Raw genomic sequence first — 241,690 nt, 5'->3', positions numbered from 1 at the left:
CGGACTGCACAGCAGGAAGTGAGCGGAGGGCAAGCCAGCGAGCAAAGATGCTTCTTCTACGTCTTACCATTGGTTGCATTACCAGCTGAAACCACCCCCATCCCTCCCATCTGGTCCCTGGAAAAATCTGTCTTCCACGAAACCAATCCCTGTTGCCCAAATGGTCGGGGGACCTCTGCCTTATAATCTCTTTGTAGTCCCTTGCTCCAGGAGATGTTTGTCCAAGTGAAGTACTGCAGCAAAGGGTCCCATGTCCCAGCCTGTCTGATTCCCCTCTAGGGGGTTCTACACCCCTTATTCTTAAGGATTAAGGGGTTGAGGGTTTCTTCTGAAACCGCAGATCCTAGCCTACCCTAAAGGTGTAGAAGTCCCTTGCTGACTGCTTTCGGGGACCTGGGTTCCCCTCAGCTGGAATCGGTTGAAATCCTTGAGCCATCATGAGCCTTACTTGAAAACTGTTGGGACCTGGAAAACACAAACTTAACCAAAGGGTTAAACAGACAAGGGCCAAAAAGAACAGTAAAAAGCCCCTATAGCAGGGGTCACCAACCTCCAGGATCTAATGCCTTGACATGAGATGGAGCTGATGTAATAACAGAAAAAAGTTCACAATACATGCAATGTGCTTGAGTCGACCTGAAACCATTCCCCTACCCCGTGCCCATGGAAAAATTATCTTCCAGGAAGCCAGTGCCTGGTGCCAGAAAGGTTGGGGACTGCTTCACTCAAGGGTCTAGAAACCAGGATAACTTTGAGAGGGCTTCCCTAACTGCTGACCAGGCAACGAAGGCAACAGCGCCCCTGCCAAAATTGTGAAGCCATTGCTGCTTGGGTGTCTATTTCTTTAACTTTTCTCTTTGCTGTTGCATTGATTTAGGTGCAGCAGGAAGTGTTAGTTACCCCATAAATTGTGCCTTGTTCTGTCAGAAGGTAATCAAGAACTAGATGATTATCAAGAGGTAAATACATTAACTCAAGTAACAAGAGAGGACTTAAGTCCCGTTAAAGCTTGCTCTTGTCAGTTTTATCACAGAATTAAGCTGTCTGGTGGGATTTCTCAGTGTGGCTTCTTGATAGGGAAAGCTACCCCCATGGAGCTGCCAGTCCTGTGGCCAGCCCTAGGAAGTGAACATTAGTATTTATTTAGGTATTCAGTGGCAGACACTTGGGATCTTTGATTTTCCTTGCAACATGTGTGATCTAGTTCCTGACTAGGGATGGAGCCTGGACCTCTGGCATTGGGAGTGCAAAATCTTAGCCCACTGGACCACCAGGGAAGTCCCTGAAGTGGACATTGTTAATGCAGTTACAGGCCATAGCTTGGACTTTCCCCGTGGCTCAGCCATAAAGAAAACTGCCATACAGGAGACATTGGTTCAATCCCTGGGTCAGGAAGATCCCGTGGGGAAGGAAATGGTGACCCTCTCTGGTATTCTTGCCTAGAAAATCCCATGGACAGAGGAGCCTCGTGGGCTACAGTCCATGGGGTTGCCAAAGAGTGGGACACCACTTAGCCACTAAACAACAAAATAAAGCCTTGTGAATATCAAGTACCCAGAAGCACCAATTTTCAATTTGTTATAAGAAATGGCCACAAGGTGGCAGCATTTCTCCCTGCCCAACTCGATTCCTTGGGCAACCAGAGCCTTAGGGGAAGTCCCATTCCTGGGTTGTAACTTAGAGTGGGATGTGCCAGAAACAACAGCCAAGGGCTTGTGTCTTCTTATTTCTTCCACCTTACCCTTCACCACCCCAGACAAATCCAAACCCCTGCAAACCTGCTACAGTGAGGGTGCTGAGGGTACTCTTGGTAGGGTGAGTCTAAGGCAGAAGGTTGGAGATGGGAACACCCCCACTAGGAGACCTGAAAACCGGGTGAATTTACAAAGCTCTTGCATCCCTGGGACTTTCCTGGCAGTTCAGTGGTTAAGATTCACACTTCCAGGGCAAGGGGCCCGAGTTCCATCTGTGGTTGGAGAACTAAGATATTGCGTTCCATGTGGTGTGGCCAAGAAAATTGTTAAAAATAACTAAAGATGTCAAAAAAAAAAAAAAAAGATCTTCTAGCTCACAGAATCCACCATCCTTTGGGTACGCTAGGCTTGGCTTAGCTATAGGAGGGTCTGACTGGATCTGGAGACTGTGATCTTAGGGGAGCAGGCACTACAGGGCCAAGGGAGGTTCTCTGATGACACAGCCTCCCTAGCCCCCTTAGCTTTACCACCCTCCAGCCTTGAGACCAAGCCTGCTCAGGCTCCAGGGCTGTGACACAGGCCAAAGTGCCAGAAGCCTGAAAAAAAAATAGAATAGGGATTTATTTTCTTTTTGTTAAACTTGTATTTTGGCATATACTTGATTGATCACGTAGCGTTGCTCAAGGTGTCCAGCGACATGATTCAGTTATACATACACTGGTATCCTCTGTGTGTGCGCTCAGCTGTGTCTGACTCTGTGACCCCGTGGGCTGTAGCCCACCACGCTCCTCTGTCCATGGAATTTTCCAGGCAAGAATACTGGAGTGGCTTGCCATTTCCTCCTCCAGGGGGAATCCCAACCAAGGGATAGAACCCAGGTCCCTTGTGTCTCCTGCATTGGTAGGCGGAGTCTTTAACTCTCCTTAAAGGTTGTAACTTCCCGCCTGGGAAGCCCTGTATCTCGTCTTCATTGGATTCTTTTCCCATGTAAGTTCTGACAGAGTTGTTCTCATTATCTACTTTCTGTACGTATGTATGTGTTAAACACAACCTCCGCATTTCTCCCTCCACCCTGCATAACTCCCCACTTTGTAACCCAGTTTCTTTTCAAAGTCTGTGAATCTGTTTTGTCAGTTCATGATTATCAGTTTTAAAATTCCACCTATAAGAAAAATCACACAATATTTGTCTTTCTCTGTCTGACTGACTTAGTGTAATCATCTCCTGGTCCATCTATGTTGTTCCAAATGGCAGTATTTCATTCTATACCTATGGCTGAATATATGTGTGTGTGTGTGTGTGTACGGCATCGATATTAAGCTTTAACCTGTCAGTGGACAATTTGCTGATTCTGAGTCTAGGCTACTGTAAATGGTGCTTCAGTGAACACTGGGGCGCATGGTGTCTTTTTGAATTATGGTTTTCGCGTAACGTCGGCCCAGGCGTGGGAATGTCAGATCCTGGGCTTAGTGCTCTTGACAGTTTTTTTCAGGCATTCAGAGACTGTCGTTCAGTGGCTGTTGCCAAGGTACATCCCACTCACAGTGTAGGGAGGTTCCCTTTCCTCCAGGCTCCCTCCCATATTTATTGTTTGTTGACTTTCGATGATGGCTGTTCTCACTGGTGGGATTTGATTTCTTGTCGTTTTGATTGGCTTTCCTGTAACTGGGATACTGACCATCCTGTCCTGTGGTGGTTTGGTTTTGTTTTTTCTCCTTAAAGGTTGTAAGGAAAACGTAGCTGGTGCAGTTGGGTTCTTGCAAGTCACTTGTGTTTGGATTTGGTTTCTGCGTTTTATTTCTGCAGTGCCCGCCCAGGACGTTTCCTGAGGGCGGCTGTCATCAAGCGCTGCCAAACCTTGCAGATCGGAGGTGCCAGTGACCACCACTTGTCACACTGTAGTAAACAGAAATGTCACTTTTTCACGCCCACCTCTGGTTCCTTGGGCAACCAGAGCCTTAGGAAAAGTTGGTTTCCCGGGCTGTGAATTTGAGTGTAATGTGGCTGAGCAAACACCCGAGGGCTTGTATCTAATTATTTCTCCCCCCAAAGCTCCCCCTACTCTTTGCCTCCAGAATAATCTCAACCTGGGACACAGCACCCTGCTGAGGTGCCTAGGAGGCTGCACCTTCAGGAAGGAGGCTTGAGCTGGGGACCCTAGCACCAGGAGCCATGGAGGAGGCGGGGTGACTTTACCAAGGTCCTCAAGGCCAGAGGGTCGGGCCACCATCCTTTGGGTGCACTAAGGTTGGTTTAGCTGCAGGAGAGCCGACCTGGACTGGGGGACCTTGGTGCCAGCCACTACAGGTTTAAGAGGGGGCTCAATTAAGGGCGCCCTCCCTGGCTGTCTTGAACCCACCAGCCATTGACGAAGTCTGCTCAGGCCCCAGGGATGTGATTAAACAGCCCAAATCATGGAGGCTGCAAGGAAGAAACTAGACATTGCTCTTCTTTATTTTCATTTCATACACATGATATGCTGGAGTGTTGTCGATGTGCAATGTTCTGTGTTGTCAGGGTGCAGCCACTTGCTTCATTTACTACATATACGTACAGAATATCTATTCTCTTGGGGGTTCTTTTGCCATAGAAGTTACTGCAGAAGGATGGGCAGAGTTCCCTGTGCTGAATATCTAGCTTGTGGATTATCTATTAGCAATACATATTTCTCTGTATTTGTTAATCCTGACCTGCTAACTCATCCCAGGCCCTTCACCTTTGTGTGTGTGTGTGTGTAACCTTATATTTGTGTTTGAATTCTGAGAGTGTCCTTTTGTTTTGTACATTAGTTTCTTTGTATATCTTTATACATTTTGCCTAAGAAGACATCATATGCGATTGTCTCCTCTGTCACTTAGTGTATGATCCTCCAAGGTACATCCATGTGGCATAACTTCATTTGGTTTTTCATGGCTGAGTAGTAGTCCATTGCATACATTTACCACATCTTTTTTAATCTTTAACCTCTTGGTGGATATTTTGCTGGTTCTGTCTTTGCTATTGTAAGCAATGCTGCAGCGAACTGCTGGGGTACATGTATCTTTTTGAATTACGGTTTCTCTGGGTAGAAGTTCAGGGGTGGAAATATCAGATCCTAGGCTTAGCTCTCGTGACAGTTTTTTTGAGGCATTCAGAGACTGTCATTTGGAGTGGCTGTTGCCAATGTACATTCCCACCTTCCTACGTGTAGGGGGATTCCCTTTCCTCCAGGCACAGTCCCACATTTATTGTTTATAGACTTGTGAGGATGGCCATTCTGACTGGTGGGATTTGATGTCTCCTTGTTTTGATTGGCATTCCTATAATTAGGGATGCTGAGCATCTTGTCCTGTGGTTGTTGGGGTTCCCCCCCCCCTTCAAGGCTGTAAGGAGAATTGACCTGTGGCAACTGACTTCTTGAAAGTTGGTTGTGTGTGGAATTTGTTTCTGCAACACCTGCCCAGGACATTGCCTGAGGGCAGCTGTCATTAGCAGCCGCCCAGGCCTTGTAAAGGAAAGTTATGACCAACCTAGATAGCATATTGAAAAGCACAGATATTACTTTGCCAACAAAGGTCTGTCTAGTCAAGGCTATGGTTTTTCCAGTGGTCATGTATGGATGTGAGAGTTGGACTGTGAAGAAAGCTGAGTGCCGAAGAATTGATGCTTTTGAACTGTGATGTTGGAAAAGACCCTTGAGAGTCCCTTGGACTGCAAGGAGATCCAACCTGTTCATCCTAAAGGAGATCAGTCCTGGGTGTTCATTGGAAGGACTGATGCTGAAGCTGAAACTCCAATACTTTGGCCACCTCATGCAAAGAGTTGACTCATTGGAAAAGACCCTGATGCTGGGAGGGATTGGGGGCAGGAGGAGAAGGGGACGACAGAGGATGAGATGGCTGGATGGCATCACCGACTCGATGGACATGAGTTTGAGTGAACTCCGGGAGTTGGTGATGGACAGGGAGGCCTGGCGTGCTGATTCATGGGGTCACGAAGAGTCGGACATGACTGAGCGACTGAACTGAACTGAGGCCTTGTGAATTTGAGGCTTCAGGAAGCAGTAGTGATCCAGTTGTAGTTACAGGAAATGTCCACGAGACGGCAGCACTTTCTCATGCCCACCCGTGGTTTCTCAGGCAACCAGCCTTAGGGAAAGTTGGCTTGCTGGGCTGTGAATTGGAGTACAATGTGCCTGAGCAAACACCCGAGGGTTTGTGTCTCACTACTTCTTTCCCCTAAAGCCTCACACCTCCTCCCCTCCAGACCAATCCCAACCGGGACCACAGCACCACATTAAAGGAGGGCTTGAGCGGGGAACCCCAGCACCAGGAGATGTGGAGATGAGGTTACTTTACCAGGGTCCTGAAGGCCACAGGGACCAGCCACCATTGTTTGGGTACACTGGGTACTCTGGTTAGGGCTAGAGCAAACCAGACACTCTAGGTCTAAGAGGGCTCTCAACTAAGAGCACCCTACTTAGCTGTCTTGACCCCAGCACAGTCCAACCATGGAATTCAAGCCTGCTCAAGCTCCAGGGATGTGATAGCAGCCCGAGACAGGGAGGTGGGAGGGGAGAAACTAGGCATTGCTTTTCTTTTCTTTATTTTCATTTCATGCCGATGGTATGTTGGAGTATAGTAGATTTGTAATGTACTTGTTTCAGGGCACAGCTGCCTGATTCAGCTATGACATTGTAAGCACAGCATATCTATTCATTATAGGCTTCTTCTGAAATAGCTGTTATTGCAGAAGATTGAGCAAAGTTCCATGTGCTGAACATCAGGTCTTTGTGGAGTATCTATTGGAGATTCAGATTTATGTATATAGGGAAGGGAGGAAGATAATCTCTTGAATTATCCATTACAGATGTGGATTTCTGTGTGTATATATATATTACTCCTGGTCTCCTAATTTGTCACTGGCCCTTCACTTTTTCCCTTTGTAACACTTTGCGTATGAATCCTCAGAGTCTCTCTTTATGTTGAAAATCAGTTCCTTTGTATCTCTCTTTAAATTTTGCCTAAAAGGGACATCATATGCTGTTTTATTCCTCTGAGTGACTTCTCTTGGTCTATAAACATTCACGGTCCATCACTGAGGCTCCAGGGGCATCACTTCAGGGCTGGTTGTTGTGACTGAGTCACAGTCCGTTGTATAAATGTACCACACCTTCTTTAAGCTCTAGTGTGTTCCAGGACACTTTACTGGCTCTGGGTCTAAATTATTACAGGTAGTGTGTTCTGAACCTTGGGGTATATGTATGCTTCTGAATGATGGTTTTCCTGGGATGTAGACCCAGGGGTGGGGCATGTCAGATCCTAAGCTTAGCCTCTCTCGAAGGTTTTTCTTTCTGGCAGTGAAGGCTGTCCTCCACAGTGGCTGTGGACAGTGGACCTTCAAACTGGCAGCATCGAGGGCTCCCTTTCTCCAGGTTTTCTCCTGCATTCATTGTTGGTAGACGTGTGAGGATGGCCATTCCTGACTAGTAAGGTTAGACTTCTCCAGGGAGCTTTCATTAGCAATGCTACTGCGATTAGGGGCACTGAGCTGCTGCTTCTGTGGTGGTAGATTGTGTTTTTTTGTTTTCCCTCCTTAAAATCTTTGAGGGAAAAACACATGTAATTGGCTTCCTTAAAGTCAATTGTTTTTGGAATGTATTTTGGCAATAACTGCTGCAGGACATTTACTAAGGGAAGCTGTCATTAAAAGCCCTCCTATTCTTGTGAATTAGAGGTGCCAATAAGGAGCAGTGGTCAAAAATTGTAGTTTAGGCAATGTCCACAGGTCAGTAGCATTATCTCATACCCACCTTAGGCAACCAGTCGTTGCCATTCAGTCTCTCAGTTGTTTTGGACACTTCACAACTCCATGGACTGCAGCACGCCAGGCTTCCCTGTCCTTCACCATCTCCTGGAGCTTGCTCAAACTCATGTCCATCGAGTCGGTGGTGCCATTCGACCATCTCGGCCTCTGTGGTCCCTTTCTCCCCCTGCCTTCTATCTTTCCCAGCATCAGCGTCTTTTCCAATGAGTTGGCTCTTCGCATCAGGTGGCCAAAGTATTGGAGCTTCAGTATCTGTCCTTCCAATGAATATTCAGGGTTGATTTCCTTTGGGATTGATTGGTTTGATCTCCTTGCAGTCCAAGGGACTCTCAAGAGTCTTCTCCAACACCACAGTTCAAAAGCATCAGTTCTGTGGTGCTCAGCCTTCTTTATGGTCCAACTCTCACATCCATATATGAATACTGGAAAAACCATAGCTTTGACTATACAGAACTTTGTTGGCAAAATTATGTCTCTTCTTTTTAACACAATGGCAAGATTTGTCATAATTTTTCTTCCAAGGATCAAGCATGTTTTAATTTCATGGCTGAAGTTACCGTCCGCAGTGATTTTGGCTCAGGAAAATAAACTCTCTTACTGTTTCCATTGTTTCCCCATGTATTTGCCATGAAGTGATGGGACCAGATGCCGTGATCTTCGTTTTTTGAATGTTGAGTTTTAAGCCAGTTTTTCACTCTTTCACCTTCATCCAGAAGCTCTTTAGTTCCTCTTCACTTTCTGCCATAAGGGTGGTATCATCTGCATATCTGAGGTTATTGATATTTCTTTCTGGAATCCTGATTCCAGCGTGTGCTTCTTCCAGCCCAGTGTTTCTCATGATGTACTCTGCATATAAGTTAAATAAGTAGGGTGACAATATACAGCCTTGACATAGTCCTTTCCCAATTAGGAACCAGTCTGTTGTTCCATGTCCAGTTCTAACTGTTACCTCTTGACCTGCATTACAGGCTTCCCAGGAGGCAGGTAAGGTGGTCTGGTATTCCCCTCTCTTTAAGAATTTCCCACAGTTTGGGAAAAAAAAAAAAAAGAATTTCCCACAGTTTGTTGTGATTCACACAAAGGGTTTAGCATAGTCAATGAAGCAGAAGTAGATGTTTTTCTGGAACTCTCTTGCTTTTTCTATCATCCAAAGGATGTTGGCAATTTGATCTCTGGTTCCTCTCCTTTCCTTAATCCGGCTTATACACCTGGAAGTTCTCGGTTTACATACGGTTGAAGCCTGGCTTGGAGGATTTTGAGCATGATCTTGTGAGCAAGTGAAATGAGTGCAGTTGTGCAGCAGTTTGAACATTCTTTGGCCATTGCCCTTCTTTCGGATTGGGATGAATAGGGAAAGTCGGCTTGCTGGGCTGTGAATAAGAGAATCGTGCCTGAGTACACACTGAAGGGCACTATCTCACTACTTCTTTCCCCTAAATTCACACACGCACACGTCTGAAACAATCCAACGGGGGCTGCAGTACCCTGCTGAAGGTGCTTAGAAGTTCACATTCCAGAGGGAAGTTTGAGCAGGGAAACGCAGCACCAGAAGAAACGGAGGCTGGGTGACTATTTGGCCCAAGACACCCAAGGCCATGGATGCCTTGATGGCACTCAGGGCTCTGGTCCCAGGCAGAGCAGAGTAGAGGTTTCAGACGGAGCTCAGGACAGGGCACCCTACCTGGCTGAGTCGACCTTACCCCAGGAAAGACATGGGTCCAGTGTCTGATCAGGCTGCAGGGATGCGATCTCACTCCAAGCTCAGAGGTGTTGAGGGGAAAGAGTGCTCACTGCTCTTTCTCCCTTTCTGGAATGACACGCCAGGAGTCTCTTGGAGTATAGTCCTTTGGCAAGCTGTGTTGTTGTCAGTGTTCAGCCGACTGTTTCAGGGATTAGGCATATGTGGAGTGTATCCTCTCTTGACTGCCACTCCCATAGAGCTTATTGCAGAAGATCGAGGAATGTGGTCCCCATCAGGTCCCTGTGGTTTTTCTGTCTCAGATACAGTTTTCTTCCTATGAAACAGGAAGGAAGTCACACATCATTGTGGATTATTTTACAGATATTACAGATTTCTTTAGATAGGGCAGAGGTCCAGAATTCTGTGTATGTGTGGATGAGGCGGGAAGGAGATAATCCTGGTGGATTATTTTTACAGATACAGATTTCTGTGTGTCCCTGAGGCCTGACCTCCTGATGAATTCATCCTAGCACTTCAGTTTTTGTTCCTTTTTTTTTAAGCCTTTGTGGGTGTTTCAATTTGAAGAGTCTCTCTTTTGGTTGTAGATTTCTTCCTTTGAATCTTTCTTCCTTTTCTTTAGAAGGGATATCCTATGCTATTGTCTCCCTCTGTCTGGCGAGCTTCCCCTGGACTGTGATCCATCCAGGTCCATCGCTGTAGCTCACAGCAGCATCATTTCATAATTCCCATGGTGGTCTTTTATGGCTGCATAATAGTCCCTCGTATACATGTACCTCAACTGGTTAAAACTTTAATCAATCACTGAAGATTTTGGTGGTTCTGTGTCTTTGCTTGCGTAGGTCCTCTTGCAGTGATCCATGGGGTCCATGTGCCTTTTGGAACAATTCTTTTGTCCGCATATATGCCCAGATGTAAAAACGTCAGATCTCAGGCATAGCCTTTCGTACTGATTTCGTCTGGCATTTGGTGCCTGTCCATGACACTGGTTCTTGCCAGTATACATTGTTGCAAATTGTATTGGGAGATTCCAGTTCCACCGGGGTATTTTCCCCACTGATGGTCTGCAGCTGTATGAGGATGGCCATTCTGAGTGCTGGGGGTTGCATTCTTTTCACCGTTTTGATTGGCATGCCTGTCATAGATAGGGATGCTGAGTGTCCTCTCTTAGGGTGCAGATTTGTGGATATTTTTCTTTTGTCTCCTCAAAGGTTGTGAGGCTAAGTGACCTGTTCTAATTGGCCTCTTGAAAGTCCCTTGTGTTGGGAATTTGTCCCTTCAAAACGTGGCCCAGGACATTTCGTGAGGGCAGCTGTGTCTAGGAGGCCCCTGGCCTTGTGAGTCCAAGGTGCAAGTAAGGAGTGGTGGTCACGTTGTAGTTACAGGAAGTGTCCACAAGACGGCAGCACTTTCTCATGCCCACCTGTGGTTCCTGAGGCAAACAGAGCCTCAGGGCAAGTCGGCTTGAAGGGTTGTCTCACTGATGCTGCTGCTGCTGCCAAGTCGCTTCCGTCGTGTCCGACTCTGTGTGACCCCATAGACGGCAGCCCACCAGGCTCCGCCGTCCCTGGGATTCTCCACGCAAGAACACTGGAGTGAGTTGCCATTTCCTTCTCCAATGTGTGAAAGTGAAAAGTGAAAGTGAAGTCGCTCAGTCGTATCGGACTCTTAGCGACCCCATGGACTGCAGCCCACCAGGCTCCCCCATCCATGGGAGTTTACAGGCAAGAGTACTGGAGCAGGGTGTCAATGCCTTCTCCGTGTCTCACTGCTACTTTCCCCTAAAGCCTCACAGCCCCTCCCTTCTGGACCAGTCCAAAGCAAGGCCACAGAACCTTTCTGAAGGTGCTTCCCTGATAACTCAGCTGGTAAAGAATCCGCCTGCAACACAGGAGACAGGGGTTCGATCCCTGGGGTGGGAAGATCCCGTGGAGAAGGGCAAGGCTACCCACTCAGGTATTCTTGGGCTTCCCTTGTGGCTCAGCTGGTAAAGAATCTGCGTGCAATGTGGAAGACCTCGGTTTGATCCCTGAGTTGGGAAGATCCCCTGCAGAAGGGCAAGGCTACCCACTCCAGTATTCTGGTCTGGAGAATTCCATGGACTGTATAGTCCATGGGGTCACAAGGAGTCAGACACGACTGAGCGGCTTTTACGTTCACTTAGACGCCCAGGAAGGAGGTTTGTGGCGGGAACCCCAGCACCAGGAGACGTGGAGGCTGGGTGACTATTCTGCTGATGGAACCCAGAGACCCTGGATGCCTTGGTCTTCCTTGGGACTGTAGTCCCAGGCAGAGACAAGCAGAGAGGTTTCAGGTGGGGCTCAGGACAGGGCACCCTATCTGGCTGTGTCAACCTTACTCCAGGGAAGACATGGGTCCAGTGTCTGATCAGGCTGCAGGGATGCGATCTGGCTCCAAGCTCAGAGGCTTTGAGGGGAAGAGTGCTCGTTGCTCTTTCTCCCTTTCTGGAATGTCCCGCCAGGAGTCTCTTGGAGGATAGTCCTTTAGCAAGCTGTGGTGTTGTCAGTGTTCAGCCGACTGTTTCTTCATATGTGAACAAAGAAGGAAGAAGGAAATTCTTTGTATCATTCATTACAGATAGATTTTTCTGTGTGTAGGGTTTAGGCCCAGAGTTCTATGTGTGGTTGGAGGCAGCATGGAGATAATCCTGTGGATTATGTTTTACAGACACACATTTCTGTGTCTCGTTTTGGCCAAACCTCCTGTGGAATTCCTCCTCAGTGCTTTTTCTTCTGTTGGAACCCTTTTTGTGTCTTTCCATTGTAAGCATCTCTTATGGATTGTAAATGTCTTCCTTTCCATCTTTTTTCCTTTGCTTTAGAAGGAACAGCCTGTGCTATTGTCTCCCTCTGTCTGGCTTGCTTCCCCCCATTTATTATCTGGTCAGGTCCATCCTGTGGCTACCAGTGACATCGTTTCATAATCTCAGTGGTGGTGTTTTTGGCTGAGAAATAGTCTATCACATACACGTCCCTCATCTTGTCCTCCCCGGGGATGGTGTGGTGGTCCTTGTGAGCTGGCCCTTTAAATGGGGTGAACATGGGGTCCGCTCCATGGTCTAGGTGGTTCTGGTCTGCCCACACTCTTGTGTGTACGGTGATCACGAGTGGTACCCTGCTTTTTCTTGCACACCTCAGATATGACAGTTGAGTTTTTGGTCTTTTTGTATCTTATTCACAATTTTCCCCAAGTGAGCATGCCTGCACTTATTTTTAGTCCTTTATTGTTTCTTTGGATTCTGTTGCTTTAGGAGAGGTTTGTTCTCACTTGTTCTTGCCCTGTGGCCTTGGACCACTTCCTAGAAGTGTCAACATCTGTTTCTTTTAAGGAGACTGTGGTGAGGATTAAAGGTGGGTCCACGTGACCGAGTGGACTCTGTAGGGCCTGAGCAGATATTGACACGCATGGTACTTTTGGCCTTTGAAAGCCCCAGTTTGAACTGTGTGGAATCCATTTAGGTGTGGGTTTTATTTCCCAATAAACAGTATGATAGGATCCCCAGTTTGTGGAATCTGCAGATTCAGACCATGGACCCGGGTGTGGGGGATGGGTGGACTGTAAACTTATACGTGGATTTTCCAGTGCACAGCCTCGGAGTCCGTACCTCCAGTCATTCAGGTGTCAGCTATATATTTCAGAATGATAACAATTCCTGGGCTAAATGCTATGGAAAAAATAAAATTGGGAAAATGTGGAAAAATACTTGAGCAGAAAGTCTCACTGAGGGGGGTGATACTTGAGTTACATGAGAAGGAGCCAGTCAATGAGGACATCTAAGGAAGAGCACTCCAAGTGGGGAACAGCCTGCGCCAAGGTCCTGACGTGGGAATGAGCTCCAGTTTGAGGAGTATCAAGGAGGCCAGTGTGACAGAGTGGAGTGATGGAAGTTGGGATGCTTAGAAAGTAGAGCCTACTGCCTGGCTTTGTCTCACTTGGGAAAGAGGGGCACAGGGGTCCACAAGGAGGGTTGCAAGCTAGAGCACTCGCTCTCCTTAAGGGCCAGAGGGGATGGGCACCCTCTCATGACCTTGTGTGATCTGAATGCCCTTGTGGAGAGAGGAAGATCAAAACTTTGCATTGGGCTGAGTGCTTTGGACGTGGTATTTTCCACTCTTGTGTGCATTGTGCCAGGGGGAAACCATCATTACTCCTGTTTCAGATGAGAAAACAGGTCTGAAAGGGGGCAATCCTATACCCAAAGCTGTAAACTTAGTAACTGTAAATGAAGTAATGACCTTCAACTGACCAGCAGGGGTACCTGTGTGTATTTGGGGGGTGTCTCTGTCCTCAGGGCACTGGGCTCCAGTAGTCCATCAGCCCTGTGATGCCAGCAGATCACCCAGCGGTGGGTGTTTGTCCCACATCTGCCAAGAGAAGAGGTCTTCAGAGGTGGACGGTGGAGATGTGGAGGGACTTCGCTGGAGGTGAGGCTGAGGAGGTCTGTCTGGACGGACACCAGGGCCCTGCAGACATGAATGGCAGGGCTCCGAGGGCCGTGCCCCACTGGAGGTGTGCTCTGGCCTGGGCTCCATCACCAGGTGGACAGTCTAGCCTGGCCATGTAGCTCACTCCGCTCCTTCCCAAGGCTGGGAGATGCCCCCTCTAAATATAGCCCCATGTGCTGAGCTCATGTCTATTTTAAGCCGAGGTTGGGAGGTGGCCAGGCCTTTGCTGGGCTCTCAGCGGAGCCGCCGCTGCCTCTATCCGGTCCTGGCGCTGGGCACCCTCATCGGCCCCCCGCCTGCCATGTCAGAGGAGACCCAGGAAGGTAGGAGATGATCGCTGGGCAGGGAGCGGGTGAGGCCCCAGTACTGTGACCCTGTGGACCATGGAGAAACCTGGCTCTGGGCCCACTGACCTCACTTCCTTGACGCGTCATCAGGCCCCGTGTCCCCTACACGTGGAGGAAGGGCCTCCCCTGCCGGGAATGTCTCCTCACCTCATACCTGTCCCCCCTGTGAAGGACAGCGGGAGGAATTAGGGGCAGCTCCCCAGCTGGGGCAGGGTCACTTCTAGGCCCAAGTGGGTGTGGGTGGGCAGGCTGGTCAGGGAAGGTCTGCCTTCAGGGAAGACACAGGATCGGGCGCGGCGGTGGTCTTGGGAAGCATTTGGGCACATGGCCCAGGGACTGGGACTGATGGCTTCTGGCCTCCATGTGGGCCTGTGTGGCCCCAGCTGGCTAAAGGTTGGTGTCCCTTGGCCTGGCCAGACTGACTTCTAGTTATAGACTTTGGTGGCCAGTCTCCTAATTGCCCCACTTCAGGCAGGAGGTACGGAGGCTCAGAGGGGAGCATAGGAACGCGGGCAGCTTCCCATACGATGCTGGCCAGCACGTGGACCAGCTGGTCAAGTCCCCCTGCCCCACCCACAGCTTCAGCATTTTGCACTGAATGGGAGGGGCCTGGCCCTGGGTGTGGGACTGTGCGCTTCTAAGCATGACATTTACTGTGTGTTTTTCGTGGTCACAAACAATCTGAGTTGAACGTTTAGTGTGGAAAAAGCACAGTCAAGTGCACAGAAGGCATTTACTACGACCCCAGCGCACCACCACCCAGGCAGCATCCGTTTTTGTTCTACATATTTTGAGCATCTCAAAGGCTAGTTTGAAGCAGATGTGAAAGTCGAGGTAGTATTCTAAAAGTCAGAGACCCAGAGAGTCCCATCACCCCTGGCTCTATCTGGAGGTGTTCCCCAATGCCCCCAGATTTGTTATCTAGCTTCCAGCTAGGCTTCTAGAGGTTTTTTATATTTATTTATTTTTGGCTGACTTCGCTAGTTACCGTGAGCGGGGGCTACTCTTTAGCGCGCAGGCTTCTCACTGCAGCAACTTCCCTTGTCGAGGAGCACAGGCTCTGGGCGCTCGGGCTTCAGTACTTGTAGGACGTGGGCTCGGTAATTGTGGCACACAGGCTTAGTTGCCCTGCAGCACGTGAAATCTTCCTGGACCAGGGATTGAACCTGTGTGTCCTGCCCTGGCAGGTGGACTCTTATCCACTGCGCCACCAGGGAAGTCCTGGAGATCTCAGGGGGCCAAAATTTAGAGGATGAGGGGGGAAGAACCACCTTCTCCTAACTTAGCAAATATGTATGTGAACACTTACATATATAAATTTTTTTTTTTCAGTGGAGATGCTTAATGGTGGCAATGTCATACTCTTTTAGGGGCTCTGGATAACTATCCCCGGGGACAACCTGATGATAGCTAATTCCATTTCTGGGAATCCATCCTTAGTAACTACGGGGAAATTGGGGGGAAACCTTTGTAGGCATCCTTTTCTAGGAGTTATTGAATTCAGGCAACCTGGAAGGGGAGACCTTACAAGCAAGGGCAGCAGTTGGATAACAAAGACAGTCTCCTTGTGATAGTGAGGAGAGAGTCCCCAGAAGTTAGCTCATCAGGCTGAACATGTTAGAGGAGGTAGAGCAGAGGCCACGAGGGAAGGGCACCACGCTGGCTGCTTCTGTTGGGGGCAGGAACAAGGTGCCAGGTACAGGGTGTGTGGGGAAGGCTGACAGCAGAGGCTGCCGGAGTGAGTGTCATGGGCCGTGGGTTTAGTCCTCCAATGCTCTGCAATGAGCAGGCAGAGGAATGCCTCGGGAGGAAACAAAGCTAAGTCAACTGCACTTCCTGCTCCTGTGGGTGAAGCAGGCCTGCGTGGTTCTCGGGTCATCTTGGCTGCAAATCACAGGTCATTCTTGAGTTGGTTTTAGGCGGTTAGGAGTCCGAAGGCCCCTTCTACCCTGGCTGCAGCCGGACGCCCTCTGGAAGGGGCGGGGGGGCCTGACCCACTGGCTCAACCAGCCCCACGCTGCCCCCGCAGACACCGCGGCACTGACGAGGAGCCCGGCGCTGCTGGCTCCCAGCCACGAGCAGGAGGTGCGCCTGCACCGGGTGGAGTCCATCAGCGACCTACACAACGGCGGTGAGAGGGGGCAGGGGGATGGGACCGCTGGTCTGGGCGCAGGAAGCGGGTAGGAACGCAGGCGCCCCTGCCTGCCCTCCTGATGCCCCGTTTGCCCTGCAGGTCCGCTGTGCCCCTACCTGGCCGAGGAGGGGCAGCCGTGGGGTGAACTGCTGGGCGTCCTGCCGCCCTCATTGTGCGCCCAGACCGGCTGCGGCCCGGTACACAGCCGCGGGGCCTTCCTGCTGCTGCTCGCGCTGCTGGTGCTCATCTGCCTGGCACTGGCCGTGCTGGCCGTCTACCTGAGTGGTAGGGAGGGCGCTGGGTGCTAGCGGGAGTGGGGAGACCAAGGCAGTGCGGGGCTGGGAGGGCAGGGTGTTGCGGGCGGTGGCGTGAGGTCTGATAATCTGATCCCCCCACCGCAGTGCTGCAAAGCGAATCCCTCCGCGTGCTGGCGCACACACTGCGAACCCAGGAGGAGATGCTGCTCAAACTACGGCTCGCCAGCCTCAGCCAGCTGCGGAGGCTCAATTCCAGCGAGGCCCGAGCGCCCAGCTGAGATGCCGCTCGGACCCGGGGCCTGGGGGTATGTGCCGGGGAATAAAGTGGCCGTTGGCAGCTTTCTCCTCTCCAACTGCTGCTCCTTACGATTTCCTGGCTGCGGTTTTGGCATGAGACTTGATCTGACCCCACAGCTGCCTGCCTCTCTCGGCTTCTTGGGCCAGGCCAGGCCTTCTGGGGTCGAGGCTCCGCCTGGTGTGGCCTAAGGTCAGAGGAAGCCACACCAGCCTCCTGCCTCCTCTTGGGGCCTGGGAGCACCCACTGGCCTCCTCCAGATGGTGGGTCCAGAAGCCTAAAAAGAGCCAGTCACCCAAACTCTGCCAGGCCTCCCAATGCGGGGTCCAGTCTCTGCTCGCAAAAGGCAGGCTGGGCTCCGAGGAGTGGGGAGGAGGGCCATGGTGGGGAGACTTTTGGAGGGCACAGGCAAGCAGATGGAGACGGGGAGGCCCAGCGGTGCCCAAACCCGGGTGGGAGGGAGGGAGGGCAGAAGAAACAGCCAGGGCCACGGAAGGCTGCACGTTCTGTTTAATTATCTCTAATCATCTTTAAAAACCAGCACAAAACCCACTCCAGGTAGCATCACCTTCCCACTGTGGTGCAGTGGCGTTTGTCCAGACACCACCATCCCCCCTCCACCCCCTTACCACACACAGGAAGTGACTCATTCCAGGGGCACAGGCCTGAGGAAGGCGCGGCCTTCAGCCTGCCCCCATGGCCCTGGGACGGGGAAGAGGCTGCGGGGGGCGGGGGTTGTCCCAAGTGACCGCCAGTCAGCCCAGCCCAGCCCCGTATCTCTCTTTGGTTTTGTCATTAAAAAAATAAAAGCGACAAGTCCTGGCAGGGACCAGGTGTTGTACGGTCTTCTGTTAAAAAAAAAAAAAACAAAAAACAGGCGAAGACGCGGACAGCCTGCTTACAGGACGTCGGCCCGCTTGTCCCGCACGCGGCTGCGTGCCTTGGTCCTGGCTCTGAAGGCCGCCGCGTTGTACAGGTGCTGGGGGAGGGGGCAGAGAGTGAGGGCGGCGTGAGAGGGGCAGGCGGCGGCCCGGCCCCTCCTCCAGCCCCCGCGAGCTCGCCAGGCCAAAGCAGTGGAGGGGGAGAGAAAGGGGGCGAACCTTCTCGAAACGGGAGATCTTGCAGGCCTTCAGGGCGGCGGCATCCAGCACCAGCACCGGACCCAGGCCGAAGATGTCCCGGAGCAGCTCGTTGTTCTGGGGGCCGAGAAGGCCGTGAGCTCGGGTCCGCGTGGCACCGCCCCAAGGATGCCCCCTCCCCGTCTGCCCGCCCACCTGAAGGTGGTGGTGCATCCCAGAACCCAGCGCATCCTTGAAGGCAGCGTAGACCCGGCGCCGAGCCCAGCTGTCCACGTAGAGCACCTCGAGGCCGAAGCGGATGGTCTCCTCCTCACACTCGCCGCCCTGCAGGTGAGAGGGGCCAGGACTGGGCTGGGCGGCTGTGCCTGGGGGTCGAGGGGTAGGGTGGGGGGCTGCACCCGCGCGGGGCCATGCCCCTCTGCGCACGCACCTCAACGAAGTGCAGCACCGCCCGGAAGGTGGAGCGCTGGCGCCGGCGGTCGGCCTTGGCCCGGTACTTGTTGCTGTCGGTGGCCAGAGTGCGCAGCTCGCTGCAGAGGGCCTCCGTGTCCTCGTAAACAAAGTCCTCCTGCAGCGGAGCCGGGGAGGACACGGGGGCCGGGCCTGAGCGCCGCTGGCTATGAGCCCGGTGGGGTCGCCCCAACCTTGCCTTTCCCCGAGGGAGTCGTGTTCTCCTCTGCCTGACCCCCAATCCCTCTTCCTTGGCCCCTGTCTGTGCCAGACACCCCGGTCAGGGGGCCCCTCAGAGCACCTGGCATCTGAGTGTGGGGGCCGCGTCCCCTCTGAGGTGACCTCTGGCTGCCTTGCTCTCTGGGGCGGCCCCTGCACCCCGCCCCAGACGGGCAGGAGGCGTCAGCAGGCACCCTCCCAAGCACGCCCCTGGCGCTCACACCTCAAGGTCCCGGGCGAGCTCAAAGAGCAAGGCGATGGTCTCGCCGGCAGCCATCCGCAGGTTCACACTCTCACTGGACAAGAGCTGGGGCAGCCGGGGCAGCTGCCTGGGGAAGGGGCAGGCTGAGCCATGTGTGTGGGTCAGGGGGCCTCTTCACCCTGGCCCTCCTGCCCCCAGGGCGGGGGCGCAGCGCCCCTACCTGTCCAGGATGGGGCCGATGTGCGTGCTGGGGCAGATGGTGAGGAGCAGCGCCCAAGCCTGCAGGGCAGCGCAGAGAAGGCCCTGCAGGCTGGCGGGGACCACCGGGCTGGAGCCCCGCCCGCTGCAGGACCGGCTGAAAACACCTTCCAAGCAGGTGAGGCAGGAGACCAGGTCCTGGTGGGTGGAGGCGCACAAGGAGGCAGGGGAGGGTCTCAGGGGCAGAGCCTGGGCCTGGGGGGCTCTCCCACCGGGGCCTCTAGGTCACTCACCTCGATGTCCGCGGCAGCCACGTAGCAGCCCAAGCCGAGAGCAGATGCGCACTGTTGGGAGGAGGGTAAAGCCTGGTCATGGTCAGAGGCAGGCCCGGGCTCCCCACCACGGGCGGGGCTCACCCTCAGAGTAGGGGGGGGGAGCCTGGAGGCAGGGGGGGATGAGGTGAAGGAGGGGTGGCCCGGGCTGAGGACACTTACGTGGAGCCGGGCAGCAGGGCTGGCCGCACTGTCGCTGAGCACAGAGACGAGCAGCGGCTGCAGGCTGTGGAAGAACTCTTCGCCCTTGGGGCCAGGGCCCAGCTGCACGCACAGCAGGCCCAGCACGGCTGCGGCCAGGGCCTGCTCCTCGCCCTTGCCTGCGGGAAGGCCTGTGGTCAGTCCAGGCAGCGAGGGCCAGCACCCAGCCTGTTCAGGGCCGCCCCCTGCACCCTGGGGCCCAACCTTTCTTGAGGCACTTTTCCAAGGCGTCGGCCAGGGTGAGGCGGCGCTCCAGCAAGAAGTCAGGGAGCAGACGGGCTGCGAGGGCCAGGCGCAGGCTCTCGAGAGCACCCTGCCGGGTCTTGGCACTGGGGGACAGAGAAGGGGTTTTGTGGGCCAGCCCGCCCTGGCACCTGGCGTGGGCTGAGCAGGGGCGCGGGCCGGGGCTGGCTGGAGGTCGGGGTACCTCTTGTCTGTGAGGCAGTCCACATACTCCTTCACCTTCTCCTCAAGGTCCTCCTGCTGACCCTGCTCTTCCACGGCATCCCCCCCTGCAAGGCCAGCTCGTCATGCCCCTTCCGGCCCTACCCCCGGCACCCCGTGGGGTCCCCGCTGCACCCCGTCCTCTCTCACCCAGGCCCTCCTCGGCGGCAGCGCTCAGCTGGCTGGCACACTCGCTGGTGGTACTGCGGGCCTCGCTGGCTGCCTCGTCCTCACTGGAGCCTGAGTCAGCCTGGGTACCGCTCCGGGCACCTGGTGAGGGCAGGACAGGGGTGCTCAGTCTGCCCTGGTGGAGGCGTGATGGCGGGGGTTACCTCGCCAGCCTCACGACCCCGCGGGACAGGATGCTGCCCTCCTCAAGGCTGGCTGATGCCTGAGACCCCGAGCCAGGAAGGCTGCCTGCGGTGGGCAGGCTCCAGGCCCCACTTTGGACAACCTGGCAGGCTTGGTGGGCAGGGCCTCCTGAGGCTCGAGTGTGCTTTTAGGAGGAGACATGAGCTGGGCCAAGGCAGAAGGGGCTGCCCAGACCCCACCTTGGCCTGGAGGGGCACATCCAGGCAGATTCCGGGGGAGCTGGATCACCGGCCCAGATGACGCCCCAAAAGGCCAGGGCCTTAGATTACCGAGTCTGACAGACCCAAGATCCACATCCCTGGTGCACAGCTTAACAGGGGTAACCAGGTCAGGGGCCTTAGTCGTCAAAGGCTCACTTTCTCCGTCTGCGAAAGAGGTGAAAGGCACCTCTCTGGGGCCAGCAATTCAGACAGTAAGTACACCAGTGACTCGTTTCGGCTCACCCACCAGCACTGGGGGCCGAGATCCAGCTCCTAGTGGGTGTGGGTGAGTGCCCCAGGCCTCAAGCACACGCTCTTCTGAGGTCCCCTGGGCCACACCAGGCCTTTGGCCCAGAGTGGATGGACACACAGGCTCTTCTGGACCCTGGGATGTACAGAGTGCCAAGTGGCCCCTGGCTTCTGGAGCCCTTGAAAAAGGGGAACAGAGGATGTGCGCGTCAGCAGCAGAGCTGGACATCCGTGTGTAAGGGCAACAGCTGCAGCCAGAGACCCAGACAGATGCTGGTCACCAGGCTGACCCTCCATGGTTCGGGGGTGTGTGTGGCGGAAGATGGGGCTGCAGAGGTCAGACCAGGGCCCAGGACACGGTGGGGTGGAGACAGCCTGTCTTCAGGCATCCTCAGAGGAGGCTGGGCCCGCAGAGAGGGGAGGTTCGCATGGCTGTTGAGCGGCGCATCTGGGATGAATCAGGAGGTTAGGACTGACATCTGTGCATGCTAAGTTGCTTTAGGCGCATCTAACTCTTGTGACCCTGTGGACTGTAGCTCACTCCTCTGTCCATGGGATTCTCCAGGCAAGAATACTGGAGTGTTTGCCATGCCCCTCTCCAGGGCATCTTCCCGATCCAGGGATCAAACCCATGTCTCTCATATTTCCTGCACTGGCAGATGGTTCTTTACCGCTAGCGCCACCTGCCCACAAAGCTGACATATACACAGTAGTGTAAGGAACATAATCACCAAGGCCTAATGTAGAGCACAGGGACTCCTCCTCAGCACTGGGGTCAGAGTCTGTATGTGTGTCAGGATATATAGATACTGTACATACACACACTGATGTATGTAGTATGTATGTATAACTAAGTCATGTTGCTGTACACCTAAAAAACCATCACAGTAAATCAAATACACACCAAAATAAAGTGAAAATTCAGCCAAAATGGAAGGAAAGAGAACAGGGGAGAGAGGAGGGGAGAGGGAGAGAAGGAAGAAAAAGGTGCGTGGGGACCAGCCACCCGGAGCAGCTTCCTTGCCCGGACAGCCTTGCCTCCAGACTGAGACGCCTGCGCGCCGTCACGCCTGGAGTATGGGTCAGTCTCTCTGCTAACCCCCACCTCTCATCACTCTGTTGTTCTCTCTTCCTCCTCCTTCCTTTCTCTCCACTCTCTCATTCCCTCACTCTCTCTTCCTTCGCCTCTTTCTTTGACCCTTTCTCTTCCTTCTCTATCTTCCTTTCTCTTTCTCTGTGTTTTCCCGCTCTCTTGTTCTCCCTTTCTTGATTCCTTCCCTTTCCCCTCCTCTGATTCCCTTTCTCTCTCCCTTCCTGTTGCCGTCTTCCCTGTCTTCTCCCTTCCTCTCTCCCTTCCCCTCTCTTTTCTGTCCCTTCTTTTTCTCTCCCTCAGATTCCCTCCCTTCTCTTTCCCTCTACCCTTTCTGTCTGTCCTTAACTCACTTCCTTCATCTGTCTCTGATTCTTTATTTCCTTCTCTACATCTCTTCCTCCCTCCCTCCCTTGCTTCTGTGTCTTCCTCTCCCCTTCCTCTTCCTCCTCTTCTCCCTCCCTCCCCCTCCTCCTCTATCTCTGATTCTCTTTCTGTATTTCTTTCCCTCTTTCTGTAATGCTTTTTGTTTCCTTCTGTTTCTTTCTTTCATGCTCTTCCTTCCTTCCTTCCTCTCTCCTTCCCTCTCTTTTCTGCCTTTCCATTGTCCTTTGTCTCTTTCTCTCCCTTTTTTGTCTCTCTCCCTTGCTTCCTCCCGTTCTTTTTGTCTGTCTTCCTTCCCCTTTCTTCCCTTCTCTCTCCTGTTCTCCCCCCTTTCACTGTGCTTTGCTTTGTTTCTTTCTCTTTCTTTCCCACTATCTCTTCCTCTTTCCCTCTTCCTTCCTTCTCTCTACTCTTGTCTTTCTCTACTTCTGTTTCCCCCTCTTCCTTCCTGTCTTTCTGTTTTGATCTTTCACTCTTTCTGTCCTCTCTCTATATGTATCTCTCTCATTGTCCCTTCCTTGATGCCTTCCTTCCTCTTGTCTTTTTCTCTCTCTCTCTCTCCTCTTTTTATTCTATCATTCTCTCTCCGTCCCTTCTCTCCATTTCTTTATCACTCTGGCTCTTTCCCTCCTCTTCTTTCTCTCTACCGTCTTTTTCTTTCCTCCTTCCTTCTCTACTTCTCTGTTCCCTGCTCTTTATTCCCCTTACTTTGATTTCTTTCCCTTTACCGTCTGTCTCTGTTTTTCTCTCGTACATAACTCTTTCACTTTATCGTTTTCTATTTCCTTCTCTGTCTCCTTTTCTCCTTCCCTCCCTTTCTTGATTCCTTCTTCTCTTTCCCTTTCCCCTGTCTCTGATTCTGTCTCTTCCTCTCTCTCCTCCTCTCTCACCACGTCTCTCTCCCTATTTATCTCCCCTCCTCTCACTTGACTCCTCCCTTCCTTGATTTCATCATTCCTCTCTGTCCCTTCCTCTTTCTCTTGTTCCTCTTTCTGATTCTGTTTCTTCCACTCTTTCTCTAATGCTTTTTCCTTCCATTTCTTTCTTCCTACTCTCTCTTCCCTTCCCTCCTCTCTCCTTCCACCTTTCTATCATCCTTTGTCTCTCTTTCGCTCCCTTTTTTTCTATCTTCTCTCTCCCTTCCCCTCTCTTTCTCTCTCTCCCCCCTTGGTTCCTCTTTTTGTCTCTATCTTCCTTCCCCTATTTCTTTCCTTCTCCCTTCCTTTTCTTCCCTTCATTCCGCTTTCTCTCATCTTGCTCTTTGCTCCTTCCTCCATCTCTCTGTCTGTCTCTAGCTTCCTTTCTCCCTCCTCTACCTTCCTTCCTTGATTCTTTCTTTTCTGTTTATCTTTCTTCCTTTTTCTCTCACCCCTTCTTTCTGTCCTCTCTCCCCCTCCCTCGCTTTTTCCCTTCCTTCCCGCCTTCCTTTGATCCTAGTTTCTGTCTCTCCCTTCCTCACCTCTTCCTGTCGGTTTCTTCCTTTGTCTCTCTCCCTTTCAGTTTCTCTCCGTCTCTCTCTCCCTTCCTTCCCTTGATTCTCTCTTTTCTCTACTTCTCTCTGCCTTTCTCTCTTTCCTTCCTCTCCTGTCTCACTCTCTAACTCCTTTCTGTCTCTCTTTCCTCCTCAGCCCTTCTCTCACTCTTTCAATTTCAGTCTTTATCTGTTTCTCTGTCTCTCCCTTTCTTTCTTCCTCTCTTCCTCCCTTCCTTTCTCTCCATTGGCTTCTCTGTGTCTCCTTGTTTCTGTTTCCTTCCTCATTCTCTCCCTCTTTCAGTCCCTGTGTCTCTCTCCTTATTCTTCCTGACCTTCTTTCTCGCTCTCTCGTCTCTCTCCCTTCATTCCTTTTCTCTTTCTCTCTCTCTGCCTTCCATTGTTCCTCTTCCTTCCCTCACTCCATGACTCTATTTCTCTCTCCTCCTCCGTTCCTCTCTCCTTTTCGCTCTTTAGCTCTTTTTCTTTCTTCCTGTGATTTTCTTTTGCTTTCTCTGACTTTTCATTTCTCTTGCTCTCATTCCTTCTCTCCTCTCCCTTCCTTTCTCTGTGTCTCTTCCTCTCTTCCTGTGCTCTCTCTCTAAATTTCTTCCTCCCTCTCCTCTTTCTCTTCTGATTCTTTCTTCCCTCCTCTTTTTCACACTTTCTCTAGTTCTCTTTCCCTCACTCTATCCTCTTTTCTGTTTCCCTTTTCCTTCCTGTTTCCCTCTTTCATTCTCCCTTCTTCTCTCCATCTCTCGATTCTCTGTCACTCTCTTCTCCTTTGTTGATTTCCACCCTTCTTTCTCTAACTCACGTTCTGTTTGTCTCTCTCTAGTTTGCTTCCTCCCTCTCTTCCTCTGATTCTCTTTCTCCTTCCTTCCTACTGTCTCTCTCTCTCTTTTCTCTCCTTGCCTTTCTCACTTTTGCTCTCCCCCCTCCTTTCTTGCTACCCTTCTCTTTCTTTCATTTCTTTCCCTTTACCCTCTTTCTCTAACTTTTTCTCCCCTCCTCCCTCTCCCTTTCTATCTCTGATTCTGTCTCTTCCTTCTCTCTTTCCTGTCTCACCTCCTCTGACTCTTTCTTCCTTCTCTGTCTTCCTTTCTTGATTCCTTCCTTCTTTGATTTCATCCTCCTCTTCTCTTCCTTCCTTCCTTCCTCTCTCTTTCTCTGATGCCTTTTCTTTCCATTTCTCTTTCCTGTTCTTTTTCTCCCTCCCTCCCTCTCCCTTCCTTGCTTCCTGTTTCTTTTTGTCTGTTCCTTCCCCATTTCTTTCTTTCCTTCTCTCTCTCCCTTCCTTCTTTTTCTTCCTTTTCTCCTTTTCTTCTCTATTTCTCTTCCACTCTTTCTTTTCCACTGTTCCTTCTTCTCTCTCCATCTCTCTTTCCTCCTTCCTCCCTATCTCACTTTCGCTCTGTATCTCTTTTTCTATCTTCCTGCATTCCGATTCCTTCCTTCCTTCCTCTGTCTCTCTCTTGCTTTTTCTCTCACCCTTTCTTTCTGCTCTTCTCTTTTGCTGTCTTCCTTCTTCCTCCCTCCCCCTTCCCCTGTATTTCTTTAATTCTTCCTTTCTGCCTTCCTTTGATCCTCTTTCTCTCATTCCTAGGAATTTTCTGCCTCTTCCTATCTTCCTTCTTCGTCTTTCTCCTTGTCTCAGTTATTCTGTTTCTTCCTTCCTCTCCACTCTCTCTCTCGCTTCCTTCCTGATTCTCTTTCTCTTTTTGTCTCACTCTAATTGTTTCCCTCTCTATCTCTCTTTCCTTCAATTTCCCTGTCTCTCTCTTCCATTCTTTCTACCCTTTCTCTTCTTTTCTTCCTCACTCCCCATTATTTTTCTCCCTCTACAATTTTCTCTCATCTTTCTCCCTTCTATCCTTCTTACTCTCTCCTCCCCTCTTTCTCTTTCTTCCTGATTCCTTCCTTCTGTCATTTCTCTTTATTGTTCCTCTCTTTCCTACTTCTTTCCTTCTCTCTCTCTCTTTCACTCTCCCTTTAGTCCTTTTTCTCTTTCCCTCTTTCTGTTTTCAATCTTTCCATGTATTTCTCTTTTTCTCTTTCTCTTCTCTCTACCCTTCTCTTTCTCTCTTCCTCTTGCTGTCTCACTCCCTTTTTACTTCCTTCCTCCCACTCTTTCTCTCTTTTTTGTTCTCTCTCCCCTCCTTCCTTTCTTCCTTGATGCGTCCCTTCATCTTTCTTTTTTTTATCCTCTTGTCTCCCCTTCCTCACTCATTCTCTCTTCCTTCCATTGCTCCTCTCTATTACTCTATTCCTGATTCTTTTTTCCTCCTTTCTCTCTCACCTTTGCCCTTTAGCTCTTTCTCTAATTTCCCTCCTTCCTCTGATTTTCTGCCCTTCCTTCCCCCTTTCTCTCTGTTTCCCTCCCTTCCTGGCTGTGGGTCTTTTGGTCTCTCTCATCCTTCCCCTCTCTGGTTCCATTTCTCTGTCTTTCGTCCTCCCTTCCTCTCCATCTCTCTAGCCTCTCTCTTTCACTTCCTCTTTCACTTTAACTCTCGTTCCCTCTTTTTCTCTCTTCCCTCATCTCTTTCCCTCACTCTCCCTCCCTTTCTCTCCTCCTTGCTCCCTCTCAACATTTACGATTCTCTCTCTCTCTCTCCTCTGTTGATTTCCACCCTTCTTTCTAACTCCCCTTCTGTCTCTAGCTTGCTTCCTTCCTCTCTCACACTCTCACTCCCTCATCTCCCGTTTTTCTTCTCTCTTGCCTTTTCATTCTTCACCTCTGGTCTCTCTCTTCCTATTTATCTTTCTTTCTCTCTTGATTCCTTCGTTCTTTCAGTCTTTCTCTGTCTCTCTCCGTTACTTTCCTTCTCTTAGTCTTTCACGCTCTTTTTTCCCTCTGTCTCCTTCCCTGTCTTCCTTCATCTCACTTATTTTTTCTATCCTCTTTTTTCCTCTATTTCTCCCTCTTTTTCCTTTCTCTCTCCTTTTCTCTTTATTAACTCTTTTTCCTACCCTTTTTTCCCCACCTTCCTTCCCCTCTTCCCTTCCTCTCTCCCCCTTCCTTTCTCTTTCTCTTTCCCTCTTTCTTTACCTTCCTTTCTTCTGATTTTCTTTCAGTCTTTCCTTCTCTCTCCCTTCCTTTCTTGATTCCTCTCATTCTTTCTACCCTTCCTCCATTCCTTTCTATTCCTTTCGCTTTAACTCATTCTCTCTCCCTTCCTTCCTCGCTTTCTCTCTCGCCTGCCTTCCCTTTTGTCTGTCTCTCCATTTCGCTCTTCCTCTCTGTCCTCTTTGTGTCTCACTCCACTTCCCTCCTCTGTCTTCCTTGCTTCCTTTCTTTCTCCGTCTCTTACGCTCTCAGTCCCTCATTTCCCCTTTTCTCCTTCCTCCCTTTCTCTCCTCTGATTCTTTATTCCCTTTTCTTCCTTCCTCTCTCCCCTGTATCTTCCTTGATTCCTCTGTCTCTATTTCCCTTTCTGCGATCCTTCCTTTCTTGATTCCCTCCTTCCTTCCTCTAGTCTGTTTCTCTGTCTCACTTTCTCCTTCTCTATATTCCTTTCTCCACCTCTCTATCATTCTTCCTTCCTCTCTTCTTCTCCCTTTTCTTTTCTCTCTCCTGTATTCTCTTTCTCTACCTTTCTTGTTCTCCCTTCCTGATGGCTTCCTCTCACGATGTCTCTTTTGCCATTCCTTTCTTTCTCTCTCATCCTTTCGCTGTCTCTGTTCTCCTAGTTTCTTTCTCTCTCTCTTATTTCTTGCTTTCTAGGCTTGAACCCTCTAAATTCTCACCTTGTCGGCAGGTCTCCTAGTTGTGAGGTGGTTATCTCCAGACTACTTCCTTAGAGTGGACTCCAACCACTACACAGCACCTCAAGCACCCTGTAATAACCTACCTGAGTTAAGGATCTGAAAAAGAATCCTTACAGGAATCTGTTCAGCAGAATCAAGTGGCTACAGAGCTCAAACACAACACTGTATCTCACACACAGTCCAATAAAGCTTGAAAATGAAAGGACAGAGTGCTCATTCTATTCTCCTCAGGCCTTTGCAACCTGGTCTGCTGTCACATCCTTGGAGCCTGAGGCTTCATCCCAAGGCTGCACTGGGGTGGGGCTGAAGGAGCTGAACAGGATGGGAGACAGGAAGACCCCACTTCCCATGTAGTGCCTGGTCCCGACTGGCTGGGACCACAACTTCGGGATGCAGGCTGGCCCTCGATCAGCTAAGGCAATCTTAGTGCCTCCAAAGGATGCTGCAGCCGCTGGGCAGGAAGGGCTGTGAAAAGTTTCTGGGTACCACAGCTCCTGTTGCTCGGGATTCCAATTCAAGACTGCTTCCTTTGAGTCACCCCACCTCCAAACCACAGCATACTTAGCACAGCACAGCACTTTTGCAGAACCTGGGGTTTGTCTGTCAGGTAGAAGCAGACAGCAGGAGCCTGAAGGGCAAGAGGGAAGCGGTGATGAGTCACAGACTCTTGGCTGTTTCTTTGGGCACTTCCCACTCAAACTGACAACCCAGGAAAACAGCTTTCTCTAAGAGCCATGAAGGTTGGGCTTGCCCGATTTAACAGACTGGGGCAGGAGAAGGTGCTACCCGCCTTGTGGCCACTTCTTGGAACAGGAACTTTAAAACCAGCACTTCAGAGCAGTTAAATCTTTTTTTTTAAACAAAAATCAACTGAAAAGATGCTCAGCATCTCTAATGATTAATAAATGCAAATTAAAGTGACAACGAAGTAACCCATCACACAAGTCATCAAAAAGTCACTACACAAACAAACGCTAGAGAAGACACACAGAGAGCCCTACCTACTGGTTCAAATATAAACCGGAAATTGCCACTCTGTAGGAAAACTATAAAGGCTCTTTAAAACCCAAAAAGCAATGCTACCACAAGCTCTGGGAATCCCAGTCCTGGGCCTACCCAGAGAACACCATCCTCGAAAAGACACGTGAAACCCAACCGTCCTTGTGCCATAACCCAGAATAGAAGACCAACCAAAACCATGGGAATGTCGGACCACAGATAAAAGGAAAAAAAGGCTGCAACCACCACTCCATGGACTGGTGCTCAGCCAGTAAACAGAATGAAATCATGCCATCTCTGGGCACTTGGACCCAGCAAGACACGATCACACCTAATAGACAAAGTCAAAGAAAAACATTGCTTATAACGCTTAGAAGTGCTATCTAAACACTGATACAACTGAGGTACTAAAAAGTAAAACAGATGAGATACTAAAAAGGAACTTAGATTTACCAAAGGTAAAAGTTAGAGAGGAGAATAGGACGTTGAGATTGTGGTTTTCTGTCAAATACACACCCCATGCATATAAAGATAGATATATTTAACAAGCAAGGACATATGAGACAGCACAAGGCACTCAACACTCTGCAATAATCCACATGGGTGAAGCACCCGAGAAAGAACAGGTAGAAGTGTATCTGTAACTGAATCAGGTTGCTGCAGAAATGAAAAAGAACACTGTATATCACCTATAATGCAATAGAATATGGAGATGATATTTAAAAAAAATAGAGTGGGGCCTACCTATTCTATCGCACGAGGCCAGTGTCACCTGGGCCGGGTCAGAATAGTGAAGCCTGAACTGGCGTGGGTCCCAGGGTGGCCTGGGGTGAATCTTAGAGAGCTAAGGGTTTGTGCCTCCAAATAAGTGCCACCTTGCACCTGTACTTCCTGCTACCCTCTAGCTGGGACCACAACCTGGTTATGCAAGCTGACCCTCGAAGAGATAAGGCTAGCCTAGTACACCTGAAGCGATGCTGGAGCTACTGGGTAGTAAGAGCTCTCAAAAGTCTCGGTCTCCACAGCTCCTGGGCCTGGGGAACCCACTTAGCGCAGGCTTCCTTTTGGTTGCCCCACCTAAAACCACAGAACTCTCAATAAACCTCATGAAGGGCTTGAAATTTGTCTCCAGGGTGGGAGGAGAGGGAGGACCCTGAACAGCAAGAAGGAAGAGGTATTGAATCACAAGCTAATGGCTATTTCTCATGGCAAGTTCCATTCTAACGGACCACCCAGGAAACCGCTTTCGCTCATAAAGGATCAGATTGCCCCAAACACAGGGGAGAGGAAGGGCTGCCACCTTGTGGCCACGACTAGTAACAGCATCTTTCAAAAAGAGTTTCAGGGCACTTAACATAGGTTTGTAGAGCTGTGAATGGCACCTGCCCTCAAGCAATATCCTCTGGTAGGTCAAGAAAATCGACTTGAAAACCGGGCTCACTCAGGAAACCACCTGCAAGAGCTAAATTTTATTACATTCTTTCTTTACACACACACACACCAAAGTCTAATGGTCAGGTGTTCAGCATCTTCAATGATTAGAAAAATGCAAATCGACATGACAAATCGGTAAACCCTAACACCAGTTATCAAAAAGGGCTACAACAAAGCATTCGAGAGAGGCTGGGCACAAAAGGGAACACTACTACACGGTTAGTGCAGACATAAAGCGACAGCGGCCGCTCTGCAGAACGCTACGCAAGTTCCTTCCACAATGAGACAGTGCTGCCACGAGCTCTGGAGATCGCGCTCCGGGGAGTACACTTGGAGAAAACCATCCTTTGAAAAGACACATGCATTCAAATGGTATTTGCTCCAATATCCAAAACAGCACAGCCATTGAAACCACCGGGAAGTACATTCATTAATTAGCGAAAGAAAAAGACATGCACCAAACATACCATGAACGAGGAGTCAGCAGGAAAACAGGATGAAGCTGTCATTTGTGGCTGAGACCCATCAGGAGAGGACTGCGCCAAGTACTCCAAGTCAGACAGGGAAAAACACGTACCATTCATCCCACAGACGGGGCCTCGGAACACTGAACACCCCAACTAGTGTTCTAACAATACAGGAGGGAGACCAAAAAAAGAACTTAATTTACTAAATGGACTAGATGGCGAGTGGAGGGAAAAAATGGGAATGGTGGGATTGACAGGAAAGCACAAATAAATAGTGTGTGTATATGTGTGTGTGTGTGTGTATACACGCAAAAAACACAAAATCACCAAGGATGTATGAAATACCACAAGAGACTCTGCTCACCACACTGTAATATCCTCTGTGGGTAAACGAGCGGAGAAAATATAGGTACCATTATATATTTAACTAAATCAGGTTGATGTAGAACAGCAGAACAACACTGTGGATCAACTATATTACAATACAAAATGGAAATTACAGAAGACAAATCTGGACTGCCTACTCTGTTCCAGGAGGTCCGGGCCACTTGCGCTGGTAGGCCTCGGTCCCAAGCTGGCCTGGGTAAACCTGAGAGAGCGGAAGAGCCTGTGCAGGCAAACGAGCCCCCCAACACCTGTACTTCCGACAGCCCTGTGGATGTGACCACAGCCTTGTAAGGCGGCCTGGCCCTCTATCAACTAAGGCTAGCCTGGTGCACCGGAAGGATGCTGCAGTCACTAAATAGTAAGACCTTTGAGAAGTCTCCTGGTGTCCATGGCTCCTGCTCTTGGGGAACCACTTAAGCATTGATTCCTTTGGGTCGCCCCACCTCCAAACAGCAGCACCCTCAGCTCAACACTACTGCACATCTTGAGATGTGTCTCCCGGTAGGGATGGGGAGAGCAGAGCCTGAAGGGCAACAGGGAAGAGGGAATGAATCACAAACTGTCGGGCACCTTCCACTCAAATGGACCACCCAGGAAAACAGCTTTCTCTAACGTGATGAAAGCTCAGTTCAGTTCAGTCACTCAGTCCAACTGAGCGAAACTCAGAGAAAAACACATACCACTGATATCCCTTAGAGGTGGGATTGAAACATGATACAACAGAACTAGTGTACTAATGATACAGAAGGAGGACTAAAAAAATTCTTAAATTTAGCATAGGAACAATTGGGGTGGGGAGAAGAATAAATGAGAATGCTGGGAGTGACAGAAAATGACAAGTCAATACATTCAGCTCAGTCGCTCAGTTCAGTGCCTGACTCTTTGAGACCCCATGAATCGCAGCACACCAGGCCTCCCTGTCTATCACCAACTCCCAGAGTTTACTCAAACTCATGTCCATTGAATCAGTTATGCCATCTCATTTTCTGTCGTCCCCTTCTCCTCCCTTCTTCAATCTTTCCCAACATCAGGGTCTTTTCCAATGAGTCAGTTCTTTGCATCAGGTGGCCAAAGTATTGGAGTTTCAGCTTGAACAGCCGTTTAGTACGTCAAGGCTGTATATTGTCACCCTGCTTATTTAACTTCTCTGCAGAGTACATCATGAGAGACGCTGGACTGGAAGAAGCACAAGCTGGAATCAAGATTGCTGGGAGAAATATCAATAACCTCAGATATGCAGATGACACCACCCTTATGGCAGAAAGTGAAGAGGAACTAAAAAGCCTCTTGATGAAAGTGAAAGAAGAGAGTGAAAAAGTTGGCTTAAAGCTCAACATTCAGAAAACTAAGATAATGGCATCTGATCCCATCACTTCATGGCAAATAGATGGGGAGACAGTGGAGACAGTGGCAGACTTACTGTATAGCACAGAGAACTATGCTCAGTGTTATGTGCCAGCCTGGATGCGAGGGGATCTGGGGGAGAATGGATACATTTACGCCTGAGTCCCTTCACTGTTCACCTGAAACTACCACAACATTGCTAATCGGCTATAAGCGAAAGGCCAAGTCGCTCAGTTGTGTCCAACTCTTTGCGACCCCATGGCCTGCACAGTCCATGAAATTCTCTAGGCCAGAATACTGGAGTGTAGCCTATCCCTTCTCCAGCGGATCTTCCCGACCTAGGAATCGAACTGAGGTATCCTGCATTGCAGGCGGATTCTTTACCAGCTGAGCTACCAGGGAAGCCCCATTAATTGGCTATTTCCCAATACAAAATTTTTTTGGTGCTAAAAATTAACAAATTTTTTAATAAAAAAAAAAAAAAAAAGAAAACCACATGAAAACTTGCTGAGCACCACTATTTGAGATATGCAAAAGGACCACGATGTATCACCTCCCACCAGGGAATGTGGCCATCCTCCCAAAGTCTCCAAACAGTAAATACTGAACATGGCACGGAAATAAGAGAACATGCCTCCACCGTCAGGAGGAGCACAGCCAACATGGAGAGCAGCAGGAAAATTCCTGAAAATACAACAAAACAGACCAACCACAGAATTCCAACATGCCCCTCCCAGGCGTTCCTCTGTCCTCAGAAATCATAATTCCTAAACACACATGCACAACAATAACTCTATTTGCAGCAGCAAGAACACAGAAGCCTGCTCAACATCCATCAACAGGTGAATGAAGAAATAAACATGGTGTCCATACAGACAACGCAACAGTCCTCAGGCATAAAAAAGAATGAAATAATGCCACTGGCAACAACACAGCTGGAGGTAGAGGTGATCATACCAACAAGTGTACTGGAGACAAGGAACAAAAACATCATAGGATATCTCCTATAGGTGGACACTAAAAACTGACACAAATGAACCAATTTAAAAACAAAGAAACAGACTCAAGGACTTGGCAAACAAATATACGTTTACCAAAAGAATCAGGTGGGGTAGGGGAGAGAAATTTGGAGGTTAAGATAAACATAAACATAAAACATATACACAAAATGTGATCAACAATGCCTTACTGTGGAGCCCAGGAACTTCTACGGGAAAATAATCCAAGAAAGAATAGGTATACGTATATGTAGAACTGAATCACAGTATACCTGAAACTGCACACCTAAAAAACAAACACAACTTAGGTGCTGTCCACCTAGAGCAAGCACATCATTGCAAATCAACTGTACTCCAACATAAAATAAAACCCCAATTAAAAAGAGGAACAGAAATGCCTACTGTATTCCCTTCAGACCAGGGGGGCCTAGGCTGGTGTTAACTCCCTGGGCGCCAGAGCAGTCCTGGGGCTGAGGGAGCCAGGGAGCACGTGCCTGCACAGGAACCCCTCTTGGATTTGCGGTGTCTGATCCCCTCTGAATGGGATCACACTGTCCACATCCAGGGGGTTCCTCCAGCAGCAAAACCCAAAGTAGGGCAACAGAAGGGTGGGGCACCCTCTGGACTGCAAGAGCTATGAACAGTCACTTTGTGCGCAGGTCTCCTGGTGCTGAGGTGCCCACCTCCAGCCTACTTCCTTCGAGTCAACCCTGTCCTCTATGACCGCACCCTGGGCGCTGCCGTGTTACAAGAGTTGGTTATTTGTCTGGGGGTGTGAAGGCTAAGGGGGAACAAGAAAGGAGCCACAAGCCCTTGGTTGTTTGATCTGGCACATTCCACTCTCAGTTATAAGCCAAGAACAGGACTCTTTGCTAAGGCTCTGGCGGCCAGAAAACCCAGTGTTGGGCACAAAAAAAACTTTCCGTCTTGTGGCCATTTCTCAGAACTACAGCTTTAAAACCCTTGTTTCTGGACACTAGGGGCTTACCTGATAGCTCAGTTGGTAAAGAATCCGCCTGCAATGCAGGAGACCCCGGTTCGATTCCAGCGTCAGGAAGATCCACTGGAGAAGGGATAGGCTACCCACTCCAGTATTCTTGGGCTTCCCTGATGGCTCAACTGGTAAAGAATCTGCCCGCAATGTCGGAGACCTGGGTTCACTCCCTGGATTGGGAAGATCCCCTGGAGAAGGGAAATACTGGAGAATACTGTAGGCTACGCACTCCAGTATTCTGGCCTGGAGAATTCCATGGACTATATAGTCCATGGGGTTGCAAAGAGTCGGACACGACTGAGTGCCTTTCACTTTCTGGACACTTAATAATCACAAGGGCTGGGGCACTGTACGTGGCACTTGCCCATAAGAGATATCCCTGTGGAGGCACTCAGAAAAGAGTTCAGAGGCGTGGACTTTCATGAAGTCAATTTACAGACGAGTATTTTACTCTCGCTGTTTAAAAAAAAAAACACAACACGTGAAAACTTGCTCAGCATAGCTTATTAGTAGAGAAATGCAAATCAAAAGGACCACAAGGTATAACCTCCCACCAGGCAGAATGGCCATCCTCCAGAAGTCTACGAACACTAAGTACTGTGTAGAGAAATGGGAACCCTCCTACACTGTTGGGGGAATGTAAAGGGGCACAGCCAATTGGGAAAAGAGAAGGGAGATTCCTGAAAAAATGAAAAATACACCAACCATAGGATTTGGAAATGCTTTTCCCAGTGGATATCCTCAGAAAACCATAATTCCTAAACATATATACACCCCAACATTCATTGCAGCACTATTTACAACAGCCAGGACACAGAAGTCTCCAAAAGGTCTCTTGATAGATGAATAAAGAAGATACGGTACATATATACAATGGTATATCAGGCAAAAAAATAAGAATGAAATAATGCAGTTTTCAGCAACAAGGACCTAGAGATGACTACAGTGATTCAAGAAAATCAGTAGAGATCCAAAAACATCCTATGATATTGCTTATATGCAGAATCTAAAAATTGATACAAATGAACTAATTTACAAGACAGAAACAGTCCCACAGACTTAGAAAAGAAATTTATGGTAAATTCCCCTGCAGTATAGGGTTAGGACTCAGGTTTCACTGCCAAGGTCTTAGATTGGATCCCTGGTCATGGAACTGAGATACCAGAACCTGCAGGCCATAGCCAAAAAAAAAAAAAAATATATATATATATATATATATAAAAAAGAAAAGAAATTCCTGATTACTAAAGGGAGGGATGGGAGGGAAGGATAAATTTGCAGGTTGGGATGAACACATATACACCAATGTATGTAAAACAGATTATCAACAAGGACGTGATGGACAGCACACGTAACTCTAGTCAACACTCTTTCAAAACCTATATGGGAAAAAATTCAAATAAGAATATATATATTCAGTGGATCACTGAAAAAAATCAACAAGGAATTGAAAAAACATACCTAGAGAGAAATGCTTTTGAACTGTGGTCTTGGAGAAGACTCTTGAGAGTCCCTTGGACTGTAAGATCAAACCAGTCCATCCTAAAGGAAATCAGTCCTGAATATTCATTGGAAGGACTGATGCTGAAGCTGAAGCCCCAATACTTTGGCTACCTGATGCAAAGAACCTATTCATTTGAAAAGAACCTACTCATTTGAAAAGACCCTGATGCTGGGAAAGACTGAAGGCAGGAGGAGAGGGGGATGACAGAGGATGAGATAGTTGGATGACATCACTGACTCAATGGACGTGAGTTTGAGCAAGCTCCAGGAGATGGTGAAGGACAGGGAGGCCTGGCGTGCTGCAGTCCATGGGGTAGAAAAGAGATGGACGCAACTGAACTGAACTAAGAGAGAAATGGCAAAGAAAACACCAGATCCAAGAGCTATGGGATGCCACAAAAGCAGTTCCAAAAGGCAAATGTACAGGGATGCAATGTTACCTCAGGAAACAAGACAAAATATCAAAGAAGCAAGATAACCTTATACCTAAAGCAACCAGAGAAGAAAGACAAAATCCAAAGTTAGTAAAAGAAATTATAAACATAAGAACAGGAATGAATGAAATAGAGACAAAGAAAATCATAAAAAAGATCAATGAAAGTAAAAGCTTGTTCTTTGAAAAGATACACAATATTGATAAACCTTTAGCTGGACTCATCAAGAAAAAGAAAGAGAGTGGGCTCAAATCAATAAAATTAGTGGGCTTCCCTGGTGGCTCAGTGGTAAAGAATCCACCTGCCAATGCAGGAGACACAGGTTCGATCCGGAAAGATCCCACGTGTGGGGGAGCAACTGAGTCCGTGTACCACAACTACTGAGTCTGTGCTCTGGAGCAGGCGACCTCCAGCTGCTGAGCTCTTGCACCACAGATACTGAAGCCAGCACGCCCTAGGGCCAGTGCTCAGCAACCAGAGAAGCCGCTGCAGTGAGAAGGCTGTGCACTGCAGACAGAGACAAGCCCATGCAGCACAGCCAATAAACAAATAACAATAAAAAAATTAAATCAGAGATGAAAAAGAAGTTAGAATGGACACCACAGAGATACCAATACAAAGGGTCATAAGAGACTACTACAAACAACTTTATGCCAATAAAATGGACAACCTAAAAGAAACAGACAAATTCTGGGCATTCCCTGGCGGTCTAGTGGCTATGACTCCGCACTTCCACTGCCAGGGGCCCAAGTTCAATCCCTGGTCAGGGAATTAAGATCCTGCAAGTCATAGGGTGCAACCCTAAATAAACAAACACTTTAAAAAGGTTTCATTTAAAAAGAGAAATGTACGAAGTCTTAGAAATGTATACCTTTCAAGACTGAACCAGGAAGAAATAGAAAATATGAACAGACCAATCACAAGTAATGAAAGTGACACTGTGATGAGAAAACTTCCAACAGACAAAAGTGCAGGACCAGGCGGCTCCATAGGTGACTTTTTCCAGACATGTAGAGAAGAGTTAACACTCATATTTCTGAAAATATCGCCCCAAATTCCAGATGACGGAACACTCCCGAACTCATTCTACAAGGCCACCATCACCCTAATACCAAAATAGACACATACAAATACAGGTCAATAACACTGATGAACACAGATGCAAAAATCCTCAACAAAATACTAGCAGACTGAAACCAACAATACATTAAAAGGCTCATGCACCAGGATCAAGTGGGATTTATCCTAGGGATGCAAAGATTCTTCAATATATTCAAATCAATCAGTGTGATACACCACATTAACAAACTGAAGAATAAAAACCATATAATCATCTCAATTGATGAAGGAAAAGCTTTTGACAAAATTCAATTTCCATTTATGATAAAAACTCTCCAGAAAGTGGGCACAGAGGGACCTTACTTCAACCTAATAGAGGCCATACATGACAAACCCATAGCTAGCATCATTCTCAATGGTGAAAAGCTGAAAACATTTCCTTTAAGATTAGAAAGAAGGATGTTTACTCTTGCCACTTTTATTCAACATAGTTTTCAAAGTCCTAATATGACAGTCAGAGAAAAGAAAGAAAGAAAATGAATCCAAATTGGAAAGGAAGAAAAACTGTCATTGTCTGCAGATGACGTGATACCGTACACAGAAAATCCTAAAGATGCGATCAGAAAACTACTAGAGCTCACCAATGAACGTGGCACATTTGCTGGATGCAAAATTAATATAGAAATCACTTGAATTCCTATACACTAACAACAAGAAATCAGAAAGAGAAATCAAGGAAAACAGGGAACTTCCCTGCCTTCAGTGGCTAGGACTCCACACTCCCAATGCAGGGGGCCTGGGTTCAATCCCTGTTTAGGGAACTAGATTCCACACGCTGCAATGAAAAGATTCTGCTTGCCACAACAGAGATCAAAGATCTCATGTGCCATAACTAAGACGCGGTGCAGCCAAATAGATTTTTTTTTAAAGAAAGAAATCAAGGAAATAATCCCCATTTACCATCACATCAAAAAGAGTAAAACACCTAGGAATAAGCCTACCTAAGGAGATAAAAAATTATACTCTGAAAATACTGATGAAAGAATTGTGGATGACACAAACAGATGGAAAGATACACCATGCTCTTGGACTGGAAGCGTTAGTATTGTCAAAACATGACTCTACTACCCAATGCAATCTACGGATTCAGTGCAATCCCTATCAAATTACCAATGGCATTTCTTACAAAACTAGAACCACCACCACCACAAATGTTTAGATTTGTATAGAAACACAGAAGACCTCAAATAGCCAAGCAATCCTGAGAAGAAAAACAGAGCTGGAGGAATCAGGCACCCTGCCTTCAGACTAAACTACACAGCTATAGTAATCAGAACAGTAGGGTACTGGCACAAAACCAGAAATACAGATCAGTGGACCCAGAAATAAACCCATGCGTCTACGGTCAAGTAATCTATGACAAAGGAAGCAAGAATATACAATGGAGAAAAGGCAGTCTCTTCAGTAAGTGGTGTGCTGGGAAAACTGGACCGTTACAGTGTAGAAGAATGAAATGAGAACATCCTCTAACACCATAGAGGCTTCCCTGGTAGCTCAGCTGGTAAATAATCTGCCTGCAATGCAGGAGACCTGGGTTTGATCCCTGGGTTGGGAAGACCCCTTGGAGAAAGGAATGGTTACCCACTCCAGTATTCTGGCCTGGAGGACTCCACGGACTGTATATCCATGGGGTCGCAGAGTCGGACACGACCTTCAGTCACTAACACCATACACAAAAATAAACTCAAAATGGATTAAAGACCTAAATGTAAGGCCAGACTCTATAAAACTCCTAGAGGAAAACAGAGGGCAAACACTCCTTAACGTAAATCACAGCAGTATCTTCTTTGATCCACCTCCTAGAATAATGAAAATTTTCAAAATTAAGAAATGAGACCTAAATAAACTTAAAGCCTTCTGCACAGCAAAGGAAACCATAAACAAAACAAAAAGACAACCCACAGAATAGGAGGAAATACTTGCAAACAAAGGGACCGAGAAGGGATTAATCTCCACAATATACAAACAGCTCATACAGTTTTATGTTAAAAAAAAAAAAAATCAGAATATCTAAATAGACATTTCTCTAAAGAAGACATACTAATGACTAAAAAGCACATGAAAGGATGCTCAACGTCACTACTTTTTAGACAAATGTAAACGACAACTACAACAAGGTACCAGCTCACACCAGTCAGAAGGCCCATCACGAAAAAGCCTACAGACAGAGGCTCCCTTGGTGGCCAAGCAGTCAGGACTCTGCACTTCCAATGAAGGGAATGTGAATTCAATCCCTGATCAGGGAACTAGATCCCAAATGCCACAACTAAGAGTTTGCATGCTGCAACTAAAGATTCCAGGTGTCGCAACTAAGACCAGGCAGAACCAGATAAATAAATAACAAGTATATGAATATGGCTCCCTCCCTCCTCCAGGCACAGGCCCTTCAGGCTATGCATCTCATAGCCCATTCCACCCCAGACATCAGCACAGGATTCGAAACGCAACTCCCAGTCCTCAGACCCCTAGAAGTGACTTGCTCCAGCTGGTTTATTCAGTTTTCAATCATAGGAATATAAACTGAGAGACAAAAGGCACCCAAAGAAATATACAAAAGACCCAAATGCTGGCAGTGGCTTTGTCCATTGAAAAACCACTGAAGGCGAGGCTGGCTTTTCCAGGTCAAACTGGCCGTGGTAAACCATAAGGCTCATGGGCACCCAGACAAAACCAGTGTACCCTAGGGGGACAAAGGGGGCACTGCAGGAAAGAAGGTGCTCGATCCACTTTGAGAACAATCAGAGGTTTGCAGAGGGAAAGCCCCAGATGCCAGAATGGGACAGAGACCCATAAGCTTTTGATGGTTTTATAATCAAAAGGCTGAGGGAGCCCAAGACCAAAAGTGGCTATAGACAGAGATACCACCTACATAACTAGTGGTGAACCTCAAGCTTCAGGTGGTCATTGATGTGGTGAGCCACTTGATAAAATCTCTCATAAGCACCAGGGCAACCCTCTCAGTCTTAACCTAGACTGAAAGCCTTAACAATCATAAGAAATATGTAGTGGGAGTATCAGTAGACACGGGTACACTTTCCTGCAACCCCTTTTGTGCAACATCAGTGGCCAGTCATTTCTACATTCCTTTCTGTTTGTGCCTAATTGTCCTCTCCTTTTAATAGATGGGACTTATTAACTAAATTAGGGACCACTCTGTCACTCTGCTTATTTAACTTATACGCAGAGAACATCATGAGAAACGCTGGGCCGGAAGAAGCACAAGCTGGAATCAAGATTGCTGGGAGAAATATCAATAACCTCAGATATGCAGATGACACCACCCTTATGGCAGAAAGAGAAGAGGAACTAAAAAACCTCTTGATGAAAGTGAAAGAGGAGAGTGAAAAAGTTGGCTTAAAGCTCAACATTCAGAAAACTAAGATCATGGCATCTGGTCCCATCACTTCATGGGAAATAGATGGGGAAACAGTGGAAACAGTGTCAGACTTTATTTTTCTGGGCTCCAAAATCACTGCAGATGGTGACTGCAGCCATGAAATTAAAAGACACTTACTCCTTGGAAGGAAAATTATGACCAACCTAGATAGCATATTAAAAAGCAGAGACATTACTTTGCCAACAAAGGTCCGTCTAGTCAAGGCTATGGTTTTTCCAGTGGTCATGTATGGATGTGAGAGTTGGACTGTGAAGAAAGTTGAGTGCCGAAGAATTGATGCTTTTGAACTGTGGTGTTGGAGAAGACCCTTGAGAGTCCCTTGTACTGCAAGGAGATCCAACCAGTCCATTCTAAAGGAGATCAGTTCTGGGTATTCTTTGGAAGGAACGATGGTAAAGCTGAAACTCCAGTACTTTGGCCACCTCATGTGAAGAGTTGACTCATTGGAAAAGACTCTGCTGCTGGGAGGGATTGGGGGCAGGAGGAGAAGGGGACGACAGAGGATGAGATGGCTGGATGGCATCACCGACTCGATGGACTTGAGTCTGAGTAAACTCCGGGAGTTGATGATGGACAGGGAGGCCTGGCGTGCTGCGATTCATGGGGTCGCAAAGAGTTGGACACGACTGAGCGACTGAACTGAACTGTTTCTTGAAGGACAAGGAAGCCACCCTTATCACTAAATGATGTGAACAAAAAACTTGTTTAAAATAACAAGACTAAATCTATAACTAAAAGACTCTGAAGTATAAAATAGTAAGGTTCCGGGCCTAGCCAAAAGCAAACAAGTGAGGCTTCAAGTAACCCTCTCTAGATATGGAAACTGTTTGGAAAATATGGTTTGGGTCTCCAAAACTGTGGCTACAATCTCTTTTAATAACTCTTTTAATGTCAATTGCTTTAATTCTTTTCATTTGTATCTTCTATAAACTCATTCTCTGATGTTTAACACCCACAAGGGCTAAGAGAACAGTACTCAGTCAGTAAAGAGTCTGCCTGCAATGCGGGAGACCCTGGTTCAATCACTGGCTTGGGAAGATCCCCTGGAGTAGGAAATGGCAACCCACTCCAGTATTCTGGAGAATTCCATGGACAGAGGAGCCTGGTGGGCTACAGTCCATGGGTTCGCTAGTCGGAAATGACTGAGTGACTAACACACACACAACCAGAGTTAGCGTTACAGTTCTCCCAAAAGTGAAGGAAGACTCAGTCAGGGCTTACACTTTTTCCCCAGGGAGGCCTACATCCTATCTCAGCAGAAAGCAGTTAATGATAAGTTTGTTGGCCCTTAACCCCCTTTAAGCATAAAGGATAAATACCTGGAGGCAGGGAATGATAGGGGCAGAGCCAACAAAGGTCCGTCTAGTCAAGGCTATGGTTTTTCCAGTGGTCATGTATGGATGTGAGAGTTGGACTGTGAAGAAAGCTGAGCACCGAAGAATTGATGCTTTTGAACTGTGGTGTTGGAGAAGACTCTTGAGAGTCCCTTGGACTGCAAGGAGATCCAACCAATTCATTCTAAAGGAGATCAGTCCTGGGTGTTCTTTGGAAGGAGTGATGCTAAAGCTGAAAACTCCAATACTTTGGCCACCTCATGACAAGAATTGACTCAATGGAAAAGACTCTGATGCTGGGAGGGATTGGGGGCAGGAGGAGAAGGGGACGACAGAGGATGAGATGGCTGGATGGCATCACCGACTCAATGGACATGAGTTTGGGTGAACTCCGGGAGTTGGTGATGGACAGGGAGGCCTGGCGTGCTGCAATTCATAGGGTTGCAAAGAGTCGGACACGACTAAGCCACTGAACTGAACTGAAAAAGACAAAGTAGGTGATTAAACACTTAATCCCACTAAGGGAGCGTAAGAAAAAACTATGGGAGACTGCTTTAAGTTAATCATCATTCAAGAAAGCACCTTTAAAAAAAAGAAAAAGAGCAGGTTTGCTTAATCATAAAATCATGAAACAGAAGCAGGAGGCATGCCCCCACACAACCACTGTTTTAATGGTAGAAGGAGACCTACATACAGCCCAGTGATTCCTAGGACATGCTCCCCTGAGTGCACTAAAAGAAACAATTTAAGGAAAGAGTGACATTATGCTAAAACCTGAAATGACTTATCATATTTCAGTATATGGTTACTGCCTTTTTGCTCATTCCTATTGCGCCAACTCCAGTACTTTGGCCACCTCATGCGAAGAGTTGACTCATTGGAAAAGACTCTGATGCTGGGAGGGATTGGGGGCAGGAGGAAAAGGGGACGACAGAGGATGAGATGGCTGGATGGCCATCACCGGCTTGATGGACTTGAGTTTGAGTGAACGCCGGGAGTTGGTGATGGACAGGGAGGCCTGGCGTGCTGCAATTCATGGGGTAGCAAAGAGTCGGACACGACTGAACTGAACTGAACTGATTGCACCATGACAGTCCTGATTTGACCTTGTAGGAGCAAGAAAACTCCCCTACCCCATGTGCAGAAGAAACTGATGATGGAAGTGTGACATCTCAAGAATGAGGAAGAAGGTGGTCTTCTTGCTGTCCCCACTCTTCCTTTGATTATAAAACTATACCCACCAAGTTCTTGGGGCAGCACCTTCTTACCCACCCACTTGAAGGCCTCTCAAGTGCGCTTTTCTAAAAAGTCACTTTTTATTTATCACTTTCACCTCTTGCTGAATTCTCTGTGCTCTGAGACATAAAGAACCAGAGCTCCTCAGAGCCTCACCCCCGCCTCCGCACCCACCCCCAGCCCCGCGCCCGGCATTTCTGCGGTTTCATCACTAGACTGGCTTTATAGCTCCCAGGCAAGTGAATCCAAGTGTGGTTCGGTAACACCCTCACCCAAGCCCCATTAAAATGGTGGCCAGATGTCAGCCATGCCTAAAAGGCATCCCATCTCTGCTGGGTAAACATAAACTTGTTTACTGTACCAGGACATATGCTGCACCTCCTGGTCGACCTGATAAGCGACTCTCAGGACTGCCTCGGGCCCCAGGGCGCTCATCTGCCTTCTAGAGCCGGTCAGTCAAGGCCCCAAATTTTGCAGTTTCCCCATCACCCTATCTCTCAGTACTCCAGGATAAGCCAGGTCGCCTACCTATTTCCTAGTCCAGTTCGGCAAAGGATCAGGGTTTGGAGAGCGGACGGGCTTCCAGCTCCGTCTGGCCAGTTTGTCCATATCACAGCGGACAGCTTGGGTAGAGAGGCAATGAGAAACCAACCAAGGCCGGCAGGTGCGGACCAGGAGCGAGCCGGAGCGAGGGGGCACGCAGGCAGCACGCTCAAGTTAGACGCACACGTGGCCGCTGACTTCTGGGGCACGTGCCCGTCACGGGGGGAGTTTGCAGGTGGCGGCACCAGACTGGGCAAGGTATGATCTGTACCCGAGAACTCTAAGGGTCACTGACGGGAACCCACTCAGGACCCTAGTTTGACGTTCCTCAGTTTCCCCGTGCCCCGCCACCCACCCCACCCCAACTTACCTCCTCCGCGGCGCTGGCCGCCTCTGCGGGGCGCGCTGCCTTTTCGGGCGCGGGGCATGCCGCAAATCGGGCACGACAGGGCGGGGGGTCAGGGACCCGGCGGCGGGGGGTTCCAGGCCAGCGAGTCGCCGGCCGGTGCGCTGAGTTGAGACCTAGGCAGACGACGGGAGCCACACGCTGCGCGCGCCACCATCTTCGCGAGGCGCCCCGCCCTGCCAGATGGGTCGAAGCGCCCCGCCCCGCTAAATGGGTGGCCGGGAAGGCGAGTCCCTAGCCACTCGGCTCAGACCGCATCCACGCGGCCGAAACTTCTATTCCCAAGGTGCTGCGTGCGCAGATTACCGGCGCCACGCTGGGCGCAGAGCACCTCGGGAATTGTAGTCTACTCCTGGGGAGCCCATAAGCCTACGACGCTCTAGCTGAACTATGCACCCACAATGCCCTGCGCCCTCCCCCCAGCACGTGTAGTCATTAACTCTGAAGCTGCCCGCACTGTGCTGTCCACCACGCAGGACCCGCATGTCTCTGCATTTTGCAGCAGGACGCTCACCACGGGAAGGGTGGTGGGTTTGGAAGAACTCGGGACCAGCCAAACCTCAGGCAGTGAGAGAAAAAGTAACTTTATGATGAAAGCAGAGTAGAGGCAACAGCTTAGCACTTAGCAGATGTTAGCCAGAATCTCCTTGGGGGCCCCCTCCCCCATCCCTGGACGGGTCTCCTGTGACCTCTGCGCAGACTCAGTGAGGTGTAGAACAGAGCCCTGGGCTGGCAACCTTAACCTTTTGGCATACTGACTTTTCCTGGGGCTGCTTTCATGTCAGGAGGATCAGGTGATCTCAGAGGGCCTCTGGTTTTAAAATGGTGTGTTTCTTCTGGCCTCTTCCACTCCCCAGGGGTGCTATGGGAAGTGGGGTATGTGCATGGGAGAAGTGACAATAAGCTACATATAACAAGAGGGGGACAGAGTCCTCCCTTCAGGACTGGAAAAATGGCAGCAGGAACAAGACAGTCAGGGGCAGGTGACTCCTGGCTTTATGGTGCTTCTTCAGGCCCAAGCTCAGGCCTGGGCTCCTGGCAGGTAGGGCCAGCCCAGCCGTGGTAACATCGGCAGCTGAAGGACTCCCAAGCTCCAGGGCTGCCATCTGGCTGCAGATGCAGAAAGACTTCTAGTTGTCCTGGGTTTTGCCAAGCACAACGGCCATGGCCGTGGCACCGCTGGTTACTGCAGGCCACGGCTGCCCTGGTCACGTTGATCACATAGGGACCCAGGGTGCCCAGTAGGTAGTCATGGAGATGCCAGCACTCCTCCTGAGGACAAGGGAGGGACGTATCAATGCTCCTGTCCCATGGCCCTGCCATGGTCTTTCCCTGTCTCTGGGACCCCAGCATGGGCTGTGTGGCAGGCTGGAGGGGGGGCAATGATCACCTCAGAACTGGAGAAGCTCAGGTCCCCCCAGAGCACCACGCCGGCTGCCCCCAGTGCCGCGCTCACACCAATGGTCTGCACAAGTTCATCCTGGGGGCAGAGAGCTGCTAAGCCAGGGCAGGAGTGCCCAGCTCCTTTATGGCCCTACCTCTGCCCTGGCTTAGCAGCTCTCTGCCCCCACTCCAGTGTTCTTGCCTGGAGAATCCCAGGGACCGGGGAGCCTGGTGGGCTGCCGTCTCTGGGGTCGCACAGAGTCGGACACGACTGAAGTGACTTAGCAGCAGCAGCTACCTTCAAGAACTTTCATGGCTCACTGCCATGATCTGATTCCACCTCTAGAGGAGGGCCCCTTGCCCCTGAGCCTCTTTGAGGGGCTTCTCAGCCCCTCCACTCAGAGAATGTCATGCCTCCCCATCAGACCCGTAGATTTCAGTTTCACTCACCTGGGACAGGAACCTCCCAGAGCTCCGGTGTGTGAGGCGGGCATAGGCCAGGACAGGCAGGGGATGTGGGTGCCCAGCAACGGCCACACGGAAGGCCTCCTCCAGGCGGTATCGGACAAATGCCTGGTAGTGAGCAGGTGGTAGCCTGGGTGGGAGGTATATGCTGGGGAAGAGGGCGCTGGAGGCGGCCCAGAGCCAACGCAGTTGGGTGTTGCGGGCCACGGCAGCAGCATGGCAGTGGCCTGTGTACTTGGAAGCCGTACCACGCCAGCCATTGCCACAGGCTGGGAAGCGATAGAAGCCCCAGAGCCCCTGGGGCTGCAGTGCCCGGCCAAGCCACAACGTGTCCTCCATCAGTGCACGGGCTGCCTGTTCGAAGCCAACACGGGCCTTGTGGAGCTGCTCCTGGGGATCCAGGTTGGGGAATACCCATTGTGCCCAAGCCCAGGAGGCAGCCCGATAGACTTGGCGGCGGCCCCAGTTCCCAGCCCAGAGTGGACACCACTCCTCCCAGTCCAGGACTGCCAGGCCAGCGAAGCCCGGCCACAGGCTGCGGCGGATCTGATGAGCAGCCCGCGCCAGGTGGCGGCCCAGAGGCACAGCCTGTGGGATGCCCCCATTGTGAGCTGTGCCCCTTGGCCCAAGGTAGGGGTAGAAGCCAAGCTGGTTCTTGTAGAAGATGGTGACATTCTGGCCGTGGAAATGCTGGCCACGGTTGGCTGAGATGCCCAGGGCCTCGAGTGGCAGGGGCACGCCAAAGCGGTTCTTACAGTGTGCTGAAGGGACGTTCCACAGCACCGAGAAGGGGCGTGCAGGGGCCCGCAGCAGGGATTGGCCACACCCCAAGCACAGGGCCACCCCTAGCACCAGGGCCAGGCCTAGCTGCATGGTCATGCCCCAGGGATGGAAACCTGCAGGAGAGAAGAGGTATGAGCTTGAGAGTCCATGGCCATGGCCACACCTTCCCCACAGCAGACCAAGCTGGGAAGACTCCTCCAGCTCCTCCTCACAAGGAAGGGGGGTAAGGAAAGCAAGGTTCCTAAGGGGTCTCGTAGACCTCTCAGAGCAACCCCAGCCCAAGCTGGCCTGGGCATCTCCCTTCCCGTGTTGTCCATCTCTACCATGGCACTGCTGTGCCCTCTGACACCTCTCCCACCCTCAGCTCTCATTTTTCCCTCTGCCCATTTTGTTTCCTGCCCCAAGAACACTCAACCTCCACTCTGCCTGACTTAATTTCTACTTAGCACTCAGGTCTCTGCTATGACATCATCTTCTGGCCAAGTGCGGTGAGGACATTTGAGCTCCCACTATCCCAGCAGAGGCCCTGTCACTCTACGCCTGCCCTATCCCTTGAGCTGAGACCGTATCTGTCTAGTTCCTCCCTGCCTGTGTCCAGTCCAGGGTCTGTCACACAGCAGGTGCTCAGCGAACGGTGATGAGTGAAGGTGGAAAGAAAGAAACACCTTGACGCCTGAGGCAGGCAGAGTGAGAGAAGCAAGGGCTTGCCCTCCATCCATGGCCCTGAGGCCAAGGTGCGCTAGGGGGCTCCTGCAGGGATAGCGGACCTAAGAAACGACTGGGAGATGAGGGTGGGGGTCAACAAATACACTGTCACAGACACACCCAACAAGCCTTTATTCAGCCACAGAGCTCTGAGCCACAGCCATGGTGCCATCTCCACTGGCACTCAGGAAACATGCCTCAGGAAGCTGCCCTCAGGGGCTAGAAGCTGAGCGATGGCCAGTGGGCTGAAGCTGCTACTGTTGTGGGCAGTCAACTGACCCAGAAAGACAGCATCTTGCCCTGGGAATAGCCTCAGATGTCTTTCTCCATCCAAAATATGGGGCGTCCTCTCAGGTCTTGGTATTGTGTCTCCAGGAGGCTTTGTGGAGGGGGCCCTGCTGGAGGTGGGGGTAAGCTGGTCAGGGGTTCAGGCAGGGGAGGGGGTGGCAGTGATGATGACCCCTTGGGGACTCTTGGGGCAGCTTGGGCAGTCAGGCTAGGGGTGACCTTGCAGGGTGACCGGGGAAAGGGGGCCCTGGGGAAGGCATTGAGCAGGGTGGCAGGCAGTCGCCGGCTGGTGAAGACCAGGCCCTGCACTGGCTCACCCAGCTGGTAGCCCAGATGGGCATAAAAGTGCAGCTGGTCATGGGTGGTGAGGTGTAGCCGGCGGAAGCCCCGGGCCCGAGCAAAGGCTTCGAGGCCCTCCATGAGACGGCGGCCAAAACCACGGCCCCTCAGTGCCCGGGCCACCACCACGGTCTCCACTAGAAGGCTTTGGGGCCGGTCCAGCACCCGGGACAGGCGGGCATGGCCCACCACAATGGGGGCTGCCTCTGGCGTGGGTCGGGGGCTTAGCAGCATCAAGCAGAGAGGGAAGGCGTCTGAGGACTGGCCCAAGGAGTGGAGGCGGGAGGCACGGCTGCGGGGCCACTGCTCGTTGATGAGGTCGGCACAGGCATCCAGGAGTTCGGGTCGGCAGTGCACAGGCTCCAGGGTCAGCTCAACCAGGTTGGGGACTGGGGTCTCCTCTGGCTGGTGTGCATGATCCAGGGTCAGCTGAGCTGAACCAGAACTGAGGGTCATCTCTGAATGGCATGTGGAAACCAGGGTCAGCTCAGCTAGCCTGGGGCTCAGGGTCAGCTCTGGCTGGTGTGTAGGATCCAGGGTCGGCTTGGCCAGGCTGGATCTCAGGGTCACCTCTGGCTGGCATGCAGGATCCAGAGTCAGTTGGGCTGGGCTGGTACTCAGGATCGGCCCCACCTGGTGCACAGTGTCTAGGCTATGGATCAGCGTGCCTCAGCCAGGGCTCAGAGTCAGTTCTCGCCTACATGTAGGACCCAGGCCCAGCTGAGTCAGGAGCCAGGGTCACCTCCTGGGGTACAGATGGCTCAGGGCCAGGCAGGGGATTAAGGCCACAGTCTCCAGGCTGTGGGATCTCCTCAGACCACAAGGTTGCTGCTCCTGTGGATAACAGCCATGCTGGGTTGTGCCAGAAGGGAGGATGGGGTTGGGGCAGGGAGTGCCTGACAAAGTGCTAGGGGGGGCCATGCATCCTGGATCTCATCTGATGGCCCAGGTGACCTGGAGGATCCCATCCCTTATACTTGGAGGCGCTGATTCAGATGGAGAGCACAGGGGATGGGTCCAGGGTGCTCTGCCTTATACTGATGGAGGCTGAGGGCTAAAGGCTAGGGCTGGGCCCAAGAACTCAGGAGGCCTGGCCCCAGCCTGCTCTGGCTACCACTTTGTCCTCCCCAGGACAGTAGATCCAGCCCTACACCATTGCAGCTGGCTAGCCATCAGACAGAACATGCAGACTAGATGCCACAACCCCCTGCTTTAACCTCAGGTTACCTTTGGAGAAAAAACAGCTACCCCAGGAACTCCCCTCTCCCTACTCCCTACTCTAAGTCCTAGCCTTTTTGAACATCTGGGCCATGCTGGCCACTTAACAGATCCTGGGTTGCCATTCACCCACCCATCAGGCTCAAATTTCCCCTCCCTGGACTGCTTTCCCTGCCTAGGGGACAGAGTCCATGGCTCCCTCCCCAAAACGGCCCAGCTCGGTACACTTTGATTGCATATGGACCCAACTGCCCCTCAGAAGTGGCCTGGCTCATACAGCAACGTGGCTCCTGCAAGCCTGGTTCCCCACTGGTCTGTTTCGTAGCCACTCTAGATAAGAACCACAGCTTCCTTCCTACACCCACAGGGATGTCTAACGGCTAGCAGATTGGGGGCTCAGACCTCCTGCCCCCAAACTCCATTGCTTGCCCATCCCACCTCAGGTTCTGCTGGCAGGAGGGTCTATGCTGGGGGATTTCTAGCGACAGGTGGCCTCTGGGCCCCATCTTTCTACTCACCTGCTTCAGAGGGGATGCGCTGGCTCCCTCCCCATCCCCACCTCCCCAGGAAGACTTGTGAGCTTGAGGCCAATTTCACACTGGTCAGTTAACAGGCAGCCCCCTTCCCTCACACTCAGAGGGCTATAAGCCTCTCACCTGCATCAGCCACCTCCGCAGCAGCTGCACCCCTGGACCTGGAGGGAGGAAGCCCCAGGATCCGCCCCCTGGGCCTGGAACCCCAGACTTCCCCCACAGACTTAACCCCTTGTATGCCGACCCCAACCCACTGTGGGGCGGGGTTCCCGGGTCCACCGACAGAGGCGGCAGTCTCTCTTGCCTCGATTTCCCTCTTCCTCCCAGTGGGTGACAAACCGTGGAGTCTGGGGGGGGCGTTGGTTTCGGAACCTAGACTCTGGGCAGGTGTGGCTCGGCATGCTTTGGGAGGGAACGACAGACGCAAGGAGGGCGTGCGGGGCGGCTAGTCAACTTGAGAACTGTCCGCGTGGAGCGGACGGGGAGAGAGGGGGGACAGTGAAGACGAACGCCGCGCAGGGAACGGGGTAGTACTGACATGTTGTTGCCGGGCTCCGGGATGCTCCGCGTCCTCGCTTCTCCTGGATCGGTATCTCGTTGTCTCTGGCTCGGACCCCTCCGGCTCTCGGCGCTCATCCCCTAGCGGTGGGGCGGACGAACTGCAGCTGTCCCGGCCCGCGGCACACAGCCTAGTCCGGGGTCTTCCGGGCGGCCAGGCCCCGCCCCGGCCGCCCCGTACCTCCGCTTAGGCCCCGCCCCTGGCCCGGCGGGTCATAACACCGACCAGACGCAGACTGGGTCTTTACCCGGCCTCTAGCTCTGTTCCTCCCACCCTAGTTTATCCTGGCCTCGCTCCCAGTGAGCCCGACTCCATCTCGGGTTGGCTGGGCTTCCGTCCTCGCCCCGCCCCAGCCTAATAGGTCTCGCCCAAAGTTTAGTTTTGTCTGGGCTCACGCTATCCCTCCTGCGCGGCGTGGAAAACAATCAAGTGGAGCTTCTACTTCAAATTTGGGCCCCACACTGGGAAGCAGCCGCCCTCGGACACACATCAGATCTGAGTGAGAGAAAAGAACTTTTCCTGTACCCTCTGGATACCAGCGCCTGGACGTTTTAGGCCCTCAACAAACAGCTTTTGAAGTTAGAATCCTCTGAGCGGATTCAGAGTGCAGTGCAGAGCTGGTTACCATCGACTTATCAGTAGGAGACAAAAGGTTGTACCTCTCTGGCCAGGCAGCCCGGGCTTGAATCTCAGCTGCTCTGTTTTCTGGCTGTGCAACCTTGGGGAAAGTGCTTACCCTCCCTGGGTGTGCCTCAGTTTCCTCACAGCGTCGTGTTAGGATTGCACAATTAAGTTAGCCTACTTAAAATGCTTAGCACAGGACTAGGAAAGAGTAGATGCCCAGTGAATGTCAGTTTATTTATTTGTTATTTGTTTAACTGCACCACTTAGCATGCGTGATCTTAGTCTCCGCCCGTGCCCCCTGCAGTGGAAGCTCCTCGTCTTAACCACTGGATGGCCAGGGAAGTCCCGAATGTCAGTGCTTGTGACTGCTTCTGTTTGAAGACTGACTCAGTGTCTCCGGAGGAAGTATTTTTGACTCTGTCGGGTGGATGCCTGACATGACTCCTGTGACTGGATGCCTAACCATGACTCCTGTGACTGCCTGAACTTGGGAAAGCCCTAGCCAGGCCCAGATTGCATCAGGTACTCAGTGTGTGCCCATGCCAATCAGCACATGCCCCACTGCTCACACCGTGTCCTTATGCAGCTATCTTGGTCTGTAAGCAGGTGTGCACACTGGTGTATGCTCATGACACTGGCCGAGTGGACTTCTGACTGTAACCATGACTCCTGTGACTGCCTGGACTTGGGAAAGCCCTACCTAGCCAGGCCCAGCTTGCATCAGGTATTCAGTGTGTGCCCATGCCAATCACCACATGCCCCACTGCTCACACCGTGTCCCCCTCCACCCACGGTAGCAGCGACATTCGAATTCCACTGCCATCCGCAACCGATCCTCGAGCGAGAGGGCACCTTGTAGGGTCAGGGGCCCACCACCAGGCGTAGGCTTGATGGAAAAACTGGTGGAGTTGAGGATGAGGCGGGCCTTGGGGTAACTGGGGCGCCGGGCACAACGGCCATGGCCGGAGCATAGGACCTGACTGCACAGACGAGCCCCGCTGGTCACATTCAGGATGGAGGGTCCCAGCGTCGTGTCCACATACTCCTTGATGGCCTGGCATGATTCCTAGGTGGGGAGGGGCGCATCAGGGACACCGTGGCCATGCATGGGTCCACCTAGGACACTGAAGCACTTGCCTCCTGGCCAGCCAAGGCTGCAGGAGTAAAAGGTGGGCTGGGGTCTCCCCTGGCAGCCCCACCCCCACCCCCACCCTCACCCCCATCCTGGACCTGAGCTCACCTTGGTGCTTGTGTTCGCCCAGCTCACCCAGAGCACCACTCCCGCTGCACCCTGGGCTGCACTCTCCCCCAGGCTGTGTTCCAGCTCCTCCTGAGGAAAGGACAGAATAGCTCCAAGGGGGCCTCCCTGGCTTGCCACAGCAGGCTGCTGTATCACTACTGGATGGGACAAATAATTCATAACCCCCACCGGGGGCTGCTCTAGCCTTGGTGGCCAGAGGCAAGCCTGGCCTCCCTCTAGCCTGTGAATGCCATGCAGGCAGGGACAATTTCTTTCTGAAGAACGTTGAATTGTCTGTGCCTAGCACAGAACTTGGCACACAGGAGGTGCTCAAAGAATGTGAAAGGGAATGGATGAAGGTGCCCCGAGGCTAAAGTGCCCCGGGGCTGTGTGGCCTCAGGTGCTGGACTAAGGCCTGGCAAGGTAGGTCCCGGGTGGGCAGGGTCACAGGAGACTCACCGTGGGCAGAAAGTGGTTAGTCATGTCATAGAAGAGCTGCATGTAGGGCAGCACTGGCAGCTTGGGGTCCCCCGCACCCGCTGCCACACGGAATGCCTCAGCCACACGGTGCTGCACGAACATCTGTGTCTTCTTCGTGCCCTCCAGTGCTGCAGGCAGGTAGATGCTGGGGTAGAGGGCATGGCTCTGGCCCCACAGCCACCCGAGCTGGTCATTCTGGGCACGGATGTTTAGTGGACACTGGCCGGTATAGTTGGGACTTTTAAAGTCATAGTTGTAGCACTCAGGGAAATTATAGAAGCCCCAGAGGCCCTGAGGGCGCAGTGCTTGTCCCAGCTTGAGGGTGCCTGCCATCCACTCCTCTGCAGCCCCCTCAAACTGGTCCTGAGCTGCGGCCTCCACCCGAGGAGCTAGCCAGTCTGGGTGCTGCTTCTGTACCAATGCCCGTGAGCGCTGCCGGTAAATGTCCTTGGTGTCCCAGTTGAAGGCCCAGCGTGGGCGCCATGCCTCCCAGTCAATGACTGCGAGCCCTGAGAAGTGAGGCTCAGGCATGGCAGCCAGGATGTCCTGGAATGTGTGGGCCAGGTGGGCATTCAGGCTGGCATTCTGGGGCAGGCCACCAAACACAGGCTCCCCAGCAGATGTATAGTAAGGGTAGGTACCCAGCTGGGAGCTGTAGAAAATGGTCATGTTAGGGCCGCGGAAGGTCTGCCCCGGGTTGGTCACCACATCAAAGATACTGATGTCTACGTCCACACCGTGTTTCTTCATACACCACTCGGTGTTGGCGTTCCAGATGGTAGTGAAGGGCTGGTTGGGGACTACAGGGTCCCGGGAGCCTTGGGTCATGCTGAGCAAGTTCAGGAAGAGGGTGCAGACAGGAAGCAAGTGGGCTGCCATAGCCCAGGGCAGGTGTAGGGAAACCTGGCCAGGGAAGGCAAAGCAGAGAGTAGGCCTTGAACTCTCTGACCCCTACTGAGGGCAGGCAGGACAAGTCCCTTATTAATCCACTTCTGCTCTAGCTTCAGGTAAGTATGGACCTGCAGGGCTCAGGGTGGTCAGAGGGCAAAGGAGAGGCATTGAGGGGAACAGAGCCACTAGAGGGCGCACTCGACTTGCCTCTTGGGCCGGCCTCGGTCCCCCTTACAGGTCTTGTATTGGCTTAAGCTCGCCCACCCCCAATTCCCCAGGGGCCATAGAAGCCATGACATCTGTCCTGAGAAGCGTGGCTGAGAGCCAGGCCCTCAGCCCCAAGGCTGGCCGACGGATGGAGGCAGGGGCTTCCCTGTCTCTTCCGCCAGGAATCCTGGCCAGCCATTGGAGAAGGGGACGCTCAGTGCCGCAGGAAAGGTCAACCCAGCCCTTCTGTACACCCTCCAGTCTGCCCGCTTGTCCCTGCTGACCTCAAGGCTGAAAGGCCTCATTCTCCAAACTTCCTGACCCCAGGGTGAGGGCCTGTGCAGGCATCAGCAAGATTCTGTTCCTTAACTCTGGCACCAGACGCACCAACACTCTTGGAAGAAAACTGCTGCTGGAAACGCTGAGCTTTTGTAGGGGGTCACTCCACCCAGTTTGGGGGCGGGCTGATGGGCGGGCCCTGGGTGAGAGGGCTGGGCCAGACAGCTGAGCCACCCCTGCACGCCTAGCAAAAAAAAAAAAAAAAAAAGCCCTTGGTAGGAGGTGGGACTGGGCCGGAAGTGGCCCCTCCCACTCTGTCAGCACTGGGGCTGGGCTTTGTGTGTCAGGACTGGGGTGGGTTTATTTGGGATGGGGTGCAAGTGGAGGCAGTGCGTGGGGTCTGTCTCGGTGGCAGAACCCACTGGGCAGGCTTGTCTGTAATACTGGAGTCTGGGTGCTTTCCCCACAGAGTTGAATTATGACATCTGTGGGCACTAGGCACTTTCGCTTTTGTTGACCCCTTTCATAAAAAAAAAACATTTTAAGGGAATTCCCTGGTGGTCCAGTGGCTAAGACCCTGCCCTTCCAATGCAAGGGGCAGGGCTTCAGATTAGGGAACTAAGCTCTCACAACCTTGTAGTAAAAAACAACTAAATTGGTATAAGGACAGTATAATCTAGACTGCATTCATTATATTACTATATTTTTTCTTCTGATTACAATTCAAACATTTTTTGTGGGCCTGTATACTTATTGTGGCCCTGTGCCTGCTGTGCCTAGTGGGTAAGTCGCCCCTGCTTTAGGGACCTGTGTCTGAAGTCAGGGCTGCGCCGTCACTCTTAGTGTGCGTGCTGGCTCAGCGGCTGTGCCTTTATGAGGCTCCAGTTAGTGACCATCTGGGCCTCTCCACAAACTCCAGGAGAGTGGGCATGTGCAAGTGTGGGACCCGGTGCCCAGGACCTGGTGTGTTTGAGACCCTGTTGTCGTATGACCACGCAACCCCATGCCTCTGTGGCCACGCGGAGGAGCACGAGGGTATCAGTGATGACACACTTGTTCTTTCCTTTGTGATTTCCCTTGTTTGCTGATTCAGACGCTAGTAACTGAGACCTTCGAGGTGCTCAGGCCCAGGCTTGCCTGCCCAACTTGGGTGAAGGAAGCATCACATCCCTGGTCCAGGGGAACGCGCTGCCTGGGTCTACAGCCCAGTCTGAACTTGAGCTTATGGCCCCCCAGCACGGTGGTTACTGCAGCAGGGACACAGTTGGCTGCCGTCTGGACTGGTCCTCTAGGCTGGCTAGGATGAAGCGGGCAGGGCTGAAGGGGAGGAGGGCCCCAGTGTTGGGGGCTGTGAGCACACCAGCCAGACCCAAGCATGGGATCTAACGACGACAGTGGTAGCTGGGGACTCTGTTCAGAATGCAGGGTCCCTGAGGGATAAGCTTTAGTATGAGAGAGCTTGGCACAACTCCCAAGGGCTGAGGGCACAGGAAACGATTAAGGTAGCCCCTGACCCCCTCTCCCCAAAGTTCCACCCTACCTCCTGAAACTGAGGTAACTCCTACATTACCCCCAGAAACCTGTGGCTGCAATCGGCACAATCCAGCCCACCAGCATTCTCTGGGTTTGGGGGGATGGCTTCCCCAAGCTCTAACCACACCCTCCTCTTGCCTGCATGCTTCTCTGTGGAACATTCTCCACTATCCAGTGTCTGACTTGGTCTTAGCATCCACTGTGCATCTCCCTTTACACCCTCATACCCCTGAATATATGGGCTTCCCCGGGGGCTCAGTGGTAAAGAATCAACGCAGGAGACAGGTTGGAAAGATCCCCTGGAGAAGTAAACGGCAACCCACTCCCATATTCTTGCCTGGGAAATCCTATGGACAGAGGGGCCTGGCAGGCTACAGTCCATGGCGTCACAAAAGGGCTGGATACAGCTCCGTGACTAAACAACTGCCCCTGAGGATGGCTGTCTTTGTTGGTGTGGTTCCGGGGTGCACCCCGCCCAGCCCTGGCATGCGTGTGGCTCAGCGCCTTCACTGAACAGGTGGCAGTCACTGCCCTCAGACAAAATCAGGCCTGCTGCCACTCGAGAGAGGCCTGTGGCAGACCCCCAGACACACCCCCGCCTCTAATCCTGCAGCCCCCTTTGTGCTCTGTCTTCCTCCAGACTGCCCATGCTTCGTTCCCAGCATCACTGTCCCCCTCGTTCAAAACTCAGTGTAGAAAGCCCTTCCTCGAGGCTGCTTCCTGAGTCCCAGTGGTGGCGTCAAGACTTCCGAGCAGGGGTGCCCTCCTCACCTCGTGGCCGTTTTCTGAGTCTGTCTCCCCAGAGTCGGGGTCAGCTGAGGGCAGGGGCTCAGTCCTCACTGATATGGATGGGAGGAATCCAGGTGTGGGTCCAGGGCTGGAGGGAGGGGCAGCGCCCCACCCAGGGTAACTCACAACAGAAGCAGAGGAAGTGAAGCAGGTCTGACTGCTCCAGCCGCTCCTTCTCTCCCCTGGGACAGCTGGGGAAAAGCCATGCTCTCTCATGGCCAGGCCAGGGCTGCCTGTTGAGGATGGCCCCCCGCTCACCCCATCATACATCTTTGCAGTGGAACAGGGAGTGGGCCTCATGATTCAGATCCTGGTGCCCTGTTGGCCTTCCCCTGACCATACCCGATGGAGGACTCTGACCCAGATGGGGAGAGGTGCGTGTGGCTGAAGTCCACTGCCCTTGAGAACAGGGAGTGGACACGCCCTTGCCTTTGAGAATAGCAGGGAGGAGCGATCTGGCTACCTGCCCAGCCAGGGAAGATCAAACATCCATTTCCCATTTTCTCCCTGGGTGGGCGAGGCGAGGAGACTGGCACCAACCCAGCTGGGGATACGGCACCATTTAGGAGCAGCACAAGGGCCCTGCCCACAGAAGGCTGGACCCAGTCGCTTTCCAGTCAATGTGGAGAAAGTCAGGTCCTTGCTATTGGGGTAGAAAGGGAGTCCCTCCGCTCCCAGTGGCCAATGCCCTGGCAGGACAGCTAGAGCGGGCAGCTCAGGCCTGCAGATCCCAGTGAAAGTGTGTTATAGATGAGAAGTCCCCAGCAGAGAGTCTCACAGAGACACTTCTGAGCTCAAACCTTATTTGGAAGAGCCTGAAAGCACTCTCACATGCCCTGGCCCAGGCACGGACAGTCCAAGCAAAGAAGCAGTTGTTTTATATTTAATTTACAAAAGAGACCCCAAAATAATAATAATAAACTATCCAGGGGCAGGGGAGTAGGGTCAGGTCCTCCCCGGCCCAGCTGTGCCCCTCTTCCTCTCTGGCAGGGAGAGACGGGGCCGTCCAGGGGACTGCCCCTCCCCCTTAGAACAGGGGGTAGGAGCTGGTAAGGACATCCTACCGGGCATCCCAGAGGGCTCTGCCCCTCCAGACTCTGGTTTGTCCACCCCTTGCAGGCTCCTACATGCCTGACAGACCCCTTGTGGCAGAGGCCAGCTGGCCTGGCAGCTGGGTGAGAGACCCTTACAAAGTCTAGGTGAAGGCCAGGACTGCCACTGCCAGCAGGCCAGTGAGGTGGGACCCAGCCCAGGCCCCACTGGCACCCCCAGCTGCCCGCCTGCGGTCCCACTGGCATTGCTCACCGCCCCAGCCTAAGTAGCACTGGCAGCGAAAGTGCGTCTGTAGGTGGTTTCGGTCGGCCCAACTGAGTTCCCCCTCTGGTCGCAGCCGCGGCTCATCAGGTGCGTGGCTAGGCACTAGACGGAAGCTGCTGGCACTGAGGTGCAGGAAGGTGTGAGCGTTGGGGTCCCGGCGCACACAGCGCCCATGGCCATGGCACTGGGCCCAGCTGCAGTACTGGGCAGCCCAGGACACATTGACGACATAGGGTACCAATGACCGAGTCAGATAATCCTTGAGGCGTCGGCAGGTCTCCTGGGGGCAGAGGACAGGGAGGAGGGTCAGCTGCCTCAGCCCATGTGGAAACTCAGTCCACACTGTGTGACTGCACCTTCTTTTAACAGCGCGTGCGTGCATGCACGCACGCACACACCCGTGCGAACGTATGCCTGAGCCCTCACTGTTCCCGATCCTTCTAAGAAGAGGGTGGGGGCAGGGACTGGAACCCAGCAGGGCAGGTGGGGCAGGGTGGAACTCAACAGCTGATCAAGACAACAACTCCCTCTTCCTGGGTGAAGGGCAGGGGTGGGGGTGGGGGTAGATCCTGTCTTCTCTGTTGGGACACGGGCTGCCTTGGGAAGCAGAGGAGGGGAGCACTTTGAGGTCTGCAGCCAAAGTGCAAATGCTCTGCCTCTCCCTGCAGACTCAGCTCTGGTTGGCTGGGTGGGTCTTACTTACGTTGCTGGTGGTAAACCCTGCGTCACCCCAGAGGATGACACCGGCTGCACCCAGGGCAGCACTCTCACCAATGGTGGAGATGAGATCCATCTGTAGGGGAAGTGGATGAGACCACAGGGTGAGAAGGACAGATGGGGGGGGCAGGCCCTAGCCTCTACCAATTTGCTGACACCCGACTGCATCCCAGCCCTCCCCTTCTCATCCCCAGGCAGCAGCTGTTGCACTTTCTCCTTAAATGTTTAAGCCATTTCCACCCCCTTCTTTGGCCTCCGATTCTCAAGCCAAGGGACCACTTGAGCCTGGCATGTATCTATCAGTTGTGTCCAACTCTTTGCAACCCCATGGACTGTAGCCCACCAGGCTCCTCTGTCCATGGGATTTCCCAGGCCAGAATACTGGAGTGGGTTTCCATTTCCTTCTCCAGGGGATCTTCCTGACCCAGGGATCGAACCCAGATCTCCTGCCTCGCAGGTGGATTTTTTACCGTCTGAGCCACCAGGGAAGCCCTACATCTGTCAGGATGGACTACAAAGTCAGAATGCTAGGCCTGAGTGCCTCCTCTGCCTGGATTTTCTGGGAAGTTCTGGCCACACTTCTCAGCATCTCTGGACCTCAATTTTCTTATCCACAAATGGAGATAACAATGTCACCCTCTCATAAGGTTACAGAGAGAATGAGGTGAGGGGATGTTGAGTAGTCAGTAAACTTGAAGGCAGGAGGCCCCCTGGTAACCCAAACCTGCGGTGCTTTCCCAAGGAAGAATACAGGGCCCTGGGAGGCACATACCTCGCTAAGCCCTGTGAGTCCACGGCTATAGGTGGGCCTCGTGAAGACGTAGACCGGGAGTGCATGGTTGGCATGGTGGACGTCAGCCACGCGAAGAGCCTCCTGGACACGAAAGCTGACAAAGTTGCGGCCGTGAGTGGAGGAAGCCAGTGTCTCTTCCAGGTAGACAGAGGGGAAGAGGGCCGTGCTCTCGGCCCAGAGCCAGGCCAGCTGGTCATTTCGGGAGACCTCAACATCAGGGCAGCGGCCTGTATAGGTCTCCCAGTTCTGCACATAATCATGGTTGTAACAGTCAGGGAAGAGGTAGAAGCCCCATAGGTGCCGAGGCCGAAACGCCTTGACAAATCGCAATGTCTCCAGCATGAACTGCCGTGCGGCGAACTCAAACTCATACTGCGCCTCCTTGGCTACGCGCTCTGGTGGCCAATCAGGGTGGCGAATGGCCACCAACTGGCGTGATAATCGGCGGTACACATCCTTGTCCTGCCAGTTGCGCACCCATACTGGCCGCCAGTCCTCCCAGTCGATGACTGCCAGCCCTGCAGGCTCCTGTGTACGAATGTAGTGTTCCACGTGTCCCTTCAGCATCTCCAGGTGTACCCAGAGGCTGCCATTCTGTGGCACACCACCATGTACTGACCTCCCCACCGAATTGAAGTGTGGATACATGCCCAGCCGGTCACGGTAGAAGATGGTGATGTTCTGATTTACAAAACCCTCATTAGGTGAGGCCTGAACATCAAAGGCCTTCATGTCCTTTGGGTCCAATGGCATCTTGTGGCGTGGGCCACAGTCTTGTGTGGGCACATCCCATGCGACCACAAAGGGCCGGCCCGTGAAGATGGGTGGTGCTGTGGGCTTCAGCTCCGTGGCCCATGCCACCACCAACACCAGGGCCAGTGTGACGGCGGGGCCCAGGCCTGTCCACATGCTGGGGGCTGCAGGAAGTCAGTGTCACCTGCCAGGCACCAGCTCAGGAACTGGTAAAAAGGTGGGAGACAGCAAGTAAGTCTAGAGGATCCTGGAGGTCATCCATCCCAAACCCATCCACACTCCCAAAGCCCATGCTGCGTTAGGCCACCGTGCCCAGGATTGTTCAGACTCTGTTACTAGCTATAACAGGTCTGAAAGACCATAGGCCACTGAAGGACAGGCAACACATCCCCGTAGCTCACTGCCAGGAGCACTGGGCTCCTTCCTGGACAAGTAGCCTATGGCTAGGCAGGCACTGCTGTTAGGTCTGTGACCCCTTTGAAACTGGACAAATTGAGCTATGGACTCACTGCCCAGAGGCTCACCCATGACTGAGTATCACCCAGGACAAAGTTTCTGAGAGCCCCAAACCGAGGCCCACTCTACCCCATGAAGAACTTTTGGTCCTGAGAAATCACAGCATTTGGGTGAGGCAAGGCACAGCTCTTGCAGTAGCTAGGAAGCTGTAACTCAGCCCCGAGTTGGTATCTTTTTTAGCACCCGCCCAACAGAAAAGTGAGGCTAATAGACTTTATCTCAGCTCAGACACTCTCCCCCAGCTTGGTGGAGGCCCCGCGGGGACAAAGGGGTGGTGGATCTCCCACGGTGGCGCCAGCAGACCGGCCTTTCCCTCTACCGCAACCAGGAATGCGCGTGCCCGCGGGCCAGGCGGCCGGGGGTAAAAGCCCACTCCACCTGGCCTTTGTCCGGAACCCCGCCCCCGCCCCGCACGTGGGGGCTGAACCCTGCCGGCAAGGGGGGCGGTCTGGGCCGCCTCCCCGTGGGGTTCAGAACAGAGCCCGCGGAGACAGCAGCTCGGCTCGCACTGCCCTCCCTCACCTCGCGCAGGGCGCCGCCGGGACCTGCGCCATGGCCACCTCCATCTCCGTACCAGCCCGGCCCGCAGCCCTCCAAGGTTCGGCCCCGGCTCAGCGCCTCTACTGGCTCCGCCCCCCCACCCCAGCCCGCCGGCCCTTTAAGAATCCAGCGCGGAGGCGGGCCCTGCGCAGGATTTGCGACGGGGAAGGGAAGGTGTGCCAGACTTTCGAGCCGCCAATACAGCGCTTTGGGCTCCGAGGACCCCAGATCCTCTTCCGAGGAATGTAGCCATAAGTCTGGGACTCTGAGGTGCCTCCAAATGGGGCTTTCTTCTGGAGTCTCAGCCACGAGCGCCAAGTCAGCCTAAAGTTCACCCCCGCAACCTGCGGCCAGTGGTACACTCCTCCCTGCTCCGCGACGCGGCCAGCCGCTTAAAGGGACAGCGTAAAGGACGAGGGTCGGGAAGGGAATGAAGGTAGTGTGACGTTCCCTCATTCGTCCGTAAGGAGGTGCTGTGGGACCTTGAGGCCTTGGCTGGGGGCAGTAGTGAATCTGGCTCTGCACCTCTGAGTGTAATCTCCAGTCCTGGGGCCCCCCTTTGTATGGAAGGGGGGACGGTGACCCGCAACCTGTCTGCGATCTCCCGGGACAGTACTGCCCCGCCCCCTTACGGTTCAGGGCTCCCCTCCCCCGACCCTGGTCGGAAGGGAATCCCCGCCCCTTGCCCGTCTGGGGCTGGGGGGCCTAGCACCCGCGTCTTAGCCCATCCAGGGCTGGATGGAAGCAGTGGTTGTCCTGGTAACACAAGCTGTGAGTCGCAGTTAGGCCTGCCTGGCTGGGAGCCCATAAGCCCAGCGAGCCCTGAGGGTAGGGCGTCCCCCTGCTCCTGACTTGCAACTGGGACAGGCCAGTCCTTGGGCTCCTATCCCCTCTGTCCAGCCTCTGGGGGCCCTGTGGGAACCCCAAGTCGTCCTTTCAACTCTGAGAAGGCTGCCACCCTTACAGAAGTTCCTGGCCGGACAGCAGAGAAAACCGGCTCAGCCAGAAGGGTTCCCCTGGGCTTCCGCTGGGTATCCCGTCTTTTTGCCCTGCACGCCCCTCCCTCTGGGGAGCAGGCTTGGAGCTGCAATGGAAGCGAGAATTCCTTGCCTCTTCCTAAATCCGCTTCCCCGGGGTCCTCAGCTCCCCAAAGGGCCCGGGTCTACTTGGCCAGCCCATTCCCTGCGCACGCGCCTGGGAGGAGAGAGAGGGAGCGCCGTGTACCAGGGTGCAGACCAGTCGTCTGCCCTGGGCTCACCTGTGTGGGAGTCCGTCGGCCCAGTAGGTCGGCGGCCTCCCTCCTTCCCGGGGTAAGTCTCTAGCCAAGCTATTCGCGCCAGCTCCTGCCCTTTGGGCAGCCCGCCGGCGACTTGATAAACCCCATCCCTCCCACCGGCTCCCGCCTCCCACCCCAGCCCTTTATCCTCACTTCCTCCTGCCCCTCAGAGAGGAAAGGGCCAGGAACAGGCGCGGGGGAAGGGACCGCCTTGACCCTGTTTCCCTCCGGTATGTCCTGCTGGCTGGTTGCCTGCCCTGCCCCTCCTCCCCTGAGTAGGCCCTGGCCCAGCAAACTGCACCAGGTGACAGGAAGGCTGGAGGACCCAGCCAAGGTGCCAGCCTCCCCCATGCTGACAGCTTCCCCAATCTGCCCCTGGGGCTGAGGCCCATCCTCAAATCCAGCAGCTTATGAGTGGAGCGGCCCTGGTGGTGGTGCCTTGGGAAGTCAAACTACTTGGGGGATGTTTGGCAGATGGTTCCCTAAAGCAGGTGGTGAAGAGAACCAGCCCTGGGCTGGGGGGTGTTGGGGGAACTTACAGGAGCTGAGTCATTTTTTTTCCACTGAGAGCGGAAGCATCTCATGTGTGAGAGTGGACAAAGTGTGACAGAGTGTTGATGTGGGTGATGTGGGGGGGACAGGCCCTGGGAGGCTTCTGTACGGTGCTCTTCTGTCAGAGGACATTCCTGGTTGGTTCTAAGATGTTGCCAAGTACAGGGCTCCTTACAAAACTGGTGAGGGGAGGGGTGTATTTCTGTGGGAAGAGGGTGTCCATAATGTGGCTGGCTCCAGGGAGGGCTGCAGCAGGGTCCCAGCAGACTCCTCCAGAGGTGCAGACGACTCTGCACACCCTCAAATCACCCTGGGCTGCTCCCCCTGGACCTACCATCCCACCGCTTTGATGCCTAGGGCCTCTCCCCTAATAGAAAGCTGTGTAAGCCTGGTGGAGTGGGGAGGTGGGCACATATCCTACAGTCTACCCCTGATGACCATGCTGGCTCTGTAAGGGACACAGGCCTTATAAGCTCCAAGGGCAGGGGCCCCTGGGGAAACAAAGGCCAGACCACTGTTTCAGGGCAGGGACATTTCCTCAGGCAGCCAGCAGGAAGGAAGTGCACACAGCCCAGTGGGAGGGAGTGGGGAAGCACTGCCATGACCCCCATTGTTTCCCGCTTCAGAGTCAGCTAGGGCAGGCCCAGCACAGGGAGTTCCCCACACTGGACAGTGATGACGGGATGCCATCCGGCACAGCAGAACCCTGGCCCTGGGGCAGTCAGTAGGAGGGGCAGTGAAGGGTGATAGGGCCTTATGCCTGGCATCTTACTGCGCAAATGGGAAGAAACCCAGAGACGAACTTCAAGTCCAGACTGCAGAGGGTGATCCTGCTCCAGACTTGACCAGTTTAAGCCTCCAAAAGATAGGTAGGTCAACTTCCCAGACCCAGCAGCCTGCATCCCTGAACTCTCTCTTCCCTTACAGGGAGTTGGGCTGATGGCCAAAGGCTAGGCCTGGCAGAGAACTGGCCTCACAGCCCGACCTGAGAAGTGCAGGCCAAATGTTCATGGGGGCAGGAGGCAGGTGAGAAGGCAAGAGCAGAAAGGATGAGAGGAAGTACTGGGTGAATAAGTTTAACCTGCTGGAACAGAAGCCCCAAGTCTACACTCCCGGTAGTGCCCACCAGGAGAGGCAAGTGGATTTGGGCTGCAGAGTTTTGCAGGAGGTCAAGGGCAGTGGCACCCACCTGGCTGCTGTCCATCTAAGGCTGGGCCCTAGAAGGTCTATGGGGCTTAGGCTGTGACCTCATGTAGGTTCAGCTGCCTCAGCTGGGGACACAACAACTGTTCCAGACCTATCTGAGGTCACACTGTCATCTCAGGTCAGGCAGGTGGGGCCAATCCCTACTGAAGTATCCCAGGGCCCTCCAATTCCAGGGTCTCCACTTACTGAACCTAAGACAGGAGTGGCTCTCCATCCTGAGTGGGCCTGTAGTGAGGTCTGTGTGAATACACTGCCACCTGCTGGTTGTAGCTGGGATGGCCGCACTCTGGACCTTGCCAAACATTGGTGCGACCTGAGTCCTGGACCCAGGTCTACCTTCTATGCCCATGTGGTAGTCCAGACACTGGGTGTCACAGCCTCAGAGGATGTCAGTCTTGTATGCAGGGTCTACAAATAATTTTATTGAACAAATAACACAACAGCCTTCCTAGATTGAGGACTACCCTCCCCAAGCCATTTCTCACACGCTTAAAGCACAGAGTTTGCACAGTAAGGAATTAAAAAAAAAAAAATAATTTCTATGTAGAAATCAGACTCTGCCCCAATAACATCACAGACTAGACTATTTACAAGCTTTCACATTTTAAGTATTCCTATTATGGTTGTTTTCTCCTTTCTGCCCCTATCCAGGGGCTCCAGTACTTTTCTCTTGACTGATACTGAAGGGAGGGGTATACTGTAGGGAAAAGGTGTGGTGGGCTCCTCAGAGCTACTGGCACTAGCCCTAGGGTGCTGTGCCTTACCACAGGGTGGTGGATGTGTAAGGGCAAGGGGGATTAGATACAGTAAGTGGGATGGGGCACAGGCATCCAGAGCCCTTCCTGATCCCCATCCCACGCCCTCTCAACTTGGAGTGGGGGGGAGGGGGAGAAACAACTAGTTGCAGTGGGGAGGGATCGGGCCAGCCCTGGGTAGAGGGAGAAACCTCCCACACCAGTCCCTACTCCTATTAACAGCCAGCAAAGTGTCCATCCATCTGGGGCTGGGAACAAACGGGCAGGTAGGCAGGAAAAATCAGGCTTGTTCTGCCCCCAGCCTCTGTCCAACATAGGAGGAATCGAGGTAGCAAACGGCTGAAATGCTCCAACAACGAGAGGGTAAAGGAAGTGAGGGAAAGGAAGTTCCCACTTTTGTAGAGCTCCCATTGCCCTGGGGCTGGAAAAAGGCAGACCTTGCTTGTAAAGTGCTGTAGCCTCTAGCAGGGCTGGGCCCTAGGCAAGCTTGGAAGAATGCAGGCCAGGCAAGGGCACAGGAACCAGGCATTCCTGACCAGCATGTGCCCTGCCATGCTCCTTGTAGGGATTGCTGGGAAAGGTGGACTGGTAACTCCGCCATCAGCCCTCACCAGCTTCCAGCCATCTCTGGTCCACATACAAACACCCAACCAGCACTGTAGGACTGCCCTGCTCACAGCTGAAGGTTCCAGGCCAGTGGAGTTTATTCACGGTTGTGGCCCCAGCCTAGGTTCCTCAATAGAAGCCACACCTTGAGCCTGGGGGTGTCTTGCTGGGGCAGGGGGTGTTTATGCCTGCCACCCCCCAGGCTCACACCTCATAGAGGATCACAGGGAAATCCACGTGGATGCGGGGGGGATCCAACTTCACGGTGCCCTGCCATGGAAACAGAGGCTAGTGAGGGCCGGCTCAGGGCCCCTACTCCAGGAAGCCTTCCTGTTCCTCCCAGTGCCTCCCCCCAAAGCCCCCACCACGACAGCAGACCCCATTTGGGTCTGCCTCCACACATTCAACACAGGCTGTGTGACCACTGCCCAGCCCCTCACCTGAGGAATCAGGTTCTTATGCACCCGCCTCAGCTTGGCCCGCTTCTGCCCGTTCTTGGTGACGATTGTCTCCTCATAGAATTCGTGAGCCAGATCCCCATCCTCGTCATAGAACATGGAGCTGTGCAGAGCGAGAGGGGAACAGGCTGGGCTGGAGCCCCACGCTAGTCATGGCAAATGCCATAGACCACAGGGAAGTATGCCCTCCCCCCAGTGGGGAAGAACAACCTTGGTGGGAGAAAGGGAGGTTAATATGTTTGGAGAATCTTTTGCTTAGGATCTGGGGTCCACTAGAAAGTGGGGAGTAGGATGGTGGCCAGTGCTACTCTGTCAGACCCTAAGAAGAGAGGCCATACCAAAACGTCACTGGTTTGTTCAGCAAGAGTATCCATTCGATCAGGCCCTTGCCTTCACCCAGGACTTCTAGAGTGAGAAGGATGGTGGCCTGGGCATGATGGTCTCACTCCAGAAGACACTGCTGGCCCAAGGCCAAAGCCTGAGACAGCAGATGCCTGAGCTAGGAGGGAGCCTGAAGGAAAAAAGGCTGAATCCTCCCCGGTCCAGGTGGCTGATGCAACCAGACTGCCACTGTTGGGGTCCCCCTAGATTCTACATCCAAATTCCAGCAACACCTGAGCAGCAGTCCTCAGGGCCCATCAGATCCAGGCCCATCTAGTGCTCCTATCTGGGCCCCTTGGGGGAGGGGAGAGGTCAGTGCCCCCAGATCTGGGAAAACATACCTGGGGTGAGGGTCTTTTTCCCCAGGTCCCAGCCTCAACGCTAGGGCCGAGTCCTACTCTCCCAGCCACTACCCAGAGAGGTCCAACCCTACCACTGTGGGGAACGGAAACAGACAAAACAGAGGGTCATTCTCTTCTAGGGAGAACTGGGGGTGAATGAGAATAGGAGCCTTCGGCTAGCAGGCTGGGATGGAAGGGATGAAAGGAAGAGGTTCTGGAGTCTAAGGGAGACTCTATCTTAGCTTTATCGTACGGAGGACCTGCCCAGGGACAAGCCTCAGGCCCACTCTTCTCCTAGGGAGACCTTCAGAGCAGCCAGGCCACGAGGAACCGCCTGTTCGGCTTTCCCCACCCTTTGTTCCTATGGGGACCTGAAATATGGGAGTCGTCCTGACTCGGGTGTAGAGGGTACAGCGGCGGGTGCGCCCCATGTCGCGAGACGCCCAGCCGCCCGTCTGTCCTCCCGGGGGCGGAACCCCGCGCCCTTACCCGCGGCGCGTGAATACGAAGGGAGGCACGACTCGGCCTCGCGGTCGCACCAAAGCTTGCTCAGCGACCGCCGCCTCTGGGCCGCCGCCCCCCGCCGCCGAGGTGAAGGGCCACAGGCCCCGAGCTTTGGAGCCGCTGGCGCCCATGTCAGGGCCGCCGGCGCATGGCGGGCCCGGCGGTAACTTCGCTCTTACAAGGCCGTCGGCGCCACCATACCCTGCCTGGGCCTTGGCTCGCAGATGCCGCCGCAGCCGCTGCCGCCGCCTTCCGCAGGCTCCGCCGTCTCCACGGAAACCTCACTTCCGCTTCCGAAAGCACCGCATGCTGCCCCCTCTGATTGGCTGCTTCTCTCGTCGGTCCGCGGGGCGGGACCAACAGCCGCCCTCATATGCTAGGTACCCCAGCATGCACCGCAAGACGTCAGCTCCCAGCAGGCCACGCTCCCTCCAGCTCGGGCAGCTCCCACCAGGGAAAGTGGTGGCTGTGTCCTCCTCTTTATTTCTTTAGCTTGTATGGCGGCTCTTATGTCCCCGACCCTTAGAGGTCAGGCTCAGCGGACCTGCCCAACCACCGGGTACCTCCCCCAAACCAACACTTTAGGGCCTGACTCCAGGCCAGACTGGTCAGTGCCCATCTGGCTTCTATCCCATACCTTTTTTGCCATCCCCAATTGTGGCATGTGGAGGAGAAACTGAACCTAAATAAAATTAAGGAATTAGCCTATGGTTGTATATCTACATTCAGGGCCAAAGAACTTCAAATTCAGTGTACTTTCCAAACCCACCAGAAGCCTTGCTTTATGAAGGTTTGTGGACATTAACATCTGTACCTTTGGTACCATGACCAGTGTCTGGTCCACAATAGTATCTCAATATTTGGTGAAGTGCATTCCACAGCATGGAGTGTGTGGTTTCTCTAAGCTCTGGCAGTTGATGTTCTTACCCCCACTACAACCTTAGTCACAGGGTTTGAGTGATGACTGAGTACATATCCACATACCACATCCTTCACATCCTTCACAGATTTGTCCCATAGTTACTGTGAGCCTGTCCATCAATCTTGGCAGCCACTGGCTTGTGGGGCAATTACAGATGAGGGCCCATAATAAAGAATCCAAAAGCAGGAGAATTCTTAAATCTTTATTTAGCCAATTCTCTCAGACCCCAGGCCCTGATGACTGTCACCCCCACCCTTTTCCCCACAGGAGGCATTCAGCTGAGGCCACAAAACAGTACATACATTCGCACACATCATCAAAAATACCCAAGGGAAAGACCCTGGCTTTGACTGGCAAACAAGGCACAGACACCTGGGCCATTGCCCACATTCACAGAGAGCCTGGCCCGGGGACATCCTCCTTGGAGGAGGCAGAGGCACTATTGCTGCACCCTTAGCCAGCACTCCCTGACCTGAAGGTGTGTAAGGAGTCAGAGGGTGCTAGAGAGGGAACCCTAGACTCTTCCTTGATGCCTGTCTTATCTTGAACACCCAACCTTGGTTCTGATAGGGCTATCCTGAGACACCCCCCTCCCCCATCAAAGACCCAAATCACACAACCGTTCTGCATAGACAAGGGCCCTCATCCCTGCAAACGACCCTATTCTGTTTGGAGGGTCTCCAAGATTCTCATATCTGAGACACAAATTTAAAGAGACTTCTGTCTCCTCTACCCATGCTGCAAGCCTGGAGCAGCTTCTCAGGGCAACCCTGGCCCACCATGACCCAGTACGTGACAGGCAGAAGGGTGAAGAACCATGCTCTGCTCCACCCACTGGTGGACACAGGGGGCCAGCTCCTTCGCTGTTCTCTGGGCTCGTTCCCCCAGCAAGAGAGGGCCTCCATGCACACTCATTCCTCAGGCCACAGGGGCCTTTGCACACTCACACGGCATGCCCTTGGCGCTGCCTACTCTCCTCCTTCCACCCCAGGGTACAAGAGGTCACCCCAGGGGGCAGGCGTGCAGGGCTTCCTGGATCTTCTGGCGACAATAGGAGTACTTCTGCAGGATCTGGCGGAGGTGTTCCTCTTCCTCCCGCTGCAAGATGCGCAGAAAGTTGTGTAGCTCAGGCATGCTGAAAGCATCCCACTGGAGGGGGATAGGGAGACACAAGCTACAGCAGGCACTACCAAGCTGGCAGGCTCTCCCGAAAGAAGATGACTTTATCACGATCATGCAGCTAGGATGGTGCTTTCCAGTGTCAGGTTCTTGCCTGAGTGGTCTGTGTTAAGATTCCCAACAACAATACATAGAGAAGATGGGTCCCACAAAGTAGGGCAGTGATCTCGCAGACAGGCAACCAAACCAATGTTCCTTAGCTACCTGTGGACAGGTCATGCCTCCTTTCTCTGAGTTTAATCTCACTCTGCAGAGGCACTACCTTGGAGCTGGAGAGCTTCCCGGTAAAAAGTTCTAATGCCTAAAGATGGGCACCTCCGTGTTGTCCTGTGCCTATCTGTGTGGCTCTGACCTGGCCTGAGATCACCACGCCATCGGATGGACTCCTGCATCTCCTGAGGACTTCCCACGACAGGAAAGAGCAGTGCATCAAGATAGTTCTTCCTGGTTTCCTGAGACAAGCCCTAGACCTTGGCATGAATTTCCTGGAAACCTCCACTTTAGCTGCAAGGCTCACACACTTCTGCAGAGGCTTTGCAGGGCTTGTCCGCAGCCCTGTTGCTCCTTCAAGTCTTACGGTAGCTGCAACCCTCCAGTCCCACCCAGTCACACCCAAGAAACTAAGGAGAGCTGTTACTCACATTCACCTCCCCAGAGTCATTCTCCTTCAGCACAAAGCTTAGGGCCTTCTCACTGGGCCCTGCAAGGAGCCGGAGGCGTAGGGGCTGCTCATCATCGGACAGCTTCCGGAGGTACACTGTGGGCCAAGCAGAGGGAAGGGAGGGTTTAACTAGAGCCAGGCACAGCCCCCTCAGCTCCTGCATGCACAGGCACATGTATATATACCCTCACACATGGTGGGATGGGGTGGGAAGCCCACCTTGGCCATGGCGCTCAGCCCGCTCAAAGAGTGCAAACTTGCGAGGGTCATCCACCACCAGGAATTTGCGCAACAGGGCCTCGATGACCTCACGTGCCCGCGTGCGTGACAACACGTGCAGGTGCTTGACAGCATCCTTGGGCAGGTAGAAGGAGGTGCGGCGTTTCACAGCTGTGCCCCGCCCTGGGCCTCGCCGGGCATCCTGCAGGGAGGGTGGCTTCTTGCTGGAGGGAACTGAGACAGGGCGCACCAGCTTCAGTTGAACCTTGATGAAGCCTGTGTAGGAGCCATCCTTGTTCTAAAGAGGAAAAACCAAACTGTGATTAGGTGCCAGGTGAGATGCAACAGGACTGGACCCTACCAGTCCACTTGGGGCTAGGGTGGGTGTGAATAAATCACTGCTCGGGCCTTCCCAAGAATACCTCAACTCTGACCTTCTGGGCATCAGGCACATGGCTGGGTTCCTATCTCCAGAACAGGCTGTCAACTCACCAGGCTCATGAACAAGTTGCTGTTGATCTGGCCATTGTACTCCTTGATCTTCTGCTCGATCTCAGCTTGAGAAAGGTCAGGTGTCTCCCACTCCACGGGCTCATCCTGAAAGATGGGCAGGCATGGAGAGAGGGCCCTCACAGAACCCATTCCTCTGCAATGCATGTCAAAGGCAAGAAGATAAACTCCGGGTGGACTACTCTGTAAAATGGCCTGTGGGCAGCCTTTGGAAACTGACGACACAGTTCATGGCCTGATGAGAGGAAACCATCACAGCTTCTGGTTCTGCATTCTATGGAGACAGCCAAGGCAGAATCATTTGGCTTCTCTGCTGCTGGCCTGGAGCCTCCTCAGCCCTGGGGAAGATTCTAAGGACACCTTGAAATCAAGGCCAGGATAAGATCAGGGACTCTGAGAAGGAACAGCTTGATCTCAGCACCCTAGTTGGGTGGGGTCAAGGTGTATCCTGGAGAAGGCAGTTCACTTTGCCTCTTGGCCTTGACCATGACTCACTGCAGGGGGAGAGGTATAGGGATTGGTGCACACCAGGAGACCAGCCACCAGGGGGAAGGAGGAGAGGGGCAACTGCTACAACCTTAACACTTCTTGGTGGGGGACTTGGGCCAGGCCTACATGTCTCAGACACAGTGAGAAAACCACTATGACATGTCATTTGATCTTGACCCAAGTTGCACAAAAGGCAGCCTCAGGCCAGGCTCCAATCTGCCAGAGGTGGACATGGGCAGCCTTCTAGTAGAGCCTGTCACACAAGTGCCAAACAGGGAAGCTTATGCACCTCCTCCCTGCTGTCTAGAAGGTTTAGCTCAAAGATTTTAGCTCCGCCACTCAGCCCTTCCCCTTGCTCCTCCAGGGACTGGATTCTTGTCAGAAGGGTGGCGTATGGGCCAGGGCTTCAGCCAAACTCCCTTGTCTCATTGCATCAGCCTTACTTCCTGTTGACGTCAGACAGGCCCTAGTAGGAATGGGAGTGTCACAGACTCAGCTGAGATCATCACTGACCAATGCACTGTCCCAGAGAAGTTCCCATCAGAAGGTCTTCTGCAGAATAACCTTAATCTTGTGCTCAGCTTTGAGCCCAGGACAGCCAGACTTCTTCCTGGCTACTGCTTTGGAGCCCCCTAAGCTTAAACCATCTGATGGCTCAGATGGTAAAGAACCTGCCTGCAATGCAAGGAGACCTGGATTCAATCCCTGGGTGGGGAAGATCCTCTGGAGAAGGAAATGGCTACCCACTCCAGCATTCTTGCCTCGGAAATCCCATGGACAGAGGAGCCTGGAAGGCTACAACCTAAGGGGTTGCAGAGATTTGGACAGGACTGAGTGACTAATGCTTTCACTTTCAAGCTTACACCATCTCATGAGAACAATAGGAAGGACAGATGAGGGGGTAGGGTAGAGTTCACAGCCTTTTAGTAATATGCTCTTCACCTAGTACCTGCAGCTGTTCAGCTGTCAGCAAGCTGTTGACACTGAGGACTGAGGCTCTGGAGAAGGGATGGGAACCAAAGCCTATTTGCTTCCCCAAGCTTCCAAAAGTCTCGCAGATAGAAAAGAGCATTGAGAAGTGAAAAACTCGAGCAGAAACCTTGTTGGAGACAGTTGAAAATCTTGTAGGACTGGTAAGAACAAATGGTCTGGATCCTGGAAAATGAGGGATGTGGGGGGATAAAATGATGGCCAGAGGGGCTGGGAATAAAGGATGGAGTGTTTGTTCCATCCAAGGAGAGGATTTTGGACAAGGCATGCCCCAGGGGAAAAGACTGTCAGGATGGAAGAGGTGCTAGGGGCAGGAGGAAAGCTGAGCAGAATCTAGCACCAGGGCAAAAAGGAAGAGAATTCTGTTTACAGAACAGGGTGATCAAAGGGATGCTACTCACTTATTCCCCTTCCTTATGATGGCTCTGAGCTCTAGCCTGGGTCCTCCCTCTTCCCTTCCTGGGTTGTCCAAGAGCTCCAAACTGGGATGCAGTGACCTCAGTTCCAGCCCCTTCCCAGTTCCCTCCAGGTGAACCTCCCTCAAGGACTTGGGACTGGAGGTACTGCACTGTCCTGCCAGGATTCTAGAGGAGAAAGTTTCATTTTCCATTTTCTAAAACTGACTGCTGGAGGAGAATTCCACAAGTTGTCCCAGAGGGACATACAACAGGACCTTGGAATTTCCCTTCTGCTGCACTCTAGCCACTCACCCTCTACTCTGCCGCTGTCCAGAGTGACTGATGGTTTTTTTTTTAACTTATTTTTAACTGAAGGATAATTGCTTTATAATATCATGTTGGTTTCTGCCATACATCAACATGAATCAGCCATAGGTATACATATCTTACATACAAGATATGTATGTATCTTGGGACTCCACAGCCTGCTTTTCAATTGGTTAGTGTCTTGTGGTTTTTCTCACCTTTCCACGATGGAAAATGGCTCAGGCCTGAGTGACAGAGGGACAGTCCCAGGGATCCACCCTCAAACCTTGCACCCAAACTCTGGACTGAGCTTTCAAGGTATAGAATTTTCATCTAAATAATCACCCATAATCACCCATAACTCCTTTCTCTTGGCTCATGTAAGGAATTCTGCCCCATTGCTGCCAGGTATACTGAACTTCACTTCATGGTCCCCATCTCTCTTTCCTGCTCTGCCGAGGTGTACCAGCTCTGAGCCTGGAGGTCACACTCATGGTACACAGCACAGAGGTCTCTGATAATGGGGACATCTGGGAGGCTCTCAGAGGCACAGCTGCGCCAGTACCACACTTTATAGTCCTAGATTAGTAACCCCTATCTCTTGATCCCACTCAGGGCATTTTACAATCTAGCCTTTCCCACCTTTCCTGGGTGAAGTGCTCCTGAATGCTGACAGTCCAAAACAAGGCTTCCTTCCCAGCTATTCCCAGATCCCCTGGTCTGCTCTGATTTTTCTATATATGCTGCCCACGCGAGTACTCCTGGTCCACTGAAGAGGAGGGGAGACTGAGAATCTTCCACATTCCAGCAGCTGGTGACAGGCCGGGACCAGCAAGAGGTGGGGATCAAGCTAGCTCCATCCAGGAGTGGAAATGGAGGGGCCTGGACCTTCCTTTGCCTCTCTCCGACCTTCCTTTGCCTCTCTCCTAAACACACTTCTCAATTCCCGGCGAGGACTCCTCCCCCTCCACTTCCTCCAGGTCCCCCAGAGAAGGGGTGGGAGCGCCCACACGCGGAAATCGAGGTGGTAGTCTAGACTGCACAGTCAGCCTTAGTAAGGGGTAGATAATGCCTGTCGCTGGTCTACCCCAAGCCACTCAGCTGCTTCCCCTGGTTCAACCGGTCTGTGACAAGAAACAGCAAGGGCTCGGCACCCAGTAACGATGTGCTGAAAGCCAGACACACGGTTCCGAGGGCTGGCCCCGGTCCGATTCGAGATCCACGCTGACAGGAGGGCGGAGCGGCCCACAAACTCTCGAGACTGCAACGTACCGTGGAGGGGCGGGATCCCAGCGATCGCCCCCGCCCGCCTCCCTCAACCCCCAGTCCCCACCTGGTCCCGACGCGGCCTGCGCGCCAGCGAGGTACGCGCAGTGAAGTACTGCTCGAGCTCTGAGTCCGAGTCCTCCTGGCTGCAGTAGCCACTGCTTGTCGTGCTGTTCCAAGTCATCTCGAAGGAAGGCGTTCCCGCGTCCGCCTCACCCATCGCCACGCCCGCCAGCCCGCCAGCTCCGGTGCACCGGTAGACTCCCACCACCGCCCCAAGCGCGTGTACGCGTGCGCGCCCGTATATGAGTGTGCGTGCGCCGGAACCAGTGTCCGCGCCGCAACCGTTAACACTGAAACGTAGACAGCCAGGATCTAGCTGTCGTCTCATTGGAGGAAGGATGTCGAAGGGCGGGGTCACACACGCCTCGCCTCCAAGAATGATCTCAGCCCTCAGATCAGCGCCTTCTCGCAGGCCCCGCCTCCCAAGGGACACTATGGAGCTTGTGCGCATGTGCACCAGCGTGGCCTCGAGGCCGGATGCAGCTGCGGGAAGGTGCGGAAGTTGCACTTGCGCGTAGTCTGGGCGGCTCCGGGCGATTAGGGCCGAGTCAGCACCTCCCGGCACCCCGTGGAGCCCGCGCGCAGAATTAGCCACTCTCTGCCACCGGGAAGTCGGCTATCAAAACGTTTATTGCGCGTAGCGCCGGGCGGCCCTAGGGAACGCCTGCAGTGTGGCCCGCTCGTCCACGCATCCCTGCCTTGCCCGTAAGCTCCCCAGTCCCGCGCTCACCACATTCGTGTCCCGCTCCAGCGCCGGTTCCCAGCCCAGGTCCCGGGGCCCGCAGCAGTCTAGGGAGACGAGCGCGCGGCAGCGGTAGTGGCAGGTGAACTTGCAATCTGCAGAGAGGCCTGGCCGTAAGGTGGACGAACCCCAGCACCAGCTCGGAGGAGCGTCCCAGGGACAGAAGCGAAGCCCCAGGATGAAGGCCGTTGCTTGTCGTGTTCTCCATGACTGGCCTTATCTCAGTTCCCGTTAACACCCACTGGCACTCAGATTTTAGAGTCCCCCGCCCCCAGCGCCTGGAAACTGGCAGGGAAAACTTCATGCTGTTAGGGATCCAGGCCTGCTCAACAGTTGGATTTCTAGAGCCTAGGGCAGAACTTCCCCTTCCTCATTATCAGCGTCCCTCCCTCCTCCCATTTACTGGAGGGGGAAACAAAAAAAAAAACAACAACTTTTAACTCAGTGCCGTTTCGTGTCCTTTTTCTCTATTCCCCTTACACTCAAAACTTACCAACACTGGTCTCTTAATTCCTCGCGTTCATCCTCTACCCATTCCAGTCAGTCTTGCTCACCTCCCTCCAGGAAACTCAGAGACCGCACCGCGGAATGCGGTGGTCCCTTCTTCACCTCTTCAGCATCCTCCAATGCTTGCTTTCCGGATTCCCCGGGGGGCCCTCACTACCGCGGTTTTCCTCCCACTTCACTGTAGCCCCTGCTCAGGGGGCTTCAGTTCTGTTTCAGCTTCCAGATCTAATGGTAGGGTGTCCGAGGCCCAGTCCTGATCGCTTTTCTTCTCTGTGTACACTGACCTACCTTAGATCCAAGGCTTCCATCTGACCTCCTTGAGATCAAATTCTGTGTGTCAGTATCTTCATTTGGCTGTCCAATAAACATTTCAAGCAGACATGGCCAACATTTAACTCACTTTCCTTCTCCTTTTAATTCTTCACTTCTCCTCACCCCTGCCCTTGCCAGATTTCCTCAACTCAGCAAAATACAAAAACCAAACCAAACCACCCAACTCATCCTTGATTCCTCTCTTGTTTCTGCCTCTGACACACACCCAAATTGTCCTGTTTTTCATTCCCATGGCCACTCCATTTCTCCTTAGGAACACTGCTATCTCCCAGGCCTTGTCATGCTTTGTATGCTGCCACAAGTCCCATACTCATCCTAGCTGAATAAAGACAAACTCCTGTACTAGATGAGAGAGTCTCCATCACACACAGGCTTGGGACATCTTCCCTAAGTTCCTAAATGGGCCAGAGCAGTGATTCTCAACCCAGGCTACACATTAGAACGACCTGTTTTTAAAAACCGCTGGTACACTCTCAGTGACCTGACTGATTCAACAGATCTGCAGTAAAATCCAAGGGTAGGGGTTTGGAGGGCTATAAAAGCATCCCAAGTGTTTCCAGATGGTGTATGGCCAGTGAGACAGCAACCTCAGCTTGCTGGTGATTTCTGGGAGGGCAGAAGCACCAACTGGTGTGTGGTTGTGTTTCATGTTTTAGCAGCTGGTTGACTGAACCTGCAATAGGTATTTGCTAAAGGCAAACTCAAAACTCCTGCTTGCAGCCCTGTGCCCAAGTTTCTGACTATTTCCAGGCCTTCTCCCATAGGTGGGTAAGTTCCCTTCACCACAGGCATTCTCCTGGGGGACTTGGCAAGTGAATCTTTCCAAAGGGGCAAGTGTAAGAATGTGAGTCCAGAGACTGACAGGCACAAGCCTTTCTCAAGAAGGGCCAAGGCAGTGGTTAAACTTGAAAGTAGCACCTTATTTACAGACAAGCGCGTTTGCCTAACTGTCTCAGAAGCAGGTGGAGCTTGGCAAGGTTATAAACTATCAGCCCGCACTCTCTTGTGCTATGGGGCAAAGGTAACGGACCTGGTCCGTGGGGACCATCCCCCCTGACCCCCTCCATCGCAACTTGGCCCTCAGCGACGGGGCTGTCCCTTGGCTGCCCGTTTCGCTCCCGCCAGCTCTTGGGTCCGCTACTCACGCGCGCACTGCAGACCCTTGCGCACGACGCCCCAGATGAAGTCGCCACACAGGTCACACCACGTGTGCGTAGCGGGCCCCGCGGGCTGGAAGCGGTGGCCCCGGCCCGGGACCTGCTGCCTTGCGGCGTTGCGCGCTGTGCCCGGCGCGATGCGCAGTGCATTGGCACGCTCGAGCCGGGTGCGCCCCGGGGCGGCGCACCGTTCGGGTGCCAGTTCCCGCAGTTCAATGAGCTCAGGCTCAGCGGACATGGCCCGGTCGGGCCGGGTCTCCGGCCGGTTCTGGGCGCTAGCGAGCGCGGGGCGGGCGGGTCCGCGGGGCGGGCCCCGATTCGGCGCCGCCTCCAGGATTCAGGCAGAGCCGCGGGAGAGCAGAGGACAGCGGCGCAATGGAAACCTGGGCGCCCGCGCTGTGTCGGCCCGCAGGCGGAGTGGGACGGCGGGTGCGGCTGGGGGCTGCTCTCTCAGAGTCCCCGCCCTCCGTTTCCTATCCTCCCTTCATCCAGCGAGCCACTCCCCTCTTAACAACCACGACGACCTCAAGGGGCCACGCGGAAACAGGCGTTTGTGGAAGCTAGCTTTACTTTACAGTACTAGAGGAAGAGGGTCCCCACATCCGGCCCTTGTTCCCCCCCCCCGTACCCCCCCCGCCCCCCGCCCAGGCCTCCTGCCCCAGCTTGGGGAGGCTGCACCCTAAGCCTTCCCGCCTGATAGAGCAGGAAGTGGGGAACGCTTAGCTGGGGGGTAGATGGGTCAACAGCTCTTCCCGCCTACTATCCTCACCACCCGGGAGGCTGGGGCACTTGCAGAGGCCAGATTGAGATCCAGAGGTTTTGGCGGGGACACTCGAGTGGGTTGTAGGCATGGGTGGTTGGCCCTCAGCAGCTGCAGCCTTCACTTGGCTCTGTCCCCCTGGGCTGCCAGGACACAAGCCTTTCCATGCTTCTCCCAGTGCTTGACTTGGCACTCCCTGCGGGCAAATGGGCTGGTGAAGATGCAGTGCTCCAAGGGGTATGGGAGTGGAACTTAGGGGTCCAAGGTCCTGGGATGCCCTTACCTGCAGCAATACCACTCATTCTGGCACCGGGAGCAACGCTTGGAGGCCTCTGCACTGCAGTAGGCGCAGCGGGGCCGCTCTGGAGCCACTGCCTCGAGCACATCCAGTCTGTAGGTCTCAGCCCACCTGGAAAAAGGGTCCGGAAGGACTTGCTGGACCTGTGGGTGGGGGGACAGGAGCAACCCCACCCACATCCACGCCGCTGCCTCCCTTCTCCCTCTTCTGCTGGCTTAGGAGGCCTCACCTTCGAGCCTGCAGCCTCAGGTCCTGCTCTGAGGGGCTGAATACATGCCGCAGCTGATGCTTGGCGATAGCCTGCCACTTGCCTTTGTTCTCTCGCTCTAGCCGCTCCCAGATTTCTGGGATCTGGGGAAGAGAAGCAAAGAGTGGCAGGGAGGAGGAGCTGGTCAAGTGAGCAGTGGTCCTGACCAACTAACTTCCAAGAGCCTACCTGTTCCAACACCAGGTCCTTCTTAGGGGGCTGGGCTTCAGTCAGGGCCAGGTGAGCGAGGAAACCCTGCAGGTCTGCCAGGTTGGGCAGCTGGTCGAGCAGTGTGTCTGTGAGGAAGGCCCGGAGCTGCAAGGGTGTCCAGGGGAGGCCAGTGTGAGGCGGTGCTGACCAGAGGGTTGGGGAACAGAGAGGGCCTGGGCTGGGCTGGACTGGGCTGAGGGTGCCAGTGGGACCCAGGTCCCACTAGCTGCTGTTATCACCTGAGGCCCAAGGTGTGGAGAGAGGGCTGCGGCTGAGGTAGGCGGGCAAAAATAAACATCAAGGGTGACCCACGGCAGGGCAGGGGCTGTGGACACTCACGTAGGAGGAGTTCCCTACCTTGAGTAGCTGTCCTTTGGCAAAGCTTGTGAGGCAGTAACGGGCCCGGGCCTCAGGGCTTAACAGCAGGTTGTATAGGGCGATCCACACCTGCCCATCCAACTTGCTCAGTTTTTGCTGCTCCGAGGGGGTCACTGTCTGCCAACGGCCGCTCTCAAATTGCTGCAGCTTGCCTGGGAAGAGGAACCAACATACGGGGTGAAGGCATTGCGTGCGCTTTGAATGATCCAGCTGCGTGGGCCACAGCACACACCCACGCTGGGCTGGGGCTCACTTCAGAGCAGCGTGACTCCTCAATAGTGGACACACAGGCCTTGCCTACAACAGAGTCCAGGTCTAGGCCCACTGTGGGGGAAACATCCTGGTATTTTCTTTGGGCAAGGGGGCAAAGTTTATCTGGCTGCAAGTGGCTCACCCCATCAATCCTGGAAGATGTCCTGGAAGCAGTGAACTGGGGCTTAGGCAGGTGGAGGAGGACCTTACCTCCTTCCCGTCGGCTCCAGGGACTGTGCTCCAGTAATTCCACCAGGAGACAGGGCAGGTTGTGAGTGCTGAGCATGCGGCTCAAGGTGCTCAGGGAAAGGCTAGGATGGGGATGGGGAGGTGAGCGGAGGTGACAGGCCCAGGCTCCCAGCCCTCCACTGCAGGCCCCAGGCCTGACTGGGTTGCCCACCTGTCCACACAGTCTGTGATGTAGCGAAGCACTGAGAGGGCCTTCAGCGCAATCTCAAATTCCATCAGCTCTGCCTGCTTCTGCAGCTCCTGGGGTGGGGGGTAGGGTGGGGCACATGGTGTTCAAGCTAAGGGGGACCGGGGTCTAGCCCTTGCCAACCCCAGGGCACCTCAGCCCACCTGCATGGGGCTGCTGTACTGGGACTCCTCCTCAGGAGGGGCACCACGGCCACTCTGGGCCACCAGGAGAGTCAGTTTGCGGTGGCAGTAGTCCACCAGGTCCAAGACAGTGTCCTCCGCTGACTCGCACACCTCCTGAAGGGCAGGGAGGGGGAAACATCCTGGCTCTGATGCTCTGGCCACACAGACACAACCCCCCTCGCCGCCAGACTCTTGCCGAGGGCAGTAGCCAATGGGCAAGGCGGCTCCTCACCTTGTGGAAGAACACTGTCTCCAGGAGGTTGATGATGGAGGCCTCGTGGTGTAACTGTCACATAAAGAGGAGGATAGGGCCCGGAGCTGCTGAGAGCGGGATACGGGCTACCAGCCACCCTCTCTAGTCCAGGGCCCTCTGAAGGGGTGGGCAGGGGTATGCACCGACGGCCCAGCTCACCACCATGTAGATGGGAAACGTGTTCTGGGGCTTGAAGTCCTCCAGCTTGCACAGCACAGGGAACACCTTCTGCTTCCACATCTCCACTGCAATCAGCTCTTCCACCAGCGTCGGGATCTTTGAGGGGGAGGGCAGAGGACAAGGGGTGAGATGGGCCTGTCTTGGCCTGCCAACAGGTCAGCCCAGTTCAGCCCTCCTCAAACTCCCGTGGACCCCTAGGCTCTCCTATGCCCCATGAATTCCTTCCCAAACCTCTCTCCTGCACCTTGAACCTTCATTACCAGCTGCCTCCAACACCTCTGGGAGGGTCTCCATCCCCCAGGCTTCATATGGATTGGTCCTTGCCTTGTCCCCAGGCTGCCATGCTCCCTCTGCAGTTGAGCCCTTGCCCCACCTCCCCCATCCAAGTGCACCCTCAGGCCAGCCTTCTGCTCATGCCTCCTGCTCATGCCTTCTCTTGTCCTTGTTCTCTGATCTTCAGAGGCTTTTGTGTGCCTTGGCCTCACTCTTTTCTGAGGTCCTTCCACAGTGCCCTGTTCCTACCCCATCTCACCAGTAGGGGGCTCCACTTTTTCCTTGCAGAGGAACCCTTTTGTCAGTGATGATTCAGGTCATCTACTGGTGCCACCTCCTGGCTCACATTCCAGTCAAGCCAACTCCTGGTTTCTAACTCCCTCTCTCTTGTGTTGGGGAGGTTGTCCCCTTCTATGCCAAAGTTCCGCCCCACTTCACTGGGGGCCCGTCTCTAGCCTGACAGGCTATTCAGGAATGCCTTTAGAACCTGGGCCCTCATCCTACAGCCTAGGCTGTTCTAGGATCCAGGACTATCTCCCTAATCAGCTTGCACCCTGCTCCCCACCAGGCATGCCAGGGTCCTACACACTCTTTCTCCTTTGGGGAGGGCCAAGGTGCCCATCAGAGGGAAGTGTAGGCACCCAGTTTCTGAGAGGGTAGACTGGTGGTGGGGTGTGGGGTGGTGAAAAGGCAGGAACCCTGCCTGTGACTCCAGCGTACCTTCCCATGGGTGACCAGCAGCTCCTGGATGGGCTCTCCCTGGCTGGCCGTGGCATCGAGGATGGCCTGCATGTTCAGTTTCTCCAGGTTCTCATGCTGCTGGTTCCACCTGCCCCGGGTTGTGTGTGCATGTGGGTGCACATGTGTGCAGTAGGAGTGGGGGTCAGGGCTGGGTGCTATTGAAGCCTAACCCGATTCTGAGGGGTCCAAGGTGGCTCAGGACCATATAACCCTATCTCAGAGAGCTTTACCTCCCCAACTTAAGGGCCCCTCCACGCTGGGCAAACCCTCCCCCCAGAGGACTCTGGCCCACACTCCCCCAACTCAAGGACTCTGACCCCATGACGCCGCCTGACCCTGTATTCAGCGGCCTCACCCTCTGGAGCCCATATCGCGCAGCTGGAAGCTGCGCAGTCCCCGTACTAGCACATCAGCCTCGCCCGGCAGCAGCAGCTCCAGGTCGCCCATGTCTCCGCAACGGACCGAGAGCGTGAAGGTGGGGTCTGGCTCTCCACGGGCAGCAGCTGGCTCTGGGGTGGCGATGCTGACACGCTCGGGGACCACGGTCTCCCGCGGGGCCGAAGTCTGGGACCCTACGGTTGCGGAGCGGTTGCTGCGCGTGAGTCCTCGCCGCCATGGAAACGGTAAGCCCGGCGCCTGCGCAGTGCTACCTGGGCCCCGCCCCTGCAGGGTCCCCACCCGCCAGCGTCTTGCTTGCCAGTCAGGCTGCGGGCAGCAACTCTTTTTGGACTCCTAGAGCTTTCTCCCTCACAAACGGCTGCAGCTCGAGGATTCCAGACTCCTGCAGCTTAGGCTCCCTCCTCAGATGGATGTCAAGTCGGCTCGCCCCCCACCAGCTCTTCAGTAGCGGCTCCCTTTCCGCCCACATTTGATGCTCCTCTCTGTGGCCTCCTCGCTCCAGCATTTCTGGCGTCCAGCTCCACCTCGTTGGCTCTATCCCCAAAATACTGCGCAGGGCTCACAACTTCTCTCCTTCCTAGTCCGGGCCTGCCATCACCTCTCATGTTACTGTTACTGGTGGAAATGGTTCCACCCTTGACCTTCCTGAGCTTTCCTCTGCCTTACAGCATGTGGGATCTTATTTCCTTGATCAGGGATCGAACCCCAGCCCTTGGCAGTTTAAGAGCTTGGAATCCTAAACACTGGACCTCCAGGGAATTCCCACCAGGAGTTTTTTAAAGGTGTACATGAGGGACTTCGATAGTTCAGTGATTAAGACATCACGATTCCAATGCAAGGAGTGTGGATTTGATAACTGGTTGGGGAATTAACATCCCACATGCAGCGTGGCTAGAAAAAAAAAATTGTACATGAGACATTCCTTCCTCACTTGACAGTGGATCTGGCTGCCTCTGGCCCTCAAAACATTGAATACTATGGTAGCTCAGATGGTAAGGAATCTGCCTGAAGTGCAGGAGACCCAGGTTCAATCCTTGGGTCAGAAAGATCCCCTGGAGAAGAAAATGGCTCCAGTATTCTTGCCTGGAGAATTCCCCCGACAGAGCAGCCTGGTGGGCTACAGTGCATGGGGTCACGAAAGAGTCGGACACCACTGAGTGATGAATAGATGTCAGAGAGATTTCGGATGTCCAAAGCAGCTTATCCATAGCTCTGCAGAATCAGGCTTTTGCCTCCTGTCCTACCTCCCGACTTTGTTTCTTGCCCCGCTCCCCCTTGCCCTCTATGTTCCAGTCCCATGGGCTTCCCTTGGCTTCCTCACATATCCCAAAGCAGATTTTGATTCAGGGCTTTTGCACCTGTTACCTCTGCCTGGTGTATTCTTCCTTCTTCAGGGTTTGGTTTACACTAGTTCAGCTAGGCCTTCCTTGCCCATCTAATACAGAGCAGTCCCAGCTCCTATCCCAACTCACTTTTCATCTCAGCTTTCTGATTGTTTCTTTCTGGCTGATTATTTCAGTTTATAATTAGTGGACACTTTTACATGCCCATTGTCGGTTCTGCCCACCAGATGGCGCTCCAGGGTGCCAGGACTACGGGTAGTTCATTCGCTGCTGTTCTCTCTGGTGGCTGGCTCAGAGGTAGTCTTCAATAAAGGTAGGTTGAAATGGATGACTTTATTTACAGAAATGAGGGTCAGCCTTAGGACAGTATGGACTAGTTTTCTGGTCTAGTCCTCACGCACCAGGCAGGGCTTAGCAGAAGAGAGTAGCCATAGCTGCGTGCCTTGTCCAGTCGCCACCAGCCTCACTTCCAGCAGATGATGATGTTGGGGTCGTTTTCCAGCCGTTCATCCAGCTCTTGGTAGCTCATGCCTGTATGGTGTGGTGGAGGTGAGGTCAGGAGCCTTGAGGGGGTTGGCCACGCTGCCCTGACCCCACCTCAGCGGTCCTGCCTGCTTCTACCTGTCTTGCAACAGATCTCATCGTAGCTGTGGCAGCCTGTGTATAGCCTGGCAGGGTGGCTCCGCTCATCCCGAGATACCCGCACAGGATACTTCTGTAGTCGCCGGATGAGGTTCTTCATAAGCCCAAACTGGATCAGCTTCCTGGGATGAGTGTCAAGGAAGAAAGAGGTGATGCTCTGGGCGAGGCTTCCTTCTAGCCAGGCCAGTCTCCCCTCCGGTTTTGTTTCCATGACCAGACTGGTCTCCAAAACCCACCACCTCCAGGAAGCCTTCCTGGATTAGCAGTGCCATGTGATTCTGCTCACTAGGTGTCTCCTGCTTTCTCTCTGACCCAGAGTTCCAGAGAGACACAGAGAATGTACCTCCCCTCAGGCAAACCTCTCATGCTTCAAGGGGCCCCCTCTGACCGTTCATCAACGTGCTGCAGCTGTTGGGGGTGGCGGCCAATGAGATCTCTCACAGTAGTTCCAGGGCTCAGGCTGCAGTACAACTGGAATACATCCCGGAGACTGGCCCTCTTGTGCCCTGCAGGCATCAAGGGTCAGCTCTCCAGGTGGCCCTGCCCTCCCTGAGATGGCCTCCCCCAGAGCCTGCCAATACCTTCCTTGGTCACGTAGGAAAGACATGCCTCCTGCAGGGACTTGTCGTCCACCAGGTCCTGGACTTTAGGTGTCGGGCAGTACACATTGGAGTACTGGAGGGTAGTAGGCGGCACAGGGGCTTGAGTAAGGGGCTTGGAAGTCTGACACAGCCCCAGTTGGGCCCAGTCACATGATCCAGTCTCCACTTAATCAGACCCCAGACTCACCTACCTGGAGGATGGACACCAGTGTCACAACGCCATAGTACCTGGGGGAAACAGTAGTGCTCAGCTTCTGAGGGCCATGCCTTCCCAGCGCCTACACTCAGGGCCCCTGGGTTCCTCCTGACAGGTAAACCTGTCCCGGGTGTCACTGTTCCCCACTCACAGCAGGTTCTGGATGGCAATGCGCACCAAGTTGAGCTCCACGTCTGCCTCGGCTGAGATCTTCTGGACGTGGCGGAAACCGTCAATGTAGGGCAGGATCTGGGCAGGGAAGAACAGGTTCAGTAGACGTGGGATGAGGCCAGGGCTGAGGCCAGCCACAGGTCATGATGGCCGGGGCGGGCGAGCACACCTGCTGTGTGGTGAGGTCCCACTGTGAGTTGAAGAAATCCTCCTTGTCTTTGGTAAAGACAGGTACATCATACTCCTGGGCCACAGGAGGGTCAGGCCGCTGCTCAATCACCTTCAAGTGGATGGTGTTGGATTCATCTGCAGGGGATCCCACCCATATCCTCAGTGCCAACTCTTCCAAGAGGCCCTCAATTACCAGGCAGTCCTCCCAGCCACCCTTGAGGCAGACAGGTGGCACCGGGTAGGACCAATCTCCTCCTTTTATGGAGCAAGAGACTGAGGTCCATTCAGGGGGAGAAACATGTTCAGGGAGCAGAGCCAGAGAACTCTACTGGCTTCCCCCTCCCCAATCCCATCATCCACTGGACCCTGGACACTGTCAGCCAAGCTCATGGCTATTTCCTAGCCGCCAATTTGTTCACCAGTCTTGTCCTTGACTGGGCCCACCCTCCTCTGCCACTTTCCCATCCCTCCTCGACCCCTCTGCTGTCCTTGTAGAGGCCGGGCCATACCGATGGGCAGAGTGCACCGGCCTGAGGCATTTAGCTCCTCCAGCAGGATGGTCATGATGGGCACCAACTTCTGCTTGCTCTCCTCCGTGGACACGAAGCTGCTCTCTAGCTGGATGGGGCGAGGACAGCATGGTTGGCATACCCCAGGACCCTTGGCTGGCACCCTCCCTCACAGGTTCCCAGGTCTGAAGGGCTTTGGAGACGTGCGAACACCTTCCCTAACTCTGCCTGCCCATCCACCCAAGCCCATTGTGTTGCAGACCTCCAGTGTGGTCAGGTAGCCAGCCAGCTTTTTGACGATGGGCTCAAGGGCACAGGTCTTGGCTTGGGCATCACACACGAAGCCTAAGTTGAACAGCAGGGCATTGCGGCTATACTTCTTGTGTTCGATGCACACGGGGCAGCCTATCAGTTTCTTCTCCATGGCTGTGCTGGACGAGGGGAACAGGTAGGAACAAAATCAATCTCCTCCTGTCCCCAGGTCTGTCCACGCCTCCTTAGGAGCCCTGCCCACTCCCCAGCTAGGGGCTCACACAGTGATGAGCTTGTTCTGCAGCTCTGGCTTGGTGATGATGTACACCTGGACGGTGTCAAACAGCTCCCGGGAGATGAAGTCCTCAGGGACCTGTGGAAGGGAGTGACAAGAAGCCCCTTAGAGGACCTAGTACAGAGACTAGGCAGAGCACACAGGGTGACCTTCAAGACCTAAGCTCTCTTCTCCAGGGTTTCTCCTCTCTCCCATCCACCCAGGCCTACTCCAACTTTGTTTCCACACACACATTATGTTTTCACCTACCTCCTGGCTTCTGCATATGCTGTTCCCTCCACCTGGCACACTCCTCCCACACCTAAATTTCTATGCATGCAGGGATACTAGTGGATCACCACTCACACCTCTCGTAGGACCTGGCACCTCCCTTGGGCCCACACAGCCCCATTTTCCACAATCACTGCCTATGTGATGTTTGCTTGTTTTGCCACACCGGGAGCTTGGGACTGGGTTTGAATATACTTGTGGTTCACGATTCCCCGTGAACGAGGGAGCGGCGTGCCTGCGTGCGGTACGGGGCACGGGGTTCCATCGCTTCCAGCCAACTGACTGAACTCCCCGGAGCGTCCCTCTATCCCCCATTGTCCCGCGAGCCCGGATAGCACCTGATAGGTGATCTTGGGTCCCAGCGTAGGGTGAAACTCGCTGAAGAATATGCATTCGATGCGGCAGCTGCTGCCCATGGCGCTAGTGGGGCCGGGGTCTGTAGCTGGGGCCTCTATTCCTGGGAGCACCTGTCAGAAACAGACCAGAGGCTTGGGCCGCCAGGTCAGACACGCCTGCGCACTGATAACACCCGTGAAGCCATCTGCTCAACAGCGCCTGCGCAGCGCAACTCAGCCGTGTGGCTGCGGAGAACAGTCCAGGAAGTCCCGGGTGGGTAGGCGTCGCACCCGGAAGTTAAGCGGCGGAGCGGCAGGGCGCGCGGCTAGCGCCCGGAGAATCCCACTTGTTCGGGACCGAACCACCTCCTCGGGTCGGCGCTGCGGGTGAGGCAGGCGAATCCCTGGCGTGTAGAGGCAGCAAGCCAGCTGCACGTGGGAAGGGTGTGCGCAAAGAGATTCAGGCTGTAATTTCGACGCAGCCGGGAACTACAGTTCCCGTAGTGCTTCACGCCCCTCCAGCAGGCGCTCCCGTCCTGCGACGGCGTGGTGCACTCTGGGATTTGTAGTCTATTACACGGCCTTGCGTATCTTACCTGGAAGGTGGACCAGTGATCAGTGCCAATTCAGATGCGGATACAGGCTGACAGGCCACCAGCCCGCGACTATTTCTGGGCCCTGCCTTAATGCTGGCCCTTCCTACCTTAACTCTTTGGAAGAGAGTGGCATTCCTGCTCCGCCACCCTTGCTCCAGTGAGAAGAGTGGACAGCAAGCACCAGAGGCCCTTGCTCACTCTGCTATGCTTTCAGGCTATAGCCGGCCTGATTGATCATGGCCCTTTCTGTGGAGACCGAGTCACACATATACCGAGCTCTGCGCACTGCCTCCGGGGCTGCTGCCCACCTTGTGGCCCTGGGCTTCACCATCTTTGTGGCTGTACTTGCCAGGCCTGGCTCCAGTAAGTAGAATGCATAGCTACTGACTTTTGGGAACTGTCACTTTTCCTGGGGAGCAGGGGCAATAGGAAGCCTTGGGTCTGACTCTTGGGAAAGGCCTGGCTGGCTCAGGGACATGCCGTGCTGGAAGGATATGCAGGGTGGAGTAGATGAGAGAGAGGGCTCTGCCAGCTTGGCCAGGCCCCACAGAGTACCTGGCTTCTCTTGTCTGGGTGCTGCACTTGGCTGTCTCTTGCAAAGTACAGGGGGAAAGAGGGAGGGCTGAGAGAAGTGTTGAAGGGTGGCCTCTGATCCAGGGAGGATCCAGGAAGAGAGAATAGATATGGGGTCAGCTTGTTGCAGTAAGAGAGAGCTTGCATTTTGGCAGCACATCATTGGGTGATGGGCTGCTCATTTTCCTCAGTCGGTGGGGATTGGTGTGGCTGGGTTCTTCTTTCTTGAGCCTCATGAGGCTTCCTCTTCTCATTCCAGGTCTCTTCTCCTGGCACCCTGTGCTTATGTCTTTGGCTGTAAGTAGTGAACCTGGCCAGCTCTTAGGGGTGGGAGGAAGTACAGCTCTGGGGGTGGTCTTCAGTTCAGTCGCTCAGTCGCATCCAACTCTTTGCGACCCCATGAATTGCAGCACACCAGGCCTCCCTGTCCATCACCAACTCCCGCAGTTCACCCCAACTCATGTGCATCGAGTCGGTGATACCATCCAGCCATCTCATCCTCTGTTGTCCCCTTCTCCTCCTGCCCCCAATCCCTCCCAGCATCAGAGTCTTTTCCAATGAGTCAACTCTTCACATGAGGTGGCCAAAGTATTGGAGCTTCAGCTTTAGCATCAATCCTTCCAATGAACACCCTGGACTGTAGCGGGCTCTAAATGTAAATGGACACTTAATATCTATTTGGAGGGGTGGGATGTGGGGTTAGAGGAACTGTAGGCTCCAACTCCTGCCAGTTTATATCTGAGACTTGAACTAGGGTAATCAAGATGCAGGGCAAATGGGTTTGTCTAAGTACAAAATGATGCTTTAGCCACCTCCAGGAAGGAGGGTTAAAATATGCATTTGGGTGTACCTGTGCCTCCTGTCACCTTAATTTACAGTGGTGTGCCTAATATCCCCTGAAACAGTGCACCCATGTGCACAACTCTTGCCAAGAAATTGTATCCAGGCCTGTCAGGGAAACAAAGCTTGTGAATCATTTATAACCGCCCCATCTCAAACCTTGTTTGCTGGGTAACATAGCAGAGATGACATTTCAGAGTAGCACCCAGGAAGAAGTGTGGAGAGGTACCTCTTGCAGTTACTCAGAACACATGTTCTGTCCCAGATGGTTTTCCACTCTTGCCCCAACAAATAGTGGGGAAGAGAATAAAGGGCACTCTGCCCACACTAGCGGGCAGCTTAGGTTGTATCTAAAACTGCCCTTCTGCTTGGCAGCACTCCCATTTAGTGTCCTATCTCTGTCTCCACAGTTCTCTTTCCTGATGACCGAGGCATTGCTGGTGTTCTCTCCTGAGAGTTCGTTGCTGCGCTCCCTTTCACGGAAGGGCCGAGCGCGTTGCCACTGGGTTCTGCAGCTGCTGGCCTTGCTGTGTGCACTGCTGGGCCTGGGTCTTGTCATCCTCCACAAGGAACAGCTTGGCAAAGCCCACCTGGCCACGTGGCATGGGCGGGCAGGGCTGCTAGCTGTGCTGTGGGCAGGGCTGCAGTGCTCGGGTGGGGTGGGCCTGCTCTACCCCAAATTGCTGCCTCGATGGCCCCTGGCCAAGCTTAAGCTCTACCACGCCACTTCGGGGTTGGTGGGCTACCTTCTGGGGGGTACCAGCCTCTTGTTGGGCATGTGCTCACTCTGGTTCACGGCCACAGTTACCGGTGGGGTCTGGTACCTGGCTGTGCTTTGCCCTGTCGTTACCAGCTTGGTCATTATGAACCAGGTGAGCAACGCCTACCTGTACCGCAAGAGGATCCAGCCGTGAACTCTTCCCAGCCTTGGGAAAGCCTGGATTTGCCCCTCAGCGTGGGAGCCGGGTTTGAGGCCTCCTGGACTCCCTCAGCTTGCTCACAGGACGCCTCAGGCCCTGGGGCAGCCGGAGTCCTGTGTGTGACACCGTTACTTGCTCCTCATGCTGCGGTGCCTCCCCTTTCCTTCCTTCTCTACCGTCCCAGAGGAGTTTATGGATCATGTGCCTGGATGAAGTTGGGGTTGCAAGACTGTCCCCCACCCCCAGCAACTCAGCTTTTGCTGGTATGTCCAGAAATTACAGAAGTGAAGAAAGTAAAATAAAGTGGAAAAAAAAGACTGAAGGGACTTCCCCGATGGTCCAGTCATTAAGACTCTGAGCTTCCAATGCAGGGGGTGCAGATTTGATCCCTGGTGGGGGAACTAAGCATATGCCACGAGGTGCAGTCAAAAAGGAAAAAAAAAGACTGAAAAGACTGGATGGGAGGAATAGCCCCGAGCTGGGGATAGTTCTTGCTAATACCATCAGCAGGAACAAATGGGCAGCTGGGCAAAATGGGGACCTGTCCGTGGCTGCTCACAGAGGGGCTGAAGCGCTCCTGCGACATCAGCCCCTGGGATCTGGCTGCTGAGTGCCCTATGCCACCTGGGGCCCTAGCAGGTCCTAGGGCTGTAGCTGTAGCTGTGATTGGTGGGGCTGTGTCCTTTCAGTTTCCCCAGGTGCCCACTGTGTTGGGAGTTTCGACTGTGATGGTCCAATCGGGCAGTGACGGGATGGGAGCTGGGGATGGGCTGCCTCCACAGGTGCCAAACACGGAGCACTCTTGTCTTCAAAGTGAACCATGGCTAAGAACAACTCCTTATGATGAGAGGCCCTTAGTTATCAGATCTTCAGGCAGGGCCTCCCTGACCAGGTAGTGCAGGGAGAGAGACAATGAGTAAGGGTCTGAGGTGACAGCTCTGGGAAGGCTGCTTGAGTGGACATGTGGTGGTGAGCAGGGGAGAGTGTGACAGGGCGTGGGGAGAAATGAGGGCAATGGGCTTTTTATCCAGCGGGAATAGCCTTCGTGACCGAGCCCTGGAACCTGGTCCCTGTCTAATCTGCAGCTGAGCATGGCGAGGGGGCTGCACAAGGTGGTCTAACGGAGCCCAGGAGCCATACCTCAAAGAACTGCTTTATTGACACTGCGAGGCAGGGCTTGGCTGCCCACTCAAGTGGTCCTGTAGAAAATACCTGGGAGCTGTGGCTGCTCTGGGCTGGAAGCAGCCATGGCCACAGCAGAGGGAATCAGAAATCTTGACATGAGCGCAGTCTTTCTGGGGGCAGGCAGGGATGTGCAGCAGCCCTGCGCTGGCTCCCGCACTGGCTGGACCCCCAGATTGTTTTTGGCAAATCCTTGCCTTGGCTCAGGGCTCTCAGCAACCAGTGTCAGGTGTGAGGGTTGGCCCAGGAGCCACGCACCAGTGTCCGTGCAGCCGCTTGCCTGAGGCTGCCTGCTGAGGTGCAGTCTTACCTCAGATGGCCTGGGCTGGCTATGCTTCAGAGGTCCCATGCTTGGCAGAGTGGTTGTCTGGAGCTGGAACCAGGTAGCAAGAGTCCTGGGTAGTGTTGGCGAGAAAGAGCAGAAGGCTGTGGCAACCCGCAGCAGGCCTTCTTCCCTCTCCTCAGAGCAGTCAGTGCCCTGGAGTAGCTGAGAGGGTGTCAAAGGGGGCTTGGGAGAGGACGTGCTACACTCAAGGTGGTCTAGAGTTACAGCGTCGGGGGAGCTGCCTCAAAGGTGATCAAGCTGGATTCTGGGACAGCCCCCTTCCCTGGGAGTGTGGGGGCCTTGTCTGACGGCACGGGGCTATCCACCTTGGCCCCAGGCTCCTCTTCATCATCGTCCATGCTGGGCCAGACGGATTGGTCCTCCACTCGCTTCAACCGCTCGTTGAGGGCCTTCAGAGCCAGTTGCCTGGGGCCAGGGAAAGATGACAGGTCACTATGGGTCTGAACGTGGCTCATGCCCTGTATTCTATCCCTCAGGAAACTGACTTGCCTTACTGCTCACATGCCTCTCAAAATCCTATGTGTTCTCCTTCCCCGTTGCGGGGCTCAGGGCTCCCCAGGGATCTGATTAATGCTGTCTCTGCCATCTGAATAAAGACCCAAAGGCTGTAGAGCACTCCCTCCATAGTTCGGACACCTCCCGGCTGAGAATGCTGAGGGCCCACTGGGCTGCCCCCAGGCCAGCCCCAGGCATGGTTCTGAGGATGGTGCCTAAGGCTAGGCAGAACTGCGACCCAGGGCAGATGGTGGAAGGGCAAGTCCCTGGACGCATGAATTTCTGCTGGGCACCAGCATCACACTGAAGGCATAACTTCTCCCCATCTCCTTGTTAGGAGTGTTGTGAACCCCCTGGCAAGGGTCTGTGGGGAGGTTTGGAACTTAAGCCCTTGCCTTGGCTCTCAGCCTGGGAAAGCAGGGCCAACTTGGGTTAGCTCACCCCTCCTAACTGACTCTTAGCATTGGCCTTCCCAGAAGAACCCCCAACACTACCAAGACCTGGGTTAGAGCAGGAACACATAGTTTCCTAGCGGGAAGAGAGGAAGGAAAAACAGCCCATGTGGGTAGGGCACAGGCCAGGCCTGTTTCCACTAGGCAGACCCCTGGAGACCCCACCTTGAAGGGAAGTGGGGAAGTTCGCTAGAAGAAGGTATATACGAGGACCTGGGACCCTGCCCACCTGGAGGTGGGATGCTCATGCTGCCAGCTAATATTCCTCATAGTGGTCACTGTGGACCCTTGATGCTTCCAACTCTGCCACCAGCATGGGAGACCTATATAGCCTTCCATGTTCCAGAAGAAAACCAAAATCTCCACCATGCCAGGGGACACGACAGGAGGAGCAACAAGAAGACAGGCACGCAAAGCCCCAGCACACTTCCACCCTGTCCTTCAGCCTGGCATCATGGCAAGTTGGCACAGACAGGACAGTCCTTCCCTCTGCTACCCAGGCTCCCATTCTGGAGACTGCCTTCCCAATTCTGTTGAAAACCTGCTGAGGTAGAGAGGTAGTGGCATGCTCATCACTCCGTCACAAAGGTCAAAGATGGGAAACCCTGCCTCCCCCTCTTACTGGCTCTTTGGGGCAGGGAGTGTGGCATGCAGCAAGAGATCAAACTGCTTGGTAGAGTGACCCCTATCCCCAAGGAAGGTAACAGCCACAAGGCTATGCCAGGAACCCCATTCCTGACACCACCACCCCAACATGCCTCCAACTGTCCAGTTTCCTGGGGCTGTGAAGGTTTTTTGAATGTCCAGCCAACCCTAACAATCCAAGATTTCTCACTAGAGGAGGGGCCATCACTGTGGCCTGGGATCACCTGAACATCTCTAAGGACAGTTCAGTTTCCACTAGGCCCGGCCCTTCTGGCTGCATCTCCTCCACCAGTTAAGGTTAAAGATTAATAAAGAACTCGGTCTCTAGGATTGGTTAGCCACGGAGACACAAACTGTAAGGCCCACAGTCAAGCTCTGTGGCATGCCACGTGCACTAACACATAGCACCTTGGACCACAGTACTCTGGCTTCTCTAGTTGGAAACTCTTTCAGGAGAGGTGTGTGTCCCTCACGCCAAAGCCCCAGTGGAGAGGAGGCACTGGAACAAGTCCAACTGAATTTGTAAAGTTGCCTGCTAAGAACTCATCTCATGGGTGCGCAAAAGCAGAAGCCTTTGACAAATGCACAAAATTGGAACAGAACCTGCTCTAGATTTCACAATTCAAGTAATTGCATAAAAAAAACGAAAACCCAAACAACAACAACAAAAACCACTCAAGAATAGTGTTGGAAACAGAGCTGTGACCACTCTGGTGAGTCCATAGACCTGGGAGAGAGAGAAAGAGATGGATTAAAAAAAGATCTGTCTTGCCCTGGCCAAGGTGCATTAAGTGAGTAATTCAGCTGAGACTCCTGATGGTGCAGATGGCTTGGTTTACAGATAATGAAAAGGCTGTCTCCATTCCCTGGTGTGGTCAGCAGGCTCCCTCGGTGGGTCACGTGGCTGTCCCCTGGGTTTGGTGACACATGCCTGCCAGAGTCGGTGTATATGGGCCAGTGGTTGTCTAAGTCTAGTTATACCCCAGGCTTCTCTGTTAATAAATAAGCTGCAGAGAAGCACGGCATCTGAATTTAAGGCCCAGGAAGAGGGTGGAGTCCAGCACTTGGAAACTGGGGTGGCCCCAACCACCTCGTAGGATCCCAGGTCTCCTTCCCTGTCCCTCTTTCACAGGGGAAAAAGGACCAGCGGGTTGCTTCTGGCTCCCATGGGACCAGTGTCTAGAATGCCAAGATTCTGAGACGAGGCCAGGGTTATGTGTACCTGGCTCTCCACTAGCCCTAACACAGTTCAAAAGGAAGCAGGGCGTTTCTTGAAACTTAAGCACCCTGAGTGGTGAGAAAGACAACTTTTACTCCCTAATTTTGGAAAGCACTGTATGTAGCCCAGATACCGAAGTGTTGAGATCAAGGCCACAAACTGGATTTTCTGAGTCTGCCCCCAACATCTTACTGTAAACCTACATACAGCTGCCAGCCTACATACAGCAAGCAAGCACCTCAAAAGATGGAATGTGACCTGATCTGTAAGATTCTCCTAGCTCAACAAGGTTTTGGAAGATTCCACAGTACCTTCTCCGCTCTGCGTCCTGAGGGTCTGTGCCTGGGAGGCTGATGGTAATGGAGGATGGGGCGCCCACGTCATAGCGCTTCACTGTCTTCTGGCATATCTTTACTTTGACCAGGAGGCCATGCACCAGGTTTGCCAGCAGGCCCACCACAGGCTGCAGGATCTCGGGGAAGAAGGTGGCGAAAGCAAAGTGGTCGGCCATGTCCCCTCGGCCTCGGCTATGGCGCTGGTAGAAGCGAAGATACACCCAACTGGAGATCAGCCCAAAGCCATAGGAGGCCAGTGCCGGGCTCTGGAGCAGTGTGGCCAGCCGCAGCAGCAGCAGCAGCCCCAACAGCAGCATGGGCACCACACTGACACGCACCTGGGGCACTCGCAGGACCACACAGTCCCCCATGGTTTGCTTGAGTGCCACCAGGACACCACCTAGGAAGCCGAGGGCGCCGTGGATGCGGACAGTGAAAAGGTAGACCAAGTTGAAGGAAGCCATGTAGGTGAGGAGGTAGGCGAAGGCCCCCAGCAGCCCCACAGACACGTTCACCACTGAGAAGAAGATGAGCAGCTCCAAGGCCCCCCAGAGGGGCTCCAGCAAACGTCCAGCTACCACTACCGTGGCCAGGCTGATGGCCACATCCCACACATGCTGTTCCATCAACCCATGGGTAGCCAGGGTCCAGATCCAGAAGTTGGGCGGAAAGAGGTAGCCTGGGGTGACCGCCAGGCAGCCCGTGTCCACGGCGAAGGACAGCAGATACAGAAATAGTACCGCCGCGCACAGAGCCTTCACCACCACGCTGGCGCTGGACAGAATGGCCCCCAAGTGTTGGCGGGCGCCCGGTAGGGCGCGCTGCATCTTCCTGGCGGGCGTTGGCCTGAAGGAAGGGTTTAGTGGGCTAGGGGCCTCCCCGGGGCCTCTTCCCAGTCCGGCCCCGACGGGAGGCCCGGGCCCGACCTAGTCACTGGCCTATGGCCCCGGTGAAGGCTTCTACTTCCGGTCGGGTCGACTCCGGTCCCAAAGGGCAGAGCCGGGCCTGGTCGGTCGCGGGGCTGGGGCCTAGGCCCCTCGACGGGGATCTGAGGAAAGGCCCTGAGCAGCCTAGGCACCACCGCCTGCCCGCCCGCCCTGTGTGGCCACAGCGTCGACCGGGCTGGCGGTGATCTCAGGGCTCGATCTCCTCCATCCACTCTGGGGCCTCTTACGGTCCGCGCGGCACGGAGACTAGTTCTGGGCCGGAGTCAAGTCTGGTCAGCTCCGCCTCGGCCTCGGTCTCTGTTTCGACAGTACCTCCTCCCTTCTCGGGCGCCGACAAACAGGGCGCTGCGCCTGCGCGCCCCGGGCGGCGGCAGGAAGCCCTCTGAGCGTCGGCCTTGCGGCTCCGTGGCATGCTGGGACATGAAGTCCTCGGCCACACTGGGACCTGCGGCGATCAGGGCTCTGAGTAGAACTAGTCCCAGGAGGCTGTGCGCCGGGAGAGGCGGGTGTGCTTGGGAGTTGTAGTGCTCAGGACCGTTTCCGCCGGTTCTCCAGACGTGGGGGGAGGGCGAACGACCTCTGGAGAGCGGCGAGAACCGGCGGCTGCACAGCTGCACGCCACGCACTTTCTGAATTTCCCGGGAGGCGTGGCTCCATGTCTGCCCGTACATCTGAGTGGGTGTGTCCTTGTAGACAGGTGTGCGAGTAAGAATGTTGGATGGTCCAGCGGTCGCGAACTCCTGGAACTTCCACGGTCTGGTGTATGCCTGACCCAGGTTGGAATTCTTGCTCTGTCATTTGACGGATATGTGGCATTGGCCAAATTCCCGAACTTTATTGAAACTCAGTTTCATGGACCGTTGAATGGAGATGATGAGGGGAACTACCGTGAGGATCCTAGGGGATTGGGGTGTAAAATGCAGTCCATCCTGGGTGCCCAGCGAGTGTGTTGCCCAGGCTGCCCTTGTGTGCAAGTGAGGTGGAGCCCATACTTGAACTCCGGTTTCCAGCCCCAAAAAGGGTGAGGCCGGACCTGTCTCAAAGACTCTTCCTCACCCAGTCAGTGGATGATCCTGATGGAGAGGTCTCTCCACACAAACTTGGGTCAGACTGGCCTTGGACCTCCACCTCACTGCAGTGGTGGCTTCAAGCAGCCACCTGAAGCCACCTGTGCAAAACTGAATTTTTTAAATGTGCATATAATTAAAATAATTATGTAACAAAGTACATTTTTAAAGTGCAGAATCCCTTCCTTTCCGCCAGCAGTACAACTGCTGACGCGTGCATAGCCTTCCAAATCACAGGTGTTGCTATGCCTTAACTTTGGGGTCTGGGTTCCCGCCGGATGCCACGCCAGGGTAGGGTTGCCAGATTTAGCAAATCAAAATGCAGACCAATGAGATTTGAATTTCAGATAAACAATTTTTTTTCAGGATACGTGTGACTCCAATTTTTATAGTTATGTCCCATGCAATGTTGAGAACATACTAAAAAATATTAGTTGATTATCTGAAATCCCAGTCAGATTGGATGTTCTGTATTTTACATGGCAGATCTAACTCAGGACCTCTGGGGCTGTTGCAGAGCGTGGGAGCGGTCTCAGGGACTGCTAGTCTTTGCTATGTGGGCAACCATTGTGGAGGGTGAAGAAAGGTGTCTTCACTAACGCCTCAAATGCCCCCTTTCATTTATTTAGCATCTGAGGTTCCTCAGCCACAGTCCACCTCATCTCAGTAACCTTTGATGGTTTCTTGCATCTGGGAGAAAGGATTTCTCCTGTCTCAATTTGCTCACCAGAAGTATGGAGATAAACTGGTATCTAACTCTTAAGGTTGTGGTGAGGACTCAGCTGGGTGAGTGTAGAGTATGGAATGTGTACAGTAAGTGTCAGTGGGAAATCTCTGCACTGGTGGTTGTCTTTCCCCTTGAACACAAAGGTCACACAACAGGGTTCACTATTAAGAGTTAGGATTAAAATGGACAAGGGTGTAGGGCTTGCCAGAGGGAGGCCTGAGAGGATTTGGTGAAAAGGATTCAGAGTTGTGTTCCAGTGTGAGCAGCAGTGGCCAGACAGGCCCAGGCCTCCCCTGGGCTGGGAAGGAGCCGCCATCATGCTTGCAGGGGGCGGGCAGAACTTGGCCTCCTCCAGACAGCAAAAAGTGGCCCTCCAGCACCAGGTCATGAACTTGGACCGGGTATTCACTCTTCATTCCACGTGGAGGACCTCCTCACTAGGCCCTGGTCTGATCCCATTGGCCAGAAGCTTGCATCTCATCTCCATCTTCTTTCTTCCATGGTCTTGGCCTTGAGCCTCTGGGAAACTTTTAAGACAGTTTTTCCTGAAGGCTTTTGAGATGATTATAGAAGACAAAGGATGTCAAGGATCTGGCATTTAGGAGACCTGGGAAGCATCATGCCTTCCACCCACCAGAGACCTGGACTGGTATGGCTTCACTCCCAACTGAGTGGTAAGTGGTCAGGGCCACCTATCTTCAAGCCACCCAATCCTCACTCCAGGCAGACACAGTGTATGGGAACCATTTGAAGTGAAAATATGAACATTATTTAATAACTGATCTTCTGTAATAAACCATTTGAAAATATTTTACAAGGAATCACACACACAGTATTTTACAAAGTTTCTTGACTTTTTTGTCGCTGTTGTTTTTCCAACTTGTCTGTACAAAATAGAACAACCAAAAAAAAAGGGCAGATAAAAGGAAATGGCCCCCCAGTCCCCCACAGATCCCCCGAGCCCGAGGTGAGGGGACAGCCAGGTCAGGTGGGTGATGAGAAGGATCAGACCCAGCTGGGGGTTGGACAACTACCTGATGGGGATTGTTTTGTCTGCTTTTCTGTTTTTTAAACTTAAAATATATATTAATTTTTCTGTATATGTTTGATTCTTTTTTATTTTTATATTCTCCATTGAGCACCTGACTACACTACAGTTACACACACGCCCCCACAAGACATGGCTGGCGTCTAGGCTGGGTGTACAGCATGGGTGCCCACCCTGGCACCAGCAGCAGGCATGGACCATACACACACACACACACTGAGAAAGCGACAAGCAACGTGACATTAATTAACGGAGCCATTAATTAATGCATCACCCTCCCCCCTCCTCCCAGTCCATCTGAGCCCCATGGCCACATCCCCCTGCCTTCAGTACCCCAATAGCCCCCAGGCTGGGATGCCTTTGGGGGAAATGACCAGAATGAATGGTGTGAAGAGATGTTCCCAGGCCCAGCCTGTGTGTGCACAGAGTGTGCATATGTGTGTGCATATGTGCAAGTGTGTGTTCAGGGAGGAGCAGTTTGGCCAGGGAGTGTGTGTGTGTGAGAGGGAAAGAGATAGGCCTGAGTGTGTAAGGGCCAGATTGGGGGTGGGATGATCCAGCTAGGAGTGATCAAGTCACCGCCGCTAAGGCAAAGGGCGATGTCTGGTGAGAGTTCCTCTGCTGAGGGGTGCAGGCAGTGGCATGTGGTCCCCCTGGGGGCCTGACACTAGTGAGAAATGGTTACAATGAGCACCTGGCAGGGTCACGGGCATTTAGGGGACACTGGCGGCAAAGTTGGAACAGAGGGATCTTCCCCCTTTGCCACAGCATTTGGCACTGTTTGACATTCAGCTTTAGAGACCGAGGACCAGCTGGGTTACAGGTTAGATTAGAGGCTGACGGCGAGCAGGAGATGGAGCCTGCATGTGCCAACACTCCCACCAACCCCTCACCCTGTGTAAGGCTTTGTGAGCCCCTACCCTCACCCCACTCCATGGTGTGTGTGTCTGTGTTTGTGTGTGTGTCCTCCTGGGTATGTCTAACGTGAGTCCAGTCTCTGCCCTCGGGGCTCCAGTTGTGTATGGGGTTGTGTTAGCCAGTGTCACTGTCACTGTCCTGCTACCTGCAGGGCTTGGGGAGGGATGGCTGTAGGCCTGAGAGAGGCAGGAGCTCACTGGGGGCTCTCCTGCCAGGACTTAAGCTGGGATGCACAGGCTTCAAACTGCCCATCACCATTTCCTCTATTATTCCCCGGGAATCCAGATTTAGTCCTGGGTGGGGCAGAAGGGCCAGGTTAGAGGAGTCCAGGTCGGGCAAGGCCTAGGTCTCCCACACAAAGGGAGCCTCAGGGCAGGGCGGGCAGTGGAGCCCTGGTTTGGCACCAGTACTGTGGCCTCCCTGGCCCAGCCCTCAGGAGTTTGTGAGTCCAGTGGGAATGAGAGGTCTGGGGACACTTGGACAGTTCAGCAGCGAGACGTGGCTTGGGGGCCAGAGACCTGCAGCGTCCTCCTTCGGCTCCCCCCACCCCCACCCCAAGGCGCAGATTCTGGAGGCCAGGAGCGCTCAGTTCCTTCATTGAGGGAGGGGGCAAGGCTCTAAGGCGGGGAGTGGAGGGTAGGGGAGCAGGGAACGGCGGGGAGGCCTGCTGGGGGGAGGGACACTCAGAGTCGGCGAGAGGGGTGGGCATGGACTTGAGGCTGTGGCCGGGGAGGCAGGCCCAGGAGGAGCAGCAGCTGGAGGGACACCAGGACGCCCAACGACGGGGGGAAGGAGGCTCCGCGGCCACAGTCTGAGGTATCTTCCTGTTGGGAAAAGACAGGGAGCAGCCGGTCGGCCTGGGCGGGGACGGGCAGGGGGTGTGGCAGGGCCGCACTAGCCCTGGGGAGAGTGGGAGCTGCGGGTCAAAGCCGCCCTCCCCGCTCCTTACCGTGGCGTTGTAGTCGAAACAGATGTGTGGGCCTCTCCGGTATCGCGGTCTCTGCACCAGTTCACACTGCTCCGGGCCGTCCGCTGGGCATGGGTGGGGAGTCAAGGAGGCGGCGGCACGGAGGGGGCGCGCGGGGGTGGAAGGGGGCGGGCGGCGGGGGGCGGCGCGGGCAGGATACAGTGTGTCTCCTTCTGCAGTAGCCGGCCGGCTTCACACTGGCTGCACAACGGCTTCTCGGCCACCACGAAGAGAAGGTTGGTGTTGATCAGTCTCTGCGCGTGGAAGAGCCTGGAGGCAGCACAGAAGGGCGGGGGCGCTGAGGTTCGCCCCGCCCCCTTCGCCCCTTCCCGCCCCTTTGGCCACGCCTCGCGCGCACCTGGAGCAGTTTCCGCAGTCGATGATGGCGTTGTAGGAGGCGTTCACCGAGCCGAAGTAGTACTGGGTCTGTTTCATGACGCAACTGCTCTCGCGCACCTCGGGGTTCCCCTCGGCCTCCGCGGGGTCTGCGAGGGCCCAGAGCGCCTCAGCCCCACCCCTACATCCAGAGCCTGGCTCAGCCATAAGCCCGGCCCTCCCTTTGGAGTTGGTTTCAGGTTGGGGAAGGGCTTTGAGGAGGGGCCTCTAAAGCCCAACCTACCTGCCTGGAACCAGCTGTGGTAGATGAGACCATAGAGAAGTTGCTGGAACAAAGACCTGCAGGCCATGGGTCATCGAGTGGGAGTGGTCAGCAGAGGCCTTACCCTGCCCCGCTGCTCTCCAGCCTTCCTGGCCAGGGAGCACCCTCCCTCTCCCAATTATCCCGGGAACTCACCAGGCTGCAGCAGACGTCCACCAGGCTAGGTTAAGGAAATCTGCAATGGTGGGCTGCAGTGGGGAAGAGTGGTGTGGGCTCCTACTGCTGACCAGGAACCCAGGTCACCCCCAGCTTGCTCGTTAGAGGTGGGGGGATCCTCTGTGGGCAGGTCTCCCAGTCTCCCCATCTCCAGGCCAGGCATTGTGAGGCTCACCACAAAGATGCCCCGGGGTGCAGCACCCAGGTTGCCCGGGGGTAAGGGGGCACAGGCTGCCTGATAGTCGTAGGACTCCTTGCGGGTGTAGAAGGAGTTATTGTAGAGTGCCAGCATCAGGTTGGCATCCACTTCACTGAAAAACCTGCCCACCTGGGGATGCCAGGGAAGGAGTGGGAGTCACAGGCCTGGCAGTGCCATACCCCCATAAGTCCCAAACCCATACCTTCTCCTTCCACCCTCTTCCTGACCCTCACCTGGTCCCACTGATGGTTCTGGTTTGACAGCACCAGGAATCCCCCATCATCAATGAGGACACAGAGCAGGTCCTGAGAGGTGGGGAAGGGGGAGGAAGGTGGGGAGGGGCTCTGGCCCAGCCCTTCCTCCCCAGACCCTGGTAGTGCAGTGGTTCAGTGGAGGGGGCACCATTCCCCCCAATTCTGGCAAAGCTGTGAAGTCAGGGTGGGATGTTGAGACCCATTGGCTAAGGGATGGGCTAGGAGTTGCAGTTGGGACTAAGGTGTCTAGGAGTGGGGTAAGCAAGGGTTCAGGGCACACGCACCTCATTGTTAACCTCGCAGTCCATCTCACAGTGGCTGTTGGGGCCACACTGCTGGGCAGAGAGCAAGGACCGTAAGTGCCCACCAGTTTTTCCCCTCCCATCACCCTTTATATGTCGGGGTCCCTTGCCTCCCCATAGGCACCAAAGCCACTCTGAGTGGGAGGACTGGGAGGGGTTCCTGGGGACTCCAGAATGGGTACTTCTGGTCTTACTGCCCTCATCCTTGAGCAAATACCTTCTGAGGCTGGTCCTGGTGGGTACGGTTGCTGGCTAGCACCTTGAACTTCTCAGCCCAGGCCTCTAGGTCCAGCTTAACGCCTACCACTATGGGGGAGAGCAAGGGGGCCATCAATGCCCACCTGCCTGGGCAGCACACTGCCCAGTGTCTTTCCCCACCTCCGCCCTGGGTATTCACCTGCTGGCCTCAGCGTACGTCCACCCAGGCTGAGCTCCACAGCTGTGCTGACAAGGATGCCCACTGTGTCATTCTCCAGCTCCAGAGGCCTTAACAGGGCTGGGGGTGGGTGGGGTGGGGTGGTCAGGAGTAGGGGCTGGCAGCCACGCTGACCACTCTATGCTGGGCTCTGTGAGCCTAGGAGCCCGAGCCGGAGATGATCTCAGCCTAAGCACCCACCCAGAAGAGTGTTTGGCACAGCCTGTGCTGTGCTGTGCTTAGTCGCTCAGTCATGTCCAACTCTTTTCGACCCCATGGACTGCAGCCCGCCAGGCTCCTCTGTCCATGGGTTTTCTCTGAGAATACTGGAGTGGGTAGCCATGCCCTCCTTCAGGTTGGCACAACCTAGCCTTCCCTTTTTACCTGCCCCAGCCTCAGCTTCCTGCCTGCTGCCGCGCACCTGGGAGGACACTCACCATCCTGCTGGGGGGGCTTGAAGACATAGCCGTGGTTGTCCAGGCTGCGGCGGTAGAAACTGGCGTTGAAGGGCTCGGGGTTCTCTGTCCAGTCTTCAGCTGCCCTGGTCACACAAGACAGGCAGAGGTTGGTGGAAGCGGGGAGACTCGTGAAGGCAGTGGTCTCAGCAGAGGCAAGGAGCCAGAGAGGCAGGGTCCCAGGCAGGGGCAGGATGTCAGGTAGCGGGGCGGGTCACTTACTTGTTGGGGAACACTCGAGTGATGCCACCGTCGGTGGCGGCAAACACGGCCAGAAGGCTGTACCTGGGGGCAGCAGGGAGTTGAGGTCACAGCCCTGCCTTCTGCAGGGCAGGGCTCCTGGGCCCATCCCAGCCTCCTGCCCCCACAGGCTGGGTGGTGCCTACGTGTTGAGATCCTGGTCCCGCCACACGCGCTCCACCAGCTGCTGTGTGATGCCTGTGTCCAGGATCAGGTTGTGCAGGAGGAAGTTGTTGCCTGGAACAGGAGGGTTGGGTGGAGGAAGTATCTCTTTTTTTTTTTTTTTTTAATTGAAGGGTAATTGCTGTACAGAATTTTGTTGTTTTCTGCCAAATATCAACATGAATCAGCCAATAGGGAGGGAGTATTTTCTTGTGGATCCCTGCCCACTCTCCCCGCTACCCCCAAAGCTCCAAGCTTTCCCAGGACCTGCCCTCGGCTTGGGTCTGCGTGTTTCCACACCTGCCCAGTGTCTGGGTTCCTCTGGGCTGCCCCTTTTTGCTGCCTGGGTGCTGCCCAGACCCAGCCGCCCCACCAGGCACTCACACTGTTTGGAGTCTGGAGTCACTTTCTCCATGAGCTCAATGAAGTTTTTCAGGAACTCGGTGTTGTTGTCTGAGGCATTCAGGTCCTTGCAATACTCTCTGGGGGTGGGGAGGGGCAAGAAGAGTGGGCTTTGGGGAGCTGTAGAGGGCAACAGGGTTGAGGCTTCCCAATAGGCCTGCCTGGCCCTTTGCCGAGAAGCCCAGGCCTTGGGGAGGGGCATGTGTATTCTCACAGGCTGCAGCAACTATATATGCCTGGCAGATTACCAAGTCTGAATGGGGAGGAGCTGACCCTCTTGGGTGGAAGAAGAAGAGAATGAGGGTCTGCGCCCTGTACCCAAGTAGGTTCTCCTTTCTGGCATGGCCCTGCAGAGGCTCCCCCGTCTCCTGTGTAGCTGGAGCCACATGGTACACCTGGGAGGCCCCAGGAAATGCCCATGATGACCACAGTGGCGGAATTCCAGCTACAGCTTAGTTAGTCTAAGGCTTTGTCCTGCTGCTTCTTTGGCTCTGTACCTTTGGGCAACTTGCTCAGGCTCCCCGAGCCTTAGTTTGTTTTCACAGTACTACAGAGGGTTCAGGAAGTTGGCGGGAACACGTGGGTCCTTGGATTGGCTATTCCCTCTGCCCAGACTGCTCTTCCCCCAGAGGTGGACAGGCCAAATGTCTCACTTTCTCAAGGCCCTACTGGGTTCAGACTCTGGGTCCAAAGAACATGGGGGTTGTGGGGAGTGGAGAGATCTGCTTGGGGTTCTGCTCCCCAGGAAGTCTCGGCGAGCAGTCCTTGTACCCTGGTAGATGGAGCTATCATTCCTAACTCCTCATCCACATCCCTGCCACCAGGAACCTCCCTTCTGGCCTGCATGGCAGCAACTTTGTGGGAGCTTTTTTGGCTCTGCTGGGTCTTTGTCGCTGCGTGGGCATTTATCAAGTTGTGGTGCATGGGCTTCTCATTGCAGTGGTTTTTCTTGTTGCAGAGCAAGGGCTCTAGGGCACGTGAGCTCAGGAGTTGCGGCTCCCGGGCTCTAGAGCACAGGCCCAGTAGCTGTGGTACACGGGCTTAGTTGCTCCGTGGCATGTGAAATCCTCCGGGACTAGGGATAGAACCGGTGTCTCTGGCACTGGCAGGCAGATTCTTAACCACTGGGGCACGAGGGAAGTCCTGTGGGAATTGTTAAAATGTTCTGCTTCCTGAGGCTGTGCAAGGGCGCACAGCTTTGTGACAGCACCTGGGGCTGGGTCCCAGTCCACACCTACTTCCAGGGCCTTTGTGCAGCACACAGCCTGCACTTATGTGTGTGGAGGACACACCTGATACACTCAGAGTGACACCCACACAGCTGTGCTTGGGATACAAGTCACCTGCAATCCCCGCTCCTACCGCCAGTATACATGTACACTCACCCAGCATATATTTATTGAGCTCTCCTGTGCCAAAGATACAGAGAGGACAAAAACAAACACGGTCCCTGCCCTCAGAGCTCCCTCGGGGTCCTGTGGGGCCACACACAGGCCTTTGCACATTCCCACTGTCACCAGCGCACACAGTCACCCCGCATTTACACTCGGACTCTTACAAATGTACACAAGGACTCACGAATACAAACACACATCTACAGAGTCACAGCGAACTTGGTGGGTGCATGCACACACGTGCACACACATGGAGATTAGGAGTGTCCAGAGCCCCCGTGTGGTGCCTGGGAGTGCCCATGGGTCTCTGTCAGTTGCACCCACCTGCCCTCATGCAAAGCCCAGGCCCCAGGGGAGGGCTTCACCATCTGGGGGCCCAGTGGTCTGCTCAGATGTGGGCCAACAGGCAGAGGGTGTGCACACGAGGGTGCACGCCAGGGATGGTTCCAGGTCCAGGCCTGTGCTGGGCCCTGATCCTTTACTTGCCAGAGCAGCTCTTCACGCCCTGTCCCCTCTGCCCTATCCCTCCCCCCGGTCCTCGGTGAGCCACCACACCTAGACGGGATGCTGTCAACAGGGGCTCTGGCTGGCTCGGTCCCCACACCCACACAGACACCGACTGACACAGACGAGGACGGGTGCGGGGTGGGGTTGTGGGGGAGGGCACCACAAACCAGAGCAGCAGCTGCCCGGGGAGGGGCGTGCTGCGGACAGCCGGCTCAGGGCGGAAAGGGCTCTTTCCTGGTGGCCTGCGGTGGGGCAGGGAAGGTCAGCGGAGAGTCCAGAGCCCTCCCGCCCGAGGCCTGGTGGGAGCCGAAGCTGTGGGCAGCTGGCCAGTGCTGCCTGGTGCGGCGACATGGCCCGGATATGCACACGGCCGCACATACGGGGCTATGCATGGCGGGGGGACACTGCACAGGACACAGACACACACAGCTCCAGGCAGCAGTGCAGGAGGCGGGGCCAGGGAGGTCGGGTTGGGGGGGATGGGGACACCTCAGCAAGGCCACACGCAAGCTACCTGGGAGCAATGAAAACATGTCCTTCAGACTCAAAGCTGCTGGGGAGCAGGAACTCAAAATCTGCAACAGAAACGGGGGGTTATCCGGCGGGGGCTGGGGAGGTGGGAGGCCAGGGGTTCAGAGCTGACGGGGCTGGAGGGAGAGGGAAGAGGGCGGCTGGAGGGAGGGAGACACCAGCAAAGAGGAAACCCGCCACTTCCATGTTCAAGTTCGAGCCAGAGAGAAGGGGCGGGCGGGGAGGGGTGGAGGGCCTGTGGAGACTACAGCATCGCAGGAAGAGGGCAGTTATAGCCAATATGTTGCCCAGGCCTGGTCCTCTGTCGGCAGTGAGTCCCTTGGCGTGGCTGTATATGCTTCCATACGGCTGTATAGCACATATACACGGACACACACACACACATATATATACACACACTGCTATATATATGCATGGTCTGGGGGAGGCGCCAGTCTCGCTCTGATCACATCCATAATGGAAAAAAACCGCATGCTGAGCTTCCTTCGCCTCCAAAGAGACTTTGAGGAAGGGGAATTGGCTTTTGGCTGCGGATTTTTCTCTCTCTTTGCTGTAGCTGTTTGCATTTTGGTAGGTCTCGCTTTTGTTCTGTGTCAGGCATCAACATGGCCAAACTGAGGGGGTCTCTCACGGGCACAGACAGTCCAACCAGAGACGGTGTGGGCAGCTGGCGGTGGGCTGCAGTGCATTGTGGGGGGTCCAGCGGTCTTCCCTGGGTTAGGAGGTTGGGTGAAGGGAGATCCTGGAATGTTCCCATGTTGTGGGAGGATGTCTGCGAGCTGGGAGGGCACAGAAGCGCTTCTTGAACCTGAACATCTGCCTTCTTGGGCTGGGGGCCTGAGCGCAGGTGGGGAAGAAGGGCTGGGTCTGGTCTTTCCTTCTGAGGACTTGTCTGGGCTCAGTGCAGCAAGGGAGGAACTGGGGGCTCCAGAGAACGCATGGGATGCTGTTGAGGGACCCATCCATTGGGCCTCTACGTGTATGAGAGTAAGCATTTACGTATGAGCGTGTATGTGCGTGTGAGAGCAGGTATGTATGTGTGTTTGCATGAGTGTGTAAGCACATGTATACGTGTACAAGGGTCCCTGTGTGGGTCTGTGAGTGAATCTGGGGATGTGGCTACTAGGGCTCCTCTGGGGTTTCTCCCTACCCAGCGGGACTGGCCACCTTGCTGGTCTGTGTCTGGGAGGTGGCCCTCTGCTCTGGGCAATGCACCTCCACATCCTTTCATCCAGATTCTGATCTTTCCGTTACCCCAGGGCTTTACTGTTGTAGAAGCAGGGTCCTCCCTGATCCAGAATACTCCCACAATGCACTGCAAGATTCTGGACTTGGGGTGTCTTAAGGCGCTGGGCAGTCACTGGTTGGACTGTTGCTTTCTGATAGGACTGTGAGGCAGGGTTTGGACACAAGCCGACAGGGAAGGGTGGGGGTGGGGAGAGGAGGAGGAGGAGAAAGAAAAAGAGGTGCGGGAGCAGGAAGGGAGACTATGCTATGGTTGTCATTGTTATCAGGGCCCTGCATTGCTGGGGTCCCTGGCAGGGGTGTGGGAGGGCAGAAAAGACAACTCAAGCGAGTGGGAGCAGGGCACGTCCTCCACCTCCACCCAGACCAGTGGGGGCAGCAGGATCCCCTTTGCTGGACTAGGCTGAACAGGGCCACGAGGGCTTCTTGGGGAGGCCTTACTTCCCCTTGGGGGCTGGGGACAGGACATCTCCCCATGGCTCTCCATGCCCCATGCCTAGGTGTGAGGGCCTGTCCATGCGCCAGAGGCAGAGACCCTTGTGTGCTGACCTCTCTCAGTACTCTTGTTCTTTGCTGAGGCCTGTGAATTCTCTGCCTACCTTTTCCCTGAACTCCCTGGCTTAAGTACCTCTGAATGCCAGAAGCTTTTTCTTCACCCCCAACCTGATTCCCTCTAAGCTCCTCTTCTGGCCCTTGGGGGTCCCTTCTGTTCCCAGCCAGACTTGGGACACCAAGTCAGCCTGTATTTCCCAGGGGAACACCTTCCCCATACCTGACCTCTCTCACCAGGAGCAGCCAACACCCCAGGGCAGGGCTGGACCATAGGCCTCAGCAAAGTCACAGGGACTTCAGCACCTCGGCCAGCGCCCTGTCTGCCTTTGTCTCCTGGTGGCCTGGCTGTTGCCCAAGCCTGAGCCTCTGCCCCAGGGTCAGGGTGTGGGGCTTCCGAAGCCTTTTGTCTTCCCCTGGGAGGGCTTCTGGAGACAAACTGGAGAGGTCAGAGGAGAAAGTCTCTCCCTGAGGAAGTCTCACATAAGCCCCCTGAGGACTGATCTACCTCCTACATCTCAGGCCCCCTGCCCTGCTGGGTGGGAGGTGGCAGACAGGCATGTAGCCCTCTCCCCACTGTTGAGTTGTCTTGGAGGGACAGACAAAATGGAGGAGGGGAGCAGAGGCCTGCCCAGAGGGAACCAGGAAGATAAGGATAGGGTCTGAGCTCTTAGAACACGCTGGAGACCACCCTGCAGGCAGGGCCCAGGGGAAAGGGCTGCTGGCTCTAACAGAGGTTTAGGGATCAAAGGAAAGGCAAGAACTAGAGGAGCCCAGGGGATGCTGGTGGGGAGCCCTGGAGAGCAGGGGTTTGGCTGGTCCTGGGCAGGGAGGGGGGCAAGCAGGACCGTGAGGACAGGGGGTGGGGTGGGGAGAGGAGGGTGCACTGGTTCTGAATATACTTGCCCTTCAGTTTGCTGATTGGCACTGGGACAGTCCACCAAGAGAGAAAGCGAGGAAAACAAAAACAACACAAACACAAAAACAAACGAAAAGGGGGAGGGGAAGGGGAGGGGCACAAACAATATTTTATTCAATGGCTGTTTGAATGAAAATATTGTGTCTCATCATCATACCGAAAGGAAACTTCTTGCAAAAAAACGACATGAGAGAGAAAGAGAGAGCGAGAAAACTCAAAGGAGATGAGCCCCAGTAGGCCAGGCAGGTGCGGGGTAGGGGGGCGGGGGGCTCCCGGTGGGGCCGGAGCCCCAGCCTCCCTCCCAGTGACCTCAGGCGGTGGGCAGGCGGGGCCACAGGCTCCCGGAGGCCTCTGGGGGAGGCCCAGGGTGAGCAGGACATGCAGGGATGAGCCACAGGCAGAGGAGCTGGGAAGAAGGAACAGTGCACGAGGCGGGGTGGGCGGGGTGTGGGGGTGGGTGGGGGGAGTGGGGGGGGCAGGGGGCGGAGGCCGGGAGGAAGGAGGGAGGAAGGAGCAAAGGAGGGGAAGGGGGAGGAGATCGTGGGAGAGGCTGAACGGGGGAGTGGGGGGGAGGGAATATGGGAGACAGAAATGGAGGGACTGAGCAGAGGGAGGGAGAGAGAGAAGGTGTGGGTTCAGGGAGGGGAATGGAGGAATGGGAGGAGAGTGGGAGAGGCAAAGGTGGAGTGGAAGGGAGGTGGGAAGGCAATGGAGGAAGAAGGTGGGAGAGGAGGTGAGAGGAAGATAAGGGAGGACGAGTTGGGGGGCAGAGTGGGGGGAGACCCAGGGGGTGGTACCACTGGGGGAGAGAGCTGCGAGGGGGAGCTGGGGCGAGAGAGATGAGAGGAGGGTGTGTCTTCCAAGAACTCAGCCCCCAGGGGCGTGTGGGGGAGGCAGGCTCAGGAGGGAAGACACGGAGGAGGAGAAAGCAAAAACAAAAACCTCAACGGAAACCATGAGAGAATGGTCTGGAACCAAATCTGAGAAAAGGCGAGCATGCAGAGTTCCACAGACTTTCCGATGGCCGGTGCCCCCAGCCTGCGGGCGCCTGGGGGGGGGGCGTGGGCAGAGTGGGCAGGAGGGGCCACCCAGCCACAAGCGGCTGGCTGTGCTGCCTGGGGCCGGCCAGGGTGCAGGGGCAGAGGCGAGGGTGCAGGGCGCAGGCAGGGGCCAGGCCACTTACACTTGACCTGTAGGATCTGGTCGCTGAGGTTGGCTTGGAGGTAGAAGGTGCTGTAGGGTGGAAGCACGAGCCCGAGGCTGGGGAGGAGGGGAGGTGGGGAGCAGAGGTCACGGCTGGGAAGGGGAGGCCACACCGCAAGCACCCTCCTCCCCGTGGCCTTGGAGACCACCAGGTACACCTCTCCCTGGTTTGCTGTGCCACATTCATGGTCTAGGGGCCTGGACCCGCCAAGTCCCAGACTCTCCTGGAGGCCTCCGAACTCCCAGTCCCAAGGCAAGTTTCCCCATCCGGTCCCTCACCCCAGTAGCCTCCCCCCATCACATCACCTGGCCAGCTAGCCTCCCCCATCTGGCCAGCAGCACACTCACAAGGGGCAGAACACGGTCAGTGACCTAGGTTGTGGGGGTGGGGGTGCTGCCACCCCCATGAGAGCAGGGTCCAGAGTCCCCAGAGATGAGGGCTGGCACTGACACAGTGAGGGCAGTCGTGGGCTGGCACTGGAGTGTGAAGGAGGGGACCATGAGGCACGCGGAACATAGCCGGCGGGTACTGACTGGGCCTGACCCTCCGGGGGACCGGCTCCGGGGCTGTGATGGCCGCAGAGGGATGACATCGTGATTCAGACATCCGGGGATACAATCAAAGCCGGGAGGGAGGGGTGTAGAGGGCCGTGGGGTAGCTGGGAGATGTCAGACGCTCTGACCTTTCTCTGCCCTGTGCTCCCAGGAGACACTGCTGGTTCGTGAAGGGCCAGCCAGAGACCCTTGGGGACTGAGCACCCAGGGGGAGAGAAGTGAGCAGTCTGGGCTGCTGCAAGCCCCGGTAGGATTGGTGAGAATGGGCACATGGGTAAGGGAGGGAGGAGCAGCAGGGCTCAGGCTCTGGGGCTCTGGGGGTGGGAAGGGAGCCCCAGCAGGGCTCAGGCTCTGGGGCCCCCAGCCCTCCCCGCCTGCCCAGCCGGCCGGCTCACCTGTAGTTGGTACTCCTTATGGGCACCCAGGTGTAGTTCCGCGTCACCTCGTCTATGTACCTCTGGGAGAAAACGCTGGGTCAGGTACTTGGGGCAGCAGGCAGGGGTGAAGTGGGGGGGGTTTGAGGGTGTGACATCCCCACCCCGACCTGCTGTCCCCCTTCCGCCACCTTCTCACCTCGTCCAAGGACTTGACCAGGGTTCTGATCTGTTTGTGGCCCTTGTTGCCATCGATCATGCTCCTGCGGATCTGGAAGGGCATGAGACGTGAAGGGCGGAGCCCCGACCCTTCCCTGCTCCGGGTGCCCCTCCTTCCCCGCCCATCCCTCCTTTCCTTCTTCTCCTTACCTCCTCCTTGTTCTCATCCTCCAGCTCTGCATCCAGGAAGTCCAGGGTCACAGGTTCCCGGAAGTTGGTGGTCTAGGGAAGGCCGGGTAGGAAGTCAGGAGTCCCGCTCTCACAGGGTTCACCCCCCCACCCCACCCTGCAGGCCACCCTACCTGGCTCACCTGGGGCTTGAGGTTCGGGTGAAGCAATACGTAGCCATTCAGGTCAATGGCAAATACGTAGCCGTTGGCTCCAAGCTGGGGGTGTAGATAGGGAGCTTAGGGCCTGGAGGCCTGGGTAGGGGTTTCCCGGTCTCCAGGCTCTTCCTCATCCTGCCTTCCATGTGGCTGGGGGGTTGCCATCTGCCTGCCTTGGCCAGGGCCCCCACATGCCATGTAGCCCCAAGCCTACCTGTCAAGCCAAGCCCAGCAGGCTGGTGCCCCTCATGAAGCAGCCCTTGCCCACGTTGGCCAGCTCTGTGGGACCTGAATGCGATCTGGCCTGCTCAGCTCCTCCCCCTGGCTCTCATGATCAGTGGGTCCTCTCCACCACCACTGGCCCCACAATGCACTCCCTTGTGCTGCCCTCCCCTCCCCTCCCCACTGAAGTCTCTTCCTGTTCCCCATCTTGGTAGAACACAGGGAGACAAGCGTACCTTTGGGCTACCTGAGGCGGCCCTTCCAGGTGGAAGGGAAAGAAAAGCAGGGTTCTAGACCCACCCCTTACCTCTCTGAGGCAGTTTTCTCACTGCACATGGAGGCCAGCGACCCGGGGCCTTCACGTGGCTCACCTTTCAGCATGCTGACATGCATCTCCCAACCCTTTCACAACCATCCCAAACTCCCTTTGCCATAGGCCCTGGGCCAGCCACCATGATCTAGCCCCTTCCCTGGCTGTGATTCTGTTTTTCACCTTCAAGCCTTGGTCCAGAGAGTTCCCTCTGCCTCCAAGGCTTACCTTACCCTCCTTCCTACCTGGGACACTCCTGCCTAGGTGAAAGACCAGGGGTCCGCAAACTAGGGCCCGGGACCACATCTGGCCCACTGCCTGTTACTGTAGCTGTGAGCCAAGAATGGGTTTACATTTTTAAATGACTGAAAACGAGGGATTTGTATTTCATGACATGTAAAAATGATCTGAAATTCAAATTCCAGTATCCACAAACAAAACTATATTGGAACATAGCCATACCCATTTATGAATGTTTGTCTCTGGTTGTTTTCTCAATACAGCAGCAGAATCGAGTACGAGTATTTAGGTTGGCAGAGCCTAAAATACTCACAGTCTGGCCCTTTACAGAAAGTTTGCCCATTCCAGCTCCAGGCCCAAGGTCATCTCCTCTGGAAGCCTTCCCTGACTGCCTGAACTCAGAGGACTCCACAGAGCTGTGGGAATCCCCACTGAGCTTGGCTTACGTCCACAAGAGAGGGAGAGCAGGGAGATGGAGAGGGGGACTACACTCACTGTGTAGTTGGGAGTCAGCCTCTTGATGTCATTCAGAGCCACATCGATGCCCATCACGCCCAGGATCAGCTGGTTCTGGAAGCAGAGGCAGGGGTCTGCAGTGGGCTCAATTCCATGGGAGGGGGTCACCTTGCCCAACTGCCCACACCCATGACCTCAAGCTGCTCTCACAAGTGGCCACCCTGGTCTGGTCTGCAGCCTCCTGTCCTTCCTCCATCCCAGACCCGCTATGGGCCTGCCCAACCATCCCCAGGCCTCACCTTCTTTTCCCCAGGGCCGTCTTGTGTCAGGTTGAAAACAGGGAGGGTCCCTGTCACCACCATCCCCAGCCCCTGAAAGGAGAGGAAGAGTATGGGTCAGACTCCTGTGGGCAGCCATGCCCCGACCCTGAGTGTTCAGAGCAGGGGGCGCTGCAGGGACAGGCCACCTCTTTCTCATTTGTTTGGTTTACCACCATCGGGGGCCCTCACAGGACTTGACCCTGTGGACACAGCCCCCGACCCGTCCATGCCCTGAGGCCTTACCAGTGCATCCTCGTACACATTAGTCCATTGCACCTGCTTGGCCTCCTTGCCCGCCAGCACCATGGGCCTGCCCAATACGTCAAGATATTCCTGGGGAGGGAGCGGGGCAGGGGTGGGGTCATGAGTCTGCCCCTCCCACTGAATCTTCCCGGTTCTGTCTCCCCCGTGTCAATCAGCCACCAGGGGGCGCTCACATCACACAGCAGCCCATCTTTGCAACGTCCCAGCCAAGCAAAGAAAGGGGCTGCAAGAAGGGCTGGCCCACCCCAGTCTTACCTGCGTGTTGATGCGGATGGCACCGATGGAAGGGATCTCAAAATAGTAACCTGCAGGGGCAGGGGAGGCAGAGGTGGGCCTGGGTGGTGGTGCTCGGCAGCATGGCACAGGGGCCCTGTACCCTGGGGGTGTGTCTGCAGCCCTGACTTGTCTCTCGGGTTCCCTTTTTTTGGTGTCATTTCCCCTGAACTCACGTCCCTTTAGTGCCCCCCTGCCATTACCCTGTGACAACATGGAAGGGGCTGTGAGGGCGGGGGTGTAAGGAAGCAAAACTGGGATTGAAGGAGGAGCCTGAGGGCCCTCATTCTAGGATGGCAGTGACATTCAGGTCCACCAGTGAGTTAGGCCCAATTGTGTGGAGAGATGGACTGATCAGCAAACAGACACAGGAGCAGACAAGCAGGGGGCACATGGACAATGGACAGTCAGATGGGCAGAAAGAAGCTGAGTCACACGGACAAGGCAGCCACACAGACAGACAGACACATATGGAAAGATAAGCAGTGGATGAACAAGGAGGGGGAAAGCTGAACATATGGAAGGACAGGTGGACAACCAGCCCAATGGATGGCGGGACACGGCAGGCAGGGCCTGTGGCAGGGACGCCGGGTGAGGTACCTTTGTTGGTGCAGGCCATCCACTGCAGCGGTGTGACGTCGTAGTTGTGCTGCCCCACGGAGAAAGTGAACACGCGCACCTGTTTGGAGCTTGAGGTTACTGCCATGGCCACCAGTGGACAGCCCCTCCCTTGGACCAGGCCAGGTCAGGGCAGCTCCCGCCTGGGCTGAGCCTCACCGTCCGGTTGGGCCAGTTGTACTTCTCAAAGACGTCCTGCACGCGGTCCTCGCCGCCATCCGTGAACATCATGATCATCTTATTGCAGTTGGCACGAGTGATGTTGGACTGGGCAGGAGGAGATGTGGGGACGGTCAGCTCTGGGCCCCTCCCCAGTCCTGGGTGGGGGGTCTCTTTCCCCAGGGTAGGCCTGCCCTCTGCACCTCCCCTGCCCACAGCAGACGGTGCTGTCTGCCCGACCTGCCTTTTGGATGCTAACAAGGCCATCTGTCTTGATTTTCCTGGTGTCACCAAGCTCAGGCCTCTGCCTGTCCCTGGCCACCCACTCGCCCACCCAGGGGGCTCACGTTCTGCAGCTGGTCGAAGGCGTACTCAAAGCCGGCCTTGTATCCCGTGGTGCCCTTGGCCACCATGCCCTGCACAGCTTCCTTGAACACCTTCTTGTTACGCACATTGGCCTGCACCAGGTGTGTGAAACATGACACGGGCTGTGCCTTTTCGTTGAACTGCAGGGACAGAGACAGTAGTGAGTGGCCTCAGGCTGGCCCAGGGAAGGAAGAGGTTGCATGGGCTGGGAGGGAGTGACCTATTCCTGGCCCCTGGCACTCACTGAGGCCACGTTGACATAGTCGTCATCGGAGAGCGTGTCGAGCATCTCACAGACTGACGTCTTCATCAGCTTCAGGGTTAAGCCACTCACACTGCCACTCCTGGGGGGGGTGGTCACGAAGGCGCCTGGTAGTGCTCCCCCAAGGTGTTCCCCAGCAGCAGATTCTTGTCCCCAGCCCTGCTCCCGCCCCACTGGCCAGCGCCGCTCACTCACACATCCACGATGATGACCATGTCCTTGGGCGATGAGGCCCCCTGGATATACCTGCCCAGGAGAAGCCTCAGTTAGGGCTAGCCTTACTGGGACCTTGCGGGGGGGGGGTTCTTCCTTCCTTCACCCCCATACTGATTCAACGTTTCTATGGTGCGTCCATGGCCTGGGCTGGACAGGGTTCTCGGCTCTAAGGATACCACATTTAATGAAACAGTCCTTGCCCATGGCATGAGTGACCTGGCCCCCAACACACGAACAACCCCAAGGAGAGGTGAGCACGTGATCCAGAGAGTGGACAGGAGGCATGTTCCGTGGCCTCAGTGGCTTGTCATTTCCCCTGGCCCTGGTTGAGGCGCCAAGGGCAGAGAGTCATAGCTGCGAAGGGGGTTGAACAAGTGGCAGGGGACGAGGCCATGGAGTATGGCAGGAGAGGCAGGAAGCGGGTAAGGGTGTCTAGGGCTCCGATGGGGTATGGCAGAGGCTGGCCAACCCTGCAGAGGACACATCCCCCTTGGGAACCCCCATGGGCCCAATCCCTCAGTCCCGAGAGGGTGGAGAGCAGGGCAGTGGATGAGGGCAGAGGCAGCTGGGAGGCCTGCCTGGGTGATGGGATCCATTTTCCAGTGGCAACGATGTGTGAAATGAAAATTGGATAGAGCTGGCTGCGCCCTGCTCGGAGGTCTGGATACCGGGAGGGAGGGGAGCGGGCAGGCGAGCTGAGGGGGGTGTCCCTGCCCAACCCCTCCCTGCTCGCTCACCAGGGTCTCCTTCGGACATCATACAGGTCGATTTTCTTGGGGGCTCGCCATGGCGTAGCTGCGGGAGGCAAGGAGATGACTGGGGGGGTGCCGGCAGGGAAGTGCCTGGCCCCGGTAGCAGGCCTTGCAGCAGTGGGCCAGGCCACCCCGCAATGGACAAGGTGACCATCCCCTCCCACGCACCCAGGATGAGGGGCCAGGGAGGTGGAGGGGCGTGGGGTGCTGAGTGGACTGGGGAGATGGGCTGACGCCCACCTGGATAGTAGCGAGTGACTCCCGTGGCGCTGCCGAAGACCTGCCACAGGAGCGTGGGGTCCTGCCTGCGGTTCTCCATGAACACATTCTCCAGGGCCTCTGTCCAGTTGAGCTCATTGAGGATGACAGTGGCTGAGGGGGAAGCAGGGGGCTGGGGTGGGAAGCGCTTCGGCGGTTCCCCTGCTGAACCTCTTCACGACACCCACTCACGTGCCTCCCACTCAGAAAGTTCTCTGCCTCCTCGGGTCTCCCTCACTTCCCAGGGCTCAGCCGGGGCCGCACCAGCTCCTCCACGAAGACATCCTGGTCCTCATCCCCTCTGAAGAAACAGCTCAGTCTGCCCTCAGCCAGGGCCCCAGATGACCAGGCAGGGCACCTGGGGCCTGTGGCCCCTGCAGAGGGGCCACCCAGGTGGCAGGGAGCTCTGAGCCCAAACGCCTGTCCGGCCTGCTGCGGGGAGCTTGCCGCTGGCCCCTTGGGAGCTCACCCACTCAGCATGTACTCCGGGCTGCAGCCACAAGAAAGCAATTAAGGGCCCGATGATGGGGCTGGAATTATTCAGCTATTAAGGTACCTGATAAGCTGGAAGCCACTCAGCTCCATGATTAATCAACTAGGGCCAGGAGCAGGCAGGGGTGGGGGCGGGGGCTCTTGGCGGGGCAGGGGCTGTGCCATGATCCTGCTCCAACACTGGCACGTGAGCTTACACACACACACACACACACACACACACTCACACACACACAGCCTGCACTTGCACACTGCATGCAGGTATACACCAGGCATACCTACATTTCACCTCTGTGTTTCCAGCGACATGTGTCACCTCCTCACCCCTAAACCTACCTGGCCAGCAGCCTGACTGTGGCCATGGGCACAGGGGCACACATGCTCATACCTGCGTACCAGTCTGCCCCTACAGGAAGACAGCCATGAGTCCTGCTTTCACCTCCCCCAACAAGTTACCCCACCCTCCGTCTCCTCCAGTCTCCTCCAGCCGCTGTGGCTGCGCATGTGACTGGTGTGTGTCGGGGTGGCCAGACCCTCCCCCCATATGCACTCACAGGGTAAGGCTTCTCTCAGGCGGATGGACTCCATCCTGTAGATCCCTCAACCTAGGCAGAGACTCAGGATGGCTTACAGTTGAGGCCCCACTGCCCCTCAACTCAGGACAGTCCTAAATCTGCCCAGTGTAGGCGTGCAGCCCACGTCCTCACATGTGCATTGTGCCTCACCCTGCATGTGGGACACTCAGGAAAAACAGCAGGCCTGCTACTGTTAGGCCTCTGTCCCCCAACAGCTCCCCCAGGGGCTATTTCTTCCTCTAACTTCTCCCACCTCCTTTCTCCCCCGGTGGAGCCCTGACACCATCCCCTCTCGCTGAAGATGTATGCCCCAGACGAGAACCAGAGAATGCCTTCCAAAGGCTCTGCTCTTCTCTCAAGGGGCTTCCCTGGTGCCTCAGGGGTAAAGAATCGGCCTGTAATGCAGAAGCTGCAGGAGACAGAGGTTCGATCCCTGGGTCAGGAAGATCCCCTGGAGGAGGGCATGGCAACACACTCCAGTATTCTTGCCTGGAGAATCCCATGGGCAGAGGAGCCTGGCGGGCTAAAGTCCATAGGGTGGCAAAGCAACTTAGCATGCATGCTTCTCTCAAGAAACACTTAGAAGAGATGAAGGGCTGTGATTTATATTTTGTTTGATCTTAAGTTTTTGGCCATGCTGCGTGGCATGTGGGACCTTAGTTCCCCAACTGGGAATGGACCCCGTGCCTCCTGCAGTGGAATCATGGAGCCCTAAGCACTGGACTGCCAGGGAATTCCCAAAGCTGGGATTTAAAGATACAAATGCAGACTTCTCTGGTTGTCCAGGGTTTAACACTTCTGAGTTCCCACTGCAGGGGGCACAGGTTTGATCCTTGGTCAGGGTACTAAGATCTCTGCATGCCACATGGACCAAAAAAAAAAAAAAAAAAAAAAGCAAATGCTCCAGGGTCAGCCCACAGCCTAGGTCGGTGTTCAGTCGCTCAGTCATGTCTGACTCTTTGCAACCCCACGGACTGCAGCACACCAGAGTTCCCTGTCCTTCACCATCTCCTGGAACTTGCTCATACTCATGTCCATTGAGTCAATGATGCCATCCAACCATCTTCTGTTGCCCCCTTCTCCTCCTGCCTTCAATCCTTCCCAGCATTGAGGTCTTTTCCAGTGAGTCGGCTCTTCCCATCAGGTGGCCAAAGTATTGGAGGTTCAGTTTCAGCACCAGTCTTTCCAATGAATATTCAGGGTTGATCTCCTTTAGGAACGACGGGTTTGATCTCCTTGCTATCCAAGCAACTCTCAAGAGTCTTCTCCAGCACCACAGTTCCATAGTTTGAAAGCCTCAATTCTTCGGAGCTCAGCCTTCTTGGTGGTCCACCTCTCACAGCCTAGGGGGCGCCAGCATACTTCAGGGCATCTTCCCTCTGCTCTCCAGTCTGTGGAACCGCTGCTGTCTGTCTGCTGTCTGCCCCCTTCAGCACTCTCTCCTTTCTCTCCGGCCCTGCAGCTCCTCTTAACTGACCGTAATGTGAAAACAAAACACATTTCTAGCATTGGTTGTGCCTATTGAACAGTATGTTATGGTCTCGTTCCTAATTTAGAAACTTAGTGAGTTGTACAATTTCTATTTTTCTCTCTAAGGAAAAAATGAAGTCAGACTCTTCAATGTTTCACACTGTACTGTCTGCCCTGCGAGAGTCTGCCTGGCAGGTCCCACCCATCACTGGATCTCAGTTTCCCCCATCTGCACAATGAGACGCTTAGGGCAGACAGATCACCCTGGGAGCCCCGCTAGCTGCTGGCAGAGGGGTGTCCCTGACTCAGGTCAAGGACCAAGAGGGGGCCTGGCTGGCCTGTCCCATGTATCCATGACCACCTGCCTGCTCACGCATTCACCGTGAGACACACTCGTGCACACACTACAATTAGCCCTCCTCCTGGAAAAGGCGTGCTCCTCAGCCCTGTGCATACACACCCACACTCACGTGCCCACACTCTTAGATCACACTGAGCTGGGAAACGGGGACCATGCCCCCTCAGGCAGGCGATTACAGATTTAATTAAAAGTGACACAGTAAATAAAAAACATATAAAATGTAATTTGTGTGGGTAGCGAGGGGTGACTGGGGAGGGCGGTGTGGCTCCTGTTTTAATTAGCGTGCCTGCCTGCGATAGTGCCCCTTGACTGGCTCAGGCAGGTGGCCTGTGGGCGGCCCTTGGGTGGGGGGGTGGGGGGACATCCACCCTCACTCCTGCCTGAGGCTGCCCAGATGGCCTGGCTGGCCCTAAAGGTGGACAGGGCCTCCTTGAGAACCCTGAAGGATTCCCAGGGTTTCTGAAGATCACTCGGAAGCTCCAGAACCTTTGCTTCAAGAACTGCCACCCGTAGGCCCTTTGAATTCTGAGGCTACCCTGTGGGTGCCCCCAGAATTATGTCAGGATCAAGAGACCCCAGAGCCTTCAATCCTGCAGCCAGAGCTCCCCAGTCAGTGTTCAACTCTTGGCTTCTTCTCCCTGCACCTCCCATGTTCTTCAGCAAGGTCATCCTCGTGTCTGACTTGAACCCTTTTCGCTGTAGTGAACTGGTCTCCACATTATGCCGATACACTGTCCCTGGAGCTGGGAATCTCAGCTACCCTTTACCTAATCCCCTGACCTCTATCTCCACCCCGCTCCGCCCCACCCACCAAAGAGGATGAGGGAAGTGTTACAGGGTCCATGTCTGTGAAGGAGAAGTTGCTCCCTGTTCTCCCAACCCCATGTCCATCTGCTGCGGTAGCTCCTCAACCCTTCCTGCCTGGGGCCACGGAATGGGCGAGAGCCGGGGGAGGAGCTCAGTGGGAGACAGTGGGGACTTGGCCCAGCATGTGGGGGAAATAGTCATGTGCATGCATTGTGTGGGCACGTGGGTATAGGCAGGAGACCACGCATGCACAAGGGGGAGAGGCCCAGCATTGCATACCCTGCTGAGAGGCAGTGTGAGGCTGTGCCTGAGAGTGGTCTGGTGCCTGTGTGTGGGCGGCTCTGAGAGGTGAGCACGTGTGACCTTGGGTGCAGGGGGCTGAAGGTGGATGGCACTGACTTAGTACCCGGGACCTGGCAGTGCCCGGGCAGTGGGCCGTGCCCCCCACGATGGGTGGGGAGGGCTGCTCCCGATCACGCCGCGCACTCACAGCCTTTGTAGATGTCCGTGGGGATCTGCACGGCTGTGTATGAATAGTTGACCTTGTTCTTGAAGTTTGAGTCCTCAACGAAGTCCAGCCGAAGGGTGCTGGCCTTGGACCCCCTTTCCACATCCTCACTCTCAGGGTCGTCCTGCAGAGAGGACCCCCCCCCCCCACCCAGACAACCATGGTAGTGTCAGGGCTGGGAAATGGTGGAGTGGGGTTGGACAGAACTGCAGACAGAGGGGCCAGAATCTGGGAGGTGGGGCATCTTGGAATCAGAGACTACTGCACTCAGAGACAAAGAGAGATCGAGAGACACCCGGACAGTGGGACATGGGGTATAGATCCCTTGCCCGGAAGGCCTGTGACTCCCACCTGCCCCACACATCCCACCCCACCATCGCCACATTTGCTAAATCTGAATTCCAAAACCAAAAGCAAACCAAGGCGCTTCCCCTCATCCCTGAACATCAATGATCTGCAAGCACTTCCCCTAATCCTTGAAAACCAATGATTAGCAAAGGAGGCAAATCTTGGAGGCAGAGAGGAAGAGTGGGCTACAGACACCCCCACCCCCGGCTTCCAAGGACTTGCTCTGTGTAATCACAGAGGCGACCTCAGGACCCCCCTCCCAGGAGCTTTGCGAGTTCACCCTGCAACTTGGCCCCACCCATCCCCTGCATGAAATTCCTTTGGCACCAGGGAGAGGGCCCTAGCTCCACCTGCGGGGGAGGGGGCAGCACCCCCTGCAGTGGGGTGGCTCCAGGGGCTGAGCTAGAGTTGGGGGAGTCCTGGGGAGAGAGCTGGGCTCAGGCAGGGGTAGAATGGAGGCCCTGTAACCTCCAGAAGGAGGGGTGTGCGGGCGCCTGCTAGCAGCAGGACTAGCAAGGCCCCCGTTGACTTTCTAAAATGAGCTGCCGCCGTCTGACAGGTGCCAATTACGGCATCTCTCTGCCGGGCAGGCTGGGCATGCGCCGTGTGCCCCCGCCCACCACAGGCTGGCGGGAGTGGGTCTGTGGCTACAGTGTTGATGCCGCAGCCGAGGGGGGGCGGCGGTGGTGGGCAGGCTCGGGTGCAGGTGTGCAAGGGGGAAGGGAAGATGGAAGTAGAGAGTGAAGGGGAAGACGGGGAAAGCCAGATGGGTAGGCAAGGGGAGATGAGTGAGACCCAGGCAAGGCGCGGGGCAGAGCTGGGGAGCTCTGTGACCTGGAGGGAGGGAGCGCAAGCAGCTGAATCAGACACAGGTTCCTGCACTGCCCCTCAGCAACCCCCCAACCCCACGCCGCCCGTGACCACCCCCAGCACCAGGCTGAGCTCGCTTGGTCTCCAGGGTGGATCTCACGTGATGGCCAACCCCACCGCTTGTTCGCTTGCTCGCTGGGTCCTGGGCACGCCCCTCATGTTCCCCACCTGGCCAGCTGTGCCCTCCCCACCCGGGGAGGGCTGTGGGTCCACCCTCAGGTCTGGGGAATGAATTACTGCCTGGATGGGGGCATGCCGTGGGGCTGGCTGGCTGGAAGGGCCTCCTGCACAAACACCCTTTTCATCTCTTCAAGAGTGGATTCTATATGGCAAAATCCAAGCCATCTGCTGCCTTCCCATTGCCCCTTACCCAGGGTGCCACCCCGCTGCCCACCTCGGCACACCCTAGGGGAGACCCTCAGAAGCCGGGGCAGAGGCAACTGCTGAGCATGGAGGCCAGAGCCGGGGAGCTGAGGCGTGAGCAACTCACGTTCTGCTGGGAGGAGGGGGAGCGCGGGAGAAGAAAGCCCCCGAAATGTCAGCGGCAGATGAAGGGCGCTGGAAAATTTAATCTCCCAACTTTCCCAACTAATGTGACATTTGGATTCTGTTCTGATAAGCTATCAGCTGGCGAACTTTTTCCTTCCTTCTTTCCCCCCTACCCCCACCTTCTGGCTGGTAATTTAAAAGTAAATGGTCTAGAAAGATCTCTAACTGTACCTCTGGCAAAGATTAAAAAAACAAAACAACAAAACAGGCAGGAGAGTTGGGGAATGTGTGCGTGCTGATATTTATACTGGGGCTGGGAGGGCTGGGATTTTTCCCTAACTGACCCTAGCCCAGTCCTGCCCTGGGGTGAATCCCCCTCCCTGGGAAATCCCTAGCCTCCCCTCCCCCCAGAAGATGTCCAAGGGGCTGGGGGCAGGGGGTCAGTGATACAGAGGTAGGGGTTGGAGGCTGCAGGGAACAGGGAATCCAGGGAGGAGGTCGGGCACCAGAGGCCCAGGAGCTGCTCAGTGCTGCCCCCACGCCCAGGGGCTTTTGTATGGTGGGCAACCGCAGTCTCCTGGTTTATATTTAATGCACTGATTGCTAAAATTACAGCCCGCTGCTGAGGGGGGTAAGGAATTAGATTCAGGGTCTAATTAAAGGTTTGTTCTTCATTTGAATTTCAGATTCCAGCTATAATTTTAGCAACTTCTCTGGGAGCCACGGAGGCTCAGCCAAGGGGGAAGCACACCTGCTCTAGCCCACCCACTCTGATTTCTCGGGCCCCCTGCCCGCCTGCCCTCCTGAAGGCTCAGCGAGGCTGGCCTGGCACCCGCAGACCCTCTGCAGGAATCCCTTCCTGCCTTCCCACCCCTTGGTGCTATCAGATACATCCTGGGGGCTCCCAGGCAACCCCCCGGGGCTGACAGGCCCGGGAGTGGGAGTCTAGACGTGGGGTCTCCTGCACCAGCCAGCACAGGTGACCCCAGAGACTGAGTTGTGACACTTTGATTTACAGAGGAGATAGTGGGCTTCAACTGCTTCTGCCTCAAGGCAGGCAGATGAATTTGGGCCTAGACAGGTTCACCAAACAGTCTGTTCCATGTGCCTGCACCCTCAGACACTCTGGTCTCCTCTGTAGGCCCCCTCACACCTCAAATGGTCACACATCTTTCATGTGAGTCCTCTGGTGACAAGGACCTCTCTCTGTTGCAGGGTTGCCCAAGCAGACGTGAACAGTCAGGGAGGTGGAGGTGGAAGAGCCATGGAGCTCCAGGCTCTCTGGCCAGTCCCAGGGCCACCACTTTAGTGGTGGTGACCCCTGAGGAGCCAGAGCCCTCTCCTTCATCTGAAGAACAGGCTGCAGACTGCCTCGAAGTGGGGGTGGGGTGGGGCGAGATGACTTAGCCCAGGGCCAGCACTGATGGTGGGGCCTGGCTGTGTGGTGGTCTGCACACTGAAGCCACGGTCCCCTCACCACAGCAAAGGGACCTACACTGACCTGAAACACATCAGCGCTCCAGCCCTGGCTGCCGCACCTCCAGGAAGCCCTCCCCACCTGCTCCCTCTCTCCCCTGTTCTCCCAGCACGCAGCAGCCCTCTGCCCTCCTGACGAGGCACCTGATCTGACGGAGGGGAGAAGGTCCGTGGGCCTCACCATCCTGCCCAGGGACGGGCTGGGCCCGCCCCACACTGTGCAGTGAAGCTGTGCCCCTTGGTGCCGCAAAGACATAGCCTGGAGGGGTCAGGATCTCTAGGGAGTGGTGGGAGGTATAGGGTGGGGGGCTGTGGGATCACAGCCCTGCAAGGCCAGACTCAGAATGCTGAGTCCTAACACTCTTCTTCCAGCCCAGGCTACAGGTCTCAGAGGAGGGGGCGTGGCTCTGGAAGCTCCCCACCTCCCCTCAGCAAGGGTGGGGGCACTCACCAGCTCAGCATCAGCTTTGGCGTCATAGTACACGATGTCTTCCTCCTGGTGGGAGAGAGAGGCCTCAACAGTCATGGTCTCCTGAGATGTAGCCAGGACCCCCCCGCTCTGAGGCCTGGCTGGAATGGCCCCCTTAGATTCCTTGGGGGTGGGGCAGACACCACCCTCTCCTCCATCCAGAGCTGCCATCCAGGGAGGGCTGGATGAGTCAGGCTGGGGAGGCCTGACCCCCACCCCAGCCAGACCATCCTCAGGGGCCCTCACAGGCACCAGGAGGATGTGGTACCACGGGGTTGGGGTGGGATCCCCCAGGGCTCCCTGAGTCCAGGACCAGGGTCTCTACCTTGCAGCCCTGCCCGGAGGTAGGCTGACAGCCAGCCTGTCCGCGGAGACTCTGGCTGAGGCAGTAACCAAGGGGGAAGTGGGGAAGACGGAAAAATAGAGCGAGACTGGGACAGAGTGAAATAATGACTCGACACCGCATCTTCCAATTTCTTCTATTAAAAAGCCTGCTCATTACGGGCATGTACTTATTAATTATCTGTGATTTGTTGTGAAATGCAAGGGGGTTTACACAACAGGAGCAGGAGAAAACAAAGCCCGGCCCCCGCGCCTGCCTCCCGGCCTTGCCTGCCTTTGCTAGCGCCGCCCATCCTGGCCTGGCCTTCCTGCCCGCTGCCGGGGTTCTCGGCCATCTGCACGTCATAATCACCAGCCACCCCGGGGACCCGTAACACAAATGGGCTAATTTCATGTTTAATGATCTTTAATCAGAACTGAGCACGGCTGACAGAGGCCGCCAGAAGGTGAATCTGGTGCCATCAGGTGCCACCGCTCAGGATGGGCCGCCCCACCCCTGCCTCGATGGCCCTAGGGCACGGCTCAAGCTAGGGCCACGGTCTGAGCCGCCCTCCCCTGGTGTTCCTCGGCAGGAACCTGCAGCATGGCCCTAGTGGGCCCTTGCTTGCCAGGGAGCCTGTTTCTTTGTGGTCTGCAAGTGGGAATGATGACCAAGTCTGCTCCCAAAGGTCTGGCTGTAAAACACCGAGCCAGCACTTACTCCATAATGGGCTACCCCTCGCCCGGGCCTGGCTGGGTCCCATGTGCTGCGTGACATCAGGGCTATGCTATATTCTCTCTCTGGGCTCAGGTTCCTCGGGCTTCAGGGAGGAGCTTAGCCTTGGTGACTGTCCAGGTGCTGGGTGTGAGGCTTGAGATGGTTGGTACCCAGGCTTGTATGAGTTGTTTCCTATCAGAGGTCTGGGGGTGCCAGGCACTGGCTGGACCTATGGGCATAGTGTGAACATTCTGGAACATAGACTACACACCTGGTACCGCCCTTGGGTAAGACCACAACCTCCTGATGACTGAAAGACTGAAGTTTCAGTCCTCTGAGGCATCTGCTGTGTCTATCAGGGCCTCACACACACTGCAGTATAGGATTCTGCTAACAGCCCCATGACTCCGTTACACAGAAGAGGACACTAAGTCAGGGAGGAAAAAAGGAGTTGCACCGTGGCTCCATCCTGCCTTCTCAACTCATCTCCAACCCCTCCCGCACCTGCCCACCCACCAGTCCAGGGAGACTGGAGCTCAGGTAGGCCCAGGGTAGGGGCAAGGGCTGGGGCCCAGGCTCCAGGGTGCTCGGCCTTTCCCTGGGCCCGGCTCTGACCGAAGCGCGTAATGAAAGCTGACATTACATCAAACACAATAAGGAGTTTCGGTTGATGAAGATCATTCCTGAACACACAAACCCATTAAACCGAGGGGAAAAATATCAATTCAACACACTCGCTGGCGAAAAGAAAATGTGATTTGTTATCTAAAAGGGGGTTATAAACAGGGCTCGGATGCTCTTTCCCTCCGTAATGAAAACAGGCAGGCACAGTGGGAGGACTGCAGATTAGAACATGTGGCTTCGCTCACCAACTTTTTAGGCAAACCTTCTGCAAGGACAGGAAAGGGCATGGGTGGGGGGTTGGTGGCTCTAGGCCTCCAGAGTGAGCCTCGCAGGGACCCTCCTCTGGGATCCCCTCACAGGCCGGGCCTGGGTCCTGCCTGACCTGGGACGGTCCCTGGGATCCTGGCGTGCACTTGGGCCATCCCTGCAGCTGCTCCAATGTCTCCCTTTGTCTCTCTGTCCCGGTCTCAGTGCAGGATGAATGCTGCTGGCATCAGTGACACGGGGGGAATGTGTCACACAGAAGGATTCTAGCCCCCTCCAGACTGCCTGTGAGGCTCAGGAATCTGTATGCAGTCTTTGTCCCTCTGGAGAAGGAAATGGAAACCCACTCCAGTATTCCTACCTGGAGAATTCCACGGACAGAGAGGAGCCTGGCAGGTTACAGTCCATGGGGTCTCAAAGAGTCGGACATGACTGAGCGACTAATGCAACACTTTGTCCCCCAGGGGCTTGGATACACGTTGGCAGGACTCCTCCCTACCTCTCCCACCTTGAGAGGGCCAGCCCATGCCCCTTCCCTGGTGGAGAGTGGCATTAGCTTTGGATGGTGGCAGGCAAGGTCACATGTGTGAAAATACACTGTAAACCCAGCTGCGGTCACTATGTCCGATGTGAGGTGGAAGTGGGGATGTGGCGGGCCAGGGTCATTAGGGCCGGTGGGAGGGTGCCTGGAAAGCCTCTGTGTCTGCTTAGGCTTGCAGGTGCCCCCGCCTCTGTCACACAACAAGGAGGTGGCACCACCTAGTGACTACATGCAGGGGCCCTGGCAAAGGGTCCTGGCCTCCTGGCTGGGCCCGAACATGTGAGCTCTGGGATCCTGAACAGTGAGCGGGGACTGAGGCTGAAGCCTTACAAGTCTGTGTGGCCCCATGAGGACTCCTTGGGGTCACCTCCATCTCACTGATAAGGCAAGGGTGCCTGTTAAACCCTTCAGCCTCCATGAGGCTCCACCTTGGTTTTCCACTTGTAAAGTAAGGATGATGATGCTAAGAGGACAGGGAGCGAGGCCTCTCCAGGGGTTTGGGCCAACTCGACCCATGAGTGGGCTCCCTTGTGCTGACAACCCCACAGCCCCAGGAAGGGCCTAAATATGGAAGAAACCCCCTGGCTGGGGTGAGACGTGTCCTTAATGTCCAGGGTTGACACCTCTGACAGTCCCTCCATTCCTGGCTATTTTAGGGGCCATTCTGCTCAAACCGGGCAGGGAGTGGGGGATCACCCCTCTGAATTCACACACATCTCCCCGCAGGTGGATTTCTGTGCATACACGACACAGGGCTCGTGAGGGGCGGGGTTGGGGGCCCACACAGCTCTTGTATACACACAACACACACACTCTCCAAGAGAGAGCATGAGGGATGCTGGCAGGTGGGCAGAGGGCGAGGAAGTGAGGGTGGGGTGTGCACGGGGAATAGCAGTTGACACCTACGTTTGGCGCCATGGAAGGCGGCTGCCGTGGCTGGGTCGGACCCGACTGCCGCTTGCTCGCCCGGCCCCCGTGCAGGACCCAGGCCAGCTCCCCGGCTGCACCAGTGAGGACGCTTGGCCTTCCTGCCCTGGCTCACGGCCAGCTCAGCTCAGCCAAGTGGACTGTTTTCCGAGAGAGCCGTCTGTCGCCGGCTTGGCCAGAGAGGCAGGCAGCAGGCCCGATGGCTGGGGCAGACCTCAGGCCGGGGAGCCACCTGTCCTGTCCAGCCGGCTCCTTGGCCTGGCCCAGCCTTCACAGCCTTCCCTTCGAGTACCCAGGCAGTGCCGCCTCTCCCATCAGACTCCGCAGAGAAGGGCTGCGTCTCTCCCATCAGACTCCCCAGGGCAGGACCGCTTCCTCCATCACACTTTCAAGGGGAGGGCTTTGTCTCCTGCAGGCCCTGGGGCTGGCACTGAGGCCCTGGGACCATGGCCTCTCCTGCCCCCACTGACCCATGCCCTGGCCCGGCTCCTCCCTGGTGACCATTTAGATGGTGGATAATGCTGGCACAGTGAGGCCCTGGCACCAGGCACGGTGTCTGCCAGGCGGGCCATCTCCATCTACCCTAAGTGTTATGTGCACCAAAGCACCTGCTGCCTGTCTGCAGGGGCCGTGGGAGGGGCCGCCTGCTAACAAGGGCCCCGGTGTCCAAGGGCTGCGGCCAGGGCTGTGGCTACAGGTTCTCTACCCCTGCTGCAGCCAGGAGTGCAGGGTCATGACCTGGGACCAGGGAGAAGAACACGGGGGGCACTTCCCTTCCAGATGTTCTCTTGTCCCAGCTTTGACTTTGCAGACTGCAGGATCCTGCAAGTCCGTGGGCTGGTGTCAATGGTGTGATTGTGTGTGTGCCTGCGTGCGAGTGGGGGGGGTACACCACTGTCTGTTTCTCAGAGGTCTGCACGCAGACTTGCTGGGTGCCATTGACACAGGCAGGGCCACACCCTACTGACCACGCAGTGGAGTCCAGTGTGGCTCCACAGCTCAAGGGTTTCCTCTGCGCCCAGAACTGCTGAGTGCCATCCTACCCCGCTCAGAGGTAAGCAGCCCGAGGCTCTGGTCACTCTGTCCACAGGGCACCTGGTTGGGCACATGGACAGGTGATGGGCAGCACTGAGTCAGGCTCAGTTGCCTTTGGCCAACAGGAGCCGTGAGCAGGGCAGACAGATGAGCCCACGGGGCCACTGGTCTGGGGGAGCTGCACTGGGAGCCATCTGTGATGCGGGCACCAAAGGGGGTTGCTGTAGGCAGTGGGGGCTAACCCTAGAGCTGTGGTCAGAAAGATGAGCTCTGGGGAGTTAACTGGAGTGGGAGGTGCTACCCTTCTGAAGGAGGTAAGGACCTTCCTGGGAGGAGGCCTGGCTCGTGTAAAGGGCCCGAGTTTGCCACCGGGGCCATGGCACAGGCTGCGAGCACTCCTGAGTGCTGGGGAGGAATATGGGTCCTTCCTTAGCTGTCACCTCCTGAAGGTTTTGGGAAGGGCACAGTTTCAAGGGTGGGTGGTGTGCCTACAAGAGACAAAAATCCATCCTTTAAGCAGTCTCAAGTCCCCATGTCCCCGTGGCATGGACAGTTCCCACCCTGGCAGTTCTGCCTGGCAGCCCAGGCAGGGCTGGCTAGCCTAGCGGCTAATGGGCCCAGCATTAGGGCTGATGCCTTTCTGCCCGGAAGCTGGGCAGCTTGCCGCTTCTGGGGAGGAGAATGGCCCTGACGGTGCAGCTGGAAAGGAGGGGCGCCTACAGCACCACCCTCCCCTGCCTGTGGGACACAGAGAGACTGATGGCCTGGTGGGGGTGAGCGCCAAACATCAGGCAGACAAGGCTGGGCCCAACTGGCCCTGTGGTCACACCCCTAGCTGGGGGCATCTCAGGTCAGGACAGGGACCAGCAGAGCCCTCTTCCACCTCAGGACAGGAACACCCAGAGCCCATGGGCTGGGATGGGCAGAGGTGCACCCACACCATCACCAACTTGCACCTCATGACCTGACATGTGGACCCTTTCACACATCACACCTGAGCTGACAGACAGCCCCTAGTTCCAGCCGGGCCTTTACCAAATGGGGAAACTAAAGCTCAGAGAAGGGCGAGCTCTTGCTGGGTGACTGTGCCCAGTGTGCGGGCAATGGGTCCTCAGAAGCACCTGTCTCAGAACCTGGACACCCCTGAGACCCGGGCTCTGCTTCCCAGTAGGCCCCTGGGGTGCCCTCTTCGGCCTGGGATAAGCTGTTCCTGTCTCAGATTGACTGAAAATCAGGAGTCAGGGGTCAGAGGTCCAGTAAGATGACCCTTGAGTTTTCTGCAGAGTCAGGAAGAGAAGAGGGGTTTGGGGCTGAGGCAGCCCTCTCCTCTTCTGGTTCTGGGCCTGGACTAGGAGGGAGAGAAAGCCAGGCTGAGGGCTTCCAGTCCCTGATTCCCCAGTTCTTTCACCCTGCTCTGTGCCTGCTCTTCAAGCCTGTCCTGGGCCAGGAGGGGAGGGAGTAGATACGTCATAAACAAAGGAGTGGACAGAGCAGGAGCCAAGGGTTCTGGAGGCCCAGCAGGTGGAGGGGCTGATGTGCTGGTAGCCAGAACAGCCTCACTGGGAAGGCGCAAGACAAGCTGGGCTTCTGGGAGGAACGGAGTGGGTAGAGAGATCAGGAACGGGGCTGGAGTTAGGTGTTGGGTGTGGCTGGAACACAGGAGGAGGGGAGGGAGGAGGCAGGTTGATGAGAGAGGTAGGGACAGCCAGATGCTGGGGCTGTGGGTGCAGGCTCAGGCTGGGCCTCGTTGGGAGTCGCCAGGGTGCTGTTATTTGCAGGCAGGGGCAGGCACAAGTGCCCAGGGAGTGCAAAGTGACTGCTGTTGTACGTATTTCTGATCAAGAGGCTAAGGAGGCATGGTGGCCCAGGGTTGGGCTTGTGGTGCTGGAATGGGAAGCAAGGAAAAGGCCAGCCCCCAGCTCCCAGGGAGGGAGGAGGGGTCTAAGGAATCACTAGTTGATTTACGTGTTCACTATAGACAATCATCTGTTAGTTACCTCCAACCCCATGTGAGCTCCCTGAGGGTAGCACCCAGTACCCACCAGGGAGCAAAGGAGGAGTGCTATGGTGGGGGTTCAGGGTGACCTGGGGGGATGGGGACTGGGAGAAGGAACCAGTTTACAGGGTCTACATCACAGACATGAGGCCCCCTGGCATCTGACAGGCCGGCTGTGACTCTGCCTCCAACAGGTAACCTCAGGTAGGTCAGCCACTCTGCGCCTCAGGGTCCTCATCAGTGAAGCAGGAATAACAGTCCCTCCCACCTCCTAGAGGCACCGGGCTCAGAGCTGGAGTGAGTCAGGGCCTCTCCCACCCCCTATCGGCCCCGGGGTCCCAGGGGCCAGCTCTCGGTGCCTCTCCCTGCATTGAGCACAGAGACCACTGGGAAGCATGGCCACAGTCCCGAGTGGCTGTGGAGGACACAGCGAGCCCTGCCAACTTCTCTGGTGCCCAGAAGCTCGGTCATCCTTGGCATGGGGGGTTTTCCTGAATCTGGGAGGAACCCTGCCTCGGTCTCTCTTCGGGTTTACTGTGATCCTGACAAAAAAGGTGTCTCCAGCCCACCCCAAATCAAACACGCTACCTGGATATGTGAGGCTGGGGGTCAGTGAGGTGCTCCTCCCCTCCCCCACATTCCGGACACTCTGTCCTCAAGCAGAGTCCTGCTCCCAGCATCTCCTGCCTCCACTTACTCTGGGCTCTGCTGGTGAAAGGAGAGGATTTCCTGGCTATGACAGCCTGGTCCCCGATCCCAGCCTGGGGGCCTTCTGGAAGGGAAGTCTGGGAAGGGGATAGAGTCCCTCTCCCTCAGCAGCTCTCCCACGACAGTGTATTCGCGAACCTCAAATGCTTGCTGAATGCTGGGCAAGGGTTCCCGGCTCCACACCATGGACCCCTTGGTGCCCCGCCAGTGGGTGAGTGAAGCCTCCCCTTCCTCCTCCCCTGCACTCACATCCACCCTTGCTGGGGGTGGACAGGTCCCAGGGCCTGCGGAGGCCACTGCAGTTCTTACCTTGATGTTGTCCTGCCAGCGGTGAGCTTTCTGGAAGGTCTCTGCAGCATCAGCCAATCTCTGAGGGACAGAGCACAGGACGGTCAGAGACTGAGGGAGGTCTGTTTCCAGCCTAGAGGCTTCTCTGTCCCCAGCACTCCCTGGGGCCAGGGTGGCTCAGGGGTTCCCTGGACATCCTGCCAGACCCCTCAGGGATTCCTTAGCACCACGCATTCTCCAGCTTGCCTTGTGGGCTCTTCCCCCACCCACAGGAAAGGTGAAGCCTGCACAGAGTGACCCGAGTGGCATCTCCACGGGACTCCCCGGACTTCAGCTCAGTCACATTTCCAGCCCACAGGATGGCAGGGGGATCCCCAAGATGATTGAGGACCTAGGCCCTGCAGCCAAACTCACTGACACTCTACTCGCTACAAACCAGCATCACCTCAGTGCCAAGAGGAAGGCCCTCCCCAGTCCAGGATGAAATGCCACAAGAGACAGAGTGCCTTGCTGATGCACCTTTGCTCCCAGGTTGCTCAGGACCCAGTAGGAGGTGCCCACGGCCCACCCCTGCCCACCCAGACCCACCACCATTGTCCTTGTCCTGGCTTCCCAAGCCCCCTCCCAGCAGCGATCGCCAAGCCTTCTGTCCACACAAGCCTGGCGCATCATTCGGCGCTGATTGCTGTGGCCTCCTCCACTGAGGCCCCTGTGCCTCTGGGCACAGCTGTCTGTGTATCCTGCACTTTGTTACCCAGTATGCCTGGCGCCAGACAGTGCTGATGTGCAGAGACATGGCAGAGCCAGCCCTGCCTTCCACAGTCCAGAAGGGGAAACAGACACATCACCAGGCAGAACAAAGAGGGCAGGAGTAGCTGAGGTGCTTTGGGGAAGCTCAGAGCTGCGGGAACTTAGCACATCAGGGAGGGCTTCCTGGAGGAGGCACAGAAACCCTTTGGCTACCCTCTGGGCCTGAATCCTCACTGCCCAGAGATTCTTATTTTGTGGATTCCGTGGATCCTGCCCCTTTAGGAAGTCCTGATGCTGGGAAAGATTGAAGGCAGGAGGAGAAGGGGACGACACAGGATGAGATGGCTGGATGGCATCACCGACTCAAAGGACATGAGTTTGAGTAAACTCCAGGAGTTGGTGATGGACAGGAAGGCCTGGCGTGCTGCAGTCCATGGGGTCGCAAAGAGTCGGACACGACTGAGCGACTGAACTGAGGCTTCTGAGGACAGAACTGAGCCTGGCCCTTTAGGGCCTCCCACGGAACTGAGTGAAGTTTTATTAATGGTAATGGCGACTCACCCTGAACTGGTCACCTGCTGCATCCCGGCTTGACCACCACCACCCCCAGGCCAGCAACACATCAGGTGTACCTGTCACCATCCACAGCACGCTTGATGTGTCCCCGGTTGAGGACGCCCAGGCACAGAGATGGTGAGCAGTCTGCCTGAGGTCACGGAGCGACCCTGGGTCGGGCTGGGCCTTCACCGTTGAGTTTGCCTTGTGCAGCCCATGACCAAGGTCCGAGGGCACACGCTACAGGGCCCACCACGCCCGGGGAGGAACAGAGCGGCTCATGGTTGGGGAGAGGCTCTGATCCCCAGTGTCCTCTCCACTTGACCCCATGAGTGATGCCGTAGGGTCCCCTGGCCCCTTGGTATTCAAGACAAACACTCCCATCCCTCAACCCAGGCCTGATGGCTTGTGGGCCCCAGAGGGGAGATTCCAAAATAAAGCCTGGCAGCTGCACACCAGGGGAAATGAAAGACCAGCTTTTCCTCCCCTCCAGCGTGGTGGAGCCTGGTGGGATCCTTACAGAGCTGCAGCCTCCACCCTCTGGGCCGGATGTCACCTCTGGCTGTTAGAAAGGCTGCCCAAAGCTATCCGCTCCCGCTGGGCCTGACTCCCCCTCCTCCTCTGGCCAAGAGCACTGAATACTGGGAAGGCTGTGAGGCTGGGGGACATGGGGCAGGGTGGGAAGTCCCTTTCAGAGTCAAACGTCTTCAGTTCACATTGCAACAGCCTCCTGCCACTCCACCTGTCTTTTTTGTAGCTTCTGTCCTCTGCCCATCTGTTACTGCCATACTTGCTTGGCGGGGCCCCACCCCACCTTAATCCAGCTTCAGGAACCATAGGCCTCTCTTCTCCCAGATGGCTCCCGGATCCTGCCTCCAGTCCTGGCCCCTTCTGAATGCCTAGGTACCTTTCTGGGGGTAATCCTCAGGTCCACTGGAGCATATAACACCCCCTCTTGGAATGAGCCCAACCTCCTTGTGACTATTACCCCCTACATCTCACTCTTAATGCAACTCTTGGGACTTCCTTGGTGGTCCAGTGGTTAAGAATCCAACTTCAAAGCAGGGGACATGGGTTTGATCCCTGGTCAGGAAATTAAGATCACACATACTGCAAGGGAACTAAGCCCGTGTGCCGTAACAAAGACCCAGCACAGCCATAAATAAAAATAAATTAAAAAATTTTAACTGTTACTCTAACCATCTTACTGATCATCCCCAGCCCAGGCTCCTGCGTCCTCTCTTGCCCTTCACTATCTTTCTCCACATGACACCTGGAGCTTTTGAAATGTGGGTCTGGGGGTGCATGACAGTCCTGCTTCTCCACAAACCCCTAAACCTTTGGCAGTTACCCGTGGCTCTGCACAGAAAAGGCAAAGCTTTTTTGAGACCCCAGGAGCTCCCCTGCACTCAGCCTCTGCTCCTCCCTTTCCATCTGGGGGCATCCTCTCATCCTAAACCACAAGCACCCCCACCCAACGCCGAGCCCCTGACAGTCCCTGATTCACAGCTGGCAGCGCCCTTCCACAGAGGACATACTGCGTGACACACGGGGTTAACAACATTGTCACTCCTGTTAACTGAGCACTGACCCTGCATACCCGCCACCAGGCCTGGATGGGAGTGTCTGAGCCCCAGGAGCATTCCCTGGGGCCACACCTCAAGGGGCGAGCCTCGGGCAGTCACTGCACACCCTCTTTCCTTGCCTGGTGCCCTACCACTTTCCCAGGGACGCCAGACCCTTCTCAGAATGGGCCTGGAGCCATTGCCATTTCATGGAGGATGAGGCTGGAACACACGTGGGAACAAGCAGATCAGGGCCCTTCCCACGGAAAAGCCACAAGGTTGATGGGGTTGCAAAGACCAAAGTGACACTAGCTGAAATCTCCAAACTGGGCCAAGCCCTTGAGGAACTTTTTCTTTGGCCCCTACTGCCCCCGCTGGGTGGAGTATGCCTGCTCCTTCACCCTCTGAGGGCTTAGGTCTGACCCTGGGAGTCACGGGCCTCATGAATATGGGGACCGATGGCCCCTCAGGCTCTCTGGGCTAGCGGCCAGGATGAGGGAGATCGGGATGGGGGGCCCAGCCCCCAGCCTCCTTGAACTTATGGAATCCCATGGGCTCAAAGGCCCAGGTCAGCCCGCTGACTCGTGAATAACGGAGTTGCAATAGCCACAGCGAAAGGATTACTTTTAATCCTCAGTAACGATCAAGCCATTATTATTTTTTCAGTGTTACAGATCAATCAGTCCATCCCCAGGCACTAGACGTGTGGAAACTGCTAAATACACTGGCCTGGCAGTGTGGGAGGAAGGGCTGAGGCAGTTGGATGGGGGTGGACGGGGCAGGCTGTGGAGGCTTGGGGTCCCTTGGGTCTCAGGGTGAGAGGGGAGAGGACAGGAGTTCGCACAAGGGGCCCTGGGCAGGGATCAGAGATGGGACCCTGCAGCCTTGGGTTCAAATCCTGACTTCTTCCCCCAGCCCTCAATTTCCTGCCTATACGTTAGAGGTAGTAACCTTACCCACTCAGAGGGCAGCTAGGTTCTTGGCAGCTCCCTTGCCCCAACCCCTGGAAGCTGCCCATAATGCCAAGTATGCTGGTGTCTCCCTCGCTGGCTCTAAGCACGTGGTCCCTCGCCCATCTCCAGGCCTCCCTGTTATCCCCTCTTTCTGTTTGGGATTTGCGCCCCACCACCTTAGTCAGACTTATCGGACTGTCACCTCCTCACCTGTTTTGCAAGCCTCCTTTCGCCCTTGGCCAGTCCACGGGCTCCCCTCCCCTCCGCTGGGCACCCATCTCCAGAGAGCCCACAGCACTCAGGCTTGCTCAGGACTCGCCGGGAGACAGCTCACAGCTCTGTCTTCAACTTGCTCTGAGGTTCATCCTCCTTGCACTTCCCTCCCACCTTCCCCTGGTACCCCTGATGTCCTGGGGGAGGCAGGATGGGGAAGGGCACTGAGGTCCAGAAGTAAAGGAGAATCTACAGAGACTCCCGGCAGGGCACGGGCAGCGGTGGGAACACCGTTCTGTCTGTTTCAGGGCTCTTGCCTGTCCGGGGGAGATGTGCTCCATTCCCACCCCTGACCCTGAATGCCTGCTCCCTGGGACTAGCTCCCTGCTTGGGTTCTGGGCTCTGCTCTCAGAGCAACCTGCGGTGTCTGGTGCTTCCGGTACCAGGCCCCTGCACCTCCTGCTCCTTCCTCTGCACTCCCGCCCAGATTCCTCCAGCCTGTTTCCTTTCCTCACATTTGAGGCATCAGCTCAGACTCCATTCTCCTCCTAACCACTCCCCGATCCCTGCCAAGCTGCCATCTCTCCCCATCACGGAACTCAGAAAACCCTCTGCTCTTCCTCTTGCGCTCTGAGCTTGGTGGTGGCTATATCTGACAGCTGGTAAGTTCACAGAAGCCTGACCCCTAGCATGTAGTAGGTACACAATGAGCGCTGAAAGTGTTAGTCACTCAGTTGTGTCCGATTCTTTGCGACCCCATGCACTGTAGTCTGCCAGGCTCCTCTGTCCATGGAATTCTCCAGGCAAGAATACTGGAGTGGGTTGCAAAGGAGGTACACAATGACCATCTGATAAATCAAAGTAGGAATGTCTGTGGACCTGGGTGAAGGCTGGAGTTTGGACTTGCCCAGTCAGCTATGTGACCCTAGGCATGTGGTTTAACCTCTCTGCGACTCTTCCTCATCACATCCCGGAGGGTGAGGGCCGCCTGTGAGGTTGATGCTGCTATGAAGTTGCTTATGGTGGCTTGCCTGGCCTGTGATGTCTCCATCGTGGCCAGGGCACTGGAGGGAACTGTGGTAGGACTGTTGAGCAGGACTGTTCACGGCCAAGTCAATCACGGTAACAGCGGGCATTTCAGAGGCAATTATCAGAGGGTTTCACTTAACAATCAATTTCCTTCAGCTCCGGAAACTGTTCTTACAGGAAAAGGCAAGAAAGAGGAGAACTGAGCTGTGGACAAAGCTCCCCTAGGGGAGCAGCCCCCTGCACAGACACCTTTGAATTTCACTAAGTTCAAAGTCTCTCAATTGCTGTGGAGCTGAGACAGACTGTGACCTGAGATAAGGGACCTGGGGGCCACGGCGGGTGCTCCTCAGAGGCCAACATCTGGAGGGTAAGATTCCACTGTGTACTGGGAGGGGTGGGGCTTGGAGCCCTCAGTCTGCTCCATCCTTTTTGAGGTCCTGCTCCCTCCCCCCAGGTTGGGGACCCCACTTCTTCTTGGCCTCCTTCCCACCCCTCTCACCTGGAAAACCCGTCCCCCATCCCCACCCTGCCCCGTGCTGGCCTAGCCTGAAAGGGTCTGGGGAGCAACTGCCCACCAAACAGGATTTGTTTTGTGCAGCCCAGAGGGACAGACTGTAGGAGTGTTTTGGTCTTAATTAGTTACAGCTACTCTCTCTTCCAAGACGATATGAGAGGCTTAGGATAAAAGGTCCTGAATCTGTGGGGCACAGGATATTGAGAGTTGTGCCAATGGGGGCTGAGCCTGGTAGAAGCTGTGATGGGGGCTCTGAGGTGGAGGTCAGGGGCAGCCAGCTCAGAGTAAAGTCCCAGCACCAAGTAGGTGCCCTGAAAACACCGCCAGAGGGGGGCAAAGAAGGTGATCATGACAGACAGACACAGACACTGCCCCTGGGCTACCCTGGACTGATGGCACAGTTCATCCAACAACAGGTGGAAGGCTGTACCCCTTCCTCACCCTCCCCAGCCCACCCCTGGAAGACACCTGAGACGTGGATTCTTTCGTTCCCTGTTCTGCAAGGGGATCGAGCATGAGTGCCACTGCCCCGGGCCCCTGGTGAAGAAGTGGTGGAGGGGGCATCGGTAATTCTGCCAGCAGTGTAGGACGCTGAACCTCCCAGGGAAGGGTCAGGTCTGGCCAGGTGGGGCCTGGCTGGTTGGCCACAGGTCTCCGGACCTGTTTCCCAGAGCGGTTCCTTGGCCCTGTCCCCAGGAGAGGGTATCAGTAACTGGACTCTCAGATGCGGCTCCAAGCCCACCCCACTCCAACGCTGGTGTCACAGGGTAAGTACCAGGGTGCCCTGAAGCCCCTGCCCAGCACAGGACTGCTGCCCCTGCCACCCTGCTTCCCTCCCCACCTGCAGGCCCCATATTAGCTCTGTATTGTGTACTGATAGATACTAAATACAGATTTCCAATTTCCAGAGCTGTTATGGTCTAATGAGTAAATAATATACATATGTAAAACTGTCTAAAAACATATCTGCATAATTAAAATATCTGCATAATAATGAAGCAAGATGCAGCTTAGCAAGAAGGGCGCTGGAGCCCCAGGGCTGACAATAGGGGAAGATGCATAGGTGAATGAGAAATCCTGATGCTGTGGGTCCCTTCTTCCTGCCGCCTCAGCCTCAGTGGGTGTCTGCCTGTTTGTCCACCACCTTCTTTAAGCAGGTACATCCACAGACAGTCAGGGACCAGGAGAATCCTTACTTGGCCCTGTTCTCGCACAACTTGTGGCCTGGGGAAGGTGCATGTGTGGGCGGACAGCGCCTGCGACATGAGTGGTGGGTGTCCTGACGACTCTGACTGCTCAGAGCTTTACGGGCACGACCTCACTCATGACCTCCTGTCCTGATGCCCAATTTGCTGGATTCTGAGGGGGTAAAGAGAAGTGCACCTGTGTGGACAGAGCAGGCTGACAGGACCCCCGACTTAAACATGGCAGGTAGGGGTGGCTTTGCCTTCCCATCCAATGGCACCTTCTGGGCAGCATGGCACTCAACCCTGCCCTCCTGCCCTCTCCACGGCCCCGTCTTCCAACCTTTCCTGAATCCATCCACTCCAGGCACACCTGGCACCTGTCTCACGATACATCTGACCCATACTTTCTTTATTAACCATGCTTTCAGCTTAAATATGAAACAATAGGATTTCCTTGGTGATAGAGTGGTTAAGAATCCGCCTGCCAATGTATGGGACACGGGTTCGATCCCTGGTCCAGGAAGATTTTCCACATGCCGTGGAGCAACTAAGCCTGTGTGCCACAACTACTGAAGTCCAAATGCCCTGAGGTCTGTGCTCCACAACAAGAGAAGCCACTCCAGTGAGAAGCCCACACGCCACAATGAAGGGCTGCCCCCACTCACTGCAGCTAGAGAAAAGTCCTCGCACAGCAACGACGACCCAGCGCAACCAAAAATAAATAAATAAGATGAAACCACCACTGGAACAGATGAACAACAAACACCCCAAACCCAGACCAAAAATCCAGCAACTAAAACTGCAGGGAAAACAACAAACACTCTGAGCTGCAAAGGGCACCTGGCGGAGGGGGAGCTGTCACGTGACGCCCACACTGTTGTTGGCAGCGACAGGCTCCCTGACCTTTTCCCTTACCAGCCACACGAATTCTCCGTGAGTTGATAAAAAAAATTAGTAAAATGGAATTTTTTTCTTTTTTTTTAAAAGGTCAGAATACATGTAACAGGGAAAAGCTCATTCGAGCCGTGGTTCCCCTCTGGAAGGGGCACTCGTCTCTCCAGCCCCAGGACTGCACTTGTGCACTCCCGGTGGGCACCTCGGTCTTGGTTATCGATGCCTGTGCCCCCTCGGCCCCCACCCACAAGGGGCAGCCTGTGTTTCAATTTTCCAGGAAAAATACGAAGAAGGGAGGGGTGGCTTCTGATGAAGACGGAGATGAGGCTGGGGAGCCTGGTGTCCAGAGGCTTGAATTTCAGACCAGACAGGATAATTCTGAGCCCCCAAGGATGGTTACTAGCTTACATTTTGACATTTAAAAAACCCACTCTGTCCTATTACTGGTATGAACCCCAAAATGGACTTTTTTAATTAAAAAAATTTGTTTTAATTTTAAAAATAAAATAAATTAAAAAAAAACTTATTTTGTTTTTTAGGCTGTGCCCTATGGCATGTGAGATCTTAACTTCCCGACCAGGGGTCGAACCCGTTGCCCCTGCTTTTGGGAGCACGTAGTCTTAACCAATGGACCGCCAGGGAAATCCCCAAAGTGGACATTTTCACATCAGGAATAGAAAAGCCATAGACTCCAAGATGCTTGTTCCCGGAAAGGAAAGGAGGTGAAGTGGCACTCGGGTGATGACAGGAATTCCACTGGCTTCAATGCTTTAGCTTTCAACGGGGAACGACGGTCAATACGATAATGTGTGAACAGGACACGGGGCGAGGAAAGGGGGCTCTGGGGGCTGGCGGAACATTCGCAGGAACCAGGATGAATCTACAGAGCAGTTGTCAGGAACCACAGATGAAACGGGAGATTTCAGCTCTGATATCAGGCTGCTTTGGGAGGGGATGCGAGTGGCCCTACGTGGCCTCATGTAAAGGCAGCAGGGCAGGCCCGGCTCTTGGGGCCCTGCCCTGCTGGGTCCCTGCTGCTGGCTCCTGAGTCCCCCACTGGGCACCTTTGAGAGATTCCCTGGTGAGATTTAAGCCAGTAAGTCCAATATACTGCACCAGGTCCATTTTGGGGCTGTGGCCCTGGAGCCCCGCCATATGGAGGCACCTTGGTGCTGAGGAGCCCGAGCCAAGGGCTGGGCCAGGTGGACTCCGAGGCTGCTTAGATTCCTTCCAAAGCACTGCCCTGCTCAGCACAGTCCCTCGGGGGCTCGTGTGGGTCGGAACCCGCCAACCTAGCTGGCACGTCCTCAGCTGCCAGCATGAAACCTGCCTGTCTCCACTGTGAACCAGCCCCTGGGGAGCCAGGTGGAATTTCTCATAAATTTGCCAGCTTTGTCAGCCTTCCTCCCTCTGAAAGAAGACCTGGTGTAATTTACCAAAGTTTCGTTCATCCTTTTAAAAAAACACATCACATCACATGAAGGTTATCAGGCCCAGGGCAGGAGGAAGAGATGAGCAGGACCACACGCCATTTGTCTAAGTTTCCCCCATCAGGTCATGTACTACAGACACACACGTGTGGGCATGGGTGTGTGTGTCCCTGTGTGGGACAATGCCCCGGCCACTCAGGAGGCCTGAGCTCCTAGGGCTTGGTGACTGACCCAGCATCTACTTTGAGAAGCACAGAACTTTTCTCTCTGGACCTCAGTTTCTCAGGGCCATAAAAGGGACCAGAAGCCCACCCGGCCCTCCCAGGGTAGAGGAGGTGTGAACAAGGCATGGACAGAAGGCAGGATGTGGACTCACCCTGCAAATTAGGGACACAGTCCCAGGTAGTAGGTTGCTTCTTCCCTCAGCTTCACCCCAGGACCTTCTGACTGCTCCTCTCAACCTCGTTTCTCTCCTGGGCCTTCTGACCTTGACTTGACCTCTTCACCTCCGAAGTTCATTTCGACAGACTGTCGGTCTCCTCGGCACCACCTTTGTCCATCGTCCCCCAGCACCTTAGCCTTCAGTTCAGCCCTGCCCCAGGAAGGGACCAAGGGCCCATTTCCGGGTCCTACTCAACCCACCCAGGCTGGGATGTCACTTCCCTATGGTCACCCCTTAGAAGTTGCTCCCATCCAAAGCCCCCTATACGGTGACCTCTTTCTCCTCTCCAGAACACTGCCCTCCCCTGCTCCAACCCAACGTCAGATTCCCACCCAAGCTGCTTGGCATAAGCTCATCTGCCTCGGGCCCTCATACCTTCAGGCTCCTGTGCCCCAACTCAATGCTTCCTGGACGCCCCGACCACACCCCCTCTTTCCTGTGGCATCCTTTACAGGGTTCTGTGTGGCCTGGCTCTGTCAAACTTGTTACTCCCACCATGCTGAACCTGAACTTACACTTGTTTGTGCTGTGCCCTGAACTTGGACGGCCCTCCATGCCCCCTCTGCATCTGTTAAGAGTCAGTGCCCATCTACCTCTTTCTGGAAGCCCGGTCTCCTGCCGGGCTTGGGTTTCCAGAATCCCCTGTGGTGTCTCCATCACTGTTGTGTCTGGCTCCCTCCCAGACGTGGTCTCTTGAGGGCAGGGAATTGATTCTTGGATTGTGGTGGCCCCAGAGCTGGGCACAGGCTTCTACCATGGCCAGTGGAGTGGGGTCAGGGGGAGTGGATCAGAAGATGCCCCTAGGGACCTGCCGTCTTGGAGGTCCTGGGTTTCCCTGGGATGGAGGTGGCAGAGACCAGGTCAGAAGCAGCACTGACAGACCCCATGGGTACCAGGTGGTGTGGAAGTAAAGGTAAGCACAGGGAGAGGCCGAGTCTAAGTATGAGCCTCACTGGGGCACCCACGTAGACGGGCCAAGGGGTTGCCTTGGGTGCCTGAAATGCTCTCCAGGACCCTGACCTCCCTCTGGACTTCATAAAAATGGCATCCATTAATCCCACTCCGCTGCTGTCAAGTCAGTGATGAGATGGTTTCAAAGCAAAAGCCATGGGGGCCCTGCTGGAGTGAGAGGCTGGGGGAGGTGGACATGGGCCGCTGGGGAGTTTGGCACCCCCTGCTCGCCCCCACCCCAGATGAGTACATTTTCCTGACATGCTAAAACACCCTCCCCCAGGAAGCCTTCTCAGATGCCTCTATGCCCCACCACAGGAGGGTGGTGGCTCCAGAGAGAAGGCATTGCTGTAACCTTTCCTCTTCCCTGTCAACAAAAGTTTATTAAGCATCTTCTGTGTGCCTGGACTGTGTGGGAATGAGTAAGTCCATGAGCAGTATAGACACAGCCCTGCTCACATGTGGTGAGCCAACAGTAGGGCCTTCCTATATTCCCACTGCAACTGTCTCACTGTCCTGAGCAGAGCTTGAGAGCCCTCTGCAGGAGGAGCTGCCTGGGGTAGCAACTCTGCCGGCAGAATTTCGGGGTGCTAGGAGGCCTCCTGCTATAAAATGTATTTCCACTTGAAAGTTGAGCCTGAGCGCCCCCCACCAATTAGAAGAGCAGAGCTGGAGCCCCTGCCTGTGAGGACGGCAGAGCCCAAGCCCTCGCCCAGCCACTATGCTCCCTTTCCTTGATGTTATTTTTACACTTTTTCCTAAAACACAGCCTGAGCAGGCCCTTCTCGACTCTATTAACATTAGGGATCTAATCAGTAATCAGGCAGCTCATAATTTTCTGATTAGCTCTGATTAGGCCTAACCTCGGGGGGAGAGGCAGTGGGACGGTGAGGAGGGAGGTAGGGCCAGAGGGGCATGGGATGTGCCTGAAGGGGTGCTGGTGAGGCTGGAGGTTGGGGGCAGAAGGAAAGAGCCCCTGGTTCCACTGTGGTCTGTCCTGGGGGAGGGCATGTGGTGATGTCTTGAGTTGCACTGAGTCAGAGAGGTTGCAGGGCTCAGAGAGCAAGGGTGGCAGGGAAGGGGGCCCTGGCTCACCTTGCGGTGAGGACCCAGGGCAGTTGGGCCAGGACTTTCAGCACCTTGGACAGAGTAGGAGGGATGGGCAGGCGGCCTGTAGGACTGGGTTTGAGCATCCACTTGGGTCCTTGCCGTGCTTAGGCCCCCTGGGTCCCACTCTAGGAATTATCCCAGGTACAGTCCTTAAGTGACAGTAACAGTGACAAGGATGGGTCCTCTCAGAGGGCTGCAACACATGACCTTGACGTGGAGAACTGTGGCTAAGGGCACCGTAGACAGGGCTGGGCTTGATGATCATTACTTTCAGTGTGGAGACACTGAGGCTGGGGCCCCTACTGCACAGTCAGGGAATCACTGCCTGGAGGGACTGACCAGGCAATGGTGCCAGTTAGGGGAAGAGCCTGGACTTGCACTGAGGCCTTCCTTTTGACTAAGGCCCGTTTGTCCTCTTGGACATGCCCAGATGGAACCATGGTGCTGGCCAAACCAGACCCATGGTCATCCCTGGCTGACCATGAAGTCCCTTCACACACTAGACTTTCCCACAGGTCCAGACTTCTCGGCACCACACCCTGGAGCTCTGGTCAGGTCAGGGTCAGAGTGTCCTTGCCCTGTCCCTCGTCTGGATCACAGGTCACCACCCCTTGTTGAATGCAGCCATCCAGGTGACCTCTGATGAAGTGCACGAGCCTGTTGGCGGAGACGCGTACAGCTAATGCCATGCAAATTGGCACAGAGGCAATCAGTCTGACTCTAAAAGCTGCCCTACCGGCCGCAGGCTGGCTCATTGTCTTTTCTGTCAATTTGCATCTCATTACCCAGAAGGCTATGCTCATTGGAGGTTAAGAGAAAAAGAGAATCAAGCAAGCCCCACTGAGTCGTGCTGCCAGCTTGGGCATGGCCCACATGTGGGCAGGGCTGCCTGGTGGACTCTGTCATGAGGGACACTCCAGAGGAAGCCTTGCTAGCCCCACAATCCCATTGCCACCGCCACCATCACCTCTGCCACCACCAGAGGGCTTCTCTCATCACTATCAGCACCATTACCTCCATCATCACCACTGATCCCTACTTAACCACCGTCAACATTCCCATGACTCCTGGCCAACATTCCCCATCACCACTGCCAACACTGTTCCATCATCACCACCACTATGAGCCCATCACTATCGCCAGCATCGTCCTTACCACCCCGGCACCATTCCCACCGTCATCCCCAGTGGTCACCCCCATCACCAGGAGCTACACCGCTGCTACCTTCATTCCCATCGTCACAGCCACCAACACCTACTGTCACGATTACCATCATCACTGTCTACCGTCAACTCCACCATCAACACCACCCCCACCGCCTTCACCGTGGCCATCGCTCCACCGCTTGCGTCTCACGTCTCCTTGGGCTCACCACCTGCATCCCTGCCCTCACCACCACCTGGCCCATCCCCTCTGCATCCCTGAGGACGTCTCATGAATGGGCAGAGACTAATCTTTACCTTTCTCTGCCCATCACCCTCCAGCATCACTGGAAGACTAAGGAACCTGTAAACAAGTGATTCAGTGGTCAGACATCATAAATCAACCAACCAAATCTGTCCTGGATACTGGTGCTTGTAACTGGGTGTCTCAGGAAGGAAGCCCTCATGGCCAGGGGGTGGGGTGGGCAAAGCCCCTGGGAGGGTGAGGCTGACTTTACTCCCCTGATCAGAGACCACAGTGCCCCATGGCGGGCAGAGCCAGGGGCATCATGTCTGCCATGGGGGACTGATGCTTGTCCCTCACTGAACCTTAGTTGTTGTCGTTCAGTTGCTCAGTTGTGTCCGATTCTTTGCAGACCTCATGGACTGCAGCACATCAGGCCTATCTCCCTATCTGGGAGATAGACAAACTATCTCCCAGAGTTTGTCCAAGTTCATGTCCATTGTCACTTAATCTATTGAACCTTAGTTACTTTGACTCTAAAATGAAGCTCTGAATAGTCCTGACCTCACAAGGCCACGGGAGGGTGAAGGCAGACAATAAGATAACGTTGAGGATCTAGGACCCGCTCAAAAGGTCACATAAAACCTATGGGAGGGGCTTCCTTGGTGGCCCAGGGGTTAAGACTCTGTGCTCCCAATGCAGAGGGCACAGGTTCAATCTCTGGTTGGGGAACTAAGATCTCACCTGCCACACGGCACAGCCAAAACAAAAACCTGAGGGAGAGTAGTGTGGTTAGACCAAACTGGGAGGGCTTCCTGGAAGATGCAAGAGCAGGCCAAATGTGAAGGACAAGGCTAGATAGAGAGAAGGAAGGGGATTCCAAATGGGAGCCTCAGCCGCACACAGTCCTGGGGAGAGAAGGGGCCAGGACGGCTGATGCAGGCGGTTGCTCCTCCCAAGCCTCCTTCTGTCCTAGGGTGTTTGTGGTCTCAGCGTGGCTGAATCTCTTCCACAGGACATTGTGATTCACACCTTGCTTCACACATACGTTCCCTTTAAGCCCCATGAAGCCCAGTCATCATTCCCATTCCACCGACAAGGATACCAAGGCTGAGAGATGAAGCTGAACCAAGAGAAAGCAGGGGTTCCCCAGCAGAGGTCACCCGGAAGGCTGGGAATGGGAGCCATATCTTTCTTTCCACTGGGGTCACCATTCTGCTGGATGTGGATGCTTGAGACTCCAGTCCAACACTGCCCACCAGCTCTGGTAGGCAGCAGCACAGGCCCCACCTGGAACATGAAGCAGGGCACTGGTTGGCCCGGGGGTGATGCTGGGGGCCTGGGCAGAGGCGACAGGCGGACAAAAGCGTGGAGGCGGAGGGTGGGGTGGGCACAGCCTGGCTGCCAGGTGGAAACGTCCAGGGTAAAAGCTGCTCTGAATACCGGCTGCATCCCGCTGCTCCAATCAGCCTCGACACTTGGTTATTACGAGGAGTAAAGGCGGCCGGAGGGACAGCTGGAGCCTTGGCGACAACATTTAAGGCGTTTGTCAGAACCGTGGGACACGGGCTGCCAGGCGCTAATGGGTTCTGCTTGCTGCTGCCAAGTGAGAGGAGGGCGGGCAGGCGGAGGCGGCCTTGCTCCTGCCCGGGCCCCGTGCCTACCCCACACTGCGCGGCTGCTCCACGACAGGTAGGGCCCACCTGGGCCTTACGGATGCCTAGCAACGGCCATAGAGCCATGGCACCAGCTGGGGAGGGTGGGACGGCAGCCAGGCAGCACGTGCCGGCCTATTTGGGGCATCTCTCCCCACCTCCTCTCCCCCCAGTTCAGGCTGCAGCCCCTCTCCTCTGGGACAAGGGTCAGGGAGTCTGTTCTCTATCATGCCACCTCCCAGGACAGGAACCCCTGAATCTCAGCTGCCTAAGGCCACCTCGGCCCCTGATCTCCTCCCGCCTTCAGGCTGGTCTTTGTGCGGGTAAGACCCCTCTAGTGATGGACCCACAGTGGACTCAGATCTATCCTAACTGGGTGAAATCACCTCTCCTGGCCTCAGTTTTCCTCCCTGTGAAATGGGAAAATGGCACCATCCACCGCCACTGCATCAGTGAGAAAACAGGAGAACGCTGAGGTGCTGACCACATGGAGCCTGGAGGCACTTGCGCTTATCAGGAAGGGCCAGCCCTGGTGGCTCGGTGGTAAAGAACCCATCTATCAATGCAGGAGATGTGGGTTCGATCTCTAGGTCGGGAAGATCCCCTGGAGAAGGAAATGGCAACCCACTCCAGTATTCTTGCCTAGGAAATCTCATGGACAGAGAAGCCTGGTGGGCTACAGTCTGCGGGGTCACAAAGAGTCAGACACAACTTAGTGACTAAACAACATCACAACAGTAAGAGAGTCAGATGTCCCTGGGAGTGAGGACGTGTTGACCTGGGACTGCTGAAGAAGGAAGTAGCTCCTGGAGCGGAGCCACAGCAAACTACAGGAAAGGGTCAGAACTTTTCCAGGGAGGAGAAACCACGGCCGGGTGGTCAGGTGGGGCTTTGAGTGTTCCTGAAATATTTAGGGTTGTCAGGGAATTCCTGCACCTGGAAGTGCACTTGGACCTGTTGTCACAGCCACTGAGCACTCACTGCACTGTTCATGAATCTCTAGAGCAGCCCCTACAAAGCTGGTTCCATTCCAAACCCATTTTCCAGATGAGGAAACTGAGACTCAAGGCGGGGGGTTACTCAGTTTGCACTCACAGCTCTTTGAGGGCAGGATGAGGGGTTGTCCTTGGGACTGCGTAACTAAACCTCCCTCCCCCACTCATCAATTCACTCATGAAACATCCTGAGCCCCCTCTGAGACCCTGAAGACCCTCTGAGGAGGAAAGGAGCCTTTGGATTGCTGTGGATCAGAGAGAATGGGACAAGGGAACACTTTGGGGCTGGGTGAGAGATTTCGGGGGCAGGAGGAGACTTGGGTGGGCCTGAGCTCATCTTCAGCTTCACTGCATGACCTTGCACTCATCACCCTGGGTGGCCGCGGAGTTCCTGCCCTTTTCCCAGGGCCCGGCTGAGGCCAGAGAAGATAGGAAGTGTATGTGGAGAAGGTGGGGGTTGCATGTTCTCAAGGTCACTCGGTGACCTTGGGCCCCCAGGAGCCCTCTTCCACGTGTGGTCAGCCTCCAGCACTGCTGCCAAGCACAGCCTGTGACCCCCACAGCATTAGGGCGGGGGTGCTGCTGTGGGTTTGTGTTCATCAGTGTTAAGCTTAGTGATCCTCTGCAGGCAGCTGTGCTAGGCTGTGCCTAGATCTGAGGCTGCTGCCTGAGTTAAGGGCCTGGAAGGGCAGGGCCCAGAGGAGCAGACTCTGAGTCCTGGGCTGGTTGGACCAGCCCCAGGGCCACCCTTCCACGCCTGTCAGGGCAGACCCTCCATGAGCAATCTTCAGCCCACTTCACAGGTGGCAACATCAAAGCTCAGCAAGAGGTGGGACCCCCGCCCCGTCCCCACCACTAGCGTGGGGGTGAGAAATGAGGCTAAGTGTAGAACTTGCTCACCACTCTTGGGTCTGTTTCCTTTCTCTAAATCCAGAGCCAGGCACTCTGTGGGGCAGGGAGGGTCTTTGTGCCCTAGGGTCAGCCCAGCCTCAGCCCACCAAGGTATTGAAGGCCTCCATCCGATTCCCAGCCCCCTGCTCTGCATGGCCCAGGCCTGCTGACCCATCCTCGGGGTCAAGTCCTGGCCATAGGGACCTTCCCTCCCCAGTATCTGAAGCCCGATGTCATTCTCCTATCCCCCAAAGCCTCCTAGTGCTCTCCCACAGGAAAGGGGGGGCGATGGGACTCCTGTGACTGGGGACTCTTGGGCCTCCAGGGAGGAAGGTGCCCGAGGAATCTTCCACTTTAGTAGCCGGTGGGAGAGGAGACCTCTTCCACTGGACTTTGTGGTCAACAGTTTTGCAGTCCTGGGGGTGGAGGACTTGGAATTGAAGGAGGACGTGTGTGCATCTGCACTTGAACATGTACACAGGTGTACCCGCATGAGAGGATGTGAATACAAGTGCAAACATTAAGAAGCCCCATGTATGTGAATACATATGTACAAGGGCATGGGAACCCCTGTGTATATGCGTGCATGCATGTAAACATGCATTCAGACCCATTTGCACATGGTAGGTGGTCCTCACCTTCGTGTCAGGAATTCATCTCCTAAGGCTTAGGTGGGTGGGGCAGCTTCCCGCTGTGGCTGGGCAGGCGGAAGCTTCTGGACCCCTAGACCCTGACGCCTGCCGTGCGCACCTGGCCACACCGGCCCTCTGGCTGCCACCTGCCTCATTCATGCCTAGTGATCCACTTCTCCCGTGTGCCCTCAATTTGTTCCCCGGTTTACCTTCCTCCCATCTCTCACCCCACTGCGATCACTTTGTTTTGTGTTATCTTATACAAACTAACGGAGAAGGCAATGGCACCCCACTCCAGTACTTTTGCCTAGAAAATCCCATGGACGGAGGAGCCTGGTAGGCTGCAGTCCATGGGGTCGCTAGAGTCGGACACAACTGAGCAACTTCACTTTCACTTTTCACTTTCATGCATTGGAGAAGGAAATGACAACCCACTCCAGTGTTCTTGCCTGGAGAATCCCAGGGACGGGAAGCCTGGTGGGCTGCCGTCTATGGGGTCGCACAGAGTCGGACACGACTGAAGCGACACAGCAGCAGCAGCAGCATACAAACTAAAACCACAGTATGGAATAAGTGAACAGGAGATGCCCAGGGCTCCTCCTCCTTCTTCTTTCAACAAACATGTTCAGGGCCTGTGCCAGAGACAGAGGCCAAATGAGGCTCTCTGCCTTGTTCTCACAGCATTCACAGTGGAGGGAGGGGCTTCCCCTTGTCTCCATGCTCACCCTGCCCCCCAGCCCATACTCATGGTACAGCCAACACCAGGCTAGACACATGTCCAGAGCAAGGAAATCGTGTGCCCCAGTCCCAAACCAATGGCCCCACTGGGTGCCTTCATGACTACAGTTATCACTTATGGGGGCGCAGAGTCCACATGTGACCCACACAGCCATGAGGGGTGAGGCTGCTGCTACCGGTCTATTTTCAAGAAGGAGGAGGCACAGGTCAAGGGGGTTGAGTACTCCACAGCCACAGAACGTGCAGGAGGTAGAGCAGGACGCACCCCTACGTCTATCAGACGCACTGTAGCCTGTGTTGGCCACACCTGGGGGACCGGTGATCCCAGCACTGTCAGCGGCTCTCGCCTGCAGTCCCTGGCAAGGACCAGATGGGATCTGAGGCTTTGGGAGGAGGGACATGCTCTGGACTGCAGCCCAAGTGTCAGCTCCCAGACTCTGCTCCTAGTAAAGGTGGGAGAAGCTGAGAGACACATTGTGAAATCTCCCCCAAACACCAAACCCATGGGAAGCAAGACTTGGCTTCTGTGGGGAGTTGATTTAAATGTCTCATCTCCATTGGTTAGAACACAAAGCACTGGTTCCCCCTTGTTCCTTTGGCTACCAGGAGGCTCACAGTCAAACTGCAGGAGGCTCAACTAGACCAAGCAGCTGGTCCTGGGGTTGCTTATCTTGGCTCTTCTGTCTCATTCTTATTATACATATTCTATGTTTTTAAAACCTTGTGCTTTTTATTTTTCAAAAAGATTTATTTTTTGATTGAGGTGGGTCTTGGTTGCTGCACATGGGCTTTCTCTGGTTGTGGTGAGTGGGGGCTACTCTTCATCGTGGTACTCAGGCTTCTCATGGCGGTGGCTTCTCTCGTTGTGGAGCCCCGGCTCTAGGCACTCCGTAGTTGTGGCACACGGCTCAGTTGCTCCATGGCATGTGGGATCTTCCTGGAGTGGGGATTGAACCCGTGTCCCCTGCATTAGCAGGTGGATTCTTTACCACTGGACTACCAGGGAAGCCCCAACTTTGTGCTTTTGAAAAATATATTTAATTCATTTGGCTGCACCAGATCTTCAGTAGTGGCATGTGTGATTTTTTAGTTGTGGCATATGACCCCTTAGTTGTGGGAAAAACCCTGTGCTTTCGTGGAGAGCTGCTCAATATTTTGTCAAAAAGCAGATTAAACTGTGCTCCCCACCCCACTTACTCTCTCCTCTTTTAAGAAGCAGCTAAACCCATGGGAGGGAAGACTGCTCTGAGAGTCAGGGGGCCTCCGTGCTCTGTGGGGTGTCACACACTCCCCAGCCTCAGCCTCACTGTTCCCCCTTCCTGGACCCCTGTCTTTGCTCCCCCACCTCCCCGTCCCACGAGCCAAGGAGAGTAAGTGGTTCTGGGAGGCTAGATCTCCTGAGGATGGGCAGCAGGGCCCTGCGCCGAGCCAATGGGCTGGTCGGCATCTGGCTGGCAGGCACAGCCGTCTCCCTGGAAAACAAGATGCTTCTTATTGAGATAACGAATCGTTCCATTTAGATCCAAATTAACCTCCCCCAATTACCGCATTTTCTACCACATTTCACCAGACTGAAATCCCCCTCTGTCCGGAGACTGGGCCCCGTCCCTCCTCTCTCCCAAAGCCATGGCCCCACCACATTCAACAGCTCCAGAAGGGTTGGCAGTGGCGTGGTCCTTCCATGGCCCTATTTTCCTTTTCTTCCTTTCTTTTTGAGGGGGTGAGAGGAACGGGAAGTTTGATGCAGCTGCCACTCTGAGGAGTGGGAATTTTTATTTTATTTTTTTTAGCTCATTCTTTGAAATAAGGATGCAATATGGGATCAATTTTTGATGACAGTGAAGTAAAAGGGGAAAATAGTAGCAATTTTCTCTTCTGAACATGCCCTATTTAATGGAAGGATGTCACAGTGGAGTTTTATCCAGAGGAGGGAGAGGGCCTGGTTCCCAGGGACACACGGTCAATCAGAGATGCATGGCAGGATCTCAGTCTGGGGGTGGCTGGGCACCCCACCCCATCCCCCATGAGGATGGTTGCCAGGGTCCAGGACTTAAGATGGAGAGACTGAGGCCACAGGGCTCCCTGTCATCTTCTGGGGCCCAGCTGCATTGACTGTCTCCCCTGACCCAGCATCAAGGTGGACCCTCCTTGCCTTGTACTCTGCTGGGCTCGGCCTGCATCACAGTTCTAGAGCTGGGACCACCCCCCCACCCCCCACCCCCACCCGGGATCCGGCGTTAATTAGGGTTATAAAAGCCTGCCCAGCTGCTGCTTCTACCTTTGTGTTGAACCTAGGGAGCTGAGCTTTGGTGAGCCTGGAACTGGGGGAGTGGGTGGAGAATGAGTGTGGAGGCAGATGGGGGAAGGGGATGAGACACTCAAGGATGGGGAGACACTCAAGTGCCAGGTCCTGAGCTGCCAGGACTGGGGGTGGCCAGGGCACCTGGGGCTCTTGTCTTGGGGCTCAGGAAGTGGTAAGGAAAGGTGCAGAGGTGAGGGGCTTTCTCAGTGCGGGTGTTTCTCAGGGGAGACTGCAGGAGGAACTGTCTCCTCCAGCATCGGACATGAACTGGAGTCAGACACAGGCTGTGCAGAATGGGGAGCCTTCAGACCAAGTCTAGTAGAAATCTGCGGTCCCTTGCTGGGTATCAGGGACCTGGCCCTGCTCCGGCCAGCCTCAGCCCACCCTTCCTGAGGTCCAGTCCCCTCTGGCCATCTGTCTTTCCAGGCTTTCCTCACCTTGCTGTGCACAGACCGGGACAGGAATGAATTGGAGCTGTACCTTGAAGGCCTGAGCAGCTCAACCACAGACATCGCATTCACAGACACATGAAGTCACGCCAGGCAGCTCGTGACCTACGAGCACAGCACACGGTCATGCCAAACCACACAGAACCCACGGCTATGAAGATAAGCAGCCACATGCCTGCGCAAGCTGGGCCCCTGCCCAGATGCAGTCCTTATAATCAACAACTTTGACTTTACACAGTGAGCAGAGCACTGGCCTCTCCAGAGCCTATTTCCGTCCACTACTCATAACCCACTACATACAAGCAACACACAGCCCCCAGTGCAATCTTACAGACTCTTCATCGTGAAGCCAAAAGGGTGCTGGCAAGAACAAACCTTTTTGCCTCCTCTAGGTACCCCGTGAAGCAGAAACCGAGGGGCAGGGCAGCTCCTGCCTAGAAATGCCTGCAGATCCCAGGAGGGGAGTGGGGAGATGGTGGGCTGGGCCTGGCATCCCAGTGCCTGCCTGTTGACAGATGCCACCTAAAGCCACACCCGCCACCTCCCTTTCCTCCTCGACTATGGCCGGGCCTCCGAAATAATTAGCAATTCTGCTCAACAAAACACTAGCCCGATGGGATAATAAACTCCAACATCTGTCAGAAGAGCGAGCTCCTATGGAATTGCCAAGAGAAACATTTTTCTCCTCATTCAATTCACATTTAAATCGAAAACAACCCCTCCAAGTCTGTGCCAGGCCGGCAGCACGGGGCTCTGGGAGCCCACAAGCTGTTCCTGGGCCTGCAAAAAGGCTTGGACGAGTGGTGATCACTCACTCAAATTAACAAATCATTTTATTTAGAAATGAGAATTTATAAGTGATGGATGGCTTGAGAGCTCTGGTGGGGGGAGGAAGCCAGCCATCAGCCCTGCTTCTGTGCTGGGGGAGGGGGCGGTGGTGGGCAGCCCTATGTGATCCCTCCCCCCATGCCCCAGGCAGAAGGGCCCCCGGAGAGCTTCTGTCATGGGAGCCAGCCCTCTCCATCTCCACAACCCCCCAGTGTGGCAGGCAAGCCAGGAATTATGCTGCTGTTCTGTGGTTAGAAATTGAGGCTCAATGAAATGCCCAAGGTCCCCAGTTGCTCCTGCCAGCCTGAGAAGGGCACAGACCCTACTCTGAGGGCACTTATTCCAAAGCAGCCTCCTGGACCTGCAATTCCACCTCTGGGCTGCAGGAGATGCTCCAGAGACAGCACTGAGTCCTGTGTGAGTTCTGGCTATAGACAATCTTGAAGAAAATCTCTTAGTCGTGTCCCATTCTTTGTGACCCCATAGACTGTAACCTATCAGGCTACTCTGACCATGGCATTTTTCAGGCAAGAATGCTGGAGTGGGTTGCCATTTCCTGCTCCAGGGGATCTTCCTGACCCAGGGATCGAATCCAGGTCTCCTGCATTGCAGGCTGACGGTTTACCATCTGAGCTACCAGGGAAGCCCATCTTGGCTTTATCCAATACAACTACATTCTTCTGTTTTTAAATTAATATTTACTTATTTACTTGCCTGCATCAGGTCTTATTTGCAGTACATAGGATTTCTGATGTGGTGCATGGGCTCTGGCTTCTCTAGGCACTTGGACATCTCTCTAGCTGTGGCACTCAGTTTATCTGCCTCACAACAGCTTAGTTGCCCCGCGACATGTGGGATCCCAGTTCCCTGACTAGGGATTGAACCTGCTTCCCCTGCATTGGAAGGTGGATTCTCAACCACTGGATGACCAGGGAAGTCCCTACAACTACATTCTTGAAAAGAAGCCATGGAGACTTGAGTTTTGGGCCTACCATGAAGGATACACACGTGGACTGCCAAGGGCCTTCCCAGCTATGAGGGCCTCTGAGGACCGGATACCAAGTACTGATGAATAGCGGGAAAAAAGGCTGACAAATGAGCCTCAGTTCTGGCCAGACCCCTCCCTGGGGACCCCAGAATGCCCATATGTCCTCCAACTTCCTCCTTCAGTGCCTGTGTATCCCCATCAGTGCCTGCGTGCCCTCGTCAAGGACTTCACCGCTCTGTCTATAATTTCCCAGCAGACTGTTCTTTCTCAGAGGCAGGGACAATGCTGTTTTTTTCCATCCAGCGGCTCTAGTGCCCAGCTCTTGGTAACTGTTTGGTGAATAAACAATAGAATGAATGAATGTCTAGCTGCACAGCCACTCAAGAGGCATGAGACAGGGGCTCGATAATACCCGGTTATCATGACACTCTCTCACCTCCACACTTTTACACACGACACTCCTTCTGCATGGAAGGCCGTTCTCCTCCTCCTCTGCCTGGACAACTGTTTCCTGCTTCTTAATGCCCAGCTCGGTTGCACCCTGTGCTGGGCCTCTTTCTGCTTAGCCTCTAATAGCTCTGGCTACTGAGGGGCAGGTGCCAGGCTGGTTTACAAGGCTGGCCATCCTGGGCTGTGTTCTCTTGAGGTCACAGTGGGGTCTGATTCCTCCTGCGTCCAACCCTTGGGCCAGAGCTGGGTCTGTAGGGGCTGAGGGCACAGTTGATTTTTGAGAGTTTTTCAGCTTAAGCAGCTTATTAGGAGCTGCTGAAACAAACCCAGAAATGCCCCTGGTGGGTAGAGGGGAGTGTGGAGAGGTGAGAAGACAGGAGGCGGAGCCAGAGGGACAGACAGGAGAGGAGCGAATTCCAGGAAGGCAGGATGCGGAGGGGACAGAGTGCTGGGGCTGACACTAGAGGCTGGGCTGAGATCCTTATTCCTCCTGTAGGCAGGCCACCTCTTTGCAGGAGGCCCAGGGAATGGTTCCTCCTCCCTAAGCTGTTATGACCGTGAGCTCAGAGGCTCCACCATGGGGAGACCTGCTGTGGAACATGCCTGCTGATTTGAGCCTTAGGGAGTCCCTTCCGAGGTGAGAGCCGGCAAGGATAGGGGCGCCCTGTGAACCCCAACCCTCTGTCCTGGACTCCTCGGGCACTGCAGGAAGTGTGGGGAGACGCTTCACAAGCCACGGGGCCACGTCAGACTGAGATAGGATCTTGGGAGACCTGGGTCATAGCTAGAGCTTGTGAGTCTAGGGCAAGTTCCTCTTGCCTTCTGTGCCTCAATTTCCCCAAATGAAATATTCAACCTAGTCTGCCTGCCTGTAGAGGCAGTGGTGTGGGGACTGGAGAGAGGGAGACAGCTGTGATGAGGCTGGGCACCAGGAGTCACCAGGGCTTTCCAGGCAGGAACGCGCATGTGCATTTGTGTCTCCCTGGGACACACAGATCGATATCACACACGGGCAAACATGGGCTGAGATGCACACTTGTACACGTATTATACATCTATTAGCAGGCACTCACGTGAGGGCCTAGGCCTTGACTATGCGCCTGTGGCTGTAGACTGGGAGACAGGACACAAGCACATGGCTTTATACACACACACACGTTTGCTGGTGCCTGAAGCACATCCACAAGAGTGCCTACAGTGAGATGGGCCACTGATGCCGTAGACATCTCGAGATGGTAGAGCTCTCCCCTCCCTTCCTACCTCAGCTCACCACTCTTCCAGCACACACCACACGTCTCTCACACCCCCATGCATGTAGGCTCTGCTCTGGAGAGCCCCGTCCTCCTCAGCCATACACACGGGTGTGCATATCCGTCCAGTGCCATCCCTGACGTGGACATGGGGCATGTTCCAGCCAGAGACAACCCCCACCGGGCAGACACACACTCCACTTGTCTTCTGGGAGGGTCCCCCTATCACTGCTATGAACTCTAAAGGGCACCTGGAGTTCTATTTTGCTGATGCCAGGGTACCCTGGGGCTGGGCAACCCATGAAGGTCCAGCGCCACCTGCTTGGCCCACCCTGCTCATCTCACCACCTGTACAGAGGCCTGGCTGGGCAAGGGCGGGTGTCTGCAGAGCTCCTGCCATTCAGGCTCCTGGCAGGGGAAGAGGAGACTCAAACTGATGCTCAGGAAGCTGTGTCCCAGGTGGGGAGATGAGGCTCTCCCCACTGAGCCAGGAGGCAGGGCTGGCTCCTCCTTCTCACCACTTTCACCCTTGCTCATGCTCAGGTCTGCACTGTGGGAGGCGGTGGCAGTGCCCCTGGCCTCCCTGCTGTGACTGTCCTCTGACACCCCATTACACATCCTCATATTACTCGTCTACCCTCGGCCTTCCATCTGGACCAGAAGGTCCCCAAGGGCAGGCCTGGGTTTGCTCTGTCACTGTCAGGTTCCCAGCAACCAGCTCAGGGCCTGGCACACAGGTATGTAGTCGGGGAATGAATGCGTGGGCAGCACCTGACAAGACAGGTTCAGGTGAGATGGGCTTCGAGGGGAGAAAAAGGCCTCCATCCCTGAAGGTAGCATTCAATGAGTCCTGTGGAGATGCGAAGGTAGGAGGAGATGGCAGTGCTGTCTTGAGTCCCTTGGCCCTTGGGGGCTGGAAGAGGGTCTCTGGAGGTGGGAGAGGTACAACCTGCAAAGGCAGCATCTCACGATGTGTCATGGTGGGGGGTGTGCCCAGAGGAAGCTGTGAGTTTGTGGGAGGTTTCCTGGGCTGGGCCCAGAAGCCCTAAGGTGTAGGCCCTCACCTGCAAATGAGTGGGGAGCTGACAGGAATGTGTGGACGTGGGGACTAGTGTCTGCTGGACAAGGGAGGACTTATAGACAAGGAAGCCTAAAAGGTGGAGCCAAGGAAAGGGTTTAGCAAGAGAGATCACGGTCAGATCTTGCAGGATCCGATCAGGTTGGATCCTTGCAGATCTTGCAAGGAAGAACTTGCAGACATTTAGAGGGCTCCAGCTCTCAAATGGGCAGCAGAGGACAGGGTAGCATCTCCTTCCAGACTCAGGGACAGGTTAATGGGCCACTGCCTGGGGCACAGGGACAGGCCAGCCTGTCTCCAGCCCCATAATTAAAGAAGGTGTTCTGGTTCCCTGACATCAAGGATCTGTGTCCCAGCATCCCTCGGCCATGATCTTGTGAGCCAGGACTTGATCTTGTGCCTCTGAACTGAACTTGGAATTTGACCTGTGAAGCACGTGTGACCCAGCAGGTGACCCTGAGGCCACGACACAGCCCAGGACTGCATCTCGCCTGATGAGTAAACCTGTAGGACACGTCCCCAAGCTGTGGCCCATGGAGCTCACAGCACTCTCACAGGAGAACATGGCGCCTTAGATGCAGTGCATATGGGCGCGTGCTGCTGTGGTCTTGAGTGATTCTGTGGGACGTGGTGGGAGTGCATGCAGGGAGCTGGTGCCTTTCCCCAAATCTGGCTGTGACACCCAGGGTTGGCGTCCTCAGAAATGCCTCCCTCGGCAGAGCTGGGGAGCCAGGGATGGTGACCCAGGGCAGGGGGCAGCCAGTGCCTCCTCTGGGCCAGGACTTGGTTCCCCTGGTTTCGCCATGGAGACCCATGAAGGCTTGACCTCCACTCCCTGCCCACCACCCCCTTCCCCCTATCTCTCTTCCTAAGAGGAAAATCACAGGGAACCAAATCTTGGGGGGAGAAAGCAGAATGTTTTTAATTAAAAGTTTAAGAGAATTTACATCCCGAGGGAGTGGAAGCAAGAGAAGGTGGGGAGAGAGTGGGGGGGCAGGCATGAGGGAAAGTAGGCCATGCCAGCCGAGGGCTCCAAGCCCCATCCTTCCAGCCACCCGGGGTCCTCACTGCAGCAGGTTCTGAGCCACTGAGAGCTCTCTGCGCTGATGAGGGCTCAGAAGCTGCGGGGTTTCCATCCGGGAATGGGTCAGGGGAGGTGGAGGCAGGGGAATCAACAGAGACGGCTCCCTCTGCTTGGCCCCACCTCCAGGGCCCCCTGGCCAGAGCCATCCTGCTGGGTCAGGGATGAGGCCTACTTTCCCTCATGCCTGGCCCCCCACTCTCTCCCCGCCTTCTCTTGCTTCCACTCCCTCGGGTGTGGTCCATCAGGGGCCTCTACACGTGCCCTGGGTACAGTCCACCGTTCGAACAGCCCCCATCTCACAGCTAGACCCGACACTGGCTGGGGTGGGTGAGTGCTAGTGTGGGGGGGCTTGGGGTAAGCCACCCTCTGTGAGACCGTGTCCACTGGGGCCCAGGAGGCAGATAGGTAATAATGAAAGATCACTGGGGCTCTTAGGAACCAAGTGTTTATTGCACACCTGGGGCTCAGTCCATCCACACATGGCCACCTGTGCCAAGCAGAGGCCACCTGGCATCCTGCCTTATCCCTGCCTGCCATTACATGTGCCCACATCGGAGCTCATTAGTCTGAGCCCGCCTTGGGCCTGAGTTGTCCCCAGGTATGACCAGGAGTGCACAGGTGCCCCCCCCCCCAGGCAGGGCTCAGTCAGGCCTGAACCATCCCTTCCTCCTGACCCAGAAAGGACACTGACACTCAGGCTCTGCCCACTGACCTCCCGCTGCTCACCAGGCCCTGGGTTTGGGATGTGCATTGGGGAGGCACTGTGCAGGTACCGGTGCATGTGGCGGGCCCTGTGCGCAGGGGGCAGGGCCAGAGCTGACCTGTGAGGTGGCCCCAGGCCTAGAAATCCTCCCTCACCACGTCCACTCCTACCCATTCCTGGGAGAAGGAAAAGGTGAGGCGAAAATATGACAGATGAAATATTTTGCAAAATGAGCTAATTACACGGCAGTCACCCAGAGAGATGAGATTAGCAGAAGAATATTTGATAAAAGGAGGCCTAGGTATCAGACGGGTGGGGAAAGATCCGTGTCACATCACTGAGAGATTGTGGAGTGCACGTACATGTGCGTGCATGTACACACACACACACACACACATGCCCACACTCACATGTGCTCCTCCACCACCACTCCCTCCCCAACAAGCTTGTGTCTTTGGGTGGGGGCTTTTGCTTGTGGTGGGGGTCCTGCATGTGAACATTCGAGACCCAGAGGGTCTCAGCGGTGCTCCCCTACCCCAAGCTGATCTGCAGCCACAATGGACTCTGTGTGACCCTCCCTCCCCATCCCCAGGGCCCCTGCATGCTGCTCCCTTTCCCAATGCTTTTCCCTCCCCTCTGACAGGCAGATTCCTCCATCCTTCCAGCCTCAGCCTCAGTCTCCACACTTCAAGGTAACTGGAGTGCTTTTCCACACGCTCCCAAAGTGAGGTCAAGTGATGGGGATCTTTGCTGTGGACCAAGCCCCCTCTGTGTAACAGCGATAACTCCATGGCACACGCATGTCTATGAACTGATCAAGTCTCACCTTGGATGACCCTCTCGGCAATCCCGCCGGATGGACTCTTACCACCCATTTTACAGATAAGGAAACTGAGGGTCCGAGATGGGAAATCACCAGCAAAGCCCATACAGCTGATGCAGCAGTGCCGTACCTGAGATCTCACTTGGCCCTTCTGCTTCCTGACCCAGACGCCTGCCTGGTCCATGCCTCAGAGGCCTCGGTCTCCTGGGTGAGTCACCCTTGGAGATTCATTTCCGGAAAACCTACTGATGAAGTGGGTGGGGGTCTCATTCATAAGTAAATAGGGTTTAAAGATTCAGCTCTGTCATGTGGCCCAAGGATGAGGCCCCCAAGTGGTGGAACAGCCTTGGTTAAAGGGCGGGGAACCTGAGGCTCAGGGCAAGTTGCTCCCTGTCTCTGGACCTCTGTTCCCCTGTCTGTCTGTGACAGGCACCCCTCAGTACAAGCCACCAGCCAGAGGCTGCCCACCTCTGCCCTCCCCAGTACTGTGGCTCCCCCACCTTCCCACACCTGCATGGCTCACACGTGCATGTCAGCTGGCCTGGCTCAGGCCCCCTCGAGTCCTCTCCTGGAGTTCTGATCTCTTGCCTGGACTCCGTCTCACTGCCTGTCCATCCATCTGTCCATCTGCTGGACTGTTCAGGCCCCCTCTCCTCTGATGTCTCTGGATCTGATGACTGGGAACCCAGGGAGGAGAGGGCTGGCACCAGGGCCCAGGAGGTCAAAGGCCTTCTGCATAGAGGGTGGATAAGCCCCAAATCTAGCCTTCAAAGGCTTGGAGGCTGACTCTACCAGGGAGTCCTCCTGAGTCATACCAAGGTGACACTGTGCCTGACCTGAGTCCAGTTTCCTCCCTAGGGCTGTCTTTGCTGCTTCCAGCCACTTGCCCAGCCCAGGTCGGGCAGTCCTGTGGGTAAATGGGTGAGGCATGGGAGCTGCCCCACTGGCCCATCTGCCCCAACCGCCCAGGAAGGGGCTGGACCCCAGGGACCTGGGCAGCTGGCGGATGGGGCCTCGTACCCTGGGCTATCTTGATAACTAGGCTCCAGCTGGTGTTGACACAGCAAACATGCTGCGACTCCCATTCGCCGAGGCACAGAGTGGGCAAACACCGGAAGGCTGGAACAAAGGGCCTGGCAACCGTGACCAGCCTCTCAAATAAGGGCCCCAAGGCCTGTGCCAGGAGGCAGGAAGCATCGAGCAGCCTGGACAGTGTGGCCCACAGAGGTGGGAGCTGGGGACAGGCTTTGGATGAGGTAGGAGAGGGGGTAGAGCTGGCATGAGGTCCTACAGCCTCGTGTTGGCCTACCAGCAGGGTGGGGCGGGGCTGAAGGAGCACAGGTCAGTCTTGTCCACTGGGGTCCATCCCACCTCACATCGGCATGGTGCCCATGCTCAGCTGATGTCACCACGGCCTGGGCATAAGCTCTGATGATGGATCTGTGAAGCTGCGCTTGTGGTTCTACTGGACAGGTAAGAAAACTGAGGCTCAGAGAGTGCGAGCGTTACCAAGGGCTTGGTGCCACTCAAGGGCAGTGTGCGGGCTGCACATGGTGCAGGGTGAGGCCCTTAATTCTTGGCCACCTCTTGCTCACCTGTATTATGTGCCACATTCCACCTTCCTACTGGGGACTCTTGGTCAGAGGTTCTTTTGGGGGTAGTGTAAGGTCAGGACGACCCAGCTTGTGGTCACTGGGTGAGGTCGCAGCTAGACTCCAAGGAACAGCACCCACACGGGGCACAGCCCATTCCCGCCTCTATCCCGAGGCCCACCTCCCAGTGCCTCCATGCACGTGCTCTGAGGAGCCAGCCAGAGGTGAAGCCCTCTGCCTCCAGGCGTGGGCAGATGTCCAAACATGCCACGCACACACTCTTTCTACCTCTGGCCTTTGTACTCTGCTGTGCCCTCTGCTGGAGAAGGCAATGGCACCCCACTCCAGTACTCTTGCCTGGAAAATCCCATGGATGGAGGAGCCTGGTAGGCTGTAGTCCACGGGGTCGCTAAGAGTCGGATGCGACTGAGCGACCTCACTTTCACTTTTCACTTTCATCCATTAGAGAAGGAAATGGCAACCCAGTCCAGTGTTCTTGCCTGGAGAATCCCAGGGACGGGGGAGCCTGTTGGGCTGCCATCTATGGGGTCGCACAGAGTTGGACACGACTGAAGCGACTTAGCAGCAGCAGCAGCAGTGCCCTCTGCCTTGGATTCTCTTCCTTCCTCTCCTCTGCCTGGCTGAGACTCCAGTAACACTCCTCTTTCCTGCCATCCCAATTCCCCTAGACCTGGTCAATATCCACAGGCTCACCATCCTGGATCCACACTTCGTGGCATGGGTCACACCCCTGTCACCTTGAGCAGACAGTATGCCTCAAAGGAGGTGCCCTGCAGGTGTCCCTGTAGCTGGTAACCTGTACACACGAGGTGCTCAGCACTCAGTAAACAGAGGCTGAAGGAAGCAAGACACGGAAGACCAGATAACCCATGACACACTGAGGCAGGGTCGACCTCACAGGCCCCTGCCTGGTGTCACTATGGTGCTTGGTCCAGTCCTCAGGTGTGGGCTTGGAGAAGACAGCTGAGGGATCCACGAGGGACCTGAGGCCCTTCTCAGAACCCCAGAGCCCCCCATGCCCTCCCCACCCGCACTCCCACAATTCACTCTTCTTCAGATACCCACTGCTACAGACACTGCTCGCTGGGTATTCTGAGCCACAGAAAATGGGCTGAGAGAGGTGACTGGCTGCTCTGAGAACTGCTGGTGGTTTCAAAAGGGTCGCGTTTACAAATATGCAGTGACCGCCCCAGAACTCAGATGGTGGGCCCTTCTGCCTGCCTCTGTCACCTCCCCATACTCTCTGCCCTCCAGTGGAAATAGTTACGCACAGGCTGCACCTTCCTGGCTCCCTTCCCAGGCCACAACCCTTGTCTCAGCAGATTCAGTCTGAGTCACTTCACTGCTAGGCTAGGGCTTGTGCCTTCCTTCTTCCTTTTCTCCACCTTCGGAAACCCCCAGGCACTGCCCCTCTGCCAACCTTCCAAGGCTCAGCTCAAACACCACCTCCTCCCGGCTGTCTTCTTAGACTTGCCCTCTCATGTCAGCCGATCTGCACACCTCATAGCTTGTTTTCTGTCCCCTCGAAGTCTGTCATCCTGGAGGGCCACTAGCCCGCCCTGCCTTAGACGCACACCACCTCCCCCAGCCCTTGTACATGGGGATTTCAGAACAAAGGGCCAGACACTATTAAAACTCAATTAAATTTCTCACTTCTCTGATCCTGAATTAGACTGGCTTGTCCCTGTGGCACCTGCAGGCCCTTTTACTCTGCTTCCTAGCATCTGTGCCCCCTCCCCCTTGCCAGCTAGGACACATGGGGAGGTGGGCAGAGTAGGAGAGGCTCCTCCCACAGTGCTTGCCTCTGGGGAACGAGTCCAGCAAATCAATCACCCTTGGTCCCAGGGTTCATTTTCTCCATTCGGCCAATGGCCCTCCGCCCTACCCCATGCCCTAGAATCCCCTCCTGTGGTGGGCAGGGGCAGGGGTGTCAAAAAGGGAACACACGGCAGTGAGTCCCAGCCTGCATGTGCATCCAGCTGCCCTGACCACCTGTTCTCCAGGGTCCCCAGTAGAGCTCCTGCCCTTGCTTGTGCTTTGCCCTCTGTCTGGCAGACCCTCACCATTTCCCTTCCCAACCCTGGGCTTCTTCCTCTCTGCCCCAGTCAGCACGGCTCTGCTTCTCCATCCCTGGGAGCTCCAGAGGGGTAGGCACATTGGCTCGGGAGCCAGTGGAGCAGGGGGAACCATGACCCTGTCTCAGCCAGGCAGTAGTTGGGTTGGCATCACCTCTGAGCCTCTGTTTCCTCATCTGTAAAATGGGAATTCTGTCCCACCATGAGCAGAGAGAGGCCCCACACCCAGGGTAAGGCTGGGGGCAGTGGAGAAGGTTTGCTGAATGACAGAGAGAGCAAGCGAATGACAGGGAGACTGAATGCTGCCCCCAGGGGATGCACCTGGCCTCATGAGCAGGGCCACCGGGTAGGAGAGGCTCAGATACCCCGTCCTGGGGTGAGACCTGGGCCTGGGGTGAGACCTGGGCCTGGGGTGAGACCTGGGCCTGGGGTGCCTCGGTCACGCACCCCACAGGAGGTAGGCGCTGCTGGTCGGGGGACGCAACATGCCTGATGTGCAGCAACAGTCAGCCTTTCCCGTTAGTCATGGGAGAGAACACGGCAGGGAAGCCGCGGGTGAGAGGGTGTAAGACCCTCAAAGACATTGCACCTCTGGCCTCTTCCTTCGGCCAGTGGATGTGAGGAGTGACCACAGCTCTTCTGACCCCTCCTGAGGCCCCTGGACTTTGCAGGAGGAGCAGGGAAAGGAGCCTGCACCATAGGGGTAATCCCAGGGACCAGGGAAGTCCAGCCCGAAACCCACAGCTCAGCCCTTCCGGACCTCTGGAAGGAGGTCAGGCAGGCGGGCGAAGAGGAGGGAATGACAGGATTTCCCTGAGGATCCTTGGCCATTCCCTAGCCACATCCCTCCCGCACTGTCTCCCTGTCTGTTCCCAGGGAGGCCAGCTCCCTGTCCCGCTAGCTCAGCCTGGGCACCTTCAAAAGGTCTGTGCATTTTCAGCCACCCAGCAGGGATGCAGGCGGGGGCAGGCTCCCATATGTGCATCCACCAACCTAGGAGAAGCCTCTTTGCCCAGGACTCACGCTGGGGCCCAGGACCCTAGGGTGCACAGCAAGTGGACGTCGGTTCTTCATCCCTTCCACACTCAGGTGGCCCACCTCCTCCAAAGTGCTCCTTCTGACCCCAACTCCCGAGTGGTCGGTCTTATGCAGAGGTGTCCCAGGGCTCCCACACAGTGGCACCCGGTGGATGCCCATTCACTAACTCAACACTCCCCCATCCCCGGGGGCCTCAGCTGGCTCCCCTGGGTGGCAGTGGCACCTTGCCAGGAATCCGCGGCGCTGTTTGGGTGAGGGGAGAATAATCAGCCGTAAACGCGGCAATCAGGGAGAAAAGGCTGCTTGGGCCCTCGTCGCCCACATGTGCGCCTAATTGGCTCCACGTGTCCGCGGCTCCTTTTAAGAGCAGGAAAAGTGGAAGGGTCAAGATCTCTTAATGGTCATAATGGAAGGGAGGCAGAAGCCGCCGCCAGCCCCACGTAAACACCTTTTAATTGCCCAGAGAAGGGTGGGCGGAGGCAGCTGCTGCTGCAGAATTCCCTGCCTGTGTGTCCACCATTCGTGTGCCTTTCAGAGCTTCCCTGGTCTGGAGTCAGACCCCAGAGGGTGACCTCCAGCCAGGACCCGGAGCCGCAGCCCTAGCCTCTGTTCTGCAAATACTCAAGTGGCTCTGACTCTGGGCCAGGCCTTGGCAGCAGGTGGTACCCCGGCCCTGTCTTCCCAGGACCCCTCTGCTTGTCCAACCTCCATCCATGAATGTATCTGTGGACCCAGCTTTGATCTGGCCTTCAGCTGCCTCCAAGGGCGAACATTCCCCCTACAATTCATGACGCCTCCTCCAGGCTGCCCCAAGCTCACTCTTTCCCCTTTGAACTGCAGGGATCATGCACCTGTTCGGGCTGCTCCATTCTGTCTGCATCTCTCTGAGGTCCCCAATGTCACCCTGCTTCTGAGGTTTCTATAATGACTGCAGCTCTCTGTTTCATCAGACCAGTGGTTTTCAACCAAACGGGACTTTGCCCCCAGAGGATATCTGGCAACACTTGGGGACATTTCTGGTTCTTGTAACTGGGGGAGTGATGTACACTGGCCTCTAGCAGGCAGAGGGTCAGGACGCTGCTTAACCACCTGCAATGCACAAGACAGCCCCCACAGCAAAGAATCATCCTGCTCAAAATGTCCACAGCACCAACACCAAGAAACCCTTATGAGGTGAAGTCTGAGAAAGCAAGCAGCAAGTCAGGGGGAGCTAGGCAGAACACTGTCCCTCCTGACTATGGCAGGTGGTCTGCCCCACAGCCCCTGGCCCCTTGGCTCCCTCCCTGGCTCACTCCTCCTGCTCCTCTGAACACTCAGCCCAGAGCGCAGTTCCTGAACAGACCCAGCCACTGCCAACAATGCATCAGTTTAATTGGGTTAAGTGGCCATTAGCGGCAAAAGCAGGGCGGCTCTGTGCAGAAGGGTTTTTAATTTTACTTTTTAAATGATGCTCGCTCCCCAGAGAGGCAACTGATGGTGGGAATGCTGCCCATTGGAACCCCTAGGACCAGAGCCACCAATGTGCCTCCCCACTGCCCCATCCCTCTGGGCATCACGGGGTTGGGCTAGGGGGGCTGCTCAGTGTCTTGTCTCCACTGCCCAAGGAAGACGCAGCAGGGGCAAGGCCTGGTCCAAGGTCATTAGGTCATCCCAGAGCAAGTCCCTGCCAGAGGGGACCCACCTGCTCCTCCCTTGGCCCTGTCCCCTTGTGGACAGCAAGCACCTGGCCACTAGCGGCAGCACAGAGGAGGGCAGTTTCTGGGGTTTGGAGCCCGAGGACCCGAATCTCTAGTCTAGTTTTGCTCTGAGATGTGGGGCAGTGGTGTAACCCCTCTGGGGTTGCTTCCTCAAATGTAAAATGGGGATGTATGTATGTACATATGCAAAGTCTCTCAGTTGTGTCTGACTCTGTAACCCCATGGATGGTAGCCCGCCAGACTCCTCTGTCTGTGGAATTCTCCAGGCAAGAATACTGGAGTAGGTTGCCATTTCCTTCTCCAGAAGATCTTCCCGACCTAGGGATCAAACCCTGGTCTCCCGCATTGCAGGCAGACTGTCTACAGTCTAAGCCACCAGGGAAGCCCAAAATTGGGATAGGAGCGGGTAACTCTGGGTTGCAAGGAGGATCTGCAGACATCTGAAGTGTTTCAGCTTATCTTAGGCTGCGCACTTGGTAGACACTCAGAAAGAGGCCAGTAATTGTGGAAAGAAATTATTTCTGCCTTTTTAGGGGAAATGTCCTGAACTCTGATTCGACACTGAATCATCTGTGGACCACTGAGAAATACTGAAGCCCAGCCTCATCCCTACATAATCTACTATATGCGGTCTAGGGTGGGGCCTAGGCATCACGATTTAAAAGCCCTGCAGGTGACTCCAGTGTGACCACGGGGTTAAAAACGCTGCATGAAGGCAAAGATGCAAAGGCATGGGCTCTAGAAGGGTCTGGGCCCCCAGGACAATGAGAAGGAGCTGAGGGGGAGCATGAGGAACACAGGCTCGGGGTGGTGGGCGGGGTGGGAGGGCAGAGCTCAAGGGCCAAAGTCTCCAGGTCCTGGATCTCCGCCAGAAATTCACTGCCTCCAGCTTATTTGAGGTTGGAGGTGTAAAGGTGTCCCTGAGATCAGGCTTCTAGCTGCCACACTGGTGTTCCTTAACAACCTGCTCTGGCATGGCTGCTCTGGCTCTGGGCTTCCGTTCTCTAGGAACCACGCTCACTGAGCCACGCTGCCCTTGGCCTTGTCCCTGAGGGCAGCCTGGGATGCCCCACAGTGGGGTCACGTCTCACCTCCCATGGCCTCTCCCCTGAGCCCCACAGCAGGGGTGCCCAGGATGGTGCTGAAGGTGACATGACCTTCAGAGACACTCTTTTCACTGTGGCCTTTATAAATGATGACTCCTGGAGCTGTGAAACCGGAAGTACTGGGCAGGGATGGTCTCATGTCCTCATTTTCCAGAGGGATAAACTAAGGCCTTGGACAGGATGAGACTGAGAGCTCCAAGAGGACAGGAACGGGGCCTGTCCTTCCTCACTGCATTCCCAGCACTGGCCTGGCGCACAGTAGGCCTTTAGTGAGTGCTGAAGAATGGATGGAGGAAGGAATACAACCAAGAGATGACCTTTCTGAGGAAGAGGCTCTGAGAGGCTCCATCTGGGAGGACAAGAGGGTCCTGACTTGGGTCCAGCTCTGCCTCCAATGTGTGATAGAAAGTGAGGCACCTCCCTACCCCTCCTGGAACTCAAGACCCAAACAAAGCAGGCTCTGTCTCAGAGGACCCATCCTCCAGGATAGCAGATGTCCCTAGAAGGTCCCCTCCATGTCTCCTAAGCTGAGGCCCTAGCAGGTGTCCTGGGCTTCAGGAGGCTGCTTGCCTGGCATTGCGAAATCCCTGACTTGGCCTGCTCTGCCTGGTTCTTGGCTGGGAAAACCACTCTGTGCAGCTTGGAGAAACTTGTTACAAACAACTGACTGTCCCTGATTAGATGAGACAATGAACTTCCGTCCTGTGTTGCTCGGTCCCCTCCTTTCAAGCCCCACATTAAAACTGCAGACCAGGGCAAGCGGATTTAAGTTAGATTCTTGGATGGGGTCCAGGGCGAGAAGGACAATGGAGTGTGGAGAGGTCCAGACCCCCAACATCCCTCTCTCCACATGCACTCAGGCTGCAAACACATGTGGGAAAGGAGAAAGGAGCCAGAGCTCGATTAAAAGCAAAATGAACAATGAAGAGCAAAGCTCATCTTGAACAACCAGGACCAAGGCAGGTGAGGGATGGTCCTCTCCTTGCCCCAGAGATACGGACAGGAGCATCTTCTGGGTCTGGAGCGGGGGATGTTGCAGTAGGAGGGGTTCATTGGCCGGGAGAGTGCTGGGCTCCGTGCACACCTCTGGACTAACGTGGGCAGTCAGGGGCCTGGCTTAGCGTCAGAGAGACCTGGGTTCAAATCCTGGCTTGGCCATATCCTGGCCTAACGCATGGCATGTCCGAGTCTCAGTGTCCCTCTTCCTCAGGGGCTGCTGTGAGATGACATGACAGATTCAGAGCATGGTGAGCACCTGATCAGTGAGTGCCTCTTCCTGTCGTTCCTCCCTGGAGAACCAGTGTGCACCAGGCCATGGGCACCTGGGCTGGACTCGGTGGGAAGGAGGCAGACTTCCACACTGTCTCTGGGGCAGAGTCCGGCATGTGAGGCATAGGGAGAGGCTGGGGATCAAGACCCCAGGCTTTGGGCTCCCCCATCCCCCAGCTGTGAAGGCTGCCTGTTTCTCCAGGAGTGGGGAAAGGAGCTGGGGGAGTGACTCCAACCCTGGGATGCTCAGAGGGGCTGGGCAGGGGCTGGGCAGGGCTGGGCCCTGGGCTCCTTGTGTAGAGGGCAGCTGGGGCATCTGTTACCACCGCTCAGCAACCCCTGCCAAGGTAACTGGTCCTAAAACCAGGGTGGGAAGCAGGTGTAAAGGGGGACACTTCCCAAAACTGTCAGATGGTTTCACGCAAGTCCAGGGCTTGTGGCCTGTGCTCTGTGCACTAGGCAGCTGGGGAGGGGGCAGGCTGCAAAGCAAGGGAGTAGAGGGCAAACAGGGGATCTGGAATGAAGTGGGGAGAGAAGGACAAAGAGAGAACGAGAGAAAGGAGGGCAGAGTGTTCAGTTCTAGGCACAAGGCACAGAGGTGGGCCATGGTGCGCTGGCTGCATGAGGCAGGCAGATGGTTCCTACAACCAGGGGACACTGTTGCACCTCATAGGGGCTTGGCTCTGCTTCCTCCCCATGACAGTCCACTTCCTCAACTGTCTCCCTGCCTGTGACTAGGAGAACCCCAAGGTCAGGCTGGGCCCAGCTCTGGGGCCTCTGGGTCCACACTGGGTGGGATGCCCTGAGGGTTCCCCCACTCTGGTCCTGGATGCCGGCCTTTCCCTAGTTCATGATCCCAAGTCACCTGGTACAGGCAGGGGATGCCAGGGGCACAGGAGGGCCCAGCTCCTGGAGAAGGGGTTCCTAGTCCCCTCCCAGGGTCTGGATGTGGTGGGGGTTTGGCTGCTCTGATGTGACCCTGTTGGGACCCTTGCTTGTGTGGTCTTGCTCATTAAAAAAAGACAGCTTTACTGAGATACTATAAAATTCACTCACATAAAATATACAATTCAGTGTTGGCTTTTTTTAGCCTTTCAGAGTTGTGCACTCATCACCACATTCTAATTTTAGAATTTTTTCAGCATCCCCAAAAAGAAACCTTGTACCCATTAGCAGACACTCCCTGTCCCCTCCCTTCCAGCCCTAGGCAACTGCTAATGTAGTTTCCATTTCTATGCTTTTGCCTACTGTGGACATCTCACAGATATGGGATCACACAATAGGTGTTCCTTATGACGAGCTTCTTTCCCTCAATGTAATGTTTTCATATTCATCCATGCTGTCCACCCACATGTGTACCAGTATTTCATTCCTTTCTACTGGACATCTCTGTGACACAGGCAGGGGCAGCAGCAGTTTGTGCCTCTGATCTGGGGGCAGCCTGGACCCCCTCCCTTCTTTCCTGCACAACCCACCCAGGGCACCCTGCAGCTCCAGGAGCCGTTTCCCACCTGCTCTCCCGGGGGTGGGTTGAGTACCAGGGTCTGCTGGCTTTGTAGACCTGGTCAGGGGGACCAGCAGGTCCTGTCACCTCGCAGGACCATGGTGTCTTGGAGCTGGCAGGCACAAGCTCTCAGTAGAGACGGGAACACTGAGGCTCAGAGGTAGGTGGAGAAGTTGTGGGCAGAATAGGAGCGCCAGCCTCCAAAATCACATGGCCGTGGCCTTCTTTGTAAGGTGTTCAGGGCCCTCCACACTCCTCCTGCCTCAGAGTCTGCAGGCTACCTTCCCAGCTAATAGGTCACTATCCTGGCCAGGGAGGATTCCCAGGTGGCTCAGTGGTAAAGAATCCACCTGCCAATGCCAGAGACACAGGTTTGATCCCTTTGTTGGGAAGATCCACTGGAGAAGGGAATGGCAACCCACTCCAGTATTCTTGCCTGGAGAATCCCCTGGACAGAGAAAGCCTGGCAGGCTACAATCCATGGGGTGGCAAACAGTCAGACACGACCAAGCACGCACGCGTGCACACACACATCCTGGCCAAGTGCTCACCCCTGGCACACTCATAAGCAGAGTGAGGAACAGGAAGACCCCAGGCCCAACAGAGGCAGGACCGGGGCTGCCACTGTACTTATGCAGGGCCCCCGAGGCCCCGGGTCAGGGGCCTACTCCACAGGAAAACATCCTGCTCCTGCCAGCAGCTGCCCACAGTCCACGTGGCACAGCCTGCCAGCGACAGCCTGGCCTGGCTTCAGAGGGCCAGGAGGGCTGTGTGTTCACGGCAGGTCGGGACGGTGCCCTCACAGTGCAGGCCACTCTGCTCCTCCCTCCACCCACACGACCATACCTACCTTCAGGGCCTGCACCTTCCTGTCCAGCAGGCTCTCAATGTCCCCTGCCACCTTCTCCACCAGCTTCTGAGGCTCATTCTCCTGCACCTCAAACAGATTCCTGTTGTCCTTGTAGATCTGGAAGGAAGCAAAAGCCTGGGGTGAGGCCAGGGTGATCCCCCACTCCTCAGACATGGCGTCCATACACCCTCGCTGCACAGTTCCCCACGGAACGGTCCTCACCTCTACCCTGACCCCAGCTTTGGCCATTGAGAGAGAACAGGGAGGTCTGGGGGTCCCGCTCAAGCTCTGATAGACTTGGAAGAAGTTCAAGGCCATGGCTCCACTTGCGCTGCTTGTGTGAGTCCGGTGGGACGAGGTTGTCACTGCCTTCTCTGGGACTCAGGGTTCCCCATCCAGGGGCCACAAGCAGCACCTCCCTGACCGGCTCAGGCTTGCTAATAGTAGCGGGGGGCAGGGTGCTGGATGGAAGGCAGGGTGCTGTGGGGAGATGGAGCCAATAGGCACACGCTGTACCCCACATACCGACACGAAGGTGCTCTCACACCCATAAACCCACACATGCATCACACACATAGAGCCACCTCTCCACACAGGCTCAGGCATCCATACCCTACTTTCGCTGGCATTTCCCCAAAGCGTTTGCAGAAACCATTGTGGGAGCTCGGTGTGCCCCAAGGGGCTCCTCTGTCATTCTGGGCAAAGAATATGGGGACAGGGACCAGGGAAGAAAAGGCATATAGGGGGAATTAATCTGCTTCCCCTCTTCCTTGGTGGGGCTTGGCCTGTGTGCACATGCATGTGAGGGTGTAAATCTGAGAGTCAGCATCTGCGTGTGTGAATGTGTGCTATGGCTCAACACACACCCATCTGTGTGTACGAGCCTGAGTGTTGGGATGGGGTGGGGTTAGGGCCGCTAGATGAAGCCTGGGGGCTGTATGTGAACTGTGGAAGCAGGTTTCCGTGGGCATCTTTGTTCACGACAGGGGTCTAAGGTGTGTGCACGTGTATGTGTGTGTGCGCGATTGCACACTGCACACTCCTACATGTGCCTCTGAGCCTGAATGAGCCCCCGTATCCATCCAGGTGACCCCAGGAAATCTGTGCTGCAAGCTGGCTCCTTCAGCACAAGGTCACGGGCTGGTCGCCACAACAGAACCGCGGCCACCAGACTTTGCCATCGGGCTGTGCAGAAGTGGAGGGATGTGGAGAGACACAGAGAGGAGGCGATGAGGAGGCGATAAGGAGGTGGGAGAGGCCGCTGATGAGAGACAGACAGGCGGGGGAGATAAGGTCGGGAGAGTGACAGGCAGAGTAGGCAGATAAAGGCCTCTGGCATGTGACGAGGGGAGGAGGTGGGGGACCGGGCGCCTTCAGAGCCCCGGCCCCGCTGCCCAGTGGGCCCCTGGCAGTCCAAGGGTTAAAGCAGCGCTCAAAGCTGGCTCAGGCAGTCTCCTCCTCCCACCACCCCCATCCCTCCCGGCTTCTCTTTTCTTTTTGTCCTTCTCTTAGAACAAAATAATTTGTGGTGAAGTCGCTCCTTCCCACAGAGCTGTGGCGATTACAGGGAGAGTCACAGGCCTGGCTGCATGGCCAGGCAGGAGGGAGGCCCCCAGGGGGCGCCGGGCAGGTTGTTTATGGGGCTCCCCAGGGCCTGCCTCAGGCCAGAAGCCCCCAGATGGAAGACAGTGGTGGAGGCAGAGGCCAAGCAGGGGTCAGAGCCTGGGGAGGGGGGGGGGAGGCGGTCACTGAGAAATGCAGGGAGGCCGGAGCCCAGGGCCCACTGCGGGAGAAACTGAGGCTCAGAAATAGGAGAGGACAGGTCAAGGCCACACGACTGTGAGGGGCCAAGCCAGTCACCCGTCCTCCCTGACGTCTTCCCAGGTTTCAAGACACGAAAGATACACACCCTTTCCCAATCCTAGACCACTGCCCCCATGTGTGTTGAGGCCTCACTCAGCCACACTGGCTGAAACTCCTGCTGAGTGCACCCCGGCCGGCTGGCGTCAGCAGGGGGCGCAGCCATCTGGCTTCTCAGGGCAGGGGATGAAGTTACCATATCTGACTCCCCGGTCAAGGTCATTCCCTGGCACCCCAGCAGTCAGGGCTGTCCATGGTGGTGGGAGCCCTGGTATTGGAGGGTGGACCTTGCAGCCTCCTGACAGCTCTCCTCTGGGAAGCCAGTGGTCCCTCCCCTCTGGGTCTAGGATGCTCCTGGGCAACCTGGTGTGGTGCTGAACCAGGGCTCAGGGGCCACAGAGAGAGTGGGTTTCCAAGTGGCAGGGTCACACCCAAAGACCGTGACAGCAGATGCAAGGGCTTGGAAGCAGGGACCCTGTTAAGAAATAGCCCATCTCAGTGTCCAATCTGTTAAATGAGAGAATGGCGGTCCTCCCCTCACATGCTGACCAAGGACCAAAAGACTCATGCCACAAAGAGCCTATATTAATTTTCGCAGTATTACTGCTATTGTTTAGGATCACCAGAATTCTGCAGATGGAATCATAGTCCCATCCCTGCCCCTACTGTCCTGGCTATGTCTGAATACTTAGGATCCAAAGCCTTCGGCTCCCACTGCTGGGCAGGCAGCATTGGTCTCTCCAGGTCTGCCCACCTCCCATCCCGCCCTCCCTCCCAGGCCTCCTTGGACAGCACCCCTTCCGTCAGTCAGCCTGTCTTTGTCTCCATCTTGGCCTCAGCCACGGTGGTGATAACAGGGGAGCCTTGGACAGTATACAGCCATGGCCACCTCCCTTCCATCGCTCCCCAGGCACTGGGTCTGTGTACAAAGGAACCACCAGCCAATGCGTGTGCCCAATTCCATGTTCAAGAGAAAAGCTCCAGGGCAAGCATGACCCAGGTCTGACTCCTTCACCTCCTCCTGCAGGTGTGCCATCCTTTGGAGTCTGGGGCCACACCTGCCATGCTTTCTTCTTGGGTCTACTCAAAGATCCACCGTGACATCCTTTTCTCCCCCTATTTTTTTCGGCCGTTCCATGAAGCATGCAGGATCTTAGTTCCCTGACCAGGGATGGAACCCATGCCTCCTGCAGTGGAAGCGCGGTGTTTTAACAACCACTGGACCGCCAGGGAAGTTCCCAGCATGATACCCTTCTGCTGGGTGCTGGTGCCAGGATTTGAGGCCGCTCCAGCTCACTGAATTGGCAGGTGCACTCAGGTCTCTGGGTCCCCGCTGCCACACCTCTGCTCACACTGTGTCTACCTCCTCTGCCTGCCTACCTACATCCTCCCTAGAGTGACGTAGGGCAATGGGCAAGAAGGAGTTTCTGGGGAGATGAAGGCACAATTCCAGAACTGCAGGGACTGGCTGAGTTGAGCTCTAGCCAAGCCTGTCCCCCAATCCCAAATGAGCCCCTGAGAGGCAAGAGCCCTCCATCCTCCCATCCCAGGTGCCTCACCCCTCTCAACGTTCCCCTGGACCTGCTCCAGCTGTCCCCGTCCCCTGGGGTGGGGCCCTGAACTGAACCTTGTGTCCCAGAGATCCATGAGACACAGCCCAGCAGATGGTCCCACCCCAGGGGAGAGGTCATCCCCCAACTAATGCGGCCCAGGGAGTGCTTTCCACCTGCAGGCCCAGCAGGAAGTCCGGGAGGGCCCAGGGCAGCTCCAGAGCACCAGCCTGGCTCCCTTCAACCCCAGGCGCTAGCCCTGGTCCCTGGAGCCAACTCGGAAGCAAGAGAAAGAGCAGGGCACACCGGGCGCAGGGCCTCAACAACCACAGCAGGACTGTGTGCCCGCTGGTGTCCTTGGCCCAGAGAGCTAATTGGAAAAACCCAACAACTCCCACAGCAGTGCCGCATGGCCCCCAGCTCGGCGCAGGCAGCCGGACCAAGGAGAAAGAGACGGGGGCCAGCAGGTGTACAGGCGGTGGCAGCTCCACGCCGGCTGTGACAGAGGAGGAAGAGACAGGGGCTTCACCCCCCGAGGAGATGGTGAATGGCAGTGGACAGGGCAGCAGACTAGGGTACAGGCTGGCTGGGGCCAGGGGCACGTGCTGGGGAGAGCAGGAGACACAGCCACAGAGGTGCTGAGTGACAATTCAGGAGGTGGTTTGCAGCCCCTCGTTCGCAGCAGTTCCCGGCTCCTCCACCCTGTACCACCACCCATGGCCAGTGCTCATCTTCCACCCCTTGAGGGCACTCCTTACCAATGACCAAGCCCTGTCCTTCCATGTCTCTCATCTCCCTCCCACCCACTTCCCTCAGCACCCCCACCCATGCCCCCCAGTGTTGGCCACAACCCCAACCCTCTCTCAGCTTTAGTTAATTCTTTTGTGAAGCAGCATGTCTGGCCAGCTTGCCTTCTGGCCTTGGGAATTCCAGGGCCTGTGGGGGCCAAGGCCCCTTCAGAGGCCCCAGGGACTCTGCCTAGCCTCCTGCTCTCAGAGGTGTCTGCACACAAGTGGGAGATGGGCCTGGAGGACACTTGGAGGAACAGTGACCTTGGGCAGGAAGCGTGGATGCTTGCAGGAGCAGATGGAGCCAGCCTTATCCTCCCAGCTCCAAACAGTCCTGCCTGGGAGTGGAATAAGTGCTGAGGCCCCTGAACACGGGGCAGCCACACAGGAGACAAAAGGCCGGGACCACTGACCTGGACAACCCCCCATCAGACTATTGAGGCATTCAGACAAGTCCCAGTCAGCAGCAGTGAGGCCTGGACCCAAGCCAGCACCCAACCTGCCCAGGGAGAGGTGGAGGGTGGGAGAGACGGATACAAAAAGGAGGGCAAAGAGTGCAAGGGAGAGGATGGGAAAGGAAGGAAGAGGGGCTGCGGAGGCCGCAGAAACAGCCCTGTTTGCCGTGTGTTGACTCTGGCCACCCAAAGGCCGGCTGCTTCACACACTTGGCCTCCCTGATATACAAGCCCTGAGGAAGGACCATTCTGATGATGCCGGCTTAGCAGGCAGGGCACTGAGGGCCACACAGCTGAGGGTCACACAGCTGCTCAGATAAGAACGGCCACTCTTATCCAGAGTGCTTGCTTTAGGTCACGCTCTCTGCAGTTCTGTTCCCTGCACTGACCCCCAAACTTGAAAATGAGGTGCAGGGGATCAGCTGGGAATCTGGGCGGCCTAAAAGGGGCCTGGGGGACTCAGAGTGGCACTGGAAGCCCGAGGCCCATGGAAGGCAGGAGGGCCATTCTGCAGGGGAGGAGGGTGGATGACCAGCAGAACCAACCTGCTCATCTAACCAACCACCCAGCCCTGGGAGTAAAAACAGGCACGCGTGTGAGGCTCTTCTCTGCAGCGAAGGTGAACGGGCCCTAATCTCTGGAAAATTAAATCAGAAAGAAAATGGAACGAGAAAGATTTGATGCAGGCTGGGCCCTGCTGCTGCCTGACTCCTCAAAGGCTCAGGCTCAGCTGGGGGTTCAGCTGGGTGCTCCAGCATCCTGCCCCACTTCCCTTGCCCAGGGTGCTGAGCAGGGTACAGGCAGGTGGCGGGGAGCTGAACCCCAGGATATGACCTTCCTGGGGGATTTGCCATTCTCCAGCCCCACCTTTAGCCACGTCTCAGTGTCTGGTCCCTAGTACTGAAAGGAGCAGCTGGGGGGAGTTTTAACTGTCCAGCTCTCAGGTTAACAGGTTCCTAGAGATGGTGGGACAGCCTTCCTATATTGGACTATATGTGGGCAAGCAGTGGGAAGGCCACAGGATCTGGGGTTGGAGACAAGGGCCAGCTGCTGGAAGGGGTACACTTGTGTAAGAGATCAGAGGAGCCTTAGGTGGGAGGATAGGGGGCTTTCGGTGGCCCAGAGATCCTGAGCTGGGCCCAGAGGGAGGTGGGGGGATGGACGGGCTGGCAGTGACCAGCTCAGGGGCCCCAGTCAGTCAGGGCAACACTGGCCCCTGCCCTCAACCCCACCAGGCTGCTACTGCACCTGTCTCCTCCCTTTACAGAGAAATTGAGGGTATTGACATAGCTGCTAATAATCATCCTTGAAGACCACAGGGTGGAGGGAGTAGCCAGCTACCTGGGCACCCTTCCACTGAGGGCAGATCCTGGACAGGCTGTACAACCGGGACGTTTCCCACGTCCAACCACCTGCAAGTCCCACAGCCCTGTTCCTCTGGGGCTGCCCACACCAGATGCATGAGAAGCCTGACCCAGCTGCTCCAGGGACATACCAGGCCCTGGACTATGTGTGTGGCAGAGAGCGAGCTCCCTGCAGCAGGGGTTGTGGCCCCCCTCTGGCCTTTCTGGAGTGGGGTTTACAGTAAGGCAAGGGCAAGGGGCCCTGGAGCCTCAGAGCACACAGTCGGTGCCCTGGTGGTGGGTTATGGGCCACTCGGCTGCATGCTTCATCAGCTGCTGACGATCACCAGCTGCCACATGAGGGTCCCATGTGGTCCTGCCACGCTGCCACCATCCTGTGGTGGGTTGGCTCCACAGTCAGTCAGCTGTATGTGGTGTCATGTCATGTCACACATAGTTTGTATATTGTGAGGCTGGTTGTCACATCAGTAATAGCTAACCTTCATACAGGGACTTCCTGGAATGAACCCTCTGCTTAGAGAGGTTCGCAGATGCCTGCCTGGGCTGCTGCAATGGGCCCTGCATGGGCTACAATGGAGGACACAAAGGCAGAATGGGAATGGGGAGGAGGGCTCGAGACCTGGCTTCCTGGAGCAGATGACAACGCGGCCCTGCTGGGTTGGTGGCCCATTAGTGGCCCACCCCACCCCATATCCTTACATCCCTACTGGGGCACTCACGTTCATGCCACAGGCTCTTGTAGGGGTCTCTGGAGCCTGGGGCAGCAGAGATGGGCCAGACTTTGTCCCTGTCCCCCTGGGACTCAGCACTGGAGAGGACAGATGTCCATTTGGGCTGCTAATGGCAGAGGGGTGTTGGTGGGGGAGGTGTGTAGGAGACAACTGTGAGAGAGGCTGGTCTGCTAGGGTAGGGTGGGAGGCGGGAGTGTGTGAAGGAAAAGACTGAGATGGCTTGTCAGAGGAGAGACCATTTGAGCGGAGCCTGAAGGACTGGGCAGGAGTCTGCCAGACACGGGGGTGACTGGAGGTCAGGGACTGCAGGAGTAAAGGCAGGTGTTCTCAGGCTGGGAGCAGGGAATGGACTGCTCAGTGTCAGGAGCACAGAGGTGTGCAGGGAAGCTGGGGGGGACAGGTGCTGATGGGAAGGGTCCTAGCTTCTCAGGTGGTGGGGGATGGAGTTGGGGGATCCTCAGGGAAGGAGGGGGTGTGCCCCAGATTCCAAGGTGAGAAGGCCCTGGTGGCTTCATGGCCCCTTGGCCCCCGAGAGGAAGCTGCCAGGAGCTCTCAGAAGCAGATTCCCTTTGAAAAATTCACAGGGGCCTAAAGCCCCCCGCCACCACCCCCAGCAACGCCTCCCTGTTTTTAAAGTTAAAGTTTAGTTGACTGTCATCCATTACCGCAATTAGTACATTATGTCTAATTATGCAATTAGTGTAAAAAGTGCACTTGCTGCTGAGAATGGGAAATTATGCTGCCTCGTTACGCTGTAAAATCCATGTCATAAAAAGGCTCAATCTCTTGTTTTTCAAAAGACACAAAACCCAACACAAAACAATACACCAAAACCTCCCAGTTGAGCTAGGGCCAGGGTGTGCCAATCTCTCTGCACTTGTCCCCTGCAGACTCCCACCTCTGCAAGGCGCTGTCCCACCCTGGCCCTGGGGCAAGGCGATGACCCGCCACCAGGGAGTGCTGACGTGCAGCCCACTCCTAGCTGTGGCCGGTGTTTGCTGCTCCGAAACAGATGTGAATTTCTAAGCTGATTTTAAAAACCATGACAATCCTGATTCTCCACATGTTACTCCAGATCCAACTTTGAACCTGCCCTAGCATTAAGGCTTGTATATCTTAGGTGAGAGTATCCTGCAGGGGTATGGTTTCTAACCAGCTCCGAGAGAGAGGCAAGGTTCCTGAAGGCAGCACTCTGAGGTTCCTAATGGTGCCTGTGGGGAAAGAGGCATATTGCAGCTCAGGGGAAACTGGGGGAACTTTCTCACACTCAAACCCTAATAGCTTTGTCTGGATAGGCAGTAAGCTCCCCATCATAGGAAGTAGGATGCAAGCCCCATCTGTCAGAGATGCTTAGAAGGGGTTCACCTCATACAGTAGCTGGGCTCTAGGCTGCCATAGATAGCAGCATCCCCATGGCTGTGTGTCTACATGAAGCCGGCCGTCTGTGACTCTATCTTCCCCAGGTTCTGGCTCTCTCGGTGGTCAAGGGGCTATCTGGGGACAGGTGTTGGGGGAGAGAGGAATCTGACAGGGGTCTCCCTTCCACAGGGGTGACAGTGCCAGACGGCCAAGTCCATGGGAGCTGGGGAGGGGGCGCACTCCTGTGTCACTTCAGAAGCAAATGCTTCACGGTCAGGTCTCCATGGCCCGCCACCCAGCTCCAAAGTCAGAAGTTACAGCTCTAGCGTGGCCCACTTAGTGCCTGCCTAAGAAGCTCCCTCTCTGAGCCCCTTCCTTCAAGTTCCCACCACTCCTTGTGTCCCAGGTGCTTGACCCAGGCCTGGTGCTGGGGTGGTGCAGGGTCTCGAAGACTCCTTCCTAGATAGAAATCTGCCCTGGCCTCAGGGGTAAGATGCATGCACCTCCCGCAGCTGCCGCTGCCAAGCTTGGACGAGGCGTTCACAGAGCAGAGAACCTGAGATGCGGAGCCCCCAGCACCCTAGGGCCCATGGGGCACTAGGAGCCCTGCAACAACCCCCACCTGCAACGTGTACACCGACAGCTCTGGGCGCGTTGACGGGTCGGTGCCGTGCACACCCCGATGGAAGCACTTTCTGAGAAGGCGGCTGGATTTGGGGGAGGGACGGCACCTGGACCCTACTAGAGGGATACCTGTTGCCTATACTCAAGGCGTGGGGTCCCTGGACAGTTCCAGCCTTCCGGCCTTTGTCTACTCGGGTGATCTTGGAGAGCAGGGGAACCATGTCATGGCCTGGCCAGGTGGGCACCTGCCATGGAGCCCCCTGGCCTCTTGATTTGGTCCAGGATAGCATCAGGATGCAGAAGGGGTGGTGTGTGTGTGACCCTGGGCTGAATCAAACTACAGGCAAGATCTGGGGGCCCCTGCGCGCTCCCCCTCCCTGAGCTGGGAGCCGCCGGCTGTCGAGGCAGCTGGGAGGGAAGCTGTGCCCAGCACGCCAGCTGGCACGGGGGAGTGCGAGTAAACACACCCGCACTTTCCCAACTCGCAGAAGTCGCCGGGTGGCGGCCGGCTGGTGTGGGCGCCCATGTTTACAGGGAAACAGATTGTTTGTGCCTGCGTCTGGGCCCCCTCACCGCCCACCCTGGCTCAGTTCCCTCCCGCTGCTCTCCACCCTGGGGCCCCGCCTTCCCTCCTCCAGGAGTCCTCAGCCTCTCAACGCAGGAGGACAAGGACAGCGATGATAGGCACCCGCCCATCCCCGTGTGGTCAGACAGGGCTCAGCGCATAACCCACTGAGTCACAACAATTCTGAAAGGCAGGCACAGCCACTGGCCCCACTTTACAGCTAAGGAAGCGAGGCTCTGGTAGGTGCAGAAGCTGGCTGAGACCGTAGTTATGAATGGAGGAGCCTGTGATACTGGGCATCTCAGATCTCTGTCATCAGTTCTAGGCTCCAGGGTCCCTCCATCCTGCCACCCCCCAGACAAGCCCAGTCCGCCCTTTACCTGGGTCAGCACCTTGAGCAACCCTGGCCCAGCGTGGACATGGACATGGACATGGACCCCACCCTCGCCTTGAACATGGACCCTGCCCTCTTCTGGACACAATGGCCCCAGGACAGAGACCAGGGCCTGGCACTGGCCTGCCGTCAGGCCTCTTCAACCCCTTCACCTCCGAGTCTCTGTCTTTGGCTCCATACGGCCCAGTGTCTCCACTCTCAGGAGTGACAGAACTGGTGGGGTGGGGTGGCAGTCTGGGAGCCAGGGTGGGCAGAGGCTCCAGCGGACACTTGGTTGGCCAGGGAGGACTCTGAGTCAAATTTCACAGAGCCAGGTGTTAGCAAGATCTTATCTAAGAGGGCTGTCCCTCAGTCTAGAGTTGGTGGAAATTTACCCCCATAAATGCCCTCATGAAATAGATTTGAGGCTGGGCCTGAGGCACAGTTCGAAGGCCAGGGAGCAAAGGATAAACTCGGCTTCCTTTGCCTGAATCACCTCCATTCCAGTCCTCCCAACACTGATAGCCCAGGGTGGGCCACCCTCCTCAGGGGCTGGAGCAGGGCGCTCAGGGACTCCAGAGGGGCCAGAAACCCACCTTACCCCAAGAGTCTCCAGGCAGGTTTCCTGGGTGGGAGGGCTCATCAGATTTTTCTTCATCCATCCCCCCTCCCCTCCCCCAGCTGTGACAAGGGCCCCAGGAGGAAACCGAAGTGCTAAGAGGGTCAGAATCTGTCCAAAGGAGACCTTCCCACTCCCGAGTCCCCTGCACTCACAGCCAAGAACTGGCTACATAACTGCAGGTCTGAGTTCCTGCCCTGCTCTTTACCAGCCGCATGGCTTGGCATGAGCCTTCACCCTCAGCCGGGCTTTCTGGGGCAATCCTCAAAGATGAAAGGTCAAACGCAAGGTGCCGCTGGCTTCTCAAGGGGCCTCCGTCCAGGGCCGCTCCCGAGGCTGCCCCACACTGTCCTGCAAGGCCTGACTTTCCAGGTCTCACAGGCTGGAAATCTGCCCTTCGCTGCTGAGACTTGCTGCTGAAGACATCGTCCAGTAATGACAGCACCAATTACAACGAGAGGCCCTAGGGCTGGCTGCTCTTGTGAAAACACTGGATCTTGGCATGTCAGGCACGCAGGATGCAGGCAGAGATGGAGGTAAGTCTGGGAGTGGCTGCGGCCTCCCATGGTGTTAGGGGCCCCTTTTGGGGGCAAGGTCATCCTAGGGCCCTGCCCCACACCCAGGCGCTCACTGTAGTTCCAGGTACCTGTGTCTAACCCACATACCAGCTCACACGCCACATCTACACCCAGGGCCCGGAAAGTCACTTGCAGATCCTGCCCATGATTCACACTGAGGCTTCCAGAAAAGACACCACAGTTCGGACAGACCTGTCCACTGTCCCTGGATACCCTGGAAGGAGGCTCCATGAGAAGTCAGCAGCCCCAGGCCTGGATGAGGCTCTGTGGGTTTCTATCCACACCTCAAAAGGGGGTCTGCAGCCATCTGAAATGTTTTCAGCAGTGAAACTTTTCTGGCCCCAGATAGTTGGGGCTACTTGAAGGTCATCTCCCTAAATCTTCCTGCTGGACATGACACTGGAGAGGCCCCTAACAGCACAGAGGGCTCAGGGGCTTACTGGGAGCAAGGGCGTGGCCTGCCAGACAGTGGCCTGTGGATCAGCATCCCCGGGAGGGCTGAGCCCCCTCCTCTGGTCCCAGTGCCCGAGTGTCAGGTGCTGACAGGCAGTGGGGACCTGAATCTCACTGGTGGTGAGTGTGCAAGTGCATGTGGGAGGGAGCACGCCCACGCCTAGGCTATCTCGTTCACGTCCTGTCGGCCTCTTCCAGCTCCATCTTAGTCCTTCTCCTAGTTTTTCTTTTTCTCTTATTTTCAATTTATAGGCTCTTCTTGAATTTTATGTATCCTTGTAAGTACCCTTAAATCTTCTGGAGAATAAGTTGGCGGCATAAATAAATAAACAAACAGGACAGAGACACTGAGGCCCTGCACATGCTGAAGATACACTGGGGACAGGTATGCATCAGGGACGAGTAGGCACCAAGGACACGCACACGCTGGGGACACACGCCCAGAGGGAACCCGTTCTCTCCGGTCATTAACAGGCTCTCCTGAGCCCTCAGAGAGGGCTTGAAACATCCAGGGTGGTGACCACACAGGGTTTCCTAGAGCTGGGAGGCCAATGATCTCCAAATCCACTGTCAACTGGGGCTCCTGGGCAGGCCCTGGCCCCTCTCTGTGCCTCAGTGTCCCCTTACCTCACTGTGGGGAAAGAGTGACAATCCTTGGCACCCACCTCAGCTCCAGGTTTTTTCTCCATTAATGCAAGAACCTCAGTGGCCACTGGGGTCAACATTTATCTTCACCGTGACTGTGCTCAATGTTTGCCTTGCAAATGAACTGTGCAAACAGGACCCACTGCTCAGCCACGAACAACACTGCGAGGGTCTCTGGGTCTGAACAGTCATGAACTTCAAAGTGAGTGAGCTGTGCTCAGGGGAGGCAGACACTGTGCCTGGGCTCCCCCTCCAGGTGGGCCACCTCCTTACTGCCCAGCAGACACAGAGATCCCCCTCAGCGATGATGCCAGGCTGCAGCAGACAGCTCTGGGGCACACATTCCCTCCTGCACACACGGGGAGCAACCATGGTTCGAATCAGCAGACGAGGCGGTCCTTCCTGCCCACCCCCACCCACAGACAAGAGGATGCAGGAACGCCACGAAAACAGTTGATCTCCTTACTGATAGTGGGTGAAAAAAATTATCTCTCTCAACACTAAAAATAAAACCCCGTCTCCTAAAAAGCAGGGCCCCTCTCAGCTCATGGCTTAGAGAGGCTTTGTCGCTAAGTCCAAACGTAGATTTGCTGGAGAAGCCGAGAGCACTAAACCCTAGCCTGCCTCACCCAGGGGCTCAGCCTTGGGGTAAATTGGGGCCCCCCACCCCAACCACTGCGGTACAAGGCGGAGCAGTGAGCCCAGATGATGCTGTCCAAGGTAGGCAGGAAGAGGGCAGCAGGAACCGGGTCCATATGCTGCTCGTGCCCAGCTAATGGGCTAACAAATGAGCAGGTCTCGCCTCTAAAAGGTGATGAATGAGCAGTTGCCCAGGAGAGTGGAGGGATGGGCCCCATCCCCACAGCTCTGCTCAGGCTCAGCCCTGACTTTGCACCTATGGAGTGCCCAGCCCAGCCCCGAGACTCCCCAGGGGTGGGGTGGGTGGGGGCTGGGGGTGACTGTGGGTATGAGCAGGGGGAGGCCAAAAAGGGCATAAAAGGGCAGTCCCAGCCTTGGAGGACATCCCCAAACAAACCCAGACAGGGAGCCTGAAGTCTCCAACTGCCTGGGCTGCCGTCATACTGTCTGGAGGGTGCCACTGAGGAGGGAGGTTGACTGATTCTTCCTTGAGACTCACCCCCACTACACACACACACACTGGGCTGGGGGACGTGGGAGCCTGTGCCCTAAGGACTGAACACTGGGGAGAGACCTGAGGCTGGGTCCTGGGGGGCCACCCACGGGCTGGGGTGCTGCTTCTCCCACATAACTATAGGACTGTAGCCGCCTAAGCTTGCAAGGAGGAGACCTGTAGGCAGAAGTGGGGAATTGAGTCAAGGAGGGGTCTAGGGCTCTGACTCAAAGCAAAGGTCGGCCTCCAGTGAGCGAGTGAGCCCGTATCACAGAGGGGATCAGCCAAAACTGGCCCCTAGGCCCCAGCCAGTCCTCTTTGGTGAGGTAGTGAACCAAATGGTCTTAAGTTTGACCTGAAAGCCCGATATCCTTAGTTTGTCCCCCAATCATTATGCAGTCCCCCTCCTCCAGGTACTCAGGACATTTCAAGGGGGCAGGGTTTCTGCATAGTGACAGAGGACTGGCCCGGCTCCCACTGAGAGCTGTCTGGCCAGGTGAGGCAGCCCCTGACCCAGGTCCTTTGTGGGCTCCCTGTCCAAACAGCCCCCAGCCCCCGGCTTGCACTGCCACTCCTACCCCCCCGAGCCCGCCCCCACCTGTGTAAACAGAACCTGCCCGCTTTCTCCCAGGGGCTGCTAATTCCTCGCCAGAACTGCTCGGACGTGAAATTGGAGTGAGACAATGTGTGTTTAAGGAAATGAATCTCGCATCTTAAGAGGCTCAGGGAGCCTGCCCTGCACCCCCCGTCACCCCGCCCGCCCACCCCAAGCCTGGGAAGGAGCGCTTGGCATCAGGGAAGGAAAAGGCGGAGGTGACATTCAGTGCCAAATTAGCAGCCGCCACAGCCAAATATTGTACTTGCCTCCAATCTTCTTTTATTTTTCAAGAGAAAAGCCTTTTACAAAGTGAAAGAGGCTGTTGGAACACTAAGGCTGATGATCGTTTTAAAAGGCATGCCTGCCACGCGCATGCCCATCTCGGAGCGTTCCCTTCCTCTCTGCGTGCCATCTCCTCCTTGCCCACAGCCACAACCCCAAGGCGCTCGCCCCCACAGTCAGGCCCCACCACGCCAGCCACACAGAGGACATCACGGGTGTTCTTGGCTAAAGTGACCCAGAGTCTCAGACCCTGGGCCAGTCTTGGACACGGGACCTGCCTGTGAACCATCTTATAATCTGCATGGCACCCTTGCAAGTGAGGGGTCATCTGTGGCAAGCCCAGAGCCACCTGGCCTACAGAGGCCTCAACAGAAGTGCTCAGCTCCTGGCCTCTTCAAGGACTCCTGATGGCCCTTAGTACCCCCGCTGTGAACAGTCATGCTGCCTGCGCCAGCTCCCATCACCTTTTATCCCGGTCCACTAGAGGCCTGATAGGCCCCACTCTTTGGTCACTTTGTTGAACAAATAATAACAGTCATCCTGGAGTCCAGCCCCCGGAATCCAGTCTGCCTCCATGTGCCACTAATTTACTGACTCACTGAATAGGTTGACCTGCCCCTCCAGAGGAAACACTATTTTTATCCCTGAGCCCCTGACCAAGTTCTTGGTTGATCTCACTGATCACCAGGAGTCAGTCAAACTGGTTTTGATCAACAGGGATGACTTAGCCCATGTTTCCCATTTATTCAAACCTGGACTTCTCCAGGCCACAGTTTCCTTATTTAAGGAGAGAATGGGGAGGAGCCTGGTGGTTCCAGGGATTGGAGACCCCTGAGCCCTAAGCCCCCACCTGGATGGTGACTGGTCTTGACCCACATGTGTGCAGCCATGGCACCCTCACCGATCTGAGCCACCCTCTGACCCCACCCCTGAAGTCCCAGGAGGTGGGGGCCTGGCAGTGCCCCATTTATAGGAGAGGTCCAGGGTTCAGACAGCTCTGGGGACTTGTCCATGGCCTCCACTGGTATCAGCACAACCAGGACCAGGATCCAAGGTGGGAAGCACCACAATGTGGATGCTGTGGTGTCTGCCCAGACTCCCGCATCAGGATGAAGCCAAGATGCTGGCTGCTGATGGGTCTCAGCTAAGTCCCTGCCTGAGCAGAGGGAGCCGCTTCACCCATGCTCCACTGGACATGCAGGTTGAGTGGAGGAACACAAGGTCTACCGCAATGAGGGATGACTCTCAGGAGCAAGGCCAGTTCCAGTGCCGTCCGTGGAACTGGCTGGGGCTTCTGTTAGGCCTTCATCCCAGTCAAACTTCTGCTGCCCCATCCTGCCTCCTTTGCCCCGATGAGGGTGGTCCCTGAGAGCACTCCCCCAGTCAACACCTGCACACAAACCCCCAGCTCAGAATCTGCTTCCAGGGACTCAACCCTGCCACAGCTCATGTTGGGAGGCGTCCCGGGGAGCCAATTCTGAAACAGGAGTTGTCCTGCTGAAATGAGGGCTGCACTGCAGTGGTCGGTGGAGCGCTGACAACCCTGGCGTGTGATGAAGGTGTGAATGATCGAACGTCCACCCACTGTGAACCAAAATGGGACTACCTGTGGATGGGTGCAATGTTTCAGGTCTCGAGAATTCAGGGAAATGTAATCATAAGGACTATGGAATGGGATGGCCGTTGCTGAGGGCTATCAATGCTTTGGAAAGAGACAATGAAAGGCTGAGTGTGATTAATCACGGATTTAAGGTGAAGTGTGAAAGTCAGAAGCCCCCTTGGCAGGATATAAAAAGACTCATCTCTTGCAGCCAGAGGCAGAAAAAGCTGAGGGTCAGGCACAGGACTTAATTAGAAGAGTGACAAAGATCCAGAGGGAGTTACAGTCTCAACTGCAGCAAGATGTCTACCCAAGGTCAAGACCCTGACTGGGAAGGAATGGATCCTTGAGTTGTGAGGTGAGGCCCTCTAGGTCACTACCCTTGAGAACCCTGAAACCCACCCTGAACTCTCTGAGCCTACAGAAGAGGCTGCTCTTCCTTATTAAAGGCTAGGGCTCCCCTCTTGCTTAAAAATGATGAAGACGCCTCCATGTTCGAAAGCAACAGACTCCCCTCCTTCCCACTCACCAAACAAAAAACAAGGCTTGAGTCATAATGAGAAACCCACAACTCCAGGAAGTGCTGGGCCTGCTAAGGGAGAAAAAGGGAATAGGTCCTGAAAGTACTAGCGCATCTAGCCAGCAGGAGGCCTGGATCCTGAGGTTGCTGGATCAAGGGCAGTAGAGAAGGTTGGATTACAGGCGAGGTTATTGATATGAACGGGCTTCCCAGGTGGCTCAGTGGTAAAGACTCTGCCTGCCAGGGCAGGAGACGCAGGAGACACGGGTTCAATCCCTGGGTCAGAGAAGCCTAGTGGGCCTTTATGTCCACGGGGTCACAAAAGAGTCAGACACGACTAAGAAACTGAGCACCATCCACCACCATCGATGTGAGAGCACCTTCTAATGATATAGCATCTAACACCCCAGTGAGGACCCCAGGGGACAGTGGAAGTCTGAAAAAAGCAATGGCCCACACTAAGAGAAGTTGAAATGCCAGAACTCCCAGAGCAAAGTTGAGAAAGGGATCAAAGGCTTAGACAAGTGGACATACCAGAGGAGTTCTACTGCAAAAGGCCAGAAAGCCCCACACGACCATGTTCCATGGGCGGGCCCAGAGGACACCATTTACCAAAGCGAGGAGGAATGTGTTGGTGTGAAGGGCACAAGCATCAGAGAGAAATTCAGTGGGGGCTGTCATCTGCTCTCAGGGCCAGCCTCGGAATCCAGCTCCATTTCACACACCAGGTGACATGGAAAGATCTCAGCTCTGAGTAAGGCTGAGAGTTCAAAGGGACGCTGCAGCAGGTTCAAGCCGAGGTGAAAGTGGCCCCGCAGCTCGGGCCACATGATGCAGTCGGCCCGATGGAACTAGAGGTATCTGTTCTGGGGAACGACGCTGTGTGACCTTTACGGCAGTTTCTAATAGAATCACAGAAGAGTCCTAGGGTCTAACAGAAAACTACACACTGTTCAGAAAGCATCTCCCGGACTGTCACTGGACCCTGGCAGAGACCACACAATGCACATGATTAAATGACCAAGGCATATTAAATGATCTGGCTTCTGTCACACCCATGAAGTCATGAGGTCTCGTGAGCCCAAGAGTAACCCATTTTAAGAAAGGAGGGGGTGTGCATCCTTGATCAAGTATGAGCTGGTCAGAGGGCACAAGCAAGCCACATGAACTCTTTTGTGACCCCATGGCTGGTAGCCCACTAGGCTCCTCTGTCCATGGAATTTTCCAGGCAAGAATACTAGAGTGGGTTGCCATGTCCTCCTCCGGGGGATCTTCCCAACCCAGGGATCGAGCCCATGTCTCCTGCATCTCCTGCATTGGCAGGCAGATTCTTTACCACTGAGCCACCTGGGAAGCTTGCTCATATCAATAACCTCACCCATATCCAACCTTCTCTTCTACTGCCCTTGATCCAGCAACCTCAGGACACAGTCCTCCATTCATTCACTACTGCTGCATGAATGCGCCTCTCTCAATTAAGACTGCATGGAGTGTGTGCAGGGAGGAGTCCCTCAAGACCAGCTGATAGAAGAGGGAAAAGATTGAGCTCAGTCTCAGACAGGTCAGCGGAGTATGTTGATGTGAGCTGAAAGCAGACACAGCTACATTACACCCGACTCGGGAGGGCCCTGAAAGATAGTGTTAAGCAGAAAGCCTTCCAAAAAGCAAAGCTCTGGGCAGCACACCTGACCATCCACTTTGTATGGAAAGGGAAGGGGCCTGAGGTAAGAATATATAAACAGTCTCATGGGAAGTGACAAATGGCTTGGTTGGTTGTCAGGATGAATGAAGTCTGGAATACCAGGGACATATAACCCTGGTAGAGGCATGGGGATGGACCCACGAGCATGGGCACAAATATGAAGATCTCTGTACATTAATGCTTATCAGCACCACCAGGAAAGAGACACCAAATAACCAGATAAAATGACCTCATGAATTTCCATCAGTCAGCCTCTGTCGTCAGTCACTCCAGGGCTGGTACAAGGAGTGTATGAAGAGAGTAGCTATGAAGGGACTACACAAGGGCCCAAGGCCAATGTTGATCTAGCTACTGCTGCTGCTAATACCCAAACTTCCAGGAACAGAGTCCAATCCTGAGACCCGAATATGGCACTACTTCTCAAGGAAATCAACCAACTGTGTGGCAAGTTGATTACACCAGACCTCTTCAACCTCAGAAGGGGCAGTGAGTCATTCTCACTGATATGGTAACAGCTGGTCAGTTTTTCTTTCCTACATGAAGGGTGTTGACTATCCAAGAGCTTATCGAATGTTTGACCTGCTGACATGGGATCCCGTGGGTTCCTTTCTCCAGGGGATCCACTTTACAGCAAAAGAAGTGCTTCAGTGGGCATGTGAGCATGGGATGCGCTGATCCTATCATTTACCTCACCATTCTGAAGCCACCAGTCTCACAGTGTTGGAATAAATGACTTTCCCCTAGTTACAGCCTTACTGAGATATAATTCACATCCCACATGGTTAGTATACTTTTTTTAAAGTATACAATTAAATGGTTATATATTCACACAGTTGTGTAACCATCAATACTCTAACTTTGTAACATTTTCATAACCCCTAAAGAAACCTTGTACCCAATTCCTGCGTCCCTGAAGCCCATGGCAATCACTACTTTGTTCCTAGTTTTTGTCTGTTCTGGATATTCCATATACACTGAATCATTTAAGATGTGCCCTTCAGTTCCTGGCTTCTTTCACTTAGTGTAATGTTCTCAAGGTTCATCCATATGGTAGCATGTATCAGAAAGTAACTACTTTTTATTGCTGGATAATGTTCCACCATATGGATATACCAATTTTGCTCATTTCTTCATCAGTTGATAGAGATTTGAGTTGTTTCCACTTTTTAAATATATTACAAATAATGTTGCTATGAAGGTTTGTGTATGTTTCTACATGGAATGGTCTTTTGAAGACCAGCAAAGCCACCACGTTGGAGATGGTATCCAGCAAGAATGGGGAGTTATCCTTAAGGACACAGTATGTAAATCTAACTGCTGAGTCCGTAATAGCCAAGAATACACAGTCCAGGCAAAAGTAGGAGAGGCGTGGTTTCACTCCCCATCACTACTCTCCTACTTGGGGGAATTCTGACTTCTGATCCCCTCGATTTTGGGCTCTGTCAATCTACAAGTCCTGGTTCCCAGAGAGGGAATGGTTTCACAGGGGACACGGAGTCCCACTGGGCCTTAGTTTTCAGCGACTCGCCTGTCAGTTTAGGCTCCTCGGGCCAAGAGAGCAGCTGTCATGGAAAAATGATTCTCATTATCGGGAGATGCTCGGGCAGGGAAAAATATGTTGGACACCCAGGAGACCCACTGGGACCCCTCTGTCTAGTTTCTCTTTTCTTTTAATCTATTTTTTGGCTGTGCCACACGGCATGTGGGATCCTAGTTCCCCAACCAGGGGTTGAATTCTTGCCCCCTAAAGTAGAAGCACAGAGTCTTAACCACTAGACCACCAGGAGTTCCTCCCCTGTTTAGTTTTGATGAAGGATGAACAAGGACATAAGCCATGGCATGAGAAGGGCGTGGTGGGCAGGGGCTCAAGACCCACCAGGGATAAGGGTCTGGGTCAGGGTGAAGGGAACCTAGGGAGGTGGTGGCAGATGGAGAGGATGCGTGCCAATTGTGGCCTTTGTATTGGAGGTCACAGCTCATCCCACTACTCTTGCTCTTGCAAGTTTCCCAGGAAAAGGGAACAATCACAATTCTAGAGTTAGTGAGCTCCCACAGAGACAAAATTTACTATATGAAGCCAGGGGTCCAGGTGACTCAAGAGGTGGGCTGTTGTGGGTACTCCTTCAGGATCAGTGCTCATTCTCCAGATGCTGAGTTGATTGGGAACTGTCCCCTAACTACAGGGAGACACCTCATGCATGGTCATGGCCCTTCCCCAGCAGCACCCTGCATGCAGTGACCAGGGAGTGCAGGGCACAAAAGCCAGGACCCCTGGCCTCAATCTAGGACCTCTCTAAGCAGCCACCCCAGGCCAGGAGCTCTCCATGGTGCTGGCTGAGACCCCATTCAGCTGCATTGTGGTCAGCTTCTCTCCCTGCCCAGGCTTGCTCCACACATCCCCTTACAAGTACGGTTTCTCAGAGCAGCCCCTCCCCTTAAAATAAACCTTCTGTGTAGATCCTAGCATCTCAGACCCTGTTTCCCACTAACACGACCTCAGACAGGCTGTCTGTCCCCACCAGTGCCAAACCCTGGGCCAGCCAGGCTCAAGAAAGCCCTGTGATGGTGGCTGTGGGACCTCCAGTCCCCCACCCCCACCCCACCAACTGAGGCCTGCCTTTACATCACCCAACCGTAGCATTCAGGTACCACCCCCTTCAGGGAGGTACAATTTAAAGGTAAAGAAACCAAAACTCTAGAGGGGAACTAGCTCATCCAAGGACCTAGACATGGAAAGGGAATGATCAGAGTTTGAACCTCTAACTGAATCTCTCTGACCACCATCCTCATGACTTCTGTATTTTCTGCCAGAGTGAGAGGGCAGCAAACAAGCTCTGGGACACAGCTCACCTTCACCTGAAAGGTGGAAACAGACTTCATGGAGGAGGTCTTGAGGGGTTTGGGAGGAGGGTGTGCAAGGAAAGGCTTTGCAGGAAGAGGGAACAGTGAGGGCAAAGGCTGGGAGGCAGGCCTAACGGGGGTTAAGGAATCCCGGTTTGGAGGGATAAGTCAGGGAAGGGTGGTATGGTCTGTGTGAAGGTCGTGGTGGACACAGACCAGGCTCAGGTCCTGCATCTGTTCTGCCCTGCCCCCGCCTTGCTGTGTCCCATCTCCCCCTCTCCCACCCCATCCCCCAGGTTCCGGTGCCTGCTCTGAATGGCCAATGAGGCCATCTGATTGGCTCATCAAGGGCAAATAATAGCTTCTGCTGAATTCAGCTGCAGCCAATCAGAGGCAATCAAGCACACAAGAGGCCTGATGGGCCACATGAGCGGGCGCCCCCACAGGCACCAGAGCTGGCCCTCAGTCAGGTCCGGAAGCTCCCATCTAGTGTGGGAGCCCTGGCAGTGGGGGGGTCAGAGAACCAGGAGGTCTCAGTAAGAGAAAGAGAAGGGACCCGGCTGGGCTCCACTGCATTTACTTGGCACCTGCTGTGTACCCAGAGCTCTGGAGAAGCTGAGCACTGGTGGGGAAACCCAGGCAGGGACACAGTCACCCCAGCACATACTCTACAGAGCATCAGCACACAGGCCCAGGGAGAAGCTTCCTAGGAGAAGCTTTTCTGAACCCCACAACAGCCTCCCAGCATTTGTCCCTCAGCTGTCCCCCCACCCCCCACTCTGCCTCCACCCTCCCAGGCGTCTCTGTGCCAAATTCCTGCCTTTTCCCCTGAGGAGAGCAGAGCCTCCAATCAGACCCTGGGAAAGCAATTTTTCAATCTCCAACTGCAAACACTAATACCGCCGAAGCTAATTTTACAGATTTCCACTCTGAGGCCTCGCCTTTGTCCCAGAATCCCTCAGCCTGAGAGATTAGTAGTTTAGAGACTGGAAAAAATAAGGTATTTTAAAATTCAGCATAAAACTTTCTTAGATTCAGTGAGCTAAAGAAGAAATAAAAAAAATTTTTTTTGATTGGAAAAGAGCCTGTTGGTGAGGGAGGAGCCAGGTCCGGTCCCTGCTCCACCAGGGAAGGTGTTTGAAGGAAGGATGCTCTTCCAGTGCCCAGATGCCTCCAGTCCTTGCAACAGGCTCAAACCTGCAGCCTAAGGACGGGCAGAGAAAAGGTAAGAGTCAGGCCCCCATCCTGCATGCTGGGAACCCATGGTCCCTCTTTCTCAAGCCTCTGGGATATGCACACCCCGTGAAGCCAGTCAGGATTTCTCTGACCCTAATCTCGAAGCCTGCGGAGCTGCAGCAAAAAGCCTCAGCCCTTTGGATAGAACAGGTCACAGGCACTCTTGCTCACTTTGCCAGTGAGGCTGATTCCATTCCAAAGGTGACTCTCCCTGGGCTCAGTTTTCCCATCGAACCAAATGACCAAAGTCTCTGGCCACGTGGCCCACCTGGCACCATGCAGCCCAGCCCTGCACCCTCTGTGCACCGGCACACCCCAGATCACACCAGCTCGGACCCTTGCCCTGGTACAGGCAGGCATGGGGCACATTCAGTAGAGCTCATTCCACGAGCACCTCTCCACGGCATCTCTCCAGATGAACAGCGTAATCACTCCGGCTCTCCGGGGGCCACAAGCTCAGAAACATCCTAATGAAAAATAAATGTATTTACAGGGAGATGTCAAAGCTGCCAGGACGAGTCAAAGTAATATGCCTGCGACCAGCACGCGGACTTTTATTTCCTCCCCCTCCACGCTCCAGAGCTGCTCCTGCGGCGTGGAGAGATAAATATTTTAAATAGCGACACTTTGGCGATGCACGGTTATGCAAGACAAGGAATAATTAGAAAATAAATTACTTTTTTTAAACACAGCGTTACAAACATAGGGCGCATCAGATTACTGCTCTCCGTAGTCTGGGGCTGTGCAGCTCCAGAGGCCAGCACGGCAAGGACCTCGGGGAGCAACGGCGACCCAGTCTGTCCCCAGAGCCCCCAGACAGTGACGGCCCCTCCCGCCTGCTTGGGGAGGCTCCCAGAATGGAGCTGAAGACCACACTTGGCAGCTTCCAGAAAATCTCGGCGATGGAAAGGCTTCCTCCGGCGTCTCACCAGCAGTGGCGCAGACTAAAAATAGTTTAATCTCCTTGAAAGCAAAAGGAGCAATCAGCAAAACAGACACTCGGGCCTGCATGTCCCCCCCCCACCGCCAACCACCGCTGATCCTCACCACACTCTGCCCCCATCCATCCATGCCTGTCCCCAGTGCCAAGCATCATCAACTTCTGACTGACCCCAAGGCAGCCTACCACGACCCTGCCCAGGACGGCAGTCTCACCCAACACCCAGATAAACTCATGTCTACAGCCCTGACCAAGTTACATACATGGTATGTGTCCTTTAAATCTCATGATGCCACAAGGAGAAGGGAAGACAAGGAATGTTTTACAGATGAGGAAACTGAGGCATAGTCACTTGGAATCATTTACCCAAGGCTAGAGATGGAGAACGATTGGACTGGGCTGTGTGCTGAAGGAGAGGGCTCAGCCTCTGCAGAAAGGAGGCTGGGTGGCTTTTAATTAGCACCTAACCTGAGTCTCTGTGGTTGGCTCCCAAGAAACAAAAGCTGCCCAGGGCAAGAAGGGGCAAAACTGGTAGGGTGGGGCTTGGGAGAGGCTCACACATTCAGGGGAGGGGACCAGCTCCTGGCGAGGCTGAAGGAGTCTGTCACACAGATGTGTCCTGCCCACTGCAGACAGAAGGACACTGTGATGTCACCCTTTTCACCCGCTGGCCTGGGATGGGGTGAACACCTGTGTTCTGGCCTCAGCGCTGCCACCACCCTGCTGTGTGTCTGAGGGCCTGTCCCTGCCTTCTCTGGGCCTCTATTTCGCCCAGCGGTTGGCCAAGATGACCTGAGGGACCGAGGACTTGTCAGGAAGCCTGCTGCGCTCATGGGCTTGCCCCCAGTACTCTGCCCCTCCTTACTCAGTCCTCTCTGTCCACAAGCTGTGCCCACCTGCCCTAAACCAGAAACATGGACAGTGTCCTGGTTTTATATGAGAATGCTAAAAAACAGGCAGGGGAAGTCACATGCCCAAGGCCACCCTACAGAGGTCAGAGGAGACACGGCCAAGACCAGGAATCAGTCTCTGATCCACTCCCGCGCCCTTCACCACACACTTCTGGACCTCCCCGAGAATGTTGCTGTCTCGGAGTTCTGAGTGCCTCCTGTGCCCTTTCCCCATCCTTCACAAAGGGAAGCCGGGACATCAAACAATAAATTGGGCTCTGGCAGGTGGTCCAGCTCACCCAATCTCCTAAAATGTCATCCAGGAATATGGAACTGAGGCCTCCTTTTGTGCTAAATATCTTCCCTGGTAACCAGCAGCTGCCTGAAAGAAATTACTCTATAACCTTGTTCTGAGTTTTTCAAAAATAGCCTGTGCACCCACTGCTAGAAGGCATGGCACCGCCCAGCCTATCCTGGCTCCCAGTCCGTCCCTTGGCCCCTAGTACTCTGGCCCAGTCTTGCTTCTGCTTCCTCCTTTGTCCCCAGTCTCTTCCCTCGCCTAAAATCCCAGTCCAGCCTTTCGCCCCAGCAGCCCCATGCCCCCATGCTGCTGCCTCAATATACAAGGGGCTTGGTTCTGTCCCCTGCAGCTACTTCACATCCTCTGTTATCTCACTGTGACCCTGAAGGCAGAGACAACGTCCCCTCTTTTACAGGAGAGGAAACTGAGCCCCAGGTCCCCTGATTTGTGAGGGGTTTCTTTTGGTGTGATTGCTCCCAAACCCTGCCAGAAACCCATTCCTCCAGCCTCAGGAACAGGAGCTCAATTTTAATGGGTTGAAGCGAGGACTGAGGAAGATGCCCCAGGCAGAAGGAACAATTAGGGCAAGAGCAGACCCTGGGGAGGATTAGAGCCCTGGGGCTAAGCGGAAGAGGGGACCCTGACTCACTCACAACAGGCTGTGTGTTCAGGAGCTGCCCCAAAGGGATGTGCCCTCAGCCATCAGCCAGATTCAGGGGCCTACTCTGTCCTGGTTATGGGAGACCCAGGTAACCCCACTTGCTGGTACCTACCACTTGGGTAACCCCATCTGAAGAAAAAGAAGGTATTACATGGCGGGGAGCCACCCAGGGAATAGCCAGCATGCTGTCAACCAAGTCAGAACTTTATCAGCAAAGCTCTTCCCCACTGCTGACTGTGGAAGCCTGGCCAGCTAGGATGTCCTACTGCACAGATAGGGAAACTGAGGCTCAGGATGAGGGGCATGGGATCACAGAGAGAGAACCAGGCTGCTCAAGTTCCTTATGAGGCTGGTTGAGCCTCCTGCCTCTCTAATCCCCCTCCTCCCTAAGCGCCCTCCTCTGTTTCCAGCAGCTCCCTGCAGCTAACCCCAAGCCAAGCCTTGGGTTGACACCCTCCCAGGCATGGGGCAGCAGTTCCTGAACTGTGTTCTCAGGAGCCCTAGGCAGTAGGCAGGAGGCCCCTGGGCTTGTGTGGAGGATCACGGGTCATGAGAGGGAGGTCAGGAGGCCAGACCTGCTTGCTGCCTCCCTCAGCCAGAGAATCTCCTGTTCATGTATTCACTGGCTGGGGACCTACATGGATTTCCGTGAACAAAGAGGAAGGGCTCAGTTGCTACAAGAGAGTGAAAGCAGTGATGCCTGGTGGATTAAATTTTCATTCTTCCTCAAGACTCCCTGAAACCACAGTAAAGGGCTATTGAAAATAGTGAAAAACCCACGGGTCATAGAATATGTGGAGGAAGCACCAGGGACATTTTGGAAGCTAGAAGCAGATGGACTGTGGGTGACTGGCTCAGCAGGCTGTGGAGGGCTCACCTCTGCTGGCAGTGGGTTAATGATGGGGAACTCCAAAGACTAAAACCCCAGATGAGCAACTGGGAGAAGCTTTGCTGGGGAATCTGCAGCCCAGGAGGGCAATAGGACCAGCGTGCCCACCAGGAACACCAAGACCCCCCGCCATACCCAGAGTCCCACCCCCAACTCAGTGCCCTGCACTTCGATGGCGTTTCCACTTAAGGCCAGAGGGTTGTTAATTCCTCTCCTCGGCTCCTGTCACATTATCTTCTCTGTCTCCTTAAATATGAGCAGACCATTTGGAAACCCAAACACTGAGGGGCAGGGGTGGGGAGACAGGCACATAGAAATCAGAGGCCAAAACAAACAAAAACCTGAAGGAACCTGGGCTACATGGAAAGATGAAAGTTTAAAAAAAGATGCTATAAATTGTGTATACAAGGGTTGAAGAAACAAACATATTGTAGATGATGAGAGCTGGATTTCTCACTGTTAGAGAGGCAGTCACCAGAAAGGAATGGAGGAAGACTTCAGTGAATCCTGTTGTACTGGACTGGAGTAGAGGCTTCAGTGTAGACTCACTGTTGTGAATCTTTATAAAGATAGACAGATAAAGACATAAAATTACAGATATGTGCGTACACATGGACTATACATATTTTTTTTACTTCTTGTGAGACAGCCTAGCAACAGTGACATCCCCCTAGCAATGAGCACACTCAGCACCCCAATCTTGATTTCTAAATACCATTCGCTAATAAATGGAGCCAGAACTCCTTGGAGAAGTGGCTGATTCCAGGGAAAACACAAGATGAGCTGAAGATCTTGTGGTAACAAAAAAGAAAGGAAGTACTCAAATAAGGACACCAGCATGTCAAAGGGCACAGGAGCCAACCTAGAAGAGCTCCCAAAGCCAAAGCTAGAATAATCTGGGCAAGAAAATTACGATAATACTGAATAACCATACACAGAATAAGCATTCATTAGTTCATACTGACATAAGTAAATAACTGATAAATAAACAGGGGAGAAGGGACAGTTCTTCCTTACAAAAGAATTCCAGTTAATAAATATAGAAGGAAATAAAAATGAGAGAAATAGAAAAATACCTCAGTAATAACTGCTGCAGGCAAGATCTACAGATGGATGTTAAAATTAATGGGCAAAGGTTTGAGAGAAATGGGATATTTGCATAGTCTCAAAGTATCCTCCAAGAAATGTATTAATTATTAATACAAAGGGGGAAAAGGGCAACTTCACAGTAGAGGAACCAAGAAGATACCAGCTTAACTAAATGATCAAAGGTAACATCACCCATAATAAGATACATTGGCATCAGGTTCTCCCTGATATGCTGCGCTGAGAAAGACACATCCCTTTCTATGGTGTTTTTCCTAAAAATGCATAACCTCAGTCTAATCACAAGAAAACATTAGACAAACACAAACTGAGGGACTTTAAACCAAATAACCGAACAGTAGTTTTTTTTAAAAGTATCAAGGTCATGGAAGACAAAGAAAGACATAGAAACCGTCGCAGATTGGAGGAGACTAAGAATACAGGACAACTAAAGGCAAGGCAAGACTCTGGATTGGATCCTGAGAAAGAAAAAGGACCTTGGTGCGAAAACTGGTGAAATCCAAATACAGTTTTCACGCTGGTTAGTGTTAATGTACCGGTGTCAATTTCTTTCTTGATATTTGTACTATGGTTATGCAAGATGATAACATTAAAGGGGAGTAGGTGAAGGGTTAGGGAATTTCTGTACTATTTTGGCAACCTCTCTGTAAATCTAAAATTATTTCAAAATAGTAAGTTTTTTTAAAGCTATCATCTTCAGAGAGCTGACAGGATCAATGGCATCAGTGAAACAAGAGCAAGATGTTATTTTTTAAAAGAACCAAAAAAAGAGATCCAAGAATTTAAAATATGCTAACAAAGTGTAAAACATTACAGAAAGGCTGGAAGACAGAATTGACAAACCTCCTGATAAAAAGACACACGGATGGAAAATTGGAAAGAAAACAGAAAAAAAAAAAAAAAAAAGAACCTGAGTTAAAGGTTTTAGAAAGATAAGAGATAAAAGGGAAGGGAGGAAATAGTCAAAGAAATCATTCCGAAAACTTCCCAGGACTGAAGGACACAAGAATCTAGTCTGAAAATGTCCACTGAGTGGTGAAGAATGATAATAAAGCTCGCCAAGGTATATCAGGGTGGAATTTCTGAACACGAGGCACGGGGAGAAAGAATCCACCTGCCCAGTTCGATTTGATTCCTGGGTTGGGAAGATCCGTTGGAGAAGGGATAGGCTACCCACTCCAGTGTTCATGGGCTTCCCTGGAGGCTCAATGGTAAAGAATCTGCCTGCAATGTGGGAGACCTGGGTTCAATCCCTGGGTTTGGAAGATCCCCTGGAGGAGGGCATGGCAACCAACTCCAGTATTCTTGCCTGGAGAATCCCCATGAGCAGAGGGGTCTGGTGGGCTACAGTCCATGGGGTCACAAAGAGTCAGACACAATTAAGTGATTAAGCACGTACACTGAGATAAAAAAAGAGGTCATGTACAAAGGATTGGGAATACAAGCGACTCTGGACCTTTGCACAGCAACTCAGGAAGCTGGAAGGAATGAAGTGCTGCCTTGGAAATTCTGAGGCAAAAGGCTTCCACCTTGAACTTCCACACCCACCTAAAACCTCTGCCAGATGTGAGGGAGAGGGCAGGCTTTCTGAGACATGAAAGCCCCCCAAATCTGGCTTCCATACACCTTTGCACAGGATGCCAACTGAAAATGTTCTCTAACTGACCAGGGGAGAAAACCAGAAGCCAGGGAAGAGGAGTGTACAGCACGCAGAAGAGAGGGACTCCAACTCAGAAGAGAGGCGAGGGAAATCCCAACCAAGACTTCCCTGGGCAGTGACCCAGAGCCCAGATATGTGTGCATGCATGAGAAGAGGTCAGATAGAAGGGCCAAGGAGCTTGGGGCAAATTAGTAAAGGTTCACAGGAAACCAAGCAAATACCGGACAGTTGTTACCCGCAGGAAAAAAAAAGTAAAACTTGTACCCCGAAATGTGCACTATGAGTTGCACAGTTCTGAATGGCATTTGCCCCGTTAAGATAATACCACCACTGAGTCCTGACCTGCTGTATCACCATATAACACTGTGGGGAAGGTGGGAGTCAGACAAGAGACAGCTCTGTGATCGGGCGGACGCTGTGCTCGCGCTCTACTCCCCAGTGGATGTCCACGGGCAACACCTAAAACAGGACAGCCACGAAGGAGCAACAGAAGCATGCCAGTTAGAGATATGGAGCTCTGAGACTAGAAAGCGACAGCCTCTAGGGAGCTGGACGTGGAGAGGAGGGGTCTGCTGTGCTTCTAACACAACCGGCCTGGGAAAACCATGACTTTACACCACGTGTGAGTGTGACACTGATTTTAAAACCCTAACTTTAAAAATCCATCTAGAAATTTAAGAAAAAAAAAAAAAAAAAGAAAGGAAGAAAAGAGATACTGTTGTTGTTTAGTCGCTAAGTCGTACCTGACTCCTTTGCAACCCCATGGACTGCAGCCCGTCAGGCTCTTCTGTCCATGGGATTTCTCAGGCAACGATACTGGAGTGGGTTGCCGTTTCCTTCTCCAGGGGATCTTCCTGACCCAGGGATCGAACCCGTGTCTCCTGAATTGCAGGCGGAGTCTTTACCCCTGAGCCACCAGGGAGGCCCAAGAAAAGAGATGGGGAGGGGAAGAATGATGGGAGGGAAGGAGAGAGAAGAGAGAATAATGGAGGCAGAGGAGTCAGGGACAGGAGACTAACTGCTTTGACCCCAGCCTCTGGTCTGCAAAAAGGGACCCCCACAAAAGGCAGCAGCGATTATCACCTCTGTTACTCTTACCAAAAATTAAGGCAGTTCAGTGTTTCACTTCCCTGTTGAGCTGAGTACACAAACAAGGTTCTTAGACCAAAACACCAATTTGGCATGGCTGATCTCTCGCCTCCACTCCTATATTTCCCCAAAGTTGGAGGCATTCAGAAAGCAAGGTGAGGGCCAGCAGCCCACAGGGGTCTAGGGAGCAAGCCAGTCATCCTGGGGACAGTAGGGGACAGTGCTGGGTGAGGAGGAAGAAGCTCCGAGTCTTCCACAATGTCTGTGAGGCCACAGAAGCACTCACACCCATTGCACAGGCCTCTGCTGAAGCCTGTGCCAGGGCCAGGTGGCCCATCTCACCTACAGCCACAGGCAGCCATGCCTGGGGAGGGGTGGGAAGAGCAGGGACTGCACGGGCAATGGGCCAAGTGGGCTAGTGTCTTTGCCAATCTCACACCCTCCTGGAATCTCAAATTTTCCGGAAATGTACACATCTGTGAGTCCTTCCAGTGGCCCCCTTGCACTGGGCCCTCAGTCCCTGGGACAGGGAAGACAAGTGTGAGGTATACACCCACCAGCCTCACGCAAACACAAGCTTGGCAGAGATTCTGGCTCAGTCTGCAAGAAGCTCAGAGTGCTCGGCTCTGAGTGGGCTAGGACCCCCAGCAGATCTTGTGTCTCAAAAGGGAAGGTGGAAAGCTAGGCGAGTCCCTGGGAGAGCCCCCTCCATCACTGAGGCCTTGCCCAGGCCCCAGAACCCTCATGCCCCTACACACCTCACTAAGATCTCAGACCCCTGGGACCCAAGAACTTGCTGGTGCCCCAGCGTGTGGTGCCACTCCAAAACTCCCCCTTCTATATTCTGAGTTCACTGGGTGCTCACTGCAGAAGGAGCCCCAGGGTCTCCAGGAGGCAAAGGGGTGGGTCACTCCACCCCACAGATGGACATAACCTCTCTAGCTCCACCAAGGGTTTCTAAGGAGGCTCTGTGCATCTAAGGATACGCTGCTGCTGAAACTCGTGCAGGTGGGAGAAGCAGGCCTCCCTGGCTCCTCCCTGGGAGCCAGTGTGAGGAGGGAGGCTAGGGCCCAATCTGACGGCCCTGTCCAATGAGGAAGCAAGCCCACCCAGATTATCTGCTGTGGGGTTCAGCCACTGCCCTCAGCAAACTATGGTCTGAGAGGGAGACAGTGCCAGCCCTGGGGGTGCTGAGTCTGATCCAGGAGCCTGCCAGACCCTCCCTGACTCGGAGCAGTGAGTGTTCAGGGCCAGTCTCCTGCCTTCCCCCATGAGGCTCCAGACCTCCGTTCCCCCTGAGCAGCTCCTCCACCACTTAGCAACGGAGACAATTTACATAATGCATCGAGTGTGCGAGCAATAATGGCTGGGGAAGCAGGGTGCCCGTTAGTGGCTCCTTGGGAGGGAAAATACCTGCTCCCACACCACCACTTCCTCCCTCGTGGAATAGGGCCCTGAGGCTGTGGGAAGCAGGTGCCTCTAAGTGCTTGGCTGATGCCAAGAGGGGCCCAGAAGGCCCATGCCAGTCCTGGAAACAGAGCAACCTCGGGACAGAGACGCACGAGGGAGGAAATTTCCAAAGCACCTGAGTTTTGAACATAAATCCACCCAGCCATGCTCCCTGAGCCTGCATCCCTGCTGGGCCCGGGCCTTGCATCCGGAGCCTTCCTGGAGGAGGAGGAGGCACTCCGGCAGGCAGCAGGCGGTAAGCTCTAGCCGGGAGGCCGGGGAGCCAGGCTGCAGCTGCCGGGGAGGTGGTCACGTTCAAACACAAAGGCAGCGATGGAAGGGGGAGACTACATAAAAATTACTGGCATGGTAATTGCTTTTTATATAAATGTTCTTTTAAAAAGTTTTCCCCAGTGTGAAAGTCCCTTTTTAAAAAAGAATAAATTTGCGGCCCACCAATTTATTCCACGCCTGTAGCTGGAGCATAATGAAGGCTCCTCTGTCAATACCTGATCAGGAGGCAAGTGGCTGCCGCTTGACCTGGCTTCCGGGGCTCCTGCACGACAAGGCAAGCGTAGGCCCCCGGGGTCTGCGAGGGGCCGCAGGAACAGGTGGCAGGGCTGCCCGTTGGACAGTCAGCATCAAGCGAGACTCTGGGCCTCAGGGCCAAACCCAACAAACGCCAGTGGCACCCCAGGAGCTGTGCTCAAATGGGAGATTCAAATGGAGGCAGCTATAATTCTGCTGATGGGGAGCACGTGGGGGAGCACGGGGCTCTCCCTTTCTAGGGACAGGAGAGGGAGGGGCTCAGCAGGCTTGGGGCTGGAGAGATGGGGCCCCTGGGTCTGCCTGCAGGGCTGGTGGAGGAAGCCGCCTGGTGACCAGGCACCTGGGGGCGGAAAGTGGGAGTGGCCTGTTCTGAGCTGTGGGAAGCTCCCCGTGGACTCCAGCTCAGCTCTAAGCCCACAGGCACCAGTGCTCTCCCCCCTACCCTGGGGTAGGGAGCCCATCAGCAGATCCCAGCCCCGAGCTGGAAGGGCTGCTCCCCCCTCACCAGGAGGCCCAGACCCTTGAAATGAGGCTCCTGCCCAGTGCCCCTGACCAGCCACAGCTCTCATCCATGGGGCATGCACACGGCTGTGCTCTCCACAGGGGTCGCTTGGTCCAGTAGCCCAGGGCACCGACACACAGGGGCGGGAGGACACACATCTCCAAGCGACTGGCATCTTGCCTCCCCGCAAGGCTGCTGCTAAGAACAGTGTCAGGCAGAGTGACTTGGAAGGGGATGTGCACGGTACGTGGGGACATGGCATGTATGTGTGTGTGTGTGTATGTGTGTGAGACTGTGAGCTCCTCACCCACAGCTGAGATTTCTCGTCTTCACTAATTAATCAGTTAAGTAGTTCTCGCCTGCTCGGGTGACACAGAGCTTGCGGCACCTGCCTCCTCGCAGTCCCACCCTGGCCTGTAAATGTTCCTGTTCACATCTGCTCACAGAGCACACAGAACTGTGCACTCAACACATACACACGCATGTACACGCCTGTCGGTCACACATCCCACCCAGGACACACGCATATGGGATCACATACTCTCACACACACACACACACACACACAGGAATGTGTGTGCCCGGTCCCGCCCCCACACGCAGACGCGACCACTCCCTTCCACAGACACAGACACTCCCCTGCTCCTGTTCCCGCTGGAGCGCTCGCGCACACACAGGTTCACGTGCTCTCATTTACATGTGCGCAGACATTCCCACATGCATCATCACACTCCTCTCGTCTCTCCTCCCACTGTGATCAGCCACATCCCACCTCACCAAGTCTCCGCAGGTCAGAGATTGTCTCCCAGTGAGTCATGGGATCAATAATCAATCTCCAGGGGCGAGTTGCCTTCTAGGTCTGTTGCTTTGTGTTCAGGTGGCATCCTGGGAGGCCCAGGCAGGAGCCTGCCCTACTGGGCATGGTCTCCATGCCCCATGTGATGAGAAGACTGGACTGGGTCCAGGAGAGGTCCCTGGCAGCCTCCACTCCTGTATACACCCAAAGGATGCAAGAGCAGACAGAAGATGGGAGCAGCACTGATCTAGAGGGCTTCCTTGGGGAGGGGGCTGTGGGCTGGGTTTAAAACCAGGGAGAGGCCTGGAGGAAAGAGGGGTGAGTGGGGAGAGCCGCAAGTACAGGAGAAGGAGAAAGCTGAGAAGGCCAGTGGGGGCGGTGAGGTCACATGGATGCCTGGAGGCCTGAAGGCTCCCCACTCCTCCTGCCAGGCCTTCCAGTCACTCTAGGAAGAGCCCAACCGCCCTGACCCCAGCCTGAGGTCCAGGGTGCCAGCATACTGTACAGCCAGCTCTTCTCTGGGGCCCTTCTCCACAGCCGCCACACCCTCCATCCCCTCACAAAGAGCCATCAGTGACCCTCTATGTGACAGGACCAAACTTGGCAGACCCCAGCAAGTCTAGCTCGCTCAGGGCGTCTGACACCGACGTTTACATTTCTGATGCCCTGGGCCATGGTTCCCCTAGGTGGGCTGGATGGTTCCCAGGGTCCTGTGGGACAGATCAGAGCCCCGACCTCTCCCTCTGTGGTCCTCAGATGCCTGCCCCCGTTGCTAACCAGACACGGAAGAGTTCCCAGCTGAGTGCTACTCCAGGTGGATCACATACATGCATGTTTGTACATGGCAGGCATGTGTACATACATGCACCCCATGTGTGTGCACAGCTGCTCCTCCACCCAGACTGCACATCCTCTCAAGCAGGGGCCCAGCCCCCCACTTCACATCCTGAGGCTAGAGTGAGAAAGCCCTAGGGTCAGTCACTTGGTTCCCTGATTCATGGGAACCCACAGATGGACAAGGAGGGAGCCTGACGAGTCTGCCCAGGATCCGGATCCCCCTCTGTCTTCATTGCCCCACTACTGCCAAGGAGCTAGCTGGATTCCAGGGCTGAGAGAGAGGTCGAGGAAAGATGGGGAGTTTGGGGCTCGGCAATATTCTCCAGACACCAGATCTCTGCTCACAAGGAGAGGGGAGCCATGCTCAGAGAAGGTGGAGGGAGGCCAGGCTGAGCCTCCGTCTCCTGCCTGGTTGTGGTAAACGCTGCTCATGTTGCCCCTGGGGCCGGCTGTGGTTTGTCAGAACCAATTACTTCTCTGCCTCTGCCAAATGCTTGGGGCTCCATGAATCTCAGGCGAGTGTCCTCGTGGCTGCCACGGATCCAGGGATGGATGGGGGTGGAGGACGGGGGCGGGGATGCAGATCGGGTCAGCCATCCCCAGGGGCCCAGCATGGAAACCCATTCAGTCCTCTACTCCATCCCCCATCTCCCATCCCGATGAGCCCCCAGCTCTGAACATGCAGCCCTGTCACTCTCCAGAGATGGATGCAGAGACCAAGAGAGAAGTGACCAGGCTCTGGCCTCTTCAGTAATCTGCAAGCACTTAGTCCCCATCAGAGCTGACCCCCAAATGTTCTGGTACTAGGCCAGCCCCCCTGGGGACCCCAGAGGAGAGGCAAGGTGTTTTTCAGAACTCTTGCCACGGTGGGGTTGGGATTTGCCCAGGCCACATGGTTTGTGGGATCCTAGCTCCCCAACCAGGGGCTGAACCCAGGCCCCCAGCACTGAAAAGTCCTGAGTGCTAACCACTTGATTGCCAGGGAATGCTTTAAACAGCCCAGATTCCCAGGATGGAAGAATTGAAGGGCATCTACTTGAGGGAATGGACCCAGACCCAAAGCCACAGGTTCTCAGCTTCTCTAGAACGTGGCGCTGTCCATCTGGTGACGTTCTGACCATGCCTCTGAGATCGTCTCTTTCTTAAACCAAGGAACCTCAGGCCAAGAGCTGCCATCCTCAAGAACCCAGAGCTTGGTGGCTTCCTACCACCCTGACTCTAAGGCCAGTCCATCCCCATGCCCTTCTCTGAGCCCACAGGGCCTGGGAGGACAAGCCGGCACCTGGGTGACTGATCTGAGAAACAGACTCACGGGCCTCTTCTGGGTGAAAGGGCCCTTCCCTTCCCTTCACCAGCTTCCTCCCTGGGTGCCTCTGCAGCTGCCGCCTTCCCTGGCCCACTGGCCCTGTTTCTCCAATCTCTGGTGGCCTTTGTGCCTCTCCCAGCAAGAGCCCTCAAAGATGTCATGGTCAGAAGGTGCTACAGACTGAATGTGTCCCCTCCCCCAATTCCTATGTTGAGACCTAATCCCCACTGTGACAGTATTTAGAGGTGGACCTCTTGGGAAGTGGTTAGGTCATAAGGGTGGAGCCCTAGTGGACGGGATTAGTGCCCTTAAAAAGGAAACCCCAGAGAGGTCCTTCGTGCCTTCCACCATGTAAGGACATAGCGAGAAGACAACTATCAATGAACCGGGAAGTGGGCTCTCACCAAACACCAAATCTGTGGATATCTGGATCTTGAACTGCCCAGCTTCTAGTAACATGAGAAATTTCTGTTGTTGATAAGTCACCAAGTTTACAGTATTCTGTTCTAGCTGCCTGAACAGGACTAAGAAGGCGGGGAAGAGGAAACCAATTTCCAAATTCCTGGGTTTCAACAAGCAAAGGTGACAGCCTGCATATCTGAACTTTCTAAAACCATAACTAAGTCCTGGAAGGGCAGGCAATTGATACTGGAGAGGGCACAGAGACACCCCCATATTTGCAGGGCTCTCTCTGCAGCCTTCCCTTGCCCCTGCTCCCTTGCTGCTGCTGCTGCTGCCAAGTTGCTTCAGTCGTGTCTGACTCTGTGCGACCCCATAGACGGCAGCCCACCAGGCTCCCCCGTCTCTGGGATTCTCCAGGCAAGAACACTGGAGTGGGTTGCCATTTCCTTCTCCAATGCATGAAAGTGAAAAGTGAAAGTGAAGTCACTCAGTCATGTCCGACTCCTAGCGACCCCATGGACTGCAGCCCACCAGGCCCCTCCGTCCATGGGATTTTCCAGGCAAGAGTACTGGAGTGGGTTGCCATTGCCTTCTCCCTTGAGATCCTCACATCTCCCTTGAGGACAGGGGTGCTTGGACCCCCATTTCACAGATGGAGGAAACAAGGCTCAGGAAAAGATGCACCAGGTCCCACAGTACGAGGATGCCCAGCCCTGTCACTCCTCCCCACTTCACTCTTTCTTCCATTGCCCACCATTCCGTGTTGCCCACCCAAGGCACAGGCTCCAGGTTCAAATTTCTGTTCTGCCACTTACAAGCTGTAGTACCTCAGAAAACATGGCTCGGGTCTCCCTGGTGGCTCCATGGTAAAGAATCTGCACATCAATGCCAGAGACACAAGTTCGATCCCTGATCTGAGAAGATCCCACACGCCATGGAGCAACTAAGCACATGTGCCACAACTACTGAGCCTGTGCTCTAGAGCCTGGGAGCCTCAACTACTGAAGCCCTTACACCCTAACATCTGTGCTCTACAAGAGAAGACACCACAATGAGAAGCCCATGCCCTAGAGAGTAGCCCCCCCCACTGCAACTAGAGAAAAGCCTACGCAGCAATGAATACCCAGCACAGCCAAAAATAAACAAACAAACAAACAAAAGCAGAAGATGACACAGCTCTTCTCTCCTGCCCTGAACTGTTCTCTATCCTCTGGGAGCTGACCTCGGATGTGGCCCCACAGTGACCTCTTGGCACAAAGTGGAAGCCGGTGGCCCCTTCTCCGGTGGCGTATATCACTAGGCGTGGGTCTGCCTATCCTACCCAGAGACCCCGCTCCCACAGACCTGTCCCCTCCATACCCACAGCCTCCACTGGAACCTGGGCAGCAGCTCCTTGCTGAGACTCTCCTAGGACCCTGAAGCCTCCGAGCAGGACTCCCTGCCTGCCGTGTAGGACTCCAGGAGCAAGGAGTTCTGAATTGATCAGAGATGTGAGCACCCACTCGCCCTTGGGGACCTTCCTATCACTGTATCCTCCACCTGCTCTGAGAGATTCTTCCAGCCTAACACCCTCACACTCCACGGAGGAGAAGGAGGGCCTGGGAAGGGCAGAAGGGCTGAGAAAGACACAGGTCCTGGCCCAGTTTAGCAGTCCCAGAGGTGCCATCCGCGTGGTGGTGGCTCCAGGCAGCCAGTGCTCATGGAAGGCACGGCCAACATGAGCCAGTGCCCCTGGGTAGGGTGTCCTGGGACGGTCCTCCCCCAACACTGACCTCCCCCGTGCCCCCTCTCCGGTGGGGGTGTGTACAGAAGGGGTGCAGGAGATACAAGCTAGTCAGATGACCGTCAGGCAGGAACTCCTGGCACAGATGAATTGGCTTTTGAAAAGCTTCTCAAAAATGGAATTTTCTCCTTCAGGCAACCACGGAGTACGTGGGGAGGGGGCGAGCAGGAGAGCAACCACCACCCCCTCCCACCCTGTATCTCCCCAAACAGTGCTCAGGAGGGAGCATCCCCAGATCACAGAGTGGGGAGACGGTGCCAGAAGAGGCCAACCCTAGGGCAGGACCTGGGAAGAAAAAGAGGTGGGGAGCAGGCTGGGCTAGGGGGACCAAGAGGGGATCCAGGAAGGGCTTCGGCCAGGCTCCCCCGGATCTGCCTCCATAGATGGAGGCTCTGGTGGCAGCCTCACCACGTCTCAGACGCCCTCCCAGGAGCCCCCAACCCCCCCTCAGCCCCATGCATCCCCGCTGGGTGCCGAGCAAGAGGACCATATGGAGGGAATAATAAGACAATTAACTTTCCATTAAAGAATAATATATGTGGGTTTTTAGAGAGGCAAGCGGCAGCAATCCCTACCCAGTGGCATATTTCACATGCGTGCCCCCCACCATCCCCACCCTCGCGCACCCCACGTCCGGATCATCTGCACCAGGAGACGAGAGGGTGCCGCTGGGCCTCAGTGGGAGGTGGCTGGAGCAGGGGTGGGGGGCCGTAAGGGGAGAAGCAACTGCGGAGGCCCTGGATGGTGGTTCTGTGGCTTCCTGTAACCTTGGGGAGGGGGTGTCATGGGCCTGGGTGGGGCTCCCTCAGCGCCGCTCTCCTAACCGAGCATGTGACCTGGCACTGCCGTGCGTGTCCTGCGTGAGTACGGGTCCACCTGGCCAAGTGAGGTCTGCCTCTTGAGGCCAGCTGAACTTTGAGGCCAGCAGTGCTTTGAAGGACTAAGGGGAGGTCTGGGGGTCACAACCACTGGTGCTTCCCTTTTCTGGCCCTCCCAGGGCTGCTTCTGTCCCCTGGCACCTTCCTCCACCCCAACTTCCTGCATCCTCGTCTGCTGCGGCCCTTCCAGGGTTCTGAGCCCCTTTGGCACTCCTGGATATGGCTGGTCCCACCTGAGGTGCCCAGAGAGGACCTCTTACCCCAAATGGGGCCCAAACACAGCCCTGGCCAGCACCCCCTGAGCCAGCGTGTGAGGGTGCCTGTGTTTCAGGAATTGGTGGTACTGGGTGGGGGTGGGGTGGGGGTGAGGGTAGAGGAACAAGGAGAAGCTTTGAAGGGCACCTGCAGAGGGCCCTGTTCCTGCCTCCCTGAGCCCCTCAGAAAAGGGGTCCTTGGTGTGGCCAGACATCGGTCCTTGCCTCGAGCCAGCTCCAGATGTGGCACTCTGCAAATATTAATTACACATTCCCAGGGAGCACTGAGCAGACACAGTGCGAGGATGGCCAGGGGCAGACAAGATGGGCTGGGACTACAACGCTGTCCCTAGCTCAGAAATCCCATTTCTGGCTACCCGTAGGAGTGAGGACACATGAAGAGCGTTTGTCTGGTCCATCACGACTGTCCAGAGAAGCCCAGCTGTGGGGAAGGGAGCTGGAGACTTGGGTCAGGGATCTCTGAGTCCTGGGGTCTCGCTCTCTGTGGACACAGCTATAGGACAGGGGCCGCACCAGCCTGCACCTCTGCCTCGATACTCCTCGCTACCACCCCCACCATCCAGGGCTAGCAAGTCAGGGCTCCAGGGCAGGACTGGGGGTACAGACAGTCAGCCACACCTTGGTTTCCCTGCAAGTGACTAGCAGCACACAGCTGGGCTACGGCCGTCATGGGGGCTGAAGCAGAGAGGGGCGTGAGCAGGGCTGAAAGCCATTTCTGCCCTAATGGGACCCGTGTGGGGGTTGACAGGACTGAGAAAGGCTCCCATAGGTCCAGACTTGGCCTGTGGTCCCCAGACATGGCGATCCCAGGTCTCTGCTGCCACACCAGCTCCAGCCAGGCAGCCTTTCCTCACCCCGACACCCACCCCAGACAGAGCATCTTCTCACTGCCTTCTGCAGAGACCCTCCATGCAGATGTCTTACCCGAGTCAGGAATCCATCCCAGGGTGGGTGCACCCGATGAACCACTGGTTCTTCCCCACGTCTGACTACAGTCTGTCCTGCTTTGCTTTCCCCCCCAGAGTTGTTCCCTTTCTACCCTGGACATTCAGGCAGAGGGGGATGGGTCCCTGGCTGTACCCATCAGATTGACCTGGGCTTCAGAATAGGGAGACAGACCATCTCCATGTGGTCCGCTATGCACCCCCAGGCACCTGATGAATTATTCATCCTGATCAGCCTCATTATGAAAATGAGCTCAGAGCCCCAGCATATGTGCTTTCTGCTATCCCTCCCCCCACAGGATGACAATATAGTGCTGATGGGGGAGGGCAGAGAAGGGGCTCAGGAGACTGCACTCAGCCTCTAGAGGCCCTGGGGGGGCGGACTGCAGTAGTATCCACACTTCCGTGGCCTGTTCACAGCAGGTGTAAGCCAGGGCTGGGAGGTGGGGCTGGGTTTTCCCAGTGGGGCATGGCTCAGGAGCCCCAGGCCACAGTGGGAGCTCCTACAATGCGCTGGCCCTCAGGCTCTGTAAGGTGAAGAAATGGGGGAGGGTCTTTTCAGACACCCACCACATTCCACCAAGGTTTGCCATGGTGTCCAACCTATAAATGGGCCACAGTCTGTACCCAGCCACACCCTTGTGGGGTTGTTCTTAGGTGAGGAGGAGGAAAGTGCCAAGACAAGGCTCCTAAATGCCACTGTCTGCAGTTTCTAGACACTTGCAGCTGCCAGCTCTGTGGCACCCAGCTCCTGGGGGTGGGGCTGCCTCCAGGACTGGGGCTGGTGGAGAGGGCAGCCAAGTTGGAGAAGAAAGTCAAGGATCACCCCAATGGCAAGGTGTTTGGGGGTGGCTCAGGGAGGCAGGGAGCGGGGTGGCCTCAATGGGGATGGAAGCCATAGGCTTGGCAGAGGTGGCACCAGGGCCCACAGAGCATCATGGCTGGGTCAGGGCTTCAGTGTGAGCATCCTCCTGACCCTCTGAGCCGGGCATGGGCCGGGCACACGGGCCCTCTTGTGTCCACTTGAAGGAGGGCTGTGGTGGCTTAGTCAGGGCTGTGGGTGGGTTGTGGGGGTGGTGGTGGGGGGGGGACTGGTTGGCTCCTCCGGCTCTCATAGGGCTGTCTTTTTCTTCTAGAACTCTTCACCTGCTCCCCTACTGCCCACTTCACAGGAGTGTCCTGTGCCAAGAAGGAGCCCCAGAGCTGTCAGCAGGAAATAAGAGGCTGAGGAAGCAGGTGAGAGAAGACTGGAGCAGGACAGAGAGCCACTGGAGAGCTGGCAGGCGCCGACAGGCAGAGGCTTGCCAGAAGGAGCCTGGAACGCCAGGTCAGCACTTCTCTGCCTGGCCACAGCCTCACCAAGCCTGGCCCAGCTCCCTTCTTTCCTGGCTCACCCTGCCCACCCCAAGAAGGGAGGCCTAGCTAGAGAGGAAGCAGCACCCTGGAACAGGGGTCAGGAGCCCGGCATTTGAGCCCCAATTCTGCCATACCCCACTGCGTGACCCCGAGGAAGGTGGGGGTGGGGGAAGACATGCTCACTGATGAGTGTGTGGAATCACTCGACTCCTGGCAGAAAGGAAGGGAACAACACATCCTGGGAATGACAATGATCAGTGAGGAATATTCAAATCTGGTTTCTAGAAAAGGAGCGTATCTGTGTCAGCCTGTCCACTCCCATTCTCACCACCTCATTCCAGCCAGACCTCCCAGCCACGCCATGGACCAAGAATGAGGATCAGAGCCGGTCTAGGACCTGCCCAGGAGCACACAGTGGGTTCGCTGAGCAGGACTCCATCTCTGGTCCGCACCATCCAGGAAGCTCAATGGTTCAGATGTCTCCAGCCTGAAACACGTACACTATTTCCCCAATAGCAAACTTTTACGGTCTGAGCTGCCCGTGACTATAAAATAAACAATATCCTTGAGCTGAGGACTGAAAGCAAGATTTCTTGGCTGGAAGCGCATGGTTCACTCCTTATGTGGGGTACATCTTATGTTCTTGGGAAGCTTGGGAAGCACACGACATATATTCCAGGGAACTCTCGTGTCTTCACTAACCTAAACAGCTGCACATGGCAGTGCCCACTGAGAACCAAGTAAGCGCTGGGTGCTATTCCTGAGCAGAAATTGACTTCTGTTCTGGAACAGCTTTTCCTACCGTGCCTTCTCTGGAAAGCTCTGCCGGCCTCCGAGCATGGCTGAGTCACTCAGAGTTCACAGGTAGAGAGAAGGACGGGGGTTACTGCAATTCCAGCCCAGCCACCAGGGAAGGGGGTGCTCAAGAGAGGCTGGGCCACCGGGCCTGGGGGGAAGGACACCTGGCAAGCTCATGGCTTAGGCCTCCAGACTCAGACTCCCCCTCCCAACTACGTTACCACCTAGACAGCCATCCCTGATCAGCCCCATCCTATGCCAGAGGTCCCACATCCGCAGCTGACATCAACACCACCCATGTCCACCCCCACTTCCTGGGTACTGGCTACAAGCTGAGCACGGTGCAAGAGACAACACCCCACAGACACTCCCTCTGCTAACCTGGGCCTGACCAAGAGCGACACAGGAACACAGTGCAGTATCTCATCACTGAGCCCAGGGCCTGGACCCTTGGCTGAATCCCCCAGTGATAATTCCACTTAATCTGCTGTTCCTAAACCAACCATTGGCAGGAGATACCCATTAATCTCCTGTTCAGTTCTGGTCACACTTCCTGGCCCAGGCAGCCAGCAAAGAACTCCTCAAGTCCAGCACATAGCTGGGAGCCCCACCCCGACCACTCCAAGAGCTCAGGTCTTTGAGACTCCGCATTTCCACATAAAGAGCGACAGCTCCGGAGCCCGTGGCCTGACAGCAACACATTTTGCAGCCTTCTGGGGGTGACGGATGGCCTGCTCTTCACATCACTATTTCAAACATTAACATAATCTCCCAGGATGAATGTGCTTGCTCGCGCCTAATCAATCACCCGCCCGCCCCTTGATCCCTCATCTCGCCAAGCACGCGCTTGCCACTCACCTCCTGCTGCATGCAGTGCCCTGAGTGGGCAGCACCACTCTCCGGGGCGGTTCGGCCTGGCCACCCCACGCGTTGCAAGGACAGTGCCTCTGGCTTCCGTGCACAACTACATTCCACTGGAGCCGCCAGGGCCTGGATGCCCACCCCATATGCTGCCTCAAACACAGACCTCACCCTCCTGAAAAGCCCGACATCTCCCCATCAAAGCCGACTAGGTACCACTCCAACATGGTGACCTAGGGAAGAGCAGATCAAAACCCGAAGGCGTCCATGTTTCTATTTCCCCACCTGCCCCGATAGGTCCCACATGTCCCATCACAGCGGGTCCTCAGCTGTGCCACACCTTCCTCACTCCTTATTTCTGAAGCCCTTCCCCCATTTGCAGCTGGAAGAGGGTCCCTACAGGGAGAGCCAGTGGCACCGGGCTTACCTCGCGGAGCTGCTGGACGCCCCCAAAGATCCGCATCACACCATCAATCTCCTGCTCCAGGCGCCGGGCCCAGTGCTGCATCCTGTGTGCAGAGAGGAGAGAAGTGTCAGGAGGACCCGCCTGCAGCCCGAGCAGCCCCGCCCCGGCCACCTGGGGGTGACCCACAGCAGCCGTCCCTTCAGAACCCAGTTTTCACTAGAGAAGAAACAGAGGCTGGGAATGACTCTCTTTCCCTTTGAAGTCTGGACCTGGTGGCCCAGGCTCTCCTCACATACTGTCGGATGGCCAGGGAGGGGAGCAGATTAGAGTTTAAATGCAACTCAGGGAGTCCAGTAGCTCTGAGAAGCCTGCAGCGAGACTATTTTTCACCGTGAAGAGGCAGCCCTTGATGCTGCTGCTCTGAACCTGGCGACTCAGGACACCAGGGAGGAGGGGACGTGGGTGAGCCTGATGTCTGCTGCATCTCAGAGCCTCCTGCCCCCAGGGCTGGGTGGCACTGGGGCAAGAGGAGGGCAGGTGAGCGAGAGCTGCTGCGTAACTTGGGGCAGCTCCCTGCCCCTCGCGGCCTCCTCTAAACAGTGGACGTGGATGACTTCCTCGCCTTTCCAGCAAACTAGTAAACAGAGGTTCATCGCTGGATGCCCCGCATGAACCATCCACCCGCAAGTCCAGTTCAGACCAGCCCGTCCCTTTCTGGGTACCTGGAGCCCCACGAGCCCTCCACCTGAGCCACCGGCCTGAGCAGGTCTCCTTTGCACTGGTACCACCCCGAGGTTGTTTTAATCCACCTGGGTCTCACTGTCTTCCTCCAGGATAATTTCCTCATACCTTGTAGGGTATGAGAAGCACACACGAGAACTGGAGGGTTAAGGGTGCTGCATGGGAATCTTTATGAGAGGACAGGATGGACAGGCGGTCACAAGACCCCATGTTCTCAGCCCACACTTATGAACTGGGATGGTAACTGGGGAAAGAGCTGGCCTGGAGGCTAACCTGTAACCCCGCTTCACGCAGTGCCAGATCAGGTGAGCAAAATCACACCAGCCCTGGCCAAGGGCTGCTGGCCAGAAAGACAGTTTTCAAATGGTCGAAAGCGTTTTCTGCTGTGATCAAGGTCTCCACCCTAATGCACCTGAAAGGCACCTCAACTTCCCGTCCCCACCAGACACAGAACACGGCCTTTCCAGGGAGGGCTCATAGGAGAATTCTCACAAAGACTGAAATATGCCCATGGGTTAAGCACATCCCAGGAGGCCAGGTAAGGGTGGGGGAAAAGCCAGTCCCCCACCTCTGCAGGGGTACCCCAGGAGCCATGTGATCCAGGAGATTGAGTCTGGCCCCAATCCTGCCCTGGTCCTGTAGCCTCCCCTACCTCTGCCAGTGCTGCTCGGGGCCAGGGCTCTTACAGCTCTCTGGGTCAGAGGAGCTTGACTCCCTACTCCAGCCCCCTGCCCCACATCCCTGTGGCTGGGGGCTGGGCCCTTGCCATTGTGTGTGCCCGGGTCGGTTGGCATGGGAACTCAGATCAGGAGGCGGGCGGATCACTAATTGCAATTTGCCAAGCTGAATGTCAGGACTGTGATGGAAAAAAAAAAAAAATCAACATCAAAAGAAAGAGGTATTAGCTTTAGCTTGTTGCTCGTTTAAGCCACAGCCTGATGCCCACCTCTGCTCCCCACTGCAGGGAAAAAGTGAACACTGAGCGCCGGGGGAGGCCAGGCTGCAGGCCCGGCTACGAAGGGTAATCAGGTCTTAACCACCAGCTGGGGGAGGGCAAAGCGAGCAGAGAATGGACAGCCTGCCTGGCCTCTGACTCCTGTCCACCAGGCACTGATGGCTTGGCCCTGGCTGAGGATGGTCAGTGTGGCAGGTGGCTGTTTTATGCTCCTGAGACAGAGCCTGGGGTGGGGGGCTGGCTAATGTCGAGATGGGCTGCCGCACAGTCCTGTGTCCAGCTAGGCACGTGGCACATGAATGGCTGAGGTCAAGGAACTGATCTCCAAGGGAACTGTTAGCTCTGCCCTGGGCCTGACCCTGACCTCAGCCACTCACTGGTCTAGGGGACAGAATGCCGATCACCATCTTCCTGAGACAGGTACAAGGGCTCCCGTGATGTACAAGGTGTGGGGCCAGCATGTCAATTTTCACAGAGAAGCAAATCCCCACTTACCATCCCACTTTACAGAGGAGTAAACTGAGGCTCAGAGGCTTTAAAAGTGACCCACCCAAGGTCATCCACCCAAGAAGTGGTGAACTTGACCCAGGGGTGTGCTGGAGTTAGCAACAGTCGATAGTATGCAACTCCTCCCAACTCTGCATTCAGTGTCCTCACCTCGGGAGCTTGAAATCGTCGTAGTGGAAATTCTCATAGCCCAGAAATCTGCAAATGCTGCCAATCTCAGTTTTTTTTCCCCCAGAGAGTGAACTGTCAACATTTACCAACACAGCACTGATATGACCCCAGGCTGTTGACTCTTTTCTAGTGTATCTATAGGTCTTTGGTGCTAGAATTTCACAGATAAGTAAAGAAAAATTAGTTGAAAGAGCAGACATGGATGCCAAGTTTTTATTTTGCTCAGAAAACACATTGCTATTGTTACCATTATTATAATCACCATCATTTCATCAAAAAAGGCTACTGCAACACAAAAAAAATGTTTAAAGAACTAAATCTTAGAATAAAGTCCAATTCTTCCCAAGACACATCCATATCCACATCCACTCTCCCTCTCTCCCCCCCTCCCTCCCTCCCTCCCTCTCTCTCTCTCTCTCTCTCTCACACACACACACACACACACACACACACACACACGTCTTCCCACCCTCCACCACCCCCCACCCCCGGCTGAGCAGCTCTAGACCCTGCTAGGCGCCAGCAGGGACCGGCCTACCCACACCACATCAGAACACGCACACCCTCCTGGGGTCTAGGGATGGCTCTAGCCCTTGGTTTGGCACAGTGGGTCTGCTGGGTAGACCCCAGCTGCACTGCCCATCATCATGATACCATGGAAATCAAGATATTCTGATTTGTTACCTAAACCAAACCCAACTAGGAAGGCAACACATGTCCAAGAGTTTAAAAGAAAGTGACAGATCATTGATTTCATCATCACAGAGATGTGATCTGGGGGCTCCAGGATTTGGCTGGTGCCCCAGAGCTGGCTCCAAGGGTAACACATGGGGCCGAGGAGGCCAGGAGTCAACCGTGTACCTGCAGTGTTCCTGCCCAGAGGCCAGAGAAACCACCCTGGCCAGCCCAGTCACACTCCAGCAGAAGGGCATGGGGACTTTCGAAGGATAGGGGAGACATTAGGACCCACGGCTCCACTGGGTCAAAGGCAAACTGACCAAATCCTGCCTGGGGTCCCAACAATCTGGACCCAAGTGCCCGGATATGCCACCACCTCCCGGGCCAGACAGTGTGGCCCATGGGTCACCCTCCCAACACGACAGATCCACCTGCTGGCTCCCCACATCCCTGTGATTTTCCATGCTCTTCACTGAGATGACACTGCTCATTGCCAAGTGTCTCCAAGTGCCAAATTAGCACAACAGTGAGGAGAGAGAGCATCTGGGAGGAGGCACGTGCAGCCAGGGACTGCAGCCGGCAGGATGCCTGGGGTGGGTACGAGAGGCTGGGGACAGCCTCACACCACTGTGTCCCCCGATGTGCCCGAACCTAGCTGGGTAGAGGCACTGAGCCCCCATTTCACAAACAAGAAAACTGAGGCCCCTGGCAAGGAGCCATCTTCTACAGAGAGAAGCCAGGCCCACCCGTCCTCCTGGCTCCATCAGCTCTATGACCCCACCTGCCCAAGGACGGTGCAGCCTCTGGGAAGCCTCAGGGAGAGGTTACCTCTGCAAGCTGTCTGTGTGAATGTGGAAAGTTCTTGCCCCTCGGAACCTCAGCTTTCTGGTCTGTAAACAGGGACGGTAATGATTAGCTGAATAACTTTCAGGGCCAAATCCACAGGGCAACTTTGATGAGCAGTATTATTACTTGGCAGTCCCCTGAGGGCTAGAAGCTTATCAAATTCAGACTCCCTCTCCCCCACCCAGTGCTTAGGAAATCTTCCCTGCTTGCCTGCTTGTGGGGAAGGGGCATGGAGGTAGGGTGCTAGAAATAGGGTTTCCCTAATAGCTCCTGTAACCCCCTGCTCCCCAGACTAAGAGAGGCAGGGAGCAGGCACAGGGCAAAGATGTGTGTGTCCGAGGGCTAGAGGGCTGAGGGCAAGCCCAGCAGGAAGACGACGACATTAGGTGCTGTGGTGCTCTCTGGGTCTCAGTCTCCAAGGCACGTTTCAGAACCAAGAGGAGTATGTGAGGGAAGAGGAGGTATCATCATCAAGTGGGGGAGCAAAATCATCCACGTGTGGGGTGAGGAACTGAGGCTGAGGGCCCCTTTAGCAGACAGAACCATCGAGACCCCAGCTAGAAGGCTGGGGAGGCCCAGGTCAAACTACAGAGCACCTGGGGTGAGGGCGTCCAGCCCTGAGGCTGGCTGCACAGGCTTGTCCAGAGGGAGAAGAGGGAGGGGAGCGGAGGGGAGGGGTGGGGGAGGGAGGGGAGGGACGGGAGGAGGAAGAGGGGAAGGGGTGAAGAGGGAAGAGGGGAAGAGCCTGCGTGCCGATGCAGCAGCACAGTTTAAACTGTTGCCAGTTGTTAATTTTATACGTGAAGTTGTTGATCAGAATGTGATTTAATTGTACAGTATAATCCAGGCTTTTGGAATAAATTATGCATAAAACTCATCTATAATTAAACAAATCAAAAAACCAGAGACAGGTGACACTGCAGGTTCACCCTCAGAGGGCACGGCTAGGTGTGGGCGGCTGGACCCTGCAGAGGGACTAGAGGGAGGGAGGGCTCCGTTCAAGAGCAGACAGGGGAAGGCCTGGGAGAGGCTGAGGCCCACCAGGGCTGAGGGTTTCCGGGCCCCCAACTACCTCTGCAGGCCTTTTCACCACTCCCAAGGAGGCATTTTTTGCCACCAAAGTCCTGCTACAGACTGCCTCCACCAGGCAGGCTGCCTGGATAAACCCCATCCACTGGGGGCCTAAGAGCAGTCTACAGCCTTCCCTGCTCAGCTCAAGCAGGGCAGTCATCGTGGAGGGGGAGATGCTGAGGGTGGAAGAACAGGTGAGGCTGGAGGAGTGGAGGGCAGGGCTGGGCTCGGGCAGTGAGGAGCGTGGGGGAGGCCACTTGCTGTCGAGGGTACTTGAACCAAATTTGGCCGTGGTGGGGGCCCACAGGTCTCCTGCTTCTCTCGTGACAGACTGGCCAATTATTCTCTTAGTTCTGGGGGAGGCGATGATTTAAATTAAAGTGTTATTTAATTATTCTATTTCAGCTGGCCTGCCACCTCCCACCTTGGTGCCTTCGCAGTGTTCTGAAGGGGAAAGAAAACATAGGGCAGGAGCTGGGTGGTGGTCTGGGAGAGACAGAGGGAGAGATGGGAGGGATAGAGACATGAAAAGAGCCCAGGAGAGCTGGTCCAGAGGGCCTGGGTATTATGCTTACCCTGTCGCAGGGGAAGATGACTTGTAAGGAGGCAAGGAGGCCACTCCCCATTCCAGCCATGAGAGGCCACCCCAAGCTCAGAGAGCAGTAGTGGCCCCTGCTGAAAGAGGGCTTGGGATGTGGCCAGCCCCTCCGCTAGGCCACAGCCCTGCTGCCAACAGCAGGAAGCTCCAGGCTGCACCCCAGACTGTGGCACCTCCAGAGCCACTTCCCCCAAGGAGTCCTCCCTGACCACTCAGTGGATATCCCTCTCTACCTAGACTGAGTGCCCAGATTCAGCCCTGGCTCTTCCATGACCTTGGACCAGATGTGCCCTCTTAGGCCTCAGTTTTCCCGTCTGGAAAATGGAGATAAAGCTCACCACTTGTCCACCTCCCAGGACCCAAAGCAAGCAGGAGGGGACCGGTGCCCCACGGAAGGGATGCTAACCATGATGACTGCCCCAACACACATGTGCACAGACTCATCTGGGCAGCAGGGCTGTCCTCCCCTCAGTCCAGTCCCCCTCCTCAGACCCGCTCTCATAAAGTGTGGGATGGCTGTGTCTCCTCCTTGGACTGGGCTTCTGGGTGGGCCGCAGCCCCCTCCTGCACTACCTAAGAGACCTCGCCTGACACAGGGGAGACTCCCAGGAAAAGACAGGGCCTCTACGATCAGAGCGTCCTTCCTGCTTATCCGCTCAGGAGAGAAGACTCTTGGGCCTCAAAATCTTTTGGGGCTCAAAGCCCAGAGTAGGGCCCCTGATCTTGATTGGATCACAGCCTCCAAAAAACAGAGAGCAAGTGTAGCCAAGGTCATTCACTCTCAAGAGGCCAAGTGGTCAAATCACTCCAAGCCATTGAGGCCAGAGTGCTTGGAGGTGTGTAGACCAGTCAGCGCCAGCCTGGCACTGCACCAACCATGGTGGGGTGGGGGCTGCACTGGAGCCTGGGGAGATGGAAGCATGCTGGTTCAGCCAAGTCACATGGAATAAGGCTCCCTGGTTAGCCATCCACCTCTTCACAAGCAGGTAAGCTGAGATGCAGACTCAAAGGGACAGGCTCATCTTCAACAGATTTGATTCAGCTTAAAGGACTCCTAAGGAAAAAACCCTGGAGGCTCAGACAGTAAAGCGTCTGCCTATAATGTGGAAGACCCAGGTTCAATCCCTGGGTCGGGAAGATCCCCTGGAGAAGGAAATGGCAACCCACTCCAGTACTCTTGCCTGGAAAATCCCATGGACAGAGGAGCGTGGTGGGCTACAGTCTATGGGGTCGCAAAGAGTTGGACATGACTGAGCGACTTCACTTTAAGGGACTCCTAAGTGTGAGTAACATGGGGCCCCAGGAGCACTGTCTCCACCCCCACCTACCCATCCCATGCACACAGAGAGGAAGGCAGCCCACTTATCACAAGGGATCATCAGAGATTCCCTGGTGCCGGGGAGGGGCTGGTGCTGCTGAAGCTCAAATTAGTCCAAATCCATCGGTCTCGACTATGTGTGTCTTGGGACCCTGCCCAAATACTGCTCCTTAATGAGGTTATTAATTACGGGCTGTCCCTTCCCTTTCTTCATCGGGGCGAAAGCCTTCCTTCCAGTCGGCTCTTGGCCGGGAGGCTGCAAGCCTGTGCCTCCCCACTTAGACTACCGGTGAACAGTCATTCACTTTAATTAGGGCGTCAGGTCCAGCCCAGTATTTACTCCTAATAGCCTGATGGGGGGAGGGGAGAAGGCCTGGAAACAGGGAGCCGCAATCACCCAGGGCTGGCAGAGCCGGGCAGTCCACTTGGCTCAGAGAGGGATGGACAGTGTTCCAGGCTCACACAGCAGGAGGCCACAGCACTCTGCCTCACTCCTCACCATCAGGGCCGGACTGAGGACCCACAGGGGCTCCTGCAGCCAGGGAGGACCGCGAGGAGTGGGACAAGCCAGCAACAGGCAGGCTGAGAAGGAGGTTTCCCCGGGGAGATTAGGAAGCCGGCATGGAAGGCCCACCTGAGCCTGACTTGTCTCTCTCTGATGTGGTTAGCTGTGTGACCTTGGCGACATCCTTTCCCTTGTCTGGGCCTCAGTTAACTCATCTAGAAAGTGAACGGGAGCAACACAGTATTATGTCAATACCGTCACACCCAGAACCACAGGGCTCCTGAGCAGCCCTTCAGCGGGACCCTCCTCTCCAGGCCTGGCCTGGGACAGTGGGAGCAGTCCCTGCAGAACTAGCAGAGGGCCTAGCGGAGGGATTAGGGAGCCAGGGAGACGAAGAAGGTGCACAGAAAGAAGGGGGCCATTGGTCTGCAGGACTGCGGACGACTGAGGCCCAGACCCAGGCTGTGGGCTCGGCCAGGGCAGGGAGTGGCTCCCAGGCTGAATCTCCTTCGGCCCCTGCCGTGTGCCAGGTCCTGTTCTGTGGTCCACACCCGGCTCTGTGGTTTGGACTCTCCAGGTCTCAGTTTCCCTCTCTGCCCCAGGAGGGATGGCCTGGGGCCTCCAGAGGCCACTCGGGGATTTGTTTCCAAGGGGTTGAGTGAGGCCTCGTGCCCGGCTCACCGGGCCTGAATTACCTTCACAGCAGTTAGATCATCATCCCTGGTCCTCAGAGGGGAAAACTGAGGTACAGAGCAACTGCATGAGGCGCCCAAGGCCACACGGCTGATGAGCACACAGCTCTGCCCAGCTGCGGCATGGCCGGTCCACCTGGATACCTAATGGGCCTCTCAAACTGAATGGGTCCAAAACCCAGGCCCTTCCCCTCCCTCCGAACCCTCTCCTCCCTCTCTCCACACCCCCGGATGTCAGCTCTTTGGTTCAGGCCAGAAGCTTCAGGGTGACCTGGAACCTGCTTTCTCTTGTGCCCATATCCCATCTCAGCAAGTGCCGTGGGCTCCACCTTCACAACCCGCCCACCACCCTCCACCTCCCCGACCCCCGACCTGGCCTGGGCCACGGTCATCTCCTTCCAGAACAAGTGATGGGATCACCAGTTCACTGGTCTTCAGCCTCTGCCCTTTGGAACCCCCGCTTCCCGCCGCGCCCCCCAAGGCTGTTCACCTCCACACTCAGGCAGACTGTCCTGCTGGAACAGTGCGCCTCCTCAGTCAACACCCAAAGCCCATCCAGGGGCCGAACTCACAATGGCCTCTCTGACCTCACTTCTCAGGCCACACTGGCCTCCTCGCTGTGGCTTGAATACACTCCTGTAGTCCCTTCCCAGCCTTTGCACACGCTATTCCCTTGGCCTGGATCAGCCTCTTCTCAGAAGTCCTCAAGGCTCCCCTCTCGCCTCGTTCGGGGAAGTCCACTGTGCCCCCTCCTCCCATTTTAAGTGCTACCCTCCCAGCAGCCACTGATCTCTGGTGCCCTCCAGGGGTTATTGTTTTAGCTAAAATTCCCTCAGACCTCCTCTTCTTTACTGCCCCCACTGCGCTGGGCTGGGAGCCCTGAGGGAGGAGGCCCCAGGTCTCCAGCCTGGAGGAACAGGCCCTTGGCCGAGCAAGCGCACCTCCCCAGCCGGCTCCAAGCCCCACACCGTCCTGCCCAGCCCGCACACGACGGCCACAGGAGCGGGCAGGTGGGGTGCACAGTGCAGCCCTGCAGGAGGGCTAGAAGCGCAGCGGCTGCCCCAGGGACAGCCCAGGAGGCCCTCCCTTTCCCCGGCTCCTCTCCGTATGAATTATTAAAGCTCATTTATGATGGGCCTGCCCAGGCCTGTGGCTTCTGTGCATAATTCATGGCTCTCCCAGAAAGGCCGAGTGCTGGCACAGCCACTTCTTCCAGGAAGCAAGCAACGTGCTGGCAGATCCAGGGCTGTCCTCACTCATCCCTGTCACCATGTCCGGATCTTGGACAGCCCAGGACCTCGGCCCTCCACCCACTCTCCCCCAGTTGGGATTCTGGTTCCCAGGGCTGAAGTCCACGCACTTTGTGCAGACTCACCCATCCCCGTCTCTGTGCCTCGGCTTCCATCTGTGGGCTGAAGGAGTCGCTGGCTTTCAAACCGCAGGGACTGCAGTTATCACCCGCCTCCACTCCCCTGGGGAGGCCCATGGGCTCCCAAGGTACCAACACTTGGGGTCACTGTCTGTGAATTTCCCAGCAATCTAGAGCTGGGATGTAGCACTGAGCAACAGGAGCTCACCAACTAGCTAAAGGCACTCTAGAGCAAAACAGAAAGTCCAGGCCAGGGATGTGGGGTACGGACAGTCACTTGGCCCAGGATCCACCGTCTGCTCCCCGGGCCTGGAGCCACCTGCCCCACTCACTGACACGGATCGTGGGCATTTGGGGGTCTGCAGCGCCTCCTTCTCTCCCCAGCATGTTCCCCCAGGCGGTCAGGTACAAGACAAAAGAGACCAGACCCATTTAACGACCTAGCAAACGGAGGTTCAGTGAGGCTGGCTCTTGGAGCCAGGGCTAGCATACTGACACCGCCAGGTGCAGCGACGGAAGAGCCACACCCGAACTTGTTCTCATGAGGCGGCCAGCAGTGCTGAGGTGCCCGTGGTGGTCACCAGGAGAGTAGGGGGAACCTGGGAGCTCCAGATGCCTGCTCCTGCACCGTGCCAGTAGCCGAAGCCTGACTGGAGGTGCAAGAGAGGCCTGTCCACGCATCATCAACCGCTCCAGTTGGATTCTGTGATTCACACATCCCATCTCCCCTCACGTACCTCCTCCCCACCCTCTAGCATGAGTCAAATCCTCTCTGAGCCACAAATAGCCGTCTTCCATTTATGTCCTGGCTATGGCCTCCTGCCTTGAGGAGGACAGAAACCCCTCTCACAGTCTTCTATTCCTTCTCAGGGAAGAAATCCCACCCCCCACCCCATGGAAGCTGGCAAGGCCCCATAGGACACACAGGTGCAAAAGAGAGGTGGAGCCAAGACCAGAAAAGAACTTAACCCATCACGGCCAGCTTTGTTGTCTGGTTTTGTGCCTCCTCTACCTGGCCAAGTCACCTCTGGTGGAAAGTCTTCCTGGATTTCTCTCCACCCCCCTCTCAAACCCATAATCCTTACTCCACTTTACTGACCCTTGCCTTAGGTTGGGGCTGCAGTCTGGTTCCCCTAACCAAGCTCCCTGAAGAACTTCGCTTGCAGGACAGCAAAGAAGAGTCTTCTGGAAATGCTTGGGGATACATTTCCCTGAACATCCTCCCATCACCAGATTGGTGCCCCCCTGCCCCGCCCCCATCCACCTCTCTCTACAGTGGGGGAGAGGCTGGAAGGGAGGGCAAGAAAAAGGCTTCCAACTTCAGTAGGCAGAGCACTGAGGAAAGGAACTGATGATGCAAAGCACCTGTTGTGTGCCGGGGGCTCCTGTGTGAGCTCACTGAAGTCTCACAGCACGCCTGGCTAGGTGCAAACTGGTTCAAGCCCACTTCATGGACAACGACCAAGGCCACACAGCTAGTCTGTGCTCAACCAGAATTTGAACCCTGCCAAGAGTGGCTCCAGAGCTCAGGCTCTGTTCCTAGGTGATCCAGCTTTCTTAATCCCAAAGTGGGCTTCAATGGCCAAGATTTAGGAAATAGGGTGCTGCTAAGAGCCACTCCTCATTTATGACCTTTTCCACCATAGAGAAGGGGTCCATTCCAAATCAGGGCCCTCACTGCCTCCCCAGGCAAGCCAAAGCTGGGCAATCAGAGAGTCCTTCCTTTTACCCCAACAAAGCCACCCTGCTGCAGGAATGATGTCTCAGCAGCACACAGCCCTAGCTCCCTCCAATCCCTCCCACGACAGGGGACATGCCCACTTCCTCTGGGATCTGCCTCTCCCTAGTGAGCTCCGGGCTCCTCAGTGCAAGCCAAGCTGCCTGTAAATCAAATGCAAGTGCTCGTTTGCCTTTTCTCTCCACACTCCACAGTGAATCCGTAAGCAATGTAAATTCCCTCTGCGAGACACTGCGAGTAGGGGCCTTGTGGTGCCACCCCAGCGGCCCCACCTCCTCCTGAGAAGTCCCAGGATGGTGGCCGCCCCAAAAGGAGCCACTGCCTGGTGAGCCTGTGTTGTCCTCAGAGCTGGCTTGACGAGTAGCAGGTGGTCCAACTCAGCAGGGCTTATCACAGACAAAATACTCTGGAGATGTTTCCAACCCTCTACAAATCCCTACTAGCTCCCTCACTCCCCATTTATTCATTCATTCATTCATGTATACAGTTACTAAGCCAAGCTCCAGGCTGGACACGGGGAAGGGACACAGTAGTGAGCAGGGCAGATGCAGGCTGGAACTTGGAATTCAACCAGAGAAGGCATCTGATCTGATCCAGACTCAGTACATGGAGGGAGGAGGAGTCCGGTGGGGGTGTGGACGGCACAGCAAGGGGTCTGACCCACCTAGGGCTCTGGCAGGTAAAGGCGGCGTTGCAGGGCAGCAGGGCAGTTCAGACAGAGGGTGCAGCACGTGCTCAGAGGGTGAGCTCAGCACGGGATGATGCCCTATGAACACCACAGACCGACCACGGGCACCGAGCAGGCTGCTCACACACTGATGCCTGCAGCACTCCGTCGTCAAGGACATGGTGAGTGAAGGATGGAGAGCTCTCGACAGTGGGGAGAGGAGCACAGTCAACGGATGGGAAACTAAGGGTTCAAAGAGCAGGGCTCTCCGCTTGGTCCTCGGCACCCAGCCTGGGAGGCTCAGCTCCTCCAGGCCCTCTCCAGAGGCACACACACATATCCAGCTTTGACACCTCTCCATTTGGACCCCTAGTCCGCATCTCAAACTCAGTGTGTCCAATACCTGCTGGTCCCCTGGACTGACTTTTCCCCAGCCTCCTCCAGCTTACCTGGTGAAAACCGTCCTTCTAGCTGCTCAAGCCAATTGCCTGACATCTCCTGACACCCCTGTCCTTTCTCATACCCGGACCATCGGTATGTCTCACCACCACCACGGCCACCACCCTGGTGCTCCTCTGTTCACATCTCTCCCGGGGCGCCCAGTTCAAAGTCATGCTAATTTAATGGCCCAGCCTGTCCAGGTCCCTGTTGCCCTCTGACCTCCCCACCTCCCATCCTCCTCCTGCTCAACCACATCCCACCTCAGGGTCTTTGCACTGGCCATTCCTCTGCTTAGAACACTCTCCTCCAGATACTCATGTGGCTCCCACTCTCCCATCCTTCCAGGTTTTCCTCATGTTTCAATGAGGCCCACTCTGACCTGCCCCCTCTAGTTAACCCCTCTCCCAAATTCATCCTGTCCCTTCTCCATGGTGTCTGTCACCTCACAACACAGCATGTCCTCTGTCTACATCATCTCCCCAGACTGCTGTCTGCCTGTCCTCATCAGTGCCTGGTGCACGGCAGATGCTCACGAGCGTGGACAGAATGAATGAACGGCAGGTTGTGGCGAGTGTCCGTGGAGGGAACAAATGTGCCCGCAGCGGGGGAGGCACCGTCTGGAAGAAGATGAACCGAGGAGGAGTCTCAGGTAGGACCAAACCCATAGGCTGTCCAACAGCCATGTGGCCCCCTTGCACTGACTTGCGGTCACCTCTGCCCTGGCATTTGACCTGCTCTATGCTTACAATCATGGCTTCCCAGGTGGCTCAGTGGTAAAGAATCTGCCTGCCAATGCAGGAAGACCCGGGTTCAATCCCTGGTCAGGAAGATCCCCTGGAGAAGGAAATGGCAACCCGTTCCAGTATTCTTGCCTGGGAAATCCCATGGACAGAGGAGCCTGGCGGGCTACAGCCCATGGGGTTGCACAGAGTCAGACACAACTGAGTGAGTATGCATGCACGCGTGCTCACAATCATAAAATATGGAAAACAGGATCCCATTTTAGAGATTAGAAAACTGAGGAACGAAATGACTCACAGTCACATATGTGGCTCTCTTTATAGCCCCCAGCTCCTGCCCTCCTCGACCCCCATCCCCTGGACCACGCTTTCCTGCAAGCAGCAGGCAGATGGTACAGTGAGGCCAACAAAGCCCACGGCTCCAGGTCCCTCTAGACGGCTCCGTGATGTCCCCACCCTTTTGTGTTTTAGAGTAATGGCCTCCTGCATACGCCAGCAGTCTGGAAATCACCTGTGAAATATATTTCCCCCAGCGCTGGCTCGGAAACCATGTAAATCACTCGGCTTAATGGCCTCTGGGATTGTTCCCCGCCACCCCTCCCCAGCCACTCTGTGCCAGGGAATGTGGGGCCGCGGGGCACGAGGCAGGCAGAGCCCCGGTCATGGGCTCCTACGAGGCAGTGCACAGGGGTGCAGCAGCCTCAGGGAGCTCAGCAGCACGAGACGGATGGGGCCTGCCTGGAGCTTGCAGAACTGAGGCTGGATCCACATGGCCAAGCCTTTCCCCCACCCCTTGTCCTTGTTCCCCATCAGCGCTCGCTCTCAGAGAAAGATGGGTCCTGGTACTCTCCCTGGGGCCCCCAGAGCCCTGACTTGGGGTGGGGCAGGGGCACCCAAGGCCTCAGGAATGGCTGGGGACCCTGAGAGGACCTGTCAGAATCCAGTCTGGAGCAGGAGCTCCACCCCACCTGCCCCAGCCCGCCAGGGCCTGCGTCTCATCACCCCTCAGACGCTGCCTAGTGCACCACTTGTGTGCGGTTATCGTTTTCCTGGCCTCACTTCCATTTCTTCCTCCCTGATGATCTCTCCCATGGACTGTGCGCAGACAGCTCAGGTTTGGGGAGGGGACTTAAGTGGGGCTGGGCCATCAGGAGGCGGGTCCTGAGACATGGGAGGGGCATGGAGCGGTCAGCAGTGCAGATGAGACCCGAGAAAGTGTCAACACAGAGGGGCAGTCAGGAAGGGACAGGGCAGCCAGCTGAGGCAGCCGGGTGATCGCCCTGAAATCTCCCTGAAATGTATGGCCGGAGGCTGCACGCTCCGGCCACTGGCCACATGTACAAACACCTGTGAACAGCTGGCTCCACAGGTACCAGGGCCAGGAGACTCCCCAGGACCAGTACACCGGCCCCTACCCACTTCCTCTGGAAGCCTCAGTTCTCCTTGCGGGCAGAGCAGGGCAGGGGGAGGGCTCCTGTGTTTACCTTCCTATTCTCTATGGCCATAGCTTTCTACCTTGGCTCATCTGTGGCAGCTCTGGAAAAATGCTGATGCCCAGGCCCTATCCCACCCAATTAAATAACACAGCCCATGGAGTCCTGGACCTCGCCTGCATCTCTCTCCCCCAGGAGGCAGTCCCCAAGCTGGGGCATCCCTTGTAAGAGAGCCCTTGCATGAGGTGGCCTCTGTCCTGTCACAACAACAAACCCAGGGCCACATGGGAGCCTGTCCTAGAACCTGTAAAAGCTGGTCCAGCTTAAAGAGACATAAGCAGCTTGACCTGTAGGCACACCTGTGCTGACTCTCAGTTCAGGGAATATTTTGTGAGCACTTGGTGTGTGCTAGCCTGAAGCTCTGGCCGATGACAGGTGGTCGTGACCTCCGCCCCCTCCAGGCATATAGCCTGGAAGTGGAGGCAGCAGGTCTATTGCAGGAAAAGAATAGGGGAGACTTCAGGGGCACCTAGGAAGCCCCTGAGCTGCCCGGGGAAGTCAGAGGAGGCTTCCTGAAATAGTGACTGCCAGTCAAGCACTAGGAGACAGGCAGAGGCCGGCCAGACCATAGGTGGGGTCCTGGTTAGGGCTGGCAGGGCCCTGTGCAGCCCACCCAACCTCTCTCAGGCTTACTTCATGTTCAGTTCACAAGAAGTGCTTGTTAAACCTCTATGGAAGGAGATGGCTGCTGCCCTGGTGCTGTGCGTCCTAAGGGCAGAGATCCCCTCCTGGGCCTGTCACTACGCCGATCAGAAGCAGCCCCCTCGGCCATGGTCTTCCTAGCACCAGCTTAAAGGGCAGGACAGAGGTGGCAGCTCTGCAGATGGGGTGGCAGGACAGCGCCATCATCAGCTGCAGAAGAATGCATCACTCTAGAGGGTCCTGGGAATGCTGAAGACACTGAGGCTGGGAGGAGGAGGGTAAGCTCCCACAGTAAGCTGGAGAGGGCTAGGGTGGAGTAGGAAGAAACTGAGACAAGAAGGGCAGAGGGATGGGAGTGATGGCAGGAGTGTGGGGTACCCTGAAGGTCCTGTGTTGGGAGCTCTCTGGAGGAGGCAGGCTGTAGAAGGACTGTGTGCAGCAGTGGCTGTGTGCCCAGACCCAAGCGCTGGGGTGTGAATCCTGCCTTCACTACTCACCATCTGTGTGATTTCAGCATCACTTGGCCTTGTTGAACCTCAATTTTTCTTGTCTGTGAAATGGGACTAAAAATGGATTGATTTCATTTGTTAGCATATGTGGATGGAATACAGCACCTGGGGCTCAGATCACAGTGATTGATGATGTGGTTAAAATTACTTCCTTTACAAATGTTTCCTCAAACGTGAACACTCTCCCTTCCTCTCCCTTCCTTCTTCCTCTTGTCAGTCCTCTTGTCTGACCCTGAAACAGATCCTGCTTCCCCATGTTCTATCACTAACCCTCTTCTTGCTAACAAAACCCAAGTCTGCAAGAATCTCTGCCGCCTCCAGCCCCAAGGTGACCCCATCCTTAACTCAAGGGTAAATCCTGATTAGCTTGAGCCAATCACAATGTACCTTCCTGATTGTCAGTGATTGGTTTAGAGTGTACATGTGACCCAGTGCTAGCCAATGAGGTGTGAGGGGAATTTGGCTAGGGGCTTCTGGTTTAGGTTTCCCAGCCTTCTTTTAAGAGGAACTCAGAGGAAACATCTCCTGTTTTACTCCTAATGTCTGGTACATGTGATGCCTGGAGCTGTGGCAGCCATCTTATTGCCATGAGGGAAGTTAGTCAAGGACAGACAGCCACACCAAAATTAAGACCAGCCAGGCAGAGTGCAGGTGAAGCCTTGGTCCTTGATGACAACCTATCCGTACCCACCTCTGGGTTCCCTGTCAGAGAGCCTAACCATGATGAAAAAATTAATATGCTAGGATTGCCAAGGTGTGCACAGAAGCAGCCTCTTTTCCTAGCAGCCATTCCTTGGACTCAGGTTTTGAAGTGTTAGTAGTTAGCTCAATGCCTACTCCTGGAAGGCCCCTACAAAGTGAGCACAGAGCTGGGAGTCGGGGGAGGCACAGGGTTGGAGGAGAGGCCCACAAGGAGTAGGGAGCAATGATCTGGAAGGCTTCTTGGCTCAATACTCAGGCTGAGCAGGCCAGTCTAAAATAGGGACACAGCCAGGAGGCAGAGAGGCCAGAGTTCCTACTAGGACTTGCAAGTGGCTTGGCCTGGCTGGAGTCTAGTCAAAGAGCTAGTGGCCAGAGACCAGAGCCAGCCCAGGAAGGCCCCCAAATGCTAGGTGAGAAGCAGAGCTCTGCCCACAGCAGGTTTCTGGAGTTCAAGGTCATAGCTAACCCTCAGTGAAAGACACTAGAGCATGCCTGGCAGGTCCAGGAAAGGAAGGGAAGACGTCTGAGTTCTCACCATGCCCACCCCAGCCTCTGCTCACAGGGAGAAAGGAGAAATGCCCATCTGGGAGAGCCCCCTGCATGGAGGCCTGTTCTGCCAGCTCACCTCTCTTTTCCAATAAGTGAAGTTGGGGGCAGGGCTGAGGTGGGTTGTTTTGTTGTTTGTTTGTTGGAACCAGTGGCAGCACCATGCCTGACCTTTAAGGCTTCAAATGTAGCATTTCAGGCGATGCAGGAGGGAGGAGAACATGCACTGAGCGGGGAAGTTACCAAGGCTAAGATGCCACATCAGCCACGTCAGGCTGGAAACCCGCAGCAGGGTCAGGGGTCTCTACCCATCTCAGAACACCCCAGCCCATTCATGCTCACCTGGTGACAAGGTGTCCTTCCCAAGGGTCCCCTGAAAGCCTCGCTGATTCTAAGATGGCACAAGGGTACCAACAACGTCTGCTCCAGAGAAACACCAGGAACTGGGGTCCCACACCACAGGCACCTTGCTCCGCAGGGTTTGCCAAAGGAGGCCTCAAATCGCTCCCATGTCATGTCAAGGATGTTTTTATTTAAGAGAACCAGTTGTACATCTTGGTGCAAGGATGGCTGAATGGGTGGCACCCTTTGGGCAGCCTGCACTGAGCCCCATATGGGAGCCTGGGCCCTGCCCACAGACTGTGTGTAGCCAGAGGAAATGTGGGGCCTGAAGGCTCCTTCCTGGTACTCAGATGTCAATTTCTCTCTCTGTACAATGGAGGCATCTAGGTTCCCAGGGGATTCTGTGGCTGGGATATTCCTTCCCAAATCAGGGACTCAGGCAAGGCCCATTATCTGCCCAAAGAGACTGTCATGCCAGGCTCCCTACCCTCACAGCCCCTGTAGGCGCCCCAGCCCTCTGCAGAAGCCTCCCAAGATACCTAGGCTGCTGGGGCATCCAAGCACTGACAATATACAGGCTTTGAGAATGCCAGGAAAGCAAAACTTGCAGTTCTCTTAGACATCACAACCCATCAGCTCAGGGCCCACATAAGCCCAAAGGCCAGCACCCAACACAAGACACCCAAACTGCCTTGCTTATGAAGACCCAGTAGGCAAAAATTCATCTTGAAAAGAAGAGCTTTGCTGGAGGCATCCCAAATAGAGGAACATGCGGGCATCATCAAGTCGAAGCTTTTATACCCGAATCATGCCTGCAGCTGACTGTACAAATGTCTTGCTAAGAGCGAGAACCCCAAACCCACAGCAGATGCTTCACGGGAGGCCAGTCTCCCTCCCTTCAGCGTGCAAGTGAGCAGCACCCACTCCTAGAGAAACACACGCCAGGCCAAGGTCACACAGCAAGGGTTTCCACTCTGCCTAAGCTACGACCTCCACTCGCTCCCCACACCCCCATCCAGATTCCACCTGGGAAAGGCTGTTAGCAAAGATGCTGCGCTTCACAAAGGACTCACCAAGCTTCTCAGAGTCCCAAGTCCTGTGGTGCATCTAAATAACCATTCGATTTGCAAAAATTTGAATTACAAGGATGCAGCTTCTGTGTGTTGCCTTTGCAGACTGTCAGCGAGCCAGTTGGTAGATGATCAAACTTCCCAGCTCAGCCTTAACTCAGGCTGTTCTTGACATAAAAGTTTGCACAACACTGGTCCTGACAACTGGGCTGCTTTATTTCCCGCTGCCAGCATTTGCCCAGTGGAGTCCTGGCATTAACCTCAAAGGCGGGTGCAGAAGGTGGGCACTCGGAGCGCATTCTGGGTGCAGAGATAAACCATACATATGTCCACACTTACCTATGCACACTCACACAGAAGCACACACCCATATTCACATTCATAGGCACACACTAACACCTGTGTACACATGCGCGTGCATGTACACACAACCTGCACATATGCATGAAGCACACACAAGGGCACACATTCACACGCACCCACACAAGCACATCTTCATATACAAATGGACACTCTCTCAAGTGTGCACACACATGAACATATCCAACAAATGTGCACAAACACAAATATATAGATACTTCCATACATAAGCTCACATGTGCACACAGGCCACGGCCAAGCACAGGAGAAAGGACCCAGAAACCACAATGGAGTCTCAGGGCCTGGCTGGGTGGTAGGCGCTATGGACAATGGGACAGGTACCTAGCACTTGGAGTACGGGCCCAGCTGGACTGAGAACGCTCAGAGATCCAGTAAGAATCCCCTGCCCTTGTCATTCATCCCTCATGACCTTTCACACCCCAACCCAATGAGGCAGCACAATCAAGGGAACCTTATTTTACAGACGAGGCCCAAGACCCAGAGAGGCTGAGGAAGCTTGCAAGGTTACAGCTGGTGAGGGGTGTGGCAGAACTTCTGTGTGTGTCTAGAGGGGGCTCGTTCAGGAAGATTCGTCCAGCAGGGAAGGAAGGCACCCAGGCAGGAACAAGGTGCCCAGGGTCTAAGGGGAGCAGGAAAGAGAGACAGAGGGGGTGACTTCTCCTCCTTCTTACACACCTCTTTCCCCTTTGTTTAATGAGTCACTTCCAAGGTAGGGAGAGATGGTTAATAATCAGCGGCAAAGACTTCCGGGACCCCTCCCTCTCAGCTAAACAATTAGGCTGATCACAGCTCAAAGTGGGTCAGTCTGAGAAGCCGCTTCCAGACACCCAAGGTGTGACCAGAGGCCAGTATGGGAGGCACAGGCTCCTCACACTGGGGAGGTGGGACTCAGGCTGGGGTCAGGCCTCCCCCCACAGCTGGAGCAGAGTGTGCAGAGGAGCAGGAAGATCCTGGACCTGTCTTCTTAAGGCACTGCCAGTGTCAGACTCAGAAGAGCCATAGAAAAGAGGAAACTGAGGCCCAGGGGGTGGATGAGACTGTCCAAGGTCACCACAATGCAAGCTGCCAACTGAGAGAATCGGGTTGGGGCTGCCTTTGACAGAGGCCCCCCAGGACCAGGCCAACACAAGGTGGGGATCCTCAGGTTCCCCGTGTTGAAGATTTCCCTCCACGTAACCCCAGGTACACAGGCTTTCCTGCTCTGTAAGGCCAGATCCTTCATAGGCTCAGTCATTGGCACCAGCAGTGGCCAGGGGCCAAGCAGGCTGGACTAGCCCCAGGAAGAGGGGGCCCAGGTGAGGAGGGAGGGGAAGTAGGTGATCCTTAAGCAGGACCTAGGCCAGAGACACTAAACCAACTGCTTGAGTCCCACAGTGGCCGGTGGTCCTGCAGGGCTTGGCTGAGCGCTGTCCCAGGTCCTGCTTGTGGACCTAAATGACAGCATCCTTGAGTCCCTTGTAAGCCCCCCAGGGGCAGCTCGATCCACATGGCCACCTGCACCACCAACTCCTCCATCCTCCCCTTAGCCACAGGCAGCTCAGGAGGCTCTTCGGGTTACACAGGACAAGAGAGGGAGGGAAAGGAAAAAAACTAAAAACCACACATACACCTCCCTCTGGGAATACGAATATTGATTCTGTAGCTTCTTGTTTAGACAGTAGGCACCAGGAAAAAAAAAAAAAAAAACCTACCTGACACGAAGAAAGGCTCCCCCGTTGGTTGAAGAGATGCAGCCAGCAGTGGGAAGGCCCCCCACCCTCATCTTTAGAGCACCCCAGGCCCTGGTGCCCCTCCCCAGACCTAAGGCCCTGAGCCCTCACTTAAGGACAGAGGTCACCTGTTCCCAAGGCAGATCTTGAATCTGGAAGCCCATGAGGATGGAACTGGGTAGGGTGGGTGGGTGCTGGAAGGGGAAGGAGAAAGAAAGAGACCACTCCCAACCCACAGACAGCACTACCCTCCAAGGGAGGGCGCACGCCACATGCCTGCCTGCTTTGACTCCCAAACCTCCAGCTGCCCCTTGAACAGTTTCTTAGCAGATAGAACCCTGGCTCCCCAGCCCCCCAGGCCTCACATGTTCACATAGCATGAAAATGCAAGCATCTATTAAGGTCCAAGACCTCTGAAGTCCCCTCAGGCTTGAAAAAACTGCCGTGGTCCTAGAGCATCCAGCCTCAGGTTTCCATGAACAATCCCCATCCCGTTCATCCCTGACCTTTCTCTCTGGAACCATACTGGAATCTGGAGAGGGAGATGGCATCTCAGAGTCTTTAGATGAAGTCCCTCTTACCTATCCCTCCATGACAGGCATGCCTGGCACGTGACTCAAAGCCCTGAAAAAGGAAAATCCTGCACTGGGCGGGGGGAGGGGGGCGCTCCACGATCCCCTGTGTACAAGTGGGAGGGGGTGGAGGTAGGCACAGGGGCTTTGAGCACTGGGCTGGCAGGGCCCTGGAAGGCCCCTTCAGGGTTGCCTGAGACCCAGAAGAGAACCGAGGGACAGAGCAGGAGAGGTTACCGCTGGGAGCCAAGGTGTGTTTCATGTGTCTTAGGCCTCTTCATTTTCTCCCAAATACCCAAGTTTTGCATCTCCATCCCAACTTCCTGGGCCCACTGCCCAGGTGTGCCCAGCCTCCTGGCAGGGCACCTAAGCGTCTGAAAGATTAGTCCTCTCCCTGCCCTGGTCCTTATGGGGCTTTGGGCAGGTTCTTCCATCTTTCTGAGTCTCAGTCTCCCCATCTGCAGGATGGGCATGACCATGAGGTCTGAGGTCAAGGACGTAATGTGAATAAGGGGCTTGGCCCAAGCTCAGTGAGGGGAGACCACCACTGGCCTGGTGACATTCCACCTTTAGTCAAGGTGGGCTTCAGGGAATGAGGGAGGCAGCCCAGTGCTCTTCCTCACAGAGATGATATCTCTGGTAGGTGGGTACAGCCTGAGCTAGTGGCACAACCCAGAGACCTCTGGAGAGTGGGGGTGTGAGACCCTGCAGGAAGGATCTAAACCCCCGAGAAAAGCAGGCAGTGATGAGGGGACAGCATAACAAAGCAGAAAGACAGGGAGGTGCTCAGCCCATGGGAACATGTGGAAAGATTGGTGGGAGGGGCCCAGCATGCTGTAGTATCAGGGGTAGATGTTAATGTTATCAACAGCTGCCAGGTCTCCCACCTGTGCCAGAACACTTACCAGAGGTGACACCCTCTCCCATTAATTCTCACCATTAGCCTCTTAAGCAGATTCTCTATTATCTTATTTGGGGAAACAGAGGCAAGGTCACCCCAATGGAGAAGGTCAGATCTGGAGACCAAAGCTTGAGCCTTCGGGACCCACACCTGACACCCACCATGTCCCCAAACTGCCTCCTCCCGAGAGCTGGCTGACCCTTGCACACTGCGGGGGGTTGGGGGGGGGCGCGGAGACGGTGGCACCAAGGGCTCACTCCACTTGTGAGTCAGTCTCTCCTTGGAGCCACCAGTGTGCCAGAGACTCGGGAGGGAGATTCACCCGCACACTAGGAGGGGGCTTGTCTTCAAACAGGCTACTCCCGTCTCAGGGCTCAGCCTGGCAGAGTTGGCCCAATAAAGGTGACTCCTGGGGGTGGACCACAGCCAAGGGTCCCTCCACCCTGAATCGAGAGCACTAGGCGAGATGTGAGCCAGTGGGAGTAGCAGTAGATCTCGAAGCCTCGCCCCCTCCTGCTTCCTGCAAAAGCCGTTGGCAGGTTGTTGGGGAAACGGGGGACCCAGATGTGTGATGTTGCCTCCCTCTAACAGGGGGAGCCACAGGGAGGTGAAGACGTGGGCTCGGAGGCCCAGACAGACACACGTCACCCACCATTAACCGTAGCTAGACTGACGCATGCCCCATCGTGGGCACTCGGGTAAAGGAACATGTACCCAGCTGTCATTAATCTGCTGGGGGGCCCAGACCCCTCGGGATCCCCTAGAGGAAGGGAGGTGCGGGCCAGCACCATCACTGGGGAGGAGTGGGACTAAGAGGATGCAGCCAGTGGCTCAGCCCGGACCTCATGGAACAGGATACAGAGGAACCCAGGAGTGCCGGAGAACAGGGGACCGCAGTCCAACAGAGATGACAAAGGAGGTGGGCAGGGCAGGGTGGCCACAGAAAGATCAGAGGGATGGGCAAGGAAGTGGGGGGAGGGGTGGGAGACGAGATGAGAGACCAAAGGAGGGGGCAGGGGAGGGGGAAGGAGACTGACAGACCTGGGAAAGGAAAAGACACCTGAGAGGCCAAGCCGTGAGGGCCGCCCCCAGCCAGCAGCAAACAGGGAACAGGAAGAAGCAGGTGAAACGGGCAACGTGTGCACCGACTCCATGTGCCCCACCTCAGCCCAGACACACGAGGGCACGTATACACACACATGCACTTGAGCACACGTGGCCTTGGCCTTGTTTGAAAACCAGATCCAGGTCCAGGGGAGGTGAGAGGGCACCTCCCCCGCAAATCAAAGCCATGTTCTCCATCCAGTGGTAACTCCTCTGCCCTCCTCCATCCAGCAGCAGCCGGGGTCTGCTTTGCCGGGTGGGCAGAGACCCATGTTGCCAAAGCGACTACAGACCCAAACCCACGTTTGCTTAAAACCCAGCAGCTTGCAAAGCTAGGCCCTGTCACGCTGCCAGACACTAATGAGGAAATGACTTTCGCGTCAAGGGCCCTCTCCACTGAGGGGCTGTCACCCTAGGGCCGTGAGGCTGAGGGTCCCACTGCCCACCATAGAAAGCCACCTGCACCTGTATGGAAGTCGTATCCTAGCCGGGCCACGCTAACCGGGGAGAGTTCACAGAGGCCACCGGCTGGAGCAGCCCCAGGGCAGCAGCCTCAGCCTTTCCTGTCAGTTCAACAAAAGTCCCAACTCCAACTAAGCCCGGTCATGCAGGGGGCTGGGGGAGGGACCCTCACTCAACCCCCTCCCCTTCCTCCCTCCAAGGATCAGTGGGCGTCGACATCTGTGGGACCAGGGCAGCTGAAGGGCGCTGGCTGTCACTGCCAGCGCCGCGTGTCGTCGCACCATTAGTCCCCTCCCCCTGGACCCTCAGAGCCGCACAGCCCCCAGCCCACTCCACTCTCATTCTCTAGTTATGGCTTGCAAGACATGTCCTAAACCCTCAAATCAGCTCCAACTAGATCGACAAGAGACGAGCATCCATCTGGAAACGTGCCGCTGTCATCAAACCCGCCTCCCCATCTTCTGACTGGGGACAGAGGGACAGGTGTCCGCTCCGGTCAGGGTCTCACAGGTGTAAAACGCAGGCCCAGCAACCATCTGACCCACTGCAGGTCGCAAGGAGAGGAAGCAAGGTGGGAAGAGGTGAAAAGAGACATCTACTTAAACCTTCACTCAAAGAGCTACATATCAGCCCAGGGGGGGAAAACAGTTGTGTCTTGGCTTTGAGGGGAAGAAAGAACAGCAACAAAAAAATAACGCTTTTGTTCTTTTTAAACATTGGGGCTGAAGTTCATTTTCATCACAGCAAATGAAAGACAATAACGCACCCACAAACCCTGAACTTCCATATGATTCTCTTCTACCTGCGCACACCCCACATACACACACGAAAAATCCAGACGGCTGACAGAGGACACATCCGTGCGGCACCTGTAATTTGCCTACTGATCACCCGCCTGAGCACAGCCAGGCTGTGCAAAGAGAGAAATGACAAGACCGAGAGAGACTCGGGCAAAGCCTTTCCTGAGTTTTGCTTTTCCTCATCTGGGAGAGCCTGCAAGCCAGAGTACGCAATACCAGGGGCCCCTACCCTTGGGCAGAACTGGTCTAATGACGCAGAGCCAGTCTTGCCCTTTCCCCGAGGCCAGACCCTGCCCTCACACCCCCTGGCCACTAAGCAGCCTGGTTACTCATTTCCCCAAATCCCAGTGTGGCCACTGGGTGCAGGAGTCCAGGGACAGGTGGTTCCTCGGACCCGGAGACACGTAACAGACAGCAAGGTGGTCACCGTACCCCAAAGCCACAAGGGTGTCTAGGCACTGACATAAGGCTGGATCACGGTGCCCACAGACAGCTGCTCTCCTAAAGGCCACACACACTGAATATCCATTTCCAACCCCAGACACATCTGGCCAAGCTGGCCCAGAGGAGGATGCCCGAGTTGCCAGGCTCTCAGGAAGGGAGAGAAGGCTCAGGACCACGGAGGACCAGCGGAAGCTGGCAGGGCCACGAGCTGCTATTACCTTGTTGGCAGCAGCAGCAGGGGCAGGCCGGGGGGGCCTCCCTGTCATTCACCCTCTGCCTCCACTCTGGCATCTTCACCTCCAGGGGACCTTTCTCCTAGGTGTAGTGGGGGGCGGGCGGGCAGGAGGGACACTGACCCCCTGAGGTGCTCGCATTCTCTGCATCCAGCCCTGCTTCTCAAAGGAAAAAGGCCAGCGAAGACAGGTGTGGAGGGATCCCCCACCTTTGGATCTAAAGCGCCAGCTTCCTATCCGAGAGGAAGCCTGAGCCAGACGCGGGGCTCCGACTCCGTCGGGCAGGGGGTCTCTGGCCGCTCCTTCACGCAACCCCAGATCTCCCCTGTCACCCCGACAGCTCCAAGGCAATCAGCTGGCAAGCTCGGACCCCCCACCCCCATCCCACGAGATCTCCCTCTGCGCGGTTTGGGGGATGGGAGGGAGAAGGGGCACCGCTGGGAAGTTTCGCGACGCAGCCAGAAGCTCCGGGACCCCGGCTGCCCGCCCTCTGGGCTTAGGGTCGCCGCCCCCGGGCGCAGCGGGCGGCAGGACCCGGCGCCCCCGCCCCGGAGTGGGACGCGGGCCGGGGACTGGGGGTGGGTGCGAAGTGGGGCTCCAGGCTCGGCCGGGGTCCCGCGGCGGGCCGAGGCCACTTACGTGTGCTGCTGAGGAAAGCTGTAGGCTGAGGCGCCGGGGGCGGCGAGCAACGGGAGCAGCAGCAGCGGCGGCAGGAGCAGCGCCAGCGGGCGCGGGGGACCCGCCGCCGGGCGCCGGGCGCCGGGGCCGAGCCGGGAACCGCGGCTGGGCCATTGGAGCGCAGTCCGCGCCGGGTCGGGCCGAGAGGCGCCGCAGGTCCGAGCCGGCACCGCCATGTTTCCATTCAAGATGCGGCGCCGCGGGGAGGGGGGGCGGCGGCGGGTTGGGTGTGTGTTGGGGGGTGACGGGCGGCGGGCGGCAATCGCCTCTCCTCGTCCTCCGCCTTCTTCGCGCCGGGCCTCCAGGGCTGCCCGAGCCGCAGCACCTCTGCGGGGTGCGCGCTGCGATCTCTCCGCCGCGCCGGCTCCAAGCGCTCTGAGTGCCGGGTCCGGGACCGGCGCTCAAATAGCAGCCGCCGCCAACCTGCCGGCGCCGCCCTCCCCCGTCCCTGGCCGGCCCGCCCCCGCGCGCCCCCGCCGCGGCCACGCGCCCGCCGGTGCCCGCGCGCCCCTCGTCCCCGCGCCGCCCTGAGCCGGCCCTGCTGGCCCGCGGGGCCGAGCCGAGCCCGGGCGCGCGCGTCCCGCGCCCCAGCCACGGTCCGAGTTCCCGATGTGCGCCCTGCCGCACGCCTCAGATTGCGATGCTCCTCTCCGCCGCACTCGTGGGAAGAGTCCCCGGCAGGCGCGTGTGTGACCCTTCTAGGGGCTCGACCTTCAACAGGCTTAAGGCCTGGAGTCACAGGTTTAATGGTGGAATGGCAGGCTTCAGCAGAGACCGCTGTAGAGGGCAAAGGAGCTGAACTCACACGGCCAGGGGCTCCAACTACCTTCAAGAGTCCCCTTGGCGGGGATTGGGTCCCGAAGTCCTGAGAGAAAGAAAAAATCCTGAATGGAAACCAGGTCCTGTTGCACCGTTATGTGGGGCTGGGAATGGCAAGATACAGCCCTATGCAGCCGTTCATTTCACTTCCCTGGGCTAAATGGGCACTGTGAGCAGGACAGCCCCAAGTCCCAGCCCCCAAGGCTTACACAGCCTCTATTTAAACTTCTCCAGTGCCAGTGAGCTCACCCCTGCACAGTCCAATCACTTCTGTCCTGGAGGCTCCTGGCTCTTCCCTGCTGCTGGGAGAAGGCTGGGCTGGTGTCAGTCCTGACTCTGCAGCTTGCGGGCCTCTCAGAGCCTCAGTCTCCTCCCTTCTGAAGGCTTGTGTGAGTGCCCAACCCCACCTCCAGGATGAAGTGAGAGTGGGAATGAGTTACTTGGTAAACTAAAACACTCGTGATTGGGAGAGAGCATCCCTGAGATTCCTCTGAAGTTGCCCTGGGACCCTGCTCTGCCCCTGGCACAGACAGACAGGATGAAAGAATGCTCCCTGCCAGCCGGGAACAGAGCGAGACCCCCTAAGCAGTAACTGCCCACTGATTCTGTGCCTAGTATTAGGACTGCGGGCCAGTAACCACCTGAGCAAGAGCCCCTACTTTATCGTGGCTGAGTGAGTCAAGTCTCCCATCACCTACTTACTAGTCAGCCTAAAGAGGATTTGTAGTTGAGGGGGAAGAGTGGTAACCCCTGAATTGAAAAAGGCAGAGCTTCCCCTCTCACCCCAAGAGTAGCAAGCAAATAGGGCTCAGGATGACCTTCATGTGTGTGTGCGAGTTGCTCAGTCGTGTCCAACTCTTTGCAACCCCATGGACTGTAGCTTGCCAGGCTCCTCTGTCCATGGAATTCTCCAGGCAAGAATACTGGAGTGGGTAGCCATTCCCTTCTCCAGGGAATCTTCCCAACCCAGGGATCAAACCCGGGTCTCCTGCATTGCAGACAGATTCTTTACAGTGTGAGCCACTAGGGAAGCCCATAACCCTAACCCTAACCCAGGACAATCTTTACTTGGCTCCTTGTTCCTGTCTGGGCTCCCCCACCCCTGCCTACCCTCACAAGCTGGGGAGACAGTTTTGGAGTATCCTCTTCCCTGACTTGTGTGAGTCTTCAAGGGCCAGACTGGGGCTTGCCATAGGTCCCAAACATGTTACCAAAGGAAGGTGGTACACTGAGCCCCAAACTGCTGATAGGCCCAGAGGCTGGGGAACAGGAAGGATATAGTGGACTCTGGGAGGCCAAGCCAGGCCAGTTCTATGGAGGACAAGCCAGATATCTGATTGTACCAGACATCCCCACCCCCACCTCTGTGCGGGGCAGTCCTTTCTGCTGGATTGATGGTGGGGTAAGGAGGGCTGTGCCTCACAGAAGAGTCAAGGAGATTGAGCTAACCTAACCAGCCCGCTCCCAGCCCCTCCTACTGATAGCTGTCTCTAGCATCTCTATCGCCCCCATACCTAGGGAAGGGCTGGCCCGTGGTATCCTCTCCCATTTGTTTGCTGGATAAATGCCTGGATCTTGGCCCCAGGGAACTGGCACAAAAGGCATCACCCCTCCTAGTGATCACCTCTCCTGAGTGCCCTCTAGGGTTAGGTGGGCCCTTCCCAAGGCCAGCTCTGCAGGGGCAGAGTAGGAAATGTCGGGGACAGCGTCCCTGCCCTTTGACACCAGGATGGCTGCACTATCCCCAAAGAGTACCCAGGTCTTCAGGTACCTGTGCACAGGCTGGGGGTAGCCAGTGGGCACTGGTAGTTGGGCATTTCAGTTCCAGCCTCCACAGATGTGCCCCTAATTGAGGCCGCTGGTGCCGAGGGAAAGGCGGGAGATTTTGGTTGACAGGCCGTTAAAGGAAGACAAATAAGGAGGGAAGGTAATTAAGAGGAAACGGGTAGTAAGAGTTTCCACACTCCAACTTCTGAGGCTCACAACATCCTCAGTCTCCTGGTGGCTTCCTTCAGCCACAGGTTAAGATCATGGGAAGAAAAATCAAGGCTTTGCAGGGAACAGGGGGACCTCTGGGGCAGGAACATTGGCGGGTTTGGCAGCAAAAGCCTGGGGCTACCCATTGGGCCAGAGGTGCCTGTGCTGAAAGATGGGGGGTAGCAGGGACAAGTGAAGCTGCAGCCAGCAGAGAGTGGCAGGGGGCCTGGCAGGTGCTGGTTCTACATGTGGGCCGAGAGGGAAGTTGGCTTAGCAGCCCAGAAGAGATTGAGAGGTCTTTATGGAAAACCTACTATATGGTGCTGGAGAAGACTCTTGAGAGTCCCTTGGACTGCAAAGAGATCAAACCAGACAATCCTAGAAGAAATCAACCCTGAATATTCATTGGAAGGACGGAGGCTGAAGCTGAAGCTCCGATAATTTGGCCACATGATACAAAGAGCATCATGAAGCCGACTCACTGGAAAAGACTCTGACACTGGGAAGGATTGAAGGTAGAAGGAGAAGGGGATGACAGAGGACAAGATGGCTGGATGGCATCACTGACTCAGTGGACTCAATGGCATCACTTGCTCAATGAATTTGAGCAAGCTCCGGGAGACGGTGAAGCACAGGGGAAGCTTCACCATGCTACAGTCCATGGGGCTGCAAAGAGTCAGACACAACTGAGAGACTGAACTGAACTGAACTATGTTGCAAGCAAGTCCCGAGGGACGTGGAAGCCTGTCAGGAATGTCCGGGACACCTGGGGCAGCAAGATTCCCCATTTCAACCTGTCCACCTTCAGCCTCCCTCCCATCATCCTTTTGCGGCTCCATAAGCTGGTGGGTTGGAGGGCTCTTGGCTTTCTTAGAGTTTTATCCCTGGAGTTCCTTCTGCCTGAAACACTCTCTCTCATCTTCACCACTTGGACCCAGAATGTTTAGGAACCCATCAATACCACTTACGCCAGGAAGCCTTCCTGGACCTCCCCTTAACTAGACAGGCTTCCCCACCCCAGTCCCCACTCTCCTTTCCCCTCCCCTTGCCACACAAACATGCAGCAACTTCTGCCTTGGGTTCAGAAAAACACCTGCACCCAAGCTAGGACCCAAGTCTCCCTTGTCCCTGTCACCCTCCTAGGGCCCCACACAGAGCCTGACCATTGGGAGGGCATTGGAGGTGTTGACATAAGGACTGTCTTCTTTTCTGACTGCACAGCATGTGTGATCTTAGCTCCCCGACCAGGGATGGAACCTGCACCCCCTGCAT

The 241,690-nt window shown here is 55.3% G+C and overlaps 13 protein-coding genes and 1 long non-coding RNA gene across 30 annotated transcripts; 3 read left to right on the top strand and 11 right to left on the bottom strand.

Moving 5' to 3' along the window:
• The first annotated feature begins 13,621 nt into the window (after nucleotides 1-13,621).
• Nucleotides 13,622-17,144, top strand: LSMEM2 (leucine rich single-pass membrane protein 2). Its single transcript, XM_055557683.1, has 5 exons — nucleotides 13,622-13,643; nucleotides 13,805-13,987; nucleotides 16,041-16,142; nucleotides 16,245-16,430; nucleotides 16,547-17,144. The coding sequence occupies exons 1-5, from the start codon at nucleotides 13,622-13,624 to the stop codon at nucleotides 16,678-16,680; spliced, it is 627 nt and encodes a 208-aa protein (XP_055413658.1). The 3' UTR covers nucleotides 16,681-17,144.
• A 48-nt stretch (nucleotides 17,145-17,192) lies between these two features.
• IFRD2 (interferon related developmental regulator 2) lies at nucleotides 17,193-44,241 on the bottom strand. 6 transcript variants are annotated; one of them, XM_055557097.1, is made up of 12 exons: nucleotides 43,916-44,237; nucleotides 19,973-20,092; nucleotides 19,806-19,890; nucleotides 19,583-19,707; nucleotides 19,340-19,497; nucleotides 19,139-19,189; nucleotides 18,868-19,043; nucleotides 18,669-18,774; nucleotides 18,207-18,344; nucleotides 17,972-18,127; nucleotides 17,798-17,893; nucleotides 17,193-17,676 (listed from the first exon to the last, which is right to left on the bottom strand). In XM_055557097.1, exons 1-12 carry the CDS (start codon nucleotides 43,971-43,973, stop codon nucleotides 17,596-17,598), a joined length of 1,350 nt encoding a protein of 449 aa, XP_055413072.1. In that variant the 5' UTR covers nucleotides 43,974-44,237; the 3' UTR covers nucleotides 17,193-17,595. The 6 variants fall into 6 exon arrangements, with proteins under 6 accessions (XP_055413072.1, XP_055413073.1, XP_055413074.1 ...); XM_055557098.1 differs by having other exon boundaries at nucleotides 17,972-18,100; nucleotides 43,916-44,234; XM_055557099.1 differs by lacking the exon at nucleotides 19,806-19,890 and having other exon boundaries at nucleotides 18,669-18,790; nucleotides 43,916-44,241.
• Nucleotides 44,242-44,483: 242 nt separating this feature from the next.
• HYAL3 (hyaluronidase 3) lies at nucleotides 44,484-46,841 on the bottom strand. Its single transcript, XM_055557103.1, has 3 exons — nucleotides 45,785-46,841; nucleotides 45,342-45,431; nucleotides 44,484-45,223 (listed from the first exon to the last, which is right to left on the bottom strand). Exons 1-3 carry the CDS (start codon nucleotides 46,676-46,678, stop codon nucleotides 44,948-44,950), a joined length of 1,260 nt encoding a protein of 419 aa, XP_055413078.1. The 5' UTR covers nucleotides 46,679-46,841; the 3' UTR covers nucleotides 44,484-44,947.
• A 559-nt stretch (nucleotides 46,842-47,400) lies between these two features.
• On the bottom strand, nucleotides 47,401-50,344 carry NAA80 (N-alpha-acetyltransferase 80, NatH catalytic subunit). Its single transcript, XM_055557104.1, is given in 3 exon segments — nucleotides 47,401-48,466; nucleotides 48,468-48,748; nucleotides 50,204-50,344. Coding segments are annotated over 2 exon segments (897 nt in total). The 5' UTR covers nucleotides 48,498-48,748; nucleotides 50,204-50,344; the 3' UTR covers nucleotides 47,401-47,599.
• HYAL1 (hyaluronidase 1) lies at nucleotides 47,401-54,176 on the bottom strand. 3 transcript variants are annotated; one of them, XM_055557094.1, is made up of 5 exons: nucleotides 53,951-54,173; nucleotides 52,548-53,471; nucleotides 52,089-52,178; nucleotides 50,204-51,914; nucleotides 47,401-47,682 (listed from the first exon to the last, which is right to left on the bottom strand). In XM_055557094.1, the coding sequence occupies exons 1-4, from the start codon at nucleotides 53,969-53,971 to the stop codon at nucleotides 51,597-51,599; spliced, it is 1,353 nt and encodes a 450-aa protein (XP_055413069.1). In that variant the 5' UTR covers nucleotides 53,972-54,173; the 3' UTR covers nucleotides 47,401-47,682; nucleotides 50,204-51,596. The 3 variants fall into 3 exon arrangements, with proteins under 3 accessions (XP_055413069.1, XP_055413071.1, XP_055413070.1); XM_055557096.1 differs by lacking the exon at nucleotides 47,401-47,682 and having other exon boundaries at nucleotides 51,064-51,914; nucleotides 52,548-52,696; nucleotides 53,951-54,170; XM_055557095.1 differs by lacking the exons at nucleotides 47,401-47,682; nucleotides 52,089-52,178 and having other exon boundaries at nucleotides 51,064-51,914; nucleotides 53,951-54,176.
• Nucleotides 54,177-57,136: 2,960 nt separating this feature from the next.
• Nucleotides 57,137-62,286, bottom strand: HYAL2 (hyaluronidase 2). Of its 2 annotated transcripts, none has more exons than XM_055558105.1 (4): nucleotides 62,162-62,286; nucleotides 59,074-60,053; nucleotides 58,288-58,377; nucleotides 57,137-57,864 (listed from the first exon to the last, which is right to left on the bottom strand). In XM_055558105.1, exons 2-4 carry the CDS (start codon nucleotides 60,001-60,003, stop codon nucleotides 57,463-57,465), a joined length of 1,422 nt encoding a protein of 473 aa, XP_055414080.1. In that variant the 5' UTR covers nucleotides 60,004-60,053; nucleotides 62,162-62,286; the 3' UTR covers nucleotides 57,137-57,462. The 2 variants fall into 2 exon arrangements, with proteins under 2 accessions (XP_055414080.1, XP_055414079.1); XM_055558104.1 differs by lacking the exon at nucleotides 62,162-62,286 and adding an exon at nucleotides 60,886-61,005.
• A 2,046-nt stretch (nucleotides 62,287-64,332) lies between these two features.
• Nucleotides 64,333-67,260, bottom strand: TUSC2 (tumor suppressor 2, mitochondrial calcium regulator). The gene is made up of 3 exons (XM_055557591.1): nucleotides 66,968-67,260; nucleotides 65,739-65,859; nucleotides 64,333-65,568 (listed from the first exon to the last, which is right to left on the bottom strand). The coding sequence occupies exons 1-3, from the start codon at nucleotides 67,111-67,113 to the stop codon at nucleotides 65,503-65,505; spliced, it is 333 nt and encodes a 110-aa protein (XP_055413566.1). The 5' UTR covers nucleotides 67,114-67,260; the 3' UTR covers nucleotides 64,333-65,502.
• An 834-nt stretch (nucleotides 67,261-68,094) lies between these two features.
• On the bottom strand, nucleotides 68,095-77,135 carry RASSF1 (Ras association domain family member 1). Of its 2 annotated transcripts, XM_055557590.1 has the most exons (6): nucleotides 76,713-77,135; nucleotides 74,716-74,822; nucleotides 70,456-70,560; nucleotides 69,964-70,261; nucleotides 69,725-69,840; nucleotides 68,095-69,053 (listed from the first exon to the last, which is right to left on the bottom strand). In XM_055557590.1, the coding sequence occupies exons 1-6, from the start codon at nucleotides 76,960-76,962 to the stop codon at nucleotides 68,907-68,909; spliced, it is 1,023 nt and encodes a 340-aa protein (XP_055413565.1). In that variant the 5' UTR covers nucleotides 76,963-77,135; the 3' UTR covers nucleotides 68,095-68,906. The 2 variants fall into 2 exon arrangements, with proteins under 2 accessions (XP_055413565.1, XP_055413564.1); XM_055557589.1 differs by lacking the exons at nucleotides 74,716-74,822; nucleotides 76,713-77,135 and adding an exon at nucleotides 73,990-74,700.
• A 305-nt stretch (nucleotides 77,136-77,440) lies between these two features.
• ZMYND10 (zinc finger MYND-type containing 10) lies at nucleotides 77,441-82,874 on the bottom strand. Its single transcript, XM_055557328.1, has 12 exons — nucleotides 81,272-82,874; nucleotides 80,896-81,004; nucleotides 79,882-79,998; nucleotides 79,702-79,755; nucleotides 79,449-79,583; nucleotides 79,270-79,358; nucleotides 79,080-79,180; nucleotides 78,597-78,769; nucleotides 78,219-78,344; nucleotides 78,012-78,133; nucleotides 77,768-77,893; nucleotides 77,441-77,680 (listed from the first exon to the last, which is right to left on the bottom strand). Exons 1-12 carry the CDS (start codon nucleotides 81,361-81,363, stop codon nucleotides 77,605-77,607), a joined length of 1,320 nt encoding a protein of 439 aa, XP_055413303.1. The 5' UTR covers nucleotides 81,364-82,874; the 3' UTR covers nucleotides 77,441-77,604.
• Nucleotides 82,875-82,972: 98 nt separating this feature from the next.
• On the bottom strand, nucleotides 82,973-86,332 carry NPRL2 (NPR2 like, GATOR1 complex subunit). Of its 2 annotated transcripts, none has more exons than XM_055557330.1 (11): nucleotides 86,105-86,332; nucleotides 85,483-85,574; nucleotides 85,212-85,380; nucleotides 84,950-85,058; nucleotides 84,439-84,575; nucleotides 84,250-84,347; nucleotides 84,090-84,130; nucleotides 83,882-84,001; nucleotides 83,689-83,806; nucleotides 83,280-83,422; nucleotides 82,973-83,189 (listed from the first exon to the last, which is right to left on the bottom strand). In XM_055557330.1, the coding sequence occupies exons 1-11, from the start codon at nucleotides 86,180-86,182 to the stop codon at nucleotides 83,122-83,124; spliced, it is 1,173 nt and encodes a 390-aa protein (XP_055413305.1). In that variant the 5' UTR covers nucleotides 86,183-86,332; the 3' UTR covers nucleotides 82,973-83,121. The 2 variants fall into 2 exon arrangements, with proteins under 2 accessions (XP_055413305.1, XP_055413306.1); XM_055557331.1 differs by having other exon boundaries at nucleotides 83,882-83,975; nucleotides 84,094-84,130.
• Nucleotides 86,333-86,342: 10 nt separating this feature from the next.
• Nucleotides 86,343-89,334, top strand: LOC129634892 (transmembrane reductase CYB561D2). The gene is made up of 4 exons (XM_055557335.1): nucleotides 86,343-86,488; nucleotides 86,912-87,060; nucleotides 87,530-87,567; nucleotides 88,521-89,334. The coding sequence occupies exons 2-4, from the start codon at nucleotides 86,934-86,936 to the stop codon at nucleotides 89,022-89,024; spliced, it is 669 nt and encodes a 222-aa protein (XP_055413310.1). The 5' UTR covers nucleotides 86,343-86,488; nucleotides 86,912-86,933; the 3' UTR covers nucleotides 89,025-89,334.
• An 834-nt stretch (nucleotides 89,335-90,168) lies between these two features.
• TMEM115 (transmembrane protein 115) lies at nucleotides 90,169-95,031 on the bottom strand. Of its 4 annotated transcripts, XR_008705970.1 has the most exons (4): nucleotides 93,681-95,031; nucleotides 91,735-92,877; nucleotides 90,864-90,963; nucleotides 90,592-90,607 (listed from the first exon to the last, which is right to left on the bottom strand). XR_008705970.1 is itself a non-coding variant. In XM_055557333.1 (3 exons), the coding sequence occupies exons 1-3, from the start codon at nucleotides 94,529-94,531 to the stop codon at nucleotides 90,542-90,544; spliced, it is 1,017 nt and encodes a 338-aa protein (XP_055413308.1). In that variant the 5' UTR covers nucleotides 94,532-95,029; the 3' UTR covers nucleotides 90,169-90,541. The 4 variants fall into 4 exon arrangements, 2 of the variants coding, with proteins under 2 accessions (XP_055413308.1, XP_055413307.1); XM_055557333.1 differs by lacking the exon at nucleotides 91,735-92,877 and having other exon boundaries at nucleotides 90,169-90,607; nucleotides 93,681-95,029; XR_008705971.1 differs by lacking the exon at nucleotides 90,592-90,607 and having other exon boundaries at nucleotides 90,831-90,963.
• Nucleotides 95,032-97,212: 2,181 nt separating this feature from the next.
• CACNA2D2 (calcium voltage-gated channel auxiliary subunit alpha2delta 2) lies at nucleotides 97,213-237,966 on the bottom strand. 4 transcript variants are annotated; one of them, XM_055557507.1, is made up of 38 exons: nucleotides 237,584-237,966; nucleotides 212,019-212,100; nucleotides 169,444-169,560; nucleotides 130,468-130,527; nucleotides 123,007-123,051; nucleotides 119,355-119,496; nucleotides 115,142-115,273; nucleotides 114,887-114,944; nucleotides 114,129-114,179; nucleotides 113,916-114,015; nucleotides 113,653-113,811; nucleotides 113,306-113,413; nucleotides 113,129-113,207; nucleotides 112,511-112,560; nucleotides 112,235-112,324; nucleotides 111,971-112,042; nucleotides 111,711-111,785; nucleotides 110,429-110,503; nucleotides 110,268-110,339; nucleotides 110,098-110,169; nucleotides 109,920-109,981; nucleotides 108,950-109,026; nucleotides 105,037-105,097; nucleotides 102,604-102,701; nucleotides 102,204-102,294; nucleotides 102,040-102,102; nucleotides 101,800-101,903; nucleotides 101,345-101,443; nucleotides 101,165-101,253; nucleotides 100,930-100,980; nucleotides 100,625-100,696; nucleotides 100,368-100,520; nucleotides 100,172-100,224; nucleotides 99,998-100,053; nucleotides 99,737-99,863; nucleotides 99,539-99,648; nucleotides 99,361-99,443; nucleotides 97,213-99,235 (listed from the first exon to the last, which is right to left on the bottom strand). In XM_055557507.1, the coding sequence occupies exons 1-38, from the start codon at nucleotides 237,796-237,798 to the stop codon at nucleotides 99,095-99,097; spliced, it is 3,444 nt and encodes a 1,147-aa protein (XP_055413482.1). In that variant the 5' UTR covers nucleotides 237,799-237,966; the 3' UTR covers nucleotides 97,213-99,094. The 4 variants fall into 4 exon arrangements, with proteins under 4 accessions (XP_055413482.1, XP_055413483.1, XP_055413480.1 ...); XM_055557508.1 differs by having other exon boundaries at nucleotides 100,930-100,977; XM_055557505.1 differs by having other exon boundaries at nucleotides 99,361-99,450; nucleotides 99,540-99,648; nucleotides 237,584-237,965.
• LOC129634974 (uncharacterized) lies at nucleotides 190,496-192,227 on the top strand. Its single transcript, XR_008706035.1, has 3 exons — nucleotides 190,496-191,082; nucleotides 191,165-191,307; nucleotides 191,812-192,227. It is a non-coding gene; the product is annotated as an uncharacterized LOC129634974 (long non-coding RNA).
• Nucleotides 237,967-241,690: the final 3,724 nt, after the last annotated feature.

This window comes from Bubalus kerabau, chromosome 20 (genome assembly GCF_029407905.1).
Source record: "Bubalus kerabau isolate K-KA32 ecotype Philippines breed swamp buffalo chromosome 20, PCC_UOA_SB_1v2, whole genome shotgun sequence".
Taxonomy (NCBI): Eukaryota; Metazoa; Chordata; class Mammalia; order Artiodactyla; family Bovidae; genus Bubalus; species Bubalus kerabau.
This window is presented reverse-complemented; position numbering and strand designations above follow the sequence as displayed.

Excerpts from the sequence above, each read along its gene's own strand:
- IFRD2 (XM_055557097.1), bottom strand. The coding sequence starts at position 43,973 with ATGCCCCGCGCCCGAAAAGGCAGCGCGCCCCGCAGAGGCGGCCAGCGC. Across the intron at positions 19,498-19,582 it reads GGAAAAGTGCCTCAAGAAAG|GCAAGGGCGAGGAGCAGGCC; the intron begins GTTGGGCCCCAG and ends GCCTTCCCGCAG. Across the intron at positions 17,677-17,797 it reads AGATCTCCCGTTTCGAGAAG|CACCTGTACAACGCGGCGGC; the intron begins GTTCGCCCCCTT and ends CCCCTCCCCCAG.
- HYAL1 (XM_055557094.1), bottom strand. The coding sequence starts at position 53,971 with ATGAGGCCTTTCAGCCTTGAG. Across the intron at positions 53,472-53,950 it reads TGAGGCCTTTCAGCCTTGAG|GTTTCCCTACACCTGCCCTG; the intron begins GTCAGCAGGGAC and ends TTCCCTGGCCAG. Across the intron at positions 51,915-52,088 it reads GGGCGAACACAAGCACCAAG|GAATCATGCCAGGCCATCAA; the intron begins GTGAGCTCAGGT and ends CTCCCCACCTAG.
- LSMEM2 (XM_055557683.1), top strand. The coding sequence starts at position 13,622 with ATGTGGAGGGACTTCGCTGGAG. Across the intron at positions 13,988-16,040 it reads GTCAGAGGAGACCCAGGAAG|ACACCGCGGCACTGACGAGG; the intron begins GTAGGAGATGAT and ends CTGCCCCCGCAG. Across the intron at positions 16,431-16,546 it reads GCTGGCCGTCTACCTGAGTG|TGCTGCAAAGCGAATCCCTC; the intron begins GTAGGGAGGGCG and ends CCCCCACCGCAG.
- LOC129634892 (XM_055557335.1), top strand. The coding sequence starts at position 86,934 with ATGGCCCTTTCTGTGGAGACCGAGTCACACATATACCGAGCTCTGCGC. Across the intron at positions 87,061-87,529 it reads ACTTGCCAGGCCTGGCTCCA|GTCTCTTCTCCTGGCACCCT; the intron begins GTAAGTAGAATG and ends TTCTCATTCCAG. Across the intron at positions 87,568-88,520 it reads CTGTGCTTATGTCTTTGGCT|TTCTCTTTCCTGATGACCGA; the intron begins GTAAGTAGTGAA and ends CTGTCTCCACAG.
- ZMYND10 (XM_055557328.1), bottom strand. The coding sequence starts at position 81,363 with ATGGGCGACCTGGAGCTGCTGCTGCCGGGCGAGGCTGATGTGCTAGTA. Across the intron at positions 79,999-80,895 it reads TGCTGGTCACCCATGGGAAG|ATCCCGACGCTGGTGGAAGA; the intron begins GTACGCTGGAGT and ends TCCCCCTCAAAG. Across the intron at positions 78,345-78,596 it reads CCAAAGGACAGCTACTCAAG|CTCCGGGCCTTCCTCACAGA; the intron begins GTAGGGAACTCC and ends ACACCCTTGCAG.
- RASSF1 (XM_055557589.1), bottom strand. The coding sequence starts at position 74,436 with ATGCGCACAAGCTCCATAGTGTCCCTTGGGAGGCGGGGCCTGCGAGAA. Across the intron at positions 70,262-70,455 it reads GCAACTTGTTCATGAGCCTG|AACAAGGATGGCTCCTACAC; the intron begins GTGAGTTGACAG and ends TTTCCTCTTTAG. Across the intron at positions 69,841-69,963 it reads GGCTGAGCGCCATGGCCAAG|TGTACCTCCGGAAGCTGTCC; the intron begins GTGGGCTTCCCA and ends CTTGGCCCACAG.
- TMEM115 (XM_055557332.1), bottom strand. The coding sequence starts at position 94,531 with ATGCAGCGCGCCCTACCGGGCGCCCGCCAACACTTGGGGGCCATTCTG. Across the intron at positions 90,964-93,680 it reads CAGGACGCAGAGCGGAGAAG|GCAACTGGCTCTGAAGGCCC; the intron begins GTACTGTGGAAT and ends CCCTGGCCCCAG.
- CACNA2D2 (XM_055557505.1), bottom strand. The coding sequence starts at position 237,798 with ATGGCGGTGCCGGCTCGGACCTGCGGCGCCTCTCGGCCCGACCCGGCG. Across the intron at positions 115,274-119,354 it reads CACGGACATCTACAAAGGCT|CCACTGTCATCCTCAATGAG; the intron begins GTGAGTGCGCGG and ends CTTCCCCCTCAG. Across the intron at positions 99,864-99,997 it reads CCACAGCTGGTTCCAGGCAG|ACCCCGCGGAGGCCGAGGGG; the intron begins GTAGGTTGGGCT and ends GGGCCCTCGCAG.
- TUSC2 (XM_055557591.1), bottom strand. The coding sequence starts at position 67,113 with ATGGGCGCCAGCGGCTCCAAAGCTCGGGGCCTGTGGCCCTTCACCTCG. Across the intron at positions 65,860-66,967 it reads TTCGTATTCACGCGCCGCGG|CTCCATGTTCTATGACGAGG; the intron begins GTAAGGGCGCGG and ends CGCTCTGCACAG. Across the intron at positions 65,569-65,738 it reads ATAAGAACCTGATTCCTCAG|GGCACCGTGAAGTTGGATCC; the intron begins GTGAGGGGCTGG and ends TTTCCATGGCAG.
- HYAL2 (XM_055558105.1), bottom strand. The coding sequence starts at position 60,003 with ATGTGGACAGGCCTGGGCCCCGCCGTCACACTGGCCCTGGTGTTGGTG. Across the intron at positions 58,378-59,073 it reads GACTCACAGGGCTTAGCGAG|ATGGATCTCATCTCCACCAT; the intron begins GTATGTGCCTCC and ends CTTCCCCTACAG. Across the intron at positions 57,865-58,287 it reads CAGGGTTTACCACCAGCAAC|GAGACCTGCCGACGCCTCAA; the intron begins GTAAGTAAGACC and ends CTCTGCCCCCAG.
- HYAL3 (XM_055557103.1), bottom strand. The coding sequence starts at position 46,678 with ATGACCATGCAGCTAGGCCTGGCCCTGGTGCTAGGGGTGGCCCTGTGC. Across the intron at positions 45,432-45,784 it reads CTGGGAGGTTCCTGTCCCAG|GATGAACTTGTGCAGACCAT; the intron begins GTGAGTGAAACT and ends CTCTGCCCCCAG. Across the intron at positions 45,224-45,341 it reads TGAGCTTCTCCAGTTCTGAG|GAGGAGTGCTGGCATCTCCA; the intron begins GTGATCATTGCC and ends CCTTGTCCTCAG.
- NPRL2 (XM_055557330.1), bottom strand. The coding sequence starts at position 86,182 with ATGGGCAGCAGCTGCCGCATCGAATGCATATTCTTCAGCGAGTTTCAC. Across the intron at positions 85,059-85,211 it reads GCTACCTGACCACACTGGAG|CTAGAGAGCAGCTTCGTGTC; the intron begins GTCTGCAACACA and ends CGCCCCATCCAG. Across the intron at positions 84,002-84,089 it reads GGTGTCCATCCTCCAGGTAG|CCCCTGTGCCGCCTACTACC; the intron begins GTGAGTCTGGGG and ends CCCTTACTCAAG.